Source organism: Spermophilus citellus (genome assembly GCF_964194105.1).
Source record: "Spermophilus citellus genome assembly, chromosome: 10".
Classification (NCBI taxonomy): Eukaryota; Metazoa; Chordata; class Mammalia; order Rodentia; family Sciuridae; genus Spermophilus; species Spermophilus citellus.
In genome coordinates this window covers 50108571-50380483 of record NC_138197.1, presented here as the reverse complement: position 1 = coordinate 50380483, position 271913 = coordinate 50108571, and the positions used below count along the sequence as shown (strand labels likewise).

At 35.5% G+C, this 271913-nt stretch overlaps 5 protein-coding genes across 9 annotated transcripts in view; 3 read left to right on the top strand and 2 right to left on the bottom strand.

The window, feature by feature from the left end:
- KRAS (KRAS proto-oncogene, GTPase) overlaps nucleotides 1–26212 on the top strand; it is a 36229-nt gene extending 10017 nt beyond the window's left edge. For both annotated transcript variants that reach the window (XM_081311157.1, XM_081311156.1), the window contains exons 3-5: nucleotides 10348–10526; nucleotides 12173–12332; nucleotides 24112–26212. In XM_081311157.1, coding sequence (XP_081167283.1) covers nucleotides 10348–10526; nucleotides 12173–12332; nucleotides 24112–24228 — 456 coding nt within the window. In that variant the 3' untranslated portion in view covers nucleotides 24229–26212. The remainder of the gene's footprint in view (nucleotides 1–10347; nucleotides 10527–12172; nucleotides 12333–24111) is intronic.
- Nucleotides 26213–28544: 2332 nt separating this feature from the next.
- Nucleotides 28545–36841, bottom strand: ETFRF1 (electron transfer flavoprotein regulatory factor 1). Of its 2 annotated transcripts, XM_081311161.1 has the most exons (4): nucleotides 36711–36832; nucleotides 33935–34018; nucleotides 29466–29554; nucleotides 28545–29384 (listed from the first exon to the last, which is right to left on the bottom strand). In XM_081311161.1, the coding sequence occupies exons 3-4, from the start codon at nucleotides 29508–29510 to the stop codon at nucleotides 29163–29165; spliced, it is 267 nt and encodes an 88-aa protein (XP_081167287.1). In that variant the 5' UTR covers nucleotides 29511–29554; nucleotides 33935–34018; nucleotides 36711–36832; the 3' UTR covers nucleotides 28545–29162. The 2 variants fall into 2 exon arrangements, with proteins under 2 accessions (XP_081167287.1, XP_081167286.1); XM_081311160.1 differs by lacking the exon at nucleotides 33935–34018 and having other exon boundaries at nucleotides 36711–36841.
- A 115-nt stretch (nucleotides 36842–36956) lies between these two features.
- DNAI7 (dynein axonemal intermediate chain 7) lies at nucleotides 36957–120068 on the top strand. 3 transcript variants are annotated; one of them, XM_081311153.1, is made up of 17 exons: nucleotides 36957–37057; nucleotides 39921–39938; nucleotides 50255–50342; nucleotides 51910–52001; nucleotides 54259–54360; nucleotides 59215–59352; nucleotides 64443–64589; nucleotides 67991–68094; nucleotides 69739–70078; nucleotides 71029–71058; nucleotides 105078–105153; nucleotides 107713–107873; nucleotides 110139–110295; nucleotides 114518–114732; nucleotides 116564–116731; nucleotides 118223–118336; nucleotides 119407–120068. In XM_081311153.1, the coding sequence occupies exons 1-17, from the start codon at nucleotides 37055–37057 to the stop codon at nucleotides 119680–119682; spliced, it is 2229 nt and encodes a 742-aa protein (XP_081167279.1). In that variant the 5' UTR covers nucleotides 36957–37054; the 3' UTR covers nucleotides 119683–120068. The 3 variants fall into 3 exon arrangements, with proteins under 3 accessions (XP_081167279.1, XP_081167281.1, XP_081167280.1); XM_081311155.1 differs by lacking the exon at nucleotides 71029–71058 and having other exon boundaries at nucleotides 36958–37057; nucleotides 107800–107873; nucleotides 119407–120067; XM_081311154.1 differs by lacking the exon at nucleotides 71029–71058 and having other exon boundaries at nucleotides 36958–37057; nucleotides 119407–120065.
- Nucleotides 120069–120118: 50 nt separating this feature from the next.
- Nucleotides 120119–239242, bottom strand: IRAG2 (inositol 1,4,5-triphosphate receptor associated 2; the record flags this gene model as incomplete). Its single annotated transcript, XM_081310802.1, has 39 exons — nucleotides 120119–120415; nucleotides 121200–121307; nucleotides 122943–123044; nucleotides 123332–123381; nucleotides 123476–123538; nucleotides 125368–125411; nucleotides 126268–126415; nucleotides 137995–138129; nucleotides 142715–142855; nucleotides 143127–143154; nucleotides 143239–143302; nucleotides 144723–144780; nucleotides 147612–147682; nucleotides 149901–150008; nucleotides 150165–150229; nucleotides 150336–150382; nucleotides 159770–159845; nucleotides 160909–161056; nucleotides 163195–163291; nucleotides 163851–163931; nucleotides 165034–165095; nucleotides 171869–172031; nucleotides 172462–172576; nucleotides 182259–182422; nucleotides 183501–183635; nucleotides 184556–184690; nucleotides 187090–187189; nucleotides 188177–188241; nucleotides 188333–188392; nucleotides 188993–189049; nucleotides 191332–191409; nucleotides 194222–194272; nucleotides 196503–196620; nucleotides 200751–200909; nucleotides 202002–202080; nucleotides 202180–202253; nucleotides 207784–207964; nucleotides 237594–237704; nucleotides 238672–239242. 39 exons carry the CDS (start codon nucleotides 239240–239242, stop codon nucleotides 120172–120174), a joined length of 4356 nt encoding a protein of 1451 aa, XP_081166928.1. The 3' UTR covers nucleotides 120119–120171.
- On the top strand, nucleotides 213429–213920 carry LOC308658455 (cAMP-regulated phosphoprotein 19-like). The gene has a single exon (XM_081311158.1). The coding sequence runs from the start codon at nucleotides 213474–213476 to the stop codon at nucleotides 213810–213812; it is 339 nt and encodes a 112-aa protein (XP_081167284.1). The 5' UTR covers nucleotides 213429–213473; the 3' UTR covers nucleotides 213813–213920.
- Nucleotides 239243–271913: the final 32671 nt, after the last annotated feature.

The following is a 271913-nucleotide window of genomic DNA, read 5'->3' as shown; positions in this document are numbered from 1 at the left end:
AATTGAGTAGTTATGACAAGAGACCAAAGCTCTAAAGTATTTACACTCTGGCCCCCTACAGAAAAAGTTTTCCAACCCTATCATAACAAGAATATTTTCTTGTACAACCACAACACAATAATGAAATTGAGGAAATTCAACATTGATTTACCTAATAGTTCATATCCACATTTTGTTAGTTATTCTAAGAAGGTCCTTTTAGCATTTGTTTTCTGAATCAGGATGAAAAATTTGTTATCATGCCTCGATGTCTTTCACTCTAGAACAGCTTCTTAGTTCTTTTTCGTCTTTTATGACAGTGGCATTTTCAAGGAGTTTCACGCCAGATGTTTTATAGAATGTCCTCTTAAATTTGTTCAGATTCAACAGTTTGGCAGGGATGCTAAGTGAGGAATGTTATGTCCTCCTCATTACATCACATCAGGAGGTACATGATGCTGGTTTGTCCCATTATTAATGATAACATTGATGTGTGTGTGTGTGTATACATATATAAAATTTATTTTTGGTTAAGGTGATATTTGTCAGATTTCTCTCTGTAAAGATTTGATTCTTTTATAACTAATAAAGACTCTGAGAGGAGATACTTTGAGACTGTAAGTAACCTGTTCTATAGTATATTTGCACTCAGTTGGATTTAGTATTCACTGATAATTTTTGCCTGAATTAATTGCTACTGTAGTGGTTGCAAAATGGTAATTTTATAACTGTCATTACTTCTACATTAATTAATTGGCACCTGTCATAAATAAGGGATTTCTCTTTTCTTTCCTTATTTCTTTGTTAGGTTAGTTTTATTTCTATCAACAGAAACTCTTGGATTTTTAAAAATTTAGTCTGTGGAAGTCTGTTACTGTAATTACTGATTTCAATATTCAGATTTGTTTCTTTGGCCAGTGAAATCCTATTCAAGCTGGCCTCTTTATCCTTTTGATATGTCCCCATCAGTTTTTCACCTCTTCTGAACTTTTTGGCCTGATATATTCTGGGTTTACTTGTTCACTTTCCCTGTCAAGTAGCCCCAGTTCCTTTAGTGAGGAATGACATTCAAGAATCAAGATCTGGATTTTAGGTGTTTATTGCTGCTGGAGTGGCACTGCTTCTAAACCTATCAAGCTAATAAGTAAATGTTCTTAAAAAATTATGAGTTCATTAGAATCATGAGTTCATTATTCTTCCTCACTTTCCTCCCTTTTTCTCATGTTGAGAACCTTGATTCTGTGATATGTACATTTTAATGTCAAATTGTATATAACTGTGAAATAAAAATGATGTCAGTCATAAATTCATATTGAGTGAATTGATATGAGGTTAGTTTTCTTTATTTGTAGAATTAAGGTTAAATATTATTCTTCCTTGAGAAAAGTAGTAATGCTTTCTCATTTTTAGGGGATCCCTAAAACATTAAGGAAAACATTTAGGAAAAGACTGAGGTATCTGAGTGCCTAAGAATTTAAATGTCTTAAACAAAAACACAAGATAAATGAAAACTATTTGCCTTATATAATAGGAAGCCAATTTATGTATAAATTAGAAGCAAACACCCAGATAGAAGAAAAATGAGCTAAGCATAGTCAACCTGTGAACAAAAATAAAAACAAATGACATAAACATATAAAAAGACAATTCATTAATAAAGTTCAAACAATAACATGTTATGCTTTTACATTGGTTAAGATTAGAATGCCTAATTATCCTAAAAAGGATATGAAGAAATATACACTTTTTTTTTTGGTACTGCGGGTTAAACGTAGGGCAGTTTACCAATGTGCTACATCCCCTATTTTTATTTTTTTAAGACAGTGTCTTCCTAAGTTGTGGAGATTACCCTTGAAATTGGGATCCTCCTGGCTCAACCTCCCTAGTTTCTGGGATTACAGGTATGCATCACCAGGCTTAGCAAAATGTGCCTTCTTTATGATCTAGTCATAGTAAGCTCTTAAAATTTTCTGGGGGTCAGTTTGGAAATATTTATCAAAATTTAAACTGCATGACTAGGTAATTCCATTTCTTAGAAGTTATCCTAAGAATTTAATTGGCTAACTATGTAAAATGTTTATATAGGAATGTTCATTGCACTGCTGTTTGTGATTTTTTTTTAAATGGAAATAATATACATGCCTACCAATAGAAAATGAGTGAAGTTAATCATGACATGCACATATAATTCTATTATGCAATTATTGAAAACAATTAGGTAAATGTATTGTGTACTAACATTGAAAAATGTCCATTACAGCACATTGTGTTGAATACCACTCTTTCTGTGGTGTTTCAGTTTAAAAAAAATAAGCATATACTATTGGAGTTGGGGAGAAAGAAATACTCATTTTGGAGAGAACAAAGAGTACTGAAGTATTAAGTACTATTAGATTGTTTCATACTTTCCTATTTTTTTTGAGATTCTCTGCTATATAAGAAAGTTATATCAGATTAATTCTACTGCATACTTCCCTCTTTCTAAAGCCTCAATAAATTGGATAATGCATATATACTCTTGCATTAAGGAAATTGACATCAAGGCCAAGTAAAGAGTAACTGAGAGGTATATAAAACATGAAAATTATACTGGCATCTGTAATTATTAAGATTAGATACATGATCATTCCAGTCTTATAGTTTTACTTGATATCAAACAATAATTTGTGGAAGAATTCATGTGATTTCAACAAGTTACAAATACATGTTCATAACATACTTATTTTCAAAATTTGTTATGCAGATTATTCTTTTCATACTTTAAAAGTAATAATAGTTTTATGTCTTTAGATATTTTATTCTCTTTATCCCTAAACTAATATTCAATTGTTAAGAAAACAAGCTTTTTAATATCTTCGTTTGCTAAACAGAAATTCTTCATAATCTTTCATTTTTGGCATTCCATCTCAAGAACTTGTCTAGCTGTTTTATTATTTTGAAATATGGTGATCACTTTTTCAAAAATTATCCCAACAATAGATGTCTAGTGATTTTCTAAACAGGTTATTATTTTTCTACAGTTTTAGTAGCAGTGGCCTGCTCCCTACTTTTTTGCATGTTTGGTATATAAAATAATACAATTTCTATAGCATTTTTCATTTTATAAAGGACCTTTTCATACGCTTTAATTCTAACTTGGGCACATAGTTCTGCATGTGTTTATTTACCACTTGTATAACTGAAAGAACAATGGCTTAGAGTAGATTAGAGATTAAGTAGTTTACCCAAGTCTATCATAAGTAAGTAGAGTTCTGCAGCACCCCATAGATTGAAAACTCACAGGTTTTTCAGTAACCTAGACTTCTGATCTGAGCACCAGATGTGTATGGCAAGCTGCCTATTAAGTCATACCCACCAGGACAACTCACAAACATAGGAAATTCAACATGCCTCAAATTATACTCATCTTTTCTTCACCTTTTCCCTCTGTTCTCATCTTAAAAATTGAGATTTAATGTACAAAACTCAAAACTCACCCTTTTAAAAAGTGGGAAATTCAGCATTGATTAGTATATTTATAAGATTGTGTAGCCATTACAACTCTAGTGATTAGGGATGCTCAACCTATAAATGTTCTAATTCTAGAACATTTTCAGCATCCCAAAATGAAGCCTCATACCCACTAGCAGTCACTCTCCAAACCCTTCTTTTACCAGCCCCTGAAATCCACTAACCTACTTTGTATCTCTATCCATTCTATTTTCTGAATATTTTGTATAATTCAAATCATACAGTATGTGGCCTTTTGTGTCTAGATTTTATGTAGGATAATGTTCACGATTCAAGTTTTGCATATATCAGTACTTCATTCCTTTAAAGAAAAAATAAAAACTCTTGTATAGACATACCATATTTTGTTTATTCATTCATCAGTTGGTGGGCATTTGAATTGTTTGCCCCCCCCTTTTTTTGCTTTTTTGAATAATGATATAAACATTCGTGTATAACTTTTTGTGTGACCATATATACTTTCAATTCTCTTGGGTACATGTCTAGAGATAGAATTGCTGGTAACTCTGTATGGAACTTTTTGAGGATCTGCCAGCTTATTTTCCAGAGGTTTCACCATTGACTATTGGCAATTTATGAAAGTAGTTCTGTCAGTTTTATCCATTAAGTATTTCTCTGATCTGCTCAGCCTCTCCATCCATGCTGCAATTGCTGCCATAGTTCAAGTTCAGTCATTTCTAGTAATAATATCCTAACTTATCTCCCAGTCTTCGTTCCCCTTCTTTCCTACTCCTTTTCTGTTTTTAACATTTAAGAAGTCAGAAGTACAGTCTGGAAAACAAACTACACTAGGTATTTCAGCATGAAGAACCTAAGTGGAGGATTAATTAGGTATTAGAAGACTGAAAAGCAAAGGGAGAACACTAATGTAATACAGTATTATCAAGAAGTGTCCATTACCCTTAGGATTCTAGGAATGCAGGGAAGGTTTGGGGGTTATTAGAATTACAACCTCAGGTGAGGGGCCAAGTGGCTAAGTCTTAACCTTCTGTGGAGATACTGCTTCACCACTTGTATTAGTGCCTCCTGCTACTTAATTGATGCTTCTAAAATGGATGTACTGAGGCATTGTCTAGGAGGGCCATAATTTTGTCACAATAATGCTAATAGTAAGCATGGTAAATCTGATTCTTTCTACTTAAAGTCCTTTCAATAATAATAGCATAGGACAAATTTAAGAATTCCTTAATTCTGGCATAAAAGATCCTATATAAGCTGGCCACTGCTTGAGTATCCCAATTTTATTTCTTGCTCCCTATCTATATTTCTGTAAGCTGAATTATAGTGAAGGTCTTGATTCCATATACTCATCATGCAGTTTGATGTTTTTCATGCATTTTCTTTTTTCCTTCCTGCATGGGATGGCTCTGCCTTCTTGTCTTTCTTAATTCATACAAAGTCGATCTATCTTCCTATGTGCTACCATTATATTCTGTCCTGCTTATGATGTTAATTAACATTTCTTTCAGTTATTTACATTCATTTCTCTTCCATTAGATTTAGTTCCATGAGGAACTATATACTGGATGAGTATCTTTGATCTGAAATACTTGGAACCAGAAGTATCATTGCACTTCTAATTTTGGATTTTCAGATTAGGGATGTTCAACTTCTAATGCTTAGCCCTAGGTGTGGCACTTAGATTTTCCCCATTATTATTCTAACATAGCAGGCTACTGCATGTTTCTAGCTTACTTTGAGATCTGTCTACTGCAACCTTTGATGACTTAATAATAGTATGGGACACATTGTTCTATAATGAATTCAAAAGTCTTATAGAAGATTATAGAAGATTGAATGATTTAGCATTAGCTTTGAAATTCCTCTTAATAGGTCTCCAGTTGAGTCTTTATAAACAATGAAAATTTCAAATGCAGATGATCTAAGTGATGACATAAATCTGAATATATGAAAAAATCAAATAACATTATTACTCCTTAAAGAAAGAGATATTGAAACAATAAGAATTTTTAGCCTATCACACCAACAGAAATTTAAAGGAAAATAAAAATACAGAATCCTGGATAGTGAGTAGTGATGAACAGGTATACATGTACTGCTGTGTGGAAAATTAATATAATGAATATCATGTATGTATTAATTAGCTTTGTCATATCTTAATATTTTGTCATGTTTGGTTTAGCACTTCTTTCTTTTTCAAGATACAAAATGGTACAATTGAAGACCCCAGTGTACTTTCCCCCAGTCTTATTGTTTTCCCTTTCCTAAGTGTTTGGAAATCTCTATTGTTTTTATTGTATTTTTACATAAAAGTTTTCATATTATATAGAACTTGATCAAAGACAAAATTTATTATTAGTAGTATTTTGTAATTTAAAAATTACAATGTTTTAAACTCATAAATTTTTATAAGACTTTTATAAGAAAACATGGAAAAGTGTTAAAGATGAATTATTGAGAGATTTAAAAATCTACCTTTGCAAACAGGAAAGTTTGTTGTGGATTCATTTCAAATAGTACAATAACTTTAGATATTTCAGAAGGGTTGTTACAATTAAAATGTTTTTTAAAATTATGATTAGATTTCTATTAAATTTAATAGAAATTTATATTTTTAGTGTATGTATGTATTTGCATTGTATTCTGCAGACAGGTTTGATTACCTACAGTGTTCAGGACTTAGGCACATCTGAGTAGTGGTAAGGAAAACAGATATGAGTCCTACCATTTAGGAGTTCAAACCTTAGTTGGGGGGTGGGAGGATAGACTTAAACAGTTTATTAAAGAATAAAAGATCTAATTACAAATTCTAATATATGCTATGAAGGAAACAGAGATGCTGGCGAAGGAAGAGTCCTTTAGATTTTATTTTTAAGACTGAATGGGGAAGTTTTGAAGAACTTTGAACAAATGACATGATCTACATTAAATACAAATCATTTGCTGCTGTGTGCCAAATATATCCTAGGGATTTCTGCCAGGAAGATATTGCTGAAACAGATTGCCTGAGACAAAGTAGATAACAGGGACTGGGGGATAACTAAGGGATGATGATAGTGGTAGATGCTTTGATTTAGGGTAAATTTTGAAAATAGATAAATGGTGTAAGACTATGGGTCAGTATTCAGTGTCTCTGTACTTTTTCTTTTTAAGACATTTCAGGATGCCATGTTAAATGCATCTCTATCATTTTTAAAGAATATTTCCTTAGCATCATTTACTGTAAATGATATTATTATGTCAAAGCCTATGATTGCTCTAGATAAATACTCTTATGGCTTTCCAAAGAGATTGTGCTGTTTAATTGTATCACCATAATTGTCTTAATTTCATCTACAGTATACCCTTACCAGCTTAGTATATTTCATTTAGAAAAGTTTATACTGCTTCAGTAGATGAAAAGATGGCACTTTGGGAGCAAGGGGTATACATCAAAAAAACTTTCTGTAACTATTTCATTATGTTGAGTGAACTTAAATGGTTTTATTTTATCCTAGTTTCCTAAGGCTATCCATAACCTATGTGCCTGATCTAAAAGTTTACTTTATTTGCAAGTCTAGAGATAGCACTAATTTAAAATGTAAAATTTGGATCCTTTTCTTTGCTCCATCATAAACTAGTTTCATTGTAGACTCTGTAAGTTTTTAAATTTTTTAGGCTTTGGTAGTTGTACAAAGTGATTTTTTTAAGTATGTAGGGAATAAATAATATGTGTTAATAAGCATGCTTCAGATTTGTGAAAAGTTAATAGTTTTCTACAAGGGCTGGCAATTTTTTTCTGTAAAAAGCCCCATGGGTCTTTATTACATAATCTCTGGGGTTTTTGTGTCAATATTTTTAGGCTCTGAAAGGGATAAGATAATAGGAATGAGACTGCTTTCCCAGTTTCTTGGTCCCTCTGGTGGAATGTTCATCAAGGAAACATCTTATGTAATATGTGCAGAAGCTGCTAAATTTCCCACCACATTATATAGTTTTTAAACAGTATTTGAAATTTTGCTGAGTAGGACTTTACTGAGGTACTTCTTGGAGGCATGATATGTGGGAAGATGGTGAGAAATCCCATAGCCACACCTTCTGTATGAAGTAGGTTTGGGTGGCTCCAGAATCTATGTGCTTGACTTTTTTGTTGTGAAATATTTTAGATTTGAAGACTAAGAGAGCTACCACCGATTAGGCTAACTTAGTTAGTTTTGGTAAGCAAAGAATGTGAGTTAACAGCAATAGGTAAGGAAAAGTTTTTGGTTAGTTTTACATACTCTTGAGCCACACCTAGGTAAAGTATTGACTAAGACACTGTACTGCCAATTTCTGCTCTTTCATTATTCCTCAAACACTGGGTTTAGGGTATGGCTAAATACTGAGGTATAGCTCAGTGGTAGAGCACCTGCCTAGTGTGTGTGTGTGTGTGTGTGTGTGTGTGTGTGTGTGTGTGTGTGTGTGTTTTCAATCCCCAGTACAACAAAACAAAACAAAAAACCCATTGGTTCTCAATTTAATACCTATAGGAGTTCTTTCAAATGGTAATTAAGTGGATAGACTAAAATAAAATTGTCAACCAAATATTCAAAACATTAATCAAGAACTTCTTGTTTAGAAAATCAGTATCTATCCTTTTTTTCTGATTGGTAAGATTATTATTACATTCAATTTGGAAAATACAGTATACTTTTAAAAGTTAAGCAATAAATCATAGTCTAATATGGTAATCTTTCATACTTTTTAAAATTAATCTAAAGGGCCTATGGGTGAAGCTCAGTGGTAGAGCACATGGTTAGTATGTGTGAGGCTCTGGGTTCAATCCCCAGTATATACATAAATATAAATTCTAAACAAAGAAACACATTCAGTGTATCATGTAGCACCAAAGAGAGATAAATAAGAAATAAATCTCTCTTAAATTATCTTCTCCATCAAAAACAGCCTTTTAAAGTGTTTTGATGTATTTATCTCAAGTTCCTTAATATGTGTAGAGATACATTTATAAAACAGGGTACCCACACTTTATTGGGATCATGCTGTATACTGTCTAAAATTTAACATTTTACAAAAAGCATGATTTTTTAATGATACTCCCCCTCTCCCTTGATCTCTCAAATGATAGAATGGTTGATAAAGTAATTCATGAACTAAGGACACTTAAGTACTGTTACCCATGCGTGGAACAATAAAAAATAATATCTTTATACATTTTACTTGTTGTCAGCACTGCCTCTTATTCCACAGTTTTACATAATACCATCCCCTTTGCTTACTTTTTGAGGCCTGTTTTGGCAGAGTGTGTGAAATTTTCAGTAGAAATATCACTCAAACGTCAGAGGAATATCAGATTTTCATTTCAAGATTCTCTAACCAACCCCATTCCTTTTTTTATTTCCAATGATAAGGATCAAACCCAGGTCCTTGGCCTGCTAAGCAAGTCCTTTACCACAGAGGCCTTCATTTTTACAATTGAATAGTTTTAAGATCTCTGTCTCTTTTTAATAGAGACTCCTCAATTGGCAAATGAAATAGTTATCCTTTAAAACTATAGTCATTACCACAGAAATTCTATATCAAAATGCTATCTGGCAGTTAGGTATTGTTCTCAAGCTTTAAAACTATAGTATTAACATAGTAATACTATTAGTTACCATCTGGAGGTGAATAAGGGCATTAGAATCTTGTTTATTTGCTTATATATGTCTTTGACTGTAAATAAAGTTCAATGCATGACAATTATTTGCATGTTGATTGATTGTGTGTGTGTGTGTGGGGGGGTCATCTCAGTCATCCTGAATAATAGAGCTGGTTCAGCTATCCTATTTTGCTAATAATTATTTTTTATAGATAGGTTTGTTACTAATATATACATTTGCATTGTTGAATCTCCAGGTAATACCTTTAAATATTTTTGTGGTAATATACATAAAATTTATCACAATAGCCATTTTTAAGTGTTTAATTCAGTGACATTAAGTACATACACAGTGCAACCATCACAGTGTTGTATAACCATTAGCACTGTCCACTTATCTACTTTCAGAACTTTTTCATCATTATACACTGTACCCCTTCAACAGTAACTCCCTACTTAATTTTCCTTTCCTCACCCCTGGTAATTCCTATTTCTGTTTGTATGTATGAATTCTCTTCTAGGTGTTTCATATATATGGAATCATGAAATATTTGTCCTTTTGTGTCTGACTTATATTACTTAGAATAATATTTTCAAGGTTAATATGTGTTGTAATTTGTATCAGATTTTATTTCTTCTTAAACTGAATCATTAGCCATCCATTTACCTATTAATGCATACTTAAGTTGTTTCTACATTTTGACTATAGTAAATAATGCTGCTGTAAATATTGGTGTACAAGTAAGTATTGGTTTGGGACTCTGCTTTCATATATATATATATATATGTGTGTGTGTGTGTATGCATATATATATATATATATATATATATATATATATATATATATATGGAAATGGGTTCATGTTGTAATTCTACCATTTAGCTGTCAAGGAGTGGCTAAATTGTTCTCCACAATGGCTATACCACTTTACATTGTCACCAACACAGTACATATCTAGTGGCTCCATATCCTCACTCACATGTGTTATTTTGTTTTTTTTTTTTGTTTTTTTTTTTTTTTTTTTTTTTTTTTTTAGTAATAGTCATTCTAATAAGTGGTAGGTGGTGTCTTACGGTTTTGATTTGCATTTCCCTAATGACTAATGATGTTGATCATCTTTTCATGTGCTCTATTTGGCCATTTGTTCCTCCTTAGAGAAATATCTATTCAAGTCCTTTGCCCATTTTGAATGGGGTTATTTGTCTTTTTTTGTTGAGTTGTATATAACACCTTTTTAAAAGGTGCACTAAAATAATCTAGACTGTTTCTCCCTTCTCAGGATTCCTACAGGAAACAAGTAGTAATTGATGGAGAAACCTGTCTCTTGGATATTCTCGACACAGCAGGTCAAGAGGAGTACAGTGCGATGAGGGACCAGTACATGAGGACTGGGGAGGGCTTTCTTTGTGTATTTGCCATAAATAATACTAAATCATTTGAAGATATTCACCATTATAGGTGGGTTTAAGTCAAGTATAATAAATTGGCATTGAGAAGTAATTATAGCTTTCATTTATTTTTTGCTAATTGCCATGCCTATATTATCTAACTTAAAATTTAAAATAATTTTTTAGAGGTAGGTAATCATTCCATTTTACAAATGAAGTTTTTGACAATTAGAGTAGTTGAGTAACTTGTTCCAGATTGTTTAGATAGTACTATTGCTAGGATTGAAATCTATGCTTGTTTTGACTCAAGAACTTTCTGTACTCTTAACTACTCTACATTAGAGAAATAAGCCTTTGAACTTTTCAGATATATCATGAAAATGAAAATAATAAACAAAAATATGAAAAGGTGATTTGAAGTAGTGCCACAGTAATGATTTTTTTAAATAATTATGATGTTTTGTGTAGGATTGAATAAAGAATGGCTATGCATATTTATATTTAAATACAACTTAGATGTTGTAAAATTTTATGAATCTGACAAATCTGCATAAAACTGACTATTGTATTAAATGTATTTTATATTCTGTTTCCTTGAGCTTAAGTTTTCATAAAACTGCATAGTAAAGCAAATATTCCACTTACTGGCTATGTCCTGTTACTGTGAGTTAGCCTAGTTAAGAGGTTTAACATTTTATTTAAGAACATTTATTTCAGTATGTTTACTCTGTAGTCTAGTAATAAGAAAATTTGGGTGGTTGTATTTTTGCATTTTTTTAAGAGTAGTATCTCTTTAAGAGTAGTAAATAGATGACATTTCTTAATTTATTCAAGTTTTACTCAGTTTATGAGTAGAGGAACTGGGAATTTGAATCATTTCTAACTCTGTTTAATGTGTCTCTTCCGTGTTGCATCTTTGAAATTCACATAAAATTGTGAAACAATATAATTTTGCGACAAATTTAAATTAACATGTAGAAGGGCTTTTAACAAAATAAAGAGTATAGTAACTTTCTTTTTTTTTTTTTTTTTGAGAAAGTACAGTACTCCCCCCCTTATTCACAGTTTCACATTCCAAGATTTCACTTATGCTCAACTATAGTCTGAAACTGTTAAATGGAAAATTCCAGAACTAAACAGTTCAAAAATTTTAAATCATTTTTTTTGCAGTAGATTGTTGCTTTATTAGTTATTGTTATCTTACTGTCTAATTTATAAATTTCAAACTTGTATCAATATGTATGTATTAGAAAAGACAGTATATATGACTTTAGTACTATCCATAGTTCTGAGCATCCACTGAGGGTATTGGAATGTATATCTACACATAAGGAGGAAGAAACAAATGTGAAAGTTTTAATGCTATTACTTCATGTTTGGGTAAAAATATTTTTAATTGTATGCATATACAATTAGCCACATACATGTTGCTAAGAGTATAGTTTTTAAATTAGGCATATCACTTTACAGTATTTTCTTTTTTATTATGATTTATCTGCATATGAACCTATTTTATAGTTTTAACTCTACTTCTGTAGTTTTTTGATCTTTCAAGAGGGAAGGAAATAACTAGAAAAAGAAGCAAGGAAAATTTGGTGTGGTGAAAATTAGAAATCATATGAAAAGTTTTCATTTGGCCAACTTTTATAAGGCAAAAGTTGTGGATAGTTTTTGTAGGATTTTTGGTTTACTGATGCCTCTCTTTTTCTTCCCCAGAGAGCAAATTAAAAGAGTTAAAGACTCTGAAGATGTACCTATGGTCCTAGTAGGAAATAAATGTGATTTGCCTTCTAGAACAGTAGACACAAAGCAGGCTCAGGACTTAGCAAGAAGTTATGGAATTCCTTTTATTGAAACATCAGCAAAGACAAGACAGGTAAGTGTTATTGGAATACATCTGTTTTCTGCAAAATATATCAAGCAATTTTATCATTAATCATAATTTACTAATACATAATCTAATTTGCATCATTTTTGAGGCAGGAGGGCAAGAACATTAATATATCTGACAGTTAACTGGTATTATATGTTAAATCTTTTAAAATGATTTATCAAGTTTTTTTCTTGTTATACTTAAATATTAAATAAACAATATTTATTTGATTTTTTTTGGTAATGTCCTCTTCTCTTGAGAATACAGTACTTCTTAATCCTATGATACTAGTTTTGACTTACATTTGTTTTCACACAGAAAACTTTTCTTCAATTCTGAACACATTTTAGCATTCAAGAAATGTAGAAACATTTTCAGTTATAGGTAAAAACAAAAAACAGGAAAACAAAATTTGAGTTTCCTATTTGAGAAGCACTTTAAAGATTATTATGTCATAAGGTTCTTTGTTATATTTGAAAATTTTTGCTTTCACAGATTTTTTTTGAGGATATATTTTTGGAGAAAGTTTTCATTAAAGCAAGGGGAATTTTTGGAAAGTAAACAGAAATTCTCAGTTACTTACTTGGTGCATTATTCTGACAAAAATAGATGCCAAATGAAACCTGAATTTTGTTTGGAAAATAATCCTCATTTATAAAATAACTTTTTTCTAGGTAATTTCTGTTGGTATTACTTAACCTATTTATATGATTTTAACAAAGTCAAAAAAAAATCCTGGGAAAGTAGGGAATATAACTTTAGCATACTGAGTAATTGATTTATATTTCATAAATTTGTTGTGGGTCTTTTCTGGTTAGGATATCTTAGATCCTAAAACAAAATTAAAACTTTGAAGGCTGAGAGTTTTATAAAATATATATATATATATATTATAAAATATATATATATGAAAAACCCATTGCATGGTTAAATATATAAAAGTAGGCATTCTAGAATTTTTACTATAAGTGGGTAAAATTTAAATGTAAATTGTTCAGCTGGTGTGTATATATATCTTTATTTCTGTAGAAGTAGACCATATGTACCTCTTCCTGGTTGTACACATTTCGTATACAGTGAAAAAAGTCTTTATTTGGAGATTAAAAACTGAATTTCTGTAGCTTGGCCACCTTACAAATATCTCTTCTGTGGCAGTTTTACTAACACCTGATTTATAGTTTAAAGGAGGATTTGGTATACATCACATCACTTCACTTTAGAGGAACTCAGATTCATTGAAAAATGCATTCCCAGGTTCCAAAGACTGGGATGAGATGTGGTTTTTATCTTCTTTTTACCAATCTTCTTTAACCATTCCCATTGTTTTTCCTCAGGAGAGAAGGTATTAAAAAAATGATTATAATATTTATAACTTTTTCTCCTAATATTTGCGTATGAAAAAATTCAGATGTATAGTTGAAAGAATTGTATTGAAAACATTTGCGTACCTACTACCTGGATTCTACTGTAATATTTATTATTATACTTAAATTACTTATTCTCCTACCCCACCACCACCCGGCACCCCTATTTGGGGATTGAACTCAGGGGCACTCACTCAACGACCAAGTCATGTCCCTAGTCCTGTTTTGTATTTTATTTAGAGACAGGGTCTCACTGAGTTGTTTAGTGTCTTGTTTTTGCTGAGACTGGCTTTGAGCTCATGATCCTTCTGCCTTAGCCTCCTGAGCCACTGGGATCACTTACAGGCATGCCCCACTGCACCCAGCTCTACTTTATAACTTTTAAAAGATGCATTTTAGACTGGTGAACATTGTGGTGGACATTTCATTAAAAAAAAAAAAAAAAAAAAAGCAAAAGGAAAGAAAAGAAAAAAACATGAGACTTGCATAATATAACGGGTTGCAATAGAGAAGTTCTTGTCATACTTCAATATATATACAAATCAACTGGACTCATTAAAATCCAGATTCTAATTCAGTGGATTGAGACCTGATATTTTGCATTTCTAACAAACTTCCAAATGATGTTAGTTTGTTTCACACATCACACTTAGAGTAGCACCATACTTTGAGTAGAAAAGCAATAGAGGACATTAAAAAGAGACTTCTGATTATCACACAATGTTGCTCTCTCTTTCTCATTTGATAAGAGCCTAATAAAACATCTGTGTCTCCTTTCCTTGTATGATTATTACCTCAGAAGTACTAATTTATTCTTGGTGTTTGACATTAATGCTTTAATGTACTACAGCATTTATAATTGATAAGAAAACTATGTGGCTTCCTTAATTTATTTGTGGTACTGGGGATTGGAACTCCAACCTTTTTTATTTTTTGAGCTAGGATCTTGCTATGTTGTCTAATGTGCTAAAAGGCCTTGGATTTGTGCTCCTCCTGCCTCAGCCTCCCAATAGCTGCAATTATAGGCATGTGCCAATGTGCCTGGCTGTGGCTTCCTCTTAAAATACATTTTTAATTTTTATATTGTTTTGTGGCCTTTTTAAAAAAATAAAATGCTCTTTGAAGGTGTATGATATAGAAATAGATTCCTTCAAACTTGCTTTGTAGAAATTTGTGGATCATCTATATAATAGAGATAATATAGTACACAGCCTTTCCTGTATTTATATCCCATTTTATTCATGTCTTTATGTGTGTTGCTAAACTATAACTTAGATCTTTAATTTCTATTCCTTTATTTCTTTTTATTAAGTGGACTTAATGATTTTCTTAGAAATTAATTTGCTTTGAAGAGTTTATTCATCTTCCTTTCTTTATATTAACTTGTTATGTGCAGGCTTTGGGAAAACTAATAATTTTAGAGATTATATTAAATATGCACATTTTGATTAATTGTACATCTCCAGTTTTTGTGAAAATTTGAAGCCCTACCTTTTGCAGAGTAGTTTGTTACTCATTTGTTATTCCACTTGTTATTTGGATAAAATAAATGTTTATCCTTACTGTGTTTTATCAGCAACTTATTTTATACCCTAATTTTTTTTAAAGAGAGAGAATTTTTTTAATGTTTATTTTTTAGTTTTCGGCGGACAAAACATCTTTTGTTTGTATGTGGTGCTGAGGATCGAACCTGGGCCGCACGCATGCCAGGCAAGCGCGCTACTGCTTGAGCCACATCCCCAGCCCCTTATACCCTATTTTTTGATCTTGTTGATGAGCTTAAAATACAAACACCAAAAAGAATATTTAGGTTAGTAGGAACAGAACATCTGTTTAGAGGTTCTTATAGATCATTAAGGGCCAACAGCCCTCAATGGGCCCATCAGCAAATATTTGGGACATCAAGGGCCACAAGGGGTATCTATTGCATATTTCTTTTTTTTTCCTGTAACCCATTAAAAATGTAAAAATTATTATTAGCTTGTGTATAATACAAAAACAGGCTGTGATTGTATTTGGCCTGAGGGTTGTGGTACAATAATTCCTGACTCTCTGGAAAACTTTAAAATAATAGAAGTTTGGCCAGACTTTCAACTTAAATTATACAGGCTAACCTTAGTAATTTTAAAGTAAAACATGTATTTTATGAAAGGAAAATAGAAAATTTACTGTAGTGCTTTTCAAGATAAGAGTTGTAGAATATATATTTTTACCAACTTTGTAATTTTTAAATGCCCATTACCTGGTCGGACTTGTCTTTTTAGTGTTCACCTGAAAGCAAAAAGAAGTTATTCTAAGGTAATATACTATATGTGGTTTCAATGTTCCTAGTATGTAAAGACTAATACTTTCACATTATCTAGGCAGTTAGTAATTGTCAGATTTTTCTGTTCCCTTTGGGCAGTGCATGGCAGTGTTGGCAAAGGTTATTGAAACTGAAACCTTGACACCATGGGAATAGCTATGAGTTTTCCAGTCAGCTAAAATCAAAAGTGGAGAGGATTCTTTAAAATTCATGACAGAAGCAGAGTTCCCAGAGTATGTGCTGCTACTGATTAAGCTTTTTTGCATTCTGGTAGCCTCAATTTGAACATAATGTAAACATTAGTTTTCCTTACTTAAAAATGTTGACTGATTAATTTCCTAGTTAATTTTTAGCTATATAAAATAGTTGATAGAAGACTTCCATTAAAGTTTACCATTAGGTTATTTTAAAAAAGCTAAACAAAAAAAAACTTCTTGTGCTTTAATCTATATTTAATAGTTGATTTTATGTACACATCATAAATATTGTGAATTTTAGCTTTTATAAAACCAACAAAAACAATTATTGAGCACCAACTGTATACCATGTGTAGCCTTCCAGGTACTGCTATTTTATTTCAGTAATGCTGAGATGGTTTATACTTTGGCACAAAGTTGGTTTTTAGAATACATTTTGTTCCTCCCTTCCCTTCCCCCATGAAGGCTTACACTCTTATATCTGTATTTAGTTAGGGTATTTGATGTGTTCTTTTCTTGAAATAATTTTGCAAGAATTTTTACAGACTCTACAGGAACAAATTCTCAATGAAATAAAATCTCTTATTAAAAGCATAGGCTGCAGAATACGGGATGATACTCTTTGTTAACAATTCTTTCTTCACTATGGAGTGTTCTATGCCCATGTTTTCATAGGTCAGTTTACAGATAACAGTGGACAATACTGTTAAATCTCTTGATTTAAAAAGTCACATATTTAAACTTGTATACTTTTGTTCGTACATGAATATTTTCATTTGTTCTTAGACTTTGATAAGTGACATTTGAAAATATTTGTGGCAATAAGCTATCTCCCCTAGCTAAATCACTAAGTGCCAGTTAAGAGCTTAGCAACTAGTTACAGTGGGCATTATGTATGTTTCAGTTACACTTTAATCTTAAAAATTAATCTACAAATTTTGGAATAAGAAACCAGTGTTCTGTCCTACAGTTATATACAGTTTTTAAAAATAAGAGCCCGTGCCATTGGTAAGGCAAGGATAAATAATAATAATCTCATGTTTTTTGGATGTGAGTAGGCTTTGAAGCATATTATAAGGAAATAACTAAGTCTGAAAAAATATGGTAAATAATGATTTTTTTAAAAATCTAATTTACATTTCATATTAATAAAACTCAGAAATAGAAAAAGTCATTCTGGAATAACTACTTCTCAGTAATGTTAATTACCTCAGCCACTGAGGTCCTGACACTGAGTTCTTGGTGGTGGGTACATTCTCTTTTTAATTATTGGCTTCCAATTCTCTCTCTGCATTGCTGGAAACAAAAATCATATATTCTGGTATTGGTGATGGGGATGCTTACACTGAAAAAACAGGCACATTCAAACTGATTTTAGAAGTGTTAAAATCAAAATTTGCTTCTGCTAAATCAGTAGAAGACCATTACCCTGTTTGTTAGTACTTCTACATTGACCTTGTAACTTTCATTTTGTAAACAGGAATAAATAAAAGTTTACATCCTTAAAAATTTTAAGAAAATATGAGCTTTTACCTGGTTTGTGTACACCTCTCTTTATATTATATATCTATAAACATATTTGATTTCTGCATTGATTTTTCACAATGAAAGAATGATTTGTGAAAATATCAAATGACAGAACTCATACTTTGTTTTGCATGCTTTAAAAGTCATTTAATGTCTTAAATTATTTATTTTGTTTAATGAAAATTTCTAATATATAATTTTTTCAAGGACAAATGAATAAAAATCTTTTGAGAATTAATGATAAGTATAAAAACTTATAGGCACATACAAGTGGAAATTTAACTTAAAATGCCAGCATATTAACAATTTCAAAAAATACTTGGAAATTTTCATTTCTAATTGGCTTTGCTAGCTAGTTGATTAATTCTCTTAAAAATAAGATTTTTGTTGGGCTATAATTTTTGTTACTAGGTCATTGAATAGACTGGATAATATATGTTAGAAGCTTGATATATATTATTTTAATATGAAATATTTTAAAGTATGCCTGCTTCTTAACTGAAATTTAATTTTATAAATTTTAAAGTTTTATAGGTAAATTGTTGAACACTCCTGAAGCAGTTAATATACTCTTGAGATTTGTAAAAATTAATATTCCTGAAAGAAGTGAAGTGTCTTTTTCTTAGTTGCTGTAGAAGCAGGCATACAGAAGATTTACACACACAAAAATTAAACCCTGGTTGTTGGTTTATTAAATACCTAGGGCTGAATCTCTGTGCCTTTTGAATTTAAAACTACAAGTCATACTTTTGGTATATATTAGCGTTTTTTCACATGTTAACTTTTTAAGTGTTGGATCCATTTTGTCACATTTGGTTCAATAGAAACATGTTACCAGTTAAACCTATTCTAATCCCCAAAGATAAGTAATCATTCTGAAAATGAAATGAAGAGCTTTAAATTAAATTTGCAGTGAAATACACCAGCTTTTCTAAACACATCTATTAGAAGAATGAACACAAACATTACGTCTTTCAAGTAAGTTTACATAATTGATATTTCTCTGCATTTATTTTTTAGAGATGAGCTACATTGTAAGTACAGTTAGCTAAACACTTGGTCCTCCATGGCTACTGCCTACTTTTCTAGGCTGAGAAAGATGAAAAACTATCTCCATGATGGCTATAAATAATTGTAATAGTCATTATGTTTTTTTGTTTGTTTTTTGTTTTTTTTTTTACCATGACCTTCAGCCGGAAAAAATCCCTTTAAAATAGTTAAATTAAAAGGTACTAAATCAGTTTATTTGGACATGTTCTGCAATCTTTTTTAGAAGAGTTGTAGCTTTCTACAACAAGAATACAAAATGCACTGCTCCTGTTTTGTGTGCATATTTTTTAACAGTTCATGACATTTCAGTTATTTTGGCAAACAGCCCTTACTTAATGTTTAATATAAATAATGTAATTTTCCATCCACAAAGGTCCTATAATCAATTCCACTTGTAAACTTCGAAGTTGAATAGAAAGAATTGAAGATAAAACTTGAAATTCCAGTCTCTTGACTTAACCTTTTTTGCAAGGTGCTTTTTGAAGTGTTTTTGTTTTAACAACAGCTATACATCCCTATTATAGTGTTTTTCTCCCCACTTCAGGTAGGGAGGTGAGAATCAGTGGTATATAAATCACCTGTTTTCACTAAGTCAAAGGAATAATTTCAATCTAACTTCAGTTTAGGCTTAAATTACACAATTTGCAGACTATAAAATGATTGTATCAGTTGATAAACAGATAAGAAATACATTAATTTCCCACTTAAAATTTATTTTGAAATTCTAATTCCATTAGAAAACAAAAATGACTTTTAAGAACAAACCAGGTTCCAGCCCATATTTTAAAACTGCATCCTCAATTTTATTCAATCTGATGTATGCTAAAGAAAATTCTCAAGTAAAGCTCATAGTTTCAAACTACTTGCACATGGCTGTCCCAATAAATTACTATTACCAATGAAACAGACTTTAAGAAGTTGTGTTTTACAATGCAGAGAGTGGAGGATGCTTTTTATACATTGGTGAGAGAGATTCGACAATACAGATTGAAAAAAATCAGCAAAGAAGAAAAGACTCCTGGCTGTGTGAAAATTAAAAAATGCATTTTAATGTAATCTGGTAAGTTCAGCATATTAATTTTAGCAGAAAGCAGGTATCTTTCACAGGTAACAAAGTAGCAACCACTTGGAACTATTTAGGTGTGGTATTCTAATTTGAAGTATTAAAAGATAAGAAACTTGTTTGTTTCCATAATTAGTACTTTTATTTTGAATAATGAGTGATAATTATAATTGGGGTTGTTTTGATGGCTATGGAAGACTATATTTGCCATAAGGTCTAATAATTTAATTAGTCATAAGTAAGTTAAGCATATTGGAACCAATAACTTTTAATTTTTAAGGAAAATCAGGCTCATGTTTTGAGAATATAAGCAACTTTTGTTTTTTCAGAGAGGGAGGGAAAATATCAGAACTTGTATAGAATAATAAAATTGAATGGCCCAGAGAGGGGAAAGGGCCTCTCCTGTATTTTTTCTTTTGTGAACATTGCACAAGCAAATAACTACTCTTCTACCTGTATTCTGTAATACAATGGCAACAACAGTACTTTACTCATGTGAGAAATCTTGGAGTTGTATGTAGGATGACACCTGCCTCCCTGTTTTTCATACCCATTTGCAAGAAGTCATAAATTCCTGTGATGTTACTACTTTTTCTTTGTTGCATCATTAATTCAGGCCTATCTAATTTCTTGCTGGGACTGTTCAACTTGTTGTCACCATCATTCACTGTGCAGATGGAGATATGACATTCTCTTACCTTTATATCTAGTTACTGACTCACCTATGGAATAAAATCTCAAGTTCTACAGCATGTCATATATGATCCTTTACACCTTCCCACCTTCTTTTGGCCTTTTTTTCTAAAACCACTATCATCTTGCCCGAATTTTTGTTTTTACATAAAGAAACACCAAGTTATTTCATATCTTCCCTTGCATCTTGGCTTTTGTTTGTTGTTTGGAATGCCAATATTCTTATCCCTACTCATGTTAATTAACTAATGCTTAACTCATTGACAATTTCCCAGTCTCCCATTTTGTAAGAATTCCTTCAGATCCTTAGACTGAGCACATTGCCCTTGTGTGCATTTCAAGTGTGTTGTTTTTAACTGTTAACATGCTTCCCATGTTATATCTAAATAACTTTTGGTGTTTTATTCCTTTATTAGTAGAACTTAGGGGAGCCAGAACTATGTATTTTTAATCTTTGTATACCCATTGTCTTGTGATATTCTTGGCATATTGTAACTGCCTGGCAAAGATAATTATTGAGTGGAATCTCACTTTTATTTCTAAACACATTAAATTCCGTCTTGCTTAGCAAGTACTTCATTAAATAGATGACATAAGTTAATGCCAAAGTTTAAATTTTATTGCATATTGTTTATAATATATAATGTTCTTTGAGGATGTGAAATAAAATTATAATTTTCCAAACTACTAGGATATCTTTATTGTACTAATTATACTAAAAGTTGACAATATGAATCCTAAGTCTGAAACAATTAATACATATTCTAAAAGTTAAATATACATATGAGTAGTAGATTTGATCTCAAAATTATGTAGTACACTAATCTATGAAACTCAGAAGAAATAAAGCATTACTGGCATTAATTCTTAATTGAGATTTATGAATACAGTATTGTGTAAGGCAGTACTTTAATTTTAGAAGTTGTAAAGTTTAATACTAACAATATAGTTTGAAGTTGGACTTTTGAAGCAATGAACAGATTTAAGTGTAGTTTGTACAGTGTTTTCACAGTGAATGTAATGATTTTTCTTTAGTGGATACAGATAGCACTTATATAAAAAATGTATTTGCTAATATATAAAACTTTTAAAATTAGGTAAAAATGCTTTTAGAAAAATTTGATAATGATATGTATATGCAAGTCAGTTTTACTAAGCATTAAAAAGATGAGTTTAAACCAAGTAATTACTAGGATACTACTTGCCTTTTATATATATGTGAATAGATTAGTTCCCATAGAAAAAAATGAAATCACTGCCCTATTTAGGTCAATTATGACATTGCCCTATCTAATGTAGAGTTTAATGCACATGAGCCTTTCGAAGTATTTTAATGTTACAAATTCAGAAACCATTGTTTCTTAACTACGTGGATGTTATTTTTATCTAGAATGTGTCTTCTCTCTAATCCATCTCATGATTTTTCATTTTTTCTGCTTCACCGTTTTAAGAGCATTGCCATTTTTCTTAATTATAAAGGTTGTTGAAATAGACTACACAGGATTGTTCAAAGGGAATTAATTCATGAAGAATGTTAAATCCTTTTTTCCCCCTTAGTTGTTGCATTAGAGTTATACATAATAGTTGGGTTCATTTTGACATAAATATACATGCATGAAATTTGATTTACTCCATTTCGGTCCCTGGTGTCCCCCCCCCTTCCTCCCAACCTTCCCCCTACACACCATTCCCATTCTTGAACTCTACTGGTTTTTCTTTCACTCATTTATTTTTAATTGGTGTTTTATATATATATGGAATCACTATATATTTACACATGCATATAGCATGATTTTGTCAAATTCATTCCTTATTTCCTCTCCTTTACCTTCTTTTTTCTCTTCTCAGTTATCTTCTACTCCATTGAGATTAGATCTTTTTTTTTTAAGATCCACCCCATTCTAAGGGTTTATGATTCTAAATTGTCAAGTTAGTTGTGATCTTTATTATGTTATTGGAAAATTTCCCCTCGATACATGTTGAGAAGAATAGCAAGAAGGGAGATATACATGTAATTAACTCTTTATTCTCCCTTCTTTGGGAGAAACAAAAGCAAATGTTTGATTGTGTCAGTAATGATTTTTAGAAAGTGGAAAATGTCAATAAGTGCAGTTTGAGTACTTTATTGAGTACAGTAGTACTCACTAGTGTTCAAACCAATGATACTGGGTTTTATCAAAACTATCTGCTGTTCATTTTACTGTGGCAAACTTCTCTTAAAATATTGGTCATATTTTTCTGAATTATAGATCTGTAAAAATTAATTAAATATAACTTTAAAGAAAATGCCCTAATTAATTTTTCTTATTATTCTGAAGTAATATGTTGTTGAAGGTCTCAGTAATATGGTAAAGATTATGTTAAATTTTTAAATTATTTTCAAGGTAATATTATATTTATGCAATTTGTAATATTCAACAGATAATTACAATGAGTAAAAATATAGTTGTTCATTGTTCTTAAGTGGCTTGATTTATGTGACTTAATTTGTTGGGTAATTGTTCCTAAGACTCCCTCTAGTGTCTAGGTTTGGAAGCTAACAAAATTTCTTTTTATGGTTAATAGTAGGTTGAACAGATTTTTAAATAAAGAATGGGTCATTTTTTTTCCTTATTTTTAGTGGCAATATGGCAAAAATTGACATGGATCTTGCATAATTAAATATTAAAGGATTAAAATCAGTTCTGTTACCACTTTCAGAATATTAATTTGCACATTATGTATTAATGGATTAAAAATTTTTCTGACTTAAAGTCATGGTAGCCAAAACTGGTTGACATACCTTGCCTTGATAACAGACAGATTTAGGACTCTGACCAATGGTAAAAATTCTTTGAAGACAAGCATTTATATGACAAACTTTGACTATCTAATATGCTAAACAAACTAAAACAATAATTAAGAGAATATCCTTGATGTTGTTAAACTCCAACACAGTTCAGATGATTTAGCTAATTTCTCCACATATCAGAAGTATTATACTTTTCAAAGTGGTAAAGTGGTATTAACCTGTTGGGGGTCACTTTCAGTATATAAATTGAAACTACTACTTGAACACATTATTTGAAAACTGAGAAAATATGTCTAGATACTGTTTACTTCTTGGTGAAATTATTTAAATTCAAATGATTTTATGTAAGTACAGAACCAGAGGTAAAATATTATTGCCATGAGAATTTATGAATCTATATATCTTTTATCCAAAGTCCAGAATCTCAGGGACAGATAAATGTACACACATATTCACGCATACATGCATGCATATACACATTTGGACTTTGACAATTAAGGTTTTCAATATGTAAAATTAGTAGGCAATTAAGTTCTCCTTGGGGAAAAAGTCATATGTTAAGCTTGCATATGATCAATGCCACTGATTATCTCTGCCTTTTGTAAAAATCAGAGGTTCTCTTTGCCAAAGAATTCTCAAAGTCTGATATATTTAATTGCTGGAAGAAAATTGGAAAGTGTATTTATTCTTTATCAGTGTTAATATTTACATTAATAATGGAAGTCCGTCATCTTTTTACCTCAAACCACCATGTATATATATTCACATTTTAATACTTTTTCTGTATTTCAGGGTGTTGATGATGCCTTCTATACATTAGTTCGAGAAATTCGAAAACATAAAGAAAAGATGAGCAAAGATGGTAAAAAGAAGAAAAAGAAGTCAAAGACAAAGTGTATAATTATGTAAATACAATTTGTACTTTTTTCTTAAGGCTTACTTAAGTAAAAGTGGTAATTTTTGTACATTACACTAAATTATTAGCATTTGTTTAGCATTACTTAATTTTTTTTTCTGTTCCATGCAAACTTAGCTTTTATCTTAAATGCTTATTTTAAAATGACAGTGGAAACTTTTATTCCCCTCTAAGTGCCAGTATTCCCTGAGTTTTGGTTTTTGAACTAGCAATGCCTGTGAAAAAGAAACTGAATACCTGAGATTTCCATCTTGGGGTTTTTGGTGCATGCAAGTTGATTACTTCCTATTTTTCTTACCAATTGTGAATGTTGGTGTGAAACAGATTAATGAAGCTTTTGAATCATCCCTATTTTGTACTTTATTTAGTTACATAAATGAATTAATTAGTAATTATAACTTCAGTTGCAATTTTATGATTGGTTTTACTAAAACATAGAAGGATCACACGTTTATGGGCTTTCTTTCAATTTATCTTAAAGACATCATGTCCTACAGTTCGTCATCCTTCATGAATGTAAACAGACATTGTTCACAAAGGCTTTCTCACCCTTTCCACTGCTATTCGTAATGGTCATTATCCTAAAAATATTATATTTTTTCTATAAAAAGGAAAAAAAGAGAAAAAAAAAAGTAAGGTAATGGAAAATATTAAAAGGCCATTGACATTCCACATTAGATAAATTACTGTAAGACTCCTAGCTTTTCCTGTTAAGGCAAATCCAGTATGAAATGGGGATTATAGCCACCATTTGGGGGCTATATTTACATGCAACTAAATTTTTATAATAATTGAAACAATTTTAACATGTATAAAAATTCTCATAGGAATTAAATAGAGTCTCCCTGTGTCAGATTATTTATTCTTAGCATAACTTTAAATTTTTCTTGAACCTCAATCTTTGAAAATAGTTTTAGTTCTGGTAGTGATATTAAAGATTATTTGAGCCAGTTTTAGCTTAGTAGGTATTGAAGAGACCAAGCTTCATTGAGAGTTTCATAGCATGGACTGTATCCCCATGGTCATCCAGCATTGTCATGCATTGGTTGGTCAAAATGGGGACCAGGAGAGAGTAATTTAAAACTCTCCACTTTTATAGTTCTTTTAACCCTGGCTAAAGTAACATTTCATAAATGCTTTTCAAGTCTGATCCATATTTAAGAATACCCAATGCTTTGAAAATACATGAATAATAAAGTCCAATTCTTACAGTGCATTTGAAGTGTTACTTTAAAATATTTGAAGCAAGATGGTGTGGCGAGATGAAAATATCACTGGACTAGGAGGAAAATGAGTTAGATTCTAGATGTCTTTTAGAACTCAGATTTTGGGCAGGTCATTGTGCATGTTAAAAAATTATCTCAAAGGCTTTACATTATGTAATTTACATTGTTTACATAAAGATATACCTATTTTTCAAGCTCAGCACAATCTGTAACTTTTTACCTGTATTCAGTGCCAGTCTTGGGCAAAATTGTGCAAGAGGTGAAGTTTATATTTGAAAATACATTCTCCAGTTTCAGTACTCCACTCCCATATTAATGGCATTTTGCCTGCCTACCCTTCCACATGAACCATGAGTTGAGAGAATTTTTTTTTTAATTTTTTATTTCCCCTCACCTCAAATTTTATTGCTGCTATGGATGTCTCCATGAAGTCTTCCCATTAAGGTACATCAAATTGTCTCTCTTCCCCAGGGCTCAAAATAATCTGACAGATACCATAATGGGATTGGACATAACAGCTAATTTTCAGATAATTGCAGTAGCAATTTAATCTTGATCCTTTGCTGCCTGGTCCACTGGTGACTAAGTAGCAATTTTCAGACTTAGTATGAATAGACAGAACCCTATACAGTGGAAGAAGAATTTAATAAAGGTAGTACTTAAATCTACATCTAGGAGTATCCTGGTAACAATGATACATTCCATGGTTTTAATAACTAAAACCTTCTTACAATGAAAACTTTGAAATTTAATCATATTTAACAAATGTTTATTCAGTGCCTGTCATATGCCAGCTACCACATAAGGCACTGGGGATGTGGTATCCCCAAAGGGACATAATTTCTTATCCTTAAGGAGTGCTAGAGTGGTCTGTAATACCTTAGTAAAGCTTTTGGCACATGATCCAGAGGTGGTAATATAATGCACACTTTTGTTTTGCAAAAAGGGGGTTTGGTCTGTCAGATTTCTTCAATTCTACAATAGGCGTTTTTCTGTAATTCCAATTACAGTAATCAAGCAACTTTATATAAATCACTTTACTTCATTGTTTTAAAGGAGTAAAAATTCCCAAATATGTAATATTCTAGTTTTCTCTTTGTATAATTAAAATAGACTTTTAAAATTAAATATTGACTTCTAAAATAGTTTTATTGGGGTACAAATAAAACAGGTGCCTGAGCTAACTCATAGTAAAGGAAATTTCTGTGTAAAAATCAATATAATTTCTGAAATGCTTTATTAAACTACAGATTTGTGGAATACTGGGTAGGTTGTTAAGACTTATGCAGTACTTTTTGTTGCTACACAGAGAAGGAAATGGACAATTCAGGAATTGCAGTATTCAGGATACTTAGGACTCTTGAATTTTTTGATGTAGCTGGGCAAATTTTTTTTAAGGTAGTGGTAATTATCCTCTATTATGTTTGAATGGTTTAACACTGTTTTGTAGAGATTTTAAAAGGGGAGAGAATTCTAGAAATAAACATAAATGTTATCTAATTACTACAGCCTTAAAGATAAAAATTCTTGAAGTTGGAAAATAGTGCTAAATTACATAGTCTTAGACAAATAACGTTTGTGGGAAGAATATAGCAGACATATGTAGTATAATTTGAGTGAATGTTCTGAATTAGGAATTCTAGGCTCTATTAACTGAGTCACACTGCATAGGAATTTAGAACCTAACTTTTATAGGTTATCAGAAATCTTTGCCACCATTGCACAATTTTGTCCTTATAAACATTGTGAGGCATGTTAAGTTACAGTTTGCACAACTTCATCTCATTTTTATTCTAGTGATTTTTTTTTCTTCTAACCACCTTTCCCCCCAGTACACATATAGAGATTTATTTTGTAGGTAGTAAAAATTATCTGAAACAATTTCCCATTTGTGAAAAAGTAGTAATTTCTTGAAAAAAGTAATGTTTTTAAAAACTTAGCAGTTACTTTAAAGCTGAATTTATTAATAACTTCTGTTATAATATTGAGTAGCATGAATTCTACATTGAGAAAGAGATTAACTTAAAGCTGGTAGCTGTGAAATTCTGTCAATGAAAATTATTTCTTTCTAAAGACATATATTAGTTCTTGAAGAATAGTCATAGCTAGATTAAAATTTGTGTTTTAGCTTCATAGTTTAAAGTGCCTGTTTGGGATGATGATAGGCATTTTAGATGAATTAGGAAAAACAAAGTTATTACTGCAGAAACGTCAATTTCAGAGGGTCCACTTCCCGCCTCCACCCCAGTAGAGCTAAATGGGTTATATGTTTTATCTGGAAGTTTCCAGTTCCACTGTCTTGTGTTTTCATGTTGAAAATACTTTTGCATTTTTCCTTTGAGTGCCAATTTCTTACTAGTACTATTTCTTAATGTAACATGTTTACCTGGAATGTATTTTAACTATTTTTGTATAGTGTAAACTGAAACATGCACATTTTGTACATTGTGCTTTTTTTTTGTGGGACATATGCAGTGTGATCCAGTTGTTTTCCATCATTTGGTTGCGCTGACCTAGGAATGTTGGTCATATCAAATGTTAAATTTAAGAATGACCACTCTTTTAATTAAAATTAACTTTTAAATGTTTATAGGAGTATGTGCTGTGAAGTGATCTGAAATTTGTAATATTTTTGTCATGAACTGTACTGCTCCTAATTGTAATGTAATAAAAAATAGTTATGGTGACTGTGGTAGTGTGTCTTTCTTATTTCTTTATAATCTTCTCTTCCCTTCTTTCTCTCTTTTTGCAGTACTGAGGATCAAACCCAGGGCCTCACATGTGTTAGGCAAGTGCTTTACCATTGAGCTATATCCCAAGCCCTGACAATGTGTATTTCTTAAAGGAAATTCTCAAAACATTTGCTCCCCAATTGATATGGAACATTTTATAAGCTGTATACACTAAAGTATACTAGTAGATCCTTTTTATAGCTTTTACAATTTAGAAATGTTCTTTGTTTATAGAAGTTGCCAAGAACATTATGTAATGTTTGAACTAAATTCATATAAGGTTAGGCCCACCACCATGTTAATTCAGGCAGAAGTAGATGCAAAACAAATCTGCTTTTATGACAAAAAAAATAGAATAAGGTTATTATTTTATTTTGAAAGAAGGTAATTGATTCACAACAAATGATTTAAGGCCCAAGGGAGTCAACAGCAAAGTTAATAATGGAAATAATAGTTATGTAATGCCAATCACTGGGAGGCTATTTCAAGGTCAGAAGTAATCTTCCTTCATATCTGTTATTTCTAGAACTGCATTTAAATCATTACTGGGTGTTATTTGTTTTTTTTCTTTTAATCATCCTTTAACATGTGCTTTAATGTACCAAATTGGGTCAAAAATAAAAGAGAATAAATGCTAAGAAATTATTTTGCTTATTAAATGGCATTTTCTTGTCAGTACAAGGGAGAAATTGGCTAAAAGTAATAGACTAAAGTTAGAAAACAATTTCTTACTGGGTTCTTATTAATTTATAATTGGTAGCATAAGTTAAATTGTTATTTTAATAAAAATTGAGCATAAAGGATTGTGGATGTATCTCTTAGTTATCCGGTTGAAACATACTAGTTTTGGTTCAGCAGGACAGTTCAGGTATTTTTTTACACATGTATATCTTGCCATTCTAGTTTAGAATATTTGGTATACACAAAACAGATGGTACTGATTTTTCAGCTGATTTATAGTAGTAATGATCACTTAGTTTTGTTGATGTCTGAATAATAGCGTTGTTTCATAGCTCTGTATTTCCTAAGGAAGTATAAGGCTTCTAGCTCTTTCATGACAAATTCGCCTCGTTCAATAAGTTCTTTGATCTTCTCTGGATCCTTCACATCTTTGTTTTTAAGGAAAACATTCTTCAAACGCCTTTTAAAATAGTCTGCTCCTTTTGGATAGTCCCGTCCAAGGTACAGCAGCTTGAAAAAGAAAGATTATATATTTCTAAATAATCAGGGTTATATGACAACATTTGTAAAACTGGCAACATAATTACTCACATTTTTATAAAGATTCAGTACTTCTCCTCTTAAAGAATTGGCCATTTTCGTTTAACATTTAAATTAATCCACTTTTATACATAACATACCTAAAGAAAAGGAAAATTTTTTGTAAATAACTCCACTGTATTCTTAAATAATAAAATAACACAGATCTTATACACTGGGAAATGGTACCTTTTTTTAACCTTTTGGTAAGTAGCCCTTTTATTGATGTTTGAGGTACTGAGATATAGCTATGAACATGTCAGCTATGTGAACATGTACAAAACTACTTCTAATGAAGTCTTAATAAACAAGATAATTATGAATGGTGACAAGTTCTATGAAGGAGAGAAGATTATGAGAAAACAGATTATCTTAAGTACAAAGCACTATCTCCTTTTACTACACAGTGGAATGAGAACTAGATTTTACTCCCACCTGCAAAATGTGTTCTACAGGTTACTTAACTTTTGAGCTTCGCTTTCTTTAAGGGAAAATTCTTTTTACCCTGTTCTCAGGGCAAGGCCAGGTCTGTTTGGGGGATATTAAGAGTCCTGATCAAATCTAGAAGGGTAGTCTCCTCCAGAGGAAGGTTAAAAACTAAAAGAAACTGAGTATGTGAGTAAAATAGGTTGGCAGTGATTAGTAGATAAACAATATGATAGATAAACCATCTATCTACTTATTTATCTACAAGGGTGTCCATGAAGAAGAGGCAACATCCAGTGGCATGCAAAATGCTTCTCTCTATATCTTTGTTAATGCTACAATAAGGAGAGGAAGCTCTTTAAAGGCACCGTTACAGCCTAAACACAAAATAATTCCTACTAGTTAAAACTATTAGAATTAAATCAAAATCCCTCACACTGCATCCTATCAGATGGACACAATTCCAAGATATTCCTTTATGGTTCCAATTTTGATCACTGGATTAAAGTGGTGTTATTCAAGTTATTTCTCCAAAGTACCTACTTTTTGTTTGTCTTTCAGTGGACAATGGTATTTAGAAACTACCACCTCATGGAATATTTTAGAAACCAAGATATGGGAGCTAGAAGTGCTTAAAACAGTGGGTTTGTCACTATTCCAAGGACCTCTTCAGTGGGCAAACTTGCAAACAAATGTATATACATGTAGATTAAGTGTGATATGTGTATACATACACAATTATTTTTATACAAATTTCTATATAACCTGATAACATTCGATTCCAACATTACAAGGTTTGTTTTCATTTTAGTTTTTCCTTTCCATAGTTTTAGCACTCTTGTCCACCAATAAGAAATCTGGTTCTCATTATCCTCCATAAATTTGCTTTTTGGATCATCACTCCTCCACCCACAAGGCAACCAAATTCCTGTCACTGTCACCACTCAACACACACTACTCTGAGCTCTGCCACCTAGTTCCACCATCCCACATTTTCTTCTCCCCATTCCTTTCTTCTCATCTCCCTCTCTGAGGCTCAACAATTATGCTGTGCCACTACCCCCTTCCTAGATAAGTTTCACTTGTTCCAACTCCAACAACCTGTGCCACCACCTTCTCTATCCAAAGAAATGTTCTCCTCACTTCATGGTAGGCTCTTATAAACAAACCCCTCCTAACCCCCAAAGACCATTCTCATTCATTTGAGGTCCAATACCATTTGCTGGGATATTACCTTACAATCCCTTCATCTCTCTTCCTTTCTCTAGATGCCCACCCACTTAATGACCTTTGAACTGAAGATTTTTTGTACATAAGTTTTAAGGGTTATTTTATAGTTAACTAGCAGAAAGTATAAATTAAAATTATAGCACCATGTTCAGTTAGAAATAATTGTGCTAAGTCCTCCCATTACTTTTCTTTTGGTTCAGTCCTAAAGTACAATAATATAGACTCATCATTAAGACCTCACCTGTCCCCCTGCCTCATTTAGGCATTTTGACAAAATTTACATCTTTCATAATTTGAAAGGTAGGGTGTCAGTGTTTTCATGCATATTGTCTTATGTTTTTATATCTTATGCTTAAGAAAAAAGTGCATAAAATGTGGAAATTTAAAGTCATTCAGGTTATGAAATAATTAAATCTTTGAAGCCTTCATATGCGTCTTTCCAGTCATCTCCTTCCCATCTCTACCAAGATGACCACTAATGACTTGCAAATTACTCTTGCTTTGTAGTTTTCCCAACCATGAACACTTTCTTAAATAATATATTTAGTTTTGACAATTTCAACAGCAAGCATGAGTCTAAGTAAGGACAGAGGAAATAATCCTGTTACTAAATGAAAGCCCAAAAGTCCTAATCTGGCTTTACCTTCCCCAGGATTTAAAGTTCCCTTCAGGAGTATTTAGTAATATCATGAATCTTCAGCTCTCCACAAATGAAGCGTGTGGAAATCAGGTATAAATATTGACACTTGATTTCTGGCTATTACACAGAATAGGGAAGAAAAGACTATTATTTACTTTAAGCTCACCAAAGCCCAACATCAGCTTCTGGGAACAGGTTGAAGCAAAAGGTCAAAATGAGTGTCCTTAAGTTGATTCAGTCAGTGAACACAGCACAGAAGAGAGCAGGTATTTCATTTCCATGTGGTCCAGACAAGGCAGGTACTGATTAGAATCTGCCAGACCTGCCTTGGTTTAATGTCCTCATAAAAAGAGGGAATCTTGATAGCTCTCAATGTGAGTTTGATTCTAGATTGGTTGTTCCATATCAACTATTGTGTTGGGATGTCATTTGTCCATCCTAAAAATTCCTTTGTCTTCTATATTGACTATCCTACTTCTCATTTTCCAAAGTGTCCCTTTTTCTGATTTTATTGTTTTGGTACAGCACATCCTTTAATACAAAGGGCATATAGGAGTAAATAAGACTTTGAATGTCTAAAAATGGCTGGCCACTTTATATTTGATTGATAGTTTGGTTGGGTATAGAATTTTAAACTGGAAACAATTTTCTTTCAACATTTTGAAGCAATTGCTCATCTGTAATTTTACTTCCAGCACTGCTATTAAGAAGTTCAAAGCAGCCTGGATAAATGATCTTTTATTTATATGTGATGTATTTTTTTCATCTCCTCAGATATTTGAGACTTCTTTGAAGATTTTGAAACTTTACAATGCATGGGTTTATTTTCTTTCTCTGTGATACACTTAGCTTTTGCAATCTGGAAACTTTGAAGTCTGGGAAAGAAATTAATTTTGTTCTTAGTTTCGTGTCCCTCTCCCCAATTTTCTCTTTTCTCCCTTCTAGGAACTCCTATTATTTGAGTGTGTGAAATTCTAGATATGCCCTCTTTCTTTTTTTTCTTTTTTCAATTTTCTGGGATACTTTCTCATAAACTTCCAAGTGTTCTATCAAATTTTTTCCTTTCTGCTATAATCTCTAAGAACTCTTATTATTAATTTTTTTCAGTATCCTGTTCTTGCTTTAAGAACACAGATGTTTTTGTAATTACATAATATATGTATCTCTGAAAAACTTTGATTTTGCAAAAACATTAAAAATAATAAGAGAGGCTATGGGAGATATGTTTGATCAGATACCTCAAATTCTATACAGCTGAAATCAGAGCAGTATTCAAAACCAGAAATGGTACTTGGACAGTTAATCTGAAACATTTAGACTTCTCTCAGAATAGGAAGAGACCACAGAGAGGTTAAAAATAATAGAGTAGTCTGAGGATGGGAGTAGGGGGCTGGAGACTTGGGTGAGAATCAAACATGAATGAAGCAATCACTGGGGATGATGGATATGTTTATTTTTCATGGTAAAGGTCTCATAGTTGTATAATAGATATCAAACTTATCAAATTATACTTTACTATATATAATTATGCCTTAGTAAAACTACTAAAAATAGAATAGGAATTCTGATAAGACATTAAGATATATATGTAAGCAGAGATCCATCCAAATGATCAGGCTGCCAGTTAGTGAGTAGGGGTAGGTGTTCAACCTGCCCCCAAGTCAGCAGCTACACATAATTTGCGGTATGCCTCCCTGGGGAGGAAATACTGGATATAAGCTCTTATTTTACAATGTAAAATAGTACATCTAAAAGGTACCTCCTGCCAGTATAGCAGCTAAGCAAAGACCTTTCTTTTCTTGCTGACTCATATATCTTTTTTTCTGGCCTCTCTTTTGGGGGGAAAAACCAACATAGGAATCAAAATTATTTCCACACTAATACTTAGAAAATTCTCTTGTAGTTTATAAGCTAACTCACATAATAAACACATAATGGAGTCAAACCTTTTTTTCTCCCCTTCTGAGTTCACTGTTAGCTTTGTTGAAACTTTCTATTTTATTCCCAATTGCTCTCCCCCACCCCCTGTTTTTTTAATCTCTATCACTTCTGAGCTTTCTTCCAAAATCTGGTGTTCTTTTTCTGTCCATTCTTTTAAGGACAAAAAAGTCTTCTAGATCTGCATCTATGGTTGAAGCTTATAGCCTTTGAACTTCACTTCAGGTATCCTAGGTGGGTCCTTTACCTTCTGATGTATCTTGGATTGTTCCTCTTGGGCTGCTCTGTTCCCTGAGCAGTCTACCAATCTCTGAGGTTTTGCCTATTAAACCTTAAAAAGAAAGAGGAATGAGGGTCTTGCATTCAGCATTATGAATACCTAAATTCTATCACTTCTCATGTATTATAGTATGCTTGAAGATGCCCTAGTATTACTTTGTCTAGAAATAAACCTCCAGTCATCTGTGGGAATGAGGGGTGTAGTTACTTAAAGGAGTCTATCAAATGCTTTCATTTAGTTCTCTTTAATTTTCATTCTTCACCTCCAATTCCAGGGCCGCTGTTCCAATGTCTTTTAAGAATACTGTGGTAAAAACTGTTTTTTTCTAGGTCACTTTTATTCATTGTTTTCCAGCTTCTAAAGTTTTATTGCTGTCAAAACCTCTCCAAATCTCCATTTTTATATCCCTTCAGAAAGAGACAGTAGAATTCTGGAAGGGAGTAAAATCAGGGTATATTGAACCTACCAAACAACAACTAAGGTATTTCATTAAAATATTTTTTTGGGGAAGGGCCATTATCAGAGTGAGCTATTCTTAAGAATGTTAAAGAACCATGTGGTTCTCAAAAAATTCAAAATTAAATGTATAGATATAATTTTAAATTGCAATAGACTGTTTAATGTTTGGCAAAGAACCTGGCTTCATTTAATTAACAATTTGTAATATATGAAAGCTTTTTGAGAACCTGATTTATGTTGCTGGCTTTTTTTAAAACAAATTATTAATAAAAGATTTGCCTAGCAAAAAATGTAGCTAGTGTGGCTAAGGTAAAAATTGTCCAATTCTTTGACGTTATGTGAATGAAGTCAGTTTATTGTTATATTGCTGACTTTCAGGCATTTGAGTTTATTTCAGCTATTGGGAGAAACAGGTCTTCTTGGGTTTCCAATTTAGGAAACTATTTTAAGTCCACCAGGGACATGGGCTGCTGCTTAACTCTTCATGAAGTCATGGAAGTTATGGAAGCCAAAAAAATTAGGGTTTAAGAGAAACTCCCCATTATTCTAAGAACTTGGGTATGTGATGGGTGAGAAAGAGGTGCAATCCCCATTGATTTTTTTCATTGATGCAGATTAGGAGTTAACTAACAATCAGCTCCACTCCTAGGTTAACAGTGAATTGTCAATTTACTAGGAGTTATGGTGCCCAAATTGTTAATTACCCTTTCCCATAAAGTTCAGATAACAACATAAGCTGAAGGAAAACACAAAAGAGAGGTCGGAAAAATGTTATTTGTAATTGGTTCTAGTCGACTTAAACAGGTGAAGCACAATTTCCCCAAACTAGATAATCCTAGAAAGCTTTATACACAAAAAATTGTACCAACACACTTGCCATCAGCAGATAAGTAATCAAGAGACAGGTGACAAGAGATTTTACCCTTAAAGGCCAGCATACACATCCATTCTAGGCCTGGAAAGCAGACAATACAAAGTGAGTTGTGGATAGGTATGTTTAGAAGGGGCAGGTAGGTGCTACACCTGTCTGAAGGTAAAGAGATACCAGGGAGCAGGCCTGTACAAGGATACTAGTAGACAGTAAAGCTCATGAGTATAATTCCTTATGCCACAGTGACTAACAGAGATCAGCATTTTGGAATCCAACACATCTATGCAATTCCTCCTCTCAGGGAAGGAGGTTAACAGAGAGCTTGAGTAGATTCTTTCCCCTGGAGGTCTACCATTTTAAGGTAGTTTGGGTTTACCATTATCTTTTGCCCCATCGATCCTAATTAAGAGATGACTAAGGTTTTGTATTAAATATTAGTAGTTTTGTTTAATTCAAAACAAAAGCACACTTCTATACCAAATAGCTACAGTGAGCTGTAAAAGGGCTCCCAATGAAGCCAAAAGTAAAAACAACAGATGTTTTTATCTAGCTTCCAGCATGTGGAGGTAGGTGGGATGTAATAACTATTACACACTAAGACTTCTGTTAAGTGGGGCTTATAATGTTTTACCCACAAAGGCTAGTTCTGTCGGTACTACTTTTTAAAAAATGAATAATACATTTCATCAACGGTGTTGGAAGGGATAGAGCATTATTAGAATTCAGAGATGAGAAACAGGGCCAATAGTTTTAAAGTATTTCCGGCCTTGTCATGAAAAAAACAGGGTTTACACAGGTCCTAAAATCACAGAGAAAAATTGGGGCTTTGGAAAAATAACAGTCACTTAATTTCTTCTCATTTTCCTCTTGGTGTGGGGTGCCGGTGTTTATTCATGTGCGGAAGGGACAGAAATTATGAAAGTTGTGCTATTTGTTAGTACACTTAAGTGTGTGACCTTGGGCACATAAGTCTTGCTGGGCCTCAGCACTCAGCAGTCTTCAACTGTTAGGAATATTTTGCCCACTAATTACTTCAAATCATTTTCAATTCTTGTTTATGGCTGTCCTTAGGATAGGGGAAACGTACTTTTCACAGAAAGTAAACAGATCCACGAGCAGAGAGAAGATTCTGGACTATGTTAATCTAAAAGTAACCAACCCTCTAGGAGTCAATTTGTTCCTATCCAAATTTGCAAATGATCCTGTCCCCTGGCTGGAATAACTCTGGTGGCCCAGATAGCGCACTAGGATGTCTGTCGCTTGAACCAAACGCGGGTCGCTCCCTTTCTTCTGGAAACCGTCCCAGAAAGATTCGCCCCGACACACTTTAGGCAAAAAGAGGAGAGAGACTGTCAGCGTCGGAAGACGCTCAGAAACCCCTTCCCACACCCAGTGGTTCTCGCCCAGACATACTTCACCAACTCCAGACCCCAGAATCCGGAAAACAACAAAGCGCCCCGGTGGCTGCACTCTGGCGCTTTCCGGTACGCTACAGCCTTAAGAGCCTCTGACCCAGGCGACTTCACGGCTCCTCCACAGCCCAGCCAGGCGGGGGGAAGCTGAGGCAACCTGTCAGCGGTGGGGGCGGGACGACAACCGGAAGTTTCTCTGTGCGGCGGCGCACGCCGGTATGGGCGGGCCTGAGCTCCGCCTATGTTGCGCAAGTGGGCGGTGCTTGTTGTCTTGACCACCTGGGCAGCGTTGGTTCACAACTGAGCTCTGACTTTGCTGACGGGGAAGGTCGTTCTTGCTTCCTCATGGTGAGAGGGGAAAACGAGAGGTAGTTCAAGAGGCGAGCATTAATTCAGCTTCACCAGTGTTGAGTGACGTAACAAGAGCCCGTCATATTTTAGAAAGGAGCGGCTCAGTTGAGGAAAGAACCCTTAGCCCGGGGCGGGTCCGTTTTCTCCAGACTGGTAGCCTTGGGGTCCTGAGTCCAGCAGACAGGTGGGAGTCCCAAACCAGTTTCTGCAAACAGATAGCCATAATGGTAACATGATGTCCTAATCTTACTTGTTGCTAAACTGTAATTTAGCAACGAGATTAGGACATCATGTTCCCAACCTAGTAATTCCCAATGATAGACGTTTCCACTAATTTGCTTTCTTATTCAAATTTGGCAAATATGTATTTACATCTCTTCTGTAGTTAATTAAAAGCTGATAAATTTATTGTACTCTGAAAGGTTATCTTGTGTGGTATTTCTTAGGAGTATGAATTGTTTTATCATTCAGTGTAGTCAATCTGCATTAAATATGATAAAGCTTCACATTTTGTTTTTGTGTACCCAGCTGTCAAGTCTTCCCCAAGGAGACAAACCAACACATAACTATGAGCTGATCTCTTTTCCCATTTTCTTAAATGTGATTTCCACCAAGAGATCTTCTATGATTAAAACCAGAGGAAGTGGAGAACGTAATTACTTGGTTAATTATTTAATGCATTAATTAAAGGAAAATATGGAGTGCATTCTTTGTGTTTGGCGCTGGGGTGGAAGCTAGATATGAAAACCAATGTGACAACCCTTCTATGGGAGGCAGATGAAACAAATTAACTTCAATACAGTTTTATAACTAACAATTGAAGAATCTAAAAGGGGGTAACAAAGTTGGAAATGATTAAATTGGGGGAAGGGGGAGACAGGAAAGAGTTGGGGTTTTCAACCTGTTTTAAAATATAAATGTGAGTTTTCTACAAGTGGTGGGAAGAAATAGGTAGTAGAGAGCACTTCTGTCAGAATACAAACAGGTAAGCCAATTTAAAACTATTGGTAAATTGGGAGAACAAAAAGTACGTATTTGTTCCTTTTGAATGTGAGTTGAAGTTTCTTCTTCTTAGATTCTTATAGCAATATTTCTCAATTGTAGCCCCTGGAGCTTTTATCGCTAACTCACTGGAGTACTTGTTAAAAACTCAGATTCCAAAAACCCACTCAACTCCAAACATATTGAACTGGCTGCCATGAAATACTACAAACTAAGTAGCTTAAACTATAGAAATTTGTGTCTCACAGTTACAGAGATCAAGGCATCAGCAGGGCTATGCTTCCCCTAAAGACCCTAAGGAGGGATTTATTCAGACCTACCTTCTAGCTTCTAATAGTTCCTTGGTTTGTGTCAACATAACTTCATTCTTCACAAGATATTCTCCCCGCAAGAGTGTCTTAAGTCCAAGGTTCCCCTTTTTATAATACCAACCCTAGTCCATTATGTCCTCATCTTAATTTAACTAATTAAGTCAGCAGTATCCTATTTCCAAGTAGGTCAAATTCTTAGATACAAGGGTTTAGGACTTCTTCATGTGAATTTAGAAAGAACACAATTCAACCCATCACATCTGCTGAATCATAACATGGGAAGGGAAGTGAGTTCAGGAACATGCATTTCTATGAAAGATTATCAGATGATTTTTATGCCTTCTGAACTTTGAGAACTATTTTACTGCATAATAGCTCTTATGATTTTCAGGAGGAATGAGGATATGTACTTACCCCTAACCTGTTTCATATTAGAAGCACTCACGAGAGATGACAGTTTGCCCATCTTAAAATAGGGCTACTCAAGAACAAGAACAATGTTATTTACATATTCTTCTGTATAGTATTTATATCTGGTTGAACACGTTTCTATTTATGGATAGCAAATATTATAACAAAAATATAACCCATTTGTAAAAACCATATGAGATCAAAATATCTATTATTCCTCTGTACTTTGTCTACAGCACCTTTGTCTACAGCACCTCAGACTGCCTTACGCATAAAGCATTAGTAAATATCTGCTGAATCAGTAAAATATATATACTTTTCAAGATGAAATCTAATGTGTTATATAGTGATAATCTTGTGACTTGAACCAGTATTTTCCTTGTATAGCTTTTCAAATATATATAATAAAATAATCACATGATCTATTACAAATTCCTTACAAGAAATCTGATGGATATATTGGCTTTATCAATAACAAGTAATGTTATTGAAAATACTCATAATTATAAATCTTTATTGAAATATTTTACTTTCCAAAATAACTTCCAGAAAAGAATAGATCTGCTGTAAAGAACCTTAAATCTCCATAGCTTTGCCTTCTTTATATAACCAATTCCCTTTCAATAAAACCTACCCATCTTATTATACAGAAAGATTATTTCTTTATAAAATGAGATCATTTCCACACTTGCACATTTGATGTTACTGCCAATAATTAGTCACCAATTTATTACTTTTGGAACCCTTTAAACCAGTACTTTCTTGACTGGCACTCAGTTTAGTGATAGAGTATTTTATTAAATAATAGATCCTTGATTGTCATAAGAAATATTGTTGGAAACTGTGTACAAAAGATGCCCTCATGGGTGAATTATCTTAGTTTTTCCTGTAGTACATACTTATAGTTTTGTCTGAATTGTGTGTGTGGTTTTATGTTTAACCTAAATCATTTTTTAAACAGCTTTTTAATTTAGGATAACTTTAGATTTACAGAAAAGTTGCAAAGATTGTACAGAGAGTTCCCTTATGCTCTTTACCAAGGTTCTCCTAATTTTAACATCTTACATAATCATGATATTTTTGTTGAAAATATCTGAATTATTTTTAAAATTTATCATTTGTTTTCCAACTTTTAGGGTCCCAAAGAAAAAAAGGTATGTAGAAATTATTATTTTCTCAAAAGTTTATTTTATGAACACATTGTTTTACAGAATTCTTATGAAATTTTAAGCTAATTTTCTAGTTTTATTATAATGTATAGAATTTACTATGCTTACTTGTTTACATATTAATTCTATTTAAATCATGGAATAATCCTTAACAATTATAAACATTTTTAATTTGATATAAAAAAGATATTTCTAATTTCATAAATACAACTAAAAATTGCCTTTATTTTTACCTGTGTTTTCTTTTAAGAACTCCTTTTCTTGTCTATGGCCACACCACCCTGAACGCTCCCGATCTCATCTGATCTCGGAAGAACTCCTTTTTCTTTTTCCCAGAAAAACACAAAAATTTATTTGTAAAACCTGCTATGACTTAAAAATGAACCCCAAATTAATATGAGTTTAAATGGATTAACACATACTTGTGTGTTTTTTAATTTTTTAATTTTGTTTTTTTGTTTTTCTTTTTAGTACTGGGTAGAAATATAGTTCAATAAAAGATGTACTGTTCTGTGTGTTTAGAATGCCCTTTTTTCTCTTCTTCACTTTTTGGATTTATACTTTTTAGGCAGAGATTATAATCTCTTAACTGCAGGCCAGATTTAGCCTACAAACATATTTTATTTGCCCTTAAAGGTTGTTTTTTAATTTTCCTTTTAAAAAATCAGTTGTTTTTCACAAAAATGTGATTTCCATCTTTTAATGAAATATCGGAATTCTGATAACATTGGGCCTACAGTCGTATGAGGCAACAGTTGACTTTTCTCAATGGCAGCTAACCCTTTTAGGAGTGCAGAAAGTCTTCAGTTTGCCATAGTTCTCACCATGGCCACATCCCTTACTTTATTTACCTACCTGGTCTCAACAGGGATTTATTTAGGTTTAAAATGCCCGCTTTAAGACATTTCTCAAGGTTCATTTCTTCATAGATTTTCCCATCATTTCTCTTGCAGACTCAATTACAGTGGGCTTCTCTGTTCATAGATTCTACATCCATGGAGTCAACCAACCATGGCTTAGAAATCCATTTTTAGGGCTGAGGTTGAGGCTCGGTGGTAGAGCACTGGCCTAGCATGTGTGAGGCACTGGGTTTGATTCTTAGCACCACATATGAATAAATGAATAAAATAAAGGTCCATCAACAATTTAAACAAAAATTTAAAAAAGAAATCCATTTCTAAACAGTTGTGACTTTAGAATATAACAATTATATCCTAAAAGCTAGAAGAAATAACATTGAGTGTTGAGTATTTCACTGTAAATGATATGTTTTAAAAAAATTGCATTGGTACAGAATATGTACAAGCTTTTTTCTGTCATTATTCCCTAAACAATACAGTATAACAACCATTTATATAATATTAACATTCTATTAGGTATTAACAAGTAATCTTGAGATGGTTTAAAGTATATGAGAGGATGTGCGTAAGTTATGTGGAAATACTATGCTATTTTATATAAGGGATGTGAGCATGTGTACACTTTGAAATCCATAGAGGCCTAGAACCAATCTCCAACCTATATCAAAGGATACTTGTATTCTTATAGTACATGCATTTCTACATACCTAAATTATAATTCATAACATTTTATTGGAATTATGTATTTATGTCTGTGAGCTGTTAAAGTTAAGGTACATGTCACCTATTTTTATGTCCATAACATTTAGTATAGTGCCTGGTACGTGTAGAAATTCAGTCAATGTTTGTTAAATAAATATGTGAAACTCCATTTACTCTGCCAATACTTAAAAACATTTGAGTCCTTGACTACTTTGAAGAAACACTTGCATAAATGTGCAGTTGCTATTGATATAATTAAACATTTCTTTAAGAAATATTGTTGCATTCCTTCTGTGTCTGCATTTGTCAGTTATTTGGACCCACTACCAACCTGATACTCTTAGAGGTTGTAAATATAACTGAACAAAATTAATGAAGCACTCATAAAAGTTCTTAATAGGGAGGCTTCTGGAGGGTGCTATATATCTCTTCAGTTAGTCATTGGTTTATGTGGACTTTTTTTTTCCTGATCCAAATTCTTAAATCTTAGAGGAATTATTTTAACCTGAAAACTCATTGTTTACTTTGGTGCTTAATCGTATGTCTTAGTGTGTGTTATCTTGCTAATAACACAATACCACAGAATGGGCACGTTATAATGAAAAGAGCCAAGACTTTGGCTTATGGCTTGATCCAATATTGAGCCCCAGTGAGGTGCAGAGAATCACATTGTGAGAAACAAGGAGCTTTTATACCAGACCCACTCTTGAGATAACACATGAACTCGTTAATCTGTTATCCCATTAATTTTTTTATTTTAAAGAGAGAGTGAGAGAGGAGAGAGAGAGAGAGAGATTTTAATATTTATTTTTTAGTTTTCGGCAGACACAACATCTTTGTTGGTATGTGGTGCTGAGGATCGAACCGGGCTGCACGCATGCCAGGCGAGCGCGCTACCACTTGAGCCACATCCCCAGCCCTATCCCATTAACTATATGAATGGATTAATCCACTGATGATGTCAAAGCCCTGCTCACTCCTTAAACGTCTCACCTCTTAATACTCAGCAGGTTAAATTTTAACATGAGTTTTAGAAGAACAAATATAATTAAACACTAGCATAATGTATATATGGATACTAAATAAATGCTTTTGGATTTTTGTGTATAGTAATGTTTTCCTTAGAGATGGTGATATTCTTCCTATGAAATTTGAAACCAAACCCAAGAAATATATCACATACTTTTGAATTATTCTGTTTTTGAAGAGTGTGGTTTTGGGATAAGTCTATACCCTTGTATTTTCAGTAAAGAAAACATTAAAGTATATATTTTACTTTTTCTGATTATTCAAAGTATTTTAAGAGAAACAATAATAAAGATGGTATAAAATTAAAATAGTAATAGAATGGAAATTTTCTTCTTTCCCAAGATACCCAGTCTGCCTTCCTAGAATAATCACTGCTTATCTTTTCAGAAGTTTTCTAAACATTAAGGAGTACATACAGATGTACACACACACACACATCTTTTCTTCTTTTAGCTTTCACTTATCAATATATTTCATTCAAGTATACTCATCTTTTTACCATTTAACATACTGACATTGAGATGTGTTTTATAATAGATAGCATGTTCCTCTCCTTGTAGTCCTGCCGTGATATCCATTTCTTCTATAGAGGATATTTTCTTCTGTCAGTCATTTGGGCTCACTACCAACCTGTTACTACTTTAAATTTAGTTCTCAAGGGGTTTTGGACCAAACTAATGTTTTGCATCAGACTGAAAATCCAAATGAACTGGTTTGTGGTTTAAATTCTAAGGGAATTTTTTTTCTTTCTTCTATCCAGTGTCTGGGTTGAAATGCAGGTTTCCTCACTTATACCTTTCTGTGTTGTGGGCTTGTTTGTCTTCTCATGTGTATCTGTTTACTTTTAAATTACTATCTTAGGCATTATTTCCTTTATTTGGTAGTAATAAATTAAAGTGCATCTTACATCTGATGACATCATAGTCTTAATAGAACAAGTGTATCATGGGAACCATTTTGTTCTGGCATATTGAAATTACCTCATACCATTTAATAGCTACATTATTTTCAATTGAAAATAGGTACTATTATTTTTATATTCCTCTTTTTGCCACCACCTTATAAAAGCCTTGTATGTAAGTCCTTAAAAACATGGAAGAATATTTACTTTATCAGTTTAGTAATGTTCAAGGTATCTAGTGAATAATTTCAAGACCAATTTCTTGAACTCATCAAGTTTATATATTCTATTTTGGGTTGTAGAAATAAATAATATAATTTTAGGTACATTTAGATAGTCAGAAACCAAGTAAGAGGTCAATGAAAAATGTGGGATATAGTATGGTGGTGATGCTATTTAATATAGGGTTATTAACCAAGTAAAATTTGAAAAGTAATGTGGATAAAGCAAGGGAATAAGTCAATAGCTTGCCAAGGGACAAACATTCTACAGCTATTGCAAAGATCCATAGTTAGAAGTGACCTTGGTGAGGGTGCCAGTGTATTTAAAATAGAATGAACAAGGTAGAAATTGAAAGTTGTTAAGCAGAGCTAGTTTGTGGTTCATGGCCAAGTAGGCCTTGATGTATTTGGATTTCATTCTGGGTGTGTTGGGTAGCCTGGGAAAGCCTTAAGCAGAACAGCATGATCTGATTTACATTTTTAAAGGGTCATTGTGGCTGCCTTGTGGAAAATTCACTGTAGGGAAATAAGAATGAAAGTTGGAAGACCCATTAGGGTGCTGCAATAGCTGTTGCAATAACAGTCTGTATATGAAGATTTCAAGCTGAAGTAAACCAATTTACTCCTGGAAGTAAAAGATACTCCCAGAACTATACAAACTTTTCTAAGGATCCAAAGACACAGTTTTTTGGAAATCAATTTTTAGATAGTCAACTTCAATATTTACCCTTTCCTGAGAAAATACCTTGTCATAAAGTCCTACCTTCTTATCATTGCATCTTTCCCTTTTATAATCATCCTTGTATTTTATAAGATAAAAGCTTGTCTCTTATCCACAGCAAATCTTATTTTGGTTCATTGCCTAGGGTCTGTGGTTTCAAACCAATGGAAAACTAAAAACATTGGTTGGTGTTGGCAAAGCTTTCTCTAATAAAAGTATCAAAGACTTCTTGTTATTGTCTTTCTCTGTGTTAGTGGTGAAATGTGTCAAGAGAAATATTGAGATTTTCTGAATTCATATTTATTATAGGATGGAATGATGGGAGTGATGATAATTTTTGCTCAATGGTATTGTCCATGAGATTATGATCAATTAATAGTACAGAGAGCTCTCTCAGAACATACTTTATTGATAAAACATCTGGACTACAAAAAAGTAATACTATTAATTTTTAAATGTAGATTAAAGTATCAGTAAAATTGTAAATTAGTGTAGTAAATTAAAATAGACCTTAAAGTTGCCTTTTGATGGGACCAGGGTTGTGGCTCAGTGGTAGAGCGCTTGCCTAGCATGCATGAGGCACTGGGTTCAATGCCCAGCACCACATAAAAATAAGAAAAAATAAAGGTATTTTTAAAAAAGTTGCCTTTTGAAATTTCATGTAATTTAAATGAGTATTGTGCATTGCAAAGGCTAGAAAATTAGAAAAAAATTACAAAACCTGGTGCACTATTTAAAGATACATCACTGCACTTCTAATAATGTTTTTCAAAACCTTTGTACTTCATAGAATACATGAAATAGTGGAAGACACTGATCAGATCATGGGAAGAACCGAACTTACTGATTAACGAATGCATAGATGATTCTCATTATTCTTAGTTTATAATTTGTAAATTCCAGTGAAGAAAATAGCTTATTTTTTTTTTTTTCATTTTGGGTACTGGAGATTGAGCTCAGGGTCACTGAACTACTGAGCCACATCCTTAGCCCTTTTTTGTATTTTATTTAGAGACAGGGTAGTTGCATAGTGTCTTTCTTTTGTTGAGGCTGGCTTTTAACTTGCTGTCCTACTGCCCAGCCTCCCAAGCCACTGGGATCACAGGCCTGTGCCACCATGCCTGGCAAGAAAATGGCATTAGTAATGAAATTTTGATATTTAAATTTATGTTTATAAATATGATTGTGATGAAATTTTATAAAACTCTGGACACTTTTGTTTGAATTGATTTTATTTGAGTTGATTGAAAGTGTTGCCTAAGTCCTTCCAGGTATAGAATTATGATGAATAGGGAAAATGAAGGCCTTCCTATTTATATCTGTATTTTAAAGCCTATTTTCATCAGGTCTGGGTTGCCAAAATGTTGAATCCTGATTTTTATGGACTATTCAGTGTCAGTACTAGAATATAAATATATCAGGTTCAGGACACTGAAACTCAGTTTTAAATTCTTAGTTTACTTTTTGAGGTGCTGGGTATGTAATCTGGGGGCCTTGTACATGTAGGCTCCACTCTACCACTGACCTACATACTTAGCCCTTTATTTACATTTTTAAAAAACAATGTATAAGAAATCAACTTATACCTGACACATAATCAGTTATGAAATAGGATGCCACAAGGGTACTTTTTTTTTTTTTTTTTTTTTTTTTTTTGGTACTGGGGATTGAACTCAGGGGCACTTAACCACTGAGGCACATCTCCAGTCCCCCTTTTTTCTTTTTTTTTTTTTTTTTAATTTAGAAACAAGGTTTCACTGAGTTGATTAGTACCTCAACGAGTTGCTGGCTTTGAACTTGTGATCCTCCTGCTTCAGCCTCCTGAGCCACTGGGATTACCACAAGGATGCATTTTAACACATTAAAATTATACCAAAAAAATTAAAACAAATTGTCCTTGATAGAAAGTGAATCTGTTATGGCCAAGAGGTTTAAGTTTGATGACCGGGCTTTGTCAAGTAGTGTAGTGCTGAGGATCAAACCCAGGGCCTCCATTGTGCCAGGCGAGCACTCTACCACTGAGCCACAACCCTAGCCCCAATGGTAGTAATTTTAATGCTTGGAATTAAATATGAAATTTTAAGGCTTTGATGAAAGTGATAAGATTAAAAATAATAAAAATGTCATTTTGATCCTTCCATTTCCATTTTATTGGACTTAGGATTCTGGGGACCACCCTTTCTGCCAAAAAACAATAAATAATGCTGACTATATACATATAGATCAAAACTATCATCTGAAAAATACCTAAGAGATAAAAACATAGTAAGAAATTATCAGGAAAAAGACCTGAGTGAAGACAAGAAACAAAAAATAATGGATATACTAAAACTGTTTTTTATCCCTGTTTTGCTTCCCTGGTTTATATGAAGAAATTTGCAAAAGGGAAAAAACTTGAACTATGCTTCTAATAGTTCATAGTGGAAGCCAAAAAGTGGAATGTTTTCAATATACTGGAAAAAAAATGGTCACATTAGAATTCTGTAGCAGCTAAAATAGTTTTCAAAAATAAAGGTGAAATAAAAACACTTTCTCATAAACAAAGCCAACTGCAAAGGAGATTATATGTGTAAGGTATACAACAATAATCATAATAACATCATATTTAAAAATAATAAGATATATGACAAAAAAACAAATATTCATAAGTTTATTAATGGATAAGCAAAATGTGCTATATCCATAAAATAGATAATTATTCAGCCATAAAAATGAAGTATTGATACATGATTTGGCATAGATGAACCTTGAAAACATGCTAAATGAAAGAAGTTAGTCATAGTAGTTGCCATTTTGTATAATTCCAGTCATATGAAATATCCACAGTAAGCAAACATAGAGGTTGAAAGTAGATCAGTGGTTTCCAATAGCTGAGGGTTTGGGAAAAAATGAAATGTCACTTCCATTGTATGTAGAATTTCCTTTACGGATGATGAAAATCTTCTAAATAGTACTCTGCTATACTTTAAATCTTGAATGTCCCCCAAAGGCACGTTATTAAAATAATTGAATAAATGAACAAGGTGCAATTTATTTCTTTGGGAAAACTGACAAAATTCACAATTTTCTAGTAAGCATATCAATAAAAAGCATAAATAATGAATATCAAAAACAAAAAGGGAGGCATGATTTAAACAATAAATTTCACTATTTAAACAACTTTATGTGCCAAAAAAGTAGGAAACCTAGATGAATTAGACCAACACCCAGGAAAAATAACTTAGAATATTTTAATGAAGAAGTAGAAAACCTGAATAGTTCTATAATTTAAGAAATTAAATCAGTGGTTCATCTTCCCAGAAAGAAAATTCTGAGCCCATAAGTCTTTGTTAGCTAATTCTTTATTCAAGATAAATAAGTAGTTTAATATTTACATCAATTCTTCCAAAGCATGTTCAATGTGTACAAAAAAGTATGTTTAATGTGTACAAAATTTCATTTTGGAATGCTAGAAAAGTGCTGAAAACTGGTGCTGGTTAACATACTTAAAACCACTGAATTGTAAACTTCAAAATGGTTAAAATGGTACATCTTATGCTATATGTGCTTTACCACAATAAAAAGAAGTAAATCTCAATAGTATACATAAAGCACAGTTAAATGTATGTAAAAATTAAAACTAAAAAGAAATTACTTAGTGGGCTGGGGTTGTGGCTCAGTAGTAGAGTGCTTGCCTAGCATATGTGAGGCCCTGGGTTTGATTCTCAGGACTGCATATAAATAAATAAAATAAAGGTCCATTGCCAACTAAGAAAAAAAAAAAGAAAGAAAAAAGAAATTACTTAGGGATACACAAGAAAACTATAAAGAAAAATTATCACAATTATTTTAGTTATAATTTTTAAAAATCATACATGATTGTACATATTTATGGGGTACAGTGTGATATTTTCATAAATGTATACAATGTGAAAAGATCAAATAAGGATAACTAATACAAGAATCACCTCATTTATCATTTATTTGTGTTAGGAACATTCAGAGTCCTCTTTTCTAGGTATATTGAAATAGTCAATGAATTATTGTTAATTATAGTCACCCTACTGTGCTTTGGAACACTAGAGCTTATTTCTCCTACCAGTCAACCTCTCTCTGTCCCTCCCTCCCCACCACAATTCCCAGCCTCTGGTAACTATTTTACTCTCTACATGCAGGAAATGAACTTCTTTAGTTTCCACATATAAAGTAGAGTATGCAATTTTGTCTTTTTGTGCCTTTGGTAGTAGGTGACAAAATAGTATCCTCTTTAAAACTGTTTTGCTCAATAAGATTAGTTTTCAAAATTATATTCTTAGGAGCCACACTCCTTCTCAAAGTCTTAGAAGGTTTCCATTTCTCTTAGAATAATGGCCAAACACTTTATCATAGGCTTTAACCTTCATTTCCATGCTTATTCCCTTTGTCACCTCGTCTTTGAGTCTTCCCAGAACCAACTGAATTTTTTGGCCTATCCAGTGTTCTTCCAACTCTGTATCTTGCACATATATTTTCCTCTTCTTAGGATATCTTACCCTGAATATTAACATCTTTTGAGTACAAATTTAAATACCCCTTACTCTATAAACATTTACCTTAAGCCTCATAATTGAAAATAATCTCTCCTTCCTCTTAACTTCCAAAATAACACTCAGTATACCTATCAGTCATAAAAATACCTTCCACTTTTATGGATGTACAGTTTTCAAATGATTTTTACATATATTTTTCTTTATTCTTCATAACAATATGAGGTTTTCTTTTGTACCACTTAAAGATACAGAGACCGAGTATGAGAATTATTGTCACTCGCATTCCTTCTCTTTTTTAATTACAGCATTATAGTTATACATACTGTCTGGATTCAACTGGACAAAATCATACATGCATGGACTCTGACCCACTCCATTTGAGTCCCTGTTTTATCCTCTGCTTATCCTTACCCCATTCCTCTACTCCACTTATCCTCTACTTGCTCTCATATATTTGTCTACCCTTGACTGGTTCTTTCCACACACACACCTATAGGTGAAATTCGCAGTGGTGTATTAATGTATGCACATAAAGGGATTTTGTTACATTTATTTCACCTTTCCCAACTCTCCTTCCTTCCTTCCTTGATGATCGTGTTTTATTCCAATGATCTTTTCTATATATTTATGATATCTGACCCCCTCCCTCCATTTTTCCTTATTTTACTCTACTTTCTACATATGAGAGAGAACATTTGACCCTTGATTTTCTTAGTCTGGCCTATTTCAGTTAGCATGATATTCTCCATTTCCGTTCATTTACCAGCAAATGCCATAATTTCATTCTTCTGTATGACTGAGTAAAACTCCATTTTGTATGTCTATCACATTTTCTTGATCCATTCATCTAGTGACAGGCATCTGATTCCATAATTTGGCTATTGTGAATTGTAATGCTATAAACATTGATGTGACTGTATGGCTGTAGTTTTAGTTCTTTGGGGGCATATATTTTATATACTATTTATTATTATTATTATTATTATTACTATTATTATATATTTTTATATATTTATTATATCTTCTTGTTGGATTGTTCCTTTTTCCAGTCTTTAGTGACCTTCTTTGTCCCTCTGATTAATTTTTGCTTGAAATTTGCTTTGTCAGATATGAAAATAGCTACTCATTTCTTCTTTTAAATAATTTAATGCTTATTTTTCTTATTTGTTTCCAGATTTAGTCCTTCAATGCACTGAATTGAGGCTATGCACTAATAAGCAACCGAATCTGTTGAGTGAATAAATGAAAGATTGGTTAAAAACAAAAATGTTTTTCATAATTACTATTTGAGGAGGTGTATGTTTTTAAGCAAATTTGGTGCATGCTAAAAGCCTTTTTTATGTTGTGATCTTTGTTAAGTCTGGCCATAAGAAAAAAAAAATCTCCAAAGCTGAGCGTCTGAAGCAGCTAGAAGAGGAGGAGGAGAAGAAACGACTAAAAGAGGAAGGTACAAAATAAACAATGGTACTTTTTCCTATATAGGGTAATACTAACAATAGGTTAGTGTTTTGCAATTTAGTCAACGTTTCTCATAATTCTTTAATTTTTTATAATTTATACCTATTGGGCTGGGGATGTGGCTCAAGCCGTAATGTGCTCGCCTGGCATGCGTGGGGCACTGAGTTCGATCCTCAGCACCACATAAAAATAAAATAAAGATGTTGTGGGCTGGGGATGTGGCTCAAGCGGTAGCGCGCTGGCCTGGTGTGCGTGCGGCCCGGGTTGGCCCGGGTTCGATCCTCAGCACCACATGCCAACAAAGATGTTGTGTCCGCCGAGAACTAAAAAATAAATATTAAAAAAAAATTCTCTCTCTCTCTCTCTCTCTCCTCTCTCACTCTCTCTAAAAAAAAAAAAAAAAAGATGTTGTGTGCACCGAAAACTGAAAAATAAATATTAAAAAATTCTCTCTCTTCTGTCTCTCTCTCTTTAAAAAAATAATTTATACCTATTTTATAAGGGTGCCTACTACTTAGTACAAACAAATTATATTCAGTTAAATCTCTTAGTTGTGTTTTCAGATAAAATTCAGGAGTCCATTTGAATTTCAGATGAAAATTGACTAACTTAGGCATACTTTGCCTGGTGCAATATTTGGGCATGAATTTTTTAAAAAGTTGTTTATCTGAAATTCATATTTAGGTGATCATTCCACATTTTTATTTGCTAATTTTAGCAACCTTGTCTTGAAGTGTTTATATTTACTGATGAAATTTGGGGCATTGGTGCTGATTGTGCAACAAGAATTCTTAAATTCAGTTCACTAAAGATTGGAACTATATACTAGCAAGAAATACATACAACAGCTTAAGTTTGTGCAGTTTAACAATATTTATTTGCCAAATGCAAATTTTATTTTCAATTAAACATTAATAAAAGTGTTGACTAATTAAAATACCAAAAAAGTGATTTTAAAATTCTGGATATTGCTAGTGGCTGTAGCTTTTAGCATTAAGAACATCATCAGACTCATATTCAGATTTTTTTAAAAGACTCGGGTTCCATTTGATTTTTTAATGTCATAAATCCTTTTTTAGATGACTCATGATAAGAGTTCAGTATCAGGATCTTTATTTTGGGAACATTTTATTACTTTGGGTTAAAGTCATATTCTTCAATATATATTTTATATTTGTTTTCATTGTAAGAGCAAGAAAAGGTTAAAGTAATTACTTCTGATGATGTAGATATGGATGTCTTCTGAAGATTTTACTCCCCTAATTACCCATGATACATCTGTGTATTTTATTGCTTAAAATAATTACTGGATTGCTATAAAAGCTTTCGAGAAGAGAAATATCATCATGAACACATTTTTTTTGGTGAAAAAGTTTGAGAGTCATTTTACTTTTTTGAAGGAAGAAAGCTAATATTTTTATTTCTACCACAAAGTAAAGGATGTATCTTCTATAAAATATTACAGTATTTTTGAAGATTATTAGAGTAATTTTAAGAGCCTTAGAAAAAGGTGAGCTAATCACTGAGATCATTTATTTACTTTTTTGGTTCTTTAGAGGAAGCTCGCTTGAAATGTGAAAAAGAAGAACAAGAAAAGCTTGAAAAGCAGCGAATTGAGAATGAAAAATGGCATCAACTTGAAGAAAAAGTAAATGAACATTAGTAATATTCTTACTGAAGTCTTAAATTCTGTGGGTATCAGATCTGTTGCCATCCAATGTCCTTTTCAGCCCATAGCTACCAGTAGCATTTAGTCCTACATGAACTGATTTAACTCATTTACTCCTACCATAAAACAAGTGAAACTGTCACCCACATTTCAAAGATAAGGAAATTGAAAAGAAAATAAACAACTAATAAGTTGCAAAACTAGGACAGACAGACCTAAGCGATTTTGCTTCAGAGCTTATGCTTCTAACTCTTCAGAATGCATAAGTCTTTTATATTCAAATGTAACAGGGACCAAAAAAATAATTCAAAATATTCAAATTCTCTCTTCTCTTTTTCACTAAAATCTTTTAGACCTGTAGTTCTGAAACATTTAGTCTCAAGGCAAAACTCAATTAATGTATTAAAAAACTGAAGCACCCCAAGGATCTTTTGTTTTTAAGAATTACATCTACCAATATTTATAATAGTAGCAATTAAATTTTACATTTAAAAATATTAATAGGCATAAACATTAATAAAAATAAATTGTAACTAATACAAGTAAACACATTAACATTTTATAGAAAATACTTTATAGTTTTAAAATAAAATTATATTTTTTAATTAGGGAAATGAATGGCATTGTTTAGATTTCTTGAATCTCTTTACTAAATGACTTAACTGAAGACAACTGGATTCTCATGTCAACTTCAGTATTTCATCTGTTCTAATGTGGTATTTCGACTGAAATACCATGAAGAAAATCTTGCCTCAGTTGGGAAAAGAAGGAATATAATTGTGAATATTCTTTGATTTATTACCAGAAGTCAACAAGTGGTAGTTCCTTTTCTTCCCCATTTTCTCCTTCTTTTCTTCTACCTCTTCCCTTTCCTCTTCCTGTTTTTTTTAAATGGGGTGTCACTGGGGTTGCCTTCTCCATTTTCTTCTACCTCTTCCCTTTCCTCTTCCTGTTTTTTTTAATGGGGTGTCACTGGGGTTGCCCAGGCTGTCCTCAAACTCCTGACCTCAAGTGGTCCTCCTACCTCTGCCTCCAGAAGTAGGAGCTATCAAACCTGCTTAAGAAAGGGTAATTTCCTAAGTGTGGAATCTGAAACCATATCAAATAACTGTTCATACTGTGTTACATTAAAACATTCCTCTGTTATACTCTGAATAGATCTCATTCTATGCATGATTTTGCAATATCATGCATTGCTTGCTTGGAAAAATTTTGTTTCACTGAATTGTTTACCTCCAAATGGTGATGTATTTTATTATTAATTATAAAAAATCACATATATTAATATCTCCAATCAAATCAGAAGTTTTTAAGGATTGAGAAACTGTCAAACTCAGTCATAGATAACAAGTTTTTTAAAAATCTGATTTTTTTATGAAAGCTTCAATTTTATCATTAAAAAATATTTTGAATTGTCCTTGGAATGATATTCTGTTTATTCAATTTTGAGAGAATGTCTGCCAAAATGTTCAAGTAACTGCACAAGTGTTATTTTTTTATGGATTTTTTTTTTTTAGTTCTAGATGGACACAATACCTTTATTTTGTTTGTTTCTATTTTTATGTGGTGCTGGGGATTGAACCCAGTGCCTCACACATTCTAGACAAGTGCTCTACCACTGAGCCACCACCATGGCCCCAACAAGTGTTATTTCTTAAGATAGTATTGTTCTTTGACATGCAGCAGAAGTGCTTTATGCATAGTTCCCATTGTAAAACACAGAATATTAAAAATTCTTGTGTTTAGCGTTGAGATTTAGTAAAATTAATAATTTTTACCCTTTTGTCAAGTCATTCCTATTTGCAACTGGCTCCTCTTTCTCACTGGTCTGCCCTGCCTCCCAGCCCCCAATCTAGTACAATTTGGAGTCAACTGCTCTGTTTTGTTAAGGCAACAGAAGTTTTATACCATCTTGCACCATCAGTACAAAATGTATACTATGAAAGATATATAATGTCTTCGAGTTTTGTGAAAATACAGCTATAAAAATGATTTAATAGATCCCAAAGGAGTTTTCCCCCAAAACTTTCCCCACCAAGAGTTCTGCAAATGAGACTTTGAAAACCAGCTTCAGATGAAATATCTCATGTTTCTTGAAATGTCAGATGTTGTGGTCAAACTAATTTAAGTATTCATTTTAAAACCATATACTTAGCCAAATAAATTTTAGATGCTACTTTTGAAACATAAAGCTGAAATAAAAGAACACATCATTATATCTATCCCTATGCAACAGGATCTACAAAGGAGAACTGAAGAACTTGCAGAACTGAATTTATTAGAGGGGTGTTTTCTGGAAGCAGAGAAGTTGAAACGAGATACTAGATCACTTGCTCACGTAAGACTGATTCTTTTTATGAAGTTTTTTTTAATTGAGATTTTGTGATCAGAAGAGGGAGGTGTATATAATCTGACATTCATTTTGACTCTAGGAAACTTTAAATTTATGTATGAAATACAATCTGACAAATCTATTGCTCATTACAAAATTAACTGATATAACTTTGTAGAAAGCTGTTTGTCAGAAATAATATACTTGAAATGTTTATACCCTATCTCTGACTCAGTTGTTGGGAATCCATACAGACATAGCTCATTTTATTGTACATCACTTTATTGTACATTGCAGTTTTTACAAATTGAAGGTTTGTGGAAATCATGTCAAGCAGTTTTTCTGACAACATGTGCTTACTTTGTGCCTGTGTTTCATCTTTTAAGTTGCACAGTATTCCAAACTTTATATTACATCTATTATTATTATCTGCAATCTATAATATTTGATGTTACTATTCTAAGGGTTCAGGAGTGCCACAAATTGCTCATGTAGTAGATGGCGAACTTAATTGATGTATGTGTGTATACTCTGCTCCCTGACAGCCATTCTCTGTCTTTTCCCCTCTCCTTAGGCCCCTTATTTTCTAAGACACAATAGTACTACAATTAGGCCAATTAATAACTCAGTAAAGACCCCTAAGTGTTCCAATGAAAGGAAATAGGTATACATTCTTCACTCCAAATCAAATGCTAGGAATGATTCAGCTTAGTGAGGAAGCTGAAGTAGGCCAGAAGCTAGGCCTCATGTATCATATAGCCAAGTTGCAAATGCAAAGGGAGAGCTCTTGAAGGAAATTAAAAGTGCTACTTCAGTGAAAGCACAAATGATACAAAGCAAAATATTCTTGTTGCTGACATAAAAAAAGTTTTAAAGGTCTGGATGGAAGATCAAACTAGCCACAACATTCTCTGCCAAAGCCTGATCTGGAGCAAAACCCTTAACTCTTCAATTCTATAAAGACTAACAGAGGTATGGAGGCTGCAGAAGAAAAGTTTGAAATTAGCAGAGCCCAGTCCATGAGGTTTATGTCTTCCTAACATAAAAGTGTGTTAAATAAAATGTGTGGGAAGCCAAGGATTCAGACTGGGCACCCACATGGAACCCCACAAACCAAACTAGTACAGAGTTTAATCACAGTAACTGAGCTTTGGTTGGTTTCAGGAGGTTCTGTAGCTGATTAGCTAACAAGTTATAAGCAGTTGATTGGTTGATTGTCTAACCTTCAGCCAATTAAGTTGTTTTCTATGCCTCACTTCCATTTCCCTATAAATACTGTGTGATAACGTTGTTGGCTTGAGTTCTTAGAACCTGCTCTTGTTCTGGAAGTAGTCTGATTCATGAATCATGATTTGTTTGTTTTTCTTTGCTCAAATTAATTCTGCTTGACATAATTGGTCTAAGGAATTGTCGCTTTTAGTGGTTTTGGCATAATCAGCTGGCTCTGAAGCCGAGCTCCCATGACCCCAGAAGCATCAAGTAACAAGGAATGGGTTCTCCCCAAGCCCACTGTGCTCATTGTTTTTTTTTGCTCCATCTGTGGATTGTGGGTAAGTTATTGCTTGGATTCTGAAGCTTCTCAACTTTGGGATTTGGACTAAGTTTGAGCAAATGTTTTGATTCAGACTAGGTACTGTAGGGAAGTCTCGGATGTCTGGCTGGGTAAGCCAGAAAATGAACTGGTTCAGTAGGAATGAGAGTGGGTTCTCTAGAGAAGCCTCAGGTGTCTGACTGGGTCAGGCAAGAAAAAAATTGAACAGAGTTCAGTGGATAAGCAAGGTTACAAAAAATCAGAATCGTGGGTTCATCTGGATCCATGGAGTCTAGAACTCCATTTTCTGAACCTCTTCTAGGGATAGTTTATTCTGTGAGAGAGAACATAACTGGGAAAATAAGAAGGGTCAGCTTGTGCCAAGAGGGCATATGAAGTTCTTGGGATTCGTGGTCTGTTTGGGTCAGTCAGAAACAAAAGGGCCCTGGGTCTAGAACTTTGTTACTCCACCCAGTTTTATGTATAAGAATTTACATTTATGTTTGAGAAATGGATAAATCTTACAAGGAAGTTTTAATTTGTACAAAATTACTTTCTTGTGGTGTAAATTGCAAAATCAAAACTCCACAAAAATGAGATATTTTTAAAACTTAATACACAGAGGCTTTAAATGACTAAATGAAAAAGAAAAATGAGTTATTTTATACAAGTTGAAATAAGCAGAGTGAGCCTTTGTTTAAAAATCACCTTTATGTTTTGATTTAAAACTTAAGCTCAGGGCTGGGGCTGTGGCTCAAGCGGTAGCGCGCCCGTCTGGCATGCGTGCGGCCCGGGTTCGATCCTCAGCACCACATACAAACAAAGATGTTGTGTCCGCCAATAGCTAAAAAATAAATATCAAAAATTCTCTCTCTCTCTCTCTCTCTCTCTCTCTCTCTCTCTCTCTCTCCCTCCTCTCTCTTTAAAAAAAAAAAAAAAACTTAAGCTCAGAAAAATAATGTAAGGTGTCTAAGTCAGGAATGGAAATGTAGGTCCCACCCTGAATTTAGTAACAATTAAAAACAAAAACAAAAACAAACCTAGGTTGTGCTGGGAAGCTGCCTATTTTTAGTTACTTTGAGATCAACCTTTAGAGAGGGAAATGTATACCTATGGAGAAAGTCTCCATTTATGAGAGTGTCTCCCTCTCCAAAAAAACAAGAAAAGAAGGCCTAAGTCATTAGAGAGGTTTACAAAAGAAAAGGCAAAAATATTTGGGTCTTCACAAGTAACAGACTTCATTTTTGATCATTTTGTCTTAACTAGGCTTCCTGCTTATGCTTCTCTTTCTGGCAGATGATGATAATTGGGCTTGAAATTTGATTATTCTGCATTCTATAACTTATCTTGAAGTAGACAAAATTATACAAATTATGGGAAAGTGTTGATATGATGACTGTTCTGAAGAAGTTTCTGTGGTTCATTGCCAGTCTTTGGCTTGTCAAGCCCATAATCCTGGGAAGACAATACTTCAAGTAATATATCTCTGCTATCTGATGGGCTATTTGCATATTTACAAGGAAATTCTACTCAATGGCTACCTTCAGTGGGATATGAATATGTTCTTAATAGGCTGTGTTCTGTGATTGTACAGAAGCTTTCCATGCAGGAAGGCCAATGTTAACAGTAGTTAAAATGTTATTCAGAAATGTTTTCTTTATGGAGCATTCCTGAAGAAATCTGTGGTGACAGAAGGTAAATTATGAAGCAAACAAGGTTACAAATACAGTGGCATTAGCATTGGCCCTATAATCCTCAATTTCTGGAAAAGGTGAAAGGATCAATAACATTTTTAAAAATAGAAATTGACGAGGTCAGTTGGATTGCTATGGCCAAAGATAATACCATTTTTTACATTTTTTTTTTACTTTTAATCAGTTCATTTTAGTTATGCATAACTTTAGAATTCATTTTGACATAATTTTAAAAAGCATAAAATATAATTTGTTCTAATTTAGTCCTTAATACTTCCCCAGGCCCTTTTATCTTTTCTCCCCCTTGTTCCCTTCTCACTACTCTACCAATCTTTCTGCTATTCAGTTTTTTTTAAATTAATGTCTTGTGGGTATACAAGATGGTGAGAGTCAGTCCTCATTGGAATGAGAATATTATACCTTTTAATTTTTCCTTGCTTATGCCTACCATTTTTGCTTGGTGGGTTGATATTGTAACTGTAGTTTTATACTATTCTAAATTCTTATTCTCTTTCCTTATTTTAATTTAATTTGGCTGTGAAGTGCTGGATTATGTGCCAGTCAAACAGAGAGAAATTTATGCAGTGTGATACTTTTGTTGTACATGGATTAATACATTGAGAAAAATTAACAAAGAGGCTGTTTGGTTAAAATGAATAGACTCTTCATCTGGCTCATTCTCTGATCATTTAATTTGGCTTATGGAGACTCTAGGTAAGGAGCATTCTTCTAATTTTTGTTATTATCCTTCTGATGGTCACCATTGTAGTCTCCCTGGTGTGCTGTATTTTCTGAGTCTTAACTGTATACATCTGCTGAGTGCTGAAGGGTCTGTTAAGCTGTAATGAAAAGAAATGCATGATCACGAGTATGAGGCCACTGATAAATAACATGTTATGATTGAAAATCCAGGATGATCATGACCGAGAGTAGCACTGATGCCCTAAGTTTTGGTAACTCTCACTCAGCAAGAGTTTGACCAAAAGAGGGTGAGGGGGTTGAATAAAACTTTCTTATAATAAGGTAAATGATTATGGTACAATTTTTAAGTAAAAATTGTGAATTCAATATTATTCCAAATGTAAAATTTGCATAGGATGTAAAAGTAATAGAGGGATTCTTAAAATGCCAGTGGTAATGAATAACTCAAATAGGATTTTTTTATTTGTTGATTTTTTTGTAGTGTTGGGGATTGAACCCAGGGGTAATCTACCACTGACCTGTTATGCCCCTAACCCTTCTTATTTTTTTTGAGAAGGGTCTAAGTTGCTGAGCCTAGCCTGAACTTGTGATCCTCCTCCTGCCTCAGCCTCTGGAGTAAATGGAATTACAGGTGTGCCCTTCTGTGGCCAGCTCAAGTGTTTGAAAAATGAAAATACGAAAGTAAATAGAACTTCTATTAATATGAATTTTGAAGATTGGAAATTATTTGGATTGAAAAATAATCTGGCTATTTTACTTTGTTTATTGGTTAATATTTGGTTTATATCAAGTTACTCGTTAAAGTCATCAAAAATTTTTTTTGTCTAAATTGGAAAAACTGGGTTGTGAGTACTCAGACATTTAAAAAGAAGTAATTTAAACTTTGGTTGAATTCTCGTAAAAAATGAACCTTTAAACTTTTTTATTCCACAGTGGAAACACTATATTCAGTGTGATGGGAGTCCTGATCCTTCAATAGCCCAAGAAATAAATACTTTCATTAGCTTGTGGAAAGAGGAAACAAATCAGACTTTTATGGAGGTGGTTGAGAAAAGTAAATTAGTTCTACGTGTAAGTATTTAAGAATTGTCCTATAATATAAATTAAGTTACAAGAATTCTGATGTTAACTCCAAAAATAAAAAATTACTATATTATTTGCCAGTTAGTAACACTATTACTTCTAAACCCTCGGGTATAGAGAGAGATTTGGTAAGCTTTTCACTTTCTTTTTACAACTCTTAACATTCACTTGCTTCTTTATATAAAGACAACGTAAACGAGAAACAATTTTCTGAGCCAGAAAAAAAATCAAGTGCATTTATGTAGATAACTTGGGTATAGATGGGTGACTTTTGTCCCCAGCTAGTATCATCTACTGTTATGGTTTGTATCTTAATGTCTCCTGAAAGCCTGTATGCTAAAGGCTTGGGTGGTCACTACGGCACTATTGAGAGGTGTTGGAACCTTTAGGAAGTGAGGTCTAATAGAAGGAAGTTAGGTCACTGAGGGTGTGCTATTGAAGGGGATATAGGGACCCTGGCCCCTTCCTCTCTTGCTCTGGGTCCCAGCTGCAATGAGGTGAGCAGCTTTGTTCTACAAATTGTTCCCTGCCATAATATTCTACTATAGGCCCAAAAGGAATGGGACCAAGGGACTATGAATTTCAAGAAACCTCTGAAACCATGAGCCAAAATAAATCTTTTATCCTTATAAATTGATTTTCTGATATTTTGTCACAATAATATAAACCTTATTAACACATCTACTATTCAGTAATTCAGTACCCATAATCTTTAATGTTTACTAGAAGCCAGGTCTCTGCTCTCAGGTACTGGGGGTGTGAAGATGAATAACAGTATCCTAACTTCTTCTTTTGCTAATAGAATAGATAGGTTAGCCTAAGAAACTTCTACTTTACAATGCACTTAAAAATACTGTGAAACAATATTTTTAAAATGAAGTTGGAAGAATTTACCAGAAGAAAATCAAGGAGGGAGAAAATATGAAAGAGTAGTTAACAGACATGTATAATGGAGTAAAACAGACTAAAAACAGGGAGGAGTACAAGAAGGCAATAAAGACTGGTAGATAGGCAATATTCAATGAGACAATGGGTGACAATTTTCTTGAACTGAATGATATGATTCCTCAAATCCCAAGAAAGATGAGAAACTTTTTTTTTTTAATACGTCCAATACTCTGACACCAGTACTCTGTGTGTGAGGTTTCTCATACCAACTTATATCTTCTGCTCTTTGGGCACCAATCAGGCATCCTACAATTCAATGCTGACACTACCCAGAGTTGGCACAGGAGTCCTACTCTGTCCCACAAGTCTGTACCCCTCTTCTATCATAAGTCCTAGGTGACCACCTGTACTTTACAGAAACCAGCTATAAGTAGGGTTCCCATACCTCCCCATACCTCTTTCTCAGGTGTGGTAACTTACTATAGTGGTTCTCAAAATATAGGCAAATATTTACTTTTGCTTACTAGCTTATTATGGAGGATATTAGGATATGGAATAAAGAGTTGTGTAAATAAATACATAAGGCAAGGTATGTGGGAAGGGTTGTGGACATTCCATAACCTCTTTAGGTGTGTACGCCAACCCCAGAGCTCTCAGAACCCCATTGTTTAGGGTTTTTATGGAGGCCTCATTTCATGGCATGATTGATTAAGTCACTGACCATTGGTGATTAAGTCAATCTCCAGTTCCTCTCTCTTCCCCTGAGGTTAAGGAGTAGAGCTAAAATTTCTAACCTTAAAGTGACCTTGTTTCCTTTGACAACCGGCCCCCATCCTCCAAGAGTCACCACACTAGCATAAACTCAGGTATAGTTGAAGAGAACTTACTATGAAAAACAAAAGCAATTCCTCTAGACCTTTTCTGTCAGTCAGGGATTTAGAAGCTGTATGCCAGGAACCAAGGGTGGAGGATGAACAAGAAAAGTCTAGAAAGTCCTTGATTCTGAGGCAATTTCTAAGGTCTTCCAATTCCTTTGAACTCAAATGTGCTCAGCATGCCAAAGATTATACTTTGCCGTATAGTATTCTGAGCTCCAACATCCCCAAGGACCCTCCCCTGAGTTATTTGAATGCTAATGGATTCATCACACAGTGTTCTCACCACTGTACACCCTCTCTATCAGGGAGGTTGCCAGGCATGATCCTGGTTCAGGAATCTGGTTCTTGGAAATTAGCAGGGAGATGGTAAGAAGGAATGTTAGAGTCTACCAGTGATAAGCTGGGTGGAGGGACATCTTCCTGTGACAGAATGTGGACTATGGAAGTACAAGTAACAAATGGTAGGAAAGATAGAAAAAGGGTAAGTAGAACAAGAGACAGAAGAAGAGAGTCTTCACAGCTTCAGGAAATAAAGTAGGAAGCTACCAGAGGTAGCTTGAAAAGAGTTGATTAGCTATACCAGAAGCACCTCATGGTAAATGCCAATTTCCAAATCATGTTTATTTAACAAATTTTCATACATGGCGTAATCTGTACCATGAAGTTGGAACCATTAGCAACATTTTACAAACAATGAAGCTAAAGCACAGAGATGTTAAATAATTTGTCTTACTACTTACTACTAGTAAGAGGTGGTTAGGATTAGACTACTGTGTTGCATTTCTTTTTTTAAAAAAAATTTAGTTGTAGATAGACACAATACCTTTATTTATACCTTTATTTTTAATGTGGTGCTGAGGATCAAACCTAGTGCCTCACATGTGGTAGGCAGGCGCTCTATCGCTGATCTACAGTCCCAGCCCGTGCTGCATCTCTTAATTCAGAAATTTTCTGTATGTATCTCTGTCAGTGCTCAAAATTAAGTTCTGCTACTTACTAATTCCTTGATCATCCAAGGCCTTGGTATCCTCATCTATAAAATAGACACAATAATACCTACTTCATATAATTATGATAATAAATTAAAACTACGTGGCATTTAGAACAATTTCTAGTACATAGTATTCAGTATTGGTAGTTTTCCTCCTCTTCTCCTTTGCCCCCTTGTTATTGTCATACTTATGTTATTTATTAATTATTAACATGGTTTGGATGTGGTCTGTCCCCAAAGTTTAATGTACTGGAAGCTTGGTGCCTAGTGTTGTGCTACTGTGAGTTTTTTTCTTTTTAATTATTCTTAGTTATACATGACAGTAGACTCTTTTTTTAAAAAGAGAGAGAGAGAGAGAGAGAGAGAGAGAGAATTTTTTAATATTTATTTTTTAGTTCTCGGCAGACACAACATCTTTGTTGGTATGTGGTGCTGAGGATCGAACCTGGGCCGCACGCATGCCAGACGAGCGCGCTACCGCTTGAGCCACATCCCCAGCCCAGTAGACTCTTTTTTGATATACTTATACAAACATGGAATATATCTTATTCTAATTAGAACAGACGTGATGCCAGTTCATGAATCTGGATCTTGGCAATTATCTGGAGGTGGTGAATTATGTCAGATTCATTTCACTGTCTTTCCTATTCCTATTCCCCCTTCCCTTCCCTTCTTTCTCCTCTGTCTAATCCATTTAACTTCTATTCTTCCCCTCCCTACCTTGTTGTGAGTTAGCATCCACATATCAGGAGAACGTTCAGCCTTTGGTTTTGGGGGATTGGTTTATTTCACTTAGTATGATAGTCTCTAGATCCATCTATTTATTAGCAAATATCATAAAGTCATTCTTATTTATGACTGAGTAATATTCCATGTGTATATGTATCAAAACAATTTTTAATCTATTCATCTGTTGAAGGGCACCTAGGTTGGTTCCATAGTTTAGCTATTGTGAATTGAGCTGCTTTAAACATTGATGTGGCCACATCACTATACTATGCTGAGTTTAAGTCCTTTGGGTATATGCTGAAGAGTGATATAACTGTGTCAAATGGTGATTCCATTCCATTCCTCCATACTGCTTTCCAGAGTAGTTGCACCAATTTTCAGGCTCATCAGCAATGTAAGAGTTTACCCTTTTTCCTCACATCCTTGCCAACATTGTTAATTCTTGAAAATTGCCATTCTGACTAGAGTAAGGTGAAATCTCAGTGCAGTTTTAGTTTGCATAGCTCTAAGTGCTACAGATGATGTTGTATATTTTTTCACATATTTGTTACTATTTTTTCTTTTGAGAAACATCTGTTTAGTTTCTTTGCCCATTTATTGATTGGGTTGTTTTTTTAATATCCTGGAAATTAACATCTTATCTGAGGTGCAGGTGACAAAGATTTTCTCCCATTCGGTAGGCTCTCTCTTCATGGTCTTGATTGTTTACTTTGCTGTGAAACATTTTAGTTTGACACCATCCCATTTACTGGTTTTTGATTTTACCTTTTGCACTTTAGGAATCTTGTTGAGGAAGTCAGTTCTCAAGCTGACATGTTGAAGTGTTGGGCCTACCTTCTAGTAAGTTTCTAGGTTGCTGATCTAATACCTAGGTCTTTGATCCATTTTGAGTTGAGTTTTGTGCAGATAGGGGTTAAATTTTATTCTACTACATTTTGATTTCCAGTTTCCCTAGCACCATTTGTTGAAGGTGGTAAGCTTTTTAAGAGGTGAGGTATAGTAGAAGGTAATTAGGTCATGAGAGCTCCATCATCTTAAAAGGATTAATGTGTTCTTGAAGGAGTTGGTCTGGTCTCATGGGACTGGATTAGTCCTCTTGAGAATGGTTTGTTATAAGTGATCATGGCACCACCTCTGACTCCCTTCTTTGCATGTGCCATTCTTATACATGTTTCCACCATTGTGAGGCCATTATTAAAATGGAGCAGATGCTGGTGCCATGTTCCTGAACCTATGTGAGCTAAATAAACTACTTCTCTTTTAAAAAGTACCCAGCCTCCGGTATTCTGCTTTAGCAATACAAACTACACTAACATATTCCTATTGTTTCAGAGTCTTAAAGAAGTCAAAATTTGTCATTATTTGTCATTTTGCTAATGAAAGCTCTATTATACTTAGTGGAGAATATTTAAAAGGGAGTTTTGGAGGAAATATTTTTATGATCTTAAATTACAGAATGAATACAGAAAGGATTTCTACATGTTTCACTGAGGATAAAAAGTTTCTCAATCCAAAAGTGATATAACATCCCCCTTTTACTTTTAATTTGACTATTTGTCAGTGGATTAATGTAAATATTCTTTATATTACAGCTAATTGAAAAATTGAAATTGATTTTAATGGAAACTCCACCATTTGATTTGCAAGAACAAAATGTAATACAATACCAAGGATCAATTCTACAACTTCAGGAGCTCCTTCATCTTAAGTTTAACAAAGCCACAGAAATACTTCTCAGAGTATGTGTGAACTTTCCAAATAATACTAACTTTTAAAAACATTAAAATTTTGTACTATACAATAAAATAATTCAATTTTCTTAAAATATTAAAAGGGTATGGAAAAATTAGGATAACTTAAAGCACACATACTTAATGCAGATTTAGTAACTGTTAACATTTTTAAAGAAATATCATCAATATAACTGAAGTCAATTTTCTGATACATGCCAAGGTTTACTAAGTTCACTATGAAAATAAGTTTACAAAACAGTATTAGAAATTCACTTTGAGTAAATCAATTGGCACAAGATTACAAGTATTGATATTCTATTTTTCTGTAACTTTTTATTTTAAAAGCACTATATTTGAATGTGAAATTTGAAGAATAGTACCATGAATACCCAAATACTCGCTATGTAGATCTAATTCATTTTTTATCTTTACTGAGCTATAATTGATATGTATTAAAATCAATAATATTTAAATGTCTGATAGTATTCTTTATCTCTATATTTTCTTTACCATTTAAAAGTTGTTGTTATTACATTTTATCCCCAAATAACACTATAACCATAAATTACTATACCTAACAAAAAGTAATAATTTCATAATTCTCATATTCAACATCCTGTAATTTCCCATGAATGGCTTTTATAACTATTTTGTTTTAGCTTGTTTTTTAAAATGAGAATAATCTACAGGCAGACATTGGTTTAGGCCATTTTGTAGCCTTCTCTCTTTTATTATTTTTTCTTTGTATCAGTTTGGTAGAATATTTTGTAATTTAAAAAAAATACTGCAAAGAAACCTTCCACTAAATATCTTTTACTAAGCTTATTGTTAGCATTATTATTCCTATTATAATTTTGCACCTGTTACATGTGTAGTTGGACAAAAGAGGTAAGTAAATATGTATTCTAATTACTAGTAATTGAGATTTTTATCTTAAAAAAGGTACAGTATTTTTTATAATCTTTTACATAATATCAAATTTGAAATAGAAATATCAATATGAAGAAAATTTTATTGCATAAAAAGTAACTAAGGGGCTAGGACTGTGGCTTACAATAGTGCACTTGGCTGGCATGTGTGAGGCACTGGATTCAATTCTCAGCACCACATAAAAATAAATAAAATAAAGGTCTATCAACAACTAAAAAAAAAAAAAAAGTAAAAACTAAGAGAACTGGAGGTGTAGCTCAGTGGCAGAACATTTGCCTAGAATGCAGGAGGCCCTGGATTTAATCCCTAGCACATGCACTTAAAAAAAAGAACCAAGACTAATTATAGTAAATAGCTAATTCCAGATCTGGAAAAGGAAAAGTAAAAGATGAGGCTATCTTACCTTATTGTGTTAGATAGCAAGCAAACACTTAAAAGATTAAGGGGGTCATATCAAAGGGACAGGGATCAGCTTAAAAGTCTTATTGGCTACAAATGGAATAATTTGAATAGTAGAAAGAATAATAACTATAATTAATTATAACACATTAAATAAATAAAAATCTAAGAATCTATGGTGATCCTTCAAAAAGGGGAAATAGGATGGGAGAAAAACAATTGTTTGTAGAAGAAGACCATCCAAGTAAAGATGGAAAGATAAGTTAGAAAATGACTATTTTCCAATCTCCAATATTATAATTGGTTCAGATAAGGATTCTTAAGAGCTACCTAAATGATGATATGAAAAGCTGTTAAGGAATACATTATTCTCTTAGTTCCAAAGTATTCAACCTCAGATTACTAAGCAATTAGAAAAACAACAACAACAACAACCACAACAACAACAACAACAACAAAAAAAAAAACAGAAAATGTACCTTGCAGTGAGAAGTGATATTAACCAAGTGCCCAAGTTTTTATCATTAATAGTTAGACATCAGATGCCTCCAGATGCAATATGAAGAACATGATATAACTTTATTTATGGTGCCTTTTAAAAATTTGCTCTTTTAGAATATTTTGATATGTTTATAGCAGCATAGAATATGTCTTATTCTAAGATCCTAGTGTTGTGGATGTACCACAATATTGAGATATGATGCCTTTTTTGCTGAAAATATTTGATCTAAATTTAATTTAACCCCTAGTCTTTCCAATGCAGAGAAAAGTAAATGGGATAGGGGACCAAGATAAACAATACCATGAGGAAATAATCATGTAAATCTACAGTTTAGAACAGTTCTAAGAATCTATTCTAGATACTCCAAAAAGTTAATGTTACAGAAAACAAGTGTGGAAGAATAATCACTTTTAAAAATAAATCAGCAACAAGTACAGTTTGCAAAACTTTTTGTACTATAGCCATCAAATACATATTGATTTATTTAACCCCTTTATGAGAGCTTATTTCTTGAGCAACAGACATCAAACTATTAGTCTGTAAAATTCTTGAGATCATCCTTAAGTGTTTAATGGTAGATGATAATCACTGGAGTAGCAAAACACATGATTCATTTGGATTTCATGAACTGGATATTGTGCTTTCTAGACTTGTGTGTCTGTGATAGGCTGACCTCAATTTACTATTTAATAAGTTACAGAGAAAGAAGCATGCATAAAGTTGAAATGAAAAGTCAAGATTCTGATGTTAAAATTAAAAAGGGTAACACAATAATCATCCTAGATTCTACCTGGGAATAAAGGATCGCTGTGTTTTGGATTTTGTTTTGGATCAAACTCAGAGCCTCTCTCACTGAGCTACAACTCCAGTCCTTTAGGAACCACTTTATTTTTTTTTATTGGTTGTTCACAACATTACAAAGCTCTTGACATATCATATTTCATACATTAGATTGAAGTGGGTTATGAACCCCCAATTTTACCCCAAATGCAGATTGCAGAATCACGTCGGTTATACATCCACAATTTTACATAATGCCCTATTAGTAATTGTTGTATTCTGCTACCTTTCCTATCCCCTACTATCCCCCCCCTCCCCTCCCATCTTCTCTCTCTACCCCATCTACTGTAATTCATTTCTCTCCTTGTTAATTTTCCCATTCCCCTCACAACCTCTTATATGTAATTTTGTATAGCAATGAGGGTCTCCCTTCATTTCCATGCAATTTCCCTTTTCTCTCCCTTTCCCTCCCATCTCATGTCTCTGTTTAACGTTAATCTTTTCTTTTAGGAACCACTTTAATCATTAGATACCTTAAGAGAAACTGAGTAGAAAAAGGAAAGGTTTATTTAATTATATAAATGTTTGCATCCTTAGGAGAAAGTTTTTAGCAGTCCTTTGTCATTTTGATCAAAATTTCTTTGTACTAAAGTTATTCTTTTAGTTAATTAATGAAAGGAATCTAATACATAAGGAATGAAACAACTTGTTTAAGTTGTATAATTTAGTAGGACTCTGGACCTATATAATGTTTTATTTCTTCTCCTCCATCTAGTCTTTATTTTTTCTTTTACAGCAAGCTAGTACTTTAGCAGATTTGGACAGTGGGAATATGGAAAAAGTAATTCGAGATGAAAATGTTACTCTGTATGTGTGGGCAAACCTGAAGAAGAATCCAAGGTACCCGGAAGGGGAATATTTTCTCTATACATGTAACATTAGAGTCACATCATCACTGGCAGGCCTGTTGCATAATAGCATGGTATATGTGGAAAAACCCGTATTAGGAAGTCAGTCAACTGGAGTTGTAAATGGCTAAGTAACCTGCCTTTTACCCTAGGAAAGTTACTTAGCCTGTTGAGCTTCAGTTCATCATCAGTAAAATAACGCCTCTATTACTTGATTTGTTTGAAGATTAAGCACCAATGCATGTAAAAGTTATAGCATAGTATTTAGTGTAAATAAACTATCAATAAATGTTGGGTTTTCCCTCTTCTTCTTCTACCTAAGCCTTGGCATCCCAAAAAAGTACATGTGGTGGATACTTTCTACACAGCAATCTGAAACTTTTAAAAAACATATACTTATCTTTTTGAAATGTTAAATGTAATATATTTTCACACTGATTATTTCCTAGATATTTTTTAATGTTTTCCCAACTACTTTCAACAAAAAGACATCTTTCTGAGGAATGATGTTGATAATGACAAATTTCTGATCACTTGATTGCTGTTTGGTATTAAACATTTTGATTTAATTGAATTAGTATGGCTATGAATTTCAGAATACCAGAATAAAAGTTAGAAGCCTTGGATTCTGGTTCTAGCTGAAAAGACTAATCATATGAATATAAACTTTATTTTTGCTATTTAGTAAAAGAAAGGAACAAAATATTCCCTAAATTCCACTCACTACAAAATACTGTGGTTTAAAACTAATCACAGACAATATGTAACCTGTTTTTGGAAAATATGTCAGATAGTAGAAGAGTGAAGGAAATTAATCTGTATGGTTTTGTAGGAATAAAAATAAAACAAATAATTCTGTATTCACTACCCAAGTTTAAGAAGAGAATTAAGTTGGTATCTTTTAGTATAATAAGGAATAGTGGAGGGAAAACAAGTTTGGTTTTATTTTGATGATGGTGAGGTGATAATATAAACCGGACAAATTTGGTGCTGGACTTTTTAAATCTAAAGTACTATGAGAAATCAAAGTGAAACTGGCTGAAAGCATTTTGTTTTCTGAAAAAGAAACAGAGAGAAATCTAAGGTGGAGTATGTTTGGAGAAGTCATCAATAATGAACCTGTGGTTCTTAATTTTTTTGGATGTCATAGGTTTTCCTTAACATCAAATAATTATATAATTCACACACATAGAAGAGCAGTTTTTGACCTATTAAAGTCCATTTAGGGATGCCTATGCCAGGAAAAGTAAAACTCATGTTAGATACTCCTTATAATATAAACAGAAATTGAGGCCACAGAAATGACACTATCCAGAGTGTATATAGAGGAAGAAGAGAAGAGAACCTAGGATGACGGAGCATGGAGTAATGTCAACATTTTAAGGGTGATTAGAAAGGAAACACACAGGAGACTAAAGGTGCTGCTAGATATGAAGGAGTCAGGTATGGGGTTATGGATCCCAAGAGGGTGTTTGAGAAAAATAGCATCAGCAACTGGGTCCAAATGCTGCCAACAAAACAGGTCTGAATGGGATGCAAAACAGGAGCAAAATGGAAATGGAAAGAAGTACTGCTTAGGTATAAATTTGAAATACACCTAAAATTTCCTAGGATCTCATGCTTTTTGTTTTGACAGGTACAAAAGTATCAAATTCGCTGGAACACAAATTGGATTTGAAATTCCAAAGATATTGGCAACAAGTGACATTGCTCTCCGACTCCTACATACTCACTATGATCATGTTTCTCCACTGAAGCTTGTTCGAACAGAACAAGAAAACAATTTTCTAATGACTGAGACTGTCACAGATGAAGGAACCAAGACTACAGAAGTCAAGACTACAGAAGTCACGACTATAGAAGAACCAGTCAGCCAAGAGGACCAGGAGGAGTGTAAACCACAAGAAAGTGGCTCTCTCATAAATTCCGAGGATGAAATAAAAGTTGAAGATCAAGATGTTACTGAAGCACAAAGGGTAGGACACATCTAAATTCATATTCTTTTCTTTGTTCAAATAAATGTTGTTAATTCCTCTTTGTTGCAAGATTTTTCCTAAACAACTAGAAATTATCTTTAAAGTCACTTTCTTGCCAGTGCCTCAATTTGTAATGCATGTTTTCTTGCCTTCTGTTAAGAGTCCCTATTCATAGTTGAGCTACTGGTTTCAACAGTCTAAAAGTTCTGCACAGGATGGCCCATTTTTATATTAGGTACACTCCTGGAATGCTTTGAAGCCATGTAATTTTAGTATATTTTTTATATAGTTTAAACTCACCCAAAGGAACTTTCCATTGACTACAAACTTATAGTAAACACTTTTATAAACCTGAAGGATTATCTTAACATTACTCTGTTACTTTCTCAGTATTTTGTTTTCTGAAAAAGCATTTTGTAGAGTAAAAGTTGATTTTCTTAAAACATTACATTCCTCTCAATACTTGGTGTGTGTGTGTGTGTGTGTGTGTGTGTGTGTGTGTATTATTAGATAAATTTAATAATCATTGTCCTTTGGATGGTTTCTGCTTTTTTCTTCTTCTTTTTTTTTTTTTTAAATTAGAGCTTTATAGTTATATATAGTAGTTGGGTTCATCTGAACAAACTCATACATGCATGTAATTGGATTTCAGTTTATGATTCCCCTTTCCCTCCTGTCCTCCCTCCCTTCCTCTGTTCTCCTTCCTCTACTCTACTAGACTTTCTTATTTATATTTGATTGGTTCTTTTTACTTATACAAAATAGTGAAATTCCTTGTGGTATCTTTATATATGCACATAACATGATTTTTTAAAGAATTTATTTTGCATTGTCTCCCAGTTCCTATCCCTCCACTCTGCCCTTCCATCTCTTTCTTCTACATTACTTATCTTTCCTTTATCTTTATATTATCTTATTCTTTCTTTCCCCTTTCCTTTATTTTATTCTAGTTTCTGCATATGAGAGAAAACATTGGACCTGTGAGTTTCTTAGTTTGGCTTCTATTGTCAAGATTTTCAAGCCATTTACTTAATTAATATGTGAAAAATGTTGCCTTTTGAAAATTAAGTAATACTTTTTCAAAGCTAAGAAGCTTATTTGTTTACCCATAGCACATTTGTATTTTAAGAGGAAACAAAAATGTCAGGTTTTCCTACAAATGCTTAAAGACGTAAAATACATTGCTTTATTGATTTATTTTCTTTAAACATTGTAAAGAATTGAGGATTAGATTGGAAAGAATTGAGGATTAGATTGAAAATCTGAAATGAAAATTTTAATATTCTAAGAACATACATATTGAAAAATACCATTTGAAATATACTAGCATCAAAAATTATAAAAACTCTAAAGCAGTATAGGAAATGGATATGACATAATGCTAAATACAAAGAATAGTATTTTCAGTATGAATATAACTAAATAAAATTTAAGGCTTAAAGGGAGAAGAACCCAGAAATCTGTTCTCAGCTGATAGAGAGGTAGGAAATGAGTGGTTTATTCTCTTTAAAAATTTGCTAGGAGGCTGGGTTTGTGGCCCAGTGATAGATTGCCTGCCTCACATGTGTGAGGCACTGGGTTTGATTCTCAGCACCACATATAAATAAATGAATAAAATAAAGGTCCATCAACAACTAAAAAATATTTTTTAAAAAAATTTGCTACTTTTTAAAGATGTTCTTTGAGTAATAAGATTATTTTTTAAAATCTTTATTTTAAATTCCAGGTAGCATAACTTTAATAGAGTTTAACATTATTTTTAGTTCTCTTCACTTTCCTAGACATATGAAATAATATAATCTCTGCTCCCCCTTGAAGTTAGGCATGATATGTGACTCACTTTAACTAATAAAGCATGAGTGGACATTACAAATTGATGACTAAGGGGATATGGGTAGAATGGATAAATAGAACTAGACCTAAAATTATTTCAATGTGCAGTAAGGAGCCAAAATGAAACCCTACTAAGTTAAAATGTGGCAAGATTTGTGATTTTAAATTCATGAAAATGAAGAATACAAGGTATAAAAATTGTTATGAGCATGAGAGTATCTAGAAATATTTCTTCTTTTTTAATTTTTTATTTTTTTTAATTGTAGGTGGACACAACAGCTTTAGTTTTATTTATTTATTTTTATGTGGTGCTGAGGATCAAACTCATTGCCTCACACATGCCTCACACAAGCGCTCTACCACTAAGCTACAACCTCAGCCCTAGAAATATTTATTCTTGATCTGTCAAAACATTAGACAATTCTCCCCTACTGAACCAAGTTTTGTTGTCATAATTAATGTTTTATAAAATTTATAAGCATTTTATATAAGAATTATATTAATTTAAAAATTGTGAAACAATAATTGGAATCAAACATTTGATTCACTCTCAGTGAATTAAAAACCACCAGTTTTGAATGGACCTTACCAATGTATTCATCTATGCCCTGATTTTGTTATCACTTAATGTTACATTGAACAATTTCAGCTTATAATGATGACAAAGGTACCCAAATGCTAATATTGAAAGTGCTGCAAGAGTGCATCAAGGAAAAGCATTATGCTGGATAGTTAAATGCACATTTTACAGAATACTCAAATAGTCCAGGAAACTTTACATCATGCAATTAATGGTATAGCAGAAATTGTTTATTTTATGATAAACATGTGATATGATAGCTTTCCAGAGCTTGGAAAGCTTGGTCAAAAACTGTGAATGGAGGGACTTGATGTCATCAGAGGATTGATTTTAAAAAAGCATAGTGATTGAATATCAGATGAGAATAACACCATTTCTAGGGCATATCCTTCCAATGCCCCCAGACAGGTATGTGTGTAAGTTTATGCTTATATGTATGTGCTCTGTTCTTCCAAAACTCCTGTAGCATTCTGAAAAAGCTAATATAAATAAGACTGGAGTCTAAGTTTTCCATTGAAATGGGGAAATCCAGTAGTAGTGGTAAAGTACATTATTCCAAGGCAGGAAGATAGAGCCATCTCCTGAGGAGGAGGTGGAGGTGATAGCCAGAAAAAGCAGTCCTCCACCTCCAAGCTACACATTATGCAAGGAGAGAGGGCAGACTTCAACATTCATTAGCTGGACCTAAATCTGCCACCGATGTTGAGCAATGAGAACTACCTTTTGTAGTTCTGAGTAGATGCAGAGCAAAAATCACTACATTTATAAAGACAGCAATTCAAAAGAGGAGGACAAGATAATTATATGGAATCAGAGAGGTGGGAGATGAAAAACTGGTGGATAAAAGCAGGAGGTTCAATATCTATAACAAATGAAGTACCATAATTTGAGAATAGAAAGGATGAGTTTGATGTAATAATTGGCACTTGCAACTGGCTTAGATTTAAAATGAAATAAATATTGATTCTTTATAAAGTTTAAAATCAGATTAAAAGTTTAATAAAAAAATTAAAACTCAAGAACATAATAAAAGTATTTGAAGGGAATGTAGTAAATTTTTTAAATTTTTACTATGAAGGTTTTTTTTAATCAGTGCATCATTCAAAACCATGAATGAAAGATTAATTAGATTTCAACATTTTGTAGCCAAATAAACCTCACTGTAAACCAATTGGAAGACTATAGACTAAGCAAAATATTTCAAAATATATGACAAATGGTTAATATGTTCATATAAAGAATTTGTACAAATCAGAAGAAAATTTTCCAACATAAAATTAAACAAAAGATGTGAGCAGACAGTGGGTAGGGGAGTATAGCTAGTTAATAAAAATATGAAAACATATTCAAATAAGGAATAAAAATAGAACCCTATCTATCTATCTTTCTCTCTATACAATTTCTTATCAAAATGAATATGAGAGACACAGATGTTTTCATGTATAGTTGTTAGCAGTGTGAATTTGTTCAGTCCTTATTTTGGCAGTATGTAAATGTGCCTATGATTAGAGATTTAACTTTTAATAGTTCATTATTAGGAAATAATGGTACAAATAAATAAACATGTCAAGATATTCCTTGACTTATTTTTTATAGTAGCAAAAGTCTGTGGAAGAAAATGATTATAAAATATCCAAATACAAATAACTGTTTAAAATGACAATAGGTCTTACATGCTTTTATATGGAGAAATGCGTAGCATGTATTGTTAAGATATTTTTTTAAGTAATGGGCTCTAATTAAAATATGAATTAGTTTTTGTGAGGAGGGAGAATACTATTTGTGACTGTGTAGAAAAGAACCTGAGAACCTTTTTATCAAACTGTTTTGAGGGTGGGGAGAGGCCTGAGTAAGGTAAGAGGATGTTATCAGTGATTTTTCCTCTGTATACACTTCCGTATTTTTTGTTTTGAGTAAGTAAGGACTGAGCAGGCACTTTCCTCACAGGAAATGAAACACTATACTTCCTGTTTTGCTTTTAAAGGGGGAAAGTTCACAATTTGCCTGTGCAGCTGCACTTGTGCTTTTGCTCCCATCATTGTGAAATTCCTTCCTCCCATCACCCTCATCCATCCACTTTACCTAACTTCCTCTGATCTTTCAAGTCTTGCTTAAAATTCACCTCTGCAACTTTCCTCAGATTAAATGAGATGTCCCTCCCCTGTTCTCTGATCATTCTGTTATAATGGTATTAGAATTCTTAAACACTAAAGGATGACCTTGAAGATAAGATTTATTGATCAACTTCATATTTACATAGCACAGGGCCTGTTAAAAGGTAAGGGCTCTGTGACTATTTATTGAATGAAGGGAGGAAAAAGTGAATGGATGGTTAAGTGATGAAAAGCAGATCCTGGTTTCTTGTAAGCAACTTACAGTAAGGCCAGCCACCATGTCATAAAGATTTAGCTCCTTATGCTCACATCCAATTATTCTGTGTTTTAGGGAAACTTAAGACCCTTTCCATTGGAGCTGGGTGTGCTGGAGATCATTTCTGCTACCTTTCAGATTCTACAAGCTTGTCACTAGGGACCTTCTTCTTGTAGCGACCCAACATAGAACGTGGTGATGGGAAGACTCTTCCTACCACAGTGGCAGCCCCAGGTTGCTCCTCACATTTGGGGCTCTTGAGTTTGCAGTCATATTTAGGTATGATGTTTGAGTTTGTATTTCTTTAAAATGATAGGCACATGGGAATGCTCATAACCCTAAATGTCATCCATAACACTATATTTTTGGGTGGTAAAATGCATTCTGTGTAAATTAAAGATTACCCATAAAATGAATAGACAGATTTACTTTTTGTTTTTCTTTGTTTTCTTTATTTTATGTTTGTTTTGTTCTTCTGCACTGGAACCTGAACCCAGAGGCACTCTACCACTGAGCTACATCCCCAGACCATTTTACTTTTTATTTTGAGACAGGGCTTGGCTAGGTTGTCTAAGCTGGCCTAGAATTTGCAACCCTCCTATCTCAGCCTCTTGATTTTCTGGAATTACAGCACCCAGTTCTATGTTTGATTTTTAGAGGAAGAAGATTCTCTATTTTTACATTTTTTGTTTACCTCCATAATTTTAGATTGGCATATTTTAATAAATATGTCTCAAATCTTTGTCTTTGAAAACTGATTATAATGCAAATATGGTTTAATAATACAAGAACTTGTGACTTCAGAGACCTGAATTATGATTTATATGTGAGGTAATCAAAATAATCAATATTTAATACTTGGTTAGCTTAAAAAATTAAATCCTTTACAGATTGTAGTCATTGTTTCTTTTTGAGGAGCCTATTAAGAACTTGACCACTAGAGGGCTCTTAATACCATATCTTAGTTAACTTAAAATGGGTACTACTAAAAGTATAGTAGGTATTGTCCTCCTAATTAATAGATCATTAAAAAAATTTAGAAAGGCCTAAATTAAGACTACATATTTATGAAAATTTTAGAAATAATAATTTCCCTCAGAAATAATGATTTAAGAGTTGTACTTGATAGAAATAGGTCTTTGAACTTTTTTAAGGGATGCATTTTGGAGGAATTTATTTATTTTTTTTACTGGAGAAATTTAGATAAGAAGGGAAGTAAGATATTCTGGTCAGTATGTGAAAAGTATGGATATATGAAATATCTTTATGGATTTGGGAATTTCTTGGCATCATCATGGATAAATTAAAATCCATGAACATAGCCCATGTAAAAAAAACCTAATATCAAAGTTCCTTAACATTCAGCAACCTTCAACTTTCCACAAATTGACTTTGCAAGTACATTTCCATGATCATAACTTGGACCTTGTTCTTTTTTCTTTACTCAACAAATATTTGTTGAGTGCCTGTCTCTATGTTCCTGGCCCTTAGGAGACAGTGGGGAAAGGACAAGTAAGGTTCCTGCTCTTAAAATTCATATACAATTCAGGAGAACCCAACAATAAATAAGAAAAAATGGACAATACCAGATGATAATAAATTCCATGAACAGGATTAAAATGGTGGTGATATTAGATTGGGTCTTTAGAAAGGCCTGCCCACTGAGGTAATTTTTAAGCTAAGATCCAAATCACAAGAAAAATTAGTTAATGACTGAGGTGAAAATAGTCTTAGGACACAATTATAATTATTGCAAAGGTTGTAAGGCAGAAGTGAGGACCAGGAAGAAAAAACATAGTGTGATGAAGTCAGAGAGTGAGGCAGGGCCAGATAAAGCAGGGCCTTGCAGGCCTGCACGAGAAGTTGGGGTTTTATTGTAAATGCAACAGGAAGCCATTAAAAGACTAAGTAGGAGAGGAACATGATCTGATGTAAGGCTTTGAAAGATTATTCTGGCTGCTGTGTAGAGAACAAATTGGGAGAAGCCAGAATAAAAAATATAGTATCTAGTTTAATAGTACTGGTAGAACATAGTCCAAGTCATTGGGGCTTGGACAAGGGTGACAAAAGAGTCCTGGGAAAATGGGTATATTTGGGATATGTCTTGGAGGTAAAATAAACACATCTTGTCAACTAGGTAGATGGTGGTACGATTTACTGAGAAGGACAAGAATGGGAGATGATGGCATTGAAACAAGTTTTGTTTGGGTCATAGTAACTTTGGGGCATACAAATGGGAATGCCTAGTACACATTTCCTCTGGAGTTCAAAGGATTATCAGACACAAGTACCATGGACATGTTCTTGTGCTGGTTGTTCATTGCACTTCTAGAAGCAACCAATGCACACTATGTGTGGCTTGAAAGGCATTAGTACCTGCTATTTGGAAACCATTGGCCTTTAGACAGTACTTTATTAAAGCCACAGGAGTGAATGAGACTTTAGCAGATTCAGGATAATCATTACTTTTATCCAAAATGAAGCAAATAATGCTATATTTTCAAAATTCATCTTCTACTTCTGTCAAGAAATTATTCTGAAGTCATGGTTATCTTTAAGTAGATTTCAGATCAATTGATGTTTTTATGTAGATCTTTGAATGACAAGAAGGTTTGAGACATTCTATCTGTAAAGTGTTCAGTGCTGACATTTTGCGGATGTGCAGTATCAGCAACACTACTTCTTTAATAGTTGTTGTCAGCAGTCTCCTGTATTCTCTCTGGATACTTTTGTGATTTTTTGTGGGTTTTGGTTGGTTTAGTTATGTTTGTATATTTAAATCTTTTATCTATTTTGAATTTATTTTAAAATGGGAAGAATGTATCTGAATTTATTTTATTGTGAATCTTAGCCAGCTGTCTTAATACATTAACCATATAAACCTTCTATTGACCTGAAATGCCATATGGCAAATTTCCAAGTGGATTCTAAGACCTGTTTTTGGAATCTCTATGGTTTTCACTAACCCATCCAATTATGAGTCAGATTGTGTTTATAAAAATTTAGATTGTAATGCAAAAATAAACCCTCCAAACAACAACAACAACAACAAAATACAAAGTACATGTATAATGGCTTAAGTTGGCGTGAACATACTTTATATACAGGGATACGAAAAATTGTGCTCTATATGTATAATAAGAATGCATTCCATTGTTGTCATGTATTTAAAAAATAATAAAATCAATAAAAAATTCAGATTGCACACATATTAAAAGAATTTACATGACACAACATGAGTACATTCATAAATTTACAATGAAAAACACTTATCTGGTGTTCCACAAAGTTCTTCCATATTATAAGCCAATTTATATATATATATATATATTGAGCCCCAAAGTGCCTTTGAAATGTTATACTTTAACTACCTTCTCTGCCTTATATTTTATTAACCTTTCCAAGCAAACATATTTTTTGAAAATGTTATTTACTATAAACTTATTATAAACCTGTAAACTTAGTGCAGTTCACATAAAAATTCCAGTTGGCAAGTCTTAAAAATTCAAGTGTTAAAAAAACACTATTAAAGTTTATCTAGAAGAAAAAAAATACATGGAAAATAACTAGTTTTGTAAAAGAATTATGAAAGAGGCTTCCATTGCAAGATATAAATCATGATAAAAGTGTGAATAAAGGAGTACTTTTTCAGCTTCATTCCAACAAACACAGGAGTTTTATAATGTATAAAACCGTGAAGGATTATATTGTCAACAGATGAGGTCTGAAGTTCAAGTTTTGTACAAGAGTGTGTTCTGATGACACAGCTGTAAACTTTCCCTCTGAAGATTCAATACTTGAGTCTGCTGAAATCAACTGTGGACAGATTAACAGGAGAAAAAGCATACACATTAAATGTGCACAGGAGCCAAACAAAATCTGAAACTCAAAGAAGGTCCAAGATGCTGGAAGCTTAAACATTTGCTTCACAGGAAGAGGAAAATGAGGGAGGCAGGGCATTTAGAAGTTTGGAAATGATTTTTAGGGAGATGAATGAATGGGACCAAGGCGGCAGACAATGGCCTGGAACAAAGTTCTTTGGGCTCTGGATAAGGTGTTTGATTTTCAGCCTTTGCCTCTGTGATATAGCTTTACTCTTCCTTGGTTAATGAAAATTTGGTAAGAGGACTGAAGGCAATTATGTTCCTGTTTGGCAGATCTGGCTGTTAGGTAGATACGGGAACTTCAGAGAAAAGCCTTTCCCTGAACTTGGGATAGGTGGATGTCAAGGGAAGGTCAGAGGGACTTTCGTTTTTGAGAGAGCTCCTTAGGCCTCTTTCACTTTCTTTTAGTTTTTAGTATACTGAAACGTTGAGCCTTTAGTTATCATTTTTTTGAGACTTGTTACTGCAGCTTTCTGTCACTATAACAAATTACCTGAGATAGTTAATTTATAAAGAGAAAAGTTTATTTTGGCTCTGGTTTAAAGGTTCCAGTTCACAAAGGGTGAACTCAGTTGCTTTTAGGCCTGTCATGTGGGTGCCAGTTGACAATGGCAAGGAGAGCATAACAAAGCAAACTGCTGTCCTCATGGTCAGGAATCAGAGAGAAAGGGGTTAGGGCCCCACAATCCCCTTTGGGGACACACCCCTAGGACTTAAGAACCATCTAAAATTATCCTCCTTCTAAAGGTCCACAGCAGCTTCCAATAGCCCTACTCTGAGGACCAAGCCTTCAAATAAACACATGAACTTTTGAGAGACTTCAACATCTATATTATAGCAGCTCCTACACTGCAATCACAGAAAAACATTCTAGAGTGACTACCAAGATGCAAGAACTTACACAAATCTATAAATTGGCCCACTGCTTCCTTCATCAAGAAGTCTAACTTCAAAAGTTAGTCAAAATCAAAAAGTCAATTGAGCTTGAGTAATATAAAAATTAAAAACTTTTTTAAACTATGTAACACCATAGGTTGAATTCAGGATTATTCTCTTTATTGTGTGATAATATAGAAGTTGATATTTTCTTGTTGCATGCTGACATACTGTGGAAAAATTCTGTTGAAAGAGTCTGAATAATTCTTAATATTCTTCAAGGTAAGAAGCCAGTTTGAAGAATTCTCAAAGTTTTGAAGACAGGAATTAGCCTGATTTACTTGTTGGTCTGATACTTGGTGTTTTAATGATGATAATTCTTCCTATAAGAAAGAAATACAACTTGGACACCTAGATGACTCACAGGCACCCCAAATTCAACATGTCTAAAATTATTGACATGATTTCCCCCACTAAAATCTGTCTCTCCTTCTGTTATCATTCTCCACTAATTACCTAAGCCAACACCTGAGATCTGACCTTATTCTCTTCCTCACCTGATATCTATATTCAATCAGGCAGTTATGCTGATTTTACCAACACATCATCTCAAATGTGCTCCTTCTAGTGGCCCTGATCTCTCCGCCCTGAATTTGTAATCCTTACTGAGCATTCCATTCATCAGCTGACCATTGGCATACTCTTTCCAAAGTTTCTTCATGTTAGTTTCCTATTGAAGGCCTTTTGTGGTCTCTCCTTCACCCACAGGAGAAATCCTGATCTTCAGAGGGCATCCAAATTTTTTCATAAAGTAACCCCTGCATCTTTCCGATCTCCTATTTTTTATACCCTCCTGACATGCCTCCTTCTATTCATACCGGACTAAATGGGGTGCTTGGCACCCTCTGTTTTGCTCATGCTTGCAATTCCCTCTCACCATTTTTGGTGAAGCCCTAATTGTCTTTCAATATTTAGTTCAAACTTTACCACCTTTAGATAGTGCTTGTTGTCATTACCTACCTGTTTTCTCAGAGAATTGGGAAATTGTGGATCCCTTACCTTCCACTGTAGCATCTACAAAATTATATTATACCTATTTCTTTATTTGTTTCCTCAGTAAACTGGAAAATACTTAAGTCACTTTTTTTCTTTTTAATTCCTAGTGTTCTTGTCAGTTTTTTTTCTTTTTAATTCCTAATGTCTAGGCAATATGGTGCAATTTAGAGATCTATAAACATTCTTTGAATAAGTGAGAAGTTTCAGAGGCACCATGGAAAGGGTTGCAGAAAATAAAAGATTGTTAACACTGGTCAAGAGGAAGACACATAGCTAGGCACAGTGGCTCATGCCTATAATCTCAGCAGCTTGGGAGGTTGAGGCAGGAGGATCACCAGTTCAAAGCTAGCTTCAGCAACTTAGCAAGGCACTTAGCAACTCCTCAGGATCCTGTCTCTAAATAAAATATAAAAAAGGGCTGAGGATGTGGCTCAGTGGTTAAGCACCCTGGATTCAATCCTCAGTTACCCCACCACCCTCCGCCCCTGAAAAAAAAAAATTCACAAAGACACATAGGGCATTACGCTGCTGAGAGTAAGGGAAAAGATAACTACGAAGGGTAATTTTGTGTATGGTGATTGAGGATGGAGACTCACTCTGCAATTAACTGGCTTTGAGTTTCTGGTTAGACTTCTGGCATAAGGTCCTTCTAGTGCTGCAGAAGTACTAATAGTATCTGAGGTCAAATGGAGTTTTCTGGATACCAACCAGTTTGCAAGTATCAGCACATATATACCCAATTTCTATAGCAACATTACAGTCATATTGTGCTTTACCATACACTGAATTCTTTTACTTCCATTATTTTATTCATCCCTTTGAACAGTTATGTCCCTAAGCTTCCATTTCCTTAACTAGAAGAGTTGTTTACAAGATATATTACATGTCTGGTACATAGTTAAGTACCAAATATCTTGTTGACAGCTCAGGACTTGAGGCTCATCATTTTAAATGACTTGTTCAAGGTCACAGAAATAAGTACTGGCAGATTTAGAGAAAAATTCAGATTATTTGCCCATATTTAATTGGATTATTTCTTTTTTTTAATTATTTTATTGTTGGTTGTTCAAAACATTACATAGTTCTTAATATACCATATTTCACAGATTGATTCAAGTGGGTTATGAACTCCCATTTTTACCCCGTATACAGATTGCTGTGTCACATCAGTTACATTTCCATTGATTTACAAATTGCCTTTCTGGTGACTGATGTATTCTGCTGTCTATCCCATTCTCCACTGTCCCCCCTCCCCTCCCCTCCCCTCCCCTTCTCTCTCTCCATCCCCTCTACTATAAATTGTTTCTTCCACTTATATAATTTTTCTCCTACTCCTCCTTTCCTCTTATATGTAGTTGTGTATAACCCTGAGGCTCACCTTCCAATTCCATGCAATTTCCCTTACCTCTCACTTTCCCTCCCGCCTATCATCCCTGTTTAATGTTAATCTTCTTCTCAAGCTCTTCGTCCCTACCCTGACCTTGGTTACTCCCCTTATATCAAAGCAGTCATTTGGCATTTGTTTTTTAAGGATTGGCTAGCTTCACTTAGCATAATCTGCTCTAATGCCATCCATTTCCCTCCAAATTCTATGATTTTGTCATTTCTTATTGCAGAGTAATACTCCATTGTGTATAAATGCCACATTTTTTAATCCAGTCATCTATTGAAGGGCTTCTAGGTTGGTTCCACAATCTTGCTATCGTGAATTGTGCTGCTATGAACATCGATATAGCAGTGTCCCTGTAGCATGCTCTTGTTAGGTCTTTAGGGAATAGACCGAGAAGGGGAATAGCTGGGTCAAATGGTGGTTCCATTCCCAGCTTTCCAAGAAATCTCCATACTGCTTTCCAAATTGGCTGCACCATTTTGCAGTCCCACCAACAATGAACAAGTGTACCCATTTCCCCGCATCCTCGCCAGCACTTGTTGTTGTTGGACTTCTTAATGGCTGCCAATCTTACTGGAGTGAGATGGTATCTTAGGGTGGTTTTGATTTGCATTTCTCTGACTGCTAGCGATGTTGAGCATTTTTTCATGTACTTGTTGATTGATTGTATGTCCTCCTCTGAGAAGTGTCTGTTCAGGTCCTTGGCCCATTTGTTGATTGGGTTATTTGTTATCTTATTATCTAATTTTTTGAGTTCTTTGTATACTCTGGATATTAGGGCTCTATCTGAAGTGTGTGGGGTAAAGATTTGTTCCCAGGATGTAGGCTCCCTGTTTATCTCTCTTATTGTTTCTTTTGTTGAGAGAAAACTTCTTAGTTTGAGTAAGTCCCATTTGTTGATTCTGGTTGTTAACTCTTGCGCTAAGGGTGTCCTATTGAGGAATTTGGAGCCTGACCCCACAGTATGTAGATCATAGCCGACTTTTTCTTCTATCAGACGCCGTGTCTCTGATTTAATATCGAGCTCCTTGATCCATTTTGAGTTAACTTTTGTGCATGGCGAGAGAAAGGGATTCAGTTTCATTTTGATACAAATGGATTTCCAGTTTTCCCAGCACCATTTGTTGAAGATGCTATCCTTCCTCCATTGCATGCTTTTAGCCCCTTTATCAAATATAAGATAGTTGTAGTTTTGCGGATTGGTTACTGTGTCTTCTATTCTGTACCATTGATCCACTCGCCTGTTTTGGTACCAGTACCATGCTGTTTTTGTTACTATTGCTCTGTAGTATAGTTTGAAGTCTGGTATCGCTATACCGCCTGATTCACACTTCCTGCTTAGCATTGTTTTTGCTATTCTGGGTCTTTTATTATTCCATATGAATTTCCTGATTGTTTTATCTATTTCTACAAGAAATGCTGTTGGGATTTTGATTGGGATAGCATTGAACTTATAGAGAACTTTTGGTAATATCGCCATTTTGATGATGTTAGTTCTGCCTATCCATGAACAGGGTATATTTTTCCATCTTCTGAGGTCTTCTTCTATGTCTCTTTTTAGGGTTCTGTAGTTTTCATTGTATAAATCTTTCACCTCTTTTGTTAGGTTGATTCCCAGGTATTTTATTTTTTTGGGGGATATTGTGAATGGAGTAGTTGTCCTCATTTCCGTTTCAGAGGATTTGTCGCTGATATACAGGAATGCATTTGATTTATGCGTGTTGATTTTATATCCCGCCACTTTGCTGAATTCATTTATTAACTCTAATAGTTTCTTTGTAGACCCTTTTGGGTCTGTTAGGTATAGAATCATATCGTCTGCAAATAGTGATAATTTAAGTTCTTCTTTTCCTATTTTTATGCCTTTAATTTCTTTCGTCTGTCTAATTGCTCTGGCCAGTGTTTCGAGGACTATGTTGAACAGAAGTCGTGAGAGAGGGCATCCCTGTCTTGTACCAGATCTTAGAGGGAATGCCTTCAATTTTTCTCCATTCAGAATGATGCTGGCCTGTGGCTTATCATAGATTGCTTTAACAATGTTGAGGTATGATCCTGTTATCCCTAATTTTTCTAGAGTTTTGAACATAAAGGGATGCTGTACTTTGTCGAATGCCTTTTCTGCATCTATCGAGATGATCATATGGTTCTTATTTTTAAGTCTATTGATGTGGTGAATAACATTTATTGATTTCCGTATATTGAACCAGCCTTGCATCCCAGGGATGAATCCTACTTGATCATGGTGTATAATTTTTTTGATATGTTTTTGAATCCGATTCGCCAGAATTTTATTGAGGATTTTTGCATCTAGGTTCATTAGAGATATTGGTCTGTAGTTTTCTTTCTTTGAAGTGTCTTTGTCTGGTTTAGGAATCAGGGTGATGTTGGCCTCGTAGAATGTATTTGGAAGTTCTCCCTCTTTTTCTATTTCCTGAAATAACTTGAAAAGTATTGGTGTTAGTTCCTCTTTAAAGGTTTTGTAAAATTCTGCTGTATACCCATCCGGTCCTGGGCTTTTATTGGTTGGTAGTCTTTTGATGGTTTCTTCTATTTCCTCTATTGTTATTGGTCTGTTTAGGTTGTCTATATCTTCCTGACTCAATCTGGGCAGATCATATGACTTAAGAAATTTATCGATGCCTTCACTATCTTCTATTTTATTGGAGTATAAGGATTCAAAGTAATTTCTGATTATCTTCTGTATTTCTGAAGTGTCTGTTGTGATATTGCCTTTTTCATCCCGTATGCTAGTAATTTGGGTTCTCTCTCTTCTTCTCTTCGTTAGCATGGCTAAGGGTCTGTCAATTTTATTTATTTTTTCAAAGAACCAACTTTTGGTTTTGTCAATTTTTTCAATTGTTTCTTTTGTTTCAATTTCATTAATTTCAGCTCTGATTTTAATTATTTCTTGCCTTCTACTTCTTTTGCTGTTATTTTGCTCTTCTTTTTCTAGGATTTTGAGATGATATATGAGATCGTTTATTTGTTGGTTTTTTCTTTTTTTAAGGAATGCGCTCCAAGCAATGAATTTTCCTCTTAAAACTGCTTTCAATGTGTCCCATAGATTCCGATATGTTGTGTCAGTGTTTTCATTTATCTCTAAGAATTTTTTAATTTCCTCCTTGATGTCTTCTATGACCCATTGATCATTCAGTAACCTATTGTTCATTCTCCACGTGATGCATGATTTTTCCTTCCTTCTTTTATCGTTGATTTTCAGTTTCATTCCATTATGATCAGATAAGATGCATGGTATTATTTCTACTCCTTTATATTGTCTAAGAGTTGTCCTGTGACATAATATATGATCTATTTTTGTGAAGGATCCATGTGCTGCTGAGAAAAATGTGTAACTATATGATGTTGGGTGGTATATTCTATATATGTCAATTAAGTCTAGGTTGTTAATTGTGTTGTTGAGTTCTATAGTTTCCTTATTTAACTTTTGTTTGGAAGATCTGTCCAGTGGTGAGAGAGGTGTGTTGAAGTCTCCCATGATTATTGTATGGTGGTCTATTAGACTCTTGTACTTGAGAAGAGTTTGCTTGATGAACGAAGCTGCACCATTGTTTGGGGCATATATATTTATGATTGTTATGTCTTGTTGGTGTATGGTTCCCTTGAGCAGTATGCAGTGTCCCTCTTTATCCTTTTTGATTCACTTTGGCTTGAAATCTATTTTGTTTGATATGAGTATGGACACTCCTGCTTGTTTCCGCAGTCCATATGAGTGGAATGATTTTTCCCAGCCTTTCACCTTCAGTCTATGTATATCTTTTCCTATCAAATGCGTCTCCTGTAGGCAACATATTGTTGGATGTTGTTTTGTGATCCATTCGACTAGCCTGTGTCTCTTAATTGGTGAGTTTAAGCCATTAACATTTAGGGTTATTATTGAGATTTGGTTTGTTCCTCCAGTCATATTTGTTTATTTATGTTACTAAACCTGATTAGTTTTCCTCTTTGGTTACTTTCCCCCCTTTACTGTCCTACCTCCCACTGATGGTTTTCAATGTTATTTTCAGTTTCCTCTTCCTGTAATGTTTTGCCAAGGATTTTTTGAAGAGATGGTTTTCTAGCTGCGAATTCTTTTAACTTTTGTTTATCATGAAAGGTTTTAATTTCATCTTCCATCCTGAAGCATAATTTCGCCGGATACACGATTCTTGGTTGGAGCCCATTTTCTTTCAGTGTTTGAAAAATGTTATTCCAGGATCTTCTAGCTTTCAGAGTCTGTGTTGAGAGATCAGCTGTTATCCTGATTGGTTTGCCCCTAAATGTAATCTGCTTTCTTTCTCTTGTAGCTTTTAAAATTCTCTCCTTATTCTGTATGTTGGGCATCTTCATTATAATGTGTCTAGGTGTGGATCTCTTATGATTTTGCACTTTTGGCGTCCTGTAGGCTTCTAGGATATGGGATTCTGTTTCATTCTTCAAGTCTGGGAAGTTTTCTCGTATTATTTCATTGAATAGATTGTTCATTCCTCTGGTTTGGAGCTCTGTGCCCTCCTGTATCCCAATGACTCTTAAGTTTGGTCTTTTAATGTTATCCCATATCTCTTGGATGTTCTGCTCATGGTTTCTTAGCAGTCTTGCTGAACTGTCTATGTTCTTCTCAAGTTGAAATACTTTGTCTTCATTGTCTGATGTTCTATCTTCTAAGTGATCTATTCTGCTGGTAGTATTGTCAATTGAGGTTTTAAGTTGGTTTATTGCTTCCTGCATTTCTAGGATTTCTATTTGTTTCTTTTTTATTACTTCTAACTCCCTGTGAAATTGATCTTTTACTTCCTGGATTTGTTTCTGTAGTTCCTTGTCAATGTGATCTTTCATTGTCTGATTTTGCTGTCTCATGTCTTCCTTGAGACTCCAGATCATCTGAAGCATGTATATCCTGAACTCTTTATCTGACATTCCATCTGTTGCAGCTATTACCTCTTCTAGAGTTGAGTTGACCTGCATTGCTTGTGGTCCTTTCTTTCCTTGTCTTTTCATGTTGCTTGCGTTTCTTTCTGCTTGGTGAAACTGTTGTGTTTTTGAAATTTTTCCCCCTGTTTATTTATGTTGCTCTTGTATATTTGGGATATCTCTCTTGTAGGGCGGGTAGTGGCTGTGATCCTCCTCTAATCAGGGTGATCTATCCACTATGCTGGTTGGTCGTAGGTCTGCCCGCCCTGTGGGCACGGGTGGCTGCTCTACTCTGCCCCCACTCCAATTGCGGTGACGTTCCTACCACGTCCTCGGATCGTTGGTCCTGATCCGGATGTGGGCAGCAGCTCTTCTCCACCCCTACTCCAATTGATGTGACGTGTCTACCACGCTGGTCGGCCTCCAAGCCTGTTCCGCCGGTGGGTCTCAGATCTGCCCACCCTGCGGGCCTGGGCGGCAGTTCTGCTCAACCCCCACTCCCAGTGGGGGTACCTAACTGCCTCTCCAATGGGTCTCTGGGCTCCTTCCGGACGCTGGCGGCGGCTCTGTTCAACCCCCACTCCAACCAGTGTGACGTGACTGCCTCGATGCTACTCGTCCACCACACTGGCAGGCTGCCGAGCCTGTCCTGCCAGTGGGACGCAGGACTGCCTACCTTGCAGGGTCAGATGGCAGCTCTTCACGGCCTCCACTCTAAGTGGGTTGACTTGGCTACCCTGCCGTCGGGTCGCTGGTCCTGTTCCAGGCTTGGGCGGCTACTCTCCTCGGCCCCAGCTGCAGTTGGGGTGTCGCGATACCACACTGGCGGGACCCTTAGCCTGCTCTGGGCACAGGAGGCAGCTCCACTCTGCCCCCCAGGCCCCCGCAGCACCCAGCGGGACCCGGACCAAGAAGCAGTCCCTGTAGGATCCCCAATCCTGAGCCAGAGCCGCTTCGGGAGCCAGGAGCCGGTCTCTCCGATCCCCACGACGTTCTGCTAGGAGCAGGCTCCTCAGGGCAACCGCCGCGGGTTCCCCAATCCCAGGCCAAAGCCGCCCCGGGAGCCCAAGCCTGGCCGCACCAGACTCTCCCTGCTCAGTGCACGCTCCGCTAGGAGCAGAGTCTAAGACGCACTTCCCGCGGGCTCCCCAGCTCCGGGCCAAAACTGTTCCAGGAGACAGAGTCCCGCTGCCCCTCGTCGCAAGTTTCACTTGTGGCTGGCCTCAGCTCGCGGTCCCCGCAGGCTCCGCGGCCCTGGGCTCAAGCAGCCACGAGAGCCAGAACCCAGCCTCTCCGATCCCTGCCACACTCTGCTTGGAGCAGGCTCCACAGAGGTACCCCAGCCTCAGGCCCAGGCAGCCCCGGGAGCCCGAGCCTGGCAGCTCCAACCTCTCCCAGCTCAGTGTACGCTCAGACAGGGGCAGGGTCAAAGACGCAGTCACCGCGGGTTCCCTAGCCCCGGGCCAAAACTGTTCCGGGAGTTAAAGCCACGCCGCCCCTCAGCGCACAATCCACTTGTACCTGGCCTCCGCCCGGAGTCCCCGAAGGATCTCCCGCCCTGGGCCAAAGCAATCCGAGGAACTAGAATCTGGACGCTCAAAGCCCGGCACCCGCCTTGCCAGGGGTGAGGCCTGAAGAGTATTCTCCTCAGAGTTTCCAGTGCCGAGCCTGAGCGATCTGTCTGCGCGACGCAGGCAAATACCAGCCTGGAATCACCTGTTCTGTAGTTGAATGGGCTGAGATCAGTAGAAAACAGGGATGATTGCGTCAGCTCTCCATGATGGTGGCTGCTGTCCTCCTCCGTATTCCGACCGGTGTTGGGAATCGAACTGGACCGATTCTCTCCTCTATTTCAAAGCTGGAACTCAGCACTCAGCGCGGCCAGTGTGCCACTGGCAGGAGCCTGCAGAATCCGCTTCGCTGTAATCCCGCTCTGGTACCTCGAGGCTAATTAACTCGGGCGCGTCCGAGACTCCATCCACAGGGCGGTCCACCGACCAGGTACTGCTTCCCTCCGTGCGGAGAAATCGCCCGCGACCAAGCCCCTGCAGCCGAATCCCGCGCGCTGGAATTCTGTCCTGTAGATTCTGGAGCACCTCAATTTCACTGGGGAGTCCCACCAAGGTAGCCTTCAGCCATTTCACCTCGTGTTTCTCCCGCACAGTGGCGCAGCGTACTGGTGTGCTGCACTCCCTTCGCCGCCATCGAAACTGTCTAATTGGATTATTTCTTTAAAAATTTTTTTATCCTTTTTATTTGTACATGACAGTAGAATGTATTTTGACATATTACTTATACATGGAGTATAACTTCCTATTTTTTTCATTGCACATTATATAGAGTTACACTGGTTATGTATTCATACATAAACACAGGAAAGTAATGTCTGATTCATTCTACTGTCTTTCCTATTCCCTTCTCCCCATCCCTTATCTTCATCTCCCTTTGTCTAACCCAAAGTAATTCCTCCGTCCACCCTTTTTTGTGTGTTAGCATTCACATCAGAGAAAACATTTGGCCTTTGATTTATTGGGACTGGTTTATTTCACTTAGCATGTTAGTCTACAGATTCATTATTTACTGGCAAATACCATAATTTTATTGTTCTTTATAACTTTATAATATTCTATTGTGTATATATACCATATTTTTTTTAATCCACACTTATGTTAAAGGGCGCCTATGTTGGTTTGATAGTTTAGCTATTGTGAATTGAGCTGCTGTAAATATTGACGTGCCACGTCAGTATAGGTATGCTGATTTTAAATCCTTCGGGATATATACTGAGGAGGAGGATAACTGGATCAAATGATGGTTTCATTCCAAGTTTTCTGAGGAATCACCACAGTGCTTTCCAAAGTGCTTGCACCTATTTGCAGTCACACCAGCAATGTATAAGTGTACCTTTTCCCTCACATCCTAGCCAACATTTATTTTTACTTGTATTCTTGATAATTACCATTCTGACTAGAGTGAGGTGAAATCTCAGTGTAGGTGTTTTTTGTTTGGTTGGTTTTTGGTACTGAGAATTGAACCTAGGGGTGCTCAACCACTGAGCCACATCCCCAGCCCTTTTAAGTTTTATTTAGAGACAGGGTCTTGCTGAGTTGCTAGTGCCTTGCTAAGTTGCTGAGGCTGGCTTTGAACTCGCAATTCTCCTGCCTCAGCCTCCCAAGCAGCTGGGATTACAGGCATGTGCCACTTGGCCTCAGTGTAGTTTTAATTTGCATTTCTCTAATTGCTAGAGATGTTGAATATTTTTTTCATATATTTATTGACTGACTGTATCTCTTCTGTGAAATGCCTATTCAGTTCCTTTGCCCATTTATTGATTGTGTTACTTGGGGGGTTTTTGGTGTTAAGTTTTTGAGTTCTTCATATATCCTGGACATTGATGCACTATCTGAAGGGCAGGCAGAAAAGATTTTCTGCCATTCTGTAAGATCTCTCTTCACATTCTTGATTGTTTTCTCTCCTGTGAAGCTTTTTAATTTGATACTATCCAATTTATTAATTCTTGATTTTGTTTCTTGTGCTTTAGAAGTCTTGTTGAGGAATTCAGTTCCTAAGCTGACATGATGGAGATTGGGCCTGCTTTTCCTTCTAGTAGGTGCAGGGTCTCTGGTCTAATGCCTAGGTTCTTGATCCAACTTGAGTTAAATTTTATGCATGGCAAGAGATAGGGGTTTAATTTCATTTTGCTACATATGGATTTCCAGTTTTCCCAGCACCATTTGTTTAAGAGGCTATTGTTTTCTCCAATATATTGTTGTGCTTTTGTCTAGTATGAGATAATTATATTAATGTGGTTTGTCTCTGTGTCTTTTATTCTGTACCAGTGGTCTCCATATCTGTTTTGGTGCTAATACCATGCCATTTTTGTTACTATAACTCTGTAGTATAATTTAAGGTCTGGTTTGTGATGTCTCCTGCTTTACTTTTCTCACTAAAGATTGCTTTGGCTATTCTGGGACTCAGATTTCCAAATAAATTTTATGATTACTTTTTCTATTTCTATGAAAGAACATAATTGGAATTTTAATAGGAATTACATTAACTCTGTATAGCATTTTTGGTATTATGTCCATTTTGATAATATTAATTCTGCCTAACCAAGAACATGGGATATCTTTCCATCTTCTAAGTACTTCTTCAATTTCTTTCTTTAGTGTTCTATAGTTTTCATTGCAGAGGACTTTTACCTCTTTTGTTAGATTGATTCCAAAATATTTAATTTTCTTTGAGGCTTTCATGAATGGTATAATTTTTCTAACTTCTCTTTCAGTTGATTCATCACTGATATATAGGAATGCAATTGATGTTTTGGTATTAATATTATATCCTACTACTTTGCTGAATTCATTTATGAGTTCCAGAATCTATCTGGTGGAATTTTGGGAGCCTTCTAAATGCAGAATCATGTCATCAGCAAATAGGGATAGTTTCAGTTCTTCTTTTCCTATTTCTATTCATAGCCCTTTAATTTCTTTCTTTTGTCTAATTGCTCTGGCTAGAGTTTCCAGGACTATATTTTAATAGAAGTGATAAAAGAGGGCATCCTTGTCTTGTTCCATTTTTTAGAGGGAATGCTTTCAATTTTTCTCCATTTAGAATGATGTTGACCTTGGGTTTAACATATATAGCTTTTGCAATGTTGAGTTATGTTGCTACCATCCCTACTTTTTCTTAGCATTTTGAACATAAATGGATGCTATATTTTATCAAATGCTTTTTTTGTGTCTGTTGAGATGATCATGTGATTCTTGTCTTTAAGTCTATTGATGTGATTAATTGCAGTGATTTCGGCATGTTGAACCAACCTTGCATCCCTGGATTGAACCCCATTTGATCATGGTGTAATATCTTTTTAATAGTTTTTTGCATGAAATTTGCCAGTATTAAGAATTTTTCCATGTATGTTTATCAGGAGTATTGATCTGAAGTTTTCTTTCCTCAATGTATCTTTGTCTGATTCTGGTATCAGGGTGATGCTGGCTTCAGAGAATGAGTTTGGAAGGGTTCCTTCCTTTTTTCTATTTCATGAAATAATTTGAGGAGGATTGTTAATTCTTCTTTGAGCATTTAGTAGAATTCAGCTGAGAATCTGTCTGGTCCTGGGCTTTTCTTTGTTGGTAGGCTTTTGATGGCATTTCAGTTTCATTGCTTGAAATTGATGTGTTTAAATTTTCTGTGTCCTCCTGATTCAATTTGAGTTGGTAATATGTCTCTAGAAATTTGTTGAAGTCTTCAAGATTTTCTATTTTATTAGAGTATAAATTTTCAAAATTGTTTCTAATTATCATCTATTTCAGTAGTGTCTGTTGTGATATTCCTTGTTTATCATGAATTTTAGTAATTTGAGTTTTCTCTCCCTTTGTTAGCTTGGCTAAGGGTTTATCAATTTATTGATTTTTTTTTGAAAGAAAAAAATTTTTGTTTTGTCTTTTTTTGGATTTTATTTTTTTGTTTCAATTTAATTGATTTTGGCTCTGACTTTAATTATTTTCTATTATTCTATTGCTTTTGGTGTTGATTAATTCTTTTTCTAAGGCTTTGAGATGTAAATGTTAGGTTATTTATTTGGTGATTTTCTATTTTTTTAATTAATGAGCTCAGTGCAATGAACTTTCTTCTTAGCACTGCTTTCATAGGGTTCCAGAGATTTTGATATGTTGTTTCACTCTTCTCACTAACTTTTAAGTACTTTTTTATTTCATTGCTGATTTTTCTTGCTAATCCATTGGTCATCAAATAGTGTATTATTTAATTTCTAGGTGTTAGAGTAGCTTCTATTTTCTATTTTATCATTGATTTCTAGTTTCATTTCATTATGATATTACTGAATGTAAAGTATCATATCTCTCTCTCTCTCTCTCTCTCTCTCTCTTGTATTTGCTAAGAATTGCTTTAGTGGCCTAAGATGATATGGTCTATTTTAGAGAAGGATTCAGGTCATGTGGTACTGAGAAGATAGTGTATTCAGTCCTTGATGGATGAAATATTCTATATATGTCTAAATTATTAATTGTATTTTTTTAATTCTATAGTGTCTTTATTTAGTTTTTGTTTGGAGGACCTATCCAGGGTGAGAGAGATTTGTTAAATTCACCCAGTATATTGTGTTGTAGTCTATTTGATTCTTGAAATTGAGAAGGGTTGGTTTGATGTACATAGATGCTCCATTGTTTGGGGTATAAATATTTATGCTTTTTGTGTCTTGTTGATGTATAATTCTCTTAAGCAGCATTAAATGTACTTCTTTGTCCCTTTTGATTAACTTTGGCTTCAAGTCCACTTTATCTGATATGAAGATAGAGACCCCTACTGGTTTAGAGTTCCTTTGAAGATATTTTTTTTCTCATCCTTTTAACCTTAAGTCTATGGATATTTTGCCTATGAGGTGAGTCTCTTGGAGATAGCATATTGTTGGGTCTTGTTTTTTCAATCCAATCTGCTAGTCTATGTCTTTTGATGGATGAGTTTAGGCCATTTACATTCAATGTTATTATTGAGAAATTTTTATTTCCTGTCATTTTGATTTCTTTCTGGTTTTTAATTTGAATTAGTTTTTTTAGATAGTATATTTTATGCTAATTGATTTATTAGATTTGTTAAAATTCAGATAATTTTTTGTAAATTTTATTTAAAAAATTGAAGAGGGAAATATAAATCAGTAAAAAATACATATAAGTTCAACTAGTAAAAGAGAACATGAAAATTGCTATGGAAATAAAACATTTATCAATTTTAGCTTTATGGTTGAAAACTAATCATGTAACTCTATGGTATATATACTGAAATCTAGACAATGAAAAGTGACAGGGAAATTGATTAAGCCAACAAGCCCTTGTTTGCTTCTTTTAGAATTACATACGAACATATACATTTGTAATACACAAAAACATGTTTACATATTTACCTAATTATATGATTTAGGTATTTATCAAAATGACTGCTTATCATATGTTTAAAGAGTTTGCTATGTTGGTCTTATTTAAAGTATGTTTTGAAGTGAGCAAAAAAACAACTCATAGACTGCTAGTCATAAGTGAAGACACTTTTAAATTGCCTCTTGAATTAGTTTCTGATTGTCTGTTCTTCTAGTGTAGTTCTTCTCTCTGCTGGTTTTCACATTTATTTTTCATTTCTTCTTCATGACATTTTATTGAGTATGCTTTGTGTAGTCTAGGTTTTCTAGTTGTGAAGTCTTTTAACTTTTGTTTATCCTGGAAGGTTTTTATTTAATCTTCCATTCTGAAGCTTAATTTTGCTGGATATAGTATTCTTGGGTGGCATCCATTTTCTTTCAGAGCTTGATATATATTATTCCAAGCACTCCTAGCTTTGAGGATCTGGGAACAGGATTGGTTTACCTCAAAATGTTACTTGTCATTTTTCTCTGGCAGCTTTTAAAGTTCTATTCTTATTCTGTTCGTTAGGCATTTTCATAATAATGTGCTTTGGTGTGGGTCTGTTGCAATTTTTTTTATATTTGGGGTCCTGCAAGCCTTCTGTATTTGAATTTCCATTTCATTCTTTAGGTTTGGGAAATTTTGTGATATTATTTTATTGAAATATTGTGCATTCCTTTGGTTTGTATCTCTGAGACTTCATCTATCCCAGTAAATCTTAAATTTGGTCTTTTGAGGTTATCCCATATTTCTTTGAAGTTCTGTTCATGGTCTTTTAACATATTTTCTCCACAGTCAACTTTGTTTTCAAATTATATATTTTGTTTTCATTACCTAAAACTTCATCTTCTGAGTTATCTAGTCTGTTAGTGATGCTTTCCATTGAATTTTTAATTTGGTTTATTGATTCCTTAATTTTGAAGATATCTGTCTGGTTTCTTTTCAGAACCTCTCTCTTTATTGAAGTGATCTTTCACTTCCTGTACTTTCTCTCTTATTTCACTCCTTATGTTGTCCTTCACCTCACAGATCAGTTTAACTAAGTACAATCTAAACTCCTCCTCTGACATTTTTTCCAGTGTGGTGTCCATGGATTCTATTATTGGAGTATTTTGGTTTGTTTGGGGCAATTTGTTCCCTTGCTTTTTCATGATGTTTGTCTGTCTACTCATCTAACAGCATGGATCTGAGGCAATAGAGTTTCAACCCTGTAGCCTTATTATGTCTCTGAATTTTTCCAGTATCTCACTCTTTATGAGGAGACAAACAACCAATGCAACAATATACAGCATAGTTCTTGCTATAATGTCTACAATGATAACTGTGTCAATAAACAAATTATATGATCAGTTATTGTGTACAATAAAACAGTAAGCTTGCAAAAGAGTTTACAATTTCAATGGTGCCTGGGAGAGAACAGAATTGATGTTGGATGTGATGATTATGAGGGAGGAAGAAAAAAGAAGTAGAAAATTAAAGGTAGAATGAAAGAGAACAATAGAGATTGGCTGTTAGTGGAAGAAAAGAGATAAAGAGAATGAGGGGAACCAGATAAAGAAGAGGAAAAAATATAGACAAAGTCAACATTTAAATAATTAAAAATAAACATAAAAGAATACAAAATGAAACTGAAATATAATAGTCAAATATCATAGTCCTCAAAAACCTTATTCATGAAAAATAACTGGCTTCAAAATGCTAGAAATGAGAAAAAATATGAACGTGTATTAATATCCATGAACAATTAAAGTCACACTTAAACAGAAAAAAAGAAAAAGGAAAAAGAGAAAAATATTGTGAAAAGTTAAAGAATTATTTCCTTTGCAGTTCAAAGGATTATCAACTTCCTTTCTCAACAGTGCTAAATGGGGTTGTCTGGAGTATGATGCTTGCTCCACCCTCAATGTGGGATTGCTAGAATAAGGGAGTTAATCCCATATGCAGGACTCCAGGAGGTGGGGTTTAGGCTTTGGTAGGCTCCAGGTTCTTCACTGAATGCCAATTGGTCTAGTGATTTTAAATTGGTACACCTCCAGAGCCCAGCAATTGTCAGTCCATGGTGGGAGACTGCGTCCTATGAATCTCCCCTGGGTTCCACTTATGTAGTAGAACAGCCAATTCTTAGTCCACTATGTCATCTGTGGACCCCAGGTTTCCTGGTCTTGAGATTCAGTCTCCAAATTCAATCTCCTCTGCCACCACCCTTCCAAATTCCTGACCAGGCCCTCTCCCAGCAGGTCTTACAAGCAGCCAGATTGGAGGCAAAAGGAGAGAGCTGGATGAGTTTTCATGGTCTATTGTCTCCTGTGTAAACATTTCTCCATGTTTGATTTTCTCCTGGTCACTTATGGACACTCTATGTCATGCAGTATGGTTTTGCCAGACCTGTATTTTGGGCCAAAGTTAGGTTTGCTAGGAATCAGCTCCCTCAGCTGCTGGCCCCATGCTGCAATTGCAAAATTGTTTCTTCCTCTGTCCTCCGCACACATCCAGGCAGGATGTGGTTTCTTTCCCATACAAAGATATTGTGCAGCGGACCTTTCAGTCTAGTCAGGCAGTGTCTTTGATCTCTAAACTCTCCATACCCAGACATGACTCATTCCTCCTAAAAATGCAGGTTCATTTAATTTCTTTATCCCTCCACTTTGCTCATGGAGGGTCAGCTCTGGATGGTGCCTCTGGCTGTGGCAGTGGCTGTGGCACTGGGAATTTCTTCCTTATTCTATTCTGTCCAACTTCCTGAGTCCCTGATCTGCTTTTACTGTCCAGTATTAAATTCCAGTAAAGTCTCCCCTACACTTTTTTTTTTGTTCCCCCACCTTTCTGAGAAGCTGTCTGTCTGCTTTCTTGGTTTCATGCCATGGAGCAGCCAGGAAAGTGACCTCCTCTGTTCTGCCAGCTTGAAAACCTCTCCTGGATTATTTGTTTCTTATTGAACATTTTTTGAGTTTTTAATGGTAAGGTATGGAGTATGGTATTCTTTTTACTACACTTGAGTATAATGAGATAATACATTGCTTGATATTCAGCCTCTTTTATTGCCTTGAAAGATTTATCCCAAATCAGGCTTTGGACTTACTCTGTAAGAGAGCTGATTATCAAATTTAAACACATGCAAATTTAAATCATTTTACATTTTTGCCAGGCATAGTAGTTCGCCTGTTATTCCCAGTGGCTTTGGTGGCTGAGGCTGGAGGATCACAAGTTCAAGGCCAGCCTCAGTAACTTAGTGAGGCCCTAAGCAACTTAGCGAGACCCTGACTCAAAATAAAAAATAAAACGTTAAAAAGGGCTGGCGTAGGGGCTGGGGATGTGGCTCAAGTGGTAGCGCGCTCGCCTGGCATGCGTGTGGCCCGGGTTCGATCCTCAGCACCACATACCAACAAAGATGTTGTGTCCGCCGAGAACTAAAAAATAAATATTAAAAATTCTCTCTCTCTCTCTCTCTCTCTCTCTCTCTCTCTCTCTCTCTCTCTCTCTCTCCTCTCTCACTCTCTCTTAAAAAAAAAAAAAAAAAAAAAAGGGCTAGCGTGTGGCTTAGTGGTAAAGAACCTCTGGGTTCTATCCCCAGTACCAAAAAATAAAGAATGTTACATTTTATTAACGTATTAATTAAACATTATTAATGAAGTTAAATGGAATATATTCACACATGCATGCAATATGCATGAATCATATCCAGTTATCTTTCTTTCTACCTCCTTTGCCCCATACTCCTTCTTATCTCTAGTAGTAACTATTCTGCTTTCAGGTCAATTTCTTTTAGTTTCCACATGTGAGAAAGAATATGTGGTACTTATCTTTCTTTGTCTTGATTATTTCACTTAATGTGTTTTCCAGTTCCATACATTTTTTAAATGACAGTATTTCATTTTTTTATGGTTGAATAATACCACCATTTAGTATTTATATATTTTTATTCATTTACTGATATGCATATAGAATGATTTATTTTGTATCTTAGTTGTTATGAATAGTGTCCCAAAAACCATGGATCTCTTTTATGTTGATTTCATTCCTTTTTGCTATTCATCTATGAGTGGATTAGCTGAATCATATAGTACATTATATTTTTTGAGGAAGCTCCATAGTATTGGTGCTAATTTATATTCCCACCAACAGTGTGTAAGAGTTCATTTTCTCCACATCCTTTCCAGCACTTATTTTGTTTTTCTGATAATAGCCATTCTAAGTGGGGTAAGACCATACTGCATTGTAGTTTTGACTTGCATTTCCCTAATGGCTAATGATTGAACATTGTTTAATATATTTATTGTCCATTAGTATTTTAAGAAGTATCTATTCAGATTATATGCCATATTTAATTGGTTTATTTGTTTCTTACAGTGAATTTTTTGAGTATTTAATATTCTGGATAATAACCTTCTATTAGATGATTAGCAACCTGCAAATATTTTCTCCCATTCTGTAGGTCATCTCTTTACTCTGTTCATTGTTTCCTTTGCTGTACAGAAGCATTTTAATTTGATGTGATTCCATTTGTCAATTTTTGTTTTTCTTTCCTGCATTTTTGAGGTCACATCCAGAAAATTATTTCATGTACCAATATTTTAAAGTGTTTTAACTATGTTTTCTTCTAGTAGTTTCAGAGTTTTAGGTCTTACATTTAGATCTTTAATCTATTTTGAGTTTCTAACAAGGTGAGAAACAGAGTCAAGTTTCAGTCTTTTGAATATGGATGTCCAGTTTTCCCCAGAATCATTTATTAAAGAGGTTATCTTTTATCCTGTGTGTTTTGCCACCTTTGTTAAGGACTTGTTACCTGTGGATATGTAGACTTCTGGGCTTTCTATTCTGTCCTATTGAACTGTGTGTTTGTTTGAATGTCAATACCACGATGTTTTGTTTACTGTGATTCTGCAGTATGTCTTGAAATCAGGTATTATGATACCTCCAGCTTTGTTCATTTTGCTCAACATTGCCTCGGCTATTCAGGGTCTTTTGTGCTTCCATATGAATTTTAGGATTTTTTAAATTTTCATTCTGTGAAGAATATCATTTATATTTTGATGGGGATTGCATTGTATCTGTAGGTTACTTTGAGTAGTATATACATTTTAACATTAATTTGTTCAGTCCATGAACATGGGAGGTATTTCCCATTTTAGGGTCTTCTTCACTTTCATTGGTATTTTGTAGTTTTCAAAATGTAGAGATTTTTAACATCCTTAGTTAAATTTATTCCTAAGGGTTTTCTTTAATAGCTATTATGAATGGAATTGCTTTCATATTTCTTTCTCAGAAAATTTGTTATTGGAATATAGAAAAGCTATTCTTTGTTGATTTTGTATTCCACCTTACTGAATTTGTTTAATAGTCTTGGTGCAGTTTTTTATATTTTTCTACACATAGAATCACATCATCTGCAAACAGGGATAATTTGAATTTTCCCTTCCTATTTGTATATTTTTAATTTTTTTCAGAGCCTAATTGCTCTGGCTGAAACTTTTAGTACTATATTGAATAACATTGGTGATGTTCCTTGTCTTGTTCCTGATCTTTGAGTAAATGCTTTCAGTTTTCCTCATTCACTATGATGTTGGCTATGTATTTGCTGTAAATAGCTGTTATTATGTTGACGTATGATCTTTCCATACTTAATTTGTTCAGGGATTTTATCATGAAGGGATGTTGAATTTTATCAAATGCTTTTCCTGCATCTGTTGAGATTGTAATTTTTGTACTTCATCCTGTTGATGTGAAATATATATTTATTGTCTACTACATTCAATCATTTTTTGCAATTCTAGAGTAAAACCAACTTGATCTTGGTGTATGATCCTTTTGGTATGCTTTTGAATTTTATTTGCTAGTATTTTGTGGACTGTTTTTACATCTATATTCATCAGGGATTTGGGCCTATAGTTTTCTTTCTTTCTTTCTTTCTTTTTTTTAAAGAGAGAGTGAGGGGGGGAGAGAGAGAGAGAGAGAGAGAGAGAGAGAGAGAGAGAGAGAATTTTTAATATTTATTTCTTAGTTCTCGGCGGACACAACAACATCTTTGTTGGTATGTGGTGCTGAGGATCGAACCCCGGCCGCACGCATGCCAGACGAGCACGCTACCACCTGAGCCACATTCCCAGCCCTCTTTCTTTCTTTCTTTCTTTTCTTTCTTTTTTTTTTTTTTTTGTTGTTGTTGTGTCCTTGTTAGGTTTAGGTAACAGGGCAATGCTGGCCTCCTACAATGAGTTTGGAAGGGTTCTCTCTATTTCAAGTCTATAGAATAATCTGAGAAGGAATTGTTTTATTCTTTTAAATTTTTGTAAAATGCAGCATTAAAACCACCCAGTCCTAAGCTTTTTTTTTCACTGGGAGACTTTTAATTACTGATTTAATCTCCTTACTGTTGTCAGTCTGCTTGGACTTTTTATATCTCTTTATTCAATTTTGGTGGGTCATAGATGTCCAGAAATTTGTCCATTCTCCTTATGAAGGGATGTTGTCCATTTTCAACTTGTTAGCATATAGTTTTTTTTAAAAAATAATCCCTAAAATATAATTTATATTTTTATGGTATCAGTTTTAATGTTTCCTTTTTCATCTCTAATTTTTTAAATTTGTTTTCATTATTACTTTATTTTTATTGGCTAGTCTAAAGGTTTGTCAATTACGATTTTTCTAAGAACCAACTTTTTGTTCCATTGATCCTTTGTATTTTTTGTCTCTATTTTTTTTTTTTTATTTCTATGCTGATCTTTATTATTTCTTTCCTTCTAATTTTAGGTTGGTTTGTTGATTTTCTTTTAGATATTTTGAATATTTTTTTACCTTTTTTCTTGATCATCTTTTTGGTTTGATGGTTTATTGTATCAATAATGTTTAGTTCTTTTCTCTTTTGTGTATCCACTCTTCAAGTGGGAGTTACACTTTCACATGCTATTATAGTGGGTAGTTATCCTTCTTAAACTTCTGGATGCAGGACTACCTTAAGCATTTTTTTTTTTTTAGACTGGTTCTGATGGTTGTGAATTCCTTGCTTTTGCTTATCTTAGAAGATCTTTATTTCTTCTTCATTTGTGAAGGATAGCCTTGCTGGATATACTAATTAGGTCAGTTGTAATTTTCTTAGGAGGAGGAGTTGGAATATATCGTTCCATTCCATTCCTTCTGCAAAGAAATCTGCTGTTGAACTAATTGGACTGTCATTAAATATGATTTGGTGATTTTAAAATTCTTTCTTTATCCTGTACCTTGTTTTTTTTCTTTTTTCTTTTTTTTTCGTAGGAATGGAACCTAAGGACACTTACCACTGAGCCACATTCAATCCTTTTTTTTTTTTTTTTTTTAGACAAGGACTGACCTCAACCTTGTGATCCTCCTGCCTCAAACTCTGGAGTCCCTGGAATTACAGGCATTCACAACAATGCCCAGCTGTTCTGTAGTTTTGATAATTTGAGTTTACTATGCCATGGTGAAGATATTTTGTGGTCTTGTTTTTTGTTTGTTTGTTTGCTTGTTTGTTTTAAGATGGAATCTTATAAGCATAAACCACTACTTCTGGCTTGTGTGAGGAACTATTAGCTCCCTGTATGTAGATGTTTATGTTTTTCCCAAGATTAGGAAAGTTCTGTGCTATAATTCCATTGAAAATATTTTCTATGTCCTTAACTTTTATATCCTCGTGTATGGGTATTACAAAGATGCAGTTGTTTTTTTCATTTAATGGTTTCCCAGAGTTCTTGAATGTTTTCCTTTTCCTTCTCCTGAACCCTTTCCTCTTTTGTCTGATTGGGATATTTCAGTTGACTGAGACATTTCAAAAGACATGTCTTCAAATTCAGATATTCTTTCTTCTACTTTATCAAGTGCCATTGCAGCTTTCAACTAAATATTCATTATTTAACTTATTGAGCTGTTCATTTCAAAGATTTGCTTAGTTAGTTTTCAAAATCTCTCTCTTTACTGAATTTCTCATTCATATCCTGCATTATCTTTCTAGTTTCATTTAGGATTTATTAGTATTCTCTTGGATCTTAAGATTTTTTATAATTCTTTTTCATTCTTTATCAGTTGTTCCATCCATTTTGATTTCTTTGGAATCTGTTTCTAAGAGTTCTGATCTTTTGGAAGTATTATATTACTTTGTTTTCTAAAATATTTCTTGTGTTTCTACGTTTATATTTATTTGCATACCTGGGGAGCCACATCCCCAGCCCTATTTTGTATTTTATTTAGAGACAAGGTACCTCTGAGTTATTAATTGACTTGCTAAGTTGCTAAGGCTGGCTTTGAACTCATGATTCTGCTTCCTCAGCCTCCTGAGCTGCTGGGATTACAAGTGTGTGCACCCAGCACTGGCTGTCTTAATAAATGTTTTGAACATGAATGGATGCTATATTTGAAGAAAAAAACAAATGATCATATTAATTGGTGCATTAAAATCTTTTGTCCATATTCAGTACCCATTGACAATAAAAGCTCTCGGAAAAACAAGATGATAAATTTCTCAACTTGATAAAGAAGATCTATGTAGATCTAAAAATACATGACACAGAACCACCATTTGACCCAGTTAGCCCACTCCTCAGTTTATACTTAAAGTGCTCAAAATCAGCACACTATAGTGATGCAGCCACATCAATGTTTATAGCAGCTCAAGTCACAATAGCCAAACTATGTAACCAACCTAGATGCCCTTCAAGAGATGAATGGATAAAGAAAATGTCTGGAAAATATGTACACAATGGAATATTACTGACCCTTAAATAAAAATGAAATTATGACATTTGCATGTAAATGGATGGAGCTGGAGAAAATCATGCTAAATAAAATAAGCCAATCCCCAAAAAACCAAAGGCTGAATGTTTTCTAAGATATGCGGATGCTAATTCACAATAAGATAGGGAGGGCTAGGGAAGAGTAGGGTTACTTGGATTAGGTAGAGGGGAGTGAAGGGGGCGTCTAGAAGTAGGAAGGAGAGTAAAATGAATCAGACATTACTACATTATAGTACATACGACTACACAACTGGTATGATTCTACATAATGTGCAACCAAAAGAATTAGAAATTATACTCCACTTATGTACAACGTATCAAAGTGTATTATACCATAATGTCTAATTAGAGCAAATAATAAATAAGGTTAAAAATGGCCAGAGAGAGATAAGAGGAATTTTAAAAGACAAATAATAAAACTCTTGAAAGAAAAATATTTACTGATTGTACTAAGTGCTTTTAGTTGTTATATCCTTTAGTCCTAGAAATAATTTATCTAAAACATTCAGTGTAATATATTTATTTTTATTGATTTTTTAAAATAAATGACAATGGAATGCATTACAATTCATATTACACATGTAGAGCACAATTTTTCATACCTCTGGTTGTATATAAAGTATGTTCACACCAATTTGTGTCTTCTTACATGTACTTTGGATAATGATGTCCATCACATTCCACCATCATTGTTAACCACCTTCCCCTCCCACCCCTCTGCCCTATCTAGAGTTTGTCTATTCCTTCCCTGCTCCCCCTCCCTACCCCACTATGAGTCAGTCACCTTATATCAGAGAAAACATTCAGCATTTGTTTTTTTGGGATTAGCTAACTTACTTAGCATTATCTTCTCCAACTCCATCCATTTACCTGCAAATGCCGTGATTTTATTCTCTTTTATTGCTGAGTAATATTCCATTGTGTATATATGCCACATTTTTTTCATCCATTCATCTAGTGAAGGGCACCTAGGTTGGTTCCACAGTTTAGCTATTGTGAATTATGCTGCTATAAACATTGATGTGGCTGTGTCCCTGTTTTTAAGTCCTTTGAGTATAGACTGAGGAGAGGGATAGCTGGGTCAAATGGTGGTTCCATTCCCAGTTTTCCAAGGAATCTCCATACTGCTTCCCATAGAGACTCATAATAGGGCTCCATAAAGGTGGAGCAGCGATCACCATTATTATTATTGTTGTTGTTATTATTATGAATCATGCATATTGTTAGTCACATTTTGAAGTGAGTGATCATGGTAGAACACAGGAAAACAGCAAAAGAGAGCCTGCAACCTTATAAGATTCATAGACCTGGGACAACAGATAGTAAGAGAAACAAAATATCCTTGGCATCTGCCACACTGTCTTCAAAGCTGGAGGAGGGGATATTACAGTATTAATTTTAGAAGAAAGGAAACTGTCTGGGGTGAGAAGGTATGGGACTTACATTTATTAAGAGCCTATGCTATGCTAGTTTTCACATGTCTTAGTATCAACTTAAAATAACTCTGAGAAGTAACTTCGGTATCTCAACTTATAGATGAGAATGCCAGAATTTTCTCTTTCATCTTAAATTTGCATTTTTTTCTTTCTATACTCTTAATGTTTTTGTTATTTTCCTTATTTCATTCTTTCCTTCATCCATTAATTTACTTATTAACTCCTTCGTCTCAAGGAGCCAGAGAAGAATTTATTTATTTACAGAAATAAATATAATTTAAAAAAATCTGCTGTGTAGACTTCAGGTTACTTATCTAAACGGACTACAAACCTGTAAGGATTTTGGAACTTTGGAGTAGCTAGGATTGTCAGCATCCACACCGAAAGTTTGTTAAGACTCTCTTTCACCTTTACCCCTGCAAAGGGGATATATGCCCTCCCCCAGCTTTGAAGTCAGTGTGGCAGATGCCAAGGATATTTTGTTTCTCTTACTATCTGTTGTCCCAGGTCTGTGAATCTTACAGGATTGCTGTCTCTCTTTCTACCAGGATCACTGACTTCAGAATGTGGCTGTTCACCTCCTACTTTGATTCTTCTTTGTGAAGGAGGAAGTGAGTGCTCAGCACTTCCATCTAGCCATCTTGAAATCCTAAGTAATATATTTTAGAGCTTGCTTTGCTTCCTAGTTTCTATATTTTGTGCTTGTTTTTAGAGTACAATCTAAGCAGAAGAACTCTAGTTGAGAGCTCTTGTGAAGTTCAGTGGAGTTGTGCTCTCATTTTAATTGCTTTTAAAAATACTATAATTGTTCCAGTGTTATGCTAGAGTGTGTATGTTTGGGCCTTAGCATTAAGGTAGCAGACATCTGAAGTGGGGATTGGAACAGAAAGAAAATGACTGTGAACTCAAGAGGACACTAACAGTCATGTCCTTGCGTATTTATTTATTTATTAGACTTAACAGTCTGTCCTTGTTTGTTTGTTTATTTATTTATTTATTTATTTATTTATTTATTAGACTTCTGACAAGAAAGACTCTGAAGCTGAAAAAGGTGAACTGGAGATGAGATTATTAAGTGAATTGATTTCAGCAGGTATTCTAAGTTACATTTTCATAATTTGACTTTATTGAGATTTTCTTCTTACAAAAGTAATACAAGGTCATTTCAGACATTGCAGACATTGTAGAAATATATTAAAGTAAAAGTTTTTCTTAGTTTCTCCCCTGAGAAAACCAGTATTAATAGATTTATTTACTGTCTCTTTGGATTTTAATAAGATCATGGAATCCTATCAAACAAATATTTTGGTTGAAAATTATTTTTTCCACTTAACATTATGTGATATACATAGAATACAATATACATTGTAAATAAATAATTAACATTGTTTTAATAAGAACAAATGATAATTTCACTTTTTTCTAGTAGCTGTATAATTCCAATCAAATAATAGAACATTATTCAAATCCCTATTGATAGCATTAAAGTTATTTCTACTTTTTATTTATACACAGTGATGCAGTGAGTTTTCACAAGCACACATACACATCAGGAATTTCTCTACACTTTTGAGGGACTATAAGTTTTTGTATTTAATCTTGTCTTGTCAAATAGCAATTGGATATGTGAAAATGATCTTTTTTAAAAAATAGTTATTTTTTTATTACTGGGAATTGAACCCAGAGACATTCTATCACAGAGCACATTCCCAGCCCTTTTTATTTGTTATTTTTGAGATAGAGTCTTGCTAAGTTGCTTAGGGGGTCATTAAATTGCTGAGGCTGGCTTTGAATTTGTAATCCTCCTGCCTCAGCCTCTCAAGTCACTGGGATTACAGGCATGAACCCAGCTAATTTGTCAATATTTCAGTTTGATATTTTAAAAATATTTTATTAGCTATAGTTAGATACAATACTTGTATTTTATTTTATTTTTTATGTGGGTGCTGAGGATCGAACCCAGCACCTCACACATGCTAGGTGAGCATTCTACCACTGAGTTACAACCCCCAATCCCTCAGTTTGATATTTATAGCTATCTTTTCCATGACTTGTATCAGTATTCTTCTTCCCCGATAACCTTTAAAGAACCTATTTTCTATGTATTTCTAAGCATGTTTTTCATGATGAGCCTCTTGTCTACTTTTTTACTTTTTCTAACACACCTTTGGTTTAGCAATCACCTGGGTTTATATATTTATATTTTCTATAACCCTAACTGGGTAATTCTCCTACTAGAAATAGGATATTACAGTCAGTTATTAAACTTCTATCAATAATACTATAGCTTTCTATGTAGTGATGCCCAAATAATATATATCATAACGATCTAAATGTAACCACAGGATTATTTCTTGCTTTCCTTTTAGGTGAATAAATTTTTAATTGAATACATTTAAAAATTAAAGACTGCAATGTATTCAATGAATACACAAGAGAAAAATGGGAAGTTATTTAGTTCAAAATTTTTTTGGTTATTTCCATTAATTTTCAGTACATGCTTTCCACGGATTAAACTCACTGCCATCTTAGTGTGCTTTCTTTAATGGGAAAGGAAAACTGTGATAATAAATAATACTAGCAGTTCCTGTACTTTCTCTATGTGTCTAGCACCAACTCTTTACGTATATTAACTCATTCTTCTGCCAAATTCTATTAGCTGCTACTATTATATCCATTTTATAGTTGAAAAAACTCACATAAGATGTTACTTAGCATGTCTTGAATAAGATCACATAGCTAATTAAATGTGAAATGTTTAAGTGGTCTGACTTTTCTTCTAGAAGCATTTTGGTGAAGGGTGGGAATAGTCCCTATGATATGTAACTTCCAATATTGCCTCTGATTGTGTACTGGATAAGGGAAATAATAGAATTTCCCATAGAATTTTGGAAAAACAGATATTATACAATCTGGTTTCTTCATTTTTCAAACCTCCATCCCTATTTATCTATGAGCTGGGCCTATTTTTATTGAAAAAATTTCACTTTTATTTCATACATGGACCAAAATTTACTTTTTCATCATTTACCTTTTTTTTTCTTTTGGAGTTTTAGCCCCATTATTTTTAATTTTAAGAAATTAGTTTGGACCCTATTAAAAAGTGAAACACTTCATGAAAGGGCTTTGTTTTTCATTTTTCTCCATAACAGTTTTACAAATAATAGATATTTTACTCATTTATCTCTCTCCTAGGAAAGCTAATATGAAGATCATAATTTTTTGCTTATTTAGTTCTGTGCTGTAACCCCAGCCAGTGGCTAGCAGCAAGAAGTAACTCAATAAGTACTTGTTCAACATTTAAAAAAATAGTTTGATAATTATCAAATTTTGTGTCAAACCATTTTTATCTTTTATATAAGATTTTTTAAAATAATAACACATGGTTATCATATGCATATTCCTAAAATGTTGGTATGAAAATATAAATATAAATATAAATGGAGCCTGCACCCGAGCATTACACATGTGTATTCCCATCTCTATGATTAGCTCTGTGAATAGTTCTGAGTTATGCACTTTTTGCAAAGTCTTAGTAGCTACTTACATAAAAACTTCCTTCATCAATATTAGAATTTTTTCTTTTCACTCCTAAGAAAATACAAAAATATTGTGACCTATTTAGAAATGGTATCAATCTGTTTACCTCTAGCACAGTTATACCTGATAGAGAATACTACTGAAAAGCCATTTATATATGAAGACAATGAGGTGGACTTATACCAATTCACAACTCTAGGTGGAGTGTACCACTTGGATATTTTGGAGCTTCCCCCACAGTACAAGCCAGTGAATGGCTGGATGATTGTGCAAGTAAGTAAATTCTTTAATATAAACATAAGTAAAATAGTTGCTTATGCCTTTACTTCATATTGAATGATCTGAACATCTAATAAACTGTGAACACTATTAATCACAAAGAACAAATACTAAAGGACATTAACAGATTCTAAAACAATATGATTTTTTAAATTAGAATACACATGTTAACTTAATTGTAAAAACCTACATCACTCATGTTTGAAAGTACTGAATTGGCCTTAATAATGATAGATGAGATCAGAGGTTGGGAGACTTTTTCTGTAAAAGACCAGATGGTAAATGTATTCAGCTTTGTGGACCACACTAGCTCTGTTGAAAGCACTCAACACTGCTCTTATAGTGCTAAAATGACTGTGTGTAAACAAATGCACATGTTTGTGTTCTACTTCAATTTTATTTACAAAAAGCAGTGGCGGGAGGGATTTCTCAGGGGCCACAGTTTGTAGACTCATCTAGATCTGTGGTTGAACAGAAACATGAGAAACCACTGACATCATCTGGGAATTTGCTAGAAATGTGAATTCATGAACCTCAAAGTTACTGAATCAGAAACCCCAATGGTGAGGCTCAGCAATCTGTGTTTTAACAAAACACACCCTGAAGTTTGAGAATCACTGGTATGAATCTTAATTATATAAAATGTGATCCAGTAGCACTGAACCAGCTGTGGTGGCATCACAAGGGGATATCTAAGAAATGCATATTTTGAGTGATCTCAGATCTATTGAATCTTCATTTTGACAAGAGGGATTTGAGAGATGATTCACATGCACATAAACATTTGAGAAGCACTGATTCAGGTGACACTGGTGCTGCCATTCACAGAACATGCTTGGAGTGGTAAGAATACTGATGACAGCAGTTGTTATATCATCTTTCAAGGAGTTTCATACTCCTGTTTTATAAGTAATAACATTTTCACAGGTATTGACTTCGTTTCTTTTAACCTCATGGTGGCTGCATCCAGAGCATACTGCCATATATTCCAAGTTATGCTGTCAGAGTCCACTCCTATTTTTCTTCTCTTCCCCCTTTCCCTTCTCTATCTTTCTCCCTCTCTCTAGTAACTCAGTATATACACAGACTACCAGTTACTTCTCACACACAATCCCATCCGTTAAGGACTTTGGTGCATTGTTTAAATAAGTATTTCTTAGTGTTTTTTTTTTTTTTTGTAGTTTGGAGCCTTTGTAGAAGACACTTTTTTTTCCTTGTCAACCCCCAACAAAATTTTAAACCACAGATACACCATGTATCTGTTTGTGTGATATATATATATTTGGGCTATGTATTTGAGAGATTATTTTTGGCCCACCCCACTCAACCAATTTTGATATTGCCATTCTTTCCCCTTTCTCCCCACAAATAAGAGTTCATTTAATAGAGCAAGCCTGGGAGAGATCATCTGGTATGTAATTTCTTCAAAGGATGTATTTGAATCTTCTCTCCATACTTGAGGAACCACCTAAAGAGCAGGGTAGTTAAAGGGAGGCCTTCAAAGCTATTTATCCATCAAAAATTTTATGTTCTTGAATTTTATGAGAATGTCCTCATCCACCTTCACTTCATGCTGGTTGGAACCCAAAACCTCCTTCACACTCATTTTTCTTTCTCTTGCAACAAAGAGGACTTCCTCTTTTTTTCCCAAGATTTTTTTCAACAACTTCTTACTTCCTCTAGAATCATGCCTCAACCAGTGTTTCTCTGTTTTATGATATTTTAAATTTCCCCATTTCCTAGATGCTTCTCTGCTACATTCTTAAAATACACAAATCTCCCTTATCCTGGAAAAATCTGCTGTTGGCTTTACTTTCACCCTCTCATTTCTATACTTCTTAAAAGGTTATCTACACTTCTTTTTACCTATGTGTCCTTCCTGAGGTTTTAGTGTGTAATTTGGAGTCCTATAGATCTGGTACTTCCTTGCAGTCATTTCATAAACTTTGGAAAATGGCTTGATTTCTCTAAGTCTTAATTACCTTCTCTGTTAAATATTGGCATTTGTAGGATTTCTCTGAGGAATAAAATGTTGGAGAAGCTCTAGAACCTGGCCCATAGGAAGTTCTGTAATTACAGTGATTTTTTCCCTCAATCATTTATCTTTCAATTTTGTTGTGACATTTACTAGTCAGGCTTCAGCTAAATGGGACCAAACTTCAGTGCTTATTAAATCATATATTTTACTTAGTAATAGTTACATCTTTAACTGTTACTAGTCACTTTCTAACATGGTGGTGTTTTGGTCATTTTTAAAAGATACTCCAAGAAGGATTACAGAAATTCACATATCCTCCAGAAACCGTGGAAGACTTTGATACAGAAAATGCTTTTCCACCTATAGAGGTCACGCTCAAGGTTCATGAGAATGTGATCTTTTTCGAAGATCCTAAGGTTGTAAGGTGGGATGCTGAAGGTACAACAATGCCTTAGCCAGCTTTTATATTATTCCACATTTTTATTGGTGCATTATAATTGTATATGTTGATGGAATTTGTTGTTACATATCCATACATGCACGTGACATAACAATATAATTTGGCTAATATCATTCCCCAGCACTTGCGCGCCACCTCCCCACTTCCCACCCCTTGGCCCATTTCCTCTATTGATCTCCCTTTGATTTTAGGAAATTGACCCCCAGCTTTCTTTTCCTTTTTTCTCTCTAACTTCCATATATGCAAGAAAACATATGACCCTTAACTCTCCGAGCCTGACTTATTTCACCTAATGTGACAGTCTCTGGTTCCATCCATTTCTGCAAATGACATAATTTCATTTTTCTTTCTGAAGGAATAAGACTTCATTGTACATATATACCACATTTTCTTTATCCATTCACCCATTGATGGATACCTAGGCTGGTTCCATAGTTTGTCTATTGTGAATTGTGCTGCTAGGAACATGGGTATGCATGTATCACTGTAAATAAGATGACTTTAATTCTTTAGGATAAATTCCAAGGAGTGGTATAGCTGGGTCATGTGGTGATTCCATGCCTAGTCTTTTGACAAACCTCCACACTGATTTCCTTAGAAGATGTACCAATTTATAGTCCCACCAACAGTGTAAAAGTGCTCCTTTTTCTCTACATCCCCTCCAGCCTTTATTTTTGTTTGTATTCTTGATGAGTGCCATTCTGACTGATGTGAGATGAAGTCTCAGTGGAGTTGATTTGCATTTCCCTAATTGCTAATGATGTCAAACATTTTTTCATATATTTGTTAGCCATTTATATTTATTCTTTTCAGAAGTGTCTATTTAATTCTTTTGCCTATTTATTAATTGGGTTGTTTAATTTTTTGGTGTAAAGGTTTTTTTTGAGCTCTCTATGTATTCAAGATATTAATCCTCTGACAGAATAATAACTAATAAAGATGTTCTCTCATTCTGTGGGTTCTCTATTCATATTCCTAATTGTTTCTTTAGCTGTGCAGAAGCTTTTTAATTTGATGCTGTCCCATTTGTTAATTTTCAGTATTATTTCCTTAACTCTCAGGGTCCTACTGAGAAAGTTGTTGCCTGTGCTGAAAACTCCTCTATGTTTTATTTGGGAGTTGCATAGTTTCTAATTCCTAGGTCTTTGATCTATTTTGAATTGATTTTTGTACAGAGTGAGAGGTAAGGGTCTAATTTCATTCTTCTACGTATGGATAACCAGTTGTCTCCTCACCATTTGTTAAAAAGGCTGTCTTTTCTCCCATGTATGTTTTTGGTATCTTTGTTAAGGATCAAATGACTGTATCTGAGTGTGTTTGTCTCTGTCTTCTATTCTGTACCATTGGTCTGTGTGTTTTTATGCAAGTACCATGCAGTTTTTGTTACTATATCTCTGTAGTATAATTTGAAGTCAGGTATTGTGATGTCTACAGCAATGCTTTTTGGCTTAAAATTGCTTTGCTTAGCTAGCTTTTGTAAGTATGTAATAAAAAGAAGGACAATAATATAAATCCTCAAATTGAACAGAAAACATAGTCTATAAACTGATTTTCTCTTTTCATAATGTCAGGTATAGGGTCTTTGTTGTTTGCTCTTGATACAAATGGATAGAGTTGGAATTTTAAAGTTTATTGAATTTTGTTAGTTCCTAAATTGTTAGTTTGACATAATCTATGAATAATTACTTTATGGTTATATCATTATGTTTAAAAATGGATGAAAGTATCTCAAATGCTTCATAAAATAACTTCCACTGTCTCATAAAAAATCAGATTGAGGTGATTAATCTTTTATTTTAATGTTAATCATGTGTAAATTGCAAACAAGTATTGGAAAACTAGTCACTGTATACCATTTTACAATTTTTGATTCTTGAACCAAGGCAAATTGTTGCTTAGTCACACTATTAAAATACAGAGCTATAAAATCAGATGTACCAACAAAAATAGAAGATAATCATTAGATAATCATTACCAAATACTTCTTTGGAGGTAAGGTAGCTGAATTTTGGGAAATCTCCATCAGGTAAATTTGTGGGCACAGTATAAAAAACCAAGATGAAAACTGTGGAGCTTTATTTTTAGGGTTGTTTTATATCCATTTATTTTGAAAGGATTTACATACTTGGGAACAGACAAGATCATTAAGGAAAAGAGCTCGTATTCCATTTTTGTTACAGGGGCAGAGAACTTAATAACTCGTATCAAAAGAGGTAAATGTTAATATTTTGTGGTTTAAACTTTTCTTATGAATACTCCAGTGCATACATTTCTGCTTGTGTAGACAAAGCCACATACATTTATGTTCTAGAAGTTGTTTATTACATGGAAAAGTATATTTCTAACAGACTAAACTACAAAATACATCAAACTGAACAATTATGTAATTTCTTCTTTCTTGTTGCTTTAGAGATGTCACATTCGTAGAAATGCTCCTAAAAATCGCATTTAAATTATACACACTAAATTAGAATGACAATTTATCTAACTCAATTTATGGAAATATGAACTATGTAGAATTTATGTAATGGCACTAATTAGCAACAACTTCCAACCCCTGAAAATTTTAAACTCTGGGGAAGCTTTTTGTGCTTCAAAATTTGGAGACTTATAGGCAATAATTTTTATCTTTACAAATTATTTTTGCTAGTGTAGCAGTATTTGTCAGTGTAATTGTATTTAGTATTTGATTTTAAGAACAAAAACTAGTCAATAGAAGCTTCCATGTGAGAAGATGAAAGAACCAACTGGAAATGAAGATAACATCTGGGAAGAGAATGGTTTATTCATCCATCCTATAAATATGCTAAACCATAAGATATATGGAGATAAACGAGAGTAGTTTCTTCCTCTTGAGGTTTTCAGACTTGTAGGAAAGGCGCACAGGGAAAACATTTCCATTCCATGTGGTAGGTGCTAGAATAGACATGAAGTGCCACAGAACACAACAGGGACCTTGGGGGACTTTCTCATAGGATGGTCATGGAACAGGGCTTTAGACACAAAATGTGTGCATAGAAGCATTTTCTGTCCTCTTGGGTGTATACCTAAGAGTGGGATTGAGGAGTAATTTTACATGTAGCTTTTTAACAAACTGCCAAACTGTTTTTCAAAGTGCTGTACCATTTTCCATGTCTACTAGCAATGTATGGTTTCATTTCTCCATGTCCTGACCAACATTTATTATCTGTCATCTTTCTGGTAGATATTAAGTAGACTCTCATTGCAGTTTTAATTTGTATTTCCCTAGTGACTAATAGTGTAAAACATGCTTATTAGTCTTACATATATCTTCTTTGGCAAAATGTTTATTCAAATCATTTTCCCATCTTAAACTGGCTTTTACTGAGTTGTAAGAGAAACAGAAGACCACATATTGTATGATTGCATTTATATGAAAAGTCCCAGAAGGGTAAATCTTTGGAGACAAGAAGTATATTAATAGCTGCCTGGGACAGAAGGGTGGGAATGAATTGTAAATAGACATAGGGATCTTGGCCAGGTGCAGTGGCACATGCCTGTAATCCCAGCAACTCTGGAGGCTAAGGCAGGAGAATTGTGAGTTCAAAGCCAACTTCAGCAATTTAGCAAGGCCCTAAGCAAGTAAGCAAGACCCTGTATCTAAATTAAATATAAAAAAGGGCTGGGGATGTGTCTCAGTGGTTAAGTGCCCCTGGATTTCATCCCCAGTACCAAAAAAATAATAGACATAGGGATCTTAATATGGGGGAGATAAAAATAAAAATGTTCTATAACTGGATTATATAATGGTTACACAACTGGTTAAATTTAATATCAATTTACTAGAATCAGGTGAATTTTAAAGTTTTTTTTAAAACAAAGGTGAAGAGAGTTTCTCTAAAATGTTGAGGAGGAGTATTCTAGGAAGAACGAACTACATGTGCAAAGACACAGGAGTAAACATCAGGAGAGAATGAAAAGTGGGGCTGAAAACAGGTGTGAGAAATATCAAGGGACAAAGTCAGTGTCAAAGGTCCACTCTGCAGGTCTTAACAGAGTTTGGACTTGATCCTAGCAGCACAGAAACTCCCAGAAAATTTAGCTTAATTTTGAGCTTCTGTTCTTAAAGATCAATTTATACACACTGTGATTATTTAGATAGTTTCATTCATCTTATCATAGGAAATTATAATAATTCATCTTATCATGAAATTATCACTTTCTTCCTTCACTATAAAGGTAAACGTTGGAGAACTGATGGCATCAGTAATGTATCTTACGATGCAGAAGCAAGACTTATATCATTCAGCCTGGAAACTTTTGGTCCTGTTACCTTGATTCAAGACTCTCATGTTAACATGCCATTCCTGTCATGGGAATTAAAACCACTTGAAATTAATAATGTACTTTTAATTGTGACTACACTTTTTACTGAGATTCAGATACAAATTAAGGTGAGTTACTATTAATAACAAGTCTGTGTATATAAGTATGTCAAAAAATCGCCACTTGTTTATATATTGTATTTTGTGATTACATCCAGACTTTGTTCTGAGTCATTGTTTCTAAATAAGATATTGATTGAATAAACATGTAATGACATGTAAGTAGTGAGGCTCAAATATGTATCCTAAAGTTACTAGGGTTAGATCAATTAATGGACCAACAAGTCTGGTTGTGGTATGACTTGTGGTATCATCCAACCATATGTAATCCCCTTGGATTGGGTCTCCCTCTGAATGAGACTTATTGCTTATCAGTCAGAAAGTACACAGCCTGAAATTTATAAAGCCACAAGTGGATTAGTGGCTGCCTGGGGCTGAGAATGAAGATTAATTAAAAATGAGTGTAAGGGATTTTATTAGGTGGGATGAAAATGTTCTAAAACTGATTTATGTGATAGTTTTACTACTAAAAATAATTGGATTTATATGTGAAATGAGTGGATTTTGTGATATGTAAAATATATTTCAATGAAGTTTTTTTAAGATTCTTTAGACTTCCTTATGAGTGTTGTAGAAAAATCAAAATATTATCAAGCTTTGCTTTTAAAACAAGGTGGGATGAGAGAGCACTCTGGACTGTCAATGCTGTAATGGCCCTTAAAATATTTCTGATACATCATCACATTTTATATAGGGGTAAACTGAGGCCCAAGGCATCAGGACGTTAAGTGACCTTCCTAAGATTGCATAGAGGGTTATAATGGGGGCTTCCTGTCAGGGCTTCCAACCCATCTGGTGCTACTGTGCTTATGCCATCCCAGCAGCACTGAAGATTCCTGAGCATACTCTTACTCTAGGCTGATGGAAAATTATGAACACTTTCAGTGTCCATTTTTGAATATGAAGGCTGAAATGCCAAGGGTTGTAGAGTGCATTTTCAAGTCAGATTTTAAAGGTACATCTGTACTATATAATGGACTAGTTATTCTATTGAGCTCCTGAAATGTGATTAGTCCAAATTAACATGTGCTATAGTTGTAAAATACATATCAGATTTTGAATACTTAGTATAAAAATGCAAATTGTCCCAATAATTTTATATTGATTATGTATTGAAATATTTTAGACATATTGGGCTAAATAGGATATATTAACCTTTAGGAAAAAACTTTTGAGATGTGAACTCTATACTTAATCTTCAAATTGCCAGTTTGCCAAACCTTAAAACTGGTGGATTTATATCATTAACTTTCACATGTTAAATAATTAAGATTAATCTCTAAAATTACAATCATGGTTTCATAGTTTGCTTTTTTGTTTGTTTGTTTTTGGTACTGGGGATTAAGCTTGGGGGCACTCAACCACTGAGCCACATCCCCAGCCCTATTTTGTGTTTCATTTAGAAACATGTTCTCACTGAGTTGCTTAGTGCCTCTGTGTTCCTTAGGCTGGCTTTGAACTAACAATCCTCTTGTCTCAGCTTCTTGAGCAGCTTGGATTATAGGCATGCACCTGCCTGGCTTTTGTAGCTGTTTTAATTTCAATGTGAACATACTTTATATTTTCATATGATAACATAAAATAGAGGATTTCAGTCAATTGTAGTCCAATTGATTATTCAAATGAAGCCTATAGAGAGTAAATTGATTTAAGGTAACATGGGGACTTTGTGGTACCATTTCAGATTAGATCTAAAACATACCTGCCCTGCAGTCTTTTTAATATACTGGTATGTTTTAAAAAAATCTACAGAATGAACATAAGGACTGGACCTGGAATGGTACTGGAGTAATTTCTTTCACTTTCTATCAAAGTTTTTCTTTTTCTTATTTTAAATCAGGAAAATCTCTGCATGTTAATTTCAATCAAAATAAAAGACAAAGAACATGTTTCTAATTTGGAAGGAAAATGGATGAGTCCTATATCTTTCATTTTTGCTCTGAAAGAAGCTGGATTGAATATCTTCCCATCGGGACACTCTCATTTTTATGTTGTTACAAACAATAAGGTATGAAGGAATCTTTCCAAATTTAATGTAGCGTAAATTTAGAATGTTGGCAAATATTTAATTTAATATAAGTCCTAAGGTGCAATGTGAGTTTTATAGAATCAGCTACAGAGGATTAAATTTAGAAAGAATAAGTGAAAAAATGAGACGTCCAGAGTCTTCTCAAGTATGTAATAATCTCCCCCAAGAATTAAATCTATAGCATGATCTTCATATTGGCAAGTATAGCACATCATGGCCTGTCAGTTTAGTGCAAAAACTGTCCAGGCTACTTCTCATTTCGCATATTTTCTTTCCTTTTCCATGACTATTAAGATTGCTTAAGAGAGTAACTCTGCACTGTCTCAAACACAGACAAAATTAAACATATAAAAAGCCCTTTAATATACCAAGCCACTTTCCTTGGTTTCTTGGAAGAGCCTTCATGTCTATGTGCTCCTTTCTGTTACTCACAGGGTTTAAATAAGATCCCTCCACACTAACCTGGGACAGCCACGAGGACAGCAGCTTTTTTTTTTTTTAAATAATTTTGGTTCTTCTAGCACCTAGCATATTCCTAGAATAAAATGCTTAGTAAACAGTTGTAATATATGAAGACACAAGTGCTTCTAATAAATTGTCTTTGTAATAAATATCTTTGTAGGCAGAAGAGTTACATGCTTCAGAATGTGTTTATGAATGCCCTAGAAAATAGTAAACAAAATATGTAGCCATTTATATAACATTTGGCAATACTCATCTAGCAAAAGGTATCTAACTGTATGCATAGAAAAAAAAATGTTAACTCAAATTACCTGTAGTAACTACTATGACAAATGTGGTATCCTATTTGTTTTCAGAATAGTCAATTTTTTTTCCTGAACACTTATATGGTAGGGGCATTGATTTAAATATTAGGAAAAAATGAGTAAACCAAAGCCCCCTGCCCCTTTAAAGCTTATATTCTTTAGAGGGAAAGGAAAATAGGATGGTCATGTAAATTAAAAAGGTGAAAAGTGTTATGTAAAAAGGAAAAAAAACAGATAAGGAATAGTAGGGGTTGGGCAGTGTACAGTATCAAGGAGGGTGCTGGGAAGGAAGACTCAGGAGGTCAGACATGAGTAAAGCTTGACAGTGTGGAATTTAGCTAAAAATGGATCTGGGGAAACAGCTTCCAGGCAGAGAGAACAGCTGGAGCAATAACCCTGAAGGAATAGCCAGGACTGGACCAGCAGCAAGGAGCCTGGAACTGAGAGAGCAAAGGAAGAGGAGGAGATAAGGCCAGATAGCTGATGGGGGGGCGGGTATATGTAGTGGTAGAGGCAGATCACAGAGGACCTGTGTAGACATCAACAACTTTGGATTCTACTCAGAAAGGGAAGAAATCCATTGTTAAATTTTAATAGAGAAATCATATAATCTGACTTAAATTTTTAAATGAATCCTTATGTGTTAAGGATGGAAGGGAGATTTGTTGGGAGGCTCCAAGGTCAGTTCTGTTTGTATTTACAGAATCCATCAGTAGAAATGAGAGCTTATCGACAAATGGCCCTGCTAAGTTCTGCTTTTGCATTTGGTTGGAGCAAGTGGAATATAGTATGTAATACTACAAAAGTTATATTTAAGGTATAGTATGCAAAGCCCATAAAACTTTGTTTTCCAAAATAGGTACTCAAAAACTAGGTAACTGTAGACATGACTTCTCCTCTTACAAAGGTTAATAAAATCAACCTTCAAAAATAATCAAAAATATAAGACCTACCTATTTAAAGGTAATAACTTTGTGGTCCATTATGGTATCAAATGTTCATGACTTCATATACCTCATATATATATATATATAATTTATTTTTTAGTTGTACACAATACGTTTATTTTGTTTATTTGTTTTTATGCAGTGCTGAGGATCGAACCCAGGGCCTCGAGTGTGCTAAGCGAGTGCTCTTTACATTGATTTAAAAACAAATGAAAGCCTTTAACATTATTTATACACACACACACACACACACACACACACACACACACACACAGATTAAAAAGGTGAAAAGTGTTATGTAAAAAGAAAAAAAACAGGAATAGTGGGGTTGGGCAGTGTATAGTATCGAGGAGGGTGCTGGGAAGGAGGACTCAGGAGGTCAGACATAAATAAAGCTTGAAAGTGAAGAATTTAGCTAAAAACTAATCTGGGGAAATAAATTATATATATATATTTCACAGGCTCCTGAGAGGATTAAGCTTCCAATTTAACTTTCTACTGACACATTTACTATTGTCTGACAGATACAATATATCAAATCCTAAAAGTTAAAGTCCTGGGGATCAAATTCAGGGCCTCATGCATACTAGGCAAGTAAATTCTACCATTGAGCTACACTCCCAGTCCCTGACTGATAAATATTTTAGCACAAATTATTATTCTTATTTCCTTCACTCAAATATAAGCTCCTTGAGGGCAGAGTTTTGTTGCTCCAGTTATTAATATATATGGGTTATCTCCCCCCTGCATTTCACTGTTACATCCCCACCACCTAGAACAGTACCTGGAACATGATAGGCACTCAATATTTTTGCCTCAATTAATGTGAATAAGCTCCATAAATATAGTTTCATGGTTTAAAAATAATTCAAATAATACTCAACTACAAAAGTCCTTAATAAGAGAAGAACTGCTAACAGATTTTGCTAATTTTCTTTAGGCAAGGGAACAACCAACTGAAGAGCTTATTGAGAATCCTAAGTGGGTCCTTTTAATGTTTAGTGGTGACAGAGCACAAAGACTCAAGATGGATGAAAACAGTGATTCATACTCAGAAGCACTTAAAGAAGGAACTGAGTTTCATTCCACTCTATATCACATGTTGAAGGATGTTGCTTCCAGGGAAGCAATGGAGAAAATCAAAAATTCCAACAGCCTATTTATTGACTCTGTTTGTCATATGCTACTCTCTATTAGATTTCTCAGCTATTCTTAAATCTCTACTTGCAAACTATTCAATGTGAAGAATCAAACAAGTTTGGGGAAAACAATCAGGTATTTTTCAAAGTGAATAATTTTAAAATAGGCTATTAAAATTATTGAATAGTATTTTATATTCAAATTTTATTTTAAACAAAGTAGGTAGGCTTTTTTCTTTGGGCTATTGAGAATTTCAGCTTTCACTGTATGAAGATTTAAATGGATCTTTATTTAGATAAGTTTTAGCAAAACAATATATATTTCTTTCTCAAAGAGCTCATTAAAATATAGGCAAATTCTCCTCCCTTTAGTTTAGTTGGGAAGGTGATTGCAAAAAATGGGAATGTAAAACATTTTACAGTTGTTCTAAGAACCTCTGGTTTTGTACTATACTTTCCCAACTAAAAGTTACTAATTTATTAAGTTCAGATACTGAAACATTAAAAATCAAGATATCAGGATGCACTACATCACACTGGTGATTCACTGGTCACTGGATCACTGGTCACACTGGTGGTGGCCCATTGTGGCAGAGGCTGGTAAATGGCCACAAGATATGTTCTAGAGATAGCCAGGAGTCCCCTTCCTGTGTGGGGGCAGCATCCACAGATTTTTGGAAAAATCGGCCTGTGAGGAAGCTCATCAGAGCTGCAAACAGTACAATGAACACCACAGAAATCCAGAAGGCCTTGTTAGCCTTCCTGATGGAAGTCTTGAGATTTGTTGCCCAGGAAGCTATTGTGTCATAACTATGAGGAAAACACAAAAAGACATGGGTAAGCATAATTATTTGTTATTAGAAACACTCGTTTTGCTAACAGCACTAATCAAGTCATTGATCTGACCTCCACATTACAATGCTGCCCTATGATGTATCCTCTTGGTTTGGGGCACAAGGTGCCCCCCCATTGCCCCTTAGAATTACATATGCTCTGCTGAGAACCTGGAAATTATGTGGTTTAGGTATTAACTCCTAAAAAGTACATGCACATATTCAACTTATTCTTTCAATCAGGTAAAGCAACTTTTACTCCTTCAGTGGAACCAAAATATTTACTTGGTAGAACAGGTTGTATGTTTATGGTCTTATATATGTGTATATATACATGTCATTTCTCACTAAAATTATTTTTTAGAAATACAAGAAACTAAGCATCTTAGAGGTGACAGTTCATTTAATTAGGACAACACAATGACATAGGTACTGCTGTCATCTCAATTTCCCAAATGAAGACATCAGTGCTTACAAATGGATGTACTTGCCCAGGTCAAACAGCTAGTGAGAGAGCTGAAATTTGAGCCTAGGCTATCTGGTTTCAGAATTAAGTTCCTAACATTGTCAACTCTTCTGCCTCTTGTAAAATATATTCAGGGATAACTATTGTAGTAGATCATATAAAGTTTGTTAAGTTTGTTATTCATCTTATATTGAACAATTTGGCATGTCTTTTAGTAAAGGAATTGGATTAGGACTATTAATCCTGCCTTTCCCTTTCCCCTCATGTGGTATCATTTAGCAAGCAGGCAACTTACATGGAAGAGATGTCCCACTTTGATGGATTAGTTTTCTTTTCAGAAAGGCTTGTCTTCCTTGTTCTTTCTACTATTTCTTCTTCAGGAGGTTCTGAGTCATCTTTAGTTCTATGAATAAATATTGTTTTTAAATATTGAAACTAATTATAATATGCTATAACTTATAAAATATTGCTGATTTGCTGTGTAACTCAAGGGATGCATGAATATTTGTCTTGCTTAATGAAGATTTGATATCCAAAAATTAAATTTCTATAAATTTGGTGATAAAAATAACTTCTATATAGAAAAATAGTAAATGCTCATATAAAAAGCAGAGATAATAACCAAGGCACACAAAACAAAGAAATAGACAAAAACATATAATTAACTAATGTTATCACTGCAATTTCTTTCTTAACTTAGATAGATATATAGATATAGATATTATCTTTAATCATACTTTACAAAGAGGATAAATGACCTATAATTTTTTTCATTTGAAATATGGTGAAAAAATTTCTCATTGCTTGGAGTAAAATGAAGTGTCATTTCTTCTCTTTATCTGAAAATCTTAAAATGTTCATGAAAATATTTTCAATGCTAAGCTAATTAAACTAATATTCAATGTACTGGAGAATAGCATATGACTTGACTATATTTCCTGCACCTGAATGAAACCTAATTGTTTTATGATTATAATGTTTACTAAAGGTTCCTAGCTGGATTTGAACTTTTAAATCCTAAATATGTTATGCCCTCACAATTGCCAAAGGAAACTGTTTTAATTTTTTTAAATTTTTTTTCCAGTCACACATCTACAGGAAATATAAAGGAAACAAGGGCCCAAAGGCAAAAATCAATTGTAATTTTCTCCATGAACCAATATTTTGTTTACAAAGACTTAGTTTTCTCATTTGTTAGTTGAGAGATCTTAATGAAATATTTTATGGTCATTTTGAAATACCTCCCATGGGATTATCCTCAATCCTAAACAATATAAAGACAATCTGACATTGTTGCCTACCCTCAGATTCTTTTTATTTTTCTAACTCCTGGGAGCCTGTTACAAACAGGGTGGGGAAAAAAGAGGTTCCTTCAAAAGATTGAAAACTAAGACCAAGTAATCTTAAGCAGTTTGCTGCCTTCCAAGGACAGAGGCAGCATTTCTTCACTTTCCTCCTCCTTGTCCTCTACCTTCACTATAGAAGTAAACAGTATATTTTGTTTAATTTGCTGGATATAGAGACAATAGTATAGTTTAATTTCCCTCCTCTTCATTTATATAAATGGATGAAGGCACATATATTCCTATCTTTCATGAACACACACATACACACACACACACATACACTTCATGTTCTAAAAATTTAATTGGTACATTGTAATTATGCAGGATAGTGGGATTCATTTTATGTATTTAAACAGCATACAGTATAATTTTTTTTAAATCTAATTAGATGAAGATTTTACTTCTGTGGCTCTTTATTGACTTTTCCCCAAGGACAAACACCTAAACAGGAAAAAAAAAATGATCTTTGCCAATTGGACAAATTTTAAGGATTTTTCTAACCACAAACCTTCCCATTGTGATGCTAAAAGAGTGAATGTATTCACAGATAATTTTCATAGAGTGCTTTAGGGGTGATAAAAATCTTCCACAATTAACTATATTTTTGAGACAGCATCAATCTCATTTCCATGGAACTACTGTGGTCCCCATTGTTATGCCCCAGCTTATGTCATGTTAGTAAATGGACTTACTTCAGTTCACATTTTTCATCTTCAGCATCTGCCCAGGAATAGGTGCTAATAAATCGATGTAACGAGGGACGGTGTTCACTCTGCTTTGACCCCAAAATACGCCTAAGCAAAGAAGACAATAGCCACATATCAAAATAAACATATCTGTAGCCATTGTAAATTATTTCCTACAGATTAAATCAAAACGAAAATTACATTTTCTAATTTTTTCCTTGGCACTTTCACAAAACTCTTTTATTTCTTAATAAAAATCAACATATGCCAGTTTTTTATATTTATTTATGCTCTGGACAAATTAGAAGTTGCACTACTATTTCAAATGCTTATTTACTTTACCCCATTATAAAACAGTGAGGTTCCAAAAGTGAAACCACAAAAATCACACTCACCAACTGCTGGACCTCCTGCTGAATCTGTCATTATTTTCCATCCCAGCAACCTTTAGAATTTCAGATGTTAAACAATAATATGTATTTAGTGAAGTTATATTTTGTTACATAAAAATGAATGGGCTTTTGATTAAGAACACTTACCATTGCTGCATTTCCAATATTTCTGGGTAAAGAAGCAATAGTCACTCTCCGTAGAGAAGATGGCTACCCAAAGGGGATAAGTGTACATTTAGAAAATTCTCAATATTTGTTCCTACATACAACACTGATACATATGCATGTAATATACACATCTATACCCTTAACCACTACTGAGTTGAACAGGAGACATTCTAAAAGATTTTTTATGGGCAAATTGCATTTCAGAAATATTTTGCCAATTTATATTCTACTTTCTCCAATACTGATTATAATCCTTGCCAATAAGACAAGGGATATAAAACTTCTTGAGTTTTCATTTATTTGGCTCCTAGTAACATGGAGTGTTGTTTTCCTATGTTGGAAGTACATATTTGTTCTGAGAATGGCTTGTTTATGCCTGTGACCTTTGCTCATGTTTTATTTCTATGGAAGAAAATGTTTTCATTGTTAGTCCAGCCAAATGCATTCTTCTGTTTTGTTATCTTTGTTTTTATGCTTAAAAATAGTTTCCTAATTCCAGAGGAGATAAATAGGCATCTACAGTTATGGTTTCTTTAATTTCATTTTTTAAAATATACTTAGGATTTCATGATTTTTTAATTAAATTTAACTGTTATATAAAGATTATTCATATACACAAGAAAAAGCAATGTTTTGATGCATGTACGTATTATGTAATTTTTAAATCAGGTTAAACTGTCTCCTTAAACATCCTTCCTTGATGGTGAAAATTTTCAAAAATCCTTTAGGTTTTTGAAATGCACTGTACTTTTCTGTTAGCTATAGTCTCCCTACTGTGCAACCACACACTGGAACTTCTTGCTCCTATCTAACTGTAGCTTAATGCCTACTGATCAACACCCCTCACCCATTCTCCACAGTCTCTGGTAACCACATTCCACTTTCAACTTTTGTGAGATCACAGTTTTTTTGATTCTACAAGAGTAAGTTTTCATGATATTTTAAAGAATAGATGTGTTTATATATCTGCCTTGAGACTTGTGCTGGAAATAATATTTAGTATTATGTGGTTTAATTAAATGCAACTTAAAAGATGTAAAAATAGTTTAAATGCAGTAAATAAACTAAGAGGTTTCTTGTGAGTTCTTAAACTGTCATCTGTAATTGAATTTCACTGGTTAGTTGAGCACCCCAAGATTATCAAATTCCAGTTTGAGCAACCTGGTTTCTGATCACTTTCTCTGTTTCTCTGAAAAATATTTAGATGGAAAAATTTAAAGTCACTTGCTCAAAATATTGAAGCTGTGGTAAAAACCACTAACTGATCTTCAATATCCTATTCTCCTCTCCTTATTATAAGACTGATTTTTTAACAAGGCATATAACTTCCAGAGGAAAACCCATATTTTCTAGTTTAATTTTTCACCATGGATGGAAAGAGAAATGCCATGGTGGACTTTAAAAAGGGTCTTTTCAGGGAGAGGAAATGCTGGTCTTTGATTCTTTTATTTCCTTGCAATGACTCGACATAATGGTGAGGCGTTGGTGACTGGATCTAAAGTAGCAAACTTACATGAGGATGAAGCCAAGGGCTGAAGGTAGCAAAGCAGCAAGAAAGGAGGATTTTGTCAGTCTGCCTTACTACTATCACATTGCCTATTTCCAAATTTGGTTCATATGACAGAAAATATTGCAAAACTGGCTTTTCTCATATTGCCAGACAAACTTGATTGATATCCAAATAAAGCAGGAAGTATAAAAACATACTTTCTAAACTATATCTAAATAAAGTCACACATATATACATGCATATGAATATAATCACTGACTTGTGGTTTACACTTAAAGGCACATAACTTCAAAGGATATTTTAAAGCCATTTTGTTTATAATATATTCATTAAATGATTTATCAAGTGAATTAGTGATTACCTTGGAGTTCAGAGAAGCTGAACGTTTTTTAATCTGGCAGTCATCTACAAGGAAAAATATTTGCACATGTTAGAAATCACACATGCGATTAATGTTAAAACAGTTGTTTTCATTTTTTACAAGTAAAGCAAAGGTCAGAAAATATTTAAGACTCTAGAGACTATTGAGCAATATAAAAACCGTTTATCATTTATTTGGTGATTCACAACAATTGCCATCTTCACCAATGGAAAACAGTCTTCCATGTCACTGTAGATGTTCACAAAGCCTACAAGCACATGGCAGCCACAAAAGGACTGTCTGCTGAATAAAGGAATCCATGAGTGCAGATTAGAAGAGCATCAAATATGATTACATTTCCAGAAGGAACATCAGTAAAATAAGAATTCTACATAGAAATGTTCACACTGTTTAATGAAAAAAATCATAAGATTTATAAAAACTATATGTTAAAATATTTCCCATGGCCTCATCTGTCCATTTTCCAATCAGTTGGCTTTTTGAAAACCAAGATCTTTCCTCCTCTGAGGAATTCAAAATCATTATTGATGAGAGTGGCTCATTTAAGCTATTGTATCTTACTTATGTGTGGAAAAAGAGCCAATTCTTACATATCCTGAAAAGACAACTACTGTCAATACAGTAGATTAAATATATTCTCTCATCTCAGCAATCTAAATTGATTTAGTAAATTTTTGTGTCATTATCAATGAAATTTTTTGTGGCTTCTAATCTATTTTCTGACACTTTACTTTTGTCTATATAAATAATAGGAGTAAGTTATTTTTCCAATATAGTCTTACCTAAGGATCTTATTCTAAACACACAATACAGTAAGAGTATGAAAGAAGAGAATGATAGAAAAATGTAACTAACACTGTGATCTTCAAGTTTTATTACCTTCATCTTCAAGAGGGTTAAAAGACCTTTCATTCTGCAAGAGAACCTGTTTCAGTTCTTCTAATTCAGCATGTTCTTTGGCATACATTCTCTTCAAGTTTTCTACATGCTGAATCATCACTTCAACTGCTTTACTAACCCGGCTTTCCTAGTAGGAAAAGAGCAAATTTACATTGAAAATACTTTTCTTAACACTCAATTAAAAGATGGGGATTAAACACATGCATTTACCTTTACTCCATCTCTAAATCCAACTAAAATGTCAAAGGTATTTTTTAAGAAGAGATGAGTCTACAAGGGCAAACAGAAGAGGTTATAATAGCAACATTTTGAAAGCAGGAAAGTAAAAGGATTCATGCTAAATGACTAAGACCTGAGAAAGCTGGACCCTGAAACAGGATGTAAAAAGGAGCTAGAAGCAACCTAGGTTGTGCCACAAAGTCTCAAAGGCTTAAGACTGGTGCCTCTAGAAGTAGAGCTGAAGATAGGCATGTGAGCATGAAGATAGTTGGAATCTGAAAACATGACAGAGCCATAGATTCAATCCCCTCTGGCCAGCAGAGCACCTTCCCTATAACCACTGTGGTGAAAGATAATCAGGCTGAATATCTAGAGAGAGGTAAACAAAGGTTCTGTGAATTGGGATTATACAGAGAGTTGGTGAAGACTATCACATGGATATACACAAAAGTCTGGGTACATGTAGGTTCTGAGTTCTCTCGACCTTATTCCTCTTTCTAGTTCCTAACACTGGCACCCAGGGTTCTACCCTCAGGCAGGGAGCTGGAAGATTTTTTTCTGGAGAACCCAACTTCCCAACATGAAAGTTCTTAAGTACAGACATTGGGGGTACCCCAATGAATCATTCTAGTTTGTGTAAAGCTCAAAATCAAGAATTTTGCCCCATTCAGCATAGAGCTTCCAATTAGCTCCACAGTGGAGCACAAGATATGGGCCAAAACACACAACAGAGGATCGGTCTGCAAGAAACTAAAGCATCAAGGAAACCATCAATATCTTCAAAGAGTTAAGAATAATTGTTGCATCCACAGAATAAGAACAAGATATTTAAAAGGAACATTTGGGACATTAGTGTTTCTGGAAATTAAAAATACGTAAAAAAAAATGTTTCAAGATAAAGTTGAAGTCTCTCTAAAACTAGAGAAAAAAGACTGAGGTAGCTTAGGACCAGTTCAGGAGATCCAACAAAGAACAGGGAAGAATTAAGAGTATGGGGGGAAAATTCAACAATGTAGAAAAGTCAATTAGAAAAAAATTCTGAGGGAGGTTTCCAGATGGCAGGATAAAGAAAGTTGTTTTCCTGGCTGCTCAGTGGCATAAAACCAAAAAAGCATTTAGGAAACTTCTCAGCAAAGTGGGTGAGCCAAAAATAAATAAAAAGTTCAGGGAGGGACTTTACTGGAATTTAATACTGAACATTCAAAGTAGATAGGGGACTTGGGAGGTTCAATTCAATAAAATAAGGAAGATCCGAGGGCCACAGTCACTGCCGTGGCTGGAAGCATAAACCAGAGTGGACCCTCCATGAGCAAAGTGGAGGGATAAGGAAATTAAAGGAACTTGCATTTTTAGGAGTTCTGAGGTGTGTCTGAATATAGAGAGTTTAGAGATCAAAGAGAACACCCAACTAAATTGAAAGGTGTGCTGCACAATATCCTTGTGCAGGAAAGAATCCCCATCTCTCTCAGCTGTGTGCAGAAGACAGAGGAAGGAACCATTTTGCAGCCACAGTGTGGAGGCTGGAAACTGGGGGAACTGATGCCTGGCAAACCCAAGTTTGCCTCAAAATACAGGCCTGGCAAACCCACACTGCATGACATAGAGTGTTCCTACCAGGAGAAAAGCAAATGTGAAGAGGTTTATACAGAGGAATATTGGTTATGAAAACCCACCTGACTCTCCCCCTCCCACTGCAATCTGGCTGCTGCAGGACCTGGCTGGAAATTCAAGGGGTGGCGACAGAAGAGATTGGGTTTAGTGACTGAATTAAGACCAGGAAATGTGGGGTCTGCAGATGACATAGTGGCCTAACATTTGGCTCCGCGATGATACGAGTAGAACCCAGAGGAGATCCATGGGGTGCAGTCTTCCAGCGTGGAACGGTAATTGCTGGGCCCTGGAAGCATGCTAGTTTAAAATCTCCAGACCAACTGGCATTTAGCACAGAGCCTAGAGCCTACCTAAGCCTAAACCCCACTTCCAAGAGTTCTACCTACAGGATTAACTCTCTAGCAACCCCACCCTGAGGGCTGAGCAAGCATTATACACCAGACAACCCCCCTAACACTGCTGAGAAGGGAAGCTGAAAATCTTTAGAACTCCAATGGAAGCAATTCTTTACCTTTCATCAATATCTTTTTTTCTCTTTTATCTTTTTAAGTGTAACCTTAATGGTTCATGGACATTTATACACATTCATAGTTGTATCTTTCTCATTTCTAGCATTATTGAAGCCAGTTATTTTTCACGGATCAGTTTTATGAAGACTGTAATGTTTTGTTATTGTTTTATATTTTTTATTTTAATTTTTCACATATTTTTCCTTTCACCTGTTTCCCTTGAAGTTCTTTCTCTTTTCTACCACTGACAGGCAATCTCTATTGTTTTCTTTTACACTTTCATTAGTTTTTACTTCTATATTCTCCTACTCCCTCATAATCATCACATCCTATATCACTTCTGTTCTCTCCCTGTCTACCATTCAAAATTATAAACCCTTTTGCAAACTTACTGTTTTATTGTACACAATAACTGATCATATCATTTCTGTTTATTGTGACAGTTATCATTGTAGATGTTATAGCAGGAAATATTTAGTTTAATGCTGTATATTGTTTGCATTGGTTGTTGATATTATTTGTATCCCACTAAATGACAAGGTACTGGAAACCTTCATAGACACAATAATTGTATAGGACAGAAACTCTACTGCCTCAGATTCATACTGTTAGATGGGTAGTCACACAAACATCATGAAAAAGCAAGGGAAAAAATTACCGCAAACAAACCAAGATACTCCAATAATAGAATCCACGGGCACACACTGGAAAAAATGTCAGAGGAGGAGTTTAGAACATACATAGTTAAACTGATCTATGAGGTGAAGGACAATATAAGGAGTAAAATCCCAGAGAAAATTCAGGAAGTGAAAGATCACGTCAATAAAGAGATAGAGATTCTGAAATGAAACCAGACAGAAATCCTTGAAATGAAGGAATTAATAAACCAAATTAAAAATTCAATGGAAAGCATCACTAACAGACTAGATCATTTGGAAGACAGATTTTCAGGCAATGAGGGCAAAATACAAACTCTTGTAAATAATGTTAATTGCAGAGAAAATATGTTAAAAGACCATGAACAGAACTTCAAAGAAATATGGGATAACCTCAAAAGACCAAATTTAAGATTTACTGGGATAGATGAAGTCTCAGAGATACAAACCAAAGGAATACACAATATTTCAATAAAATAATATCACAAAATTTCCCAAACCTAAAGAATGACATGGAAATTCAAATACAGGAGGCTTGCAGGACCCCAAATATAAAAAAAAAAAATTGCAACAGACCCACACCAAAGCACATTATTATGAAAATGCCTAACAAACAGAATGAGAATAGAACTTTAAAAGCTGCCAGAGAAAAATGACAAGTAACATTTTTAGGTAAACCAATCTCGATCTCAGATGATTTCTCAACCCAAACCCTCAAAGCTAGGAATGCTTGGAATAATATATATCAAGCTCTGAAAGAAAATGGATGCCACCCAAGAATACTATGTCCAGCAAAATTAAGCTTCAGAATGGATTATGAAATAAAAATCTTCCATGATAAACAAAAGTTAAAAGAATCCACAACTAGAAAACCTATACTACAAAGCATACTCAATAAAATATGTCATGAAGAAGAAATGAAAAATAAATGTGAAAACCAGCAGAGAGAAGAACTACACTAGAAGAACAGGCAATCCAAGCAGAAGCTAATTCAAATTAAAAACCAGAAAGAAATCAAAATGACAGGGAATAAAATTTCTCAATAATAACATTGAATACAAATGGCCTAAACTCATCCATCAAAAGACATAGACTAGCAGATTGGATTGAAAAAATAAGACCCAACAATATGCTGTCTCTAAAAGACTCACTTCATAGGCAAAAATATACTTAAGGTTAAAAGACTTAAGGTTAAAAGAATGAGGAAAAAACCCCATATCATTCATAAGGAACTCTAAACCAGTAGGAGTCTCTATCTTCATATCAGATAAAGTGGACTTGAAGCCAAAGTTAATCAGAAGGGACAAAGAAGTACATTTAATGCTGCTTAAGAGAATTATATATCAACAAGACATAACAATCATAAATATTTATGCCCTCCAAATGGAGCATTGATGTACACCAAAACAATCCCTTCTCAATTTCAGGAATTAAATAGACTACAACACAATAATGATGGGTGACTTCAACAAACCTCTCTCACCCTGTATTGATCCTCCAAACAAAAGTTAACAAAGACATTATAGAACTAAAAAATATTATTATTTAGACATATAATGTTTGAACCATATAAGACTGAATACACTTTCTTCTCAGAAGCACATGGATCTTTCTTTAAAATAGATCATATCATAGGCCACAAAGCAACTCTTAGCAAATACAAAGAAAAAGAGAGAATACTTTGCTTTGTATTGTGTCATAATGGAATGGAATTAGAAATCAATGATAAAATTAAAAATAGAAGCTACACTATCACATGAAGACTAAACAATATGCAATTGAATGACCTTGATAACAGAATAAATCAGTGATGAAATAAAAAATACTTAGAGGTAAATGAAAATAGAGATACAGCTTACCAAAATCTCTGGGAAGCTATGAAGTCAGTGCTAAGAGGAAAGTTCACTGCATTGAGCTCATTAATTAGAAGACTAGAAAGTCACCAAATAAATAACCTAACATTGCACCCCAAAGCCCTAGAAAAAGAAGAACAAATCAACACCAAAAAGCAGGAGATAGGAAGTAAATAAAATCAGAACCAAAATCAATGAAATTGAAACAAACAAAAAATCCAAAAAAAGACAAAACAAAAAGTCAGTTCTTTGAAAAAAAAATCAATAAAATTGATAAACCCTTAGTCAAGCTAATGAAGAGAAATAGAGAAAACTCAAATTAATAAAATTTGTGATAAAAAATGAGGTGTCAAAATGAACACTACTAAAATAATCAAAATAACCAGAAACTATTTTGAAAATTTATAGTCTAATAAAATAGAAAATCTTGATGACATTGAAAAATTTCTAGAGACATATGACCTATACAAATTGAATCAGGAGGACGTAGTAAAAATTCAAACACATCAATTTAAGCAATGAAATTGAAGATGCCATCAAAAGCCTACCAACAAAGAAAAGCTCAGGACCAGACAGATTGTCAGCTAAGTTCTACTAAACTTTCAAAGAAGAACTATCACCAATCCTCCTCAAATTATTCCATGAAACAGAAAAGGAGGGAACCCTTCCAAACTCATTCTCTGAAGCTAGCATCACCCTGATACCAAAATCAGATAAAGATACATCAAGGAAAGAAAACTTCAGATCAATATCCCTGATGAACACAGAAGCAAAAATTCTCATTCTCAATTCTTGATTCTGGCAAATTGCATACAAAACATATTAAAAAGACAGTGTACCATGATTAAGTATAGTTCATCCCAGGGATGCAAGCTTGGTTCAACATGTGGAAATCAATAAACATAATTCATCACAACAATAGACTTAAAGACAAGAATCACATGATTTTCTCAACAAAATCAGAAAAGGCATTTGATAAAATATAGTGCTATAGTTCATTTATGTTCAAAACATCAGAAAAACTAGGAATAGTAGGAATTTACCTAAAGGTTATAAAAGTTATCTATGCTAAGCCCAAGGCCAACATCATTTTAAATGGAGAAAAATTGAAAGAATTCCCTCTAAAAACTGAAACAAGACAGGGATGCCCTCTTTTACCACTTCTATTCAACATAGTCCTTGAAACTCTAGCCAGAGCAATTAGACAAAAGAAAGAAAGTAAAAGGATGTGAATAGGAAAAGAAGAGCTCAAACTATCCCTATTTGCAGATGACATTATTCTATACTTAGAGACCCAAAATCTCCACCAGAAAACTTCTATAACTCATATTGAATTCAGCAAAATAGAGAATAGAAATTAACATCCATAAATCAATTGCATTCCTATACATCAGTGATGAATCAACTGAAAGAGAAATTAGAAAAATTATCCCATTTACAATAGCCTCAAAAAATTAATAAATCCTTGGAAAAAATCTAACAAGAGAGGTGAAAGACCTTTACAATAAAAACTAAAAATCACTAAAGGAAAAATTGAAGAAGACCTTAGAAGATGGAAAGATTTCCCATGTTGCTTGGATAGGCAGCATTAATATTGTCAAAATGTACATATTACCTTAAGTGCTATATATATTTAAGACAATTTCTATTAAAATTTCAATGATGCTCTTCATAGAAATAGAAAAAGTAGTCATGAAATTCATTTGGAAATCTAAGAGTCCCAGAATAGGAAAAGCAATCTTTAGCAAGAAAAGTAAAGTAGGAGGCTTCACAATACCAGACCTTAAATTATACTACAGAACTAGAGTAACAAAACTGACATGGTATTGCAACAAAACAGACATAAAGACCACTGGTTCAGAATAGACAGAGACAAACCCACCTAAATACAGTTATCTCATAATAGACAAAGTCACCAAAAACATACATTAGAGAAAAAAATAGCCTCTTCAACAAATGGTGCTAGGAAAACTGGAAATCCCAATGTAGCAAAATGAAACTAACTCTCATCCTGCACAAAACTCAACTCAAAGTGGATCAAGGACCTTGGCATTAGACCAGAGACCCTTCACCTACTAGAAGGAAAAGTAGGCTCATATCTCCATTTTTGTCAGCTTAGGAACCAAATTCCTCAACAAGACTCCTAAAGTGCAAGAAGTAAAATGAATCAATAAACAGGATAGTATCAAACTAAAAAGCTTCTTCATAGCAAAGGAAAAAAATCAAGAATGTGATGAGAGAGAGCCTAGAGAATGGGAGAAAAATCTTTGCTAGCTGCACTTCAGATAGAGCATTAATCTCCAGGATATATAAAGAACTCAAAGAAACTTAACAGCAAAAATACAAATAACCCAATCAATAAATGGGCTAAGGATCTGAACAGACACTTCACAGAAGAAGAAATACAACTGATCAACAAATACATGTAAAAATGTTTAACAACTCTAGCAATTAAGGAAATGAAAACCAAAACTACACTGAGATTTTATCTCACTCCAGTCAGGATGGCAATTATCAAGAATACAAGTAACAATAAATGTTGGTGAGGATGTGGGGAAAAAGATACACTCATACATTCATTGTGGGACTGCAAATCAGTCACCACTCTGGAAAGCAGCATGGAGATTCCTCAGAAAATTCGACCCAGTTATCTCACTCCTTGGCATAAATCCAAAGGATTTAAAATCAGTATACCATAATGATGCAGCCACATCAATGTTTATAGGAGCTCAATTCCCAATAGCTAAACTATAGAACCAATCTAGGTGCCCTTCAACAGATTAATGGATAAAGAAACTGTGGTATATATACACAGTGGAATGTTACTTAAAGAAGAATGAAACTGTGGCAGTTGCTGGTAAATGGATGGAACTGAAGAATATTATGCTAAGCAAAATAAGCCTATCCCCAAACCCAAAGGCCAAATGTTATCTCTGATTTTTGGATGCTAATTTGCAATAAGGTGGGGAGGAAAATAGAGGTACTTTGGATTAGACAGAGGGGAATGCAGGGAGGTGAAGGGAGTCTGAGGGTAGGAATGAGAGTAGAATGGATTGAACAATATTATCCTATGTGCATATATGATTACATGACCTGTGTAACTCTACATCATGTACAACCAGATAAATGAAAAGTTATACTCCATTTATATATGATGTGTCAAAATGCATTCTACTGTCATGTATAACCAATTAGAACAAATAAAAAATATTTTAAAAAAATAGACTGTTGGGAGGAAGGACTGGGATTTGCGAAAACTAAGACAACCATTTTGGAAGTTACTGTGTCCTTCCGGAAGGAAGAGAACAGTGGCTTAGAACCAGGTGGTTGTCATGAGAGGGAAATAAGTGCTTGAATTCTACATATGTTCTGATGGTAGAGTCAAAGTTCTATCAAATTGAATGTAGAATAAAGCAAGAAAGGTGTCTAGAATTACCCCCAAGGGGAGTTTAGTCCTGTGCTCATGTCTGAGGCCAGGATATGATGGGCGGGGCAGAGTTTGGATCTTAGTTTTGGATATGTTAAGTGTGAGCTGTTTATCTAATGTCCAAGTGGAAGTATTGAGTCATAATAGTGTATTCTGATCTGGAACTCAGGAAAAGGTTTAGGCAAACAGGAATCTGGGAGTCATGAGTTGGCTGCCTGGGACCATAAGAGGATACAGTATAGGTGGAGGTCAGCAGCAAGAGTGGAGTCTTGCAGTTCTTCAGCATCAAGATGCCTGTGAGAAGGTGTGGACCCACAAACCAGCCCAGAATAAAGCAGCCCATGATACAAAGAGAAAAGCCAGAATAATGTAGTATCTGAAAGCTAAATGAGAAGAACGTGGTGTCCACAGAAAGAAGAGTATTGATAGGTTCAGGAAGCTGAGGGCTAAGAAACTGAATTTATTAACATGCAGGTCTTTGGTGACCTTGGTAATACCATTTGGATGGAGGCATAAAGTTGACTAGAGATTTAGAAGAGAATGGGAGGAAAGAGACCTGGCACAATGAGTATTGTTCCATGGAAGAGATTTGCTATAAATGGGAACAGAGAAACGGGGTGGTAGTCAAAGGAGAAAGGACCTTTCTGTTTATATTTAGTTTGTATCTTCTCTATTTTTTAAAACAATTTTATTTACTTATTTATTTTGGGGGTACTGGGAGTGGAACCCAGAACCTCCCCTATGCTAAGCAAGCACTCCACAACAGATAAACCCTAGCACCTCTCCATCTTAACAACAACACACATGTGTGCTGAGGAGAATGATTCCATAAAAAGGGAAAAACTGCAGATCGAGGGAGGATGGCTGACAAAACCAGGCCTGGATGTTAAATAAACTATTAGAACGCTGTCCTGAAAGCTAGGGCCTGGGAAAGGGAGAGTTCCCTCCCCTTTCAGTCAGCCCTTTTTCAGGAAACCTAATTAACACCATAGGCCCCTACCTTTGGATTGTAAATAACTACCTCTAAGAATCTAATTATTCCCCTTTGAAGTGTAAGCCTCCCTGTGGAGGCTTCTGGCCCAAGGCTAGAGATGTATCAAAGGCCTTGTGAGAGGGGCCAGTTTTTCCCCTTATCACACTCTGTTTCCCTTTAGAAACCCTATGCAGGACCATTATCTTGTAGACTAGGAATGCTATGGCACCAGATAGCTTATGAATGTAAAAAACTGGAGGGGCGGGGCTCAGAATTTGGAGTCTGATCTCCTCTGGGCCCATCATTTGCTGCTTCTTGACCAGTCTGATTCCTACAACAGAAGCAAGTTGGGAGAACTGAGACCTATGTACCCCTAATTAGAGGAGATGGGATCCTGTATATAAGATGGGAGACAACTTGGTGTTTTCGAAACAGGAAAGAAAGCAGCATATATGGGTTCAGACACTAGTGGTTTGGGGTATGTGGCGATTTTTTCTATTGTCTGTTCTCTCAGTGAGGTAGGATGCAAAATCATCATTTGACAGAGATGATGGGGGAGGACATAATGGTGGTTAGAGGAGACAGTGGAAAATTGATAGTACTTAAGAGAGAGGGAGGGTGAGGATGAGAAGCCCTAGGACCCAACTGACACTTGTGATGATGAAATTCAAGGGCTTGGTCAGCACAGGGCTTGTGCTATTTCCCAGCCATGTTGCCCTGAGCAGATGAAGAAGTGGACTTAAACAGGTTGGGTTTGTAAACAAGAAAAACAAAACAAGAAAGGGAAAAGTGTTGAAGGTTCATGTAAGGTAGTGAAAACTGTGTTTGACCATGGAGTTTTAAGTTGGTCACAAAAGAAGAGAGATTGATGATAGACTGAGGCACAGCAAAAGATGTTATGTGAGGAGGCAGAGATTCACAAAGAAACTACATATTCATCTTCACAGTGGGAAAACAACAGATAATACCTAAAACTGAAACTAGATCACTAGCCAGATGAGGTGGTGCACGCCTATAATCCCAGTGAGTTGGGAGGCTGCTAGGAGCCACAAGCAAAATATATGATGTATGGCACCTTTGGTTGTAAAGCCAGCTAGCCACTGAGGTATTATTATGCTAAGATTTACATTCATATGCAAATTGGGCTCCTGCTGTTCACCTTGGCCTACTACTGGACTCATGTTACGGGGACTCATGGAGAATTCCCATTGGTTGGGGAAGGATAGTAGGAGGAAATTCCGGGGGAGGTCGGGGGACCCGGGGTCCCGGGAGACGGCGGTTCCGGTTAGACGCCCGCGTGGGAGGACCGGTTTTTGCTTGCTGGCGCTGAGAGTGTTGGCGGCTTTTTCAAAATAAAGTTTTGTTCCTGCTTGAGTGGCTCGTGATTCTGTGCCCAGCCAAGACTGCGGCAGGAGGCTGAGGCAGGAGGATTACAAATTACAGGCCAGCCTCTGAAATTTAGTAAGGCCTTGTCTCAAAATAAGAAATACAAAGGGCAGGGTTGTAGCTCAGTGGTGGAGCACCCTGGATTCAATCCCCAATACCAAAAACAAAAAATCCAAATCAAATACAAAACAAACAAACAGACAAAAAAAAAAAAAAAAAGAAATCCTGAAATTGCAGCATAAACATGTTATTTAGAAATATAAAATAGACCCAAGGAGTTTAAAGTTGTTGCACTAAGGTATGGAAAATTGGATAAGATTTAGAGAGCTACTTCATTTTTTTAAAACTATGTGCATGCATAACCTCAATAAAAATAAGACAAAATATTATCCTCAGTGAGGGGTTAAAAGGAATTGACACATATAAATGGAAAGAAAATGATCAAACTAAAACTACCACCAAAATTAAATAGTGCCTTAAGAAAATATATTTAACAAGTCTGTTTAGTATATATATTTTAAAGTCTTCTCAGATTTTCCCACAAAAAAATTTTGAAATTCTACTTCTCTGTGTGGAAGTATACAAAAATACATGTATAAGGACACTTGTTATAGCATTGTTTGTAACAACAAAATATTGAGAACATCCAGAAATGATTAAATATAAGGAATTGGTTAAATGAGTCATAACTATTTAACCAACAGAATACAATAAAATGAGGAGAGGTGTGTATATATTTATATCACATGGAAAGTTATCTGTGCTATATGTTGAATGAAAAGGAAAACAGATTATAACACTGTATGGAGGTAGATTATAAGCTAGTATGAAGGGAGTGTCTAGAAGAATATATCACAAAATTTTTATAATGATGGTCACTGCCCCTAATATTAGCATAAATATTTTTCTTTACATTTTTATTTGTGTATTCCTATTTCTTATATATTAAAAATGCTTATCTTAATATAACAAAGTATTTTAAAAGCTTTTTCCAAGAAAGTATAATCCGTAGCCTCAGAGAAAATAAGTCCTTTAATTTTTTTGCTGAACTAAAGGAATAGACAAAAGTTACCTGATTAATGGCTCCCAACATCTCGGCCCTACTGGCTACTCGAGTTGCACATTGGCTGAGGAACGTTATACTCTTCTCCAGCTTCTTAATGACTTCCTGGGCCTGGTTGTCCTCTTCACACAGAGGTGTTAAAGACTGCATAGAAAGTAATGTTTAATTAAAAGATACAGAACATAAGCATTAAACAAGAGAGTCTTACACTAAGTCTAATCTCAATTATCTTGGTGGAAAGTTGAAAAGAAACAGCAATGACCAATAATGAATGATATCAAAATATTTTATCTTTGCTGGCTAACAGGTAGGCATATGCAAATGTTCACAAAATCTTTTAGATGTCTTCGTAAGCTATTCTTTTTATAATTCCCAAATGTGCCATTTCTTCCTGAACATTCATATTTTCTTCTATGGTTAATAGGATGGGATATCATTAATTGGCAATAGTAAAGAGATTTTGCTTAGAAATGAGCTGAATGTATCATATGAACAGCAAAGGATAGAATTTTGAGAAAAGCAGCATAACAGTGGAATTAGAACTGGCTCTGACTACTATGCCTGCTCTTTTGTTGATGATCACATGGTATTGGGCTAGCTAGGTGGGTATGTCTTTATTGCCTCATGAATATATTTCCCTGAAAACCTGTGAACTTTATCTAAGATGATGTCCTCCCTAATGAAGGACCATCCTTTTCACTAGGGTAAAGACAAACTTTAGAGAAGAGTATATTTAGAAGCCAAGTATCCACCACTCATTAGCCTACAATTATCATCAAATTTCTAAAACATGACCAAATCAAAAACACTATAAATTATAACAGGTGCCATTATTTTGTATATCATTAAGTAAAAGTGTTGCCAATAAAACTGAGGCACCATTAATTATAAATCACATAACTCTGAAGATGTTAAGATGTCAATTATTTTTATTTCCTATTTCCCTATCAGTCCGATGAAATCAGACATCTCCTTTCCAAGAATACAGCAATATGAAAAGTAATGGATGCCAAATGCTTTTCACACAGTAGGTGCTCAATGAATTGCAGCCACTTCTGAAACAGATGGTTAGATCTAAGTTGTAACCAGAGAGTTGTTAAACATCTAGAATGACTCTATCAGACATGTAATTCCCTATAGTTGTTAAAATGACAATCTCCAGGAGCTGGGAATGTGGCTTAGTGATAGAGCACTTGCCTATCACGTGTGAGGCTCTGAGTTCAATCCCTAGTACCACAAAAAAAGAATTATAAAAATAAATGATTAACTACCTCCAGTTGGGAAGGGAAGAACAGATATTAGTTGTAAACAGAACAGATATGGTTAACCTAGATTGAATCGCGAAGAAATAAAGAATCTAAACAAACCAACAATTAGTTAGGAGAATGAGTCAATAATCAAAAACATCCCAATAAATAAAGGTCCAGGACCAAATAGCTTTACTGGAGAATTCTAACAAACATTAAAAGAAGAAATAATGCCAATTACTTAAAAACACTTTTAAAATTCCAACAATGGGGAATACTACCACACTTACTCTTTGAGGACCCCATTACCTTGATACCAAAGCTGGACAAGAAAGGAAACTAGATAAATAAACCTGACAAATATTGTTGCAAAAAAAAAATCATTTAAAAATGCCAGCAATCTGAATTCAAGAGCATATAGAAGATATTATACAGCCTACTCCAGTGGGATTTAGTTTTGGAATGCAAACATGAACGACATATGAACATCAATCATAGCATACCACATGCTAACAGAAAGGAACACAAAAATCATGCTTTGTTCAACTGATGTAGAAAAGGCATTTGATAAGATTCAACACTTTCATGATTTAAAGAAAACACATCAAAAAAACTAGGAACAGGAAATTACCTCAACATAATATAAGTCATACATGAAAAACCCACAATGAACATCATACTCAGTGGAGAAAGACAAAACTATTCCTCTCAGATCAGGAATAAGGCAAGGATTCCCACCCTTAGCACTTCTATTCAACATATTAGAACATTAGTGCTATAACCAGAACAACTAGGGGGAAGGAAGGGAAGGGAAGGGAAGGGAAGGGAAGGGAAGGGAAGGGAAGGGAAGGGAAGGGAAGGGAAGGGAAGGGAAGGGAAGGGAAGGGAAGGGAAGGGAAGGGAAGGGAAGGGAAGGGAAGGGAAGGGAAGGGAAGGGAAGGGAAGGGAAGGGAAGGGAAGGGAAGGGAAGGGAAGGGAAGGGAAGGGAAGGGAAGGGAAGGGAAGGGAAGGGAAGGGAAGGGAAGGGAAGGGAAGGGAAGGGAAGGGAAGGGAAGGGAAGGGAAGGGAAGGGAAGGGAAGGGAAGGGAAGGGAAGGGAAGGGAAGGAATTTTAAAAAATCCAAATAAGGAAGGAAAAAGCAAAAATATCTGTTCAAAGATGGCATGATCTTTTGTGTAGAAAACACTAATGATTCCACACACACAAAAACTGTCAGAATAAACAAATTCAGCAAAATTATAGAATTTGATCCTCAGCACCACACAAAATAAAGGTATTGTGTCCATCTACAACTAAAAAAAAAAATAAAAAGAAAGAAAGAAAGAAAAGAATTCCATTTACAATAGCATAATAAAGGAATAATACTTTGGAATAAACCTAACCAAGGAGGGAGAAGTCTTGTCTTGTATATTGAAAACTATAGAACGTTGCTGAAAAAAGTTAAATACACAAATAAATGAAAAGATATCCTGTGTTCATAGATAAGTAGATCTAATTTGAAGTATCCATACTACCCAGAGCAATCTACAGATTCAAGACATTCTCTAGTAAAAATCCCATTTTTTTCCACAGAAATAGGAACATGTGGGCCTGATAGTATCTTATATCTTATATCTCAGTGGTAGAGCTTATGCCTAACATTTATGAGACCCTTGACTCAGTACATCACCAAAAGAGCAGATACAAGACTAATGAAACAGGAGGGCCTGGAAAATAAACTCTTGTGTATATGGTCAATTGGTCTTTGAGAAAGTACCAAGAATGCACAAGGGGAAAAAAATCTGTTCAACAAACAGTGTTGAGAAAAGTGGCTGTTCATATGCAAAAGTATGAAATTGGACCCATCCTCTGTACCATATAGAAAAATTAACTCAAAATTGATAAAAGACTTAAAAGTAAGAATCCAAGTTAGAAAACTCCTGGAAGAAAACACAGAGGAAAAGCTTCATAGCATAGAATTGAGCTACAATTTCTTGGATAGGATACCAAAAGAACAGACAATAAAGGTGTATATATATATAAAAAAGAGAGAGAAACAAATGGAACTATGTTAAAAGCTTTTGTGCATCAAAGGACCAGATTAATAGAGTAAAAAGGCATTTTAAGAATGCAACTTAAAGGGATATAACTGTAAAGGAATTCATATAACTTTAAATAACTTGATTTAAAAATGGACAGAGTATTTTCAAATGTCCAACAAGCTATATGAAAAGATGCCCAATATAATTAGTCATCAGTGAAATGCAAATCAAACCCACAATTTACCACCTTGCACCCATGAGGATGCCTATTATAAAATCAGAAAATGACAAGTGTTGGTGAAGACTTGGACAAAATACAGTTGGTGACAATATAAAAACCAGCAGCCACTATGCAAACAGTATGAGGGGGAGGGGTTTCAAAAGGTTAAAATAGAATTACTATATGATCCAGCAAATTCCACTTCTGGATGATTACTCGAAAGAATTGAAGAGATATTTGAACACCCATGTTTCTAACAGCACAATTTGCAATAGGTAAGAGGTAGAAGCAACCCAAATGTCCACGAATGGATGGATAAAAAAAATGTGTTATATACATAAAATGGAATATTATTCAGCTTTCTAAAGGAAGGAAACACTGTCATATGTTATAACACAGATAAACCTTCAAGACATCATGCTAAGTAAAATAAACCAGTTTAACAAATACTTATATTGTATGAGTCCACTTACATGAGGTGTGTCTAACAGTCAAATTCATAGACACAGTAGAAATGTGGTTTCAAGGAGGTGGGTTAAGGAGGAAAATGGGAGTCAGTGGATGTAGGGTTTCAGTTTTGAAAGCTAAAAAACTTCTGGAAATCCATTTTGTAACAATTTAAATATACTCAACACTACTGAACATATATACTGTTAAAATTAAGATGGTAAATTTCATGTTTTATACTTTTTATCACAAAAAATTTTTTACTATGATTTCCCAATTTTTAGTTTCTTCACCCAAAATGAAACTCCTCAATTTCTGAACTGTCTCTAAATTAGTGGAAATTTCATGAGATGGAAGGATAACAGTTGTATCTTCCTCATACCCTCATTCTTCTCTCAGTACTTTACAGCAACTTGACTGACAAGACTCAAGTGACACTTTTTCTTCAGTTAATCATAAATGGAAATAGATTTTCCCATTATGAAGCTTAAAATATTATCTCCCATTTTATTTTCTGTCTGAAAATCCTGAGAAGGCAGATGAGTTGTACAATCTACTTTAAGAGGTATTTTTTAAATATTATTTAAAAAGGTATTTTTTAAATATTATTCCCGATAATCTCCCATTAGTGAACCTTTTATTTTGGCCTGATCTTTAATTCTATTTATCCACATTTTGTTTGGCAGGGTTTAGCATATAGTGTTGGTTTTAGTCATCCAAGTAAACTCAAATGTAATTATGAACATCATTAAAATACAACCAAATGTATAGCTTCCAAATAATCTGGTTTATACCTCCAAGAGCTTTAAACAGTTAGTGATTTCTTTCTTCAAATTGTCTTCTGCCAAGTCCCGGGATCGCTCTTCAAGCTTCACTCTTTTCTCTAATGTAAACCAGTCACATTTAAATCCCAAAGATAATCTGAGAAATTCCGCCTGTTGTCAAAATAACACGAGGGTGAAGAGAGAAAGTTTAATGTGGTCGAACATTTCAATTTTACACAGTATTATTCTGAGACATTTTTTTCTCGTCCCAGCAGTAGAACACTGTCATGCATGGGCTGGACCTGTGCTTTGTCACTTTTAGGCCAAACAGACACCAGACATACCTGAGTGTGTGTGTGTTATGCTAAGCATAAAGCCAATGAAGCAGGTGAGTCTGAAATTTAAAAAAAAAAAAAAAGGAAAAAAATGGGTTTAAACTCACCTCCACTTCCTTCTCATTAGCAGACGTGCTATAGGATAAGACAAAGGACTTGCTCAGAATATAATCCAACAGAAAAATAAAAAGTGAAATTAAAACATAAAAAAGAGCTTACTTTTCACTTTGTCTGAAGTTAACTGATTTCGCGGTAGTTACTGGAACAGGGGAAATCCCAGATTCTATCAAAAGAGAATGAATATTTGGTTAAGATGGCTCAACACCTAAAAGTGCATTTTCATTAAATACTGTTATGTCCCATATTTACTAAATGAAGGCATTTCATTTAAATACATCTGAGATGATAGCCAGCTAATATGGATGCTTAAATTGTAAGATAATGTTTGCGAAGCCATTGGGATCAGAGCATTAAGATCACCAATTCACATCTCAAGCAGTCTTTGAAACCGGAAGATGTAACAGAGTCAAGAGATGGGCCCATCTGTCCTCTTTGCATTTGAATATTTGTTTTACTAGATCTCATGCTACATGCATACCTTCCTCTGGTATTCTGGTTCTTCCTTGGATTAAAACTTTAACAGCAGCACCGGCAGGAATAATAGTTATACTAATAGTAGTAGCAGTAACAATAAATAATAATAATCCTGGTAGTAACAGTAACAATAAACATAGCATCAAACTCAGGTTTACAATATGCCAGTCCCAGAACAAAGCTCTTTACATTTATTAGGATTTTCTTTATGACAACTTTGTAAAGGACAATATATCTAATAAAGAGCATTAGATTTGAAACTGATAACACTTGATTTAAAGCTAAGCTTTGGCTCTTACAGATATGTGATCATGAATAAAACAACCTTATTAAATCATCTACAAAATAAGCATATTATTTTGATATAATAGATAACTTTTATGAGAACTGCTGTGCCAGGCCCTTTTCTGTGTGCTTCATACATATTAAATTAATCAATCAATACTCACAGCAAGTCTTCTGTGGCAGACACTGTTTTCTGCTTTTCACAGGCTAGGAAAATGAACCATGGGGTACCTTACCTCATATTTGCAGGATCAACTAAAACTATGCACATAAGGAATTTAGCCTAGGACTTAGTATATTGTCAACTTTCTATAAACTATACTTACTTTTTAAATACATAATTACCATTTTGCAGATGAGAAACTGAGACTCAAAATTGAATAACTATCTAATACCACATAATGGTCAGAGCTGGACCCAAATTAGAGCCTGAGTGACCTGACAGCCTGAACTCTGGCCACTGTTCCATCCTAGTGAAGGGAAGGAAGCATATTAGGTCTCATTTTTAAAACATTGTTTTTTACTTTTAGATGTGATGCTGAAAAAAACTAAGTAGAGCAGAGAATTACTACCAACATGCACGGGCTTGCTTCTTAGTTAACAATAGAGCACTAATTATTACAAGTCCTCTGGCATTGAACAGTCAATGAAATGTCAATGTGGCTTTTTGACAATGATACAAATGGAATCAGGACTGGGTTCTATTGGCTGACCTTATCCAGGGATGCAGAATTTGTAGGTGGCATATCTTTATTCAGACTACAGCTACAAAAATAGCCACAGGGACAAAAGTACATATGAGGTTGAAAGAACACATTTCTTACCTCCTGAAGCACATTCTTTTCTATGCTCTTCTATTGTTTTGGGTTCCTCTTTGGCTTCCTAAAATCATAAGGAAATTTTATTGTTGTACATAGAGTGGAAGTTCTTTATAACCAAGCGTTTCTTCACTTCCTGTCCTCTACTAACCCAACTCTACAGTGCTCAGGGAATTGTAATAAGGGTTAAGGAAAAACAAAAACAAGTCTACTTCTAAGGGCCTTCTCAATCTAGTTGAGGCAAATAGAACATAAACATGAAAAGCTGTGAACATGACACAAGTTATCACAAAGCAAACTTGGATTAATTGCCAAGTAAATGAGGCTTAGGTAAGTCAGTGTTCTGAATGGGAAGGAGGCAGAGCCGCATAGGACATCTGCAGGCCAGGAGTGTGACAGCAGCAACAGGAGAGGTAGAACTGGGATGGATGGATGGATGAATGGATGGATGAATGGATGGATGGATGGATGGATGGATGAGAGATAAAGTAGAGGTGATCTAGAGCCATATAATGTGGCTTCCTATGTTGGTTTTTGAGAGAAATTGTGGCAAAGATAGCTGTTAAGATTGTTCCAGGTGTGGTGGTGCACACTTGTAATCCCAGCAGCTTGGGAGGCTGAAACAGGAGGATCACAAGTCCAAAGCCAGCCTCAGCAAAAGCGAGGTGCTAAGCAACTCAGTGAGACCCTGTCTCTAAATGAAACACAAAATAGAGCTGGGGATGTGGCTTAGTGGTTGAGTGCCCCTGAGTTCAATCCCCAGTACAAAAAAAAAAAAAAAAGATTGTGTTGTGTGAGGTTTTAATTTCACATAATATATTTTTAGGTCACTGACCAACTGTTCTATACATAATAAATGCACTTGTATACAAGGGTTACCATAACAACAAGATTGTACTGTACTGTCTGGGAAAATCTCATGGGAGAATTTAAGTATGCAATTATTTTTATGGTATTATTAGACATTTTCAAAAGAATGGAGAAATTTAGAAAACCAAAGTTCCCCATCAAAAAAATAAGTCTAAGAAAACAATTTCCTTGGTAGAGCCATTGATACCATGCCATATAATTTTTAGACAACTGAAATGAAGGTTTCAATAGACTAAAACAAATGTAATAATACAGGTAAAGTGCTGGCTCACTGTCATCAACAGGTGAACACTTTTGAGTTTTTTGAGTCTTTTTCAATCCCATGACCTCTCCCAGTCACAGCCCTCCTGCGGCCCTCCTCAGCCTTGCTCCAGGAGGGCCTGACCATGGCTGAATCCAGTCTATCTTCCACTCATGATCAAATGCACTTCTTTTTTTTATTATTAGTTGTTCATGACAATACAATGATCTTGAAATATCATACATTTGAATCAAATGGTGTATAATATCTCATTTTTCCAAGTGTACAGGTTGCAGAATCACATTGGTTATACGGCCACGTGTATACATACAGCACTTCTCTAGCTTATGCCCAACACTCCAAGGAAACTGCTCTCATCAACGACCTCCTTAGTGCCAAATCCAATGACCATCCTCACTCTTAATCTCACTTGAACTCATTTAGCATATAAAACAAACAAACAAAAAAACATCTTCTTGAAGATGTTTTTCCCTCTCCTGAGGGTCTCCCTCCCTTCCCAGTCTCTTGGCTGTTGCCTTCTCTCCTAAATACTATCATTACCCTGAGTGCTCCCTTCCTGCCTGCCCGAGTCATTGGAAAATCTCATCCACATATTTGCAGAGTTCTTTGCTGATAACTCATGAACATGTTTCTGTTTCTAAAAGAGTCACATGAGTGAGATTATGAACATAGGTGCATAGTTATGTATAAAATCTCCTTAGAGACTACAGATGTCTCATATCAATCCAAAACTTACTTCAAAATGATCTTATTTAACCTCACAAATTCAGTTCTTCCTTTTCCCATCCTCTCATGTTATTCTATTCATTCTTGTAGGTTAATCCATAAAACCTGGGTACCTCTTTTCCCACATCCCTGATGGAAGTCACTACTGCTGAGAATTTCCACCTCTAAATAAATCTCAAATTCATCTCCTTTTCTCCATCTTCACCAAGTTTAAACTACCTCCATCTCTTATCTGATTTATTACAACTGCATTATAATCAGTCCTACTACCACAATTACTACATTTTCCTAATAGATTATTTCTTAAAGTGTAATTTTTTTTTTTTTTGAGATGGGAAGGATTTTTTTTCCTCAGAACACTCTACTATGGATAACTAAAGAAGTTACAGGGGGAATGATTTTCAGCATATGAGCTAGCCAGCACTACACCCTATGTATACTTCACACCAGTCAAAGGATAGTTTCGGATCACATACCTCACCGTCCCACTTCCTGTAGACTGGGAGGCCATAACATTTTATTCTACCTTATTTATCACGCATATGCACCCATATCAGAGACTCCTCCTCACTTGATTAGTTTGCATGAATCTGTTTCTTGCAGACAAATGGACCTAAATGCAACAATGCTTATATACTGAGAGGAAGACTACAACACACACACACACACACACACACACACACACACACACACAAACTCCACACATACAACAGTGGGACTAATACATAAGTAAGACCCCTGGAGAATCATGAAGTTGGATCCATAGCCTACAAGTTACCCTTCAATTATTAATTCATATAAGTAGAAATAAGACATCCTTCACAAAAGGAATTAACATTTTTTTCTATAAACATTTATAGCTATCCTTATGTCTTAGAGAGCTTAGAGAGTGACTATATTCAAGATGGCTAATTCGATTAACCTCATAATTTTCAAAGAATAAATGGGGAATACTTCTAAGAGTCCTTTGCAAATTAAAGAGGCAGCTCTACCACAGTAACATCCAGTTTATTGTTCACATGTGTGTACTTCCTTACCAGATTTGATATGGCTTTATCCTTACTCATAGTGTCTTGGCATACAATGTTCTCAGGATCTGGACTGGTGCCTATGAGAAAAAGGAAATACAGTCAACAGTTGGGGGTGCAGTAACAAGTAAAAGAGGAAGAAATTGTGAGGGTAGCAATGTGGACAGACCAGGGAAGACAAGAGCCTTAGCATGTGAGACAAACGTAGGTACTGCAAAATGCACGAAGGCGCATGACTCAGAGTCAGGGATGGAGGAGGCCCATGGGGAAGTTGAACCACATAAAACTGCCCAAACAAAGGAACATCTCCATGAACGCCCTTTCAAAGTAGGCTGGTTTTTCTTTCATCTTTTTTTTTTTTTTTGGTTGTTGATGGACCTTTATCTTATTCATTTATTTGCATGTGCCAAGAATAGAACCCAATGCTCCACACGTTAGGCAAGTGTTCTACCACTGAGCCCGAGCCTCAGCCCCAGCCCATAACTAAGCTTTTTAATAGTGTGGCAAACAGTTTTTTAAAATTTACATATGCAAAGATGATAACCATGTGATATCCTACTAACATGAACCTTTCTGAATATGACATCAAAAGAAAAGGTACACTTTAAATTTGTATCATGCCTTTTTGTAACTTCCACATTTTTTGTGGACGTCTATACTGTCATTACTGTAGGTGATTTTCTCCTCTTCACAGGATCTTTTGTCCTGCATTTAGTTTAATGCAGACACAGAAGTGAGCAGCAAGACACAGTTTCCTTTCTTTCTTTTTAAGAAAAATATATTTAAAGCAGGTGTTGTATTTTAAAATTTTATATGCAAATGAAAACAAAATGATCACCAGATTCCTTAGAGATGCACATTTCTCCCCAGAGATGTTTTGTTTTAGTTTTCCTTAAATTTTCAGACAGAGAGTAAGTTCTTATGGCCCATAAGTAAAAACAATGTTTTACAGTAAAAAATTTCATCAATACCTGCCAGAAACCTGATGTTCTTGCCTATAGAACATGATATTAATTTTTGTCTAGCCTTCCAGAAATACTTTTTGCAGACATAAAAACTGGTGTTTTTTTTTCAAATTTTACATATGATACATATTTTCTATACTTTTCTCAAGGTACAGTAGTCCTTTCATAGTATTACATGAAAAATTCTCATCATACATGTTTTATGTATGCATATTAAAATTCCATTACATAGATATGCCATAATATAGACTTCTGTTAATAGTTAACTTGTTGCCAAAATTTTATTAGGAACAATGTTGTATCAAAGAAGCTTACATATGTCATTTTGTATGTGCGTGAATGTATTTATAGGCTAAATTCCCAGAAACTGAATTGTTGCATCAGTGTTGCATTTTGATAGATACTGTAGCCATTTTTGTTACAAAAGTTTACATTTCCTACAGCACTATATAGGAATTCCTTTTTCCTTTTACAACCTTACCAACAGAATATAATCAATTTTTTTGCATCTTTGTCTATTTGACAGGTAAAGAATGGTATCTTGGTGCAGTTTTGATTAAAACATTTCCTTACTGAGTATAAGTTGTATTCTTAACACACGGAACAGATTCCATTTCTGACATTTTATAACTACTCTAACTTAGGACTTGCACCTCAAATTTACATGTTGAATTCAAAGAACAGAATGGATTTTCCTTGACTTTTTCCTTTTTATAGTAGGAATGGGAACCTACATCTCCCTTGGGGGTCAACTGTAGTGATGTCTCTCTGAAAATGATTAAGAACTATTTGTTTTCAGAGTATAGAAGCAGGAAGGATCTAAAATCATCTAGCTCTTTTGCCTCCTGAGTTTACCACTACTAATTGGTCCATCCTTCTGAGCTGATAGACTAATTCAAATTCTAAAAATTTCCTAAGTGATGTCACATCTGTGTCATATTTGAAACCCAGCAGTGTCCAGTCAGTCTATCAGAAGGAAATATTCAAGCCCCAACACAATATATTGGTTTTGTTCTATCTACAAAATTGAGTGAAAAAATGTCTTCAAAATTCCTTTATAGGAATTATTTTGTAAGAATTAATATAATATTGCCGAGCTATTAAGGACAGTGACTTCACTAGCTTACAGGTTTGCCTTGTGTATTAGAATGAAGCTACTCTTTTTTAAAAATATATTTTTTACTTGTAGATGAACACAATGCCTTTGTTTTGTTTATTTTTTATTTTGTGGTGCTGAGGATTGAACCCAGTGCCCCACACATTCTAGGCGACCACTGCACCACTGAGCCACAACCCCAGTCCTAGAATGAAGCTACAATTGAACCCAGCTTACCTTGGATCTCTGTCATGGAAGACACTGGTCTTGTTGCCTCCTCTTTCTCACAGAGTGATTTACAGTCAAGGCCACCAGAAGCCATATTCAAAACGTCTGATCCAGAATCTACCAATAGGAAGAAACTAACAGTGTGACTCCTATGCAAAGGAGAATTTGCCTATGCTCTTCTCATTTGCTCACATCTCAGCAGGTTTCAGAATATAAAATTATAATCCTTTTTTTTTGTTTGTTTGTTTCAGTGTCTCTTCCAAATCCACTTACCACTTGAAGTTACAGTACTCTCTGAGGAGGAAGTGTGTCCAGGCGATGGTAGTGTGAGATATTCCCTAATAAAAGGGTAGAAAAATATTTCAGTACATCAGATTCAAAGAATTCTCTTTTAAATGAGCAGAATACGCACATAAATTCACACACCCAACACCAAAAGCAAACCTGGACTGTGGCAGGTCCTCAGAACCCAAGTGTTCAACACCATTCTCCTGGAGGGAGAAAACACAGAGACACAGTTCAATGATTCAACAGTTGCCATTTCAAAAAGTATAATACTAAATTTTCCCCCCCTGATTTAAAGTATATTTATGCATCTGATATTTAGGAAAATCTAAACAAATCTGGGGGCAAACAAACTTTAAATTCAAAAGCAGATAGAGTTTATTTAATGAACTTAAATTTTCTTTAAACAGAACATTCTACATGAGCATATAAAACATTTCTATTTATGGGACTATTACTCAAGCTAAAACTCTTGGCCAGGTGATAGGAATAGTGCTAATGTTTCCAGCTAGATAAACCATACATTTTAAGTTTAATCATATCTCAAAGATCTGAGGGATTGTATCTTAGACAACACCAGTTACCTGGCATTTTAAAAGAGCTTCACAGAACTGTGGTCCTATCCTGCCATAGCAATTTTTTGCAAGTCTCATTTGAACCTCTAAATTCTATCAAGAATTCCCAAATTGGAGGGCATTTTAGGACATTAGGGTTTGTTAGTATATTTGTTCTGTTTCAAAAAGATATATGGTGGCAACATGGCCTTCTTTTTAATAGTGAGGTTATTTAAGTTTACTTTCATTTTTATGTATTTAGAAAGCTTATCATAAATTAAAACTGATATAATTTAGGCATATCAGAAACTTGTACAGGTGATGGAAAAATGAAGATACACATGCATTTCATAATCAAACACAGAACTCATTAACTACCACAATCAACAGCAGATTTCTAGAGAGATATGCTGCATATCATATGCGGTATTTAGAATCTATTCATGAACATAGTTACCATAACCACAGATAGGTAAAGATTTAGAAAGGGCTTGCTGAATTTGTAGTTTCCCAGTATAATAAATAGCAGCCTACACCTGTTGAGCACATTAAAGTTTACAAAAGTCCCCTTTTTATATCATCTTATCTAATTCTCCCAAAAACTATATGCAACAAGTTTTTGCATGTAAGGAAATCAATACCAGTGGTTAAAGCAATTTCCCAAGAATATCAGAATGGTAGAGCCAATCGTCAAACTCAGATCGAACTAAATGCAGTGTTCTCTCCATTGTAAATAAACCACTCCAAGCATACACTAACCTAACAATTTCCAACTATTGTCTTAGACTTGTAAATGATTTAAATATAAACTTTTAAAGTGTTCACCTTAAATGCTTAGAAAAATTTACAAACTTAAAACAAGAATTTATATCTTAATGACATTCAATCTTTTGTTTTATTTAGTTCCATTACTATTTTTTTAACTTTAAAAAATTTTATTCATAAATATGTTTAAGATGCACAATGTGATGTTTTGATACAGGTATACATTGTGGAATAATTAAATCAGGCTGATTAGCATATTTGTCAACTCTTTGGTTCAGATCATATATTACCAAAGCCCCTATGACATCAGTTTAATTTAATTTCATGAACTTTCATCAAAGATCCAGTATGTTGTGATATATGTAAGAAATAATTAATTAATTAATTAATTTAAAAAAAAAAAAACATCCAGTGTGTACCAGGAGCAGAGACAAGGCCCAGAGACACATGGAAATATAGGCCTTTTCCTGAAGGGGCTCATAGGTCAGTCAAGGAGATGAATCTATAAAACAAATACCTTATAACTGATAAGCAGTACTTCACAGAGGAAGGCCATATGCAAAGAACATAATGCATAAAGTGGAGTGATATTGGAATTAAATTTTGAAGAGAAATTGTATCTTATTACCTGTAGGTAGGAAACGGCCTTGTCTTTATATTTTTAAAATACATTATAGTAGTAATTATTATATGCTTATTTACCTAAACTTCAATATATCTGAAAGGAAGCTATAAAAACTGGATAAAATTAAATATCTTTAAGTTTCATTGGGTATTGAACTTCATAAAAAATCAATTGCATTTCTTAATAAAAAATCAAGTCCATTGAACATTCCACAAAATATAAAACATGGTTACTATGTATGGACTGAAATACTATTATTACACTATAACTAAAAGCTATCAGAAAAGATTTCATCTTGTACTTATCAGGTTCATGGATAGTCATATTTGAACTTAAGAAGTGGGAAAGAGAATTCAGTTATCATTGTCATTTCACTAAGCTGGTTTCCAATATAGAGGAAAATGAAACATAATTTTTTGTAAAACTTTTATAAAATGAGCTTAATATTATCCTATTTAAGGTCAAAACAATAACTATAGCAAAAACCTAGTGGGCCTCCATTATGTTACAAGTGAGTCTCATTTGCCATCATGCCCTTCTTATGGCCTCTTTTTTCTATATCTTACAATGAAGCATTTTATGGAGAAGAGGTTTGATAAATGTGAAATATCTACTGACTAAACAAATAATAATATGATTCTGAAGACACCTCATACATATATCTCTTCATTTCCCTGGAGTAGTTACAAGGTAAGCAGGTGGATATTACTCCCAAATCATGAAACTTTGTAAGTCTTAGTGATCAGAAAACAACCCCACAGACAACATATCTTAATTCTAACTTCATAAATTTGTTCTAACAACACTATTTTCTTCTTACAAGAATAACCAGAGAAAAGGAAGTTTCAAATTTTGTTTCAAACTTAGGATCTAGTTAGTGAAAGTTGTAGATATAATACTCAAAGTTTCTTGCATGGGGTTGGGGGTAGGCTAATCAACAAAAACTTTCCACAGTGGGATCTCTTCTTCTAGCATCAAAAGTTACCCTCTTCAAACCAGCATCCCAACCAAGCCTGCTGAAGAATCTATTCACACACACCAACTTTGAGACCTGAAGAGATTGAAAGAGATAGTCTGTAAAACCACAGAAATCCAAGAAATTGATGAAGACAGCTCAGATGAGAGACTTACATGTGGAAGGTTGGCTCAAGTCAATGAATCTAACACATGCTGACAGCACAGCAGGAAGAATGCCCTTCCCATCCAAGCCATTCAAATATTAACCTGAATAACATTTACATGGAAACCCACGGTCCAGCCCATCTGCTCTTGACAACAAGAGCTTAATATAGGGTGGGGTAGCCAAGCACTCATGGAACAAAGTGAGATAGATTCTCCCATGGGCTGGGTCAGCAAACACAAGCCTCTTTCATTCATACACACACATTTGCATACACACACACACACATACACACACACACACACACACACACACACACACACACGATTACTTTAATAGAAAAATACAAAGAAATACTAAGAAATAAGAGATTTGTAATAACAATTAATAAGCCTACATAATCTTCCAGGACGACTACATTAAATGCTGCTTTATAGATTTTATGATCAGAAATCTTTGTGCTAATAAAAATTTATGTTACCCATATAATTTTTACTATTGGGTCTCTTTGGACAGTTGATGCTGGTCAAATAGATTAACATGGGAACAACAACAACAAAAAAAGTGAAACAAGAATCTATTTAGACTTACTCCAAACTGTACTTATGTACATTTAAATGTTCTGAAAAGAGGAAGAATGTTAAATAGAACTTTAAAAGATTAGAACCCCTGAGGCTGAGGTTGTGGCTCAGTGGTAGAGTGCTTGCCCAGCATGTGTGAAGCACTGGGTTCGATTCTCAGCACCACATATAAATTAATAAATAAATAAAGGTCCATCAACAACTAAAAATTTTAAAAAATAATAAAAATAAAAATTATTAGAAACCCTGGAACATAAACAAAACTAAATTTCCTCATAGTTTTTTTTTTCTTTTTTTTTTCCTCGCAATTTCTAAGTAAAAGAACACCACACCCTAAGATCTACAGGACACACCTACCATGTTGAGGCTCATTTATAATCAGTTATCAGTCAATATCTCCCGTCCCAATTTTGCAACTGGCAATGGTATTTATTCTCCAAGGTTATTAATGCAGCACCTACACATAGCTTGAAAGAACAGGACAACGGCCAGAAAGTCTTCAGAGGTTATTTTTAAATTGATCCTGTGGTTTGACTCAATAAATCATCTTCTCCCAGTGATAGTGTATCTTACACAAAAACATGCAATGACATGAAGAAGAACCTTAAAAGGAGGGAAGACACTTAATATGTGATCTTTTTTTTTTAAAGTTTGAACGGCCACAAGGAAACAGAAATTCATCTCGAGATCCCTGACCTGTTATAAGGCAACCTCTGATGATCAGCAGTTCCACACTGCTGATAATTCTCACTCTAGGTAATACTACCGTTACTATTTTGAGTATGTACTATGAAGCAGGATTTCACAAAATATTTTGGTGGAGGCAGATCAGACAGAAGAATCAGTTTTGATGCCATAGAATTTTTGTAGAACTTAATTCTTAGAGTATTTAGGGAAACATACAAGTAGGTAACTACCTGTTTTGCAAAGGGCCAGAAAGCCTTTGGTAGCTTTTAAGATGTAAAGATAAGAGCAACCACTAAGAGAAGGTAGACAGGCTAAGGACCTAGAGGGAAATGACCCAGAGTGGGGAAGAATCAAGGAAGTATATCTAGCTACTGAAAGAAGCAGTAACACTAGACTCAGTAGGAAACTGTGGTACTGGCCACCTTGTATCCCAGCCCTGCTAGACCGTGTCTTGAAATGTAGAGGATAGTTTTCACAACTACCCCAATAGGATCCTACCAACACTACACCACCCTGGGAGCCCTCTCTGAAAGCACTGGAACAAGAAGGCAGAGTTGCCTCTGCACTGACCAAGGAAAGAAGGTGGGATCACCAGAGGTCCAGATGCAGAGCTCCATGGAGGTCTACAGTGTTGCAGGCAGGGCTCTGGGCAGAGAACAAAAAGGGCAGCAGACACCAAGATGATGAGACCAACTTCACTGTCCCACAACTTCTCAAGAAGCTAAACATCCACCTGGAACCCACTAGTGGATGAGACCTAAAGAACATGAATATATACTAGAATACACCTCTGGTGATTCTTAGAAATGTTTGAATGCTGGGAAGGCACCCAGTGAAAAGGAAAGGCTTTCCTATTTATCAGCAAGTGGGAAAATAGGTCATTAAAAGGCACTATCTTCCTGTAAACATGACCTACTTGGTTTGTTTCCAACTGATTAGGGTAAAACTTGGCTGTGAAGATGCATATGTGTTGATGTATATATAGCATGTGTTTATGCATGTATGTGTGTTGTATCCATGTGTACTGAACTACTCAAAAGCAAAGTAATCTCTCTGTTCCACAGGGGACACAGCAATTTTAGACAGGTTAGGCCACTTATCTAAGTTCACATATTAAGTATTGCAGCCCATCTTAAATATGGCCTGCCTGATTCCAAAGCCTATACTATGGGGACAAAATTTGCAAGGCATTACTAAAATAAATTTCAAATAAATACAAAAGTAGACAGTAGAACTAACTTTTATATGCTTGGGACGTGGCTTCAACAATTATCACCTGGAATGGATGTTGTTTCATCCATTCTTTTACCCTCTAAACCTAACCTATGTTTTTAGAAGCAATCCTAGATATCATCACATGTCATCTGAAAGTATTTAAGTATGAATCCTAAAAGATGAAGACAGTAAGTAATTTATTTCCTTCTCTCCTAGGTACACCAACATGCCACCAATAAAATAATTTACTGGGTCAATAAAGAAGATTCATTCTCCTTAAGAACATTCCAAACAGGTCTCCAAATTATTTTCCTATGAGATATTCTTTTTTGAGACATTAATCTTGATAGAGTCCTTTGCTCAAAGACCCTCTCATAAATACCAATCAATGTTCACTTTTTCCTTACATTCCCTGTGAGACAGATGCTATATTTATTTTCTGCCCCCCCAATTCATGGAGAAAATGAATGGGGGGGGGCAGAAAATAAATCTCAAGTCCTTAGGAACACCAGTCCAAAGAAAGAAGCTTCTGAGTATCATCCTCAGTGTTCTAAGTAGAACCTGAAGTGATTGCAAAACAAATAAGAATTCAACAAATATTAATGGGCGGCTACTGTGCACCCATCCATGCAGAGTACTAGAAACATTTTGGCTAGTGATCAGGTAAGGGCATTCTCCACCAGGCTTATCAGCTAACACAGGGTAGGATGTAAAAAATGAATACCCACAATGCAACCAGGAGACAGGTAGCAAAAAGGGAAGGAAGGCAGAGAGTTCCTGGGGTCTCAAATAAGGAAGTTAAATAGTTAAGGAATGAGGAAGCTGAAGCATCAAAACATGATATTTCCAGAACCACATACAAGCTGATTGGGGGGAAAACCTGATTTCTCAAATTCCAATCTATTATGATTTTTACCTCAAAAAGAACTGGAAGACACTGGGTTTGATTCTGAGTACCGCATATAAATAAAATAAAAGTCCATTGACAACTAAAAAAAAATATTAAAAAAAAAGAACTGGAGATACTTGACTGCCAACATTTTATACTACCGTAAAAGGATTTATGAAACAGTAGATTTTTGAAATGGACCTTGATAGTTAAATAAAATTTTGACAAATGGAGAAGTGTACAACGTTCTGAGCAAAGAAAACACCCCAAGCAGGTTTGGAGTGATTTATTCTGACAGTAGATACTACTTGTTTGGCTGAAATAGGGACAATAGCAGGACAGTGCCATGGAAATGAAGGCAGAAAGCTAGGCTGTGACCAGGCCAAAGAAGGATTTGAACACAAGGTCAAGCTGCTTTCATGAGGATGTAGAGACTGGCAAAGATCATCATTTAAAGCCAAGGTGTTTAAAACAACAACAACAACAACAAGCCATCAGTTTGTATATGCTGGAATGAGCATGGTTTATGGTATTTTGATGTTTTATATTATTCTAATTCCCTCTACATTCTATTAAAAATGCTTAGAAACAAAGCTTATTATTTGTTTAGAGATGGGGTGGGGGCTGAAGGAGACCAGTGAGGGTTGGAGAGCACAGTCATGAGGCTGCACAGATCCTGCAGGGGGCAGAAACCTGGAATGGGACTATGGAGAATCAGTGGTTTCAGCCACAAAGTAAAGCCAACAGACTCATTCTTGAGACTATAGAAAGAACACAGGAAAGCAAGAACTTTCAGGGAATCTATTTATCACCCTGAGTGCATTTGACAGGAGTTTCTTTGTGATCCAGATCTTTCCTAATTCTTAATGGGTGTCAAGACCATACACAAAACAACTTCATCACCTCTCCCAATGAGTGGATTAGGAGGTCCTTTTAGATTCATAAGGCAGCACATTTCTTAGCCAAAAAACCAAAACAAATAAACAAAAAACCCACTTTCAAGGTAACTACAGTGATTATTATGTCTCAAACGTCTAAATTCAGAGGGGTTGTGAAAAGGACAAGTCCTTTTGAAGCTAGACAAACCTGAACTTGAAATCTAGGTTTGCTGCTTATTAGTCAAGTGATGTTGGGCAAGTTAGATAACTCCCTCAAAGTCAGGTGTCTCCTTTGTAAAAAAAACAGAGAATACCTGCCACTCAAGGTTGTGAGGAGCATTAATAATATGGCACACAGAAATGCTTTCCTACAAAGTGCCTGGTACACAACTGATGTTTGTTTCTTCTCCCTTCTTAGTGAAATTGGTGCCAGATAAAAGGGAAATTACTAATAACTGAACATCCTGTAAGCTCCTAAACTCAACTTCTGTTATTAAAGCTTCATAAGAACTACCAAGTAATAGCAAAATAGATTTGTTTTCTTCTTAGTTGCTCAATAAGGCAGGTACTAATGAACAGGGGAAAAATGTCAGATGCATACACTTCAAAGGAGTAAGAATGACTCGCACAACTTAGTGGTAAAAATCTTTTAAATGGGCACAGGATCTGAATGGAAGTATCTCCAAAATATACAAATGACCAACAAACACATGCAAACATGCTCAACATCATTAATCACTAGAAAAATACAAACCAAATCCATTGAGATACCTCTTTGCATTCAGTGATGGCTGTAAACAAAAAGGGAGTTTTGGTGACGTGCAGAGAAATTAAAATATGCCAGATATCACTTGTGGGAATATAAAATGGTGCCACCACTGTGGAAACCCATCCTTTAGTCCCTCAAAATATTAAACAGAGTGACCATCTGAGGCAGTAATTTCTACTGATAGAAATATACCAAAATAATTAAAAACCTACATTTACACTAAAACTTATACACTAATGTTCATCATGACATTGTTTGCAGCAGCCAGTCAAAAAACTCAAATGCCCATAAACTGTTAGATAAACAAAATGGGATATCCAACACAATATTATTCCACCATAAATGGAAGTACTAATAATAAAATACATACTACAATATGGATGAACCTTGAAAACCTTAACGATAATTGAAAGAAGACAGGCACAGGAGGGTATATATATGGTTTTATTCAACTTAAGATATCTAGAATAGGCAAATCTATGGAGAATGTAGATTAATGCCTAGAGCTGAGTGTTTAGAGGAAGGGGAAATTGCAAAAGGGTATTGGGGTTTCTCTTGGAGGTGATTCCAATGTTTTAAAATAGGTGATGGTGATAGTTGTACAGATATGGGAATACATTTAAAACCAGTTAATTGAACAGTTTAAATTAATGAATTATATGATGTGTGAATTTTATATATATATATATATATATATATATATATATAAAATTATATATATATGTGTGTGTGTGTGTGTGTGATGAATGACCAGATCCTAAAGATGAACTGTCTGCTCCATTTGACTGAACTCACTGGGCCCACGCTCAGGCTACAGACTAGGAAGGAACTCTGACCACCTCCATAGTCCTTCTCAAGTTGTTTCACGTTATCCTCTTCTTGGGTAAAAAAGCAGCATTACTGCCTGACATTGGTTGTGAATATGCTAAGATCATGGCCTTACTCTGTGGTTTTTAATAAAGGGCCAATTCCTCAAAGATTGCCTAGCTTTGATTTCAGTTCTTAGAGAATCAATGTGATCTGATACTACTTACAGTCAATAGTGAGTTTAAGTCCCAAACCAGCCTGCTCCTAAACACAAATTTCATTGTACTTTGTCAAAATCTCCTTCTGGTTATATAACCCAAATTTCATACTACATGGGGAGTAGAAAGTCCCCAAATACTGAGCTTTATTTTTTTTTTTAATATTTTTTGGTTGTCAATGGACACAATATCTTTATTTATTTATTTTCATGTGGTGCTGAGGATCAAACCCAGTCCTCACACGTGCAAGGCAGGCGCTCTACCACTGAGCTACAGCCCCAGTCCCTGAGCTTTAATTTTATCACTTCAGAAGTTGATATTTCTAATTCATCTGAGGTCTGTATTATCAGATTCATACTTGCTGTACTAGGAGCCATGACATTTTTAAAAGAAAAGAAGCAAAGGAAAGAAGAAAGAATACTCAAAGAACAGGACCAGCATGTGACAATACTGAAGATGAAATTGTAAACTGCCACAGCACTCACTTCCATACTTAGGTTGTCATTCATCCCGATGTAACCCGAAAGATCTGCTCCTGGGTCTGGACCACCTACAGGACACCTGGCAGTAGAAAGTAGAGCCATTTACTACAAGTAGAAAAACTGAAAATTTTAGCAGATACCAAATTATGACACAGTTCCCACGACCCCACACCCAGTCTATCAAATTTCTAATTAAATTCCTGGCTTCATTAAGACATAATGAAAGATAGCTTCCACCTTCATCAGAGAGAAGTTACAGACAACAGAAAAGCCAGCCAAAAATGAAAATAAAGAATTTGCAATTCAAAGTCTGGCTTCCTCACCCTCAATACAGAAAGGAAATTTCACCAGGGGTAGAGAGTCCTCACAAACTCCACTAACATGTCTGCATTTTTCCTAAAGAAGATCAGTTTGCATACTTAAAAAGATAGATGCGCATAAATAAGCATCAAAAGAGAATGGGGGGAGGGGCGAGCAGAGACAGGTTTCCAAAGGCTTGTTAACCTTAAGTGTGAAAGGAATAGAATTAAAATCCAAACTCATCTAAATTAACCTAGTAGTATGTACTTAGTATATGCCCCCCAAACTAGGGTAACTGAATTGGTCTCTTAAGATTTTAGAATGACTATCATAAAATTCAAAAGCAGTGTCTTTATTTTACAACTGTAAATTTTCAGAAAGTTAGAGAGTTCCACAATAAAGATGTTATAATCTCAGGGTATGAAAATCTAACCAATTAAAATGTTAGGCAGTGGGAATAGGCTACCCATAAAGAGTAGGCTAAGTGAAGCAGCAAGTCCTTCCTGAGATGTTTCTTTTTCCTTTTTCCTGTTAGTAGCTGCAACCTGCTAGTTTCTGCTTCTGCAGTCATGCTTGCTCAGCAGCTGTGGCAGGAATCAAATCTGCCTGGAGAGAGAAAAAGGGACCCAGGCTACTTATATGAGAAGTCTTGAAACCTGGAGGTCTGTGTTGATACTGAGAACAAAGGGCTGTGCTTAGCCTTTGGAGAAGACTCTGCTGAGCCCACATCAGTGCTGAATAAACCTTGCTCTTCTGAATCTCCTATTGCTGCCTGTCTCTTTCCATTGCCATAATTTTCCTTATTTTTCCATAACAAAGTAAATTGTCCTCTTTTAACTTACTTGTGTTGTCTCGTCACATCCAAAGCACCATACTTTATTTCTCCGTATTTGGATCTTTCACTTGAAGCCTCAGTTGGGTTGGCTACACATAAGGAAGATGTCAATTGTGGCCTTGGAATCACTGTAAGACTATCCAGAGACAAGGCATCTGTAGTAGAACAGAAAGGAATAAAAATAGAGATTAACTTCTGGTTCATACCACATTAAAGAATAAACTATCCTCCCTAAAGACTTGATTGGCAGAACTATTTATGTGAAAGCAAAAGCCAACCCAATTCTATTAGCACTTTAACAAATGCCCAAGATGCTGGGTTACATGGGGGTGGAAATGCCAAATGTTTATTTAAAAAAAGAGAAAAAAAAAAGGTGAGGTGTGGAAGACAGATAATCTTGGTCTCCTAAACAACTAGAGGGCCAAATATTCTTCAGCCAGCAGGCAAAATCCAGCCAGCTGCCTGTTTTTTTTTTAATATATATATATATATATATATATATTTTAGTTGTTAATGGACCTTTATTTTATTTATTTATATGTGGTGCTGAGAAATGAACCCAGTGCCTTCACATGCTAGGCAGGTACTCTACCACTGAGCCACCACCCTAGCCCCAGCTGCCTGTTTTTGTAAATAAAGTTTTATTAGAATATAGCCACACCTATCCACATACATCTCCATGACTGTTTGTGTGCTACAAGAGTAAAGTTGAATAGTTGTAACAGAAATTGTACGGCCTGAAAGTCCTAAAATATTTACTATCTGACCCTTTCCTGAACAACTTTGCAGACTTCTGAAAAATATCAGACATTGTGATTAGATTTCATCAAAACATCCCTCAAAGAATGACACACCAGTCTTTTGGGGAAACCATCTTTTTAGGTGGGTATAGGATGCAGCAGTTTAAAAGAAAACACAAAGGCTATGGAGTCAAGCACAATTTTTTAGTTCTGATTTTGAATCTGCTAAATGCCAGTTGTGTCACCTTGGGTAAATATCTATGTCACTCTGAGGCTTAGTTTATGTATCTATAGAATGATACTTGGCCTTGGGTATCTGTTTCCTGGTCTTTAAAATTGGGAATTACAGAGGGGTGGGTACAGTAGTAGAGTGCTGGCCTAGTATGCACCAGGACCTGGATTCCTCCCCAGCACAGCAAAAATAAATAAAACAAAATGGGAATCACATTAGCATCTGCACTCTTAGGCTGTGGTGAGGACTAAATGAGTTTACAGATATGTTACCCACAGCAAGTATTCTTTAAGTGCCGACTTATTGTTGGGTGTGGTTATCTCTGAGTTATCATGAATGAAATAGTCTCTATAAAATTCTAGTGTCTGACACAAAATGAAAATTCCATCCGTGGTGGTAGCAGTTTCTCCTTTTGTAGTTTAATGATCCACAAACCACCATCTTTCTTAAATTTATTTGATGAGCATCCCATTTTTATTATCATTCCAGAACCAGCATGAACTTCTGCTTTTGACTGCATCTGGGTTTTGTGGAACATCTCCGAGGTTAGGGCTCTTTCTCCTTGGCCTGGCAATCAGTAACAGTTCACAATTGGATCCTCAACTTGCTTTTGCTTCAAACTTCCTTCTGCATCTCAACCAAAACCCTCTTGTTTCCACAATGAGCTTTGCCTCTTCTTCAAACACAAGGCTTTTGTGTTCTTCTCTTTTTATTCTGTTTCATCTGTCCATGTCATTCTCATCCATCAAAATACTTTTTTCACACTTTTCACTTTTCCAACCCAACCCATCCCTCAAAGCCTGGTTCAACACTCCCCTCTTCTGTGGGATACTCTCTTACTTCTCATCTCTGAGTCTAGGTCTTGTCTCCCACTAATCTGTAGGCTATTTGAGGACTGGGAATGGAACTCAGGGGCACTTAACTACAGAGCCACATCCCCATTCCCTTTTTGTATTTTATTAGAGACAGGGTCTTATGGAGTTGCTTAGGCCTTGCTAAGTTGCTGAGTTTGAATTTGAATTTGTGATCCTCCTGCCTCAGCCTCCCAAGCTACTGGGTTTATAGGCATGAGACACCAAACCCAGCACTTATGCTTTATTATACATAATATGTTGCCTTGCACAGAATAGGTACTCAAATACATACTGATTGACTGACTGAACCCAGAAATAAATACCCAAATATTCAACAATTCTTCCTATACAAATAAAATTGTAATGAATTATTTGCCCTTTCAAAAAGAATTCCTCTCTCAATATAATCCCTCCCCCCACCCAAGCATGTCTCAGCTGGTGCTGGAGGAGGGACGACCCAAGCTCACCCAGAAGAGGCGTATACCAGCATGTGTTTTTCAAGGTCAGGGGTATGTGATGAATTCTTGCCTCTTGACTACTGTGTGGTTTGTGGTAACACTGCTTCTGAATGGAAAACCAAATATTATTAGCTGTCTAATGGAATATAACATAAAACCTTTTCTAATATACTTTATCTTCCAAAGCAGAAAGAATATCACTGGTCTCAAATGGTCTTGTGAGAGAAGTCAGAAAGAAAATAAATGATGTCAAGTGAAAAAGCTTTCATGCTTTTTGATCAAAAGATATACATTATGAGTAAATTAGAACACTCATTCAAAAATCACAGTTCAGTAATCTAACATAATACTCTCATCACCAACTCCAAATAAATAGTTTACACTTTGATATAAATAAAGCCTCTGAGGGAAGAGTTAAGCATGAGGGACAAGCCAAGTAACTCCTTGTAATACCACAGTCAAAAAATTTAAAATATTAGTACTCCTTGGACCAACCAAAAGATACTATGTGTATGAGAGGGAAAAAAATATATATTTTAAAGAAAAGTATTGTGTTTGGAATCCTTGGGCTATGCATATATACTGAACTCAACTTTTTATTTACCATAGCAGCTGATCCATGTTTGCTACCTAAATAATTTCAGAAAGCTTAAGCTTACACTTACCAATTTTTCTTGAAGAGATGGTTGAATTTTCTCTGGGCAGGACGGGGGATCATCGTGAGAAAATTCCTCATCTAAAAACCTCTGTAATCAGAAAATGGCAAAGTGTATTGAAAGATGAAATGTAGAAAGGGTCCAAGATGCAAAGCCCAGCAGAGGTGGGTGCCCTCTACTTCAGGGAACCTATTTGTCACTGCAAATGGGTATTTTATCCATTCATTGATCTAGGAGTAAAACTCAAAGATCAGGAACCAGGAATTGAATGGCTTTGTCACTGAAATTAGGCAGAAGTCAAGGAAGCTTTTTAGACATAACTTGGAGTAGTAAAATGGTGTTAGGAAAATTTTATAGTAATAAAATTGTGGTCTTAATCCAAGAGGCAGATGCATATTTATGGGAGTGACATTACAATAGAAAATTTTACTGGTGTTCTTGAGATGATTAAGAATTCTTTAGATATGGAGATTTTTTTTTTCCTGCTAAACAGGGGCTTTTCAGGCACTCTGCCTAGACTTTCTATGTGAATTTTTTTTTTTCTGCTTAAACAGATGTTGTCTACATTATGCCCTGGAAAGAGATACCAGCAAATATCACTCTTCTTCCCTCTTTCATCTCCTTGCTCCAGTGCCAATCTCTCTGTTCCCTTATGTTCTTCATTTATGAACCAAAAAGGAGATTCACCAAGCATCATAAGGGAAATAAATATATTCAGCTCTACCATGGATTTCTTGAGATATCCAGACAGAAAGGTATTGAAAGCTTAATACAAATAGGAGAAAGAAAAAAGACATAAGCACTAAAACTGTTGTGGTGCTCAAAAATTTTAGCATATGGTTTTAAATTGAAAAATACACCCTTCCTATCAGATAGGAGGTGCCTACAAAACTGGCTCTCTGCTAACAGATGCAGTGGCTGGGCAAATTCTGAAATGCTTCCTCTTTGGGAGATGCTATCAGGAGCCACTCACTGATGTGAGTTCTCCCCTCATTTTTCTAAACACTTTCTGTGAACAAGAGAACAAAGTCTACCAAAGTCTTTTCTTCTAAGTTGGTTGTTTAATTTAATGGTTAAAACCACTCCATATTCTACATTAATTTCAAAACCTAATACAAGTTATAAATCTTCCCCAGAGTAAATAAACACATATCACACAGGTTTTTTGTTTGTTTGTTTGTTTGATTTTTACCTGAAACAGAAAGCCATGATGGTGTCCTTCAGTTAACTGCTTTCGAAGTACCTCAATAGTTGCTATGAAGAGAATTTACAACCAGTTCAATATGACCATTTTAAATCCCCTTCCCATCATTTATTTCATCGCTTGATAAAATTGTAATGGCTTTGCATTTGGAATCTGAAGGAAAGAAGACGACAACTGACTTCTGAGAATGGCATTGGCCCCTTAAGACTTAGGGACAGAGAAACAGGCTGTGGCAGCTCCACCATTCTCCCCCTTAGGTATTTAAAACTAACCTTGATAAACACAAGTGATCTGCCTCCTTGAAGTGAGTCACAGAATTTATTCAATCTTAAAACAAGAATACAAGGGCTGGGGATGTAGGTCAGGTCAGTGGTAGAGCTCTTGACTAGCAGGTGCCAGGCCCTGGATTCAGTCCCCAACACCACAAAACAAGAAAAACACCTTAGTGAGTCATTCAGGCCAACCTCCAACCATACAGGAATCTGGTGTCCATTAAGCCTCTGTTTGAACCCTAGAATTAGGGCCCTACAACCTCAGAATTTTATAAATTAAGCTGAGAGCACGAGAACACTGACATCCAGAGGACTGAAATGAGTGACAAGCAATGGACCCAAGTTCAGATCCACAGGACAACAGTGGATTCAGTGTGCTATCCCATGATGTTAGAAACATGTGTTTTAACTAAAATCTGCTGCCCAGTAAGTTTTCAAAGTCTTATCGCTCAAATCATGGAAATGGGGGTGGGTGGTGGTGGATATTACTATTTAAGTTAATAGTAACATACTTATTTGACAATCCATACTCTAAAATATAGCTAAGAATGAGAAAATAGACCACATCTTTCAGCAACCAAAATAGACACTGATATTCATGCCCTTTACTCACGTGGAAAATCTCACACATCACCAACACTGGGCTCTGAATTTATACATTATTCTCACAAGCTCGGCTGCTTTCTCAGCCCACAGAAGATTCAAAGCAAAAATTAAACAAGGGGATGGAGCTCTGCTAGATGGAAGCATATTAATAGCTAGCACTATTTTTTTTTAAATCCCTAAGAGTCAGGAAAATTATTAACAGCACATCTTCTGGTGTCCAAAACACACAGCAATCTGGTACTGCTTGTTTTATAGACCCACAGTTTTATATCTCAAAAACCTGAAAAAATTCTGAGCAATGAAAATATTAGTAATATGTATAAAAATTCTATATAAAATCTTCAATTATATAGACTATTACCTATGTAAAAATATATTTTATGCAAACTTTTTTGTAAAAATAGTTTATTTTTCAACTAAACTGGATAGTACCAAGTATCTCCTCGGCCAGTAAGATTTTTAATATTTATTTTTTTAATTGTAGTTGGACACAATACCTTTATTTTATTTATTTTTATATGTTGCTGAGGATTGAACCCAGGGCCTCACATGTGCTAGGACAGCACTCTACCACTGAGCCACAACCCCAGCCCACAATACCATTTTTTTTTTTTTAATTTCAAGCCAAGCGCAGTGGCACATACCTATAATCCCAGAGGCTTGGGAGGCTGAGACAGGAAGATCATAAGTTCAAAGCCAGCCTCAGCAATGATGAGGCACTAAGCAACTCAGTGAGAACCTGTCTCTAAATAAAATACAAAAATATAGCTGGAGATGTGACTCAGTGATTGAGTGTCCCTGAGTTTGATCACCAGTACTCAAAAGAATAAGATTAAAACTATTTCAAACTTATAAAAGGATTAAAATTTTTTCTCTTTAATACTTAGAACTCATGAGTTATTTTTTTTTTAAATCAATGTCTAAGAAATAAGACCCTGTGTTCCTCCTGACCTATATTCAAAAGAGCAACAAAGCTTGCAGAAGTGGCCATTATGTTTTTGAGGGTTGTGTATCACTAAAACACAAATTCAGAATTCTGTCTTAGAATTATCAAAATAAGTTTGTGCTTCAGAAGAAATAATGAGTTAGTTTCAGCACTGTCTAAATTACCCATCTGCTTTCCCACCAGGCAATCTTGGGTTTTAGAAAGAGTCTATCTCAAAGCATTCAAATTAAAAACCTTTTTTCAACAGATGTTTTGTGCAATAAGTAGCAACTATTTCCATATTTTCCATATGGCAAAACAAGCTGGTTTATGACCCCAATTTGCATTCACCTTTGCATTCTTCTGTTTGAAGTGGGACTTGCCATGTCTCTAGGACATTTAGGCTGCACATAAGAACAAATAAAGCAATGACCACTGCATCCCCTGCAGCTGCCACCTGTGATTATAAGATGGGACCAGGTGTCTTGGTGAGTTGCTTCTGAAGGAAGCTGAGATAAAGCAACTTTCTAAATGACTATGCAATGGAGCTTTTAGGCAAAGGCCCTACAATTAATTGACTGTTGAAAATTAAAGCTGTAACATTGTTAGAGCTATAATAATGTTAGTTATCAATGATGCTTCACATTTATGGAATATGGACTTCTATAACACAGTATATAGCTTACTGAAGAAAAACCTCATGTTCTGTAAAACTGTGCATTAAAAATGTCAGGATTCATTAACCACAGACTATGAGAAACTACAAGGACAATGAACCTGATTTTAAAACGGGCAAAAAACATAGGCACTTCACAAAGAAGATACATAATGGACATTCAGTACACAAAAATGTGCTCTACATCCATTAGTCCTCTAAAAGATTAAAATTACAAAGAGATGTCAGCAGAGCCGCCAAAATAAAAATTGACACTATCAAATACTGAATATGTGGAACTTCCATACGGTGCTGGGGGAGTGTAGAATGCCCAACACCATGGAAAAGTGGTAGTGTCTTTGAAATTTAGAGCCACAACCATGCTATGACGTAACAATTCTGTTCCTTGGTATTTATTCTAGATGAAATAGGAACTTATGTCCACACACAGATCTGTGCACAGATGTTCAAGGCAGCTTTATCCATTATAACTTAAAATGGGAGATACTTCAGAGGTCCAGTAATAGGAGAAAAGAATCAAATTACCTTTTATCTCAATAAAAAATTACCTCAATAAAAAAATTACTGGGAAATAAAACAAGTGAATCTCAAAATATTATGCTGAGGGAGAGACACCAAAGAGTACATATAGTATAACTCAATTCTAGAACATGCCAACTACCCTAACCATATCAGTGGCTGCTCCTTGTGGTGGAGGTGGGGGAGGAGCATTCAACTGGGAAGTAGCTCAAGGGAGATTTCTGATAGAAGTTCTGTGTTTTGATGTGCTTTCCTGAGGCTGGTGGGACAGTGAACTTAACGTTTGAAAACACTTGAAAATTACAACAAAAATAACAGGGTTTAGAAGATAAACAGGGTTAGGAAGAAACCACTAAAAAACATATGCAACATTGTCACCAGAGTCTAGTAAATACAATCATTAAATTATTAGTACCCAGGAAGAGTACATGGATCACCCAGACATGCATCTCAGAAGGCCTCACAGAGATTAGAAATGCACAAATACAACAGAGCAGGAACCTTTAAATGGCACAACGCTGGTTGGGTGCTAAGAAAACGCAGGTGGAAGTGGAACTCTCACCCAGCAGGGCTGCCAAGGAGAACAAGCCATCTACCATGCACAGAGCTCTGCAAGGCTGGGGTTGAGCCTCTCTAGGGGGTGGGGGAGGCCCAGGTGCAAACACTTGTTTTGAATTTTCACAAAATAAAGCTGAAAGGGCTCCTGGTGCCCATTTGGCAGCCAAGCTAAGGGGTATTTTCCTTTCTTGCAGAAGGTGATTGATCATTCTATGCCTTCCAACCCAGATCCTATTTCCAAGAAGACAGTGAATGAAACAATAGAAATCCCCTCACTAACATGATATTCAGCATTAACCAATAATCACAGAAGAGGTAATGCTCTGCATAGTGTATACCAACTCTGGGCAAGTGCTAGCCACCATACTGAACTTGCAGTTCTCAACTACATTGTTGGAAAAGAACGCTGAGACACAGAGAGGTAAAGTGACTGGCCCAACTTCACCTGGCAACGCTTTATGTAGAGTTTGAGTCAGGACAAAGTTTGGTTTTACTTCAAATCCCAGGCTCTTAAACTATTACACCACACTTCCTAGATTATTTCATGCATACCTACCTTTTTCATTGGGAAAATTTGGGCCCCTATCTCATCAAAGCAGTTGAAACAGCTATAATTGGCTCTGGTGTCCTCCTCAGACTTATCCTGACACCTGCTGTCTTTAACTGTGTCAGTCACCCAGGTCCCCCTTTGTCTCAATTCCCTCTTCTTTGTTTGCTCAGGACACATGACTGTCATCTTGCATCTATCCTCTAAACAGTAAAGTTCATGTGCAAATCATATGTTCAAATGAAAAATTATGAAACATATAAGCATCTTGGGATCTCTCCACAAGGAAATATTTATGGTTCCTAAAGGTAATTCCCTCATCTTCTATTAAATGAGCGACTCAATGAAGACTTCATGTTAGATACAACAAGAGATGGCAAATAGTAAAGGGATGATGGCTTGGATTAGATCAACTAGTCTGTTTCCTGTAGATAAGAAGTGCCTCAATGTGTTGTATGCATACCCTAGATCAAGAAACTTTTTAGATTCCCTTTTTAAAGGAAACCTGCCATTATAATCCAGTATTGCCTACATTAACAAGATAACTTAGGTATGAAGAAAGAAAACATAAAAGTAACCACTCAAGACATTTAATCATTCGAATGGCGCACACACACTTCATGGAGGTGAGCAAGCACGCTGACCACTTCAAAACTCAGATCAGTCCTCGTGGCAGTGAAAAACTTATACAGTACTATTTAGTCAACCCTCAGTTCAGAATTTTTAATCCAATGTCATAAACACCATCTCACTTCTAGTTTGTACACCTTGTGATTGGCCTGAACATTTGGACAAATCAACTTGATCCACAATTTGCTGAAGAAGATTCATGGATCAGAAAGCAATGGTTATAAACACTTTGTTTTTTAAAACTAGCCTGAGAGTTTCAGAAAAGGTAAGTAGGTTGAAATATGTTTCTTTTCTGACTCAGAATTCAAATGTCTGATTCAGAACTGAAGTAGCATGGGGTGGCAGTGGTTGTGGTGAACTGCACTTGGATGCATTTGTGATAACTGTCCCACCTCTGCTGTCCCTAGTCTATCGAGAATATGTGCCGTACAGAGCAGTTTGAAAGCATGTGCTATCTAAATTTCCCTCTTCTCCCAAAGGATGACTTTTAAGGGATTAGAAAAAAACTTCATGTAAGGAAATGATCTTAGGAGCAAACTCCTAATGTGTATGCCTTCTTTGGACAGGAAAAAATCCAAACAAGTAAGGGATTTCAAAAATCCAGGCAGTTTACGATCAACTTGAGCTAGAAAGGAAGTGTCCACCCTTCTTAATCCAGGCAGAAAAAAAATCATGCATTCAACCCAGGACAACCTTCATATGTTGCTTTTAATATTTGATCTAATTATCCCCCTGAGAACAAACTGGAAAAACAACACCAAGTTCAGTAATATTAAGAGGATTCACTTTGGGATAAGTTACAAAAGTTGACTCTCCCAAAAAAGTGCTACAAGGAAATCACAGAGTGAGGGGACACATTCTTATCAACCTATAAAATTATGGGGTATAATATTTAATCAAAAGATAAATATAACTGGGCCACAAGACTAGTCCTCCTAGTATCTAAAGCAGACATGCCTTAAACCAAATTTGAAATGCCTTATTTTTAATGCAACATGAACAGTTCTAATCACCAGGGAACCTTCTCCAGTGCCTTCTGAGCAATAATAAAATAATATATATACTGACTGAAAGCATGCCTCATATTGCTGACAAGTGAATCAAAATAAACCTACACCTAAAATTATTGAAAGCTAGCAAGTTCATAAAGGTTTAAAAATAATAATAAAATGCTGAATAGCCACTGCTATTTCAAAACTAGATGATTCCTTCAATTCTTAGGCAGTTCTCTTAGATAACAGTAGAAAGGGTCCAATAAATCCAAAACAAACACAAGCCTGAAATTTTTCATTTCTAGCTAACCTTAAGCTTATATTTAGTTGTTTATTACTCAACCCAAGTAACTTTCTATAAAAAGAACACTCACACTGCTAGAACAAGAAGCAGTTGGCTGATAAATGGCTAAATAAGATTTATATTTACTGTACTTGTTTCTAGAATAAAACAGGTTTATAAATAACTTGACATTTGTAATTTGACAATTGTCTTCTCACATATATTCTTAGTAAATTCTTATGCACTAGTAGATAACACAGAAAGAAATGACAAATATTCCAAGTTTTAAAATGTAAAGTATGTATGTAAACTACCATTAACATTTTTAAATATTTTCACACAAACTTAATATTTGGGTACATAATGAAATCATAATTACTTTGCCCAATCTCCTACTTAGAATAAAATGAAGGAGTAGAGCCATTTCTACCATATGATGGACAAAACCTGATTAATAAATTCATGGTAGAATTTGCAAACAATTTTCAAGTTCAAATATTCCAATACACACAAGACTTCTTGTTTACTTTCAAAGATTTGAAAGTTTAATTTTAAAAGGAAAAAAAAAAGAAACCATCATGAACAAATCTAACTCACAACAAATAACCCAAACGGAAAGCTAATGTTAAATCCCTGTACCTAACCACTAGGCAGACTTCTCTAAGAGCCCCACAATCCTGCCCCCCACCAACCCTTCCCCGGTCATAGAGTCAGCAATAACACAGCGACTGTAATCTAGACCAATGGCTGTAGTCCCTTTGCCCCTGCCTTAGGGTGAAATACACTGGGGACATAAATGAATATTTGCTACTTACTTTTCAGTTTTCTTGTCTTCTCCTGAAGCTTCTGGCAAGTGTTCGATAACTCACTATTTATAGTTTGGAGGTTCCGTTGTTCTGAAATTGCTTCCTCTAATTTATGCAGTAAAGACTTAGTTTTTTCACTGGCAGAAGAGGCGGCCTGATCGCGAGCCTTAACCTGGATATGCACAGTGAACACTGGGTTTTAGCAGGATAGCCAGGGAAGACAGCAATTGAGCGCTCACTCACATGCATGAAACTGAAAATGTGCTTTTCTTCTCAGGGAAGTGATAAGTGTCCTCTCCACTTCTGCCGTTGCTGTTTGCCTGGGCTTGGTGTGCCTGAGCTATTTCTACAGTGGTAGAAGTCCTGATATGTCAGGTTGCCTCCTTCTGCAAAGTCCCCTCTTTCATCATCAGGCTGTTGACACCGCCTCTTTTACAACTCCCCCCTTACTTCCTCCACTTGCTGCCAGTCACTAGGGATTTAGCTTCACAGTTCCTCTTTTTTTTTTTTTTCCTTTGTTCCTCCTTCATTTTTACTTCATGGTCTTAAGGACATCTGAGGAGACTCACCCCCTGAATCTAATGTACTCAGGTCCACCCTACCTGCTCCTCTGCGTCCTCCAGACGTTGGCTAGCTTCCTGGAGCTTCTGTCTGAGGATGACTTCCTGGTTGACAGCATCTTCTTGCAGCTGTTTGATGGCTCCTAGTTGTTTCTGACTGGAGTTTAAAAAAAAGAAAAAGAAACAAAAGTCCAAACCACAAGCTGTCAGTGACATTTCAACTGAGAGTCACTCTGGGAAACCAACAAATTCAAACTCATAACTCCTCAGAGATCAGAGGAAAAAATGACGGTTTTTACGTACATAGCAGTTCTTCACAAGTACAGAAGTTTAAGCCTAGTGTATTGATCACCTAGCCTTGACTTTACAGCTGAGGACAATGTTCAGAGCACTTAGCCTTTGTGGCCTGCTGAGAAGATGCTCTACAATGAGGTCAGGGTGACAGGTGCAATACTTATACTTCACAGTTAGACTTTAGCCTTTACAGAAAAGGGAAGAAAGAAGTGAGGGAGGGAAAGGAAACCAAAGAGAGCTTTGTTTCATGACACTATGCTTTCTCCTTAAGGGCTATCAATCGTGGTATACACAGGTGCCACTGGCACAGGAAGTCCACCCCAAATGGGGGTGAAGCTGGCTGTGAACATTTCTGCTGCAGTTACCCCTTCTGTAGCCCTTCGCCACTTCTACCCTACTACAAATCTTGGGATTATTCTCACCCCTCATTTGGATCCAATACTAATCCCCAAAATATATACTAATGCATCTGTTCTCTATTAGTCAATGTGATTGTTTAATCTGTACCACATGGCAACACATTGCTGCTTATCTGGAAACAAAGTGACTTGAATAAGGACCTTATTCCCATTCTACATTGGTAAGAACCCAGCCATGGTTACAAGAAGGACCACACCAAAGACAAGAAAGGTCTCACAAAATCATTTGCCATTATGGCACACAAACACCTAAACAACAACAACTAAAATGATTTAAATTGCCACACACTTTCTACTAAGCATTCTCCAATAGCTTATAGGCAGTGGTGGTTTTATAGTAAGAAAACTCAATAAATACACAGCAAATACACAATATTATTAAGTAGGCCTAATGTTGTACAGGTCTCTAAACCATATTCATTTTGTCTAGCTGAAATTTTATACTTGTTGAATAGCAACTCCCCTGTTCCCTCCCTCCAAGCTCTGGCAACTACCATTCTTCTCTGTTTCTACAGGTTCAACTATTTCAGATAGCTTGTATAAGTGGAATAGTGCAATGTTTGTCCTGTGAGTAATTTATTTCACTTAGCAAAAGTTTTCCAGGTTCACAGTTATTGCCACATGTGGCAGAATTCTCTTCTTTGGCAAGGTTGGATAATATTCCTTGGTACATTCTTCATTTATTCATCCACTAAAAGACGCCTAGGTTGTCATAAGTAGGGCTGCAATGAGCATGCAAATGCAAATCTCTCTCCAACATCCTTACTTTAGTTCTTTTGGGTAAATATCAAGGAGTGGGGCTGTTGGATCATATGCTGGTTCTGTTTTTAATATTTTGAGGCACTTTTTTCATAGTGCCTATGCCATTTTACATTCACAAGAGAGTACAAGGGTTTCTCTACATCTTCAAAAGGCAACTTTTTTGTTTATAATAGCCATCTATGGGTGTGAGATGATATCCAATTGTGGATTTTATTTGCATTTCCTGAATGATTAGTAACGTTGACTATCTCTTCACATACCTGTTGGCTGTTTGTATGTCTTCTTTGGAGAAATGTCTACTCAAGCTCATTTTTAAAAAATCAATGTTTTAAAAATTATTTTTGCTATATAGTTGAGTTTCTTATATATTTTGGATATTAAGCCCTCACGAGATATACAGTTTGTTAACTGTAGACTGTCTCTTTACAGAAAAGTTTCCATCTGCTGAAATCCCACATGTTCATTTTGTCTGTTGTTGCCTAGGCTTCTGGTGTCCTATCCAAGAAATTTTGTCATGATCAATGACATGAAGCTTCCCCCCCACCCCATTTTCTTATAGAATCTTTCAGCTCCAGATCACAGGTCTAAATTGACTGTCTGATTTCATTCTTCCTGCAGATATACAATATTCCCAATGTTATTTGAAGAAAATATCCTTTCCCTGTTGTGTATTCTTTGCACTCAAATATATCTGGATTTATTTCTAGGCCGTTTTATTCTCTGGTCTCTGCATCTTCATGCCAGTACCATACTAGTCTAACCACTGTAACTTTGAAATGGGGAAGGATCATGCTTCTATCTTTGTTCCTCTTCTCAAGATTTTTTAGGCAATTCAGGGTCCTTTGCAGTTCCATATGAATTTTAGAATTTTTTTCCATTTCTATAAGAAGTATTTTTGGGATTTTTGCTGGTAATTGCACTAAATCTATAAATTTCTTTGGCTATTTGGAATTTTAGAAATGTGAAATCTTCCAATCCATAAACATATTTCCATTGATTTGTCTTTAATTTCTTTCATCATTGTTTACGGTTTTCCATACGTAAGTCTTCCACCTCCTTATTTAAATTTATTCCTAAGTATTTTATTCTTTCTGATGTAATTGTAAGTTTAGTTTTCTTTCAGATAGTCACTATTAACATATAGAATTTGATTTTTGTATGTTGATTTTATATTCTGAAATTTTATTGATTTTACTCTAGCAGGATTTTTTGTGGAATCATTAGAGTTTTCTACATATAAGATCAGGTCAACTACAGATAATCTCACAGTCTTCCTTTTTGATTTTCATGCCTTTTGTTTTAAATGTTCTAAAACTTCTAGTACAATGCTGAATAGAAGTGATGAAAGTGGGAATCATTGCCTTGTTTCTGATATTAGAGAAAATGTTTTTCACTGTTAAATCTTAGCTGTGGGTTTTCTGACTTTTATGTTGGGTTAGTTTCCTTCAATTCCTAATTTGCTGTGTTTGCATGAAAGACAGTTTTGTTAAATGCTTTTTCTGCACCTATAGAGATGATTGTGCAACATGCTTCATTGGTCAACACAGTATGCCACATGGATTGATTTGTATGTGTTGAATCATCCTTACACCCCAGGAATAAAGCCCGCTTTATTATTTAGTGTTGAATTTGGTTTGCTCATAATTCATCAAGAATATTGGACTGAGAGCTGGGGTTATTGTTTAGTGGTAGAGTGCTTGCCTAGCATGTGTGAGGTATTGGGTTCGATTCTCAGCACCACATATAATAAAATAAAGATCCATCAACAACTTTAAAAAAAAAGGAATATTGGTCAGGGGTGATCTTAACGTGTGTGTTTGGCTTTGGTATCAGGGTAATGCTGGCCTCATAAAATGCTTTTTTTTTTTTTTCTTAAAGGCAACATTTGTTAAAGAGTTTCAGAAACACTAGCATTCAATCATTAATGTTTGGTAAAATCTCTACCTGGGCTTTTCCCTCTTGAGGTGTTTGATTACTGAACTTTTTTTTTTTTAATGGTACTGGAGATTGAGCCCAGGGCGTGATGGCTAAAGGCAGTGCTCTGCCACTGAGCTGCATCTCCAGTTCATTCTTCTTACTAGTTATAGGTCTATTCACACTTATCTAATTCTGTCTCAGTAGATGGCATGTTTTATGAATTTATTAGTTTTCTTTTAACTTATCCAGAGTGTTGGCATAGAATTTTTTAATGATTCTTTGTATTCCCATGGCTTAAGTTATATCTCTCCTATTTCTGCATCTGAATTTTTTTTTCTTACTAAGATTTGACAGGCTTTTTTCTCTTTTCAAAAATCCAATTCTTGGTTTTGTTGCTTTCTTATTTCTGCTATAATCTTTATTAATCCCTTACTTCTAACTTTGCACTTAAGTTGATCTTTTTCTAATTTACTGAGGTATAAATTTAGGTTACTTGAGACCTTTATTCATGTGCTTATTTCTATAAATTTCCCTTAACATTGCTTTAGCTGCAACCCAAAGGTTTTTGCATACTCTTTGTTTTCGTTTGTCTGAAGATATTTTCTAACTTCCCTTTTTATTTCTTCATTCACCCATTGGTTGTTCAGGACTATGCTGTTAAATTTCCACGTTTGTGAATATTCTAGGTCTCCTTCTGCTTTAGATTTCTAATCTCATTCTATTTTTGAAAAAGAAATAGTACAATTTCAAAACTTCTTAAATTTGTTAATACTTGTTTAGTAGCCTACTGCATGATCCATCCTGGAGAACATTCAAAGTGCACATGTGGCAATTGAGTGGAATTTTCTCTGTCTGTTAGGTCCATTTGATCTGTAACATTTTTCAAGTGCGACATTTCCTGATTGTTTCTGTGAGTGTTCTACTTATTATTGAAAGTGGAGGACTGAAGTCTCCTACTGTTACTGTATTGCTGTCTATTTGATTTCTCCCGTCAGTTCTGCCAGTGATTGCTTTATTTTTAGGTGCTCTGATGTTGGGTGCATAGACATTTATGATTATACCTTCCTGATGAATTGACCTTTTATCATTATATAACATCCTTGTCTCCAATGACAATTTTTTACTTAATCTATTTTGCCTAATGTAAGTAGAATCATCCCTGTTCTTTTACCATTTGCATGCAATATTTTTCACCCTTGTACTCTCAGCCTATGGGTTCCCTTAAATCTAAATTGAGTCTGATAAGATAACATCTAAGTCACATTTTTTAAAAAAATTCTGTCACATATTTTGTGGATATTCATTTGCATTTAATTATTGATAGGAAAGGACTTATTACCATGTCACCACTTTGTTATTTATTTTCAACATGTCTTATAATTCTTTTGACCCTCTCTTCCTCTTATTGTCTTCCTTTGAATTCTGTTAGATTGCTTTCTCCTTTTTTTGTGTATATCTTCTATAAGTAGTTTTTGTTGTTATGAGACTTACATCAAATCTTACCGCTACATAGTATTTTCAATCACATTCACTAGACTTTTACTTCTCTCTACACATTGTCATAACTGATCAAAAGTTATATCTTTTTATATTATGTATTCATTAATATTTTATAGTTAAGTTACTTATACTTTTTTTTGATACTAAGGATTGCTTAACCACTGACCATATCTCAGCACTCCCCTTCCTTTTGAGACAGGGTCTCACTAAGTTGCCAAGGCTGATCTCAATCCTGTGATACTCCTGCCTCAGCCTCAGGTTTTGTCTGCCTGGGAAAGTCTGCCTCTTCTTCATTTTTAAGGACAGATTTGCTGGGTATAGTTTTCTTGCACTTTCAGCACTCTGAATATATCATCCTAGACCTTTCTGGCAAGATTTCTTCTGAGAAATCTAATAGGCTTATGTGACGAGTCCCTTTTTATCTTGATGTTTTTAACATTCTATCTTCGACTTTTAGCAATCTGATCATGTGTATGGATATGGACTTATTTGGGTTTATCTTATTGGCTGTCCATAAGGCCCCTTGGATCTGGATGTCCACTTCCTTCCTCATGTCTAGGAAGTGTTCTGGATATTATTTCTTTGAATAATCTTTGCTTTATCTTATATGAGGCCTACACTCTAAGGTATAGATAAAAAACAAGGGAGTGTTTCTCTCATTTCCTCTGGGATTCCAAAATGCACATATCATTCCACTTGCTGGCATTCCATAAGCTTTGTTCACTCTGTATTCTTTTTACTTTTTACTCCTCTGACTGTATAATTTTCAATAACCTGTATTCTAGTTTACCAATCTTTTGACTTGATCTAGTATGCTGTTGAAAACCTCTAGCAATTTTTTTCAGCTCACTTATTGTATTTTTTAATGCTAAGATCTCTGTACTTTTTTATATTCTCTATCCTTCATTAAAATTCTCACTTTGTTCATGCCTTATTCTCCTGTCCTCATTTAGCATCTTCATTATATTCTGTCTGATAAATCATGTTTTTATCTATCTATACCTTAGAATAACCAGCTTTCTACAAGAGAAAACTCTTAGTCGGTGCAGGTAAAGGTCCTGGGGCATCTCAAACATTCATAACTAGTCCAGACCACTGTTTCAGTTCTTGGCAGTCCCCAGACATTTAGAATATAATGGATTCCTTCAGTACTCTGAGGCAGACAAGACAAAAGACAGTCTTCTGTTCTAGCTTCCCCAAACCCCAAAATACTGGATGGGTGGTCCGACTCTCTCATCCTTCTACTTTCAGGGAGTATTTGGGATCTGGGGACATTTTCCCTGATTGCTCTGCATTGAGCTGGGGATAAGGGACTCTGGAAAGTACCCACAAGGCTAGTTTTAACAGCCTATTTCATTTCAGTGCCCCATTCCCCAGGCATCTCAAGTATTCCAGGTCCCATCAGTACTCTGAGACAGGTGAGACAGAAGCCCTGGATAGTGGAGTATTGAACATGTGGTCTTACTCTCTTCTTCCCCAGAGAGAAGCCGAGAGCTTGGAGGTTTCCTTCCAATCATGATTCTGTGTGGCAATGGTATTATGGTGAGGCTGTCTAGAATTTTCCTACTGGTTTTGATGTGGCTGGTTTCATTGTAGCCCAGGGTGCCGGAGACTCTCATTCATTTCTGGGTTTCTTAGAAAGGGAATTTGTCCATGTATTATGGTTATGAATCAGTATGTCCTTGAGGAAGAGGAGGGTCCATGGCTTCCTATTTCATCATCCTGCTGATATCACCTCTCTGGGTTGGTTTGTTTAAGATGTCAATTTTATGTACTTTTTTCTTTTCCAGGAATAGCCTAAAGTCCTTCATGTTGCAAGACAAAGCAGAAGGACTTTATGAACCATCAGAAAAGCATATTTAATAATATTAATATTTTCAATCACTAATATTTCAACCTATAAGACAATGACATAATGGGTTTTATGAACCATAACAGTATTTGAAATAGCTTTTCAAAAAAAATTAGATGGTACCATCTGTTAAAGATATTCAACAGATGTCGAATCTTTAAAATTTTTTTCTCCCAAAGAAATTTTCATTATCGTGTTAAGAGGTATGTATATTAGCTTTGAGCATGTTTTTAAATCTAACATCTCTCCTTAATAACATGTACTAAGCTAAATCTTGATTTCTATACCAACCTCTGCCAATTCTGTTCATCCCAGACTTTGCCATCTAAATAGCATACCATTTATGCAGTTTTCAGACCCCAAACATCTAAGTCCAGGATGACTCTGCTATTTCTTTTATTCCCTCACATCTATTCTACCAGTACATTAGATCTGACCTGCCCTCAGATATAGTTTTCATCCAGTGATCTCTTACTACCTTCACAATATTGCCCTGGCCCACACTACACACCTCATCTGGGCTATTACAATGACTCTATGGCTCATTCTCTTTTTTCTTCTCTAACTCTGTGGCTGCTTTTGATCATGACTCAGTAAGTATCTTACCTTTCAACACATATACATACATTGCTGAAATAAGAATTTTATTCAACTCTACTTTCTCTTACTGGATGCAATGCATTCTGAAACTTTACATTTTTTTTTAACCACAAAGAGAAAAAATTGGGTCACAATCAAGCATACTGATTTTTCAGGATCTCCAAATGGTGATTTTTTGTTGAAAAACAAAACAACTTCTTCCTGCTCTCCCTCTGTACTCTAAAGACAATTCTCTACCTGGCAGATCTTTCAGAAAACAGTTGTCTTGTCCACTCATGAATGGCTTCCTACCACATTCAGAATAAATTCCCGATTCATAAACATGAACTACAATTCTGCGTGTGCCCTGACCCCTGATTAAATCTCTGAGCCCATCTCCTGCCACTACCTTGCAGTGCAAACTTCTGGCTGCTGCTCAAGCACACCAAGCTCTTCCAGCCTTAGGGTCTCTGCACCAGCTGTCTCCAGGCTGAGGACACTACTGGATCGTCCCACAGCTCTCGTGCGCATATCACTCAGCTCTCTGACAGAACATTACCAGCCATTCCTTCTAAATATAGGTCTTCCTGCCCCAACATTCTGTCTTATCTTGCTTTAATTGTCTTCACATCATTTGCTGCTTTCTGGCATTATTATAATTATATGTTTATTATTTGTGTTCCCCTACTACATGTTAGTTTCATGGAGGCAGAAATTTCTGTCTTATTTCCTACAATTTTCTGGCACCTAGGGGAGAAGAGTGGGGGCAGAAGCAGCAGCCTAGCAAAGGGCAGGCTTCCAGCACACATTCAGATGGCTGCTGTATGGATTACAACTTGCTTTCCTCACCAAGCCCTCTGAGAGCAGGTTTTCCTCCCACTGCCTCTCAGGATTCACTCAATTCCCTCCATCCCTCAACATTGGAACCTATGTGTCTCACAGGAAAATGGAAGTTTTCTCTTTCTCAATAGCCCTTGGTGCGGGGGGGGGGGGGGGGTGTGGAAATCAAGCTTTAATCAATATTCCCTCGCTCATTTAAAAAGACTTCTCTCTCGTCCCCACAAAGTACTTCCTGTTTCTTATCTATAATTAAAATTCAGCCAAATTATTTCAAGTAGGGCTCTATGCAGTTCTGTTCACAATTGTGTCCAGAAGGCATGGGATGGGCTACAACTACCTTTGTGCAGGTAGGGAGTATTCTCTGAACTGCTAAATTCCCAGAATATGTTTAATGAATATTGTAGAAGATTTTAAGAAGGCAACAATAGAGGATTAACAGTTGAAAGAACATAGGTTTTGAAGTCAGATACTCAGGTCTGAATGCCAGCCCTTCTTTAATCCCAGCTGAGTGACTTGAGGCAAGTTAATAATCTCTAGAGATAAATAGCTGTCAAATTTTAGCACTATGTCCAGTCCAGTCATGTCTGGACAGATGAATCTACCATGATGAAACCAGACTGTTATGTGTATAGAGGATGGCATAGAGATGCACTCACTCAGAGAAGACCATAGTACTGGCCTCTTTCCAAATAGCTCTTTGTTGCCAAGTGGAATTTTAATGCTCCTCTTTTTAATGGAGACGGCATCTGGGAAGGAAGCTACATGTCCACTTAACCCACACCTCTTACCACCATGGGGAAGTCTGGGCTCCCTGCTCTTTGGGGAAAAGCAGATCTTTTTCACAAGAGTTCCTCCTGCTAGTAACCTCTCTGGTATCTACTTTCCTCTGTTTGCCACTTTCTGGCAATATTTTCTTTAAGCTTATTTTAACCTCTACCTACGCTTTTTACTTTGCTCAAGTGCAACATAAACCCATGTCCTTTTGTACTTTCAGAAAACATTTGTCAAGTGAATGCTAAGTGTGCTAGGTCTTAGCAACTGTATCGTGGTCAACAAAAGATATAATCACTGTCTTTGTTTCGTATGTGGTTTACAGGGTGTAAAATGTCAAGAATTTCCCCATAATCATAACTGTTGAGATTAGAGGAAGGATAAGAAAGCAAGTTATTTTCATTTATTATTCTCTATTCCCTATGACTTCATGTAACTGAAATTTTGTTGAGTAGTACCCAATGCAACGCATTGTAAACCAGAGTGGAACGCAGCCCAATAAGGAAGGAGTCCATAGGCTGCCTTCAAGTTCTAACTTTCTGTTAGTAACCCAGGATTTGATCAGTTCACCTTACCTCTTTATGCCCCAGTCTTCTGTAAAAATAAGATTATTAAAGGCTGTCCATGACTCCTTCTGGTTAACAAATTTCTATACTCCATAATTCCAAATTCTTTCTCTACAGAAAAATAATTTATCATACTGGTTTTCTATAGATTTCAAGTTTATCATTTGCAATTGAAAACTACTGGTCAATTTCATACTACTTCCCAACTCAAGATCAAACAGAATGTCTGAAAAAGTGTTGTTTGAAATCAAGGAATACAACTTTGCAAAGGGCTAAATCCAAATCATCATCATGTCATGTACATAAAGCATGGGTTTCTTATATAAAAATGATCATCACCTGGAAAGAAATTCTTTTCTGAAATAAAAATAGTCCAGCCTGAATTTCTTCAAAGTCTCTATTAATTTGACAAATACTTTATCAAGAGATTCTTTGTGATTTCTCAAGCTTTTCAGCATAAATATGCAAAGATTTAGCTTCTCTTCCATAATGTGTTTGAATTCCTATAAGAAAAGTCACAAAATAAACTCCAATATTCTACTATTAAACAAATGAAATATAAAATTCTATGGACATTCCCATCTCTATGCCATTCACACCTATTGGACCCCAAAAGTACAACTCAATTCTCAATTGCTCAGAGGTGATTTATTAGTTGATTATCTTGATTTAACAATATGTATAAAGTGCCTGTCCGGTGGTTAAAACCTAAGTTTTACTTTCTTTTTCTTAAGTAGATTTTTTTGACCATTCCACCAATCATCATGATTGTTCTAGAACATAGTTGGATAAAGTAATGCAATAAAAAAAAATCAATATTTGCTGATTATTATATTCAGAAGCAACTTTTTAAAAAGGTTAGATTGGAAAAGGATTTGAAAATAATATTCCAGAGTTTACTTTTTTAAACTTAACTTAGTAGGGGGTTGATGAATGCTAGGAAGTAGTCTGGTATCAAGAAGTAGAGCTACAGGGGCTGGGGTTGTAACTCAGTGAAAGAGCGCTTGCCTAGCATGTGTGAGGCACTGGGTTCGATCCCCAGCACACATAAACAAATTAAATAAACAAAATAAAGGTATTGTGTCCATCTACAACTAAATAAATAAAGAAAGAAGTGGAGATACAGAGATTTCTTCTTATGTGCTTCCTTTCTAATAAAGCTGGGAATAGCTAACTAAGATGTTTCCATTTTTCAACTATTCTGCTACTTCCTGAGAAAATAAAGTAGTTGGAGAATCAGGAAGAAGATTCTTTTATACAATAATCATTCTACAAAAGCTAGAGAATTTTCACAGGCCAAGGTAAAAGCCAGGCTTAGACTAACCAGTTCTCTGGAAGAAACAAATAAAACATTTTTTTTTCATTAAGTTGTCTTATTTATTCCTTCTCTTTCCTTACACTCCTGCTCACACATTCACCTTAACCCTCCTGCTCAACCGCATATTCACACTCATTAAACTAAGATGGCAGAAGTCCACAATAGAGTCTTAGAAAATGGTACTGTTGTTACTGTACATAAGTATTACCTGAATTTCCATAGTAGAAGAAAAACCAGGAAAAAAAAAATCAAAGAACACTTACAGCAAGCTGCTTTGCCCACTTTTCTTTTGCAGTAATTTCTGGATTAGTTACCCACAGCAGGGAGCTGTGAAGGAAGGTTCCAATGTCAGAGACTTCTTCTTGCTTGGGGGCAGAAAAAGAATTCCACATCTTCAACTAGGAATTAAGGTCAAAGGCACGTTCGTCTATCACATAGTAAGAATTAATTTAGGGCTGTGATCGTGGCTCAGTGGCAGAGCCCTTGCCTCGTAAGTATGAGGCACTGGGTTTGTTCCTCAGCACCACACCAAAATAAATAAATAAATAAATAAATAAAGGTATTGTGTCCATCTAAAATTACTAAAAAAAATACTAACAAAAAGAATTAATTTAGACCAAAGTTCTACCATATAGGTAATTCAGGAAGACACTAGTTAAAGTAACCTTCTTAGGGAACATTCCCCAGTGAGTTCCCTTTTTCTGAAGAGGTGGCTATGGGTACATACTAACTCTTTTGGTGCACTGTATATACTGAGTAAGTACGAGCAGATCGTTTTCCAGAACAAATCCTGTTCATTTTCTTTCTCCTTTCAAACAGAGTCAATCATTTTTGTTGATTTTTATCCTCCATCAAACTATACACTACCTCTAATAGGCAGGCTTTGTTGAAAAGGACTAGAAATACAAAGATAAAGATGTTATTTGACTTTTCCAACCATTTAGAATTCCCAGCGGGGAGAGGGGGGATCAAATTGGAGATATATGGGCCATTAATGAAAAGGAAATGAAGAGAAGGAAACTGTCCAACAGGTGCCTTGTCTTCAGCCCTTCAGTGTTAAAAATGAACCCCGCAGGAAAAACAAGCTCATGACATCATACCCAAGATCACTTTGTTAGTCTTGACTGACCCAGAATTAAAAGATCAACTTCAGAATAGTTTGAGTATCTTCTCATCATAGGGTTAAACTGGGTCTCAACAGCACACGATTGTTCTGAAACAACTGTACATGTGGATCCAGCAAATGCGCTATAGGTCACTAATCTGCAGATATTCCTAGCCAGAGGGAAACGTCATGACACACGTATGTCACAAATACCAGCTTCTGAAGTGCAGCTGTGAACTCCACTCCCTTTTGTTCAGCCTCTGTTAGGACCAGCAGCATTACTTGGTCTATCACTGTGTCCAGAGCCGACAAGCTGGGTACACTGCACTGCCACTCAGTGTCATTATTCTGAAATAATTAGCAAAATACCCACAATTGTTATTCTAATAAAAAATATTATTTTTATTTTATGAAAATGATACTTAAAGGTCAATGTAATTGTCATAAATTAGTTCTAAACAGTCTTATGACATCCTCCTGCATCCTAAAAAAGAATGTGGACATTTTCTTTCTAAAATACCTGTACCTGAATATTTATTTTTTTGAAAGGAAAGCAATTTATTTTTTGAAAGGAAAACAGCCTAGATGTTCTGCTGAGAGCTGTGTTCTTGTAACATTTACATGTTGGTGGTTGAAACTTATGGCACCGATTTTAATACAGAAATAGAGAAAGGTAAATAATTTATAGGGTCAAAGTGGGAAGAATGTGCAATTAACCCCTTTAAAATTAGGTTTGTTCCTTTTGTCTCCCCCCCATTCATAGCAGGCAGGCTCAGATGGTGTTTCACAAAGCACGCATGTTCCCCATGCTCCCAAAGCCCATCTCAGCCACATTTAAGATATACGACAACAACATATTTAGCCTTCTTTTTGCTGTCTGTTGGAAAGTGTCAAGGACTCTAATTTCCAGATTCCAGTAAGAAGGCAAGCTTCCTAACTCATCAGGGAGTAAACCTCAGCCAGGATTTTGCCAGCTGACAACCTCCTGTTGGGAAGTATAGAACTTTATGGGCTGGCATCTTGACATCATTATTATCTCAGAGGACTAGGGATAAGAAACACACAGCCATGGCAGATTTGCCACAGTTTCATTCAGTCTGGCAGTTTGGCTTGGTTTCAAAAGTACAGTGAAATGATGAGTATTTGAAACAGAATGTCACAAAAACACAGCTCTCAACAGAACCTGCAGGGCTGTTGAGACGGCTTTGGATGAAGGCAGCATATGTTGCCCTTGCATCCTTGGCAGGAACAATTCAAACAGCATTTGCCCCAAAGACATTCTCCCTCTGCTTTCAAGGTCATATCACAGCTGTCAACAGAAGGACATTCTGACACAGCCATTATCCAGACGGGGAGAGACTAAAGCAGAGAAAAGAAAGCAATTGGCTAAATAAAGCATTTCCTAACATAACAAGCACAGAACTGGAAAATAAAAGGACTAAACATCTAGGAGAGCAACACTACTTTCAGATCCAAGAAGGCTTTTGAGTGTTTTCTTCCCATGTTGTAAAGAACTGGGTCTAACAAAGAAAAATTTTTAAATAATTCATTTTGCCATTTTAAATTAACTAGAACACATAACAATTCTAGTTGCTGTTCATAATGTAATAATTGATACCATAAAATTGAGCTGGTATACTCTGGAAAGCATCATAGAGCTTCCTCAAAAACCTAGGATTGGAACCACCATATGACCCACCTATCCCAATCCTTGGTATTTATCCAAAAGAACTATGATCAGCACTACAGTGATATAGCTACATCAATGTTTATAGCAGCTCAATTCTCCATAACCAAGTTATACAATCATACCAGATGCCTGTCAATAGATGAATGGATTAAGAAAATGTGGTGTATATATGGCATTTGCCAGTAAATAAATGGAAATGGAGAATATCCAACTAAATGAAATAAGCTATAGACTCAGAAAAATCAAGGGTTAAACATCTTCTCTCATGTGTGGAAGCTAGAGCAAAGTAAGGGAAAGGTGTATGTATGAGGCGGTGTTGGGGGTGGATAAGTTATCATTAAGGATAGAGGGAAGACCAGTGGAATAGGAGACTGAGGGGGAGAAGAGGAGACAGGAAAGAGGAGAAAATATGAAATAAAATTAACAAAATCATGCTATGTGCATTTATAAATATACATAAAGGAAAAATTCCCTGTGGTATATGTAGAAAGTACCTATCCAATATAAATAAATGAGCTAAAGGAAGATCAGGAGGAGGAGGAGGAGAATGGGGGAGGGAGTAGTAGGGACAGTGATTAAAATCAAATTCTATGACTGTAGGATTTTGTCAAAACAAACCTAACTACCATGTACAACTATAAAGCTTTAATTAAAAAAAAAGTGGTTGGTTCAATTAGAGCAAAGAAATTGGTATCACTTCTGGACATCTTAGTGTTTGGTATATACACATACTTTAAGGGCTTTAGAAAATGTGAAAAAAAATACTTCATGGATTCTACTGCTACATTTATGATCCTAGGCTAGAGATCAGGGCAGGTAGATGATCTTGAAAAGACTGAGAATATAAAGATTTCACTGAACACACACATCCAAAAACCTGGGCTAGCCTTGCTAAACTTAGGCCATTACTTAGAAATGTTTTTTTCCCCCCCCAGGTTAAAAGGTTTTAGACTTGAATTCTATAAACTCTCAGCAGATATGTTCCAAATATTCTTGGACAATCACTTAATAGCAGCTACATAGCTTACATAATCTCCCTCTGATTAGAATGACTTACCTCTGCAGACTGAGCTAGAATGAGCTCATAATGTAAAGATTTTTGTCCTTCAGAGACCACCCCATTGTGTTCTCCACTGACATTCAGCTGGATCCCATTTCTTAGAAAAAAAAAAGTGGTCCAGTCAGGTGCCTCCAACATTATGTTTGCAGTCACCAAAACAGGGCTCATTTATCACCAATAAGTGCCCATGGTGGTCAAGGACTGTACAAGGGGCTCAAGGTGGAGAGAGAAGAGAGATCTATACTCCAGGAACTGAAAGCTAGTGACTCCAAGAGGTCCCAAACAAGTGGGCCACAGTTAAGTACTGAAACCAGCACTTAAAACATAAAACGTCACTAAAACATCTAGATTTCTGGCTTTCCTTCCACAATCAGAAGATGTGGGCACACAGGGTTCATATAGCCTTGATAAAACAATTAGCTGGAGCTAGGCAGAGTTGCTGCCTTTGCCTTTTGTGTTGGCAATGCCCCTTTCTCACTGCCATTCACATACCATAGGTGTGTGCACTCACCCACTGGCTTTACTGGTGTTTGTAATCTGAGTGCCTGTGCATTCTGGAGCAGCATATTACACACTTCAGAAACAATGGTTATAACAGGGAATAATGTGTGTCAGGAAAGAGGTAAGAACAATTTGCCGTGCTTGCCCCCTGGTATTTGGAGGTGGAGCCTTTGGGAGGTACTAGCATCATAGGGGTAAAGTATTTATGAATGGGATCAGTGCCCTTGTAAGATGCCAGAGAATTAGTTAGCTCTCTTTTTTCCACATGAAGATACAAGAAGGAAAAGCCTTCACTAGAACCAACCCTGATGGCACCCTAATCTTAGACTTCCAGCCTCCAGAACCACAAGAAATGAGTGTTTGCTGCTGAAGACACCCAGTCCGTGGTGTTTTCTTATAGCAATCCAAATTGACTGAAGTCAGGAAGGGTCACAGAAAACTGGTGAAGGAGCTCCCATGGAGAAAGGTAAAGAGAGAGCATACACAGGTGCCGAAGAACAAAGTGGGGCGTGACAAAGCATTGCATGCAGGTCAGGGGACCATGGCACAAGACAGAAGGCTGGCGAGGGTGGATCCTACTTACAGGACAAGTTCTTGCTGCAAGTGCTCTAACTCTTGAGCCAGTTTATTTTTATCACCTTGTAAATTCTGGAAGCAGAAATGTTAGGCTGTTTATGTTGCTCTAGTGGGAACTTATATTTAACAGCTCTGCTTTGCAAGTTGTGAAATTATGGCATACCTCTATCACACTTCTATACTCTGTGATGGTCAACTTCAGCTCTTCTATGCTTAAATTCTTCTGAGAAATAGAAAGTGAATTAATAGCAAAACAAAAAAAAAGTGTGTGTGTGGGGGGGGGTGAGTCCACCAAATCATATTTATTAGATCATCAATGCAAGCCAAAAAATAGTAAAGACCCAATCATCATGATATCTTCTATCAATCTTGCTATTTGAGAACAGAACCAATCAATGTTTGGGATTCAAAAACATAAGTGGAGGGACAATAAGGCAACTTTATCTAATAAGTGTCATTATGTTCTGTTTGTCTGGTTCAGTGAAATCAAATCTCAAAAGTTGATTCTTAACTGTAACGATGATGATACCATTAAAGAAAAGAAAATCTTCATGTGAAAGTGACCAATGAATTACTAAGTCATCCAACTTGCTCCAGTTCAAATAATACCTCAATTAACATCACTGATATTGCAAGATAAAAAGCCAGCATTCTTCCCTCACAAACACATTTTTGTGAAGTATTTTCAGAAAAATCTCAGGACCATAATAACAAAATCAGATTTTTTCCTGGGGGTGAAGTTACAAAAATGACCATTTTCCTCACAATTTGGAGAAAGCTAGTCAATCGCACAGGATTCTCAAAAGGAAGGGATAATACCAACCTTCTGCATAGTGGCATCTTTATTAAGCAACATATTTTCGTATGTGTGCAATTGCATCTGAAAAGAAACAAATTTAAGGAAGGTCATTGGGACATTGTTTTGTGAAAGGACCGTGCCATAAAATCATTACAGTAAGGCAGACATGTTTCTGAAGCATGTATTTTTCACTTTATAACAAAGTTTCATATCCAGCCTTATAACCCTAAAGGCAGAGGTCACTGTCCTCACTTCAACAGTGAGGAAGCCAAAGTTCAGCACTATTCAGACTCGCCCAACGCCACCATCAGTAGCAGAGCTGAGCCCAGAATGCGAGTCCAAGCTTCAGAGACGCGCCCTTCCCTCTGTTCCACACGAGACGATGTGAAACGTTTTTACTTTTTTGTGAAAATGAAAATCTAGAACAGAACAGATTTCATGAGAACATATAGAAAAGTCTTCTTTTAAAAACAATTTAAAAATGTTCCAAGATTCCTTTTAGCAAAGTGAATATCAAGAATACATCAATTTCTTAAAACCAAAAGCAAACTTGTTAGCATACACTTCTAAATATAATGGAATTGACAAATACATATAAACTAAATTAAGAGCCTGGAAAAATAACTGGCAAAGCCAGAAGCAGCATCACCATCCTAATGACACACGTTGGATTTCTCGCTATAGTTCTAACAGTATTTTCACAAAATCCTCCAAATTAAAACAAAAACAAAACTTGTAAAATAAGTAGAGATTTCATATCCATTTAACAGGTGAGCAACTTGAGACAAGGAGGTCAACGATTTGCTTAACATTATAAAGCTTTTAAGTAGAAAAGACAGGATCTGAACCCATGTCTTTGGCTCTTTCTACTGTTTATCACAGTTGCAATTTCAAAGTAGCCGTTCCTAGTGTAGAATTAATTTTAATGTCTAAATTATAACAGCTATAATATATGCCTCTGCATGTACACACACAGAGAAGAGAAAACTTGAAAATGACACATAGATAAGAAATAAGTATATCATTTCAAACAATGAAAAATACTGTTCAAATAAACCACTGAGATGATGATGACATATATTAATGAATTTGTTGACAGGTTCCTTCCATTTCCTGATAAGAATATATGGTAGATAACAAAAGTATGTACTAAACAGACTTCATAGATATAAGATATTTTTGTAAGGTACAGTTTCTTAATCAGGGAGCAATTTTTCCTATTTCTCATTTTCTGCGTTAAGAATATATAATATCTGAAATTTTCCCTGACTTAAGGATTTTAAAAATCAGAAGCTATTAAATTAGAAATTGCACTATACTTAAAAAGATAAATAGCAAGTGTTGGCAAGAAGGCAGAGAAGTGTGCATCCTTATACACTGCTGGTGAAATGTATAATGGTGAAGACACTTTGGAAAATGGTCTGGCAACTACTACAAAGGCTAAACATAGCTGGTTGTGGCGGTGCACACCTTAATCTCAGCAGCTCAGGAGGCTGAGGCAGGAGGATGTTGAATTCAAAGCCAGCCTTAGCAAAAGTGAGATGTTAAAGCAACTCAGTGAGACCCTGGCTCTAAATAAAATACAAAATAAGGCTGGGGAAGTTGCTCAGTGTTTGAATGCCCCCGAGTTCAATCCCCAGTACCAAAAAAAAAAAAAAAAAGTTAAAGAATCACCACATGATCCAGTAATTCCACTCCCAGGTAAATAATAAAGAGAAGTGAAAATATAGGTCAATAAATATATACACAAATTTTCATAATAGTACCAAAATAGAAATGGCTCAAATGTCCATCAACTGATGAACATACAAACAAAATATGGTATATCCATACAATAAAGTATTATTCAACAATTAAAATAGAGTACTTGACATATGGAATACTGATACCATGGATGAACTCTGAAAACATTATACTAAGTGAAAGAAGCCAATCATAAAAGAACATACATTGTATGATTCCATTTATATATGAAATGTCCAGAGCAGACAAATCTAGAGAGACAGAAAATAGATTTAGTGGTTGCCTAGGACCGAAATAACTGTAAAAAAAAGTTTTATTTTGGGGTGATGAAATGCTTTAAGCTTAATTTTGCTTATGGTTATACAATTCTGAATATACTAAAAACTACTGATATGTATACTTCAAGTGGATGACTTTTGTGGCAGATGAATTATGTAACAGCTGTTACCAAAAAATGAGAAAAAGAAACTGCCTTTTATATAAATAACTCAGACATTCCAAGGAGTGCAAATTTCAGAATTATAACCACAGGTTATTGTGTCATTGAGTCAAATACACTGGCATAGAATAATATTGATTTGACAGAAGAAAATTTTTACCAGTATTTGAGAAGTGCTTACTTGATGCTCTGTCTCAATTTTAGATAATTCCTCAATCTTCTTTTCCAGTTTATCCATATCTATAATGTTCTTAATATTCTAATATAAAAGAAGAGGGTATTCTTAGATTTGGCACCAAGGAAAATAAAAGTCTCACAGTCAGTGACTTTTAGCAAGTGGTATTTTCACCATTAGCATTGTAATCCATCTTAGACTGAGACACAAAAGTTGATATGCTCTAGAGACAGCAGGATTCTTTGAACACAACCATCGTGGATATATGCATTTCTATCCCCCACTCTACCTCAGCCACTTGCTCTCACAGTCATAGCTTCCAATTTGTTATTGCCAGTTAACCCTAACCTTGTGATGTTTGCCTGCAAGCATCTCACTTTTCAATCACCACCTCTTGGCTTTCCAGATTACCTCCTCCAGCACTAACAAACCTTCCCCATGGAACTTGCTATCCATGGATCTTACGGCCTTTTCATTATCCTTAAAACTTTCCATGAACTTAGAACCTCTTTACCCAATTTAAATTCTTTTACAGTCAATCATTATAATCCCTACTTTCCACATGCTCAGTTCCCTTGCCCACCCCTTGGGTCTCAGAATTAAAAGAGCTTGCCATTCACCCCAGGTCAACTGCTTTCCAGTAAATATGGTGAAAGAATGAGTCAATAGGCTGGTCACAAGTTCATGACCTTTAGCCTCCATGTCTTCTGTGATAAAATCATATAATCCTGGTATATTCACACGGCCATTGCCAAAATCAAGGGTTGGCAAATGATGGCCACCTCTCATGCTCCAAAGGCCAAACCTGGATGATCACTTCTCTGTAAATTTGAGCACAGCTATGCCCATTTGTTCACACATTCACTATAGCTGCTTTCACAGTACACAGGCAAAGGTAAGATTTGCATAAAGGCCCAAAGATGGCAAAACCTAAAGATATTACTATATGGTCCTCTATTAAAAAAAAAAATCCAACCCCCAGGCTATTTTATCCCTTCCCTTTCCTAAAACTTCCAATACCTCCTCCAGCAACCTTCCTCTCAGGGAATGATTTTGTTTTGTATTTCACTGAGACATTATAAATAATCAGGAGACAGTTTCCATATTTCCTGAACATACAATAAATGCATTATACGGCATTTCCTGATTTGAACAATTGTGTCCCACACCACTATTACTGCTTCAATCAAAGCCCCCACTAGTCTTGACTGGATCACTTCAAGCTTCCTAATTAGTTTGCTGGCTTTTTTATTGGCTCCACTACAGTAGGTTATAGAGCCAGCAATGAGAATTATCTTCTTAAAACAAACTAGATTATATTATTCATTTACTCAAAACCCTCCAATAGCTGCCATCTCTGTGTTTTAAAAAATATAATAAAATTAAACACCAGAGTCCTTACAGTACCTGCGTAAGGCCCTGTGCATCTGGCTACCTACAGCTCTCGGCCCACATCTCTTGCTGCTCGTTCACTCTGCTCCAAACACACTGACCTTGATGCCCTCCAAAACAGCAGGCAGGCTGCAGCTGCAGAACCTGGAAAGTGTGCTGCTTCCTCTGCCTGGAATGCTTTCACAGGTAAGCCTCCTTTCCAGTTTTTAACCAAAGCCTTAATTTTGCAATGCTGCTTTTCTGGAACACGTAATTTAAATTGTACTCCCCTTTCTCTCAATTCTGTTTGCCTTTCTTTTCTCCATAGCAATCATTGCCATTAAAGACACAAGTTCTACATGAGCTTTTTTGCTAAGTCTGCATACTCAGCATTTTGAATGAAACCTACACATAGAAGACTCCCAATAACTATATGGTGAAAGAATCTGGGCCACTATTCAAACCATTTTTGCCATTATACTTCACATGGTCACAAATTTTTATCTCCTAAAGGAATCTTGATTGGCAGGGTTATTTGTATGACTATGCTACTATACATCAACATTTGCAAGACTACCTCAAGATGAAGAGGTTTAAATCTTCCACCTCAATTCTAAACTAGTTTCGAACAATTCTTCAATGTTGTCACTCATTTAGGTACAAGAAGATAAAACTCTTACATTAGGAGTTAATTGGAAAGGACTAGTTTCAGAAATGTCTGGTCTCACAGGTGTAACAATTCTGAATGTGATGTAGGATTCTTTACAGTTTAATTATTCTTTTATAATCTATTATGAATTTGTTTAATATCCGCATGACTTGTATTTTCACTCTCTAGGCCAGTCATCATGGCTTAATAAATGCTTGATAGCCTCATATAAAACTGAAACAAACAAAATTTTACATAATACTTGATATTCAAAAGATATATACAGGGAACTTTTCCCTCTAAAATAGAAATTCACTAGTGTTTTGTTCTTTCAATGCTTTAACTCTTTGCTTAAAAATACAAAGAATTATACTTTTTTCCAGAGATTATATAATATGCATTATTAAAAAATTGCTTCATATCAATTATCTTAATCTCCAAAACAACACTGTGGAATAAATATTTTTAGTCCAGAAAAAAAAACAGTTTTCCCAAGGTGGTGTTTTCAATGAATTTAAGATCTAGATGTAAGACTCAAGAATCTTTCTACCTCATTCAAGGTAATAGAATATTTTCAGAAAACTTCATGCTTTCCTTCTTGATTTGGGTTTTTAAGATGAGCTCATTTAATTCTACCTTAAATCTGAATTTCTTAAATCCCACTTTTCCATGGACATTTGCAAATGTAATAAGACACCTCTGCCCTGACATGAAAATCCTTCTACTTTTCTCTACTTATAATATGACACATCATCCTACTTTTGGGCCCAGAGGGACCTGAAGCCACATGATTCTTTATTTAACTCATGGTGTTAACCCATGATCATATGATTTCCATATGTTTACCTAAGCCTGTGTTTAATGATTTCAACACACCTCTTCCTGTAGAATCTTAATCTTAAGAATCAGAGCCTGGTTTTCTGTCTCCTGAAAAGAAAAATTAGAATTATTTAAGAATTTTATGAAAGTTCCACATATTTACCTCTAAGGGCATTAACACTCTTTTCCTTTATCAACTTTAAATTTAAATGTGGTATTCATATGTCACAATTGAGTACAGTCTAAAAATATTTTCAATATGGGGGTCAAGCCTTGGCTTGCAGTTTCTTGAGGAACTGAAAGTAGTTACTCTTCTCCCTAATTCACAGGAATAGTAGTTAAGGAGAAAAAGATAAAAAAAACTAAAAAAGGAACAACCTGGCTTCTTTCCTTTCTACATTAGCACCATTCTTTTATGATAGATAGCTGCCAACACAACTAGTTAAACTGTTCCTTGAAACCACAACGAGTTTCAGCTTTCTCTCTGAAGCTATAGATATTCCCAGATTCAATGTTACCACAACATGTGAACATCAGAAACTTCTATAATTAAGTCTCAAATTCAGAATTAACAGTCTCAAATTCAGAAGCATCAGAAGAAAAACTATTCCAGGATGGGATATTTATAAAATGTTAACAGTATATCTTGTGGGTGGGTTAAGGTAAGGACTTTGTGGAATTTTATTCCTTGTTAATATGCATTTCTTTGTTTATAAAAATAAAATGAACAAGAATTGCTTTTATAACAAGAGAAAAACATCTCAGGCTAGAATTTCACTGATAAAAGAATATAGGAACACACAAGCACACACACCATGTTCTTGGCATCAGAAGACTGGAGTTCAATTTTATACCATTTATTACACAATTAACTGAGGAATCAAGACATACCTGGACTTTATCAATTTAGTTCATTTTTAAAAGATATGAAGATATGGGGGGATAGTAGGGGACAGGAAAGGTAGCAGAATACAACAATTACTAATAGGGCATTATGTAAAATTGTGGATGTGTAACCGACGTGATTCTGCAATCTGCATTTGGGGTAAAATTGGGGGTTCATAACCCACTTCAATCTAATGTATGAAATATGATATGTCAAGAGCTTTGTAATGTTGTGAACAACCAATAAAAAAAAGATACGAAGATATAGCAACTTCTTTTTCTATCCCACAGAATTTCTATGATTACCAAGAGGTAAAATAGTAAAAATCCTGTCAAAATTACAAAACACTACAGAATGCAAAGAATTAGGATTATATATCTAGGACTCTGCACTTTTACCAATCGTAGTTAACGTTAATGAAACCTAAGAAGAAAAGGATATTATGATACATGTGTTAAGCTTATCTATCCCTCCTAGTCCTAGTGTAGGTAGGACAGTCATCTCTGTGTATCTAGGGGGACCCTGAGGCTTAGAGTAGTTCAATGGCTTGCCTAGAGTCACACAGAGTTGGGGCTTGAACACAGGCAGTCTCACTCCCCAGGGGGCTCTTGATCATTTCCCCTTGTTGCCTCTAGTTTGGAGATCCCCAGTGGTCCCATACTGAGTCTTCCCTATAAGGCACTCAGACTCTCAGTCACAAAGGAAATAATACCCAGTGAGTCTGGTCCTCACATCTTCCTACCAGGACAAGAGCTAAGCTAAATGAAGCAGTGCATGTTGTGAGAGGTCAAAGTGTTGACCCAGGCTGGAAACCAAGCCTCCCAAAGACTTACAGACTCTAAAAACTGCTTTTTGACAAATATCTAAAGAACCAATTAGTCTGAGTGACTTTCAGCTGCCTTCACCATCATCAGTAATACTAGAATTTATCAGGATTTTAAAGATTATTACCAATGCTAAAATTCTCAGTAAAAATGATCATTTCTCTGGTATCTGAGCTAAAGCTTGGTCTGAATGATTTCTTGCCCTGAAATTTCAGGACTGTGCTTATTTAGTGGAAGGAAGGACCTATGAAGTTTCTCATTAACCTGGAAGTCCTGAGAGAACTAAGAAAAAGCTGAAAGTTTGGCAGAATTTTTTTTTAATTCAACTGTTTTTTGTTTTGTTTTGGTTTTGCATCAGTTCATTTTGTTTTATGAACTCCCCGTCAGCCTTGGGAGACATTCTAGAGATTATCTGGATCTTTATAACCCATATGAATATAGTAAACACTTATAAAATTTAATCTTGATTGAAAAGAAAAGTAATTTTTAATCCTACTTGCCTATAACTTTTCTAAGTTTTCACCAATTCATTTATCAAATTATTGTCCTTTTTTTTGCCCCAAAACAAACCCTCTTAAACTTTAGTTATGTAAACTATGTACCAATCTCACAGTACTTGATGACTTACTAATTGTTTTTTCTGGGCTAAAATTAAGGCCTTCTCCTCTTCTGAAGCATTCGTACTAATTTTCAGTTCCTCCAGTTCTTCTTTTAACCGACTTGTTCTCATAATAGCTTGGTGGGCACTGTGGGGGTGGGGGAAAGACAAGAGCAAAACCTCAAATATAACTGTCAAAGACACAAAGGAAAGTCAAGAACTAATTTTGGACCCAAGCTAAAAACCACTAAAGACTTAAGTCAGATATCAATAATAATAAAAATACACCTTCTGATTGTTCAGTCCTTGGAAAAGCAACAAAATTAACAAGAGTATAATGGGAGAGGGGGAATAAAAGAAATACAAATATATTCCTAAAACTAAAGATTTAGAAAATTCCTTTGAAACCCATCATTGGCTAAACAACATGGTTCTTTCCTCCTCCTAAATAGATGTAATATTAGTTAATGCAAATTTTACAAGTATTTACTGAATACTACTGCATTCCAGGTGTTATACCCTGTATGAGGGCTACAATGGAAGACAAGAGATATGTGGTCTTTGTCCTTAGAGACCTTACATACTGTGGTGGAGGTGAACAGGCAAACAAATAATCGCCACAGGTCTCTACACACTATATTCCACAGGGAAATCTATTGCAGTATTTGTCATAATAGCAAAAATTGGAAACAACCTAGATGACCACCACCAGGAAACAGATTTAAAGGAATGTTGGTAATCCATGCCATGGAATCACCTATTTGCATCTCTCATTTGATTATAAACTGTCTCTGAGGGAGGTATATTTTTCTTACTAAGGAATTGCATTGATAGATAAACTATGGAACCAACCTAGATGACCTTCAACAGATGAATGGATAAAGAAAATGTGGTATATATACTCAATGGAATATTACTCAGCTTTAAATAAGAGTAAAATTATTGAATTTGCTGGTAAATGGATGGAACTGGAGAATATCATGCTAAGTGAAATAAGCCATTCCCAAAGAACCAAAGCCAAATGTTTTCACTGATATGTGGATGCTAATTCATAAGAGCAGGGTGGGGGAGAATAGAGGTACTTTGGATTACACAGAGGGGACTGAAGGGAGGGGAGGGAGTATGGGGGTAGGAATGATAATAGAATGAATCAAGACATTATTACTGTATGTGTATATATGATTACATGACCCGTGTAACTCTACATCATATACAAATGAGAAGTTACACTGCATTTACTTATGATGTGTAAAAATGCATTCTAGTGTCATGTATAACTAATTAGAACAAATAAAAATTAAAATTTAAAAAAAGGAATTGCATTGATCATTTAGCAAATTTTTGAGCTCTAAATCTGTGCCAAATGTTGCACAGACACTAAAGAAGGAAAAATTATACTCCATCATGTGAATGCACCATTCACTGAGTTTATAGTCTACTATGGTAAACAGTTATAGTTACCATACAATGCAATAAGAACCAAGGCTAGGTTAGATCCAATTTCTGTGAGCACCTCATAAAAGGCAGATAACTTAGGAAGTGAAAGAGTGTATGTTTTGCACAAGCAAAAATTCATCAAGGGGGGGCTGGGGATGTGGCTCAAGCGGTAGCGCACTCGCCTGGCATGCGTGTGGCCCGGGTTCGATCCTCAGCACCACATACCAACAAAGATGTTGTGTCCACCAATAACTAAAAAATAAATCTTAAGATTCTCTCTCTCTCTCTCTCTCTCTCTCTCTCTCTCTCTCTCTCCCCCCCCCCTCTAAAAAAAAAATTCATCAAGTGTGGGGAGCCATTCTGACACGTGATTGGGTGACTCCCGTTAAGGGCCTGAGGCACTCTGGCTGTGTCGGAGTTATCCCGACCCTTTCCTGATGAGAGAGCCCATCCGTGTGGGGGTGTGCGTAACCACTGACCCCGGAGACCCAATCACTGACCCTGACCTTGGAGTACAGCCCCCCCTCAACCTTCATTGGATGGAATTCTCCCCTGAATCTCTTGTCCCCCCAAATAAAAGGCTGATCCCCGGCGTGTTCGCTCTCTCTCTCCCCTGCTAGCCCAGAGTAATCCTCGCTGCCCTGCTGGGCGGCTGGAGGCAGGGAAACGGAGGCGAGCCGTCTTGGACCTAGCATTAAAATAAGGTACTGTCTGTGTGTTTTATTTTGATCTCTTCTAACTAACTGAATGCCAGAACCTCATTAATGAAACCACTGCGCAGGCCGCGTGGTAGAATCAAGGGTCTACAGGCAGTTAGATTATTGTTACAGTATAAGGTAGAAAATGGGAAGCAGAGGCTAGGTAGCAGAGCCCCATCATGAAAGGCTTTGTAAACTGGCAAAGGAATTTAGATTTTTATCCTAATTGCAACATGGATCCGTCCAAGTGTTTAAAGCAGAGGCATGATGTGGTTAAACTGGCATCTGCAAAGAGAATTCCTGCCAGCATGGCACATGTCTTTGAGAAAACAGGAAACCTAGCCAGAAGACTGTTGTGGTGACCCAGGTGAAGGACAATGCTGGCTTGAATTACATGGCAGATGCAAAAGTAGGCAGAAGTCAATCTATTGAAGAGATACATTCTACTGTCATGTATAACTAATTAGAACAAATAAAAATAAAATTTAAAAAAGGCATTGCATTTATCATTTAGATACAAAGTTGATAAAATTAATCGAGTTTGTTATTGATGTAAAAAGGAAGAATGAGGGAGGAAAAAAATTAAAGAATGATTTCTGGTTATAAGCAATGCACAATATCAAAAATAAGCAGTGAAAGCCCAAAGGAACCAAGCTGTTTGTAAAGGATTAGAGGTAGGAGAAAAGGGGTAATGCCTGGCTCAATTTAACAATGACTGACTGCCACCAGATTCTCTGGTCTTCCTGTTCATTCTGAGTTATTCAAATCTTTTCCTAACATGTTTCTCGACTATGCAAGTTAAATGCAGTCAGTTTCTAGTGCTTGCAACCAAAACTCTGACTGGCACACTCCTTCAAGGCATAGGTTTTTCCTTTTAAAAAACAAATTTGAATTATATGTTAATAAATAATAAGTAAGCTAATTGTGGAGAGAACAAGTATGTCCATACATACACAGAGTATATACACATGTATACATGCATAACACATACATTGGTATTCTCATCCTCAAAACTTTTGACCTGATCTAGTCTAGTCCGGCCAAAGTTTTTGAGGGTGAGAATAACTATGGCTACAGTACTTTATTGTCATTCCAAGTTAACCTAGAAGTTCACTGTTCAAGACTTTAGCACTTACAACTGTAAACAGTCTTTATAAGATCTGTTTCTTTTTTCTTGACCATCAAGCATCACCCCCAACCCATGTCACAGTGTTGAACACTTTTTCCTGGTATGTCTCTTATGTACTTTGTCCCTTTTTATCTTAAGTTAAGCCACAAGTTTTCATGTCTTATCATCCTTATAGGCTGTAGGAACCTCAAGGGCACATTTTAAACCTGGATCACCCATGAATCTCTGATGGTATTTAGCATGGGACTTTGCATAGAATAAGATGATAATTGACCCATAGAATGGTTTGGACAAATGCATCCTTGGTCCATAAGTCTACTGTATCTGATGATATCAATAATAGAACATCATTGCTAGAAATGAACTGACAAATATCTCTGGTGGGAATGTAAAATAGAATACTTTTTATGCAAAATAGTTTGGTGATTTCTTGAAATGCTAAACATAGGTGACTACATGCCACAGCAGTTCCACTCCTACACATATACCAAAGAGAACGAAAAACGTAAGTATACACAAAAATCTGTACACAGATATTCAAGGCTATCTTAGTCAAAATAACCAAAAAGTATAAATAAGTCCATCATCTGAAGAATGGGAAAAAAATGTGGTATATCTATACAGAAGAACACTCTGCCACGAAAAGCCATGAAACAGTGATACCACCACCAGAAGAATGAATCTGGAAAGCACGTGCCAAGTCAAGGAAGCCAAACATGAAGGTTCCATTTATGTGAAATGTCCAGAATAGGACAAAAACACAAAGTAGATTAGAAGTGGCCAGGAGCAAGTAAATAGGAGTGACTGTTAATGAACATTTGGTTTCTTTTCTGAATTTTGAAAATATTCTTGAATTAGATAATAGTAATGACTGCCCAACCTTCTGAATATGCTGAAAACACAGAATTTTACACTTTTAATAGATGAATTTTATGACCTGTGACTTTCATATCAATTAAAGTTTGAAAAATAAAACTAAAAGCCACCAGTGTTCAACCCCCTGCTGTGGCCCACCTTTTTATCTGAAGGCGCAATTCAGTGCAATCATCTGCTAACTGGTTGTTAGCTTCTTCCAAGGTTTCTAATGCCAACTTAAACCTGTGATTTTCCTCTTCCAATTTCTGTTTGTTGAAATGTAGGTCTGCTACGTAGGTGATGAAATCAGACATCTCTCTGCAGGTGAAAGAATTAATGAGAATAATCTTCAACATCTCTCCTCTTTTCCAATCAGAAAAAAGGCATACAGTTAAGCCCAAACAGGCTTCAATGTTCTTATGAAGTATTCTACTTTACCCTCATCACCGTCATCACAAAAGTAGTTACTCATACAATAAGTATTTACTCAAACATCTATACTCCAATAGCAAAGATTTTTCCACAATTATCAGGCATTCAGTACTTGCCATTTGTGAAATCAACTTCCACAGCTTGATTTCTTTCTTTCCACCTCCCTGCCAGCATTTGCCTCTTTCTACATCAAAGTGTTTTCTGTTTCCACATGGGATATGGAAAATCCTGAACTTTTAAAATATAATGCACATTCATTTGAAGGATCTCAGCAGGTTTCAGCAGGCCTTTAACTAGGAAGCAACTCCTAGATCTTACATGTGGCCTGTAACCACAACGTAGTACTTGTCTTTCCCATTATTTCGTATAGCTCGTTAATATATGTTTGACTCTTGCCCCCAACATCAGCTCCTAAACCTAGAAACTCTGGACTACATGTTTCATGGAATGTCAGGCCTCCTCTTTCTCTTTGCTATCTTTTCTCAGTTCTTAGGTTGGACAAATGGTTCCTACTCCACATTTTTGCTGGATAAAATAAGGGAGAGACAGAAACACCTCTTCAATGTATAAAGTGGTGTTTCACATATTCAGTGGAAAAGAAAACTGCCCACTCATGTCTAAAATGTTCTATTAAAGAAATGCTTAAAAATAATCCCCCAAAGATCTTGAGGTTAATATCATTACCATGCTTGAAATGGGACTTGTTTTTTATGGCAAACATATGAAATTAATGGAGTAGGGTTTCGTGAGTGGGCAAATGGTAACTCTGGATTACTAATCTTACAAGAATTCATGTTCCTAGTGAAATTGGTTCTAAAGAAGATGGTATAGCATAGTCTAAAAAATTTTAAGTCAATTATGTTAGCTCTACTGAAAAAAATAAGAGTTGAGTGACTTTAAGTAAGAATGTGGATCTATAAATTAACAAGAAAATAAGTAAAGTTGAGGCACTTGAAAAGGCATCATAAGAACACTTACAAAACTCCATTAGACAAGTCTCCACCCAGAGCCTCAAAGCTTCCAGGTGTGGAATCTATTGTATCACTGGTCGTCTTAACTGAAACATACAAGAGGGTTAACAAAAAGTCCATTTTCTCCAAACCACAAGAAAGTAGCAGAATGATCCTGAAGAAACACACCCATACTACTCGCCCACCTGATTTTGTGCTGCCCTGTTGTTCAAAAACAGAGTCATCCATGATGCTACTCAATCTGCTTTTCACTTCTCCCCTGTATCCAAAACACAAAACCAGTGAGCTAGGATCCTTTGTCAGACCAAAGTTCTGTTCATTTTTTTTTTTTAAGGATGTGCTCCGTACCTTCCTAAGCAGCTATTTTTTCCTGTGTTTTAAAATCATCTGTTCATTCAATTACTTAGTGCCCAATATTGTGTCAGGGTGATAGAAAAGAAGCAGAAGGCATTGCCTCCACCATCCATAAACTTTTGATCAGATGTGGAAAAAAAAAAAAAAAAAACACCATGCACACAGACATAGGCAGGTGACAGCAGCAGCATATGGTTCGGGAATGAGGGTGTTGATGAAGGAGGATGTTGGCAAAGCCTGAAGTGATAAATGGAGACTGGTGGGGACAGCAAGCTCATGGGCCTTAATAGATTCAGCAGGAAAAGCATGGACAAGTAGTACTTTGGTGCTGTCATTTAGACTCTATCACAGAATCAGGTAGACCCTACACTTAGAGTATTTCAAACATTGTCCTTGAAAACTGGGGAACCCTCTACCCAAGCCCTCTGTCTAGTACATAAGCTCTAGCTCTAACCCCCCCCCCAAATAAACATCAAATTTTCAAACATTTCCTTTCAAAGAAGCCTTATGGTTTATTACTAAATCTTTCTTAGCACCAGATCTTTCACCTCTATCTCTGAAGAAGCCACAACATTTTCTAAATTTGTACTTACATTTCCTTATTTTTCAGGTGAGATGTCTGATAGAATACTGAGCAAAACATAGCTAACTATTCCCATGTGCAAAGCCATCATCATTTATGAATTTCCACTCCTATATTTTGTATTAATACCCTCCATGTTTTTCTTTCCTTTAAAATTGGTTATAAGAGTTTTCACTTTTGCCATCATCTGTTTTATACGTGTTACTGATATTTTCATCATATAATCAAACCTACGTACTTTAGAAACATTAAAAAATTCTTAAGAAAAACTTAAAATTAATGCAGAAATAATCATTTCTTAATATTCTCCCCATCATTTTCTGTGAATATTTTTATTTAAGAAAAATGCAATTATACTACATATACAGATCTATATCCTATTATTTGAAATAAATCCATATGGCTATTTCTCTTGACAAATATTAATCAAACTATAATTTTGAATAATTATTTAGGATTTCAGTGTATGGAACTTTAATATATTTACTACTCGATTTTTAAATATTTAGGTTGATTCTATTTATCATTATCATAAACAACTTGTAAACATGTATTACAGCATTTGGTTATATTTCATCACATTTCATTACCAACTCACAGAGATTGCATACTTTAAAAGTTTGATATACAACTTTTCAAATGCTTTTTAAAAAACTGTTCCAACAATAATTATGGGTGACTTCAACACACCTCTCTCACCATTGGACAGATCCTCCAAACGAAAGTTGAATAAAGAAATTATAGAACTCAATACCACAATCAATAACCTAGACTTAACTGACATATATAGAATAAATCAACCATCATCAAATGGATATACTTTTTTCTCAGCAGCACATGGATCCTTCTCAAAAATAGACCATATATTATGCCATAGGGCAACCCTCAGTAAATATAAAGGGGTGGAGATGATACCATGCATTTTATCTGATCATAATGGAAAGAAACCGGAAATCAATGATAAAAGAAGGAAGGAAAAATCCTACATCACATGGAAAATGAACAATATGTTCCTGAATGATCAATGGGTTATAGAAGACATAAAGGAGGAAATCAAAAAATTCTTAGAGATAAATGAAAATACAGACACAACATATTGGAATCTATGGGACACAATGAAAGCAGTTTTAAGAGGGAAATTCATCGCCTGGAGATCATTCCTCAAAAAAAGAAAAAACCAACAAATAAATGAGCTCACACTCCATCTCAAAGCCCTAGAAAAGGAAGAGCAAAACAACAGCAAATGTAGCAGAAGGCAAGAAATAATTAAAATCAGAGCGGAAATCAATGAAATTGAAACAAAAGAAACTATTGAAAAAAATCAACAAAACTAAAAGTTGGTTCTTCGAAAAAATAAATAAGATCGACAGACCTTTAGCCATGCTAACGAAGAGAAGAAGAGAGAGAACTCAAATTACTAACATACGGGATGAAAAAGGCAATATCACAACAGATGCTACAGAAATACAGAAGACAATTAGAAATTATTTTGAAAACCTATATTCCAATAAAATAGAAGATAGTGAAGACATCGATAAATTTCTTAAGTCATATGATTTGCCCAGACTGAGTCAGGAGGATACAGACAATTTGAACAGACCAATATCAATGGATGAAATTGAAGAAGCCATCAAAAGACTACCAACCAAGAAAAGCCCAGGACCGGATGGGTATACAGCGGAGTTTTACAAAACTTTAAAGAAGAATTAATACCAATACTTTTCAAGTTATTTCAGGAAATAGAAAAAGAGGGAGCTCTTCCAAATTCATTCTATGAGGCCAACATCACCCTGATTCCGAAACCAGACAAAGACACCTCAAAGAAAGAAAACTACAGACCAATATCTCTAATGAACCTAGATGCAAAAATCCTCAATAAAATTCTGGCGAATCGAATACAAAAACACATCAAAAAAATTGTGCACCATGATCAAGTAGGATTCATCCCTGGGATGCAAGGATGGCTCAATATACGGAAATCAATAAATGTTATTCACCACATCAATAAACTTAAAGATAAGAACCATATGATCATCTCGATAGACACAGAGAAAGCATTCGACAAACTACAGCATTCTTTATGTTCAAAACATTAGAAAAACTAGAGATAACAGGAACTTACCTTGACATTGTAAAAGCTATCTATGCTAAGCCTCAGGCTAGCATCATTCTGAATGGAGAAAAGTTGAAGGCATTCCCTCTAAAATCTGGAACAAGACAGGGATGCCCTCTCTCACCACTTCTATTTAATTTAGTCCTTGAAATACTAGCCAGAGCAATTAGACAGACAAAAGAAATTAAAGGCATAAAAATAGGAAAAGAAGAACTTAAATTATCACTATTTGCGGACGACATGATTCTATACCTAGAAGACCCAAAAGGGTCTACAAAGAAACTACTAGAACTAATAAATGAATTCAGCAAAGTGGCAGGATATAAAATCAACATGCATAAATCAAAGGCAAAATGAAACTGATTCCCTTTCTCTCGCCATGCACAAAAGTTAACTCAAAATGGATCAAGGAGCTTGATATCAAATCAGAGACTCTGCGTCTGATAGAAGAAAAAGTTGGCTCCAATCTACATATTGTGGGGTCGGGCTCCAAATTCCTTAATAGGACACCCATAGCACAAGAGTTAACAACAAGAATCAACAAATGGGACTTACTCAAACTAAAAAGTTTTTTCTCAGCAAGAGAAACAATAAGAGAGGTCAATAGGGAGCCTACATCCTGGGAACAAATTTTTACTCCTCACACTTCAGATAGAGCCCTAATATCCAGAGTATACAAAGAACTCAAAAAATTAGACAATAAGATAACAAATAACCCAATCAACAAATGGGCCAGGGACCTGAACAGACACTTCTCAGAGGAGGATATACAATCAATCAACAAGTACATGAAAAAATGCTCTCCATCTCTAGCAGTCAGAGAAATGCAAATCAAAACCACCCTAAGATACCATCTCACTCCAGTAAGATTGGCAGCCACTATGAAATCAAACAACAAGTGCTGGCGAGGATGTGGAGAAAAGGGTACACTTGTACATTGTTGGTGGGACTGCAAATTGGTGCCGCCAATTTGGAAAGCAGTATGGAGATTCCTGGGAAAGCTGGGAATGGAACCACCATTTGACCCTGCTATTGCCCTTCTTGGACTATTCCCTGAAGACCTTAAAAGAGCATGCTACAGGGCTACTGCCACATCGATGTTCATAGCAGCACAATTCACAATAGCTAGACTGTGGAACCAACCCAGATGCCCTTCAATAGATGAATGGATAAAAAAAATGTGGCATTTATACACCATGGAATATTACGCAACACTAAAAAATGACAAAATCATGGAATTTGCAGGGAAATGGATGGCACTAGAGCAGATTATGCTTAGTGAAGCTAGCCAATCCCTAAAAAACAAATACCAAATGTCTTCTTTGATATAATGAGAGCAACTATGAACAGAGCAGGGAGGAAGAGCAGGAAGAAAAGATTAACATTAAACAGAGACATGAGATGGGAGGGAAAGGGAGAGAAAAGGGAAATTGCATGGAAATGAAGGGAGACCCTCATTGCTATACAAAATTACATATAAGAGGTTGTGAGGGGAATGGGAAAATTAACAAGGAGAGAAATGAATTACAGTAGATGGGGTAGAGAGAGAAGATGGGAGGGGAGGGGAGGGGGGATAGTAGGGGAAAGGAAAGGTAGCAGAATACAACAATTACTAATAGGGCATTATGCAAAATTGCGGATGTATAACTGACATGATTCTGCAATCTGCATTTGGGGTAAAATTGGGAGTTCATAACCCACTTCAATCTAATGTATGAAATATGATATGTCAAGAGCTTTGTAATGTAATGTTGTGAACAACCAATAAAAAAATAAAATAAAATAAAAAAATAAAAAATAAAATAAAATAAAAAACTGTTCCAACTTGCACTTCTCCCAATAATGTATGAGAGGGTTTATTCTACCTACCCACACCATGAAACAAAGTCATTCTTTTAAATCTGTTAAATTGATGGGCAAAATTATATATTTTTGCATACTTATATTGGTAATCTATGTATGGCATACAACATATTTTTTCTTAAGGAAATCATCCATCTTAAGGAAAGATAAGTCATCTTTCCTTAGATGATTCCGTTAAGTTATCTATCCTTAGATTTCTGTGCCAGAAATCTAGCAAGTATTGCTACTTTTTGGTTTTGAAGGGTTCTTTCGTTTGTTTTGGTTAAAGCACATCCCTCATATGTATCAGCTGGAGATTGGTGGCTAGCAGGCACAGCAGCTTGGCTTCCTGAAAAAGGAAATGCACTTCTCTAGTATCTGCCAAGGCATCTTAGTCATGGACACCATTCTCTTTTGTTCATCTTTTTCTCCTACCCACAGTCCTTTCCTTTTCCCTTTAGCCTTCCTGCATCTACAGCCCTACTGCCCTAAAAGAATTCACTCTTGCATGTCCTGGAGATTTGATGATATCGATAATTCACTTGGCTCCCATGCCAGCTCAATTCTTAGTGAGAATGTATTATGTGCTTCCCACCAATCACAAAAAGGAACATTATCAGAATTAGCATATTAGGACAATGGTCCTCAAAGGCTGCCCATCCCAGAAGCAGCAGCAATTTTACCTGGAAATTTGCTAGAACACAAATCATCAGACTTTGGCACAAATGCACTGAATCCTGGTGATGGGACCCAACCGTCAGCTTAAAATCTTTCAGGAGATTCTAAAAGCATTGGATTATAGTATTTCCATTGACACATAAAACAATGATTAGCCACCAATTATAATGGATTGTTAAAACAGAATCTTTAAACACACTCTGCTGGGACTCTGATTACCATTTGTTTATACTGAAAGCCATCCATTCTTTCTTGATGGTTTGGAAGGTTTCCAGATCCACATGTGGGTCTCTCCTTTCAGGATCAAGCATGTTCCACAACTCTTCAAGGCTAGTGTCTTCAGAATCTTGGCTAGCTGTTTGTCGCAGGTAATCTATTATTTTGCTCACTTCTACTGAGCCTTAGGAAGAACAAAGGCAAATTTTGAAAGATGGAAAAAGACACATTTTAATGAATTGGATGCTAAACTTTGTTAGGCCCTTTGGACCTTAGAAATACAACATATAACCCTGGACTTCTGTCAAGCAGGCACAGCACAGTGGACAGACCACTGGCCTTCAGTTGGAGTCTAATGGACCTGGAGTCAAATCTTGGTTCCATAGATTACTAGCCATGTGACTCTGAAAAATTCCCTCTCTCTCAGTGCCTCAGTCACCTGTGAAATTAGGATGAAGACACTGATCATATAGAGTTATTGTGAGGTTTAAATATTGATAATATATGTAGTTAACAATTATGGAAGTGAGAAAAATGCTAATTCTCTTGTTTGTTTTTTGTTTTGTTTGTTTTTCCTGAGAAAGCATTTAGTGAAGGAAAATTTCCTCTGCCGGAGATTTCAGTTTAAAGTAAAAACTTTGACTTTGGTGGGGGCGAATTATTCTTAAATGAATCCTACCATCACATTAGAAATTGAAGTCATCCAATTGTTATTAATTGATACACCAATCTTCTTTAAACATAAGACTTCTCTTTTATTCCAACCTAAGGCTTGCCTTTGGCTGGATGTTGGCAAGAAGGGGAAAAATAAGCAGAAGGTTGATGAGAGATGCAGGATTGAAAATTCTTCCCTTGAGGAAGTGTAAATGGTGGCCTACAGAAAAATGTCTTATAATTAGGAGGAGGAGAAAATTTTAAAGGAAACTGAATACATTTAATGAAAATATTAATTTAATGCAATAGGTTATTTAGATATGACAGGAAGATTAGAAACTGAAATAAAATTGCTGTCACTTGGAATATGGCCTGTCCTAATAAGCTCATGTGTTGGAAACATGACTCCAAATGCAGCAATGTTCACAGATGAGATGATCGAATTCCAATTATGCTATGGAAGCTGTAACCTAATCAGAGGATTAATCAACTTGAATTTGAATGGACTTCTGGGAGGCAACTGTAGGCTAGAGGAAGTAGGTCATTGGGGGTGTGCTCTTGGGGGTTATATCCTATTTGTGGCTCCCCACCCCTCTGTTTCCAAACTGCCATGAGCTGAGCAGCTTTCTTCTGCCACCCTTCTGCCCAGGGCAGTGGAGTCGGCTGGTCACAGACCGAGTCTCTAAAACCATGAGCCCAAGTACACTTTTTCTCCTCTAGTTTTTCTTGTTAGTCACATTGACTAACAACTGTTTATGCAAATTAGAGAGATGATTTGATTCCTTATTTGTAGTAGAATTGGGGACAAAAACCTGAAAGGCCAACAAAAATACCTTTTCATCATTTTCCTCACTAAAACTCTAAACCTTCTATCACATACTGTCAAAGCTGAAAAGGTGTTAAACATTTAGTCAAATGTTGGCATTTATGTGAGGATTTTTTAGACAAGATTAACATTTAAACCTATAGACTAAGTGAAACAGACAGTTCTCCCTAATGAAGACGGGTTCTATCCAATCCCTTGAGGGCCTTAATAGAACAAAAGACTTGACTCTTCCCAGAGTAGGAGAAAATGCCTTCAAATTGGGAAACAAACTGGTTTCTTTTTTCTGCATTTGGGCTCAATCTAAAATACTGGCTCTTCCTTCCTCTTAAACCTGCCAACTGTTAGACTAGAGCTACACCCTCAGCTCTCCTACTTCTCAGGCCTTCAAACTTGAACGTAGCTATTATGAACTAAACTGTCTCTCTTGACACCCCAGATTTGTGATTCACACTTCAGATTTTGGGTCTTGCCAGTCTCCATAACTGCATGACTCGATTCCTAATAAGTATAGATGATTCCTTATTTTCTTCAGAGAAATAATTCCTTAAACCATATATCCAAGCAGAGAGGCTTTCTGGTTATATATAAACCCCACTATGATTCAGTATACATGGAAATTATTTGCTGCCAGAAATGTTTATATGGTATGTTTATAGTAAAGAAAAAATAATAACCAATTAAAGTGGATTGGTTAAATGAGTTGTAAAAGTACAAGGCATTCATTATTAGGAAAATCAAATGGACAAACAGAGGTGCCCAGCATTCATCTCTTCTACAAATTAACAGGGGCATAGCTGCATTTTGAGAGGAGTAACCATGCAAGAGTGCTGGAAACCAGAGGAAACTGGAATCTTGCAAAATTCAGAAACCTGGGACAACAGCATAGAAAGAAGAACAAAAATACCATACTAGCTCCACAGATCATCTCAAGTCTGTGGTAGGAAGAGAGGGAAATTTCCTCTCTGAAGGGTTAAGAGTAAAAAGAGTTCCAGCAAGTCTGTCAGTGTGGATGCTGGCAATCTTAGCTGTTTGAAAGTTTCACAACACCCATAGACTTGCAGCCCACTTAGATAAGTAATCTGAAATCTGCAGAGTAGCCTTGCTTTGGAAAAGGATTTCTTATCAAATCCCAGAGAACCCTCAGGGTGCTATAGGCAGGAGCCATATGAGAAAGAACCTATTGTCTGAATTTGAACAGCATAAGGGGTCAAAAACCTCTCCATATTCCCATCTCTGAGACTCCCACAAACATTCCACTGCACTGGATCATCAGATAGCTGCCTCATGTACCAAATGGGCCCAGCAGAGTGACTCTGTCCCAAGCCTATTGGGTGCCCTGCACCATGAGGAATGGGTGTTGAGACATGGAAAGGAATGGAGGGGATCTCAGGGTGTTTGTCCTCTCAGGTGCCTATGACTGACAGGCAAGGATGGAACACCATGGTTCCTGCTGCTGGCTAACTCAAGGGTGTGCTGAGGGGGCTTTGAGCAACTCCCAGGGTCCAAGCATGCACAGCCAAAGGAAGCACAGAGAGCAACTGTAACCAGCACCATCCAAGGTCCTGGTCCCAGGCAGGTATTACCTCCAAAACAGCAGAGAAGAACACCATGATTCCTGCTGCCACCCGACCCTGCATCCTTTCTGATCACACAGTTCTGTCAGGACTCCATGTGAGCCCCACAGAGGAGGTGCTGTTGTTCCCACCACCACCTCTCCCCATGTGGCATGGGGGCCCACACCACTGTTGATCAGAAGACAAGTGCTTCAAGCCCCACAACACTGCTGGTGTTGCCGGTGCCAGAGGCCCTTACTAGCAGCATAATGCATCAACAGTACCCGAGGAAACCCTGTCACTCAACAGGGGTCACTACTCCATTGTAGGATCAAGCTTGGAAGGAACACCACACACATTCTGCTGACTACACCATACCTGCCTGAACACTGGTATGTCCCCACTTGGACATGGCTCACAGAGTGGGTTTCAACTCTGCCCCAGTATGTACTGCACCCAAAGTCACTAATCACAGCCAAAGCAGCTACAAAAAGACTACACTAAGGTGCCCAGGTAGAATAAAAACCAATATTGCCTATCAAACTGATACCCCAAGATACATTTTCAGGAAAAAGCCACTAAGAAGGCTAGCCCAAGTGGTAGATTATGCACAAATCTCAACATAGGAGCCCGATAGATATGAAAAGAAAAAAAATATAAGGTAATATGATGCCTCCAAAAGAACATAAAAACTCTCTAACAACAAAGCCCAAAGAAATTGAAATGGATTAAATCTCTCTTAATAAGTTTAAAGGAATTTTGAAGACATTTTAAACAGGGTCTCACTAATATTGCCCAGGCTGGCTTTGAACTCCCTGGGTTCAAGTGATTCTCCTGAGGAGCTGGAACTACAGGTGCAGCACCCCACACACAACTATTTGTGAAGAGTTAATGACGGGAGATCAAGATGGCAGAGTAGAAATAGTCTGAAAGTTCCAAAAAAACCCTCTACAGTTCAGAATTGGAAATAGCTAGGAACAGCTATGTGGCAAGGGGGAGAAATAAGGGACTACATTAAAGTTTGATATTAAACAGAGACTCAGAGAGATTCTGATCACTGGAACAGAGAGCAAGAGGGATGGCGTCATTCTGAACCTCACCCCTCAGAGCCAGGAGAAGAGGGGACACAAAAGGAGAGAAAGAGAAGCAAAGTTGGGGGGAAAATTGCTTCAGAGGAAGAGAAAATTAGACTAAACTTAGCTGATACAGACACTGCATAGAAAGCTAAAAAGTGAGATACCTGTCCCTCTTAGCTAGTGAATGGAGAGCTGTGGTAGAAAGCCATTTTTGTGAAAGTTGCAGAATTGAGAAGAAAATTCCCCCATGTTCTTCTCTGAAGATAGCAGCACATATTGCCATGGAGACTGCCTTTGAAGGAAGTGGGGAATCTATTCCCAACTGGAGATGGAAGTAGGGCAAGATGCCTTCAGGTGCCTGGAACAGGACTCTCTTCCCTGCACACCAAGATCCCCCAAGAAGTCAGCGCATACACACACACACACACACACACACACACACACAGTCACTCCCACCAGGGAGGCCTCCAATCGCCAGGCCAAGAACTCACCAACACTGTCACCTCTATTCAAGCAGGAGGCCCCAAGTTGCCTGGGCTCCTGGGAGGACCTCACAAAGTCACATGAGCAGTATGAGAGAAGGGTGGAGTTAGACTGTGGTAATAGTCTCCTGGACGTGGCTGACAACCCCCCACCCCCAAACAGCCATACATGCTAGAGAGGGTATATTTCCCCTCTGCCACCAGAGAACATAATGAGCTGGGATAGAAATCATCACTAACATAGCAGGTTGAAAACCAAGATAAGCTCTGGAGCCTGAGTTCCATGTGGTTTTGTGATCAGAATGCTGATCTAGATGTGGGAAAGAGTAAACACAGCACTCCCAACACCTGGCACATTTTGAATCTGCAAGTCCCTGAAATAAATCCTTCCATCTTAAAAACTGTGACATAGAGGAATTTTAGTATTTCTTACCTAATTTTTAATTTTGCCTGCATTGAGTTGTTCTGATTATTTTTTGTTATTATATTCTTTTATGAAATTTTATGCTCATAAAATTTCTTTATAAATTAATTCATTAGTTGCATTTGCTCTACCTTTTTCTTCTTTCCCATTTTAATTCCCTCTTTTGTCTTTCTTTCTCTTCTCATTTTTACTTATCTCTCCCCTTTTCTTAAATTGGGTTTTTTTTTATTCTTTGTTATCTATATACTCTTTGTATTTTGTCTCATTTGTTATCCTCCTCTCTCTCCTGCCTTTCTCCTCTTTTGCTCTTCCTTTTTTCCAATTTATTTATATGTTCTATGTAGTTTAGATTAATTTAATATTCTTTATTGCCAAATTTTCAGCCTATTCTGTTCTTTCTTCTTTAGTTACTGGAATTATAGAGAACATTTTAAATAAGTTGTTATTATGTGTTAGGATATCGTTTGCTTTCAAGCTATAACTGTTACTAGTCATGATTTTTCGCCTCTAAAAGTGGTTCTGGAGATTGAACATAACAACTTGAACATGCCATGTCCTTTGACATGAGTGATATCCCCAGCCTGGGACACACAGTAAAGAAAAGCAACTCATTAAAAATACCTCCAGGTGTTCGGTCGTCGCGGAGCCGGAGGAGCGCGGCTGGACAGAGGGAACGCTATGTCCGCGGAAGTCCCGGAGGCAGCCTCGGCGGAGGAGCAGAAGGAAATGGAAGATAAAGTGACTAGTCCAGAGAAAGCTGAAGAAGCAAAATTAAAAGCAAGGTATCCTCACCTGGGACAGAAGCCTGGGGGTTCAGATTTTTTAAGGAAACGATTGCAGAAAGGGCAAAAATATTTTGATTCTGGGGATTACAACATGGCAAAAGCAAAGATGAAGAACAAGCAACTTCCTACTGCAGCCCCGGATAAGACAGAGGTCACTGGTGACCATATTCCCACTCCACAGGACCTTCCTCAATGGAAACCATCCCTTGTTGCTAGCAAGCTGGCTGGCTGATTAAAAGAGCTGACCTGCATGAATTTTCTAATTCCCATTATTTCTCCTCATATGTTACTTATCCACTTTTTATTCCTTTCATTCACTAAGTCATTTAAATGAGACGGCTTTGCAGGTAGCCATAGTGTGTGCTGCTATTGTAAGGGAATATACATGTGTAGAGGTTTTGATTAGTTTTAACAGTGCACTGATGAAAAGGACATGTTAGAGCAACATAAGTAATCTACTTGAAAATATTTGTATATATTACCTAACTCCTAATATAGGTTCCAAAAAGTAATAAGCAAATTTTACAATTTTAATGTTTTGCCTTCCTCACTTATCTTAATTATAGCTGTGTATGTTACTCTTATTTAATGTAACCTCTGTATTGATTTCTTCTATATTTTCCTTCTGGATTTTGTCAAACAGAAGTTTAAGCCACAAGTTTGAAGAAAGATCACAAATTCAAATGAAAATAGGAGGGGCTTTGAAAGATTTGTATAACTGTGCTTGAACTTGAATGGCCTTAAACCTGTTTCAGCTTTAACAATAGAATTTTACTTGGGCAATATTTGCCCATTCTGGTGTAACTTACGTGACTTCAGTGCTTAACAGCTGCCATTGAAGCTAGTATTCTTATTTAGTTTTGTAGTGTTAAATACCTTTCATTGTTGAAGATGTGAATGAAGTATGCATGTGCATCAACTGTTGAATTCACTTTTGTGCCATTTTTGTAAATACAGTAGTTTTGCACAACCTTTCAAAAAAAAAAATACCTCCACATGACAGTGAAAGAGAAACCCATTCCAACAGAGGTGACAACATCAATATAGAAATATAGGAAACATGAGACGATGAGGTAATAAGACACCTCTAAAAATTTATAACTCCCTAATAACCAAATCCATACATGCTGAAGTGGGAAAAATGCCAAATGATCTTAAATGTTGATTGTTAAGATGATCAGAGAATCGAAAGAATAAAGAAAGATCTAAGGGAAACAATACAAGATATGAACGAGAATTTCGATAAGGAGATAGGTATTCTGAAAAAGAACCAAACAGAATCTGGAAATGAAAAACTGAATAAGTCAAATTAAGTCAGTCAAGAGTCTTGCCAATAGTCTTGACTCGATCAAGCAGAAGGAAAGATTATCAGGGCTCAAAGACAAGGTGGATAAACTACGACTTCCAGACAATGTAAGGAAAAAAATAAGCAATTATGGACATAACATACAATTGCTCTGGGACAACATTAAAAGACCAAATTTAAGATACAAAATATTGAGGGAAAAGAGATTCAGGCTATTGGCAAATAAAACTTATTCGTGAGATAACAGCAGAAAATTTCCCATGGTAATGAGAAAGTACTACAGGAGACTTTCAGAACTCCAAATAGAAACCATCAGAAAAGAACCTCTCCATGACGTATTATAGTCAAGTCACTTACAAAGAGAAACCCATCAGAAACAGAAATTTCTCAGCAGAAATTCTACAGCCCACCCAGGAAGGTATGCTACTCCAAATCTTGAAAGAAAATACCTAGCAAATCTAGATTATTATATCTGGCAAAGATGTACCTCAGAATCAAAGGAGAAATAAAACCCTTTCAAGAAAAATAGAACTTAGAGCGATTCATGACCACTAAGCCAGCACTGCAGAAGATACTTAAAGGAGTAGTACACACACGAGAAGATAAAAATAACTAAGAGCTTGGCAAAGAATAAATTTTATTAAGAGTAAATAAGCAGGCTGGGGATATAGTTCATTTGGTAGAGTGCTTGCCTTGCATGCACACGGCCCTGAGTTAAATCCCCAGCACCTAAAAAATAAAAAGAGTAGATAAGCAAATGAGGACAAGCAATGAATCAAACATTAGAAATAAACGAAATGAGAGGAAATGATACACACCTCTCTAAAATAACACTGAATACAAATGGTCTTAATTCTGCATTTTAGACAGAGACTGGCAGATTTATTTTAAAAATAAATATGTCATAAGACATAGGGAGCTCAAAGATAGATTAGAGGAAGAGTGCACTTTCTAGTTACTCTGTGGCTTGGGATTCTAGGAGCAGGAGTACTGCTTTGAAGGAGGGAGTTCATTGAAATTCAGTATTAGACAGTCAGAGGATCATAGAGACAAATTTGAGAGCTTCAAATAGAGAACAAGAACAAACTCTCTGGGGCAAGGCTGATGGTAACAGTTCACCACAGAAGGAAGGGTGACACAGACAGGAAGAAGAAGAAACACAGTGAAAAAATTTGGCATGGAAAAACCTGTGGAATACAGAAGTGTAGACTGCACTGAACTGGAGGTTGCACAGGAAGCTGGTGTTTAAAAGATACCATTTCCCAGCTGGTCACAGCAGAGCTAGCCGAGACAGGAGATCATCTCAAAGTGGCCAGGCTGTGGCTTGCTGCTGTGGGAGCCTGGCAGATCAGAGCAAGCATTGCCACACAGTCCTGGAAAGCAGCTGCCATATGGGTCTAGAATGTGCCTGGCACGGACTGATTGAAATGAAAACAGAGAGGACTGTACCCAGGAGGATTCCGGCTGGGAATATGGAAGGAAGTGCAGCTAGCTCACTTTCCTTCTGGGTCTGGTGACTCACAGCACCAGCCAAGGAAGGTCCGGATGATAGATAGGCACGCACAAATACACTTGGGGGTCTGATCCTGGAAAGACAACATTCATGAGCAGTGGAGTGTACATGATCTGGGGAGGGTTGGTTACCCCACCCTATGAGTGAAGTTGTCAGGAGGCCCCTGAAATCTGGATGCCCAGCAGAGATTGGTATCTGCATGGCCCTAGGGTGTGTTGATTTATCTGGAGCACATATTATCTGAAAAAGTTCCAAAGGTCTGATCAGAGATAAATCTCAGTTGCTAGAACTTCCCGTGTAGAACCCTGCATCAGCCCAACCCTAGGACTGCATTAATCTAGTCTGTCTGGACAAAGTCCAATTGACAATATTTCCCATCTGTCCTACTTTCTACTGGTGAGAAGAGAGGCTGAGAGTCTTTACAACCAGATTTAGTTCCAGGCTACTTTAGCTGGCAGCTTTGTGAACAAATCAAAAAGAGGGAGGACAGAACAACCCTCAGCCCCTTTTTTTCTGATGGGTATACAGCCCAAGAAGAAATGAAAAGGGCAGTCTGGTAAAAGCTGTGAACATCCACCCTTGTCAACAGTTCTGACCACCTCAGCAGAGACAAGCCCTTTATTTAAGGCTTTTTTTTCCTTTTTCTCTTTTTCCACCAGGTGTGTATTTATGTGAGTGATTACTGGGCTGACTGGTTCATAGGTAGTTTTTTAAAAAAAATTTTTCACTCATTTTTTATTTTACTTTATCTTTTAGGGTTAGGTTTTTTTTTTGTTGTTGTTGTTATTTTGGGTTTGATTGATTAGTTGGTTTTGTTTTCTCTTTTTGAGTCTCTTGTTACTTTCTTCCCTCTATAATAGCCAAATTTTCTTGTTCTCTATTTGGTTTATCTTGTTTGTTTTTACTCTATGTTTATAGTTATTTGTTACCTCTCTTCTACTTCCCCTGTTGACTTTTTGAATATTTTAAACTTTCTTTTGCCTCGCTCCCCACTTCCTTTTCTCTTAATACCCTGTCCCTACCATTTATATTGTTGCAGTTATTAGTACTGATGATGGTGTAGTTGACAGCTGATGTCTACTTTCTTGCTGGATCTAGTTTGTGGCTACTTATTGTTGCTGCAATTATTAATTGCTGACCCCACCATTCCTTCTGTGGTAATTAGTGTTGCAGATATCATAGTAGGCACTGAGCATTTATTTTAATGCTATATTATTGTTTGCTGCTGTTGTTGCTATTGTTTATTTCCTCCTTTTCTGAGGGGTACTGGGAAGTGACTGGGTCACTACAAACTCACAAGGTAGAAAATCTGATGCTGAGCTACATCCACAACACAAACTAACTCTGCTCAAGCTTCATCAATACTTTAACACAGTAGAGGAGAGAAAAATCTCAAACAACAACTAGACCTCAAGCAGGAATGGCTGGGGGGGGGGGGGTCCCTCAATTTCTAATCATAGACATCTGCTCCTAGAGCAAAAACAGAGGTTCTAAGACAATGACTCAGAACAATGCACAATGTTGTAGCAGCTCTCCAAGAGTGAATTAAATCAGCACTAAAGAAATGATAAACAGAGATATTGGAGAGCAAATTAACACTTGCATTATGCTGAGCCTATGTGGTGAAGCTAAGATATGCCAACAACACAAGACTTATTACAAAAGAGATAACTACTCTCCAAAGGTCTGGTTGATACACAAGTCTAAGAACTCTGAAAACAAAAGGAAACAGGCAAATATGTATCCCCAAATTTACAATCCTCCAATGAAATAACCCACAGTTAACGAAGGGAATGAAATTTCAGAGAAAGAAAATAAAAATTGATTATTAAAATGACTAAGGAGCTAAAAGAATATCTAAGGATTTAGTTAAGTAAATGCAAGATATGAAAGAAAATTGTAGGAAATTCTGAAAAGAAACCAATCAGAACTCCTAGAAATAAAACAATAAATCAAATAAAAATTCAGTTGAAAGTTTTACCAACAGATTAGATTATGTAGAAAACAGAATTTCAGGCCTCCGAAACAGAGTACATGAGCTTGAATTCTCAGCAAGCAGTAAAAAAATAAAAAAATAAAAGCCCATAGTCAGAATATACAAGAACTCTGAGACAACATTAAGAGATCAAATTTAAGATTCATTGGTATTGAAGGAAGCATGGAAACAGTTGAAAGGCATCAAGAAAATTTTCAGTGAAATAACAGCAGAAAAATTTCCAAAACTTAAGAATGATATAGACATCCACTTATTGGACATATATAGAACTCCAAATGGACAAGATAAAAAAAGAACCTATATAAGAGACATCACAATCAAAATGACTAACAGAGAATATGGGTAGACTGTACCAAGCATGAAGAGAAAAACATGGGTCACATTTAAAGATAAACCAGTAACTTGTGATTTTTCAACTTTTGACTTATCTAAAATCCAGAAAATACGTAAGGAAATAGTAAATACAAAAGAATTTAGGGCTGGGGCTATAGCTCAGAGGTACAGCACCTGCTTTGCAGGTGTAAGGCACTGGGTTCAATCCTCAGTACCACATAAAAATAAATAAAGATATTGTGTCAATTTATAACTAAAAACATATTTAAAAAATAAAGATATTTTTAAAAAGATTTTTAAAAAGCCAAAGTTCTTGAATGAATAAAGCACACTAGCAGAGCAGTTAAGCAAATTTAAATTAAGACAATTAAATATATGAAATGAACGAAAATGGCAGGAAAAAGTAAATATTTTTGCATAATAACTCTGAATGTAAAAGGTCTCAACTTCTTCATTACAAGACAGACTGGCAGAGTCAATTAAAAAGTAAGACCCAGGTAAATGCTATTTGCATGAGACTCGCCTTATAGGCAAAGATATCCACAAGGTGACAGTAATAAGGATAGATTATTTTATTTATACATATATATTTATTTCATGCAAATGAAGTCCAAAAACAATAGGAGTAGCTATTCTTATATCCAACAAAATGGATTTCAAGCAAAAACGAATCAGAAGAGACAAGCAGGGTCAGTACATACTGGTAAAGGGAGCAATCACACACAAAAAAATATATAACAATAGTATATGATATTTATGCCCCAAATGTCAGTACACCTAATTATATAAAACAAATTCCTCTTAAGTCTCCAATAAACCCCAATGCAATAATACTGGATGATTTCTGCACACACCTCTAATATACAGATCAGACATAAAATATCAATAAAGAAATTTCTGATATAAATAATATAATAAATACAATAGACCTAATAGACATCTATAGAATATTTCATCCAACAATAGATGAATTCACTTTCTTCTCAGCAGCTCATCAACCTTTTCCAAAATAGACCATAATTTAGGTCATAAAGAAAGTCATCAAATACAAAATAAATGATATATGAAGGTAGTTTGAAAAGGAAAGTTATAGTATTTAGTGCCCACATAAATAAAATACTTTTTAAAAAAATAGATTCCAAACAACCTAATACTACATCTCAAAGCCCTACATGAGGAGGAGCAAAGTAATTTCAAAATCAGAAGATAGGAGATAATTAAGATCAGACCAGAAATTAATGAAATAGATAAGAAAATATTCAAAGGGTCAATGCAACAAAGAGTTAGTACTTTGAAACAATAAAGATGATCAATAAACCCTTAGCCAAACTAACAGAGAGCAAGCAAGAGTAAGAGAACCAAATTTATAAAATTAGAGATGAGAGGGGAGATATCACCATTTCAGAAATCCAGAGGCTCATTAGGGAGTATTTTGAATGGAAAAAAATCTAGAAGATATGTTCAAATTTCTAGATATATATGTTTTACTCAGATTGAATCAAGAAAAGGAAATTAGAAAATCTAAACAATCAAATATCAAACAATAGATTAATGTAGTTATTTTTAAAACCCTTCAAATAAAGAAAAATCTAAGACACGCTGTATTCTCAGGGGAGTTCTACCAAACCTTTAAAGAAGAACTAATGCCAATCCTCCACAAAATTATTTAATGGAACAGAAAGGGAGGGAACACTTCCAAATTTATCCTATGAAGTATTATGCTGATAACAAAACCAGATAAAGATATCAAGAAAGGAAAAGTATAGACTAATATTCTCGATGAACACAGATGCCAAAATCCTTTACAAATAAGCAATCCACATTAAAAAACACATTGAGAAGATTGTATACTATGTCAAGTTTTTGTCATCCCAGAGATGCAAGAGTGATTCAAGATATGCAGATCAATAAATGTTATTTATCACATAAATATATTTAAGGACAAAAATAACATGTTCCTCTCAATAGATGCAGAAAGAGCTTTCAACAAAATTTAACATCCATTCATGCTAAAAGCTTTGGAACAGTTAGGGATAGAAAGAATTTAACTCAACATCATTGAGGCTATATACAACAAACCCAAAGCCAACATCATACTGAAAAAAAACTAAAAGCAATTCTTCTAAAATCAGAAACAAAACAAGGATGTCCACTCTCACCAATCCTAGTCAATAGTTTTTGAAACTCTATGTAAAGCAATTAGGCAAGAAAAGTAAAAGAAACTGATATAAACAGGAAAAAAAAAAGAAATCAAATTATCTGTTTCCTGATGACATGATCTATACTTAGAAGACCTAAAAATCTCCACTAGAGGACTTCTAGAACTGATAAATTAAGCAAAGTAGCAGCATATATGACTGACATACAAAAATAGCTTTCTTATGTTCTGATAATAAATCTGAAAAAAAAAATCAAGAAAACAATTCCATTCAAAATAACCTCAAAAAAAAAAAAACTTGGGAATAAATCTAAGGACATGAGAGATCAGTACAATAAAATTTATAGAACATTAAAGAAATCTTAAAAATGAAAAAAAACCTCCCATATTCTGAAATAGACAGAACATTGTTAAAATGTCTATATTACCAGAAGCGATATACAAGATTCAATGTAACACCTATTAAAATGCCCAAAATAGCTGATGCAACCCCAAATAATAAGAACAAGGCTAGAAATATAATGCCCAGCTTCAAATTATACAACAGAACTACAGTAACAAAAGCACATGGTAATCACTTAAAAAATATGAAAATCAAAGGAATAGAAGATACAGAGAAGTTCACATAGATATGGTCATCTTATCTTTGACAATGATTACCTTTCTTTCCTTCCTAGGATGAGATGTTTGTCATTAAGTACACACACTACAGGAATTAAATAAATTCAGACTCTAAGACCACAAGACCCAAGAAAGGTCTGTCTCTCAAAGCTACCAGTAAAATAAGGCCCCTGGCAAGGTACAGCTGAAATGTAGCCTTTGAATTACCTCTTTAAAAGTTCTCTACTCCCCCTGACAGTTAGAATCATGATTTCTGGGACAGAAGTCCCCTGTGTTTCTCTTTTACTAGCAAATAAAACTTTTTCCTTTTCTAAAAACCTTGTCCTCAGTGTTGAATTGGCACTGGGGACAAGGACCAAGCTTTCAAAAATACTACAAAGCGGACACAACATTTTTGTTTGTATGTGGTGCTGAGGATTGGACCCGGACCACACGCATGCCAGGAGAGCGCGCTACCGCTTGAGCCACATCCCTAGCGGATAGCAAAGGCAACAGAATACATCAGACACTAGTATGGCAATATATAAAACAGTGGATGTGCAACCGATGTGATTCTGCAATCTGTATTCAGGGTAAAAATGGGAGTTCATAACCCACTTGAATCAAATGTATGAAATATGATATGTCAAGAGCTATGTAATATTTTGAACAACCAATAATAAAAATTTTAAAAAAATAGTACAAAGCCAGTATCAATCTGATTCCAAAATCAGATAAATAGATGTCAAGGAAAGAACACTACAGACCAATATGCTTGATGAATATAGATGTAAAAATCCTCAATAAAATACATGTAAAGTGCTGGGCTCAGTGGTGCACACCTGTAATCCCAGTGGCTCAGGAGGCTGAGAAAAATTCAAAGCCAGCCTCAACAAGTTGGCAAGATCTAAGCAACTCAGCAAGACCCTGTCTCTAAATATAAAAAAGGGTTGGGGATGTTGCTCAGTGGTTAAGCATTCCTCAGGTTCAATCCCCAGACCAAAAAAACAAACAAACAAACAAACAAAAAAACATGTAAAGCATATTCAACAACATATGACAAAGATTATACATTACAATTAAGTTTATTTCATTCCAGGAATGCAAGGATGGTCCAATATATGCAAATTAACAAATGTAATTTACCACATAAATGGAATCAATGACAGAAACCACATTATCATCTCAACAGATATAGAAAAAGCCTTAAACAAACTTCAACACCTGTTCATAAAAAATAATAATTAAAAAACCCTAAAGAAACTAGGGACAGACGGAACTCACCTCAACATCATAAAGGCTACCTTATGACTAACCAAAAGCCAACATCATAGTGAATGAGGAAAAACTGAATGAATTTTCTTTAAAATTAGGAACACAGCAGGTATGCCCACTTTCACCACTCCTATTTACTGTAACACTTGAAATTTTAGAGCAATTAGTCAAGAGAAGAAAATAAAGGGGACACAAACAGAAAAGTCAAATTTCATGGTTTGCAAATGATACAATTCTATAATTAGAAGAAGACCATAAAGGCTACATTAAAAGACTTCTACATCTGAAAAACAAATTCAGCAAAGTAGAATACACAAATCAACACACACAAAAAAAATCAATTAAGTTTTCTATACACTAATACTAAACCCACCAAAAAAGGAAATCAGAAAAACAATTCCATTCATAATAGCTTTAAAAAAAATACCTAAGAGTAGTCTAACCAAGGAGCTGAGGACTTCTACAAGGAAAATTACAGAATGCTGGAAAAAACAATTTTTAAATGACACTAGAAAATGGAAAGATCTCCTGTGTTCATAGATAGGCAGAATTGACATTGTTAAAATAACCATGTCACCAATAGCATTCTGTACATTCAATGCAATCCCCATCAAACTACCAATGGCATTCTTCACAGAACTAGGAAAAAATCCTGAAATTCATATGGAAGAAAAACCCATGTTAGCTGAAACAATCCTGAGTAAAAAGAACAATGTTGGGGGAAACACAGTACCCAATTTCAAATTATACTACAGAGTCATAGTAATAAAAACAAATGGTAATGGCATAGAAACAGACATGTACACCAATGGAACAGAAGATACAGACTCAAACCCACATAACTACAGACATCTGGTTCTTGACAAAAGTGCCAAAAATATACACTGGAGAAAAGACAGCTTCTTTAACAAATATGCTGGGAAAACTAGATATCCAAGTATATTAGTTCACTTTTTGTCACTGTGACCAAAATAAAGGACAAGAGCTACTTAGAGGAGGAAAAGTTTATTTTGGGCTTAGTTTCAGAAGTTCAGTCCATGGTCATTCATCTCCACTGCTCTAGCCTTAGAGAAAGCAACACATCATGGCAGAAAGGTATGGTAAAGGAAAGATGCTCAGGATATGGTGGCTAGGAAACATGCCAAGAGCTATCATCCAGTTCAGTAGCCCTTTCAAATTATTAATCCATCAAGTGGGTTAATCTATTGATTAGGTTACTAGTTATTTTACCTCTGAACATTCCTGCATTAACACATGAGTTTTGGGGGGCAACACCTCATATGTAAACATAACACCACACTGGAAGAATAGAATTAGGTCCCTATCTCTCATCCTATACAAAAAGTAAAGTCAAAATAGGTCAAAAACCTAGGTATAAGACTTGAGACTTTGCAAGTGCTAGAAGGAAATATATAGGAAACACTCCAACAAATAAGCATAGGCAACAAATTCCTAAATAAGACTTCTAAAGCTCAGGAAATCAAAAGTCAATAAATAGGATGGCATCCAATTAAAAAGCTTTTGCACAGCAATTAGCAGTGCAAATGAATACAGAGTCTACAGAATGGAAAGAAATTTTTGCCACCTACTCTTACAATGGAGGATTTATATCTAGAATATATAAAGGACTTTTTAAAACTTAAAACCCCCAAACACAAAATATTCAATAAGTGGGCAAATGAGTTAACAGACACTAGAAGTATACAAGGCCAAAAATTATATGAAAAATGTTCAATGTCTTTAGCTATCAGGGAATGCAAATCAAAACTTCATTGAGGTTCCAACTAATTGCAGTCTGAATGGCAACCATCAAGAATACAAATAAGATGAAATATTAGCAGGAATGTGGGAAAAACACTCTTTTACACTGTTGGTAGGAATATAAATTAGTACAATAACTCTGAAGATCAGTATGGAGGTTTCTAGAAAAACTAAAAATAGAAATTGCGCAGGTGCAGTGTGGATGGCAGCGTGGCATCCGGGGGCCCAAACAACAGGCCTTGGGGAATGGAGCTCCGCGGTCTGCCTGAGACCCCATCTGGCTCAACGAGGATGAAGTCGAGGATGAAGATGAAGAAGATGAGGATAGTGACAAAGAAGAGGATGAAGATGAGGAGGTCGTTGACCAGGAGGTGAATGTTGAATTTGAAGCTTATTCCATCACAGATAATGATTATGACTGAATTAAGAAATTATTGCAGCAGCTTTTCCTAAAGGCTCCTGTGAAGGCTGCAGAACTAACAGATCTCTTAATTCAACAGAACCATATTGGAAGTGTGATTAAGCAAACAAACGTTTCAGAAGACAGCAATGATGATGATGTGGATGAAGATGAAATTTCTGGTTTCATAAGCCTTTTAAATTTAACTTGAAAGAAAGGGTACCCAGTGTCCTGAACAAATTAAAGAGTTGGTTCTAAGCTTCTGTGAGAAGAACTGTGAAAAGAGTGTGGTTGAACAGCTGGACAAGCTTTTAAATGATATCACCAAGCCTGTGGGCTTTCTCCTAAGTGAAAGATTCACTAATGTCCCTCCTCAGATTGCTCTGCCCATGCACCAGCAGCTTCAGAAAGAACTAGCAGAGACACATAAAACTAATAAGCCATGTGGGAAGTGCTCCTTCTGATTAGTAAGACATTTGTGGAAGCAGGAAAATCCAATTCTAAAAAGAGGTGGAGCAACCAGAAGGATGAATTAATGTTTATAAATGCAGAGGAAGAGTTTTTCTATGAGAAGGCAGTCCTAAAGTTCAACTACTCAGTGCAAGAGGAGAGCGACTTGCCTGGGAGGCAGGTGGTCTTTTGATGATATACCAATGAAGCCCTTTCAAACTGTGATGTTAACTCCAGACAGCAAGATGAGTGAAATTATGGATAAACTGAAATATCATCTATCTATCTAGCCCATTTTTCATGGACATTTATGGGCTTATTTTTGTAAAATTAACAGAAGACCCAGTGGAGATTTACTGAAAAACTCATGACTTTATTCAGAATTTAAATCCTCTACAAAAAGTAGGGTTCTTTTCCATGTGTCTATGACACATTCACAAAATATCTTTTTGGGGGGTCAAATTGTGAATGGTTGATTAAAAACTTCCACCAAGAAGAAAATCATGGAGTAGTAATTTGAGGAATTCAATAAAACTCCTATTTTTTTATTTAAAAAAAAACAACAACTAAAAATAGACCTACCACAGGACCCATCTAGAACACTCCTCAATATTTATTCAAAAGAATTAAAAATCAGCATACTTTAGAGATACATGCATACCCATCCCATGTTTATCCAACACAATTCACAATTTCCAAGTTATAGAATCTACACAATGGAGGTTTTTGTTTTGCTTTGGGTGTGTGTGTGTGTGTGTGTGTGTGTGTGTATACAGTATTGGGAATTGAACTGAGGGTCTCACAGTCTAGTAAAGTGTTCTATCACTGAGTAACATCTCCAGCCCCCATAATGAAGTTTTGTTCAGTCAAAAAGAACAATGAAATTACATCATTTGCGGGGGGCCGGTGGGGGGGGGGAGATGGCGGAAATCAACAGATCCAGAGTGTTTCATGTTAAGAAAAAGAAACCAGTCTCAGAAAGACAAGTACCAAATGTTTTTGCTCATTGTGGAAGCCAGAGGGGTAAAAAAAGAACAAGAAAAAAAGGATGTCATGAAAGCAGAATGGAAGTCATCAGGGTAGAAAAAAAAGGGATTGTGGCGGGTGGAGAAACAGAGGGTTAAGAGAAGTTTGGGAGTAAAACTGATCAAATTATGTTATATGTATGTATGAATATACCACAATGAAACCCATTATTCTATATAGAAAAAGGCAAAGCAAAATAAAAACACAGTACCAACCATTCCCTCTTAATATATGTATATTTCTATAAACAAAACAGGGTGAAAGGTGTAACTTCAGGAGAAGGAAGTAAAGGAGATGTTGGAGCAGAAATCATTAAATTTGCATTATGAATTTTTATTTTGTGGGTAGAATATTCATATAGTGTTTCTCTATTTAAACATAATAAAATAATATATTCAAAGAAAACTTTAAATGATTATTAAAAAATTCAGTGAGACTCAAGAGAATATAGATAATCAGGTAAAATTAGGAAAACACTACAAGATATGAATGAGAAATTCAAAGGGATGGAGATTTGAAAAAGAACCAAACAGAAATCTTGGAAACAAAAAACTTAGAAAATGAAGAGAAAGTACAGTTGAAACTTCCAGCAACAAACTAGATCAGGGGGAAAGAAAGAATATCTGAACTTGAATATAGGCCTTTTGAAATATTCCATTCAGACAAAAGAAGAAAAAATAAGAAGAAAGCATTAAGATCTTTGCAACACCATTAAATGAATAAACATTTGCAGTTGCAGATTACATAATGGTAAAGAGAAAGAAGTTACGAGCATAGGAAACCTAGTCAATGAAATAATAGCAGAAAACTTCCCTAATCATTGGAAAGACATGGATATCCATGTCCAGGAGGCTTATAGACATGACCAGAAAAAAATCTTCCCCACACAGTGTACTATAGTCAAACTGTCCAAGACAGAAAGAACTTTAATATACATAGAAGTGCCAAGTAACACTTAAAGATGTCCCCATCAGACTAACAGAATATTTCTCAAACAGAAACTCTACAAGCCAGGAATAAATGGAAGGATAGATTCTAAGTCCTGAAAGAAAATAACAGCTGACCAAGACAACTATACTATGCAAGTTGATCCTTTAGAAATGAAAGAAATATGAAGAATCTCCAAGACAAGCAAAAACTGAGAGAACCCATGACCACCAGGCGCCTCACAAAACATGCTTAGAAGAGTCCTACATCCAGAAGAAAGATAACTACTATCATAATATCATGTGAAAATATAAATCCCACTATAAGAATAAATACATAAGAGAAATATAAAAGAATCAATTCTATAAATATCAAAACAGAAATATGAACAAGAAACAAAGAATATTAAAAACTCTTAAGAAAATATACAAGACAACAAGAATAAGTCCTTGTCTCTCAAGGGCTACACTTTCTAATTAGTAAATGCAGACTCTCTGATTGAATATAAAAAAATATAAGACCCAATAATATGCTGTCAATAAGAAACTCATGTCACCAGTAAAGACACATACAGACTGAAAGTGAAAGACAGAAAATGATATTGTAAGTAAATGGAAAACTAAGGCAAGGACGAATAGCTATACTAATATCTGACAAAACAGACTTTAATACAAAAACAGTGAGAAGTAACAAAAAAGATCAGTATATAATGATCAGAGGATCAATTCAATAAATCAATATATTGGTTAGAAATCTATATGCACCCAATTTTTAAAACACTTAAAACTAAAGGGAGGTGGATCAGCTCATGCAGCTGCAAGACTCTGAACTTGCTTGCAGATCAGTTTTGTAATGCCACTGGAGTGTTGCAAAAATGTGGTCCTCCTGCCTTTCTTAATAATATACAGACAGTAATTAACAAAGACAACCAGCTAATCTTACAGAAGAATATACCCAGCTTTTTGCAGCACTGATTGCATGAACAGCAAAAGACATTGATGTTTTGATAGATTCCTTACCCAGTGAAGAACCTACAGATGCTTTACAGGCTGCTAGTTAGAAGAAAATCATGAGTCGGCTTCATGTCTGGAGGATGTTGTTTATCCAAGGGACATGCTTTGGGAAAAGATATAAAGTATACTTGCTGACATCCCTCAATGACAACTAAAGACAAGAAGTGGTACCCACAACTAGTCTCTTCTAGACTCATAGCACCATGTGGCTAAGAAAAGAACTCTCAAATGACACTAAGAATTCTGCATCAGATTTAGATATAAGCTTTTCCAACAGTTACAGAAAAACTTTGGGAGGTTTTACCTCTGTAGGTATTTTTAGTAGTCTTCTTCTGTTTTTGCTCTTGGTAAATACACTTATAAATTTATGATTGAACCAATGTTAAACCATCATTATGCATCATTTGAATGAAATTATTAAACCATATTGAATTAATGCTCATAATACAATTAAACACATGCTACAAGTTTTTAAAAAAAATTAAAAAAAACACCTTAAGAGAGAGGCTTAATATAATAATAGTGGGGAGTTCACCACCCCACTTTTATCAGTTGACAGATCATCCAGACAAAAGATCAACAAAGATACATTAGAGTTAAATCAAGCTACAGATTAAATGGATGTCACAGAATTTACAGAACATTTTTATCAAAAAGCTGCAGAATATACATTCTTTTCATATGCACATGAAACTTCTCTAGAATATGCACATATGAGGCCCCCAAACAAGTCTTAAATGAAGCCCCAAAACATTGAAATTACATGCTGTATTTTTTTAAATCACAATAGGATAAAACTAGAAGTCAACAAAATAGAAATATACAAATGCATGAAGACTGAACGACAGTTTTAAAAAAAAAAGTGGATTTTTGAGGAAGTGAGAAATTTTAAAAAGTATCAAGACTAATGAAATACAATATACCAAAACCTGTGGGCTACAGCAAAGGGGTACCCAGGAAGAAATTTTTGGTAACAAGTGTCTAACTAAAAAAATTAGAAATATTTCAAGTATGACATAGCAGTATCTCTAACACTTGGAAAAGTACAAACCATAGTAGGGGATAGGAAAGGTAGCAGAATACAACAGTCATTAATATGGTATTATGTAAAAATGTGGATGTGTAACCGATGTGATTCTGCAACTTGTATTTGGGGTAAAAAATGGGAGTTCATAACCCACTTGAATCAAATGTATGGAAGATGATATGTCATGAGCTTTGTAATGTTTTGAACAACCAATAAAAAAAAAGTACAAACCAACCAAACCCAAAATCAGAAGAAACAAAAAAATCAGAGCAAATAAAGGAAATAGATACCAAACAACAATTCAAATGATTGATGAATGGATTTAAAAATGTGGCATATATGCAAACGGAATATTACTCAGCAATAAAAGAGAATAAAATCATGGCATTTGCAGGTAAATGGATGGTATTAGAGAAGATAATGCTAAGTGAAGTTAGCCAATCCCAAAAAACAGATGCTGAATGTTTTCTCTCATATAAGGTGACTGACTCATAGTGGAGTAAGGAGAGGGAGCATGGGAGAAATAGATGAATTCTATATGGGGTGGAGGGGTGGAAGGGGAGAGCAGGCAGGGAGTTAGCAAGGATGGTGGAATGTGATGGACATCATTATCCAAAGTACCTGTATGAAGACATGAATTGGTGTGGACATACTTTATATAAACCAGAGATATGAAAAATTGTGTTCTATATGTGTAATAAGAATTGTGATGCATTCTGCTGTCATGTATTCAAAAAATAAAAGAAATTAAAAAATGATTGATGAAACAAAGTGTTGGTTCACTGAAAGGATAAAATTAATAAAATTTTAGCTAGACTAACCAAAAGAAACAAAGAGACAACCCAAATAAAGTTGGACATAAAAATGGACATTACAACTGACACCATAGAAATACTAAGAATCATTAGGGTTTATTATGAAAACTAATGTGGTTACAGTTGAAAAGCTTAAAAGAAAATCAAGACTGAACCATGAGGACAAAAGTAACCTGAATCAAGCAGTAATAAGATTTAATCAGCAATAAACGTCTCCCAACCAAAAAAAAAATAAAAATAAAAATAAAAAACTCTACCCCTGGATGTCTTCACTACTGAATTTTCCCAAACTTTTAAGCAAAAGCTAACATCAATTTTTCTCAAATTATTCCACAAAATTGAAAGTAAGGGAACTCTTCTAAACTGATTCTATAAGTGTAGCATTACCCTGTACCTGTAACAAAAAGCTCATGTCACAATCAAGTTTGTTTCATCCCAGATATAACAAGGATAGTTCAACACAAATCAATAAGCACAATATGTCACTTCAATAGAATAAAAAGAGTTTTTTTAAAAAATCAACAGATGGGGGAAAAAAGCATTTTATAAAATTCAACATCTCTTCAAATCCTGAAAAAATAGGTAGAAAAGGATTATACCTCAACATACTAAAGGCTATATATAATAAAGCCACAGCCAACACCATACTGAATAGTAAAGAACTGAAAGCATTTCTTTTAAAATCAGGAACAGGGTAAGGATGTCACTCACCACTCTTATTCAACATAATACTACAAGCTTTAGATAGAACAGTTAAGCAAGATAAGTGAAATACATTCAAATAGGAGATGATTAAAACTATCCATATTTGTGAATGATATGATTCTATGTATAGAAAAACCTAAAGATTCCAAAAAACTAAATTATTAAAACTGAAACAAATTCAGTTAAGTACCAGAGTGCCAAATTAATATACAAAAATCATTAGAATTTCTATGCACCCATAATGAATTTGCTAAGATAGAAATATGACAGCAATCCTCTTCACAATAGCTACAAAAATATCTGCGAGTACACTAAGGAAAGATCTCTGTAATGAAAATTACAAAAATACTCCTGAAATAAATTGAAAAAGATGGGAAGACTTTCTTATGTTCATGGATTAGAAGGATATTTTTCAAGTGTCCATTCTACCCAAAGTAATCTACACATTCAATAATATTCTTCACAGACTAGGAAAAGCAATCCTAATATTCACATGGAAGCACAAAGATCATAGCCAAAGCAATATTAGGCGGAAAAAAAAAACACAAAACAAAATAAAATAAAACAAAGCTAGAGGCATTGCAATACCTAATTTCAAGACATACATGACAGAGGGCTGGGGGTATAGCTTGGTTGGTAGAATGCTTGCCTTACATGCACAAGGCCCAGGGTTCAATCCCCAGCACGTGCACGCACACACACACACACACACACACACACACACACACACAAAAAGTATGATACAACAGAGAACAGAGTCAATATAACCAAAACACCATGCTATTGACATAAATACAGACACATAGAACGATGAAATTGAATAGAGAATTCAGAGATAACTTATTCTACAGAAAGTCTCCCAAAAACACAGATATAATTTGGATGTATGGTGTCCCTGTGTTCTCATGGGAATATTCAGAATTAAAATGATTAGTGTATGAGTGCTATAATCTAATCAGTCCACCCTAGTGTGAATAGACAGACTGGGTAGTAAGTGAGGGCAAGTGGAGCATGGTTGGAGGAGGTGGGTTACTGGCAGTGTGGTCCTAGGAGGGTTCCTCTTCCCTGTGGTCCCTTCCCTCTCTCTTCTTTCTGCCAATGTCCCTCCACCTTGACCTTCCACTATGATGTGCTGCCTCACCTCAGGCCCAGAACAACGCAGTCAGCCCACATGGGCCTAAATCTCTGAAACGGAGCCAAAAAATAAACTTTCCCTCCTCTAAGTTGCTCATCAGGTCTTTCTGTCACAGTGACTAGCACAAACATACACAGAAGAAGTACAGCCTCTTCAAATGATGCTGGGAAAACTGGATCTCCACATGCAAAAGACTGGAACTTGACCCCTATCTCTCACTCTAAGCCATAGCAACTCAAACTGAATCAAAGACCTAATAAAAGTAAGACCTGAAACTTGGAAACTACTGGAAGAATACAAAGGGGAAATACTTCCAAGACATTGGTACATGCAATGATTTCTGGATACGACCCCAAAAGCATAGGAAACAAAAGCAAAAATTGACAAATGAGATTACTTCAAACTAAAAAGTTTCTGCCCAGCAACCAATCAATCCAATGAAGAGATAACCTATAAAATGGGTTAAAATACTTGCCAATTATTCATCTGACACAGGGTTAACATTCAGAATATGTAAGTAACTCAAAAAGCTTCAACAAGTAATCCAAGTTTTTAAAAAAATGTGCAAATAATCTGAACAGACACTTCTCAAAAGAAGAAATACATATAGCCAAGAAAATATGCTCCAAAGATTAGCTATGAGAGAGATGCAAATCAAAACTACAATGAGATATTATCTCACCCCAGTTAAAATGCCTATCATGAAAAAGAAAATTGCTGGCAAGGATGTAAACAAAAAGGAACTCATACACTGTTGGTGGTAAGGTAAACTAGTATAGTCATTTTAGAAAACAGTATGAAAGTTCCTCAAAAGCCTAAACATAGATCTACCATATGAGCCAGCTATAAATTAGCCTACCAAAGACTACCTGAAGCTCGTGTTTAGTGTAGCACTATTCACAATAGCCAAAGTTAGGAATCAGTCTAGATGCGCATCAACAGATGCATGAATAAAGAAAATGTGGTAGGGCTGGGGATGTGGCTCAAGGGTAGTGCGCTCGCCTGACATGCGTGCGGCCCGGGTTCGATCCTCAGCACCACATACAAACGAAGATGTTGTGTCTGCCAATAACTAAAAAATAAATATTAAAAAAAATTCTCTCTCTCTCTCTCTCCCTCCCTCTCTCTCTCTCACTCTCTTTTAAAAAAATGTAGTGTGTGTGTGTGTATACATAGATAGATAGATAGATAGATAGATAGATAGATAGATAGATAGATATAATGGAGTATTATTGTTATAAAGAGCAACAAAATCCTGACTTTTATAGCAAGTTGAATAGAACTGGAGTAGATTATGTTAAGTCAAATAAGCCAGACATAGAAAGACAAGTAGAACATGTTTTGTCTTACAGGTGGAAACTAAAAAGAGTTGACCTGAAAATAGTTATTATTTGGTTTGGGAAGAGTGATTGGGGGGTAGAGAAAGAGATGGATTTGATCAGTGCATGTTGTATGCATGAATGGAAATACCACACCAAACCCTACCAATGTGCATAATTACTATACTTTAATAAAACATCAATAAAATTCAGTTATTTACCCAGATATCTTATACTATATGGAAAAAGAAGAAACTGTTGATACCAGCAAGCACTCAAAAATGTTAAGTGAGAAATATCAGATTATAAAACAAATCTGGAGACATTCCCAAACATACTTAGGCAACATGGTAGTCTGCCTCTTTTTGAGAGAGGCCTAGAGATTGAACTCAGGCCTTCAAGCATGCTAAGCACAACCTCTACTACTAAGCCACACTCCGACCCCATAGTATATCTTAATTAAAAAAAAAAATCTTAGATCATTTTCAACTGTGGTAGTAAGATGGATAAATTCTGGAGCACCCTCATGATCCCACCTTCTGATGTTTGTGACTGTTCAATTCCTCTTTGGAGTGTGGGAGTAGCCTGTGGATTGCTTCTAATCAATAGAATATGGCAAGGGTGATAGAACATACAAGCATGGAATTGCATGATTATGTTCCAAGACTGCAGTGCCTGTCTGGCTGGAGTCACTCACTCCCTTGCCATATTATGGCCCAGTATGTTGAAAGACAGAAGTGGCCAGGAACTGAGGGAGGCTTCCAGCTGACAGCAGCAAGTAATGGAAGCCCCCAGTCTTCCCAAAGTAAGGCACAGATGAGATAAGTGCCCCAAGCAGCACCTGATTGCCCTGGGAGCTGTGTCACAAGGGAGTCAGTTAGGCTGTGCCTAGAGTGAGCCACAGAAGCTGTGAAGAAATGAATTGCATCATTCTGTGGAAAGTCGGCTATGAAGAACTAGTACAATAGTCAGTTATGAGAATTATAATAGTTTGGGTATTATTTGGGGTATTATTTTGAAACTACTGCATAGAATATGGCAAGGAATATGCATGTGATTAAATAAGGCAAATGAACATTTACATTGAGTTTCATTAGTGACATTGAGAATCAAGATTTCCCTCTAAGAAAGGAGATACAGAGATAGAAGAGATGAGTAAAATTCTGTTATCCTGAATTTGCATTGGAAGAAAGACCATGAATGCAACATATATCATCTTTTAAAAATTTAAATGCATCCTACTTCTAATCATTGTGAAGGCCTAGAAACAACCACTACACCTTTTCCCTAGAGTGTGGTCTATACAGAACATTTCCCATGAAAAGGTGTCATGATCCTTGAAGAAATAATTGATTCCAAGGCTGGAGCAGGAAATGTACAAGATAAGCCTGAGAATTTTATAAGGCCAAGAAAAATGAGGAAGGGCACATGTCAAAGTATTTCTACCTGGGACAGCTAAAAAGATTCTCTTAAAAAGATGGGGACCTGTCAGACAAAGGAACCAGCTTGAAGAGTATTTTGCTGGCCCACTCTGGGACAATTTGAGCATCAAGACAAATAATGACAGTAGCTTTACAAATAACTCCATATAAGAATCCAGGAATTCCTAATGATACCAATTAATTAGTTAGAAGGTAAAAACTCTTGTGGTAGATTGAGAAATAATAAACAGAAAAAATTATGGAGAAAGAAAAATTTGTTTTGTAACCATTATAATAATAATTGATTCAGGCAAGAATGTTAAAATTACTGAGTATAAGTTTGATGAGGAACAGAATATTTATAAAGACTCAATGTATCTTCCAATATAATACTCATTAAGTACAAAGGACAAATAACTATACAACAGAGAAACCAGACAGACAACCCAATAACTAAGAAATCAAAGTTTTCAAAATCCTGATATATTGTACTGAGAAGAACACAACATCACTTCTAGAATCCCTGACAAAATGAATAACTTGACTCAAATTCTTGATTAAAGAAAATATACCAATACCAGACATTCTACAGTCACTGGCCCACACTCTTTTAAGGTCATAAAAGACAATCTAAGGAACTATCCCAGATTAAAGGACACTAAAGAGACAGGACAACTAAATACAAGGTGTGATTCTGGATTGGACCCAGGACTATGGTTTATTCTATTGAGACAACTGATGGTATTTGAATATAGAATTGTGAATTAGCTAATAGTACTGTTAAATATACATCCTGACTTTGATAATTGTACTGTGGTCATCTAAGCAAATGCCCTCGTATATAGAAAACACATATTGATGTACTGGGGTAAAAAATATACATATCTGCAAATTGCACCCAAGGGGTTCAGAAAATAGAAATACAGTAATAAGGCAAATGAGACAAAATGAAAATGATTGGTGAATCTGGATAGAGAGCATGTGCAAATTATTCATTCTTTTCTGTAGTTTGAAATTATATCAAAATGAAAAGTTACCCCCACAAATGACACTGTAATCAACATGAGGAGATTTCTATTGTCCAATGATGGACATTAATAAGAAGATTAGAGGGATAGGAAAAGTAAAGGCAGTGAAATGAATATGATACAACTTTCCTATGTACATATATGAATATAACTCAATGAATCTCCACATCATGTACAACCACAAGACTGGGATCCCAATGAGAATAAGATAGACTCCATATTTTAATATGTCAAAATACACTCTTCAGTCATGTATATCTAAAAAGGCTTTTGAAATGAGCATCAGTAACAAAACTTACAATGGATAAAACATCAAATATGCTGAAATGATGAATTAAACAACAACAACAACATTATGAGTGACCTTTAGCGGTCACCATTTGTATTTTGAAAACTGGTAGGTTTATCCTGCTTCTTCAGGACACAGATGAGGCTGGCTAAAAAGTTGATGAAACAGGGCAGAGTTTCTCATTATAAATGCATTGCACCTGATAAATTAGGATGGAATGAAAGAGCATCACCATTTGCAACACCTAATGAAAGAATCGATCTAGGTCTTTGTCTTCAGTTGTTGCCTCCCAAAAATCAAAACGAAAAACCTTGAACTTTTTTTATCTGCTCAAACCTCTAACTATAGGATGGAAGAAATAAATTAAGTGTTCCTATAGATATACGATCACCAATTTTTAGGTTGTAGAAAACTCTACCAAACAGAATAGTCATTTTGTTTAATAACTTAAAAAGCAAAAAGAGGGAATGCCCATATAAGGCAGACAAAAAAGAGACCTTTCTTGATATTGAACAATAGAACTTTTGTTTAAAAAGATACATTTCACACAAATGAGAAGTTTTGAATACTGACAAAATATTTGATAAGAAAGTTATGTTAGTCATAATAATGGCATTGTAGTCCTATTTAGAATCAGTTACATTTTAGTTACTTTAATATTTGCAAATAAAATGATGTAATGTCTGATATTTGCCTCAAAATAATCCAGAAGAGAAGAAAACAGGTGGGATTAGGAATGAAACATAACTGGTAGACACATATATAAACAGTCTTTATACTATTCTGAAGTGTTCCATAATTTTTAAAAATTAATCCGAAGTCATCAGAGGAAATTGTGGAAAGACGTATAAAAAAATCATTAAATGGTTACTCAGGGGAAAGTGATTACTGATTACTTTCCCCTATTTATTTATCAATACAATATCAATTTAATTTTATTACAATGCTCATGAATATTTACATGCTAAAAAATCAGTTGCAGAAATTTTTAAAAGAACACATCTCAAAATGAAACAAAAATATAAAGCTAAGTTTTGACCTAAACTTGCATAGTGGTTTTATACACTGAAGTATAGGATTTCTTGTGAGGCAATTCCTATGACATGTAAATAGTTCCAAGCAATGCTTAGAGTTGATAATTCAGCTGGTAAACTCAATAAAATTATCTAAGTCACTGTTAAAATATGCAAAAGAGGGGCTGGGGTTGTGGCTCAGCAGTAGAGCTTTTTGCCTTGGCATGTGTGAGGCACTGGGTCGGATCCTCAGCACCACATAAATAAAATAAAGATCTATTTTTAAAAAAATAAGCAAAAGAGGTACTAAAGAAATTATAAAGAAATAATCAAGACCTGAACAACCAATCTTACTCCCAAGTTAGGCAGCATCCACCATGTGTGTGGACATGGAGACAGAGCCCCCACCCCCCAGGCAAACCATTTCCCTTTCTCTTACAAAATAAAGCACAGGTGACATGATGAGTACTCCTGAACATTTAAGCAGATAGTTTTCAACTTACCTCTGCATTTTGTGTCACATGCATGGAAGATTCCAGTGAGCAACTGTTCCTCCCAGTCCCTAGTGGTGCTGTGCATTACATCTTGGCCATCATCAGCTCCTGGTTTCCATCCTATCAGAAGAAAAAGCACAAATACAGGTGCTTATCTGTGCTACAAGTTATTCATTTCTCATTTGGGGTGTTTAATTTTAGCAAAAGAAAGCTTATTTTAATAAACAGAAGCCCATAATACTGATTACTTATCTTGAATGAACCCATCAAAAAGGTGGTCTTGAGGGCTGGGGATGTAGCCCAAGATGCACAACTCCCCAAGTTCCAAGACAGCATCATAAGTAAGTAAATAAAGTGGTCTTCAAAGGTCTCCCTCTATTTTTTCATTTTTATTTATAAATTTTTAAAAGGAGGAATAAGAGATATGGAGAGGGAAATGAAGTTCTTTTGCTTTACAATGAAAGTACCTTATAAAAAGCAACTAGTAGGACATAGATTTATAAGAAAAATAAAGGGAAAGAAGAAACTATACAGATTATGTACAATTTTACATTTTGTTTTTCAGATCTTATTATATAAGAAACTGTTTTAAACAATCTCTTAAGTAGTTTTCTAAATCTCCATTGGCCTGAAAAATTAACATCTTCCCTGGCCTACCGCCTTTGCTCCTGAAATAGAACCCACATATTCTTACATAGTTGTTTTACTGTTATGCAAACAAATGTGAAGAGTTCTTTCAGCAAGATATCTAGGGATTATATGAATTTTAAGTCCAATATATCTGTATATTCATGACATTCTAATTTGGCATTCAAGTTGATTTCCAGGTCAGTAGAGAAATACCAAATGATATGATTATAAATGTAATCCAGAATTTCTATTCATATTTTAATCAGAAGCATGTAAAATAGATTTCACACATAAGACTTTCTTTTAAGGTGGGGGATAGACACAAACATACTTAGAAAAAGATAGATGCATCCATTTAAACTTTAATAATGTATATTGGTTTTAAGTTCAGATATTCTAAAAGCAGATGTGATTTTTGTTTCACTGTAAAAACACACATTAAAAAATGATTATTTACCATCATCATTCAGGGATAATTTTCTCACCACTGAATCCTTAGTAAAAAACTGAGAGCTTTGAACAGAGGCAGAATCATGGTCAAGCATTAAGGTACAATTGTTATTTCCACTACAGTAGTTATTCCAATCCTTGGTAGAGAAGAAATCCCCTGCTCGGATCTGTGGTATCAAAGATGTATCACACTGGTTGTTCTGTGATCTCAGCCTTGCAATGTTTTCAGAACTAGTGAGACCAACAGTGTATGTGGCATTCTTGGGAGAGTACAGGTGAGAGATGGATGGGGTTCTTGCAGATTCTATTTCAGGGGATGAAATGAAGGCAGCCACTTTCTCAGAACTTGAAAAATGAGAGTCCCGCACAGGAATGTGAGCAGCAGTCATCTTCCTCAGCACCTCCTCAAAGTTTTTCTTGGCATTAGTTTGTGGACTATCAAAACTGCTAGACTGGTATTTGATAATTTGTCGAATCGGATTTGAAATTGCGTCTCCTTTTTGAATGGCTCTGATTTTTCTGCAAATGCTTTCTACTGGGTTATGCCGCTTCTCGGTTACCTTCTTTGCAGAAGTCATCCCTGGCTCTCCAGCAATTGGATAGGAGTGCCTAAAGTATGGGCAAAAGTAGACACATTAGTTAAGACAATGCTAACACATAAAAGTTAGCGTTGTCTTAACTATTATTCAGCAATAGGCTACTTATTCTCAAGTGGACTTGGGAGGACATCATGACAAAGTGTTAAATTGTTCTAAATAACTTCCTGTGCATTTAACTTTGACGCTCAATTGTCCAGAAAACAACAGATAATGTCTATAAAGTACTTAACACATGCAGGCACGGCAGTAAGCTCTTTATACTTATCAACTTGTCCTTAAAACAATGCTGAGGTGAACATTAAAACTATCTCCATTTTTGTGCAAGAAGAGAATAAAGTACACATTCAAAATCACTGAGATAAATGCCAGAGCCCAGATTTGAACACAGGAAGTACAATTTCAGAAATTGGACTCTTAACTGTATTGCTTTTCACTTATGCTATGTCAAATATGTCAATGATGCTAACAACTCTCATTTGAATGCCAACCATTGGCTCTGTCCTGTTCTCACTAATTTATTGAGAACTTACTGCATTTTACAAGTATTGTGTATAAATATCACAGAAACCCTGTCAAATATATGGACATGCCTTTTGGGGAGAGGAGACTGGGGATTTAACCCAGGGATACTTTGCCACCCGGCCACATCCCTATCCCTTTTTACATTTTATTTTGAGAAAGAGTCTAAGCTGCTGAGGTTGATCTTGAACTTGCAATCCTCCTGCTTCGGCCTCCCAAGTTGCTGGGATTCCAGGCATGCCCCATCATGCCATGATGGACATGCTCTCTTTCAGATAAGACACAAAGAAGTGAAGTAACTTGCAAATGGTCATATCTCCAAGATGTGAGCTGAAGTATCTTTGCCTCCCGCATAGGTTTGGTTTGGGGCCAGGGATTGGATCCAGGGCCTCAGTCATGCTGAGCATGCTACACCCCCAGTTTTGTTTTTTGGCAGGATATATGGACTTAAATAACAAGCATGAGTTGACTCTTAGAATAATTAGGGAATTTGGAAAGAAATCCAAAAGTTTACCTAATTAGTACAAATAGTTGAATAGTTATGTAGAGTTTGAAAATTATGATTTAAAAAAAATCAAACAAAAATTTACATTTATGGATCTTTATAAAAATTTAATAGAGAACATATGAGCAGCAAAGAAAAAAAACTGAAACAGTTGTAATTGGAAAGGGTGTTTGGAAAGAAGATACTCAAAGCACTCTCTCATTCTGGCTTTATCTTATTTTAAAATAATGGCTATGAGCTCCAGCTAATGAAGTTTCTACCAACAGAATTCACCATTTAGGGTAATAACCACCTCCAAAGTCTTATTTTGTGATCTGACTATACTATGTATTCAAGGCTTATCTTTCAATACCAAACCAAAACACATTCTTCCCCTGAAATTCTGATTTCTCACTGGACTTAACACTTTCTGAAGTCTCCCAAAATTTAAAATTGTATCATAAATTCTGTCATGTAATTAAATTTTGTCTTCTATTACTGGATCGTTTCAAATGAATCTGCATGCTGTTTTCTAAAAAAATACTTCTAAATCTTGAAATCAAGTCATGATGTGATTCTTCATACATTATTAGTGGCACAATTGATAACCTCCAATTATAGATAGTACATGTAATTATGAGGCTTGAAGCCTTTTTCCCTAGCTGCTATGATAGTTAGCTCCCAACTGCTTCCAGCTACCTCCTCTCCTGGAGGACTCCCTCTTATCCCAACAGGAGCTGTTCACCTGGGAGGGTGGACGTGAAGCAGTGGTAACGACGGAGGAGAATTCACCTGTGAACCCAGCACAATTCATCTGTGCTACGATGGTGACTTCACAGGAAGGCATTCGACTTCCCCAGGTCAAGCAGAGAGCCTTAAAGATTGGCTACATATTTATCAATGTTCTCAGTGTGTACTGACCATTTCTCCCTTTTAGAGCCAGAGTGTTGAGGTGCAGATTGTTACAATAGACCCTAGACTGAAACCTTGGACTCCCGAGCCTTGTCTACTCACACCATAAAACACTGCTGTGGGGTGCTGTCCAAGCCAAGATGAGAGGCCCTGCTTTGCAGGTACTGGTAACTGACCCAGATTAACATCCTCAGCATATAAAACACACAGTTTGATTTTATTTTTCATGCCATTTCCCCCCCCCCCCTGTTTTCTAAACTTCCACAACTCACCTATGTGAGCCCCGCTTGGCAGTTGATTTGCTAAATGTTACAATGAGTACACTTAAGACACTGACTCCTGACAAAGCCTCCCAAGATTAACTTGTTTTGCTCTTTCTAATATACAGCAGAATATTTGTGGAAGTTCAATAAGATGGGATGATAAAGATTTCCAGGTTTGTGCCACTGTCACCATATATGGCTTGGAAATATCTCCTGCCTTTTCTGTCCAGACATTTTTAGTTTTAGATCCCAGTAGAAAAGATTAGCTGCAGTCTTCCATAATGCAAATACAAGACTAACTTGCTTTGTACGATAATTGCCTTTGGAAAAAAAAAAACAACAACATTAACTGAGAATTAAAAGCTTGAAAGTAAATTTAACTAGAAGTAGTTGCTCGGAATCTCCCTTTAAAAAGGAATTTCTCTGAGCCAGGCACAGTGGCACTCACCTATAATCCCAGCTACTCTAGAAGCTGAGATAAAAGGATTGGAATGTTGGAGGCCAGTGAGACCCCATCTCAAAAAATAAATTTCCCCCCTTTATTTATCTGCTTTAGCTGACTTAAATTTGCCATGTAAGGATGGTACACTTGGAAAAGTTCCAATGACAAGAACTGCTTTTCTGAACCTCACCTGCATTTATTTATAATTAAAATATTTTAATAACCTTCCTTTTAGGAAGACAATCAGTATGAAATACCTACTAAGGGCTAAGCCCTGTGTAAACACTGGAGATATAAGCATGAGCAAAACAGAAATCTGCTCTTCTAAAACTGTGGAAGATACAGGTATGAAGAGTAAACTATAGGACCTGCCAGATTAAATCTAAGATGCACAATACAATTTTAATTTTAGAAAAACAATGACAATTTTTAGTATATCCCAAACACTGCACGGGTCATATGTACACTGAAAAATTTTAAATGTGTTTAAAAATAAAAAACAAAAATATTTAAAAGATACAATGGGAAAAAAAATTAAAATAAGATGGATGTGGAAGCACACACCTGTAATCCCCGTGACTCAGGAGGCTGAGGCAAGAGGAACAGAAGTTCAAAGCCTGCCTTGGCAACTTAGCAAGGCCCTAAGCAACTCAGCAAGATTCTGTTTCAAAATAAAACATAAAAAGGGCTGGAATGTGGCTCAGTGGTTAAGTGCCCCTGGGTTCAACTCTTGGTACCAAAAAAAAAAAAAAAAAATTAAAAATTGATTTGAAATTCAAACGTCACTAGGTATTTTTTTGTTACTAGCTAAATATAGCAATTAAAGACTACAGATAAATTACATAGCTATGGTCTATGAGAGCATATAATATGTGATTATTCTTGCTTGGGAAGAACAGGGAAACAATTAAGGACATCTATTGTGTAATATATGGAGCATATTACTATATATTGTTTGTTAAATCCAGGGTTAGAACAGAGAATTTAAAAGTGGGACTATAAATGTGCTATAGGAATTCATCGTTGGATTCATGTGAGCTAAATGTAATGTAAAATAATGTTTTAAATTAAACCTCTGATTTTACTAATGTTATTTTATTCTTTCTACTGATTGAAACTATGTTTCATTGTTCTTGCTTACATAATAGACTTCTATTCTTAATGACTGAATTGTCTGATATATAGTACAAATTCTTGAATCTTCAATTTTCAACTATCAGCCTGATCTAAAATTGTCAAGCAATAAAGTCTGTGATGCCCAGCCACATCTATAAAATAAATCTGATTTGTTTCTTACCTAATGTTAGGCTATTTGTTATAGGATATCCACTTTTCACCAATGAGTAACTGCAGAGTTCAACATTAATCTCTAAGACATTTGTGATCTTTGAGACTTACAGAAATGAATATTTATTCCAACTTCATAAACGAGTTCTCCACAGGCTGAGTAAAATCTACCAGGTATGTACAATAAAGGCAATATCACATATTAATATTCACAAAGACATATTTTGTGTTCATCAATATTCATTTTCTTCAATTACTAAGAAACAGTTGAATTTCATTACCAAAAAAAAGTCATAATGTTTAGAAAGTAGAATCATTGAAAAAGCTGGCAGATGTCACAATGATTCAAAAAGCTCTTCAGAGGGGCTGGGGATGTGGCTAAAGCGATAACACGCTCACCTGGCAAGCCGGAGGGGGGGGGGGCTGGGTTCGATCCTCAGATAAAAAAATAAAATAAAAAATGTGTGTCCACCGAAAACTGAAAAATAAATATTAAAAAAATTCTCTCTTTAAAAAAAAAAAACTCTTTAGAAAGCCTCTGTATCTAACTCAGAGAAAGATTATGTAGACAATTATTTTTCCTTTATCAACCACCTAATATTTCTCTTCCTTTACAAAGGTTACTTCTTAAACATTGAACTTTCAAGCTTTAGATCAGATAGGCTTATTTTAAAAATCATTCAATACTTGATTATGAGATCCAGGCAAATCTTTCATGTCTCACCTAAGCGAAATCCACTTAGTGGTTTAATTAAAAACAAAACACATAATGGATAAATGCAAAAATATTGAATATGTGTGTGTAGATCAATGATAAACAAAGGATTCCTTTTGCCAAAACAGACCTTCACTAATGATTAAATGCCACTGAACTCTTCAAAAGGACTGGGGTTATGGCTCAGCAGTGGAGTGCTTACTTAGCACGTGTGGGGCACTGGGTTCGATCCTCAGCACCACATATAATAAAAATAAAGGTATTATGTCCACTTACAACTAAAACAAACAAACAAACAAAAACATTAAGAAACACCTGTTCACTGAGATGCCCCAGCAAACCCATCTTTAGTGAACCCAGTGGGTAGGCAGAGCCTGCTTTTCTACTTAACCTATGATTTTTATATTTGTCTGATTAAGCTGTTTTCAGTTTCAGTGTGACTAGTATCTTATGTAATAAAATAGTAACTTTTACCTGCCTTTTCTAGGATAGATGATAGCAGCTGTTAATCACTAGGACTTGCAAACCACAAGTCCCAGATTTAGTAAACACTCAGCATATCTGTCATCTGTAAACTTTTCTGATTAGTAATGAATGCAAACTGGAATAGACCAGAACCCGCCCACCATTCACTTAACCTTGTTACATTAAGCTTCTAGATTGGGTCACACAGACCTTATAATAACTATCTTTTGGGAACAATTCCTGAAATAGCAGTCATACATATGCTTCTGAAAACTGCCTGCACTGGTCTGTTTCACTTCTTGTTTTGTGAAGTCTGATTTTCTTTTCAGAGAAGAAAAATTCTCTAATTCCAAGAATTCAAGCCTTCCCCTCCCATGTTCTTCTCACAGTCAACTAAAACACATTCCAAATGACCAGCATGGAAATGGCCATTGAAGACAATTGTGGATCTCTCTGAAAGCCAATTGGAAAACAAATCTAGTATTCATCTGTGGAGAAGTCAAGGTTCCTAGGGAGCCTCACTTCATCACGCTTGTCTAATTATCCCCCCTCCCTATTTTTTTCAGTGTCTTTCCTTTCTAGACTCATATCACATTTTCCCCTTATTCTGTAGAACCTCTGCTATAGTCTGGTACTGGAAGTTGGTCTTTGTTCACAATCGTTTGAGGTTGAGTTTGGGGTGAGGAGGCACCAGGCACTTTATATCTGGGCCTGCTCTTCCCCATTTAGGGGAAGCACTTTCTTGACCTCAGATAACTAAGTACAAGCAGGGCCTGAAATTCAGCTAGTTACCTAGGGAAAACTCACCAACTGATTTTCACTTGACTTTGCCAGTGCACCAAGAACCACCTTCTGAATACCCAGAAGACAGGAGGGAAACCAACAGATCAGATGTGTGGGTGGAGCTAATTTATAGAGGCAGGCAGCGTGGGGTGAAGTGAAAGGCACAAGCTGTAGGAGCAGGAGGCCACTGATCAGCTGCACCTGCCTGGGTTCTAGCAGAGGGTGCAAGCAGGAGGGTGAGGCTGGGCGCGTAGGAAGGGTGAACATGAGGCTGTGGGCGGTGGGTGCCACGTTGGTGCTCTCTACTCCGCAGTCACAACCACACGATGAAAATCACCTGGATTTAGTGTCTCATCAGGATGACATAAAAGTCGTTTTTTAAGTTAAATTTCATAAGTTTCTCTTGAACCAAACACTATCTGGTTTTTGAAGCATTGAGAATGACATTGCCAGGTGCCGTGGCAGCCGCCTACACTCCAAGCGATTTGGGAAGCTGAGAACTGGAAAACTTGCAGGAGGATTTCAAGTTCTAGGCCAGCCTTGGAGACTTAGTGAGACCCTGTCTCAAAATAAATGTTTTGTTTTACAAAGGCTGGGAATGTAGCTCAGTGGTAGATTAACCCTGGGTTCAATCCCCTGTACTACAAAAAAAATAAATAAATAAATAATGACGTTGTCTCTGCATTTTACCCATCCAAAACAGGTTTAGGAGATGCAGTGTTTAAATTTTGCAAAATACAGTAGCTAAGCAGAGAAGTATATGAGTGGTGCATAAATTAAGCTCCATTGAAGGTCAGGATAGGGTAATTCAATGAGGGTTCAGAAGGTTTGTAGAGAAGGTAAGACAAGTTTCACTTTAAATAACTAATAATTTTGCATAGATGGGGACTAGGGCAAAGCTGTGTGGTGGGGAGACTAAGTTTGGGCATTCTGGGCAAGCAGTCTGAAGGAACAGTGAGACAGGTGTGTGGTGTGGAGCAGTGAAGAAAAAAAAAAGTGAGATTGAATAGGCAGAGTTCAGCCAGATTCAGAACCAATGTCATTTCCCATCAGAGGAAATAATGTTCAGCTGGAACAGAGATCCTACAAAAGACACAAAACTAAACCTAACATAAAGCAAATAAAAAGCAAACCAGAATCGGAGTTCATAAGCAGACAGACTGAAGCACTTGGAACATTTTGTTCTCAAACTGACAGTTTTGCATAATACCATGGGGGCTGCTCTAGCCAAATCCCTTAGGGTATTTATTCATATGTCTCACAGATTTTAACACTGGTGATTTCTCACTTCTTCCCCTATTCTTTCCCTCCCTTTCTCCACCTGGGGCTCTCTGAAAATCCCTTTTTCAAATATCTAGATTTGTATATATGGTCTCATTCTGTGGTCAGCATTTTGATCTCCAGATAAGAGGGAAGGGTGTATAGTAGTTAAAAGTTGAGGCTCTGGGTTCAAATAACCTGAGTTAAAATCCCAACTCAGCCTCTTATTAGCTTGAAGACAAATTTTGTTTCTGTGCCTGTTTCTTCATCTGTAAAACTGTGTCAATATCATACAATGAGGTCCTGGGTTTACTGCAGGGATTGAATGAGATAATGTATGTGAAGCCCTCAGAAATGTACTGCACATTGTGTGCACACAGTAATGTTTGGTGTTAAGATGATCTTTCTGTCTGAGAACAGTGGTGCATGCCTGTGATCCCAGTGATGTGGGAGGCTAAGGCAGAAAGACTGTAAGTTGAGACTAGCCTCAACAACTTAGGGAGATACTGTCTCAAAATTTAAAAAAAGATAAAAAGAGCTGGGGGTATACCTCAGTGGTACAGCACCCCTGTGTTCAACCCCAAGTACAAAAAGAGAGAGATGATCTTTCTGAACTCCTTTTTTTAAAAAAAAAAAAAAAAAGAAAGAAAGAAAGAAAGAAAAGTTGTTTTTTTTTAAGTTTTAGGTGGACACAATATCTTTGTTTTATTTTCATGTGGTGCTGAGGATCAAACCCAGTGCCTCATGCATGCTAGGCAAGCACTCTACCTCTGAGCCACAACCCTGCCACTGAACTCCTTTAATATGTTAAGATATTGGATGTCCTCTGAAAGCACTATATAATGCCTAGAAAGAAATGACCAGTTGGCTCTTCCTCTCCGAACTTGGTCTGTTTAACTTCCCATTAAATGAACCAGCATAACATCCACACTTTTGAACTGCTTATCAATCCACAGATACCGAAACTAGCAACACCCGGAGAGTCATAAAGGAAGCCAGTGGTGGAGCCAGAAATAATATTCAAATTCCAAATCCACTAGACCACATCACCTGTCTGAGAAATTGAACTCTGACTTCCCACTTCAAATGAGTGTATCGTAGCTGATGTTTCTCAGAGTAGTGAAAGGGAAAACCTGAACAATACATCCCCGTGGATCTGCAATGAATTGAATGAAGAGGTGATTTCATTATTTATTTAATACTTACTTCATGGTAAGTCCTAATAGAACACCCACAACACTAGGTCAAGGGAGAGCACATATCCTGGACATCATGTTGGTCACTCCTGAACCCACTCCCAAAGGCAACCAAAAACGTACATGTCTACCAAAACTTCTTTCCCCATCCTGCATGTATGCTTGGTTCCATAGGAAAAAGTGCAAAGGGGTCAAATGTTGAAAAAAAACCCAACATGGTGGTTCGTGTTTTGGAAATAGCGTAAGTAGAGTTGATAAAACACACTTTCTTGCCAAGTCATTTCCCCCTTGGGATGCCTGGACCTGACAGGATATCCCTGATGTTACCAGACCTGAAAGCAACTGAGGAGTTAAAATGAGAGAATCTCTAATGGTTGCCAATCCCAGTCTTCAAAATGGCGTTTCAGAGAAATCAAATCTTGTCTTATAAATAAGTAAAAAACAAAACAAAAAAACTATTTAACCCATTATGCCTCATCTCATATAAAAACCTATATAGATTTATATATAGATTTACATACACTCTATATACAGTTCTATATAGGTTTTTATAGGTGTCCTATACATAAGTAACATATATTCCCTTCTCCATTTTGCAGTCTTCAATGTTTTCTATCAAGACAGTGACTTTAACTATATATGGAATCTCCAGGATTAATATATGATTGATCCATTCTGTTTAGCCAAATACAGATGGGGGAAGGGAGTATATGTTAAACGAGGTGGTATTAGAAGGAAGAAAGAACAAGGAAAAACAAAAACAAAAACATTCTAGAATCCTCCTCCTCCAATATACATGTGACTTAACATAATGCGCTTTTTGTCAAAACCCACTCCATATAAAATGCACTATTTTTTATAATTTATTCTTCAGTGTGCTTATATTATAGTGTCATTCGCTTTTAACTTTGCTTTTAATGAAGCTCTAATTAGAAAATGCAATGTCTTCATAAAGAAAATCTTTGTAAAGATACTGCCCCAGAAAGAAAAGAATTAGGAATCTTAGTGATATGATCTATGGGTTCCATTCTGAAAAGGAGAAACACACACACACACAAATTTGAAAAAAAATGGCAATTTTGGGGGGAGGAAGGTAGAAACAAAGTAAGGCCCTGAATATATTACCAAATATATATATATATATTACCAAATCCAAAATATATATATATATATATATATATATATATATATATATATATATATATATATATTACCATATATATATTGGATTATCATTATCATTTTATTTTTTATTGGTTGTTCAAAACATTACAAAGCTCTTGACATATCACATTTCATACATTTGACTCAAGTGGGTTATGAACTCCCATTTTTACCCCGTATACAGATTGAAGAATCACATCGGTTACACATCCACTGATTTACATATTGCCATACTAGTGACTGTTGTATTCTGCTACCTTTCCTATCCTCTAACCAAATATATTTTTTACTGAATGAAAATCAACCGTTGGCCTTCCAGATCTGTATCTGTGAATACAAAGCAAGATCTACTCCTCCTTGCTCCCATCCTAGAAACTGGGACATGTCTGGCTTCTTGTCCTCTGATCTACCATTGCATTTGTCCAGTCAGAGCCACCAGCAGAAGATACTTGGGCAGGAGGAGGAGTTACCTGGACATTTTTTTCTGGCTCCACACTTGCTAGGCCTAACAGTGATGCATACCTCTCCATAGTTCCTGTTAGGCAGCCCTCCCCTAAGGTGACAGTTCCTTGCAGGCTTTAACTGTTTCTTCCGTGGTCCCTTGCTAGGGATGGCATTACTTCCTAAAGTCATAAGCTAGAACCACTGGGCTTCCCTTGTTATTTCCCTTACCCCTACCTGTGTCTTCAGGAAGGTTCTCCCCAGGACTCAGCTAATACACTCAGGCTTCTTTTATTGTCACATTAATTTCCATAGTTCAATATAGTTGTCACTCATACTACACAAAGGATAAACACCTCTCTTAAATTTTTGTATCTTGCTTTATTTATAAACTGTGTGTAGACTTTCCTCTGGGTAAGTACATACAGCTAATTGAAATAAGGAGATTTGACTTTAAAAAAACAGAAATTAATTACACACTTTCATTTTCCATTTTTAATGGCAGTTGCCAAATCGGTTTCCATAGAGGTTGTACCAACATAGTCTCATCAACAATCTGTGATCCTACCTAGTACCCCACACCCTCATGAACACAATGGTTTGAGCTTTGCCAATCTGATAAGTGAAATATGGCATGTCATCATTTTAATTTACATTTCTTCCATTATGAATATGCTTCCATGTATTTAAAGCCATTTGTGTTTCCATTTCTAAGTCCTATTTGTTTGTATTCTTCAGACATTTTTCCGTGCAAGCTAGACTTTATCAGCTTACAAAAGCTATTTATTATGGGATTTAGTTCGGCATAGTATATGTTATAAATACATTTCACATTGTGTCATTTATATTTTTGTTTAAGATTTTTTTTGTCACAGGTTTTTTTTTTATTATTAAGTAAAATAAACCAGACACAGGAAAAGAAAAACTGCATGTTCTCATTCATATATAGTATCTAAAAAAATTGATCTCACAGGTGTTGAAGATAGAACAGTAGTTATCAGAGCCTGGGGAGAGCAGGAGAAGGCAGGGATTCACATTTTTTTTTTTTTTTTTTGAGGTAGGAATCAAATCCAGGACTTTGCAATGCTAAGCAAGCACTCTATCACTAAGCTACCTCTCCAGCCCAGATTTTCTTAAAATATAGTTACAGTTCAATCTTTAATGGGGTTTCTGAGTTTGTTGGTCTTAAAAAGATCTTCCTGACTCTAAATTCTGAAAATATTCTCCCATGTTTTTTTCTGGTACATTTATGATTCGGTACATTTGGAAGGTATTTGGGCATATATCGAGATGGGGTTCCACCTTCCTTTTCAGATGGCTGCCAAATTTTCTCTAGGAAACTATGCCACAGGGAGACATGCACACATTTACAAAGATAAATGTAAAAATACATTTATTGTAATAGAATTTTGAATGGCAAAATATTGAAAACAAACTTAGCATCTTTTAAGAGGGGGATGGTTACATAAAAAAACACAATTCATTTACACTTCCAGATACAATGTAGCTGTTAAAAAAAAAAAGAGAGAGATTCTGTAGGACCCAATTTTGAATTCCAAAGTTATGTGTTTAACCTTGAGTTGAAGAACAGTGCTGTATCATTTCTGATTTAAACAAACATGAAAACACAAAACAAATGGACTTACACATAAATGCAGAATAAATCAACAACAATGAGGATCTTATACAACATAGATTTGTAAGGTAATGTCATTTAAAGTATTGAAACCTGTCCTTTAGTTCAGGAAATACACATACATTGTGAAAAGAAAATGTGGATCAGTAACACCCTCTGCTGGTAGATGTCTGAAATTCAATGATCCCACAGTCAATAAATCTTTGGCTCTATTTTGTGATTACTATCATGTGCACAAATACTGTACCATAAGAATGATAAGAGTTTATATCATAATTTTAAAATGCCACAGTGGTAATTTTCTAAAATTATAAAATTCATATTTTATAATTTGATAACAGTCCATCATTTGACATATTTTGATAACAGTCCATCATTCTAATGTTTTAACTGCATGCATAACTCTACTTTTGATAATTCGGGAACACTGAAGATAAAATCATAACTTTTTTAAACAATAGTTATCTTTAAAATTTGTATAAAAGTCAGCACCTTTGTATATGTGTGCCTTGTCAGTCTGTATGTAGTCATCGTTTTCACCACCATTGTAATTCATTCATTTAGCAAATACTGACTATTTGGTGTGTTTTCAGGCATATTCAGGGTACATAGAAAACAAAATGAGCAACTTCCTGTACTCACAGAGTTTTTTTTTTGTTTTCCTAGAGAAAAAGACAAAAAAATTAAAATAATTGACCAAAAGTGTAGTATAAATAAATACTAAAGAAAGAAAATATGAAGAGTCGAGTTTGGAGGAAGAGGTATCAGATAGTTGAATATATGGTCTAGATTGAACGAAGGGGTTCAAGTTAGAGGTGGAACTCTGGGCATCCTCAGCATGAAGGTGGCTTGTAAGACTGTGGAGTCACTGAGACCCCCCCACTCCCACCCCCACCCCCTCACCGAATGGAGGCAGGTAGAAAAGAAGCCTCTATATAAGCCAGCGTGGGAAGAACCAACAAGAGAGACTGAAAAGGAACAGCAGAGAGGTATGTGGAAAATCAGGTGAGCACAGTGTCCTGGAGCCAAGTGGAGAAGGCTTTCAGGAGGAAAAAGTGATCAACCACTGATAGGACAAGGAAATGAGGATTAGGAAATGACCCTGGATTAGCCATGAGAAAGCAGATAATCTTGATGAGAGCAAGTTCTTTATGATGTGTTCAAAAGTAAATGGGACAGCTGGATCAAATGGTGGTTCCATTTCCAATTTTCCAAAAAATCTCCATACTGCTTTCCATATTGGCTATACCAATTTTCCTCGGTCTATACCCAAAGGACTTAAAAACAGCATTCTTCAGGGACACAGCCACATCAATGTATATAGCAGCACAATTCACAATAGCTAAACTATGGAACCAACCTAGATGCCCTTCAATAGATGAATGGATAAAAACAAAAGGTGGCATATATATACAATGGAATATTACTCAGCAATAAAAGATAATAAAATCATGGCATTTTCAGGTAAATGGATGGAGTTAGAGAAGATAATGCTAAGTGAAGTTAGCCAATCCCCCCCCAAAAAAATGCCAAATGTTTTCTTTGATATAAGGAGGCTGATTCATAGTGGGATAGGGAGTGGGAGCATGGGAGGAATAGTTGAACTCTAGTTAGGGCAGAGGGGTTGGAGGGGAAGGGAGGGAGTATGGGATAATTAATGATGATGGAATGTGATAATCATTACTATCCAAAGTACATGTATAAAGACACAAATTGGTGTGAATATACTGTGTATACAACCAGAGATATGAAAAATTGTGCTCTATATATGTAATAAGAATTGTAATGCATTCTGCTGTCATACATAAATTTTTAAAAATTTACATAAAAAAGTGAATGGGAGAAGAATCTGTGAACATAGAGAAAGCTTTTTAAGAGTGTGCTGTGAAAGGGGGGAAAGAAATCGACACTCGGAGAGAAAGAAATGTAATTAAGGAAGTTTTGCTTGTTTCTTTTAGTTGGAAGAAATAATAGCCTGATGCCAGTTGCACAGGAAAAACTCAGGTTCAGCCAGCAGCACAGGGGACAGAGTGGGGAACACACAGAGAGGTGGGTTAGAGAGCTGTGAATGATATAGTCTCATTGTTTCAATAACATTGGCAAAGCCACAGAGAGGAAGTGTTAGGCATTGAAGGGAGAAGAGAAAGTATAAAATAATCTAGGAGAGAATGCAAGAAAGAATAAATTAAGGAAACTCAGTATGTTTTAGGGTCAGCATCAAAGGCAGCATGAAAATTCATGGTTCCACATTTAACCAGCTAGCATGGTGGCTATGGAATAGCTTTATCAAATGTGTTTTTTGGCTACGTGAGTATAGGCACAGCAAAGTCGAAGGACTGAAGTTCACCAGGCTTGTGATTTGTCCATGCAAATATAATGTGAAAATAAGGAATTGGTAGAGTTGAGAGTATATGCAAAGTAGTGACCCTACTGATAGCCATTTAAGCTAGGAAGGGAGAAAATACAGACAGAATCATGAGAGTGAGGGACAGTGCAATTGTAACAGGATCCGTGGCTAGAAGATCTTGCTGTAGGGATGTGCAAATTTCTCCCTCGACCTTCTGAGGGGTCTTCTCTACTGAAATAAACTGGAACAGACAGATCAGTCGCAGAAAATGCATATAAATGTACTTAGATGCATGGGGGCGTCATGGGAAGGTGAGAACCCAAGAACCCAAAGAGATTCAAAAAGGTATAATCACTTCTTTATAAGGGAAAAGGAAATAGGGGATGCAGGTATTTTACAGGGTTGTGGATTGTTAGGGGAGCTGAGTGGCTTGAAGAATACACAGCGGCTGCCGTGAAGCTCTCTGGGCTCAGGGTATGGTTTCCCTGTACTTGCTGAAGAAGATGAGGCAAGATCCAGAAGTTAGAAGGTGGCAACCAAAGAGTGAAATACAGAATTTGAGATACAACAGGGCTGCAGCTATTGATAGTGATAAGATCAAGGCTATAGCCATGGAGTGGCTTTGCAAGGATGCTTTAATAAGTATATAAGTCTGCAGTGTATGTTCTTCCCAAAAGATAGCCTCATGGGATGTAGCAACTGAACTATTTGAATTAGATACAGTGTTTATGAATGTGTCTTGGTTGTACTTTTGAAAATAATCCCTTGAGTGGATCTCATTTCTGTATCATACCCTAGAATACCAAACCAAATAAATGCCAGGATTTTTTTAAATGAAAGAGATCTTCATTTTAAATATGTAAATATTTAAAGTGAACTTTTATTTAGTTTGCAAGACACACATATTTTTATTTTTTTTTCTGCCAGGCAGGTAAGAATTAATGTTACACAAATATTGCATTCACTTTCTTGTTTTTATGATATACAAAATACAATCACTTCTTCACCATGACTTTTCCCCCATATCACAACCCTAACTCTCACACACAGTTAAATAATAAATCAACCACCCTGGGTAAAATCAAAATCAACAGACTTGGTTTTATCCTTGTGATGGGAGAGGAAGTTTCTCAGAGAAGTTCTAGTCCTGATGTCGGGATTTGGAATCAGATGCCAAGTCACAAGGTTATAATAAGATGGTATAAGATGGAATGAGCCTAATAAGTTATTAGTTCTTAGAACTTCACTAATATGCTTTCTTCGAGTTTGCTTATCCCCTGTCAACCATATTCTTATTGTCTAGTTATATTATTGGGATAATAAACCTGGACTTAACTTCCTGATACCTAACAAGGCATTTTTATTACCAACAAACAAAAGTTGCTGGTGATTTCTGTTTTTTACCAATCAGGTCAGACAGTGCTCTGAGTAATGACATAGAGAAGAGTTTGATGTCATCTGCAAGGACAAAACCAAAGTGAAGTATTTCAGGCTCTGCTGAAATCCCTGGGCACCTGCTCCCTTTGAGAAATTCTAAATTCCAGAAGAAGTACATGGAGGTCACTATGGAGAAAACAAAGAGAACAAAATAGCCTATGACTTTCATTATTTGCATGTGAAAAATTGCAATAATATATTTTATTTTGTCTTGGAGGAAGACTAAATGGGTCAAACTGTTAATGAATTTATTTCTGAGTAAATCCATTGAGATGGAAATGTTAAAAAGATAGCACCACACAAGAGCACTCATGGACATGTTTATTGTATCCACCTCTGAGCTTTCTGCCTCCTTTGGAAAATGCCCCTCCCTGCCAAAATAGGCAAATTTCCTCATAATTATAATTATATGGGCAATTTAATTTGTATAGGTCATGATGAATAAAATTAAAGTTAGTCTCTTTTTTATCTACCAGGGATTGAACTGATAGGGGCTTACCCACTAAACCACATCCCCAGTCCTTTTTTTTATCTTATTTTATTTAGAGACAGGGTCTACACTGAGTTCTTTAAGGCCTCACTAAAGTTATTGAGGCTGGCTTTGAACTCATGATACTTGTGTGTCAGGCTCCACTGGAATTAATAAGCACGGGCCACTGCTGGATCTCAAAGTTAGTCTTGAGTAAGCTTTTCAGGTCACTGTTCTGCTCCTGCACCCTACCATCTGCCTGCAAGTTGGCCATCTAACAGAACAAGATTTACTTTCACTGACAGCATAGATTACACTCCAGATTTATCAGTCTTCCTCCCTCCAAACTCTCCCTTTGGACAAGTGACTCCACCTCTCTATAGCAGTTTCCTTTTCTATAAAATGGGGATAACGACAGTGTCAATGTGAAGACTGAATGAACTGCTAAATGTAAAATACATGGAACACAGCCTAATGCACCCCGGGTACTCTGAAGTGTTAGCTCTGTTACTGTCAAAAATATGTCAGGCCCTGAGTTATTTCTCCCAGCTTCTCCATGTATTATCTCTCTTGATTAGTTATTTAGGACTCTGAAGCAAATCATTCCAGAGTTTAGTAGGCTAGATCAATAAACATTTACTTTCTCACAGTTTCTGTGGGTTAGGAATCTGGCACTGCTGAGTTAGATGGCTCTGCTTCCGAGATCATTCACATGATTGCTGGCAGGCCTCAATCCCGCTCCTCATGGGCCTCAAAATTTGGCAGTTGGATTCCTGCAGCATGAGCAAACCAAGAGAAAGAGACAGAAAGAAAGAGAGAGAGAGGAGAAAAGAGAAAGAAGAGCAAGTCTTTTTAAACGTTTGAAAGTACCATCTTATCACTTCTGCCCTGTTGTATTCATTACAATCAAGTCCCTGAATCCAGCCCATACTTAGAAGAAGAGATTCCACAAAGGCAAGCATCATCCGGGCAGCCCGCCTTTCCATAGACTGTGGCCTGATTTGGGGAGTCTCCCTAAATTATTGGGTCTACACATATGTAGAGAATATTATTTCTACTAACAACCACATATTTCTAACTTTTGCCCTCCTAATAATTATAGAGACACTAGTTTTGCCAGTAAGAACCCATTTTTGACATCCCATAGGCTTGATTAGCCCAGGCTGGGTTGGCAGAAGAGCTAAGAGGCAGAGAACCTATGACATGGTATAAGACCATCCTGTAACACATGCCTAAGGGCAGGTCATCTGCTGTCCCAAGAGTTACTGCCTAAAGGAACTGGCATGTACATAAAATGATGCTGACCACACTAAAGTTTTAAAATTTCAGACTTTATAATGTTTTCCTCTAAGACTTTTTACAAACCCTACCAACTCTGAAAACCTGTCCTCGTTTTGAAAATATATGTCTACAAATAAAAGAATAAATAAAATAAATAATTAAAAAAGAATATGATGAAACTTACATTTTTATTTTTCTAACTTACATGGATCTCAAAATGGAAAATCCAGACAAATGGAATGTCTGTGTTGAATCCCACTGCACGGTAGCTCCAAACTGAGAAGGGATTTTGTTGACTTAATAAAGCTCTCTGGCTGCTCAAAAGACTGTGGTGGCATTTCTGCTTCACAGGATTTGGGGCACTGGATCTTCTGTCAGCACTCAAATAAAACCAAAAGAAAGGGAGGCAGCCAGAAATGGCAAAATGCGGATGATACAGAAATAATCTCTAAATTTAAAGATGGCGATTTGTAGTGGGGGAAACAAAAAAAAAAAAAAAGAAAAGAAAAGCAAACTACATACACTATGTTCTCAAATATAGAGAGGGAATAGTAAAAAAAAAAAAAAAGCTAGAAAAGTAATATCCAAATTATTAATGATGGGAGTTCTAAGTAGTGAAATTGTGGATGGCACTTAACTTTTTTTCCTTTTTCAATATTTCCAAAGCAAAGCATATGTGGTGTATGTATGTGCGTGCATGCATATGTGTGTGTGTGTGTGTGTGTGTGTGTGTATACACACAAGCTTTACAAAAGATTTTTCCATATTAGACTGCCAGTGTCAAATTAAAATCCATTCTAGAAAACTAAGAAGTTGGACTACACGCTGACCAGCATCAGTCTGTATTTGAGGCTTTCTCATTTATGCTAATTCCACATGTAGATAACAATATTTAGCTCCATTTGTGCCTTTTTGAAGAGTTACCTTAATGCATTTACATAATTAAATAAAATTCTTTTATTACAAATTAGTTTTCTTTCTTTCTCTCAATCTTTCTTTCTTTCTTTCTCTCAATCTTTCTTTCTTTCTTTCTTTCTTTCTTTCTTTCTTCTCTCTCTCTCTCTCTCTCTCTCTCTCTCTCTCTCTCTAATTGGTACCAGGGATTGAACCCAGAGGTGCTTAAACACTAACATCGCCAGCTCTTTTTATATTTTATTTAGAGGTAGGATCTCGCTTAGTTGCTTAGGACCTTGCTAAATTGTTGAGGCTGGCTTTGAACTTGCAATCCTCCTGCCTCAGGCTTCCAATCTGTGGGGATTATAGATGGGTGCCACTGCACTCAGCTTGGCTTTCCCTTATAATATTCATGTTTGAAATTTGCATGTAGGAAGATCATCTTATCTAGTGGTATCGCTAAGGGGGCACTGTCTAATATTTGCAACAAAAAGTGTATATTAGGTTTGAAGTTCTGCTGGCTTTGCTGGTTCTCAGATCAACCATTCCAAGTATGCTGTTTATCTTTGGAGATATTCACTTACTTGTAAGTGAACATTACCACTTTAAGAGGCCATCCCCACAGAGCTGTTGGTTAGTTTAGTTCACTGTCTCCACCCAGGGCATGGGTGTTTTCAAGAAACACTATAGTTTCATATACACAATTTTAGATTTTGAGATTTTGATTTTAAAAATGTGTGTGTGCGTGTGTGTAGATAAATAGATAGCTAGTTCAAATATGTCCTCTCCAAAATTCAACTATTGAAATTTGGTGGTTAGTACAATAGCAATGAGAGTATGATAGCATCTGGGAGGTGCTAGGTCATGAAGGTTCCTCCCTTCAGTTGGGATTGGGGTCCTTATAAAAGAGGTATGGATTTGATCCTCAGTACTGCAAAAAAAAAAATAGAAGAGATAAGTTAACATTACATCCTCATACAATATTGAAGAATATTAAAAATTCTTTAGTTGCACTGATCATATGATTTTTAAGACAAAGAGCTCTGTGGCTTTGCAGTGGGTCCCCACCCCAGGCATGTACTGGTCCATGCATATGTGTGAGGAAGCTACCAAGGCTGGGGAAGAAACACCTGAAAGGAGAAGCAGGAACAAACCAAGGACCCTACACAGAAGAGTTGGAAGAGTTGATGTTCTCACCAACCAACGCTGGAATTCTTTGCAATACATTGGGTAATGGGCATAGTACTCAGAGAGGATGCTCATTCTCAGATATGAAACAAAATCACCTTTGACTAATGACTGCCTTGGTCCCATCTAACAAAGTTTTAAAGCAACACCCAGAGAGAGAAAACTGGTTCCAACTAACAACTGTGCCCCAGAATAAGGCACAAGGATATTGAAACAAAAACAGTAAAAGAATACCTGTCATTCACAAGACAAAACTCATACTGTCTGGCATCCTGTAAATATTACCAGTGAGGAAAATAAGCCTGGATATGACCCATAATGAGGAAAATTGTCAGTAATTGAAATTAGCTGTAGAGTGCTCACCTAGCCAGAAATAAGACAGAAGGTAAAGTTTATAGTCAAATATATTAAAACATTCATTACATATTATGTATATGTTTATGAAAATATAGGGACATATATATGAATTAAGTTATATATATATATATATATATATATATATATATATATATATATATATATATTATAAATTACATTTAATAGAATGTCCAAATATGGAATGTATAAAAAAAAGCAAAAGATAAGAAATTAAAAGTATAATATCCTAAGTGAAATTTAGATTGCATTAATATAAAGTTAGAGACCTTCAATTTCTTTTTTTAAATGAGGGTCTAAGTAGGTGATAAATGATAGTGTTCTGAAGGCATAGGAGAGAATGGTTTGAACATAACATATTATTCTCTAAGCATGATCTTCAGAACTTCCAGTCAATTAGTTAGACTAAAGTAGAAAGTATCTGGGCAGTGGTGATTTGGTGGAAAGTGCTGTATGGTCTAGAAAATAATCTCACAAAATATTATTTTTAAATAAATTAGTATTGATGACAGTGATTGCAGCTAATATTTATTGGCCATTTACTACGTGCTAGACACTACTCTCTACTCTAGTTACTTTATAGATATTCATTCAGTTTTTTAATCCTCTTAGAAACCACATGATTTATTATCCTCATATTGCAGGTAAGGAAAAAAGGTGAAGACAGATTAATACATCAAAATGTCTCACAGATAAAAGAAAACAGACTAGTAAACTTAGAGATATAGAAAGTACTGAAAATGTGACAAAGGAAAAAAACTGGAAAATAGAGTACTAATCACCCATGAAACAACTTTAAGTGATATATATGATATATAATTATATATACATTATATGTGTGTGTATATATATACACACACATATAATTACAGCCTTTGAAGGATTCGAGAGAGAAGAGAGAGAGGGCTGGGGATGTGGCTCAAGTGGTAGCACGCTCGCCTGGCATGCGTGCGGCCCGGGTTCGATCCTTAGCACCACATACCAACAAAGATGTTGTGTCCGCGGAGAACTAAAAAATAAATATTAAAAATTCTCTCTCTCTCTCTCTCTCTCACTCTCTCTCCTCTCTCACTCTCTCTTTAAAAAAAAAAGAGAGAAGAGAGAGAAGGAACAGGAAAATAAGTTTGAAGAAATTATTGTTCAAAACTTTCCAAATCTGGTCAGGCTTAGAGGTGCACGACTGTAATCCCAGCAACTTAGGAGGCTGAGGCAGGAGGATTGCAAGTTTAAATTCAGCCTCAGCAACTTAGTGAGGCCCTGTCTCTGAATGAAAATTTTTTTAAAGTCTGGGGATGTGACTTGGTGTTTAAGTATTCTTGGGTTCAATCCATGGTACAAAACAAACAAAAGCCTTTCCAAATCTGATGGAAACTATAAACCTATTAACCTAAGAGGCTCATGGAATCCCAAACAAAAAAAAAAAAAACAAAAATTTTTTAAATAAGAAAACTAATACAAGACACTGCTACCTGAACAGTTGTTAATTTAGGAAAGCAGAGGGGCAATGGAGGGATGATGAAAAGACAAACAGACACACAGATAAAGAAAAAGGTGAGGCTCAATAAATCACTAAACTCTGGTAGGGAGAGAGTGACCCAGAGACAGCTCAGGATGTTTATTACACAAGTTTTAACATCAAAAGGATTATTGTAAGTTTCTTCAAAACAAGCTGAACCAAGGTTATAGGTATGAAGAGCCTAATTATGATTATTGGCTTATGCCCACAATTTTCTAACCCCAGGACAGGTTGTATCTGAAATTCAAGTTAAAAAACTGATAGTCCTATGGCTGGCATAGAAACTTCTTTTGAACAGGGCATCACCATAGCAACTGGGAAATCTTAATTGACACCTTCACACCGAAAGTTCCCAGAAGAGGCATTGCCTCTGTCACAGGACAGCTCAAAAACCATTATTCAATCATTGCTCCCAACAACAAGGCACCTCATAAGTTTCCTAAAATAAGTGACAAGGAGGAAATGTTAAAAGCAACAAGAGGAAAAAAGACATATTATGAACAGAGGGCCAAGATAAGATTGACCGCAGATTCTCGCTGGGAATAAGGCAAGCCAGACAGTAGAACAAAGTCTATTATAAGGTATGAAAAGAAAACCAAAATGTAGAATTCTATACCAGTGAAACTATCTTTCAAAAGCAAAAGCAAAAATGTTGTTTCAGACATATAAAAAGAATCCACCACCAGCAGACCTCCATAATAAATAATATTAAGAAAAAAATCTTCAGGGGCTGGGACTGGGGCTGGGGCTGGGCCTCAGCGGTAGTGAGCTTGCCTGGCATGTATGAGGCACTGGGTTCAATTCTCAGCACCACATATAAATAAATAAAGGTCTATCAACAACTAAAAAGGTATTTTTAAAAATATTAAAAAATAAAAACTCTTCAGGCAGAAAGAAAAGAATACACAGAGAAATGAATACCACCAGAATTGTGAATAGATTGGTAAGTATATGTTTTGTTTTCTTATTTTAAAAATCACATTAAGATAATTGATTGAAGTCAAAATAATAATAAGAAGAAAATATATATATAGTACAAAGGCTAAGAAATTGGAAATTAGAGCATACTTTGGTAAGATTCTTATATGACATATAGACTGTGATTAAAGGTGTATGACATAAACACAAAACCAACCAACAAAAATAACAAATATGTACAAATAATAAGCTAACATGGAGTAAGAAATGAAATTACTGCAAATATGAATTTAATCTCCCCAAAAGCACAAAATTAGGAAAAAATAAACAAAGAATAGATGTGATAAATAGAAAATAAGTAGCAAAATGACCAATGTAAATATACCATCTCAATATTTACAATAGGCAAATATTCTATTACCTCAATTAAAGAGCAGAGATGATCTTATTGGATAAAGAAGAATATTCAAATGATGAATTAAAGTATAAAAACCAAGATTTGGAAAGACACAAAGACAAGGAAGAAACCATAGGTCAGAATAAAGTATTTATTAACAAATATTTATTGAGGATGTACTAAACATTAGTCATTCTTTTAGCTTAGTCATTCTTTTAGCAGAGACATCAGGGAGCTAAAGGGATGGATGAGGTTAAAGATACAGTATTAACTATAAACGAGAAACTTGGAAGAATAGGAGGTTTTGCTTGGAGGATAATGTTTTAATAAAAAATTTAGAGACATAGCAGTTCTGAGACAGGTCCTGTGATAGTCAGCTTTCTGTTGCTGTAACAAAGAGTTGAGATAAATGGACTTATGGTTCAGAGATTTCAGTCCAGGTTCACTTGGCCCTACTGCTTTGGGTCTTGGCAGCACAGAACATCATAGTGAGGAGTATGAGGCCGAGGAAACTGCTCACTACGGTGGCCAGGAAGCAAAAGAATAACAGGAAGGGGCCAGGGGTGTCAATATCTCCTTCAGGGGCACGCCTCCAATGATCTAACTTCCTCTCACTAGGCCACACCTCCCAATGTTTTCCTACCTCCCTATAGCACCATAAATTGGTGACCAGCTTTTAATGCTTGAGCCTTTGGAGGATGTTGAGAGCCACAGCCAAAGGGGCCCCAGCAAACTTCCAGCTGCCAGCAAATTTCCAGCTGCCAGCTGATGATTGGCTCACAGCGGCCCCAGCAACATCTAGCTGATTGGTTCCTCTGTGGTGATGTTCATTGGGCTGTTTCCCTGCCCTTCAGACTGCCAGCTGATGATTGGCTCACAGGGGCCCCAGCAACCTCTAGCTGATTGGCTCCTCCACTGAGCTGCTCATTGGGCTGTTTCCCTGCCCTTTCAGACCACGGAGCTGCTCATCGGGGGACTTCTTTGGCTCTGCCCACGCAACCCAGCCAATCGGCCTCAAGAACAGGAGGATTGTGGGAGGTGGAGAGTTTTGTGTGGGGGTGAGAGGCTTGTGGGAAGCCGGTGGTGGCAGTTGGGCTCTGAGGGTTTTTCCCTGAAATGCCACAGTCTGGCTGGGCACAATTCAGGAGCCACTTGTCAAAAGAAACTAACTTTAGTTTTAGAACTACAAACGCCAAACAAAACAGCTCCTCAGGAAAAATCCCTCAGAGCCCAACTTCCACCATTGGCTTCCACAAGCCTCTCACCCACACAAACCTCTCCACCTCCCACAATCCTCCTGTTCTTGAGGCCAATTGGCTGGGTCGTGTGGGCGGAGCCAAAGAAGTCCCCCGATGAGCAGCTCCGTGGTCTGAAAGGGCAGGGAAACAGCCCAATGAGCAGCTCCGTGGAGGAGCCAATCAGCTAGATGTTGCTGGGGCCCCTGTGAGCCAATCATCAGCTGGCAGTCTGAAGGGCAGGGAAACAGCCCAATGAACATCACCGCAGAGGAGCCAATCAGCTAGATGTTGCTGGGGCCACTGTGAGCCAATCATCAGCTGGCAGCTGGAAGTTTGCTGGGGCCCCTTTGGCTGTGGCTCTCAACATCTCCCCCTCTCTGTTTAAACAACAAGCATGTGGCTTGGGGACCATGCCTGCCTTAGGTTGTCCAATACTACATATGGTCCTTACCCGTCTTCGGATGAGCTGACCTCAGGGCGTCAGCCTCCTGTCTTAGGTTGGTACCATTGTAATTGGATCTTACCCATCATTGACTACCGGTCCAGTATACAGCCACACCTGTGGAGAGGTCTTTGTACCAGCGGGGGGGGGGGTGGGTGAGGTTCTTTGCCTCACCTCTGTTGGCCCCCAAATTTTAGCTGAACGATCATGACAAGCAGAAGGGAGGAAGATACACCAAGCCAATTGACGGCTCTTGTTGGAAAAATTGTACCACCGATGACATCATCAGCAAAAATACCCCAACACTACCACAAGTCGCTGCACCAACAGATAGTTCATAATGCATATAAGTGACACATAGTCTAGGCAAGTTCTGCAAGCAGTTCAGTGATGGCTATTGCAGAAGCTGTAGATTAGTTTTATCTTTGTCTTCACTGGCACTAGAATGAAGATAGGAATTTTGGCAATAATAGCTAAAGAAAAAATTATGTAACATTCCAGAAGGCACTAAAAGAAAACAATTTTCTTAACAATTTACATTGTCTTGAAGAGAATTATTAAATATAATGAAAAGGAAAGGTGAAAGTAAACAAACAGATCTGTTAACCTCCTTTTTTGTTTACATATTAAAACAAATCTTAACAGTTATTTACCCAATTTAAATTAAACCATTTAAATCATGTGAATAAAAAAATTATTTGGATCCATTTTTTTCATGAGCGCTCATCATATATGATATATGGACATACGTACATTCAAACATATAACAAAACACAAGTGTGCACACATAATATAATACATACAACACATAACATAATAGTAAAGGCCTTATAACTTTTTACAGGTGAAATCTCCATTGCAATGTTTAAAAACTCTATAGTCAAAAAAAAAAAAATAGAACTGATCAGCAAAACATTAACCTAGGTCTGTATGAGCTCAAAAAACAAAATAGAACTTCATGATATGGGAAAGGGCAATAATAAAATAGATATTGAAAAAAGCATCCTGGTTCTGTCGCAGATGTAAGGATAGCCAAATTGGAGTTTTGGATATCAGCTGTTATGGATTTGAGCCAAATCATCTTCTTTTTGGTCTGTAGAAATCGCTTTAGTTAATCTCTCTGGAATCCAAATCGGCTGCTGTTCTCCCTGTGGAAACACACAAACAGGCCCCCGACTCCAGACAATCACTGGGTCAGGACCTTGGTTAATCTCTCTGGAATCCAAATCGGCTGCTGTTCTTCCTGTGGAAACACACAAACAGACCCCCGACTCCAGATAATTACTGGGTCAGGACCTTTCCATTGTCCTGTTAGAATATCTTTCCAAAGTACCTTGGGCTTATGTACATTTTTTGGACACATATGCCTTTCTGCAGCACTAAGTCCTGATGAATCCAAATTTAAAAAGTTTAGAGTAAAAAGGGTTATTTTAAGTTTATCTTTGGGGAATATATACCCCTTCCCAATTCCGTCTTTTTGCTTTAATAAGTACATTTTAATAGTTTGATGAGCTCTTTCAACTATTCCTTGTCCCTGTGGATTGTATGGGATTCCTGTTATATGAGTAATGCCAAATGATGAGCAAAATTGTTTAAAAGAGGTAGAAGTATAACCAGGGGCATTATCTGTTTTTAACTGTTTTGGAATGCCCACAGTGGCAAAATTTTGTAAGCAATGAGCTATAACATCTTTAGTTTTTTCTCTGGCATGAAGGGAGCCCATCAAAAATCCAGAAGAAGTATCAACTGTAACATGCAAATATTTTAATTTTCCAAATTCTGGCAAGTGTGTGACGTCCATCTGCCAAATATGGTTAGGTATCAATCCTCTAGGATTGACTCCAAGATTAACTTGTGGTAAAAAGGTCACACAATTTTGACTTTGTTTTATTATTTGTCTAGCTTGTTCCTTAGTTATTTTAAAACACTTTTGTAAAGTATTAGCATTGACATGGAACCTTTTATGAAAATTTATAGCTCCTTCTAGTGTAGAGAAAATATGTATGTCATGTGTAGTTTTATCTGCTAAATCATTGCCCAAACTAAGGGCTCCAGGCAATCCTGTATGTGCCCTGATATGTCCTATAAAGAATGGATCTTTTCTGTCCCAGATTAAACTTTGTATAGTGGAAAACAAAGAGAAAACAGTAGAAGAAGGGGAAATCCTACCAGCATCTTCAAGGGATTCTATAGCATTAACTATATACTGACTATCAGAAAATAAATTAAATACAGAATCTTTAAACATCACAAAATCTTGTAATACTGCATTAAGCTCTACCTTTTGAGCTGATTGTTTGGGTACTAAAAATGTAAAGTTTGATCAGGTTAAACTATTGCTGCTGTACCATTATTTGACCCATCAGTGAATATATTTGGAGCATTCATGATAGGTGTTTTTCTTGTCATTTTTGGAAAAATTACAGGATGCAATGACCAAAAAGACAATAAAGGATTAGATGGTAAGTGGTTATCAAATAAAACATTAGATTTGCACATGATTATTGCCCAAGTATTTAACTCATTAGCTAATTCATCAATTTGATTCATAGTATATGGAGTAATAATTTTATTGGGAGAAATTCCAAATACTCCCTTTGCTGTTTTTATTCCTTTGAGTATTAATTGTCCTATAGCCTCAGGATACCTAGTAAGAATAGTGTTAGGAGAATAAGATAAATGTATCCATAATAATGGGCCTTCTTGCCAAAATACTCCTGTAGGAATATTTTTTGTTGGTAGTACAATAAATAATAAAGGCAAACTTATATCAATTCTATCCAAATGCATATTTTCGATATATGTTTCAATGATTTTTATTGCCTTTCTTGCTTCAGGTGTTAACATTCGGGGTGAATTTGGATCTGATGGACCTTTTAGGATATCAAATAAAGGTCCCAATTCTCCTGTTGGAATACCTAGATAAGGCCTTATCCAATTTATGTCTCCTAATAACTTTTGAAAGTCATTAAGTGATTTGAGTTGATCTACTCGTATTTGAATTTTTGGTGGACGGACCATGGTTGAGGATAATAGAACTCCTAAATAATTAATTGGAAAATTTAATTGTACTTTATCTATTGCTATCTCTAGATTATAATTTTTTAATAAGTTTGTAAGTGTGGCATAACATTCTAGCAATGTGTTTTTAGCTTTGTGTGCTAATAATACATCATCCATATAGTAAAATATTTGTAGTTCAGGATTTTGATTTCTAAGTGGCTGGATTACTTTGTTAACATAAATTTGACACATAGTTGGGCTGTTAGCCATCCCTTGAGGGAGTACTTTCCATTCATATCTCTGATCAGGACCTTCATGATTTAGTGCAGGGATAGTAAATGCAAAACGTGGACTATCCTCAGGATGAATTGGAATTGAAAAAAAAATCTTTAATATCTATAACTAAAACATACCAAGTTTTTGGCAAAGCAGACAATTGAGGAATCCCCGATTGAGCAGGTCCCATAATGACCATTTCATTATTAATGGCTCTTAAATCTTGCAATAATCTCCATTTACCAGATTTCTTTTTGATGACAAAAATGAGAGTATTATGGGGAGATACAGAAGGTTGTATATGTCCTTCCTCTAATTGTTGTTTGACCAGATCATGGGCTACTTGTATCTTTTCTTTAGTCAAGGGCCACTGAGGAACCCATACTGGTCTTTCTGATTTCCATTTAATTTTTATTGTCTCAGTGGCCCTTTGTGAAAATCCAACCCATGTCTGTCTGTTCCTTGATCTATTTGTATTGGTGCTGCTATACCTTGTTCTTGTTTTTCTAATCTTTTTCCTTTCCTAAAACCTTGTCTAGCCATAATAGTGGGTGCATTTTGATTGATATTATTTGTTAATGTCAAACCTAACTGATCTAAGACATCTCGTCCCCATAAATTTACGGGAAGATGATCCAATACATATGGTTGTATAGTTCCTTCACATCCTTCAGGATCCTTCCAATCTAATACCATTGCGCTTCTATGGGGATTAGTCGCCACTCCTAGGCCTCGAAGCGTTTGAGTGGCTTGTTGTAATGGCCAATGTTTTGGCCATTCTTGATGAGAGATGATGCTAAGGTCTGCACCTGTATCCAGTAGCCCATTAAATTCATGTCCTTGAATATTTAGTTTTAGCATGGGGCGAGAATCTAAATTTAAAGAAAGCATATCCCAATCTACACCTGTGGAGCTTAATCCCTTGGAACCTCTTTCTACAGCATGACTGGAAAATTTATCATGTAGGCTTGGTATTATTAGTAACTGTGCTATTCTATCTCCTGGTGAAATTACTGATATACCCTTTGGAGAACTGGCTATAATTTTTATTTCTCCTTCATAATCGGGATCAATTACCCCAGGACTTATCAAAAGTCCTTTTAGAGTAGAAGAGCTGCGTCCCAATAATAAGCCTACTGTTCCTTTGGGAAGAGGTCCTTTTACCCCTGTGGGAATGATTTGAACTCCCATCTCTGGAGTTAGTACTGATCTGGCGGAGGCGCAGATGTCCAACCCTGCGCTCCCTCTGGTTTGTCTGATAAGGGATCTGATGGACAATGTGTCCTGGTCACTACCCTGATGGGGTTGCTGGGTTCCTCCAGTGCTCCGTATATTTGTGGTTTGGGGCCCCGGAGCATTGGGGCCCCCTGTCCATTTTTTGGCAACGGAGCCCGATGCCTTTCTCCACGATATCATGGATAAACACTTGGTCCTTGTTCGTTTTTTGATAATGGAGTACCCTCTATGGTGGTTTGAGAACAGCATTCATTAGCCCAATGTAATGGAGTACCCTCTATGGTGGTTTGAGAACGGCATTCATTAGCCCAATGTTTCCCTCTACGGCATCATGGGCAAATACCTGGTATTCTACTCCTTTGATACCTAGTTTTGTTAAACCCTCCTCCTATGGGGCAATTCCTTTTAAAATGTCCTGTTTGTTGACAATTGTAGCATGTTCTTGGCCTGGCATATAAAGCCTGTTTTACTGCAGCTGCCACAATTTTCCCTTGTTCATTAATGTCTCTGGCATCTAAAGCCTGTTTTACTGCAGCTGCCATGACTTGCTCTTATTCATTAATGTCTCTACATAATTTAATATATGTGTTTAAATCTTCCTGTTTCCATGGTCTAAGGATATCTCTGCACCAACGATTCGCTTGGTCATAAGCCAGTTGTTTTATTAATGGCATTGCTTGTTCTGTATTCCCAAAAACTCTGGTAGCTGTTTGAATAAGCCTATCTACAAATTCAGCGTAAGGTTCATTAGCTCCTTGTATTATCTTAGATAATTGACCTTGTAAACCTCCATGTCCTTGTAAAGTCTTCCATGCCTTAACTGCATCTACAGCAATTTGTAAATATACACCAGGATCATATGCAATTTGTTGCTGCCGATCCTCATAAGGTCCCTTTCCTAACAACATATCTAGATTTCTCTGAGGATAACCAGCTGCTGCATTTCGCCTAGCTGTCTCCTTGCAAAATTCCTCATTGACAACCTTCCATAACAGGTATTGTCCTCCACTTAGCACAGCTTTACAAATATTAGCCCAGTCTGCTGGCGTCATGTTTAAGTTGGTAATGGATTCGACCAAGCTTACAGTGAAGGGTGCTTGAGGACCATAGGTTGTTACAGCCTCTTTTAGCTCCTTCACTGATTTGAAATTTAAACCCTGGTAAATTCGCTGCCCTCCTACCTCAAATACAGGGCATACTTGAGATCCTGTCTCAGGATTCCAACTATCAACTGCGGGGGTTGGGAGTCTCCTAGCATATGGAGGTGGTGCTGTTGATTGGACACTTATGCCCTCTGGTGATAGAATGCTGTTAGTAGCAGTCTCCTGTAGAGGTGGTGCTGTTGGTTGGACACTTACGCTCTCTGATAGAAAGGTGTTATTAGCAGTCTCCTGTTGTAACTTTTCCCCTGATGCCTTTTTCTGCTCTAAACTTCCTTCCTCTGTCTCACTAGCTCGAAAGACCTTCTCTTTTACTTGAATCTTTTCCTCTTTCTGACTAACTTGAGAGACCTTCTCTTTTACTTGAATCAATATGTCTTCTCCTTCCTCTACCTTTGTCTGAACTGAAGGCTTTGGACTAAGCAAACCAGATACGAACGTCCACAATGGCAATGTGCCAATGAGCTAGAGGTTGCTGGGGCTGCTGTGAGCCACAGCCAAAGGGGCCCCAGCAAACTTCCAGCTGCCAGCTGATGATTGGCTCACAGCGGCCCCAGCAACATCTAGCTGATTGGCTCCTCTGCGGTGATGTTCATTGGGCTGTTTCCCTGCCCTTCAGACTGCCAGCTGATGATTGGCTCACAGCGGCCCCAGCAACCTCTAGCTCACTGGCTCCTCTGCGGTGATGTTCATTGGGCTGTTTCCCTGCCCTTCAGACTGCCAGCTGATAATTGGCTCACAGCGGCCCCAGCAACATCTAGCTGATTGGCTCCTCCACGGAGCTGCTCATTGGGGGACTTCTTTGGCTCCGCCCATGCAACCCAGCCAATCGGCCTCAAGAGCAGAAGGATTGTGGGAGGTGGTGAGGCTTGTGTGGGGGTGAGAGGCTTGTGGGAAGCTGGTGGTGGCAGTTGGGCTCTGAGGGTTTTTTCCTGAGGAGCTGTTTTGTTTGGCGTTTGTAGTTCTAAAACTAAAGTTAGTTTCTTTTGACAAGTGGCTCCTGAATTGTGCCCAGCCAGACTGCGGCATTAGGATATTTCAGATCCAAACTATATCAGGCCTAGATTAGTTGTGTTAAACTTCAGTATACATAATAATATCTCAGTGTCTCAGGAGGTAGTTAAAATACAGATATTTGAGTCTTACCCATATACTTTCCTGCCCCGTGGTTATGATTCTGTAGCTCAAGGATGGGCCCTGGGAGTGAGCAGCTTTAAGGGAAGTCAAGAGTACAACTTTGGAAGCAAATGGCCTACAAAGAGTAGAAATAAAGATTATGTAGTCTCTAAGTGTTAGTCCTCATTTGGAGATATAAGATCATGGCCAGGTTTTAGATGGGAAAGAAACTTGTGAACCAAATAAGGAAACCTTCAATTTTTTTTTAAATGAAAGGGCTACATAGGTGATAAGTGATAGTGTTCTGAAGGCATAGGAGAGAATGGCTTGAACATAACATATTATTCTCTAAGCATGATCTTCAGAACTTCCAGTCAATTAGTTAGACCAAAATAGAAAGTATTTGGGCAGTGGTGATTTGACAGAAAGTGTTGTATGGTATAGAAAATCAACTCACAGAATGTTTTTTAAAAAAATTTTTTTAGTTGTTGATGGACTTTAATTTTACTTATTTATTTTTATGTGGTGCTGAGGATCAAACCCAGTGCCTCACACATGCTGGGCAAGTGCTGTACCACTGAGCCACAACCCCAGCCCCTCACAGAACAACTTTTAAAAATTAAATTAGTACCAATGACAATAATTACAGCTAATATTCATTGACCATTTACTATGTGCTAAGCACTATTCTAGTTACTTTATGGATATTTAGTCTTTTAATCCTCTTAGAAACCACATGATTTATTGTCCTTATATTACAGGTTAAAAAAAAGATGAAGAGAGATTAATATATCAAAATGTCACACAGATAATAGTTGAGAGGTTATTGTCCAACTAAGACATACTGAGAGTTTAAAATAAGATATCCTAATTATTTCAAAGAGCAAAAGACAGATTTGAGAAGTAATAAAGAGAAAAGTTTATAGAACTCGGAAATGATCAGACTGAAAGAGAAAGCAGAAATGATAGGATCTGAAGTTGACTATTATTTGAGTTAGTAATTAAATAGTGCTGTTAATAAGAAAGAAAATTCTGAAAAATTCTATCAAGGCTGTAGCACATAGTAGGATGTGTATGAGGCATGTATATAAGATGAAGAGAGAGAGAGAGAGAGAGAGAGAGAGAGAGAGAGAGAGAGAGAGAGAGAGAGAGAGAAGGATTTGAGAGTAAACATAAAGTTATCATGCAAACAGTAAATATATCCAACTGAGTTGCATGGCTTTGGGTCCAAAATGTGGAAACAGACATCAGTAGGAATTAGGAGTAAGACCCCTTGAAGCAAGTGGCAGGGGAGTATGCAAGTCATTGTAGCCAGGAAATGCTTTTCATGGTAGTAATTTAAAAACTCTACCAAGAGTGGCAACACAATAAAGGTACTTAGTTAAATCATGTAACAGAATTTTGAAGGTGGGCAATTCCAAGTTCAACAAGGTGGCTTGGTGATGTTATCAGCAGCCCATACCCTTTTTCTCTTTCTACTTTGTCATTCTCAATATATTGGTCTTTGATCTTGGGCCTGCCATTCATGGTTGTAGGATGGCTGCAGGCAGCCCCCTGAAACAGGTTTCTATATATATATTTAAAAATAAGAAGAGATGGGGTGAAAAGCAAGGGATTCCATGGTGATATCCCGGGGCTGAGGTGAGGGGAAATAGGGAGTTGCTGATCAACAGGTATACAATTTCAGTTATGCAAGATGAATAAATTCTGGAGATCTGCTATCAACATTGTGCCTGGAGATAATGACCATGTATTGGACATTTTAAAAATCTGTTAATAGGGTAGGTTTC

Coding starts and splice junctions, on each gene's coding strand:
- ETFRF1 (XM_081311160.1), bottom strand. CDS start 29,510: ATGGCCAATTCTTTAAGAGGAGAAGTACTGAATCTTTATAAAAAT. Junction 29,385..29,465: donor TACTGAATCTTTATAAAAAT/GTGAGTAATTAT, acceptor TTCTTTTTCAAG/CTGCTGTACCTTGGACGGGA.
- DNAI7 (XM_081311153.1), top strand. Junction 50,343..51,909: donor GAAACGACTAAAAGAGGAAG/GTACAAAATAAA, acceptor TTGGTTCTTTAG/AGGAAGCTCGCTTGAAATGT. Junction 116,732..118,222: donor ATGTTGTTACAAACAATAAG/GTATGAAGGAAT, acceptor TTGTATTTACAG/AATCCATCAGTAGAAATGAG.
- LOC308658455 (XM_081311158.1), top strand. CDS start 213,474: ATGTCCGCGGAAGTCCCGGAGGCAGCCTCGGCGGAGGAGCAGAAGGAA.